At 40.9% G+C, this 288358-nt stretch overlaps 6 protein-coding genes, 1 long non-coding RNA gene and 1 pseudogene across 17 annotated transcripts; 4 read left to right on the top strand and 4 right to left on the bottom strand.

Moving 5' to 3' along the window:
- The first annotated feature begins 1102 nt into the window (after positions 1-1102).
- Positions 1103-2581, top strand: LOC146706542 (general transcription factor II-I repeat domain-containing protein 2B-like). Its single transcript, XM_085461048.1, has one exon. The coding sequence runs from the start codon at positions 1103-1105 to the stop codon at positions 2579-2581; it is 1479 nt and encodes a 492-aa protein (XP_085317174.1).
- Positions 2582-54034: 51453 nt separating this feature from the next.
- On the bottom strand, positions 54035-169908 carry kiaa1549la (KIAA1549-like a). 5 transcript variants are annotated; one of them, XM_085464731.1, is made up of 24 exons: positions 169399-169908; positions 125223-125942; positions 121753-122568; positions 121015-121130; positions 117199-117421; positions 113951-114084; positions 112886-113054; positions 103857-103916; positions 102723-102883; positions 100830-101001; positions 97517-97677; positions 95724-95759; positions 88689-88882; positions 79805-79950; positions 73231-73355; positions 72249-72469; positions 69867-69999; positions 65172-65413; positions 64739-64904; positions 62727-62824; positions 60383-60528; positions 60150-60304; positions 59977-60049; positions 54035-57613 (listed from the first exon to the last, which is right to left on the bottom strand). In XM_085464731.1, exons 1-23 carry the CDS (start codon positions 169637-169639, stop codon positions 60020-60022), a joined length of 4665 nt encoding a protein of 1554 aa, XP_085320857.1. In that variant the 5' UTR covers positions 169640-169908; the 3' UTR covers positions 54035-57613; positions 59977-60019. The 5 variants fall into 5 exon arrangements, with proteins under 5 accessions (XP_085320857.1, XP_085320856.1, XP_085320859.1 ...); XM_085464730.1 differs by having other exon boundaries at positions 59989-60049; XM_085464733.1 differs by having other exon boundaries at positions 59989-60049; positions 60150-60289.
- A 212-nt stretch (positions 169909-170120) lies between these two features.
- LOC146706540 (uncharacterized) lies at positions 170121-182191 on the top strand. 4 transcript variants are annotated; one of them, XR_014921577.1, is made up of 4 exons: positions 170121-170375; positions 170502-175721; positions 176232-176268; positions 181851-182191. It is a non-coding gene; the product is annotated as an uncharacterized LOC146706540 (long non-coding RNA). The 4 variants fall into 4 exon arrangements; XR_014921579.1 differs by having other exon boundaries at positions 170121-174961; positions 175504-175721; XR_014921578.1 differs by having other exon boundaries at positions 170121-174961; positions 175484-175721.
- A 17390-nt stretch (positions 182192-199581) lies between these two features.
- hipk3a (homeodomain interacting protein kinase 3a) lies at positions 199582-231045 on the bottom strand. The gene is made up of 18 exons (XM_085464729.1): positions 230649-231045; positions 226118-227154; positions 225723-225914; positions 225383-225564; positions 214650-214773; positions 212629-212748; positions 211978-212064; positions 209253-209437; positions 208940-209102; positions 208466-208589; positions 208231-208325; positions 207886-208034; positions 207429-207590; positions 206972-207340; positions 206645-206806; positions 206246-206520; positions 204938-205086; positions 199582-203847 (listed from the first exon to the last, which is right to left on the bottom strand). The coding sequence occupies exons 2-18, from the start codon at positions 227150-227152 to the stop codon at positions 203317-203319; spliced, it is 4104 nt and encodes a 1367-aa protein (XP_085320855.1). The 5' UTR covers positions 227153-227154; positions 230649-231045; the 3' UTR covers positions 199582-203316.
- Positions 231046-233294: 2249 nt separating this feature from the next.
- Positions 233295-243496, bottom strand: tcp11l1 (t-complex 11, testis-specific-like 1). 2 transcript variants are annotated; one of them, XM_085464728.1, is made up of 10 exons: positions 242823-243496; positions 241739-241888; positions 239711-239843; positions 239513-239633; positions 239198-239418; positions 238788-238924; positions 237357-237526; positions 237071-237252; positions 235387-235559; positions 233295-235284 (listed from the first exon to the last, which is right to left on the bottom strand). In XM_085464728.1, exons 2-10 carry the CDS (start codon positions 241878-241880, stop codon positions 235061-235063), a joined length of 1503 nt encoding a protein of 500 aa, XP_085320854.1. In that variant the 5' UTR covers positions 241881-241888; positions 242823-243496; the 3' UTR covers positions 233295-235060. The 2 variants fall into 2 exon arrangements, with proteins under 2 accessions (XP_085320854.1, XP_085320853.1); XM_085464727.1 differs by lacking the exon at positions 242823-243496 and adding an exon at positions 242253-242564.
- Positions 243497-246654: 3158 nt separating this feature from the next.
- LOC146706537 (DEP domain-containing protein 7-like) lies at positions 246655-255276 on the bottom strand. The gene is made up of 12 exons (XM_085464726.1): positions 255210-255276; positions 251086-251271; positions 250844-250985; positions 250655-250750; positions 250211-250392; positions 249549-249747; positions 249307-249458; positions 249018-249179; positions 248745-248887; positions 248533-248658; positions 247843-247918; positions 246655-247084 (listed from the first exon to the last, which is right to left on the bottom strand). Exons 1-12 carry the CDS (start codon positions 255274-255276, stop codon positions 246873-246875), a joined length of 1743 nt encoding a protein of 580 aa, XP_085320852.1. The 3' UTR covers positions 246655-246872.
- Positions 255277-255843: 567 nt separating this feature from the next.
- Positions 255844-287902, top strand: ccdc73 (coiled-coil domain containing 73). Of its 3 annotated transcripts, none has more exons than XM_085464724.1 (21): positions 255844-255966; positions 259429-259518; positions 259670-259810; positions 261926-261997; positions 262079-262150; positions 262248-262277; positions 262462-262536; positions 263997-264035; positions 265293-265428; positions 266419-266498; positions 266723-266845; positions 267108-267167; positions 267366-267470; positions 271311-271421; positions 271597-271737; positions 281466-281679; positions 281783-283419; positions 283647-283743; positions 283908-284047; positions 286623-286702; positions 287222-287902. In XM_085464724.1, the coding sequence occupies exons 2-21, from the start codon at positions 259474-259476 to the stop codon at positions 287403-287405; spliced, it is 3582 nt and encodes a 1193-aa protein (XP_085320850.1). In that variant the 5' UTR covers positions 255844-255966; positions 259429-259473; the 3' UTR covers positions 287406-287902. The 3 variants fall into 3 exon arrangements, with proteins under 3 accessions (XP_085320850.1, XP_085320849.1, XP_085320851.1); XM_085464723.1 differs by having other exon boundaries at positions 255845-255966; positions 262242-262277; XM_085464725.1 differs by lacking the exons at positions 255844-255966; positions 259429-259518 and having other exon boundaries at positions 259792-259852; positions 262242-262277.
- LOC146706536 (histone H1 pseudogene) lies at positions 275196-276465 on the top strand (annotated as a pseudogene).
- Positions 287903-288358: the final 456 nt, after the last annotated feature.

The raw sequence follows: 288358 nt of genomic DNA, 5'->3' as shown, positions 1-288358 counted from the left end.
CAATGCAATATAAGCATACCTGGTTAGAGAAATACACACAGGAACATCATTAGTCATGGACTGGTCTTCCCAGAACCTGGAACTCAGCTTGTAATGGTCAAAAAAAGAAGTAAAGAATTGAAAAGTGTTTGTTTATTTTTACCAATTCTCATATTTATTCACATTATGAGCAGTGATGGGAATAACGGCGTTACAAGTAACGGCGTTACTATCTAACTAATTACTATTCCTATCGTTACAACACCGTTACAGTTACTAACAAGAAAATGCGGTACGTTACTATTTTTCAACAAACAGACGGTTGAAGCTGTGTTCAGCTTACCGCATCTTATATCAGTTGCACAGAAGTAGGTGTAAGTAATCTGGGCGCTACAGCTTTAAGCAGCTGTGCGCGCTCCCGCGGGCGGTAATCACGATCACTGTCTAGCACAGGGGTCACCAACACGGTGCCCGCGGGCACCAGGTCGCCCGCAAGGACCACATGAGTCGCCCGCGGGCCTGTTCTAAAAATAGCTCACCATAACAACTTACCAGTAAGCTGCATCTATTTTTATTTTTTCTTGCTATTTTTTTTAATCACAATTGCATTGGCGTTAATTTGTTAGAGATAATATATAAAAAAATGTTTATTATTAAATATTAGATCATGATCTAATATTTAGTGCTAGTTGGTCTCCACGGAAACAGTTGCCGTGAAGACCAGCAAAGGCAAAGGTGAGGAGATGAGGAAAACATGGCGGAAAAAAGGAAGAAAACATATAATTTTCACAGTGAATGGGAGGAAGAGTTCTTTTTTACCACTGTGAAAGATTCATGCGTGTGTCTCATTTGCGGGGCAACTGTGGCAACGGCAAAGCGGCACAACGTGGAGAGACATTTCCGAACGTGTCACACAAGCTACCATGCTAACTACCCAAAGGGCAGAACACTGCGAGCGGAAAAGGCCCGCGAATTAAAGGCAGGTTTGAGCAAACAGCAGTCTTTTTTCACGAGACCGGTGAAAAACTCTCAAAAAGCAACCGAAGCCTCATTTAGAGCTACACATTTCATGATTAAGAAAAAGAAGGCATTTTTAGACGGGGAGTATTTCAAAGAAGCAATGATGATAATTGCAAAAACTGTGCTTAAAGACGAGAAATATGGAAACGATGTAATCTCCACTCTCTCTGATGTCCAGCTGGGGGCAACTACAATTGTTAGAAGAGTGTCGGCTATGTCCGGGAACTTGGCCGATCAGTTGGATCAGGATCTGGCAAAGTGCAGTTGGTTTAGCATCCAGTGTGACGAGTCCGTCGACAGCAGCAGTACAGCACAGCTGATGGTCTTTATCCGGATGGTATTTGATGGTTTCTCCACAAAAGAAGAACTTCTGACACTACTGCCGCTAAAGACAACAACGAAGGGAGTTGACATCTATAACGCGGTGAAGGAGTTTTTCGCGAAGAAAAAGGTACCGTTGGAAAAGCTGGTATCAGTGACTACCGACGGGGCTCCTGCTATGATCGGCCGACATACGGGATTCATCGCTCACTGTAAAGGTGACACAGAGTTCCCAAACTTCATGCATTACCACTGCATCATTCACCAGCAGGCGTTATGCGCAAAGGTGATCGGCTTCGAGCACGTCATGACTCCCGTCGTGAAGATCATAAACAGCATCCGCTCCAGAGCTAAACAGCACAGAACATTCAAGGTGCTATTGGAGGAGCTGTCAGCTGAATATGGTGACCTTCTACTACATACGGAAATCCGATGGCTCAGCAGGGGACAGATTTTGCTTCGTTTTTTGTCACTTTTGGGTGAAATCAAGGAGTTCATGCAATCCAAAGGGGAAGACACATCTCTGCTGGAGGACACTGAGTGGACACTTGACCTTGCGTTTTTAACAGACATTACTGGGAAACTGAACTATTTGAACTGTGAGCTGCAAGGCAAAGGTAAGACTGTTGCTGACATGATAAGTGCTTTAAATGGATTTAAAGCCCAGATGAACATTTTCTCTGTGCATTTACAGAGAAAAAAGGTGCTGCACTTTCCCTCTGTGCAGATGGTGCTGAAAGACAATGCTTCTGCATCTGAGACTTTTGACAAAGTTGCAGAAAAGTACACTCAAGTCATAAACCGACTTGGTCAAGAGTTTGAGAACAGGTTTTGTGACCTTGATCAGCTTGAGCCATGTGTCTCATTTGTTTCCAATCCTTTCATGAATGTGGACACAACATGCATTGCTGAGCAACTAAGTTCAATGTTCAGCTTGGATGCTGGACAGGTGGAAATCGAAATTGTAACATTGCAAAATGATGTCCACCTCAAAGCCTATCTGGGTGCACCAAACTTTTGGTGCCTTGTTGACACAGAAAAGTACAGTGGTGTGTGCACAGCAGCTATGAAGGTTGCCAGCCTGTTTGGTTCAACCTATCTTTGTGAATCAGCCTTTTCTGACATGAACTTCATCAAGAACAAACACAGAACACGCCTCTCCGATGCACATCTGCAAGACTCACTCAGAGTTGCAGTGTCAAGTTATACCCCAGATTACAACACACTGGTGAACAGCATGCAATGCCAGGTTTCCCACTAACAGACAAAGAAAGCCATATTAGATGTTCTCAGTGGCAACATTACAGTGTCATGTCAAAGTTGAATTTAATTATTGAAAAACAAATGTGTTTGTTAAGTGTAACATGTGACAATTTGCTTTAAAATGCTGCCAATTTGGTGAAAAGTTCTGTAAAATTTGAAAGTTGATTTTTTGTATGTTACATACATACAAAAATAATGTATGTAACAGTGCATGATTTGTTAAAATTTGTTAGTGGTAAGTGAAAATGTTGTAGAAGTGATCACTTCAAAATGTAAATACTTGCAGAGATATATAGAAATAAAGCGTTGCATATTGATATTTATGTTTCCTACCTTGTTTCCTAATTGCATTCTTTATAATTATGGTGAAAAATAATTAACATAATTAGTGTCCGTACATAGATGAATATCATTAATTATTAATGATAACACATAATTAAGTTAAACTGAGGAAATTTGTTATTTGAGAAGTGTGTGTCAAACTGGTAGCCCTTCACATTAATCGGTACCCAAGAAGTAGCTCTCACTTTCAAAAAGGTTGGTGACCCCTGGTCTAGCACAACACCTGCAGCTAAGGGGGCAAAACTATTGCATGAGTCAAAGCTGTTATGATGATGTTTCACCCCAATTTAACATCGCCGCTGTAGGAATTAGAATCAAACTTATAAGAAAGGAGACCCCTTGGACATCAATCAGCGTGATGAGAACTATTGAAAACAAAAGAAAGAATCTTTGGAAAAAAGCCAGCAGCCAGACACCAGGGCCCTGTTTCAGGAAGCCGGTTTAGAAAACTCAGAGTGAAAAATGATACGCAGGGTTGAGTAACCCCGAACTGTCCAACTCGGAATATTCGGTTTCAGAAAGGCTGATAACAATTAGTTCAATCAACGCGGAGTTGCGTCAACCCCAAGTGAAGCGCGCGGACGAGGATACATAAAGCCCTGATAAGCGGAGCACAGATTAAGCGAGTCACCATGGAGACGGAGGGAAAGAAGGCGCGGTCAATGTATTTCACAGCGCTTGAGGCCGAAATTCTGATGGCAGCATATGCCGATAACATGCAAATTCCGCGGAAAAAAGTAACACAGCCACAGCTGCAAAAGACAGGGAGCATGCATGGCAAAACATAGCCGACAGAGTCAATGCGTGAGTGTTAATATAAACATTGATCTAGGGATTTCCACCCATTTAACACGTTATTTTATCATATGTTATTTTATTTGTTATTTTATACATTTTATTTTGTGATGTGATGTGAGCGCAGGTGCAACCCAACAGGCCCCAAACGTTCCTGGCAGCAAGTAAAAATGAAATATAAAAATATAGTCCAAACAGGTAAGGTGTAATTGTATTATGAGCCATAGTGCTTGGTCTGTTTGTCCCATGTAAATCAATTTCAGTTAGAGGCTACATTAATTTTCTTTCTGTAAGCACTTATTGAAATTATCTGAGCACATTACAAGTACATATTTGCTTACTCTGTATGCTCAAATGTGACCCATTATAGCCAACAGAAAAAAAGCGGAGGCCCGAAAAACAGGTGGGGGTCCTCCACCACTCACAGAGGCTGAGCAGTTGGCCCTCAGCCAAAACAGTGGGCACCCTGTGGCTGAAGGCATCTCTGCGGGGACATCCTCTGAGTCAATAACCCCGCAAGACACAAGTGCCTACATAGGGGGTAAATTCAAAATAATACATGATGTGCATACATCCTTTCTTCACAGTCACCTTTGCAGTGCTACTCATTCATTTGATAAACTCTTTACCATAATGGATTATTTTGTAGTGAAGTTATTTTCCTACTGATTTTGCCTTCCCTCAGTCTTGGTTGTCTTTGAGAGCATAATGACAATGAAGTGTAAGCTGAGTGCTATATGTTTGTTAATTGCCATTTGGTCCCTTGTAAGTTATAAGTGACCTGTATAAACCTCATATTCTATCAGTTGATGGTGGTGGTGTACTGCATCTGGTGCAGCCTCCTGTTGAGCCAGACCAAGATGCAGTTGTGAGTAATACTCCACAGATTATGAGTTTACAGTAGAACAGCAATGTTGTTAATTTCTTTACTACAGGAAAATAATGAAGAAACATTGACAGCTGTTACAGAGGAGGAAGCAACAGAGACACTTTATGAGGTTTACATCTTTTAATACTTTGTGTACAGGAAACACAGGCGACCAATAAAGCCAGTTGAACAAAAAATCTGTTTATTCTTCTTTCAACATGTTGAGGTGATGGGTCAAAGGAAATGATTGTGACATATGGTGTCTCTGACTGCGCTTCCATCTTGTATGTCCGTGGGAGGGTCAGGATGTTCATGGTTTGGATCACTGCTGATGTTTGGTTCAGAAGGACAGTGTTCTCCTCTAATTGTGGCAATGTTGTGAAGAATCACACATGCCACAATAATGTCACATGCCCTTTCTGGGGTGACCCTGAGTCTTTGAAGGCACTGGAACCGGGCCTTAAGCATTCCGATAGTCATTTCGATTCTGGCTCTTGTCCTGCAATTAGCCAGATTATATCGCTGCTGTGGGCCCGGTTCAGGGTCAGGGTAAGGGGTAAGCAAATAGGGTAAACATGGATACCCCCTATCACCAAGCAAGTAGCCAGTGAACTCTCCTAAGACAGAAGGATACACTTCAGTTCAAATGTCCCTGAAGCAATTGGTCTTTATATATTTTAAAGTATTCTCAACTCACCATGTCCAAATTTTGTGCTCAGTGTACATTCACGGAATATTTGTGAGTCATGGACAGAGCCTGGCCACTTGGCTTCCACATTTGTGATAATGTTGGCAGCATCACATGTGATCTTCACAGTGCAGAGAACACAAATTAGCATCCATTACTATAATGAAATAATTTGTTAGTTTGAAATGCTACAGGGAACTATGTACCTGCACATTAATGCTGTGGAAAGACTTCCTGTTCACATAGTCTCCTTCATTTACTGAAGGAGCAATGATTGGAATGTGAGTGCCATCTGTACAGCCAATCACGCCTGGGAACCGTGAAAATAAATGTAAAATTTAAGTAGTAGTCCAAGTATCACCACATCATAAATTAAGTTTTGGTCATCCTGATACCTGCAATTTTGTGGCATCCCTCTTTGATGAATCTTGTGGGTCTGTGACCGGGGAACACCACAGACGAGTACAGGAGACGTTTCAGTGCAACTGTAACATTCCTGACTGCCCGACAGACGGTAGCCTTGGAAACGTGCTCAGCGTCACCAATATTATACAGAAAGCTCCCGTTTGCAAAAAACCGAAGTGCAATACAAATAATATGTACAGAACTGAGAGGATGTCCACGATGTGTCACATGCGTAATATATGGCCTGAGGATGTTATCCAAATAACTTATAGATTGTGCTGAAGAACGGTAACGTTCACACAGAAAATCATCAGGAAATGATAAAATGTCCAAACGCGCTCTGATCACTCTCTCCCGGCGGAGAGCTCTGCGGAGAATTTGGGCTTCACGATCTACTGGCTCTTCAAGGACGGGGCACGCCATGTCCGACACTTCCTACTGTCAGGTTTCCGACAAAGGGGCGGAGACAGTCAGGGTTAGTTGTAGTAAACCTGCTAGGGGGCAGGTTAGCTTCACGGAGTGTGTCGTCATAGTGACTCACTGAGGCTTCATCTGAACTCGCTTTGTGAAACCGAAAACCCAGAGTTTTCGTTAACTCAGGGTATACTTACTCAGTTTTTCCACTAAACCGGCTTCCTGAAACAGGGCCCAGGGGACGATAGAGACTATTTGGCTTCATTTTTGGGGAGCTGTCGCGTCGTCCATTTTTTCTACAGTCATTGGTCAGAACAATGAGGCGACTGCTGTCTCCAGGTAGAAAAAGGAGTGATACACCTGCTGCTGTCAGACCTGCAGGTATCAGGCTGTGATGTTCTCCTTTATAGTGGACAGAAATTATTGTTTTGGAGTGGCACAAATAATTTCTGTTGCATCTTATTGAATGCAGAACAGCTGATTGTTATGTAAATAGTTTGAAATGGTTATTGGTAAAAGGTTAATGGATGCAAATAACTTTGTTGTTTGCAAAACTTGTGCATAGGATTTTAAAATTGACAATTTATATTTGCATTCAAAGTTATGAAATATGATTCATTAAACATGTTTGTGGTTGTTACAGTAAAAATTATAACTTTTTCTACTCTGATTTTATGTTTTTTGTCTGATTGTAAATCAATTGTGTTAATACAGTATGTCAAAATGAAAACATAACTGTAAATTCAGACACGTGAGGTTGTGCTGAAAAGGATGATACCAAACAAGGCAAAGCAAATAGTTTTTAAAGGGAAAATGTGGAGGGAAAATCAAAAGTAGTTAAAAATGGTCAATTATACCCTGGACCCCAGAGGGTTAAACGTTTTTTTTAAAAGTAATGCAATAGTTACTTTTCAAGTAATTAATTACTTTTAGAATATTGTAACTCAGTTACTAACTCAGTTACTTTTTTGAAGAAGTAACTACTAACTATAATTAATTACTTTTTCAAAGTAACTTGCCCAAAACTGATTATGAGACCAGGGATGCCAGTTTTATATATAATTTAAATACTGGGTCTATTTTAAATAAATCAATTACTGAACCCATATTTGCTTATAACCCAACCTCCCACCAGCCCTTCATTTAGCTGTTTGAAAAGCTATTTAGCCTAGCCCAAGCAGATTTTTAACATGGATAGTGGTGATCTTAAAAAATACAATATATTGATCAATATTGAGCTGATGTGAAATCATTTATGACAGTAACTTATTATCACTGGCTCTCCTGTCTCCCTCCCCTCAGCCCCTAACTGTCACATCAGATGGTGCCCCTCCCTGAGCCTGGTTCTGCCAGAGGTCTTCCTGTTAAAAAGGAGTTTTTCCTTCCCACTGTTTCCAAGTGCTTGCTCATAGGGGGTCGTTTAATTTTTGGGGTTCTCTCTGTATTATTGTAGGGTCTTTACCTTACAATACAGAAAGAGCTGTTGTTTTGATTTGCACTATATAAATACAATTATATTGAACTGAACGATGCATGTTTTAGAAAAAAAATTTATTGTAAGAAGTTGTGGATTACTGATTTACACCCTGCCTGACTCTGCACAGATTTGTCATGTACTGATGGAAATACGAAAATGGCACCCAAGAGCAGACTCAATACCCAAGTTGAATGTTTTGCAAGGTTTCTTTTTTTTTTTGTTTTTTTTTAACAAAATGTGACTTTAAACAAGAACATGGCTAGAAACTGAAACTGGGGAACTAGAGCTGAGGAAGGTCGAGGGCGGAGAAATACTTAAACACAGGGAGCACAAGGAGAGCCAAGAGGTGAGTGTGTATGGCCTTGGGGTGTGCTTACCTGCAGACTGGGGGGAGGTGTCCATAAAAGTGTCCAGTGGGGTGAGCAAGGTGAAGGAGGATATCTAGTCCCAGAGGAGTGACGACAGGCAGGAGGGCAGCCGGGTGAACAATGTGACTATGGAAGTCCTTAGATCTGACTGTAGTAGCTGAAGCAGTTCAGACCAACACTGAAGCATGAACATGGCAGTAGGCAAATCTGGTAGGAACTGAGGACAGAGAGCAGCATTAGATACAGGACAGAAGGACCATGGAACTGACCAAGGAAGTCAAGTTACCACCAGAGGTCTGGACACCTCTTGCACACCCTGGAAAATCCCCACTCACTCCCAAGACAGGATTAGTCGGTGCCTTTGTGTTAGTTAGTGGACTAACTATGCAACATCAACACTCATGAAATGATTGAAGGGTTTTTATCAACAGATAAATGAAAATTACTAAAATAAATAACTAATATAAGCTGATAAGATCAGCTGGCCAATATATCAGCTGGGTTCTACTATTTACACAGAATTTATATTACTCACAATATCTAATCTGATTTAAAGTGTACCTTCCCAGTTCAAGCTATTCAGGATATTATCAGAATCCATGCTTGTCAAACATGCTGATAAGAATGGGAAGATCGTCTCCAAAGAAACTCAGCCATTCTGGATATACATTTCCATCTCCTGGAAGACTTTGGAAGCACATTTCATCAGCTGAACAGCCAACAATAGCACGCCTCCAATATTCTACTCATATCATGTGGGTGTTATGGGTTCACGCTAAAGCTTCACAGTGCATTTCATCTGGCTCTTTGTTGTGTTTTTGCAAGGAGTAATGGCCGAAAACCACATGCTCAAAATTTCTAAATATATTGAATATTTTTGAGATGCAGGAGACAGACTGTAGTACTTTTTATAGTTGCCACACAAGGGAAATGTTAAGTTACTCCATTGTTTGGAGCTTGGCAGGTTTGGGTGTCAGGTTGATGCCAACACACATTAAGGAATTTGAGTCACTGAACTGGACCTTTCTGACATATTTTGGTGCTGAATTATGCTCACCTGATAGAGTTAGTTACTGCAATTCTTCAAGTTAATTTTCATGTTTGCACTTCTGTATGTGGCAGTTGTCTAGATCTGTCCGGATACAATTTATGGATGATTATTGCAAAGCATGTCAGCTTTGGCACTCAACCCCTGCAAATATTGTCACTTTTTTTTTTTTTGTCAAAGAATAAAAATGCCCAAAATTCCGAACTCAAAGAAGTTATGGCCATCTTTTATAAACAGTTTATGGTACAACCTTGCCTATTTTTCAAACCACAGTATGTCTGAGAGCTGCACTGCGCTCTGAGTAACGAGGCTGCTGGTGGAAAAAATAGTTTTTCTTTCTTCTATGATGGATTTGAGTCCAGTGAGACATTAAACAAGCTGTTACTCTTTGAATCTGAGCAACTGACACCAAAACCTGACATCAGTATCTGTCGTTTTTCCTCCACTGCCTTTCTGCTATTTAATGTTGTTAGAATGTTTAAGAACATTCTACCTTTAAAAATTGTCAACAACAGATAACCCCCTGAGCAAGAAAACACAACGCTCACATCAACACAGAGAAGCCTTTATTTCATCTTTATTTCATCTTTTGACATGAAGAGCTAAAGGCATCCTCTATGAAGTTGTTTATTGAGTCACTCACACAGACTCACACAGACACACACACCTAAAAAAGGACTCAAGCATGTGGAAAAACCCAAGGCATTACTTGTGATTTATTCATTTAATAACCACAATCATTTTTCTCTATTTGGGTGCATTAGCCCGAAGAGAAAAATTGTTACAAATGCAAGTAAAGAAGAAATGGTGAACAGAGGGTAAAAAAAAGAGAAGGACATTGTAGAACTACATTTGTGGGTCTGACCTTCTACCAGCCGATGACATGACTGCCAGGATGGTAAAATCTGCAGTACACATAAATCATGGCAGGTGAGAAGATGTACTGGATTATGGAAATGAGGCATAAAAGGTTTGAGTGAACCGATGAGCATGATGTAGCTGAGTACATGTCACCTTTCCGTGTCCATTTCCTTTTTTCTGGAATTGAACGTGAGCAAAAGATGGATATTTTGTCTGGCTTCTGTTCATTTGTTTGTTCCTTTTTCCCTTCTAGCCACTTCTGTCCCAGCCTTATATTCAAGCTATCTTCAGTACTTCACTTATTCACAGCTGTTAGTAGAAAAAAAATGACTCCTCATTCTCTTGCCCAGAAGCAGCTCCATGCTCTGACTTGTATGCACTAGTGAAATACGTATCATTTCTGAAGTCTCCAGGTCATAACACTGTGAGACAGTAAGTGTAATGGTCCATGTGTCACTGATGCAGGGTTTTGAAGGAGATGTGTAAGGGTTTTCTAGTTTCGTATTTATTATGATAATTTCTGTTTTGCTTTCAAATTCTTTATTTATTAGTCTTCTGGTGTTATTTTTATATTCCTGGGGCTTATGATGATCCTGTTTTCTGTTACTTTAGTTTATTTATCCCCTTTTGTGTTCCCATTCTTCATCGTCTGTCTCTGTGTCAAGTATGTGTATCCATATATCAGTTATTTCCTGTTTTATTTTGATAGCCTCTTGTCACGTGTGCTTTGCATGTGGCCCTATTTCCCTGTCTCATAATTATATTCAGCTGTCCTCACACTTGTTGCCTGTTCCCTCATTAACCTTTGCATTTATATATTTTCTCAATGATCCCTTGTCCTTTCTTATGTTCTCCATCATGACCGTGTCCTTCCTTCTGTGTTTACAGGGGAATTGCAGATCATTTGTTCCTGACGAGTCTGGCAATAAAGCAGCTTTTGAGATTAATTTTCTTCATTTCTGATTCCTACATCTGGGTCCCAACTCCTGTTTGCTACACAGCCCATGTTGACTATAATTTTCATGCTTTCCTGAAACTGTTTAAGTCCAAAAACTAGCAAGGGGATGAGGAATGAATCAAGAACTATATTAAATGAATTCTTCAGAAGGTCACAGTTAACGGTTCATGTAATGAAAATTAGAAAATTAATCCAAAATTTGCGCTAGAGCTGCTAAATGTCCCTATGCATAGGAGTGGAAAGAGTCGCAACGTGTCACGGTACTGGGTCTGCAACTCAGTGTTTTGTGTATTTTAGTTTCATTCTTTGATTATTGCATGTTTTCAGTGTTTCCTGTTTTATTTTTGAAAGAGTCTTGTGTCTTTATTATTGTGTTTAGGTTCACTTCAACTGTACCATAGTTCAGGTTCTTTTGTGTCAGCTGCTTCCTTATGTGTTTCCACTTCCACTGATTACCCCAAGTGTGTATTTAGTCTGTGTTTCCGTTCACTCATTCTCAGGTCATCTGTTATTTCACTCTGTAATCGTCATAGTGTTCACAGTTTTTCAGTTTCATAGTTGTTCATTGCCTGTACTAAGTTTAGTTGTCGTTTTCTGTTTTTCTCCTTATCGTTCTTGTTGCCTTTATTCATCCCTAATAAACCTCGCTTTTGTTTTACAAACCAGCTCCATCTCCTGTAGTGTCTGCTCTTGCGTCCGTTTAAAATACGTGGGCGCTCCCCGCCACGACACACCGTCAACGGTTTGGTTTGTACTGGTTTGGTTTTTGGTTTGGTCCAGTGTACTTTTTTTAATATTTTGTATTTTATGCTATAAATTGATAATCCACCATTCACAGTTTTTAAAATATCAAGAACATGCCATTACTCTCAAGGACGTGTCATGTAGTCACACAAAACCTGAACGAATGAGGCACTTTGGTGTAAAGCGCATCAGGGTTAAGTTAAAGCTAGGTGAGACTTTTGCGCAGTAAACGTGGCGATATTGCTAATTTTAGAATATTTTAAAACTGTTTGCCTTAAATTCACTTTGACAGTGAATGATCAATTATTCACCCTCCAATCCTAACGAAAGAATATGTTTCCTTGATGCTAAACTACACTGTGACTGCTGTCTTTGAGATGTTTTGTGCAAGTTCAGCACAGAAAGACTGAACTGACTGATATTTACAGGATATATTTATCAAAAGGAAATGGCTCTCAATGTTGTGATCTCATAATTAGTGCAAACAAAAGACCTTTATTGCTATTTTCAGGCCATCAGTATAAGGTAAACAATAAGATCAAGCAGCACTATACTTTCCTTTCTTTAAAATAAACTTTTTTTCAGTTTTCTTTCTCTGAGAGAATAGTGTACTCATAAATATTATATATACAATAATAATAATGTGTTTTATTAGATCTTGCAGCAAATTGATGCATTCTCATAAATTATAAGATTCTCAAATTCAACAACGACAGAAACGCAGCCTATAATTTCCTCCTGAGTGACGGTGAAAAAAGGCTTTGGGGCTCTAGTCTCTGTTGCATGGAGCTCTCCACATGATTATCATTATTATTATTATTATTATTATTATTATTATTATTATTATTATTATTGTTGTTGTTGTTGTTGTTGTTGTTGTTGTTATTATTATTATTATTATTATTATTACTATTATTATTATTATAACAAAAATAAGTTCATGGCAGATGAGATAATACAGTTGTGGTTATTGTTACATAGAATGAAAAGGTAAATGTTGCAGAAGTATTCTGTCCAGTTTAAAAAGAATAGGCGGTATGGCAGAGACTTGTATCTTGTATCCAGGGCCCTGTTTCAGGAAGCCGGTTTAGTGGAAAAACTGAGTAAGTATACCCTGAGTTAACGAAAACTCTGGGTTTTCGGTTTCACAAAGCGAGTTCAGCTGCAGCCTGAGTGAGTCACTATGACGACACACGCCGTGAAGCTAACCTGCCCCCTAGCAGGTTTACCACAACTAACCCTGACTGTCTCCGCCCCTTTGTCGGAAACCTGACAGTAGGAAGTCTCAGACATGGCGTGTCCCTTCCTTGAAGAGCCGGTAGATATCGAAGCCCAAATTCTCCGCAGAGCTCTCCGCCGGGAGAGAGTGATTCGAGCGCGTCTGGACATCTTATCATTACCTGATGATTTCCTGTGCGAACGTTACCGTTCCTCAGCACAATCTATAATTTATTTGGATAACATCCTCAGGCCATATATTACGCATGTGACACATCGCGGACATGCTCTCAGTTCTGTACATATTATTTGTATTGCACTTCGGTTTTTTGCAAACGGGAGCTTTCTGTATAATATTGGTGACGCTGAGCACGTTTCCAAGGCTACCGTCTGTCGGGCAGTCAGGAATGTTACAGTTGCACTGAAACGTCTCCTGCACTCGTTTGTGGTGTTCCCCGGTCACAGACCCACACGATTTATCAAAGAGGGATGCCACAAAATTGCAGGTATCAGGATGAACAAAACTTAATTTATGATGTGGTGATACTTGAACTACTACTTAAATTTTACATTTATTTTCAGGGTTCCCAGGCGTGATTGGCTGTACAGATGGCACTCACATTCCAATTATTGCTCCTTCAGTAAATGAAGGAGACTATGTGAACAGGAAGTCTTTCCACAGCATTAATGTACAGGTACATAATTAGTGTGAATGCTTGAAAAGCATTCACAGTATTGTTGTTGTAATCTTTATTATTATTATTATATTTTATTCTGTATTCCGTACGTTTTTTGTAATCCTACTCCTTCAAAACTGTTCAACTTAGAAAAACCATTCCAACACCGTTAGATTCCTATTCTTTTGGACAACACTGCTTCCATTTTTCATATTTTTAACATTTATATTTTTAATTTTATTCAACTTTATTCAACAAAAATTTATAATGTATTTCAATGGGGAGACCCTTCAAATCCTCATTCAACTTACTCATTTTTAAACTCTTACTACTTCCACATACATTGACATAGAGCCACCATTCAAACTTTAAAACGAAGACAAGACATTCAACTATTCAACTTGCATTTATCTTTTCAATATCTATTATACTTTTTCTTCAGTTCCAGTTTAAGTTTCATGATGTTTTTTCACCCGTTTCAGAGTTTATAATGGGTGTGTATGGGACGGAATGTTGGGGCTAGAGTGAGGCAGCTCAACTGCTAGAGTGAGAGGAGCAAAAAAAATAATCTTAAAATCTTTTTTAAAACTGCTGCTGTGTCCGCAGCGTTTGCTCTACAGGTATGATTTTACCCTCAAAACGTAGCCATGGCTGTCCTCTTTCATCCAATGTGTTTACTATTGTACTAGGTGTTATGGTTCTTTCATAAATGTCACCAATGCACAGCCTCCTCCCTCCAACTCTTCCATAGACTCTAATGTTAAAATGGCTCAGAAGGTTCGTTTGAAAATCAGAAGAGCATGGTGTCTTTCCACTGTCACCACGTCCATATAATAAACTCCACAGACATGAAAACTGAGAATTTGGTAGACTAGACATTGCTGTCGCTCACAGTGAAAGAATTTTGTCAATACGACTTTTACTTTTCATTTGGGAACGATTTGTTTCGGCCTGACTTTTCTGTTCATTTTAAGCAGCAAAAGTGAGGCGCATGTCTGTGTCCGTGTGTATGGAGCCATTGGGTGCGGTCACTATAGCAACCAGGCTCACACCTGCCTGCTTAACAGCTCTCTCTGCCACTCTGCCAAGATTCATATTAAACACTTCTCTTTCAACTGCTGCTGTGTCCACAGTGTTAAAGCCATCATTTTACCCTCAAAACGTCGCCATCGTTGTTCTTTTTCCAACATCTTGTCTTTCAAAGCTCAGAGATGTAAACTTTTTAAACTGTGTGGGTCCAAGTGGAGGGATCACATTTTAGTCATTCAGTGATTCAAAGAATATGACCTTTTAATATTCTTTCAGATGTTTTCTGACTCTAAATGTTCTTTTCTCATTTCTTAGGTTTTTCTAATTTACAATTAAAACATTTTCAGCTTTTTTCCAACTTCTTCTTCTGTGTAACCTTCAGCTTTTAGCAGTTCAGCACTTTTGTTTTCAGGTTAAATTCGGGTTGTTTTTTTTTATCTCATTCAAAATTTTTAACTTAAATTCAGTAATTATTTCATTTCAATGCATACATTCAGATTCAAGCATTCACACTGCAGTTTCTTCAGAAAATGCACTTTCTAGTTCCCTGTAGCATTTCAAACTAACAAATTATTTCATCATAGTAATGGATGCTAATTTGTGTTCTCTGCACTGTGAAGATCATATATGATGCTGCCAACATTATCACAAATGTGGAAGCCAAGTGGCCAGGCTCTGTCCATGACTCACAAATATTCCGTGAATGTACACTGAGCACAAAATTTGGACATGGTGAGTTGAAAATACTTTAAAATATATAAAGACCAATTGCTTCAGGGACATTTGAACTGAAGTGTATCCTTCTGTCTTAGGAGAGTTCACTGGCTACTTGCTTGGTGATAGGGGGTATCCATGTTTACCCTATTTGCTTACCCCTTACCCTGACCCTGAACCGGGCCCACAGCAGCGATATAATCTGGCTAATTGCAGGACAAGAGCCAGAGTTGAAATGACTATCGGAATGCTTAAGGCCCGGTTCCAGTGCCTGCAAAGACTCAGGGTCACCCCAGAAAGGGCATGTGACATTATTGTGGCATGTGTGATTCTTCACAACATTGCCACAATTAGAGGAGAACACTGTCCTTCTGAACCAAACATCAGCAGTGATCCAAACCATGAACATCCTGACCCTCCCACGGACATACAAGATGGAAGAGCAGTCAGAGACACCATATGTCACAATCATTTCCTTTGACCCATCACCTCAACATGTTGAAAGAAGAATAAACAGATTTTTTGTTCAACTGGCTTTATTGGTCACCTGTGTTTCCTGTACACAAAGTATTAAAAGATGTAAACCTCATAAAGTGTCTCTGTTGCTTCCTCCTCTGTAACAGCTGTCAATGTTTCTTCATTATTTTCCTGTAGTAAAGAAATAAACAACATTGCTGTTCTACTGTAAACTCATATAATCTGTGGAGTATTACTCACAACTGCATGTTGGTCTGGCTCAACAGGAGGCTGCACCAGATGCAGTACACCATCACCATCAACTGATAGAATATGAGGTTTATACAGGTCACTTATGACTTACAAGGGACCAAATGGCAATTAACAAACATACCAAGCACCTTACACTTCATTGTCATTATGCTCTCAAAGACAACCAAGACTGAGGCAAGGCAAAATCAGTAGGAAAATAACTTCACTACAAAATAATCCATTATGGTAAAGAGTTTATCAAATGAATGAGTAGCACTGCGAAGGTGACTGTGAAGAAAGGATGTATGTGTTACACACTGAAGGACGACAGGGTTCATTCAGGTGCACATGAAGATTTATTGCGCTGAAACACAGCAAAACAATTCAGTGTTACTGGCGGCTTCCATTGTAATAACTGGCCTGCGTTACTTTTGTGGCATTACGTGTGATGGCCACGTATTAATCAGCCCTTAACACACAGAGAAAATGACCAGTACACAATAGACAACATAACATGTACTGGCTGGTCTATTTCCTATAACTTTAACTGAAACCCGCTAACAGTTTCCTTTCACCTTACTGATGGAACAACACGGTTACAGAGATTAATGCAGGAGGCTAACATGACTTAGCTAGCGCACAAATGTTACTAGGATTACCCACAGATAACGTGAAACAACTCCCTTATTCGCTCACATTAAACACCATATAAACAAGAATTACACTCCAAACATGTTAAATAAGCATCAACTTTACATAAATGTATGTAGTTCTCGTATATTGCTCTCACCTGAAACACAGCAAAACAATTCAGTGTTACTGGCGGCTTCCATTGTAATAACTGGCCTGCGTTACTTTTGTGAAGGATTATTTTGCCAGTTACCCGTTTGGCTGAGCCGCCACTGCCACCTACTGGCGAAACTAAATACCGCCCTCACATCACATCAGGTGGGAGCAAATGAGCTTTTCGCTCTGTGTTATGATGCAAACTATTGTCACAACAAATAGCAAAAAAATGATGATGGGGGGTGGGCACGAACACATAAGGAACACATCTGAGACTTGTTCTTAATGCTCAAAATACTCAGGGCGCCACACCCTCCCCTGCTTAATAAAAAAAGAAAGAAAGAAAGAAATTTTTTCCTAAACTCTTTGAACATGTTTGCTGTTGTCAGTACATTTCTTGTGTACTATTAGTATACCTATCCCTGGGTAACAATTATGGTTACACATGCTTCTGACATCTGTTCAATGAAACATTGCAATTCAACAATTTGCATTCAGCAAATTAAAAGTCATGGTAGAAGCTAATCATGAATCATGTTGTGCCAAGTAACCATTTTTCTCCCTCAAGGTTAGTAAACAAGTTCATCCTGTTACTCTGAATTTCTGACTGTAACCAGACTCAATATTCGGCCAACAATACACTAGTCTGTTACCACACTTAACTTTGTTTACATATCAAGGCATCTTTTACAGATGGTCATCATCATCATACGTTCAGCATGTGACAAGTTAGCACACACCATAAGAATGAATGTTAGATTCTGTCCATTGTCTGTTGGTGCTACATTTGCTCTATTCTGCTTGTCACAATGTTCATGTAAATGTCTTCATTTTGGATCAGTTTCTTATTACTGTCTCTCACACCTTGCTGGTATATCTTCAGGCCACCAAGGCCTCCACAGTCTCTGGGTGCAAATAGCTCCCATCTTAACACTGTCCATATCAGCTTGTCTGACTGTGGGTTGTCCTAATATATCATATGTCAGCATTTTGGGCTGACGTCGCTCTCTCTTGGGGTGTCTGAGGACAGGTGACAACCCTTGTTCACTGTTGGAGTCACTGTCTCCTTGCTCATCTTGTTGTTCATCCTGTGACTCCTGGTGGTTGTAATGTTGCTCTGCTGTCTGCAACTCAGGTTCGTGTATCTCTCTGTGGTCCTGTAAGAAAGGGTCGAAGTCAGCTGTTTGAGGCTCCCCCAGTTGTTGTTCACCCACCAGAGATTCCAGGGTTGGAGGGATAATGGTGGTGGTACTGTTTTGCTGTGGAAACCTCCACACAAGCTCACCCTCATCCTCACTCTCTACGTCTGTGTCTTGTTGTAGTAGCTGTTGTTGAGCTTCTACCGTTTTTTGTCTCAGGCTTTTTCTTCTTTCGTTTTGCTCCTGTCTGTGTGGATTTTCCACAGGTAGACTGTCACATGGAAGCAACAGGTTCCTGTGTACTGTGCGGCTTTTTCCTCCCCTCTCTGGCTTGATCTCGTAAACTGGGATGTCAGGGCTTTTTTGACTCACCACCACATACACTGTATCCTCCCAGTATGACCGAAGCTTGCCTGGGCCTCCTCTCTCCTTGAGGTTGCGGAGCAGGACTCTGTTCCCCGGATGAAGTTGAGCTCCGTAGATCTTACGGTTGTAATACTGTTTACCTCTTGAAGCTTCTTTCTGGGCTGCCATAGATGCAATCTCATAGGCCTCCTTCATTCGGGATTGCCATTTTGTCACATACTCCTCGTAGCTTAATTGCTGTTCCTGTGAAGGCAAGTTGAACAAGATGTCTATAGGGAGTCTTGGAGTACGGCCAAACAACAAATAGTACGGGGAAAACCCAGTAGCCTCATTCCGAGTGCAGTTGTAGGCGTGCACCACTTTTGTCAATGATTCCTTCCAGTCTGCTTTTTCAAGGTCAGTTAGTGTTCTCAACATGGACAACAAAGTTCTGTTGAAACGCTCCACTTGCCCATTTCCTTGTGGATGGTATGGGGTAGTGTGAGAGCCACGTAAACCACATACTTTTTGCAACTGGGAAAACATCTGATTCTCAAATTCCCTGCCCATGTCATGGTGGATTCGTGCTGGGAAACCAAAGTTCAGAGCAAAGTGATTGAAGACCTTATCCACCACTGTTTTTGCAGATTTGTTTTTTGTTGCATAAGCTTGTGCAAAACGTGTGAAGTGGTCCATCACTACCAGTATGTACTCATATCCCTGTTTACAAGTCTCAAGGTGCAAAAAGTCTATGGACACAAGCTCAAATGGGAATGTCGTTGTAATGGTGGTCAGTGGGGCCCTGGTAATCTTACTTGGCCGCTTTCTCTTGAGGCATTCGCAGGCATGCATTACAAAATGCTCCACATCGTTTTGCATTCGAGGCCAGTAGAACCTGTCCCTTATTAAACACAGAGTTCTTTCTGCCCCCAAATGTCCCATCTCTTTGTGCAGTTCCCTGAACACAGTGTCACGATGCTCTTTAGGGAGAAGAAGCTGGTCTCTGCCTCTCACTCTCCTATAGAGGACCCCATCATCATTTATGTGCACTCTGCTCCACTGCCTCAGCAAGATTCTGACATCAGGGGGTTCTGCTGTTAGGGCACGACCTTTTGGTAAGTAGTTGTTGATTTTGTGTTGTAAAAAGCGACTGATGATGGGATCTTTCTCCTGACTCACTCGGATTTCCTCGGGTGACAGAGACTTTCCAGCAGACAGTGTGACCGCGTCTTGCACTAAACTGACGGCACTCAGGCTGACAACAACAGTTTCATGCAGCAGATTCTCCCTCTGCAATACTGCACTTTCAACAGCAGCTCTAGCGACACCCTGTTTGACTTCTGATGTGCACTGTGCCATATACTGCTCAATGTTTAGTGGTAAGCGGGATAGGCCATCTGCATCAGCATTTTTCTTCCCTGGCCGGTATTTGATAGTAAAGTTGAAGTCAGCCAGTTCACTCACCCAGCGGTGGCCTGTGGCGTTCAGCTTTGCTGTCGTAAGGACATATGTCAAAGGGTTATTGTCTGTGTAGACAACAAAATGTGGGGCGTAGTATAGGTAGTCCCGAAAGCGTTCACAGACTGCCCATTTTAAAGCCAAGAATTCCAGCTTTCCCGAATGCATATGATAGTTTTTCTCAGGGGGTGTTAATGTCCTTGAGCCATATGCAATGACCTTCATCTTGCCTGCTTGCTTTTGATATAACACAGCTCCCAGGCCCTGTTGTGAGGCATCACAATGGAGTACAAAGGGCTCTGAGAAATCAGGGTAACCCAGAATAGGTGGCTGTGTTAGACAGTCAGTCAACTCATTTAGGGCATTTTGATGGCTCTCAGTCCATTTAATGGGTGTGTTAGGCGGTGGTCGACCTTTCGGTTTTGTCTTAACCACTTTCCCCTTTGCCCTGGGCACTGGTGGCGGTGCTTTATCTGGAGGCAGTGTCAGCAACTGGTACAGGGGTTTTGCCACTTTTGAAAAGTTTGGGATATAGGATCTATAGTAGGACAGGAATCCTAGGACCCGACTCAGTTCCCCCACTGTGGATGGTGGTTTGTCTCTCAGAGCTTGTACAGGGACTATTTCCGCTGGGTCCATGGTATATCCCTCTTCGGACACCATCCGACCAAGGAAACGTACCTTTTTCTTGAAGATGTCACATTTCTGTGGGCTGAGTTTGACACCATGTTTTTGGTATCTCTGAAGGACGGCTCTGATGTGTTCAAGATGAGTATCAAATGAAGTAGAGTGGACTAGGTTGTCGTCCAAATATGGCTGACAGATTACATCCCGCAGTCCCCTTAAACAGTCCTCCATGCTCCGCTGAAACTCTGCTGGGGCTGAGCTGAGGCCAAAGGGTATGCGGTTCCACTGGTACAAGCCCCAAGGTGTGATGAAGGCTGTCAGGGGGCGACTTTCAGGGTCCAGGAACCCCTGATGGTATGCTTTCCCCTGATCAAGAACAGAGAACCAGGAGCTGCCATGAAGGGAATCTAGCATATCCTGAATTCTGGGAATTGGGTGTCTGTCTGGTACTGACTTCCGGTTGAGTTCCCTGTAATCACAGCACAATCTCAATTCACCTGACTTCTTCCGAACGCAGACGATTGGAGATGAGTAGGGTGACCTAGACTCTGAAATCCACCCACGGTTCAGCAGGTCTTGAAGATAGTCTTTCACCTCTTGGTGCAGAGGCTTTGGCACAGATATGTAGGTTTTTCGAACAGGTGTTGTGTCATGCAATGTGATGTGCATGTTTAAACTGGGGATGCACCCAACATCTTTATCATCATAAGCAAAAGCATGACATTCCTCTCTTAACAGCTGTCTCACCGTTTGTTGTTCATTTTCACTGAGATGGTCCAACTTAACTGGAGGGTCCCACTGAGGTGGCTTATGGCTGGAGGAGGGTGTGTTCATAACCTCATTCACCTGTATAGGAGGCTGTGATGAAATCTGCTCCACTGAGTCTTGTGTCTTTTCAGGGGTGATGGGGTACACTGCTTTTATTTCTTCCAGATGTCCCAGAACAGTATGAGGGATTAAGTTGACATCCCGCTTGTTGGTATTAGCTATCGCGACTGGGATGTACACTGACCTGCCCTCCATTATGGTGACCAGTCCCTCTTGGATGACAAGACCCTCAGGCAACTGTGATGGTTCATTCGGGACAAATAACAGACTCTGTCCTGAAAACTGGGCTCCAATGTGTGCACGGACATATGTGGTGGTAATCTGTTCAGCAGCGAGACATAGTCCCCTCTTTCCTGCCAATACTGTGCCCACACTTTGGTTTTGGTCTGGTGACTGCAATAGTTTTAGTACTGATTTAGCAGTGTGTACTGATACTGAAAGGATTTGGCTGATTTTCCGAACGTTGCGTGAGCTTGGTTGTCGCTTGCCCCATTTACTCACAACTTCCTCTATTACATTAAATCCAATAATGGGCAGTTGTGCAACATTGGGGTCACTGGATACAAGCATTGGGACTAGAAGACAATTTTCAGGGTTACAGTCCAAATAGAATTCTGTCTCTACCCACCCATCATATGGGATTTCACTACCATTAGCTGCTAAAGCCACTAGAGGTTCTGTTCCCAACAGCTCAGCAAGTGGCCTGACAGTGCTGTGTGGTAGGTGTTGTTCTCGCCATTCATTGTTAATCAGACTTGCCTGAGCTCCAGTGTCCCACAGGGCCTCTACTGGTACCTTATCTAGGTGGCACTGAACTGTGCATCTTTTCCCAATGAGACTGATGAGCTTGGTTTGCCGTTGTGAGGGTATATAACCATTAGATGTGTCACTTGTCAATTTGTTGCTGTTTGGCTCTTTGGGGCCAGTTTCAGTGCGTGTGAAGTCATTTTGTGGTGCTTGTTGATGCGGGGTGTCTTGCCCATAGACAGGATTTACCTGGGACCTGGGTGATGAGTGGGCTACTGTGGGTCCCGGCTCAGTAGCCCCCTCCCGTTTCCCTGGGTGATCCTAGCCTGCCTGCACCCTCGGGAAAGGTGACCCTCCTGACCACAGCGATAGCAGTGTCTACACAGATCACCAAGCTGAGCCTCTCTGCACATTTGGCAACCTCTAGCACGTCTTGTTGTAGGAGAGAACCGACTGTCCATACTTGACCTTACTTTTGTTGCTTCCAAAGTCTCATTAAACATTTTCTTTACTTCAAGCACATCAGCTTTCAGGCCTTCAATCAGCTTAGCTGTCTCTGAATCCAGGCCCTTATTCTGTCCTTGCTTTTTCTTTGTGGCACCTCCTTCACCCCCCTTTGTCTGGGTTTCATCCTTTCTGTCTGGTTCACTGTTCAAAGGTGGCTGAGTGTGGTTGTGCTGTGACTCTGTGTGTACCTCATTTATCCTTGGTGTTTTTACTGTAGTATTTCTCCTCAGTTTATTTTGTCGCTCTAATTCAAGGCTGGCTGCTTCATTTATCTTCTCAATTAGAACCTCATCTGTTACTTGGTAGTTGCTAAGATAAGGCTTTAACTGAAACTTCACGGCTTCACTGAGGAGGCCAGTCTCTAATGAGCGCAGGAACTTGCGCTGAATTAAGTCTGGGCTGAACTGCTCCCCTTCATCGTCATCACCAGACTTCCAGAGCAATTTCTCTCTGAGTTCTATTGCCCTGAACAGAAAGCACTGAGCAGATTCTTTGGGGTCTTGAGATATGCTCATGAGTTGATGAAGCAGGTCAGCTGACGAGTCTACTTTGTAATGTCCCCGTAATATAGTTCTTAGTGTGGGAAGTGTGAGGTCACGCTTCACTTCCAGCAAGTCTCGAAGGTGAAGGCCAGGGCTTACTGCCTTAATCACAGCTTCAATGATTTCAGTCTCTGAGTAGCCTTTCTTAAGCCCGGAATCAATTTGGTTGGTCAAGCTAGTGAAAGATAACTTGTCTTTTTGTCCTGCTTCCCCGATCTGACCCCAGATCCGAAAGTCTTTTCTCAGAGTCACTTCTGGTGTAGTAAAGGGTGCAAGCTGACTTACTTGTTTTTCACTTATCCCAGCTGCACCTCTAAACTCGGTCCCCAACGCTTCAATTTTTTCTTCCAGAACACGTCGTGCTTCTGCTTGAGCTTGTTGGAGCTGACTGTACTCTTGTTTCAGTTTTTCTATCTCACTGAGCTCTGCTCGTTGTATCTTCACTTCAGCTACAGGATGTTCTTGTAATGACTGTATGAATGACTGGAGATCACGGATGAACTGCTGAAACACTTCAGATTCCTCTGTTTTTTCAATCTCGTCCAGAGTACTTTCTGCCAGCCGAATCAGAGCACGTCGGGACTGTCCTTTAAAACCCACCCCTGCTGGTTCGCTGCACTTAAGATGCTGGCATACCTTGGTGAGTTCGGGTTTCCCAAGTGTCCACAAGGCTGTGCTGATCTCATCCTGTAGTTGTTCCATCTTTACCAGATGTTGATTTAACGTGTTCTAGGTTCTTGTCTGGAGCAGGAAATCTGCTCCTGGCTGGTGGCTCGCCAAATTATGTTACACACTGAAGGACGACAGGGTTCATTCAGGTGCACATGAAGATTTATTGCGCTGAAACACAGCAAAACAATTCAGTGTTACTGGCGGCTTCCATTGTAATAACTGGCCTGCGTTACTTTTGTGGCATTACGTGTGATGGCCACGTATTAATCAGCCCTTAACACACAGAGAAAATGACCAGTACACAATAGACAACATAACATGTACTGGCTGGTCTATTTCCTATAACTTTAACTGAAACCCGCTAACAGTTTCCTTTCACCTTACTGATGGAACAACACGGTTACAGAGATTAATGCAGGAGGCTAACATGACTTAGCTAGCGCACAAATGTTACTAGGATTACCCACAGATAACGTGAAACAACTCCCTTATTCGCTCACATTAAACACCATATAAACAAGAATTACACTCCAAACATGTTAAATAAGCATCAACTTTACATAAATGTATGTAGTTCTCGTATATTGCTCTCACCTGAAACACAGCAAAACAATTCAGTGTTACTGGCGGCTTCCATTGTAATAACTGGCCTGCGTTACTTTTGTGAAGGATTATTTTGCCAGTTACCCGTTTGGCTGAGCCGCCACTGCCACCTACTGGCGAAACTAAATACCGCCCTCACATCACATCAGGTGGGAGCAAATGAGCTTTTCGCTCTGTGTTATGATGCAAACTATTGTCACAACAAATAGCAAAAAAATGATGATGGGGGGTGGGCACAAACACATAAGGAACACATCTGAGACTTGTTCTTAATGCTCAAAATACTCAGGGCGCCACATATGCACATCATGTATTATTTTGAATTTACCCCCTATGTAGGCACTTGTGTCTTGCGGGGTTATTGACTCAGAGGATGTCCCCGCAGAGATGCCTTCAGCCACAGGGCGCCCACTGTTTTGGCTGAGGGCCAACTGCTCAGCCTCTGTGAGTGGTGGTGGAGGAGGACCCCCACCTGTTTTTCGGGCCTCCGCTTTTTTTCTGTTGGCTATAACGGGTCACATTTGAGCATACAGAGTAAGCAAATATGTACTTGTAATGTGCTCAGATAATTTCAATAAGTGCTTACAGACAGGAAATTAATGTAACCTCTAACTGCAATTGATTTACATCGGACAAACAGACCAAGCACTATGGCTCATAATACAATTACACCTTACCTGTTTGGACTATATTTTTATATTTCATTTTTACTTGCTGCCAGGCACGTTTGGGGCCTGTTGGGTTGCACCTGCGCTCACATCACGTCACAAAATAAAATGTATAAAATAACAAATAAAATAACATATGATAAAATAACGTGTTAAATGGGTGGAAATCCCTAGATCAATGTTTATATTAACACTCACGCATTGACTCTGTCGGCTATGTTTTGCCATGCATGCTCACTTTCTTTTGCAGCTGTCGCTGTGTTACTTTTTTCCGCGGAATTTGCATGTTATCGGCATATGCTGCCATCAGCATTTCGGCCTCAAGCGCTGTAAAATACATTGACCGCGCCTTCTTTCCCTCCGTCTCCATGGTGACTCGCTTAATCTGTGCTCCGCTTATCAGGGCTTTATGTATCCTCGTCCGCGCGCTTCACTTGGGGTTAAAGCAACTCCGCCTTGATTGAACTAATTGTTATCAGCCTTTCTGAAACGGAATATTCCGAGTTGGACAGTTCGGGGTTACTCAACCGTGAGTGTCGTTTTTCACTCTGAGTTTTCCAAACCGGCTTCCTGAAACAGGGCCCAGGACACTAAATCTGTGCAGATAGTCCTGAACATCTTTGTATCTGCTGTCCAGGTTGTTAGTGATGACTTTCTTAGCATTTATGATGGTGGAACTGTACTCTTTATAGTTTCCATGTCATCTTTTGAAAATCATCACTGAAAATTAGGGGTATGTTTCTGTGCTCATGAGATTCATCAGTCTTCAGAGGATGGTTGGTTTTCTAAATGATATTCCCAAAAGGAACATAAATAGCAGCTGTAAATGAGACTAATGAGAACTGCAACAGTGAAGAAGTGAAGCATTGCAGACCATAAAACCAAATATCATGAAAGATAATAAAATGGTCCACTGAGCTTTGTAACTACAAGGAACACCTTTGAAATGACAACATATTAGGTAACCCACTGTCGATGTAAAATTTGTACAGCTGTCAGTCTAATCAACCAAACAAATCTAAGCACAGTTAATAATTTCAATTATTTTTTTTATTTATTATTTAAGTGTGAAATGTAACATCAGTGTTAATAGATTATTCACTTCATAGAATATTTTAAAAAGTGAGTCAATTCAATCCAATTCAGTTTTATTTGTACAGCGCCAAATCACAACATCAGTCGCCACAAGGCGCTTTATATTGTAAGGTAGACCCTACAATAATACATACAGAGAAAAACAATCATGTGACCCCCTATGAGCAAGTACTTTGGTAACAGTGGGAAGGAAAAACTCCCTTTTAACAGGAAGAAACCTCCAGCAGAACCAGACTTAGGGAGGGGAGGCCATCTGCCAAGACCGGTTGAGGAGAGAGAGGAAGACAGAATAAAGGACATGCTGTGGAAGAAAGCCAGAGATTAATAACAAGGATGATTCAATGCAGAGAGGTCTATTAACACATAGAGAGTAAGAAAGGTGACTGAAGAAGAAATACTCAATGCATCATGTGTCACGGGCCACCGGGGCAGACCGTGTGGAGTGAGTGGAGGACCCAAGAGCAAACAGAGGTGAGGACACAAAAACCGGACTTAACAGAAGGCGAGCCTTTATTTAGGGCCGAAAACTTAAGGAACAAGGCAGCAAAGCAACTGAGGGAAAACCTGAACATAGACTGGGAAAACTATGGCTAAACAAAGTACAAACTAGGACTAGTTAAGGCTGGGAAACTATGACAAGGGGTAGGGGAGATAACACAGACGACGTGACACAGACTGTAAGAAACACAGAGACTAAATACACATGAGGGATGATCAGGGGAAGTGGCCACACATGGGAACGCAGCTGACACACATGAACTTAACGACAGGACAGGAGGAGTGAGCTGAATACACAGACAGTGAATGCAGGCCTTCAAAGTAAAACAGGAAACATGAGACATGAACCGGGGAGACGTAGTACAGGGGGAGGTGACATAACTGACAGCATGAACTTGACAGTACAAGACACACAGACATAGCGGTTGGTCCTGGCTCAGCTTCGGCGCCTAACAAGCTCATCACTGGACCCACTTCAGTTTGCCTACCAGCCTGGCATTGGCGCAGATGATGCCGTCATTCACCTCCTACATCGTTCCCTCGCTCACCTGGAGACCGCTGGAAGCACTGTGAGAATCATGTTCTTTGATTTCTCCAGTGCCTTCAACACTATTCTTCCCTCGGTTCTGAAGGACAAGCTGGAGAACTCTGGAGTGGACCATCACCTCACTACCTGGATCCTGGACTACCTCACCGACCGACCACAGTATGTGAGGACTCAGGGCTGTGTGTCGGACAAGGTCGTCTGCAGTACGGGGGCCCCACAGGGAACGGTTCTGGAACTGGTGGTAGACTGCCGCAGGCACAAGCATTCTCCACTGCAACCACTGAACATCCAAGGTATGGACATTGAGGCTGTGGACAGCTACAGGTACCTTGGTGTTCATCTGAACAATAGACTGGACTGGACTCATAACTCAGACGCCCTCTACAGGAAAGGGCAGAGCAGGCTGTACCTGCTGCGGAGACTCAGGTCGTTTGGGGTGGAGGGCCCACTCCTGAAGACCTTCTATGACTCTGTTGTGGCTTCTGCTATCTTTTATGGTGTGGTCTGCTGGGGCGGCAGCATCTCTGCTGGGGACAGGAAGAGACTGAACAGGGTGATCCGAAGGGCCAGCTCTGTTCTAGGATACCCTCTGGACCCAGTGGAGGTGGTGAGTGACAGGAGAACGGCGGCTAAGCTGTCATCCCTGTTGGACAACGTCTCCCACCCCATGCAGCAGACTGTGACAGCACTGAGCAGCTCCTTCAGTGGGAGACTGCGGCACCCACGGTGTGGGACGGAGAGATTTCGCAGGTCTTTCCTCCCCACTGCTGTCAGACTCCATAATAAAGACTTTAACTGATCAAGCACACACATCCATACATATGCAATAATACTAAGTGCAATAATCCTTTCTGTCATCGTTGTATTTTTACTCAGTTGTATATAGTATTTGTATTTGTATTCTATTTTTATCTTATTGTATATTTATTTTATTTTATTCTACTGTATATAGTATATTATTTTATTCTATTCTGTACAGCTGTGTACTGTATTTATTCTTATTGTATTCTAATTTTTGCCTCATAACTTTTGCACTGTCCACTTCCTGCTGTGACAAAACAAATTTCCCACGTGTGGGACTAATAAAGGTTATCTTATCTTATCTTATCTTAAACACACGAAGGGCAAGGGAGACGTAATGCAAGGGTGACATAATTACAAAAAGGGCTGGACTACCTTAAAGAACCTAAGCAAACAATAAACATCAAAATAGGTTAAGCATAACACACTGGGTCACACGACCCAGGACCATGACATCATGGGACATGGTCATCGCTCTGTTTATAAATGATGTGCACCTATAAGCAGAAGTTTGGAGCATGAGTATTCCCTTCATGAATACGTATATCAACACATGAGTTCATATATAATAAACTGTAGCACATCATGCTCACTTTCAACATATATGTGAAGTTTACATTTTCTCCTTGTGCCTGCATCAGTTCCCTCCAGTTATTCCAGCTTCCTCCCATAGTCCAGAATGTGCATGCCATGTGCGTGTTGAGTTATTTTGTGATAAAGTGAGGTATATAAAGTACTTCCAGTGTTGAGAATAAAGTAAAACTATGATTAAATATAACATGTAGTATAAAGTACTTTGAGTACAGTGCAAATAGGAAAGTTCTATACAAATGTGAGTCTATTGTAAGCTGCAGAGCTCAGCCTAGGAGACATAGATGAATATAATTGGACAGATGCTGAGTAAATGTGAAATGCATGCTGTAATTGTAAACTGTTGCTACTGTGTAACCAAACTGCCCAGGGTCTAAGGAGCTTGCAAATAAAAGCGTCTGGACTTCTTTAAGTTGCTTTCAGCTCCTTAGACTATGATGACCTGGATGACTGAGAACCTTCACAGACAAACTGCCCATGGCACACTAGGAGGCCCTGGACTAAGGCTTGCATGGCTGCCTAGCAAACAAGGCAGAAGGAACAGGAGATAATCTGCAGAGGTAGGTAGACTAGAAGAAGATATACTGCAGACTAAAACCTTAATACCATGTATGTGGTGACATTACACCTGCTAATGAGGGAATTCAATAAATATTGATTGAATTAAAAAAAGAGCTGATTTCTTTCCATTCTACCCACTGGATATACAAATCATACATTTCAGTGTTAGCAGAAAATATGACAGCAAAAGGAGCCTATGTATATTAGTACTGGGATAATGTTGTTTTTGAAGAGACCACATGCTTAGCTGCAGAGAAAGAGTGTGCACATTACTCTTAGCACATGGTGTACCGCATCATATTTATAAAGAGATTCTTTTGAAAAGCAGAACACAAAACAATTCTTACACCCTTAAAAAATAAAAAAGCAGGTTTCTGCTGTGTTTTCTTTTTTTGTATCCTCTCATCTTCTGCTTTTCTGTTCTGTTTTTCTCCTTTGTAAGTCGTGGCTGTGTTGTGATAGAAATGGAGCCTGCCTCTCTAACCACTGCCACCCTTTCATTTTTCACTAGCTCTTTTATTCTATTAAGGGTCTACTATCCTGTGAACATTTTCATGCTTTTCTTAGAAATAATTACCTGTTCACAGCTTTTATTCAGTGCAGTCATCTTGTCACCTAATTTCTGTGTTTCTTTGCCCAACTTCCAGCTGACCTCCAGCAGCGGCAAGGTCCCTGCATACAAATGAAAGGTAGGGGCCTGTATTCCCACCCATTATAAACTTAAACAATAGTGAGGTAATGTTCTGTACCTGTTTTCTTAAAAAAAAAAAAAGAAATGTCACTCAAGCTTTTAATTACATTTAAATGAGTGCAAAAACTAGATATTTAGAAAGTAGAGCAAGAAGTTTGCAAATAAATTAATTAGAATAAGCAATTGCTACATTAATTATGGAATGAACTGCAGGGTCATTCTGTAAGAAATAAGCAGATCAATAAGTTAATGTTAATGTTGACCCATTAGACTGGTACTTGTTATGGTCTTAGTTGTTGTTGCTGCTGTTGTTGTTATTCTTCTCAAACGCCTCTTACAGTTTCTCTTTGTTTTTGAATTCTAATTCTTGGATTTTTATTTGAATTCTCAGTTACTGTTTCTGTAGATGTTCTCTTTCATGTGTCCCATGTTTGCCTGGGTAGTGCAAAGCCAGTCCTCAGGCAGTCATGGTCAGCTCGACTATCTGCAGTATCTCATGTGATTTCATGCCATTAGTGTTCCCATTCTGTTCCCTCAGTCTCGTCTCTGTTTTTGTCTTTTGTCTCTGTCAGGTCTACATGTTGTGACTTCCTGTTTTACTTTGGTGGTCTTTAAAGCTCTTGTGCTTTGTCTAGTTCTACTTCCTCTCTCACCATCTGTAGTTAGTTTCAGCTGTGTTCCCACCTGTTGCCTCCTCATCCTGTAAGGATCAGTTGTCTTAGCCTCCATCAGCTCTGTGTTTTCTCTCACTTATAGCTGTGTTCCTCCCTGAGGTATAGTTTTGGTTTCCTTCTTTCTGTTCTGCTGTCATTTTGTGCTTTTGTAAAAGCTCAGCAATAAGGCTGCTTTTTAGTTTGCTTACCCCTCATTTCCAAATCCCGCATTTTTGGTCTAACTGCCTGCTACGCAGTCATTTGACAGTTTGCTTTTTTCTTTTAAATTTTGTCATTGTTTTGGGACAGAGGGATTGTAAACCTAGAATATTTATAGAGACAAGTGTTCTATCTGCCAGGGTCACAGAACACAGTCAGAACATTGTGTACAAACAAGAACTCACATATCAACATGTGGTACAGCTGGCAGTTACATGGAAACAGATTAATATGATGCAGAGCCCTTTCTTCTGTAAGGTCAGCTTGATACAGGAAAGTAGCAGCGTCTCTAAAACTTTCATTACATTCCCTCCTTTTGATGGTTCATTGATCACACAAGTATTTTGCAATTATGACATAAACATCAGACCCAACAGTCCAGACAGGTTAAAAGTAGGTTATCGTCGTGTTTTACAGAAAGCTTGATGTTGTTTTTGCATGCTTTCGGCACTCTTGGGCTACGTCCACACGTACACGGATATTTTTGAAAACGGAGATTTTGCGTTTTCGTTTTAAAAAATAATCCCGTCCACACGTAAACGCAAAAATGAAGGAAAACGCTGCTAGGAACATGCCAAAGCAACAGGTGGCAATATATTCCTAACCATGTAGAAATGTTGGCCAATCAGAAGTCTAGATGCCTGGGAAATAGTAAACAAAGATGGGGCATAGAAGCAGAACCGAGTCCTATGTGTGGAGGGACAGTAACTGTGTGTATATGTGTAAGCATTTAAACGCTGCAGAGAGTACAATTAACAGTAACAGTATTTTGTCTAAGTCCCCCATTGTAGAAATTCATTTCACTGAAACAATAACGTGGCGCATAGTGTGACGTCAAAAAAGGCGCACACCTTTGATGCTGCGTTTTCTCCGTTTTCCTCGTCCACATGTAAATGCAAAAACTGAGTTTTCGAAAATCTCCACCCTGGCAGGCGTTTTTAAAAATCTCCGTTTTCAGTGACCAAAAATGGCATTCACGTGTGGACAAAAGGTGCAAACGCATAGAAAAATCTGCATTTTCAAAAATACCCGGGTACGTGTGGACGTAGCCTTGGTGTGTAGCAATGACTACAAGAGACAGAGTCCATCTTACACTGAAACATCATTTTCCCAAAGGGCCAAATTAGAAAATGGGACTGCTGTCAAGAGACAAACCAGTAAACTGGATTTAGTTCTGCTCAGTATGAATTTTATCCTTTCATGAAACTGCTACTGGTAAAAGTAGATGTTAGAGTGACTGTAGGTAATCTTTTTCTTCTTTTGGCTGCTAACTTTGGATTCACCACAACCACAACAATCTGCTTCCATTTCACCCCAATCCTCTCCATGTCCTCCTTCAGTATATCGATGAATCGTCTCTCTGGTCTTTTTCCTCCTGCCTGACAGCTCCGTTTTCAGCTCCATCCCTCCTCTGCACATGCCCAAACCATTTCAGCCTTGCCTCTCTTTGTCTCCAAACCATTCAAACTGAGCTGTCCTCCTATTATATTAATTTCTAATCGTGTTTACTTTCTCAATCATACCAGGTCTCACTACCAACTTGCAAATCTTTACTTACAAAATTGAATTATAGCACTAAAAAAGTGAAATGGGTGGAGTAAAAATGCTAACATTTTATCACTATTTAATCAGCTTTCCCGAAAACTGTTGTGAACAAAACACTTCAAACATACAAAATACAAAAGTCTTATTACTATCTATTACTATTTTGCTTGTAGTTTAATTACTTCATCTGCAGTTTTTCAGTTCTTACTTTCTTGTTGAGTCAGAGAAATCGAGTCTATTTTGGTCTTGAGCATGTGCGTTAAAGTAAGGTTCAGTGTTAAGGACAGCAGACAGCTGACTATCACTGAGACAGTATCTGTATCTGTATTTGTTAAACTGAAAATGTTTGTTCACATGTGAAGGTAGATCCAACGAGAAACTTCTGAGCATGTTTCCTTATGTGTACAAAGTTCTCCTCTTTCAGAGAATAAAGAAAATCTGGCAGTGATACTGACTCCGCCTGTAGTGAATCAGACTCCAGGTCAATGAGTTCAAGCAGAACATGACTGGATGCATTAACCACATTGCAAGTGGAGGGAGGTGAATCATGTGCATTTCACTCTTAGCTGTTTTGAAGTCTTCAGACTAATGATGCAGGGCTCCTGACATGGATCAGTACCAGCTGAGGCATTCAGCTGATTATTTGGCTTTTTTCACTGTTGGCCAGTGAGTACGAATGTTACTGAAATACTGAAATAAGCTTTCTCATCAAAACCTTCACTATGCTGTACATTTCAGATTTAAAGATGAACTATTACGCCATAGACTTTAAAGTTACCATCTGATGGATGAGAAAGTTTAAACATTTCTACAACTTTAGGAGATACTTTTTTTAGTTTAAACTTCATTGTTATTGTAACATACCTAGCAAATGGTGTTATGAAGAGTACCCTACACACAACATATTCATCAGTAACTATCAAACCTTGGGTTTCCATGACTACAGAAAGTTTTCACGTTACAGTAACAATCTTCCCAAACTTCTTTCTGGAGATATCACTGGCTGTGCTTGGTGATATGTGCCACATTAGGTATCTCTCTAGACTACACCCACATTGCACATTTTGACTGTTAGATTACAATGTTTCTGCTCTGTGTACAGTAGCTGATCTTTGGGACCAAGCTAACAGGAGATGTAAATTGGTTGAGAAACGTGACAGGTTTCAGGATGAAGTGGGTGTAAATTAGAATGTAGATTCCTGAGACAGTCACACAGTTTCTGTGGTAATCAAGGATAACCTATTTGCAGTATGTGAAAGTGGCAAGTGCTGAATCCTGGAAATGGACCCCAAAATTGATCCTTTTTACCTTACCTGTCAGGGGCCCCCAAAATGGAAAAGTGTATGTAAAATATAAACATGGTGCTGCACTCATCCTTAGTGAACTCTGGATCCGTCCTTCCCATTCCTCACCTCACTGTACATGACTGACTTCTGACCAGATTAAGAGGGAGTTGGATAAAACTACACCAGGGAAAAGGCTTCTTCAAGTTTCCGAGGATCTGTAATAACCAGCTGCATGTGATCATGAGGCACATTTATAACCCAAGTAAGAAACAGGAGAAGATACCGGTGTTACAGAATATCTGGTCTAGTTCCTGTACTGAAGAAGATGAAAAACATACTACAGAGACAACAAGTGAAAACATCTTTTGCCTCTCTTAGGCCTGGTCCTGACAGAGGCTGCAAAAATACAGACTTTCTGTGCTTAAGCAGAAGTACATATAGTAGTGTTAAAAATACTCCAGTATAAGTACTGATTCAACTTGTTCCTACATTAGCCCACACCCAATTTGTTCCTGGGTCTGTCAATAGGCAGGGTCACTCAGATCTTGCTGGGCCATTCCTATTCTTGATCCTTAAGTCCAGGTAAGCCAACAGGACTGCTATGGCTCTCCTTCAGGAACCTTAGCCAGTGCTTCCTAATTCCGCCTTTCAAACTGTATTTTCCATTTACAACATTACATCCTCTAATTACTCTTGACTTGACATTTCACATTATCTACCTCTCTCTCACTGTGTGGTGCTGTCCAGCATTTTATTCTGCCTCCTGAAACAACCAAGACCCAATGCGATAATGTCACTGATATTGATGTGCTGTCACCAGGAAAGCTGCAGAGATGAGAGGAACAGAGAGGAAGAGGAAAAGACATAGAAGGAGGTGGTGAAGGAGGCATAAAGTAAATTACCAACAGCCACCCAGACTGAGAACCACATAAAGGAAAAAAAAACAAACAAACCCCAGAGGGGACAGAAAAGGAAAGGGAGGGACAGAGATAGAGTTCATGTGGTTTAGAAGGGAGCTGTGGCACTTGGATGTAATTCACTTTACTCTCTCCAGAGGAATCCATTTACCCCCTTCCTGCAATTATGGGGTCTTGTTTCCTCTGTTAATCCATCTGAATGTTTGTTTGAGTTTGTTTCTGGTGACTATTAGGGCACACTCGTATAGATGTACACACACCACAAAGCCACCCTCCTCTGTAATAAATCCCTCATTACTGGCAGTAGTTGTTTTTCTTTCTCTTCTCTGCTGTGTTCTGGCAGTTGCAGCTGTTTTCTCTTGCTCTGCATTATTAGCTTTCTGATGTGGAAACGCACTGTGGAGCCTCCTTCAATCCACAACTCTGGGACACAGAGAGAAAGAAAGGAATAGAGACTCTAATTAGACTCTAATTCTACAATCCTCCTACTATTGCCACTCATTATTTAAATAAAGTAATCCCGACTGCTGATGTGTTTTCCTGTTGTGTGTCACAGGATAAGATGAAGATAGCATTGAGGCTAAAAAAAAAAAAAAGCTAGGAAAGCTGCAACCACCAAGTACCTGCAGAGGGTCAGGCAAGTCCTGAGGAGTCAGCTGAACGGTAAGAACAAGATCCAGGCTATCAACACTTACACCCTGCCCGTGATCAGGTACCCTGCTGGGATAATAAACTGGCCAAAGGAGGAGATAGAAGCCACTGACATCAAGACAAGGAAGCTCCTTACCATGCATGGAGGGGTTTACTCCAAGTCCAGCACCTTGAGACTGTACACTATGCAGAAGGAAGGAGGCCGGGGACCAATGTTGTCTGTCCAGGATGAGACAACGAACATTCACTAATACATCAGGAAGCTGGCCACGACCGATAGTGAATACCTGAGGCAGCAGAAACCTGAGCAAGAGGAGGACCCTTGTTATCTAACAAGAGGAGGCAGGGCATACATGGAACGCCATAACCAAGTGGTCGGCATAGTATAGAGAAACATCCGTGCCAAGTATGGCCTGGAAGTCCCAAGGATGGCCTGGAAGTCCCAAGGTCAAAATGGGAGATGCCCCCAAGGGTGGTTGAGAATTACCTAGCTAATATCCTGTGGGACTTCCAGATACAGACGGACAAACTTGTAATGGCTAACCAACCGGATATAGTAGGGGTGGACAAGCAGAGGAAGACAGCTGTAATGATAGACGTAGCGATACCGAATTGCCAGCAACATCAGGAAGAAGGAACACAAGAAGTTGGAGAAGTACCAAGGGCTCAGAGAATAGTTCGAGAAGATGTGGAGTGTGAAGGTAACAGTGGTCCCAGTGGTAATCAGAGCACTCCGATCAGTGACTCCCAAGCTAGGCGATCCAAGGAACAACATCCGAGATCTCTGTCCAGAAGAGCGCAGTCCTAGTGGACCAGAAGCTGCCACTGGCCTTCTACCCCTCCTCAGTGGAGAGCGTGCTCTCCTCCTGCCTTGGTGTTTGGTACGCAAGAGCTACAACGAGCTACAACTGAGAACAGAAAGGCTGCACAGAGGATAATTAAAACTGCAAATAATCGTCTGCCCTCTTCCACCCCTGGAGGCCATTGCCAGACCCTCCTGAATCAGAAATACCAGGGCCAGCATAGGTGACTCCTCACACCCCCACCCATCACCTGTTTGACTCAATGCCGTCTGGTTGGTGCCTCAGGTCAATCCGGTTCCACACCTGTAGACTCACAAACAGCTTCTTCCCCTGGGTCATTCCGACTGTTAATGAACACCCCACCCCTGCCCACCCACCTCACCATGTAACCCTCATCACTCAGCCAATCACACATGGACTTTAAACTCATACCAAGTCTTTTCTTTGCACTACTTCCAGGCACTTTGCAACTATTTTGCAGTCTAACGTGTGCTTTTCCCCTTTTTGTATATATTTTCCTGTTTGCTACTTACTCCTGCTGTCTACTATTTATACTTTATTCAGCACAGTTGATGTGGAGCACCTACAATTTTGTTGTAAATGTACAATGACAATGCCAAAGTGCTTGTTCATAGGGAGTCATATGATTGTTGGGGTTTTTTGTTTTCTTTGTTTTATTGTAGGGTCTTTACCTTTCAATATTAAGCCTCTTGAGGCAACTGTTGTTGTGATTTGGAACTATATAAATAAAACTGAATTGGTGTATTTGTCACTTAATTTTTAGCTTTAGCTATGAAAAATCGCACCGCTGTCTTTCACTACACATGCAAATTAGCAGCGATTCTTCTGCTGTTCACTCCAGGCTAACTGCTGCTGTTCGCCTTCGATCAGCTGTAAGTTTACTAAATTGACTTTGCTTGATGTTGCACAGATGCTTCCTGCATTTCCTTCTGATAAGATAAACCAGGTGTTTCTTGTGATGTGTACTCAGTGCATTTCTTTCTTTCCACAATGCCAACATGTGCAGCACACATGGATTGTATCAGTGGATGTGCGTGTATGTGTGTGTTAGCTCTATGGTGACCTTCTGAGCATTTCCTCAAGACAATGCCTTCTGGAATATATTATATAACCTGGAAAATGATTAAGTGGGTAATGAACATCAATGCTTGCTTTTAAAATATATTCAATTGTTTCATAATTAGCCTTTTAATTGACCATATGGCAAATGTTATACACGGTTACAGCCACTGATCTACAGCTAATTCAACACTCTCTTTTACGTGTGTGTGTCAGAGTGTGTGCGTGTGAAGTCATGTCCAGTCAAGCAGGTAATGATTTGACACCAATTAACACGATCACACCTCCATCTTGTTGTCAGAACACCAGCTGTGGAAACAGATACAAAAATAGAGGAGAGGAAAATGAAGTGTAATGCTGATAGACTGATAAATGGAGAAAGGTGAAAGAGTAGAGGAGTGCCAAATGAAAAGATAATATGTGTGCATGGTTAGAAGAGAGAGGTGGTGATGTGAGATGGAGTGGAGGGAACCCCTCAGGGAGATCATGGGAAAATTGGGCTGCTTTATATGGTGCTGTCACAGGAATGGAAAGACTGGCCGTAGCACATTGTCAGTCAGGGTGTGCTGTATGATGTCAGGGAAGTAAATCATCCTTCATTGCTTCTGTCCTGCTGTCCTTCATAGTTTCCACAGAATTCGGTGCTCTAAAGGGCTTAAAGTTCACAATTTTAGCTTAAGAGTGCCACCCCTCTCATGCCTTTTATAAAGTCACGGCTTGCATTATGCCACTGTCTGCAGCCGCTAATCTGATTCTGGAGAATTTTACACCAACTCAGAATAACTACAAAAACATGATAACCTATTTCCTGAGAAGTAGAACTTTAAGAGCTGCACGTCTCCAATGTTATGTAACAGGTGGACCGTATATTCCTCTTTTTAACAAAACATTGATGTGAAAAATGAAAAAATGTGATAGAATCTAATCTTCTGTAAACCCCTACATGTGTTATATAAGATTGTAAACAAGAGTTTTGAGAACATTTCTGAATGTTTTTGATGGTACTGAGATCTGTCATCTCTCCAAGTGTATCACACAGTGCCATCTTCTGGTAATCTCCTGTATCTTGTTATTTCTCCACTGTTGAGCCTACTACCACATACTCTGGCTAGGAATTTCAAGCACCACCCCTGACTTAGAGGGTTAATGGAGCAGGTGCCATGGGGAGCCTAAAAGTCACAGCTTGTATGCAGGTTTAATCATAATCGAAAATTAGCAATCAAAATGAAAAAGGGCCTCAAGGCCAAAATCCACCAGAGCTCTGGCTAAAGTAATATTGGTCCTGTTGTATTACCCAGTACAGCGTGTTTAATTATATCTATATATGAATAGAGTGGGGTTAGAGGGGTTCACAGTTCCTTTGTAAAGAAGTTACCTGAAGCTTTTTTTGTTTTTAATGTTTTTAATTTTAGGTTAGTTCTTAAAGGGCAGCTCCAGTTTTTAGTGCTAAATAAGTTTTTTTAAACACAGTAAAAAGTGCTTCACAGTTTGGGTGTTACTTTAGCTCAGTGGGTGAGCAGGTGACCACGTGCAACAGGAGAGCAACGCCTCAGGTTTGAGTCCATCTTCCCCCATCAACAGACACTCTTCGAACCACGTAAACAGATTAAAAACTATGACCAAAATAATGGGAGAAATATTAAGGGGAAGTTCACCTATAAAGATGACTATAGAGCAAATTACAGGTTGAGCTTACCTGATAGGCTAAGGATGACTGTTCCAAAGATTTGGGCACTACAGCCTCAAAAGTTTGATCATCTCTGGTTTTAAAGTAAGAGCATTGAAAAGTTAGATCATAACCAGATGATCTGAGAAGTCAGTTGTGGTGATAAGGTCTCAGTAGCTCTGATATGTAATTAGGGGCCTGTCCAGGTAGAGCTTTATATGTTGACAATAGGATTTAGAATTTCACTGTGAGCCAGTAAAGGGCTCTCTGATTTGTTCCTTTCTTTTACAGACGAGCTACAGAGACTGTGACTCTGAGTCTGCATGACTAAAGTTAGGTAGAAAATAACAAAGGAGAAATCACTTCCTTAAATTTAGTTTCAGCAATTGGAGACATATCTGCTGTAATGACATTTATTTCTCGATGCAATCCATTATTGTAAATTTAAAAGTTATCAGGACATGGTCAGATAAAATAAAGGTTTTCGGGAAAAACTATGTAATGTTCAGTTTCTGCTCGATAACTCAGGACAAAACCGAGAGTGTGGTTAAGATGCTGAGTCTGCTCATTTTCATTTTAAGAGAAGTCTAACAATGAATTAAAGCAGCATTCAGGATGCTATTTTCTTATAGTTGCGCCTATTTAATATTTTATCTAAACTAGGCACTAAAAACTCAGGAAGGAACTCTGAGTAAGGGCCAGGTGAGTGATAAAGAACAACAAATAAAACTGTGGGTGTACAAGGCAAAGATTAAGGCTTTTAAATAAATCATAAGGTCTTTGGTTAACTGATGAACTCGAGTCAATGATTACAGGCACTCCCCCTCCTCCTTCAGGGATTCTGACAGTGTAACTCAAGGGCACTGATTCACTTAAACCAGCATATTTATCCTGTTGCAACTCAGTTTCTCTGAGGTAAAAGAAATCAATATTTTGATCAATTACATAATTTACTAATGGGGACCTGAAAGAAAGAGACCTAATGTTTAATAAACCAACATATACTATTATGTAACCGTGTTTCCCTTTTGGTGCTGTTGAAACTGTTACATTATTCTTTTTTGTTAGTATTTACTACTATTTGTAGTTATTTGTAATTTAAAATAACTACTGGAATCTAGATAACCAAGCTGAAGAGAATGGGTGGATACAGGAATCTAGTGGTGTAACCCAAAGCAAAATAAAGCCGAATAAATGCCACGGCTGTAGTGGCAGACGTGGTGAGACAAGGACCCGAGTGCAGGCACTGATTTTACTGTGAGTGAGCTTTATTTACAAGTGATGACAAAATTAACAAAAGTACAGATGGCAGGGACCAAAACTTAAGAAAAACCTAAACTGGGAAAACAAACTAACAAACCTGAAACCATGAAATGCAGATGGAACACAGGGGATGACAGGCAGAATGATACGCAAACGGACCGACAAGGAGCAAAGGAGAACACACACTATATATACAGGAAGGGAAACAAGGAATGACAAACATGAGGGAGACACAGCTGAACCTAATTAAATATGATGAGACAGGGAGGAAGCAAAACAGAATACACTGAGATAGGACCCGGACCTTCAAAGTAAAACAGGAAACAGAAACACAGAGGCAAGAGTGACAAGGAAGACTCAGAGAACAGAGACCTGAAATGTGAGGCAGGAAGGCACATAACCAAACCTGAACACTAGAAATCAGGAAATACTAAAGAACCATGGAGCTAGAAATCAAAGAGCAATGAAATGAAATGAAAGTTCAATAACAGAACAAAACTCAAAACACTGCCTCAACGACCCAGAACTGTGACAATAAATACACATTTGTCAACCACAATCTCCATCCTACTAAAACTGAGGCACAATTTAATGGTACGTGACTAAATTGACTACACATTAAGTATTAGTTATTTTTAGGTAACTGTATTAATAAAACTTTGATTTTAGGACCTTTCTTCCCCCTTTGTTTACTACTTTGTCTACAATAATATCTTTTCGTCAGACCTCCGGTTGTGGGTAAAATGCACATCCCTAGGCTGTGATGCAGACGGGATACATAACATTACTTGTCATATAGTGCATAGAGTAAAATGTCATGTGAATATATCAAAAGGCATAAAGTGCTTTGAGTGTCCAGTAATAGCAAAAAATGTCAATCTACGCAATTATAAATATCCATCTGTCCGTTCTGTTGCGCTTATTCTTATGAGGGTCATGGGGAGGCTGGAGGCTATCCCAGCTACCATACGGCGAGAGGCGATGTATACCCTGGACAGGATGCCAATCAGATGCAGGCCATTCTTTTAAAATACAGCTTCCCCATGCACAAGGTCAGCTCCAAATAGGTTTTCTGGGGTGGTGTAGAAGAATGTGACCAAGCCTGCACAGAACTCCGACCTCACTTCAACCAACACCTTTGGGATGAATTGCAACACTGACTGCAAGCCAGATTTCTTGTTGACAGCCTTCCCAGGAAGATTGGAGGCTCTTACAGCAGCAGATTGATACCCATTGTTTTGGAATCACCAGAATGTCATTAAGAAGACTGTAGCTTGTGTCCTCTGTGGGAATTTTGCTTTGCAATTTTAGTTTTAATTAGCTGTTTAATTTAGTCTTTATCTCTTATTTTCTTTCACTTTCACTCACTGTTTGGTTAGATTAAGAACTGAAAAAAAGACCATAAATCAGCTTAAAACTTGCCTGTTCATAACTGAAAACAGGTGCCCACTATGTTCAATGTGATGCCATAGGGGTCTTCAACAAGCTGGCATAGGCACTGAAGCAAAAAGATGACTAGTGTTACATTCACTAACAAACTGAAGAAGCGATTCTGTACAGACTAGCAGTACAGAGCCACGATGTCAGTCATAAAAAGAGAGGAGCCTCTAGATCTACAGAAAAACTGTGGCGAGTTCACCAAGATTTTCCTGACAAGTACCTTGAAAGGGGAAGTTAAGTGATAACAACCAGTGAATAGAGCAGTTTCACCTCACTGTGTCTGTGCCACTCATAGATAACTGAAGAGAAAACCTCCTTCCAACCAGCCATGTTACACACACTGAGGGGTAGCAGGCTGGAACCTGCCTCTAAGGATAACAGCAGGTATGTTCCCTTTGTTACGACATCGGGTTTATTGATGAGGGATGTGGAACAGGCTGACTGAAGGCTCTGACAGAGAGACAACAGAGAAGTCTGCTGTTTGGGAGGTCATAACTCACAGAGGCTTCAATTTTCATTTGTGCAGGGGAAAAAAACCTGCAGGGGAGTTCACCTGGAGAGGGAGGGGAGGAAGGTGGATGTGGGGTTGCAAGGTTAACTGCACAGCAGGGAGGTAGACGTGTCAGTATGTGACAGGTTAGGAGTGAGAATGTATTGCAGGAAGACACTGAAGGTCAAACTGTTGACAGAGCAGCCTACGGAAGCTCAGAATGAGGAGGGGGGAGGAAGCTTGGAGAAGGTCAGACACGGAGGACTTCTGAGCTTATAGAACTAAGAGGTGGCGGAAATGGATTGAGACTTTAATTTCAGGAGCTACAGAGAAACCATACATCTATATTGTCTACTGTAATGCTTAACTGTGGGTTCTCCATCTGCAGGAAATAAGTCATTTAACAATTTACAGTTGAGCAATCATTTTTGTACCTTTCCGCTGTGATCTGTAAATTGTAATGAAAGCAGGTTCTTATTACAACTAATGCGAGTAGCACAAAATTGAAACATATTGTTGAAATTGCCTGCGGGTTGGGTTCATCATGTTCTGTAAATGGATCATATATTATACAAGAAGATTTATTTAACAAGAAATAAGATCTTCTGTTGCCTGGCAACTTATAGTACTTATAGTAGGGAGCATCTGACAACATTTGGAATACCTGAATTTGTCCAAAGAAATACAGCGAGCATCACATCTGCATCTTCCCCAGGGATTTTTGTAAATAATGTAGAGCAGGCAAGCTTGCGCGATATGTGGCCAGAGGCTTGATGATTTGAGTGGCCGGGTGCTCTACCAAAGCCAAATGGTTGTACATTATTAATTTGATCTTATTATCTTAAAATGTATCTTTTAAGATCAAAATTCTGTCAGACAATAACACAGTTTTGTACTCAGCAATATTTGTTTTCTGTCTCAAATCCCCAGCTGTCCGATGCTTATGTTGCATGGTCAATAATGTTATTTTTCAAAAAAGTCACAAGCTATTTTTCTTTCTAGGCACATAAAAAGTATCAATCTTCTATAAAAGTAATATCAATCTTCTTACCTAATTTAAATTGAACCATAATGGGGATTTTTTTCTTTCTATAGTTTTCAATAACTGGCCTAAATGCATGACACAAAGTCACATAAATGTAGACTGCAAAGTCTTGCATACGATAGGCATGAAGACAAGTAAAAACAAGCTCCAAGACTATGGACCAGTCTTAATGTCCACTCAAGTGATTGTGGTAGCTTTCAAAAGCTTATATAGAAATGTAAGTGCACCTTATTTTGGGGTGACCGTGGCGCTGGAGGTTGGAAAGCGCATCTGTAACCGGAAGGTCGCCGGTTTGATTCCCGGGATCTCTGTCCTGGTCCTTGTGTCCTTGGGCAAGACACTTTACCCTACTGGTGTTGGCCAGAGGGGCCGATGGCGCAATATGGCAGCCTCGCTTCTGTCAGTCTGCCCCAGGGCAGCTGTGACTACAACTGTAGCTGCCTCCACCAGTGTGTGAATGTAAAGTGCTATAAAAATCCAATCCATTATTATTTTGATGATCCAAAACTAGCTTTGCACTCTTTTTGTTTTCTTTCTAGTTTTGTATAGCAGGCTTGTTTTGTACCTGGGAGTTTTGTAAGACCCATCGACTCAATGGGTCAAGCATTAGACTCCTTGGTTCATTTGGAGCATTTGGAGCCTCAACCTGACCGTTGCCTTTTGGGTGGAGTTGTACAGTGGCTTGCATAAGTATTCAGCCCCCTTGAACTTTCCCACACTTTGTCACATTACAGCCACAAACATGAATCAATTTTATTGGAATTCCACGTGAAAGACCAACACAAAGTGGTGTACACGTGAGAAGTGGAACGAAAATCATACATGATTCCAAACATTTTTACAAATAAATAACTGCAAAGTGGGGTGTGCGTAATTATTCAGCCTCCTTTGGTCTGAGTGCAGTCAGTTGCCCATAGACATTGGCCCTTTCTCAATATGCGTACTTGTGCGTACTTGCGTTCTCGGGTACTCGTGATATGTCATCAGTCGGAGACCAAGTACTGTTCCAATCCGAAGTACGCATCAAGCCGAGAACGCAAAAAAATCCCGGATGTGTTCTTGCTCCGCCTGTTTTATCGAGCATGCATCGGTGGTGACTTGTGTGTACTTGGTACAGCTAAATATCCCAGAATTCATTTCGTCCAAAACTCAAACGCGGCAATGGCGGATGAGTGGGGCTAAAAACTTTTAAATATTACTCTTTCTGGGTCACAAAATGAACTTTTAAGTTATTTTCAAGCGAGAATGTAGCTGGGTAAACTTCAAATATCTGCTCGATTTATCAAGATATCATATATTTCCAAACGTGCTCCGACGTTTTCAGAGACGTCTGTGACCTGCCAGCGCCCTAGCAGACAGCAAGGACGAGGATCACTAGAGCCGGCGAGAACAGTGGACTCCCGGCACATCGTTTTCAACCCCACTGCGGTCTTTTCGCTACTCAGGTTAAACAAACCCCAAACCCCAGCAGCTGTCTATAGTACTAAAATAAAAATAAAGGCGTTCTAACATCTCACCTGCTTGTTTTTATTAGGACATACATGTACACTATTTTTATTAATAGAGATTTCGCTACTGAGGTTAAACATGATCTATAAGTCACTTAGATCACTTCTAAATGTTAATGTTTGGTTTATTTGAGTGTTTTATTTGTTCCTGAGTAAATCGGTTTGGCTGTGATTAAAGTTAAGCTTCATAACATATTACTCACAGTTAAATTAAGAGGGGACGGCAGTAAAAACTCCGGACCTGTGACATCATCAAGTACGCTGGTGTTCCAATTGTACAAATCGCGAGTCCGTGCTCGCGTTCTCGGCAAGTCCGTACTCCCGTGCAGTCTCGGCAAGTCCAGTCTCACCGAGAACGTGAGTGCGTACTTGTGTACTTAGAACTGAGAAAGGGCCATTGCCTGATGAGTGCTAATGACTAAATAGAGTGCACCTGTGTGTAATCTAATGTCAGTACAAATACAGCTGCTCTGTGACGGCCTCAGAGGTTGTCTAAGAGAATATTGGGAGCAACGACACCATGAAGTCCAAAGAACACACCAGACAGGTCAGGGATAAAGTTATTGAGAAATTTAAAGCAGGCTTATGCTTTCCCAAGCCTTGAACATCCCACAGAGCACTGTTCAAGTGATCATTCAGAAATGGAAGGAGTATGGCACAACTGTAAACCTACCAAGACAAGGCCGTCCACCTAAACTCACAGGCCGAACAAGGAGAGCGCTGATCAGAAATGCAGCCAAGAGGCCCAAGGTGACTCTGGACGAGCTGCAGAGATCTACAGCTCAGGTGGGGGAATCTGTCCATAGGACAACTATTAGTGGTGCACTGCACAAAGTTGGCCTTTATGGAAGAGTGGCAAGAAGAAAGCCATTGTTAACAGAAAACCATAAGAAGTCCCGTTTGCAGTTTGCCGCAAGCCATGTGGGGGACACAGCAAACATGTGGAAGAAGGTGCTCTGGTCAGATGAGACCAAAATGCAAAACGCTATGTGTGGCGCAAAACTAACACTGCACATCACTCTGAACACACCATCCCCACTGTCAAATATGGTGGTGGCAGCATCATGCTCTGGGGGTGCTTCTATTCAGCAGGGACAGGGAAGCTGGTCAGAGTTGATGGGAAGATGCATGGAGACAAATACAAGGCAATCTTGGAAGAAAACCTCTTGGAGTCTGCAAAAGACTCGAGACTGGGGCGGAGGTTCACCTTCCAGCAGGACAACGACCCTAAACATAAAGCCAGGGCAGCAATGGAATGGTTTAAAACATATCCATGTGTTAGAATGGCCCAGTCAAAGTCCAGATCTAAATCCAATCGAGAATCTGTGGCAAGATCTGAAACTGCTGTTCACAAACGCTGCCCATCTGATCTGACTGAGCTGGAGCTGTTTTGCAAAGAAGAATGGGCAAAGATTTCAGTCTCTAGATGTGCAAAGCTGGTAGAGACAGACCCTAAAAGACTGGCAGCTGTAATTGCAGCAAAAGGTGGTTCTACAAAGTATTGACTCCGGGGGCTGAATAATTACGCACACCCCACTTCGCAGTTATTTACTTGTAAAAAATGTTTTCGAATCATGTATGATTTTCCTTCCACTTCTCACGTGTGCACCACTTTGTGTTGGTCTTTCACGTGGAATTCCAATAAAATTGATTCATGTTTATGGCTGTAATTTGACAAAATGTGGAAAAGTTCACTTTTGCAAGCCACTGTATCTCATTGCTGTGTTTTCATGGGTTCTCTCTGGGTACTATGACATCCTCTCAAAGACATGCAGTTAGTGGGCTTAGGTTAACTGGCAATTCTAAAATTGTCTATGATTGTAAATGGTTCTGTATCTCTGTGTTACCCCTGCAAAAGACTAGCAACCTATCCAGGGTCTACCCAGCCTCTTGCTCTATGGAATCTGGGATAGGGTTCAGCCCCCGTCACCCTGAATTGGATAAGACGAAGAGAATGGATAAATAGAGGCATGCTTTGCATCAATTGATCTGAAAAAGTGAGAAAATGGGTACCAAAGAAAGCTGATAGGCTTTGTAGTTTGTTTGTTCATTTTAGAGCCAGAAGTCACTGTATTTAAAGGAGAAGATGGAGTGCTAAGTAATCAGCTAACACTAGCAGGCATGGTGAGCAATGGGCATCCATAGACTGCAAAACACACGGACACAGATAACTGGTCATTAGTGCTAAGAAACACACAAGAAAAGTACTGAAATCTCACACATCAGAAACAGAGCAGAGACTTATTGGATGGAGGTAAAACAAGGCCACATTATTTTAATATTTACAATTAAAAGACGCCAACAGCATAAATATGGTTGAGAGGTCCAAATCAGTGCTTCCAGTAAGTGGGCTAGCTGCCCGTAAGCATCCAGCTGTCAGTCATAGTTGTCAGAATAATGTATAACTTAAAGCCTTGGTAACACAGTTCAATTAATAGGAAAATTACAAAAAATAAATAAGTCACCCACTATGAATGGCTTTAATGGACGTTAGAGGAACTGTATTATCTTCATTTGTAACAGAGGTTGGTGGAAGTCACAAAGTTTTTACTACTTTACTGTAAATAGTTCAGTTCACAGCCACTGATAGAATGATATAGGTTTGCATATATCATTCATTCGCTTCATTATGAGTTGGTTGTAAAGAATCGATTCAAGAAGGAACAGCGCTGAATATTCAAAAAAATAAAAAATTAGCAGCTTGAGTTACCATGGAGATTCCTGTCACATTCATAGAGCCACTTTTGTGACTCTGATAACTGCAGCTTTAGGTTCAGCATACGTTGGTAACATATTAATCTTGCATCCCTGTGATATGATGAAAACACCTTTTAAATTTATGCCGTAAGACAAACGGTTAAGTGGTGATAAGTGTGTTCATATGTGTATTTGAACTTCTTCGTTCTTGGGATTGGGCCAAAAGAACAGCACAAAGTCAATGAGTGTAGACAGTGCAAGTTATCCAGTCTGATGAACCATTTTTCTATTAATTCTGGAAAGATGGTGCAAGTGAGATGACCAGGTGATAATTCTGGAAGTTGTGACACAAAAGAAGAAAATCAGAGGCAAATCGATGAATGAGGGTTTGCCGGATATCAAACAAGAAGAACTTGTCTTCTCACCGCTGCACTGAAATATCTAACTTTTATCACCTCGTTGAAACAAGAACAAAACACATCAACTTTTAATTCAGTTCATTCCTAAATATTTTATAATTAATTTCAGCAAAGTTTCTTGTAAGGAAGGACATCATTTGGGATTTATTATAAAGAGAAAATTGAAGCCGTCTTCAGTTGATGCATTACTAGTGAACTGCTGCTTTAATGAAGTCTTTTAATCAGTGCACAGCAGATCAGCTACACATTCCAACATTTATATAGAATACCAATAATGAATAAATAATGGATTCATGTTTTCTTGAGTTTAAATTGATTTCTTCGGGACACCATCATTTTAACCTACAATTAACATCCAATTATGTAGTTATTTTCAGCAAAGAACCCCAAACCCGCAGTGCAAAAAAACCTACACAGTTGAATATTTAATTTTGGTTTTTTATGATGTAATGACTCACTGAAATACCTCCAATAGTCCTTATGTATTACTTTTAAACCACCGTCCATTTTGGCCCCTTAGTCGTAGCTAAAGAAAGGGCTGCTCAGCAAGAACCAAAAGCTTAATGTATGAGCAATATTTCACTCGTGGCTGCACTTTCCTTCCCTCTCACCATCTTTTCCTCTCCTGTATATAGAACTATAATTACAGTGTCTTCTTTTTCTTATTAGCAGATAAGACTTTCATAATGGTTCCCTGGAGAGCCTGTCCAAACTTAATTAACACTGGCTAAACAGTCCCCTCTCTCCCTCCGTCTTCTTCTCTGTCCTCACCTCTGTCTCTCTCTATTTGTCTCCCTGCCTCTCATTAGACAATGACAGCAGCAGAGAGAAGGAGCCAACCAGTCAGTGATAAATACTAGAAAGCCCTGCACAGGAAAATGAAAGCTGGACTTGACACATGCTTGACTCAGACAACACTCAACAACCACTGGGGACTTCCTGGTGTAGCTGCGTAAATTAGCACACACTGGTCTGAACAAGTTGTGAGTATGTCTATGTGTATGTGAGAGAGGATCTAATTCCACTGAGCGGTATAAGCCCTGAAATCATGTTCTGATCTTCAGCTGAGTAGCCTGCTCTTTTAATTTCCGTTTGTTTGACTTAGAGAGATTAGCCATTAATTACCGACTAGAGAAATCTCCCCCCCACACACACACAACACACACACAACACATACGCAACACACACATACGTGCACATGTGTAGCGTAGCATAGAGCTGTTAAATAGAGCTCATTACACCGGCCCTACCAAAGGTAGAGAAAGCTGAGACAGCATTGTCTAACAGAGCTTACACACACAGAGCTGGCAGGGGTAACAATCAGCTAAACGCTGCTGTTCCAGGGGAAATCTGGCAGGTTTTAGCTGACTGTAACATTAACCTCCCATATGGGAATGCAGGGGATTAGCACCTGAAAGAGACAAGTTTACTGAAGCCAAGACAGGATGAATGATATTACAAATGCAAGACACCTGAGCTGGCACAAAGGCAGGCTGCTTGTATTTTCACAGAGTCCATCATTGGTTTCAAAAGGCCTTTATATCATGTCTAACTCTGTATTACTCTAAATGTGGCCCTTGATGTCTGGAGGATATGGCACAAAAATACTGGAATAAATGAGTGACGAGGTTTCTCATAGAAAAGTATACTTAGAGGCTCACATGCAGTTACATTACATTACATAACATACAGGGTCGACCGTGGCTCAGGGGGTTGGGAATCGCATCTGTAACCGGAAGGTCGCCGGTTTGATTCCCGGGATCTCTGTCCTGGTCCTTGTGTCCTTGGGCAAGACACTTTACCCTACTGGTGTTGGCCAGAGGGGCCGATGGCGCGATATGGCAGCCTCGCTTCTGTCAGTCTGCCCAGGGCAGCTGTGGCTACAACTGTAGCTGCCTCCACCAGTGTGTGAATGCGAGTGAATGAATAGTGGTATTGTAAAGCACTTTGGGTGCCTTGAAAAGCGCTATATAAATCCAATCCATTATTATTATTACATTTAAATGCCTTTATCAAAACATTGTATGCAAACAATGGATGTAACGTCTAGTTATGAAAAATGATATTTCCTCTGGTTGCAGAAAGAAGTCAGATTTGATAGGTAAGTACAGGTAAATGCATCCTTACTTTCCTAGTTCATGGTCTAATGACTAATTAAAACGCTAATTTGATGTCTTACTGAATACAACATCCTGATCACTATGCAAAGTATGGTTTCAATCAGTATCCAGAAGGTCGAGATGGGACTCATTCGAGTTCATCTTCGCATTTCAAACAGCTGGGGACCTTGAAGTTTTAAAGAACATGACTTGATGTCACAGTTGTTATGTCTGTCTTTTATATAAAGTCTGGGCTCTAAGGAAAAACAGGAAAACACCTTAGCCTGATGGCCAATAACTTAAAATGCATGCAGAATTTGATAAATCTGTTGGAAATGCAGTTATTATAATACATGTTGCATTTTTACAGCTTCTTGCTCTTCCCCAAAGTAGAAAAAAAAAACATTAACGTGGCGCTAATCACTATTTTTGTTAGAAATGAATTAAAATACAATGTGTAATGCAAAAGGCATTGCTTATGGTGGATTTTTAAAATATTTTTTTAGATTTCTTGGTTTTAATTTGCACCACAACTGCTCAAATCTAAAGATCCTTCATTAATCATATATTTTTCTCACACACTAGATTTCTATTTAAAGCTCTAATGAGCTGCATGTACACTAGCTGCAACAAGCAGCACACAGACGTTTGGCACTACTCTGTAAAACATTGGTGGAGTATTGAGGAGCTAATGAGCTACATATTTCTCTCAAACATTAAATGCACCTTAGAACACACATGCATCAACACTACAATGAGCGGGTGGAGGGAGGTTTGGAGTCTTCTCTCACCCCCATTCTCTGCGACCTGCTGGAGCGGGGGGGCTAGGAGGAGGAGTTGGCCGTCCGACTGCGGTCTGGAGGGTGGGGCCTCCCTGCTGCTGCGGAGTCGGGGCGGTCTGCCTCCCCCCACCGCAGGGAAAAGGGTAACACCACCTGGGTCTGGGTGCAGTTCCCCCCTCCAGGGGCAAGGGTACCTAGACCCGGTTTGTAGGGTACGCTTGGGGAGTGTGATCGTGTGTACAGCGTCTCTATATGTCTGTCTCCACGTTGGTTGAGTGTGGAGTAAGTGCATATGAGAGCATGAGGGTGGGATAGATGTTTGTATATGTGTGTGTCTGTATTTCTGTGTCTATATGTCAGGTTGGGTGTCAGGCGCCACCTCTCTGTGGACATCTTAGGCCCTCCAAGGTTTGGAGGCCTATCTCCCCCTACCACCACTTCCCCTGCCAGTGGCGGACCCCCTCAGACATCGGTGCGTTGGTGGTTCTTTGTGTCCGGGGATGGGCGTCCAGGTACACACCGGCTCACTCCTTGGCGGCCGCATATCGGGGCCTGGAGCCTGGAGCTCGCTCGGGCCACTTCGGAGGTGGGGTGCCCCCGGCCTCTCGGCCTGGGGCTCGGTCACTCAGGCACAGCTGGCTGCCGGCGGAGCTCACGGGCGCGTCACTGCAACTCCCCCTGGCTTCTGCTCCGCGGCTGCTGAGTGAGCCCTCATCTGGGACTCTCCTCAGCTCTTTCTGGGACAGTGGCGCGGCTGCCCCTCTGTTGGTCTTCCTTGGTCTCTTGTGTTCTGGGGGCCTCTGGATGTCTGGAGTTTTGATCTCCTCCATACCTGCTTCATGCCCTGGAGGACGGGGCTGTGGCCCCCCCACACCCTCTAGCAGATCATTACATGAAGGAACCTTTAAAAAAAAAAAAACAAGCGCGTCCATGCTCACCCACAAACTACACCCTTTTTGGCTCCTACCTCAAAGCACACTGTGTTCTGTTGATCTTATGTGCTGCACAATAATGTTTAATATTTAGTATTTACTGTCATATTCCCATATATCATTGTGATGTTGTTTATTCTATTACTCTTGTTCTCTTCTGCTTGTTTTCTTTTTTCTTTATCAGCAGGTGACCCAGGTGATTGATATATGCATTTTCTTTTTCTTTTTTTTCCTGCCCGTTCTGTTGGTTTTTGCCCTTCTCCCTTCTCCGTCCCTCTTCTCAGCTGTTTCTCTTTCCCTCTTTCTTTCTCCCCTTCTTTCCCCCAGTCAAGTCTGTCCCGTATTCAGTAAGTGAAAATAAAATGAACAATAAAAGGTGAATCAAATGGACCATTACGGCAAGGCTGGGATGGTCAATTTGGTAAAGTAAATCCGTTGGGCATCTTTCTTTGCCTTTAGACAACAATTCTGATGGCAAAAGAGCCAAACGGGACAGGCAAAAAACAAAAACAAAAAAAAACAAAAAACATTGGTGGAAACCAAAACCAAGCTAAAAGCGGGGGAGATGTTGGACTTAATTCATCAGATGAATAGAAAAAATGTATCTTATGTCAATTTGATCATAAGTTTCTGACGATCAAAGCGTAAATACATAAGTTTCCTCTTAAATAACTTTGTTAGATTATGCTGCTCAAGCTTCTTAGCTTAAACTTTATAATTCTTCTCAAACAGACATTTTCATGCATGTATATGCAAATAAAAAATTTTTTATGCATTTACGTGAAAAAGAATTCTAAGGATTTATTGTCAGGATATAGTGAAAAGCTATCTGGTCCTTGTCAGGTCTTAAAATTAGGCAAATATGACCTCATATGCTCTCCATCCATCCATTTTGTTCCACTTATCCGTGTGGGGTTGGGGGGTCAGCAGCCTAAGAAAAGAAGCCTTGACCTCTCTCTCCCCAGATCCCTCCTCCAGCTTAAATGGGGGAACACCAAGGTGTTCTCAGACCAGTCAAAAGATATAATCACTCCAGTGTGTCCAGGATTTGCCCCGGGCCTCCTCCCTGTGGGACGTGCCCAGGACACCTTGCCCAAGAGGTGCCCTGGAGGCATCCTCATCAGATACCTCACCTCAACTGCGTCCTTTTCACCATACCCAGGATATGGTTACTGGTGCCCCGCCTTGGAGCCACAAGTCCAATGAAGGGACATGTGTGAAGTGTTCTGGCCATGCCCCACCACCCGCAGGAGGCGTCGTAGGAGTCGGGTGCAGCATGAGCTGGGTGAAGGGTGAAGGAGCTGGCAGCCCAAGCCCAGGCTACCAAGGCTGGAGATGGGAACATGGAAACGTATGACATATTACAATATATCATTATTTAACAAAGACTAACCTAAAATGCAAAAGCAGCGTGTGAGGAACTATGTACATTTTTTGTGCAACTATAGTAATTGAGAGGAAAAACATACAGCAGGCTGCTGATATTAAAATGCACATAACTGATCATCAGCAAGTGTAGGCACCTCTGAAAAAAGGTTTTGCCCATCAATAAGGGTTATACACCTATTTACAAACAATTTAAAGTTATTCTCCATATTCATCAGTAATGAGTGGGAAAACATAACAGTTACCAATCTCACCATGGTCAGACAGTCCTCAGAGAAACTACAAAAAATCCAAGCTACATCTATGACTCTACAGGCCTCAGTTAGCATGTTAATTGTTAAAGTTCACAACAGTACAATTAGAAAAGGGTTGAACATGTATAAATGATTTGGAAGCATTGGCTGAAGAAAATCGCTTCTCTTTCAAAAGTAGATGACGGCTCAGTTTAGGTTTGCCAAGTTGCATCTGACCACATGAGTTCTGCACAGCTGACACCAAAGTGGAGATATTAGGCCAATGCTCAGTTAAAATAAAAAAGCTTAGAAATGTCAAAGGACATTGCAAAATGTAAAAAATGTAACCAGGAAAGATACAGATGAACAAAACTTGTATTTTTATAGCGAATGTTTGAAGCATAAGGTTGATTGTTGGAAGTCTGGGCCCTCTGTGCAAGCTTTTGTTCTTAGGTTGCATCCCGAGTGTAAGAGACTAGAAGATGAAAGGCAGGATTTGCAATCAAAGTATTCAAAGCTTTCTGAGGGATTAATGATATTTTAAATTGGATTAAATTAGTTAAAGTACAACTGCTGCATTTAGGAGCAACTTAAAGTCATTAATGTTTTCTTTTTACTGGCTACACAGAGATATTCTGTGTAGCCAGTAAAAAGATGGGAGAAAAAAAAAGCATCGATTACTTCTTCCAAGTGAGCTAGTAAAAGAAATGCCATTGATATCTGAGAATGTCCTGAAGTGATCAAAGATAGATACATTAACTTCTTGGGTAAAACTGGCCTGTCAGAAATATGTCGAGCCCAGAAAATATCTTGTTTAGACAGAAGAAAGAAGACTTTTCACTGAGTTATTCTTTTGATTCTTTTTTTGAACATCCCAAATCCAAATCAAAAGATTATTCCTTCAGGCTACAGTCAGGTAAGACAACAGGGGAGTTTGAACTGTGATCCAGGGCTGTGTGTTTTTTGCAGTTTACAAGCTGAAGTCTGCCGCAGAGACATCTCGTTCTAACTGAAAGCATGTGAAGGTCACTGACAGGCAGCTGTTTCGGTAACGCATCTTTCATCTCAAAAAGGATTCCCCGTGCATGTTTTATTCATTACCTAACTGCCTTACCTTAAAACACAAATAATTTCCTTATCTTTTGCAGGTATCTGCCAGCGGTAACAACACAAACACTATCTTACAGCTGACAACTTTTTCATAAGCTGGATAAAGATTAAACCTGTAACGTGTGTCTGCCTCCCTCTAGTGGTTTATACTGTTCATACACGGCAGCCCTGTTTCACTGCACACAAATACAAACAAAACACACAGGCTGAGAATTGTAATTTGTATTTATTGTTTAAATTCACCAAAAAGTTTTCTGCATAACTACATCCAACAGCATTCATGGTTGTCGTCACTGTGACCTCCTCAACACCTGAGTGACGATAGTATGACATCATCAGCGCCGCCAAGATGTCACAGCTTCATGACATGCCCTAAACGGCAGAAAAATACTACTGATAGTTAAGTCCGTCCCGGAGTCCGTCATCAATCAAAGCGTCTCGCCACTACCCGTGTAAAACACAAACATTGCACATCAACTTAGAGCATCGCATCAAGCCTCGCTTTTTACCCACCCACCCCTTTCTTTTGCATGGAGTCAAATGAAATGATAAAAGTGCGTCTGTACAGTGAGGATGAATTAAAATGTGATGGTTCCTGTTGTCATCCAGTAATGATACTGACAATTCAAAGCATTCCAAAACACACCGTGTGCTCCCACAATGCATCAGGACTTTCTTCTCACACCTTTGCTTTCCTATCGCTAAATATACACAACTAATATTCATCATGTGCAGGCCTGGATTTATGAAGCGGAGAGCTGTTAATAATCGTCTGTACTGGAAGAAAACCAGTCTGTACTGCTTGCTGCACACATGGGTTTCATTTAGCAGATTGAGGCAAGACAGTACAGGACAAAACTGACGATTTTGGGATTGTGGGGTTATTTTTCTCTCATAGTAAAATCTTCAGATTATTGCAAAGAAAATGTCCAAAAACTTTGTTGCTTATTTTACAGGACAGTTAACTGATCCCTGTCTGTTACCTAAACTTTTAACAAAACATTTTCATGTTTTCAAGTTTTTTAAAGAGGCGTTTGCACACAAACTACTCACAGCTATTTTTAGCTGTCGACAAGGTTTAATGTTTTTTCTCTTTTGTGAAAAAGAAATATCCAAATCCAAATTTCCTTCTGGAAGAACAAAATGAAAGTGAAAAAGTTTTTTTGTTTTTTTTAATTCTGACTTCTCAGTAATCAACTTGGAAAGTTAATCCATCCACGTATTTGCCTGTAATGTCTTGCTTGAAGTCATAAATGTAAAGGAAGAGTTGTCTACATGTCTGCAGACTACAAATGTCCCTTTCCCCTTTTTAGACATTTGTGTAAATTCCCTAAAATCTATCTCAGTCCATGACCATTTCAGTGGCTGAGATGTTGCTTTAAAGCCAGTCTATTTGTTTTTAGCCATGACTGTCAAAATGTAAGAATTCTAACTTTAAAAAAATATCAAAATCCTGCTATAAAGTGTTAATTTGTAAGACGTGTGTATTACCATGTAATATAAACTTCCTAAAGGTCCTGGGTTAGGAGTCTTCACTGTTAGTTACTGCTGAGCAAAAGTATTTCAAACTTCGTGTTAATTGTGCAGTTACACATTTGACATTTTTGCATTGATTCTGCTCTTTTCTTGTCACAAAAGTGCTTTCATCTTTAACTACCTACTATCCTGTCTTTACATTATTATATCTATACTATATCTCTCTGTCCTCTGTCTCCGACCCCCAACCATATCTCTCCCACTCACCCACCCGTGTCTAATATATTCTCATTTGGTATCATTTACTTTTTTGACATATCATTTATCTTTTATATCCACTCGATAAAGTTAATATATGGCTATAATCTCCTTTAATACCATCTAAATGATAAGGAGCTTTACGTACAGTGTGGTCACAGAATTCCAGTTTTCCTCAGTAAAAATGAGGCTAAATATATTCTAGACATTCCCCATAATAAAAAAAAAAAATGCATTATTTCTATTATTATGGCTATCAACTTTTCTACTTAATGAATACTGCAATTACAGCGGTAAATTATCTTGCTGCACATCACTATAAACTCTCTTCTTCTTTCTTAATGTAATGATTTATGCATTGTGTTATGACATAATATGATACTGAAATGTGCGCCACCTTCATAAAGTCAAGAAGTTACAACCTTCTTTCATCTGAAACCCAAACAGACTAAAACAAAGAAAAGAATGGCATCGTGATAATGTCAAGTTTCCCTCCCACACTACTTGCATAAATCTCTTCATTAAATCATCTGCTATATACAGTAATACATGTAATCGTTACATATACGGCTCGTCTGAGCCCGGCGAGTCTCTTGAACAGTACTAAACCATAGTCCGGCGACCAAATAATAATCCCTCGGCCTCAAAAGAACCAAAAGTCAAAGTTACAGTAGAATACAGTAGACACCTTTCAAGTAAAAGAACTGTTTTTTTTCTAAGAATACTGGTGTGTTCACATAACTGTAAGAGACCTGAGTCAAACCACAACTGAAACCCCTTCAAAAGCAGCTCATACTGAGTATGTTTTTATCCAAGGTGCCTTTTGTGCCTTTCAAGAAACGGCATGTGACCAAAATCATGCTGAGCAGGATTTCGGTGAGTGTCTCTGACTCAGGTCTGTCTAATGTTTAGCAGACAAAAACGTCATAATCAGATGACTGACAGAACATAGTGACATACAGTAATTCTTGTTTTCATTGCTGAGTCGGATGAAGGAAAAAGGTAAACGAAGTAATTCTTTTTAAAAAGTACAGAAATGCCGTCATAACCACAGACAACTAAGCCACCGATTTCTCTGCTTCAAAGAATGTTATATTTTTTTTGCCTCGGAGTAACATTTTTTGTACAATAATCCATTGATAATAATCAATGCACAAAAGTAAAAGACAAAAGCACACAAATATCCAAAAACTGAAATAGAGACAGCTCAAGACAAGAGATTTTTTTTTTGTTCCTTTTTCCTTAGTTATTTTTTTTCACTCAAGTTTAAAATACACATATTAACCAGCTGTTGAGTTTTTACATAGGAATTTGGATTGATCAAAAAAACAAAACAAAACACAGTTTTAAGTCAGTCCAGCTTTCCTGGCTTTACGGTGGACCTTAGGGGCAAGTCCACGATGGCCCAGTCCAGTCCAGTTCAGAAGAGGACTACTGGCAACGGCTGGGGCGCTACAGTACTGATAACGCAGCGCTGCCTGCCATCGTGTGCTGGGCAGATGGCAGTTACTCTACGATGATTGCTGGGCCACAGAACTTGTCACGCTGTACTGTAATCACCCTGTTCATCCACTCTGCATCTGTGTTGTTAGGCAGGGAGGCACAGCACAGCAGCTCAGCTCAGCAGTGTGAGGGGCCTCGGACTGTACAGTGGTGGTCACCACAGAAGAGGCAGTCTACATGGAGATAGTGACTATAGGCCCAGAGGGGCCAGCACAGGCCTGTGAGGCCGGGGGCTCAGAATACAGAAAGAGAAAATTATGGCTGAGCTTTTCATTGGCATAAGATCGAAGACGAGGTGAAGAGGGATTAGGGGGCAGAGGAGCTCTGGAGGATGTGAAATGCTTTGAGCTGCAGATGAAGTGGGCTGACAGAGGACAGACAGAGGGCAGGCAGAGGAGAGCTGTGGGAAAAGGTGAGGGCAGGGGGGGGGGTTCCACTGGTGATGAATGAATCATACAGGAGGAGCGCTGTGCCGGAGCCAAGGAGGGGTGATGAAGCTCCAAAGAGTTTTGAGTGTGAAGGAGGTCCTCTGCCCATCTGAAGAGACACCTGCACAAAACACAAAGACAGTGGCCACGCATGACAGACCTGCTACCACAGCACAAGTTACTGTATGTGATTATCTCTTTGTACATCAGGATGAAAGTCCAGAAACACCAGCAAAATCAGAGCAAAGCTTGATGTTAAAGCTATAAAAAAAGAGTTAGATTTTAACTTTTTTCTTTGTTTAGTAATTAACAGCAACATTAAAATCCCATCAGCCTTTTACTGCTGAAGAACAAAAACATAATAAAATAATAAAATGGAAAATCTCTAACTCTCAAACTTTAACAACTCCATTCGCTCATTCATCTGTTTCACTTTACAGTGCAACTGCTGCTTGATCTCATAATCACATCTACAGGCTTTTTCTACTCAAAAGAAAAGGCTGTAACTTTTAATTTTAAAGACTTGCTTTCTTTAAGGACAGCTTTACTCAAAATTGGATTATTATTTTATTATTTTAGTCATTTGGCACTATGTCTGTGTTCTGGGACATACTGAGCCTTCCACATGCATAAGTGGAAAGCCTGAAGGCAGGAGGAGCAGCAACAGGACCCCCTCGTGGAACAGGAGTTATAAATAGATTGAATAGCTATTACAGTAGCGGGAGGTGGGTGGCAGAGCAGGCTGGAGTGGCAGCAGCAACTTTATCCAGTTTGAAGCAACTAAAAAGTCTCATTCAACATGAGTCTTGCCAAGAAGTTGCACAGTTGCTCAGCTGAATAAGATCAGCTGCCAGTGTTACTGACTGAGCTGCACTAGGAGGAGTCACAGGAGTCACCAACCCTATGCTCAATTTGTGGATCATCAAATAGCTATTTATCATTTAACTTGAAAGTATTTGCTAGCTATTTCTCTCAAATGTGTGTATTTTGAACTTAATAGTGTCACAGATAAAGTCTAACTATTTCCATATCAGCTTCATATATTTTACCCTGCACAAATTAAAAAACAAACAAACCCTGAAACGGTATCGGTCCAGGTACAGCACTGCATTGCTTTCTGAACACTACAGCAAACATTTGATCCTGTCAGCTTTTCGCCTGCAGGCTGGCATGCAGTCTGAACTCTGAAGCAGATAATGGTTTTGCTATCAAAGTAGAATTACCTGCCCAAGGCTGTTTGGCCAGGAAAACAACAGTCAACAAAGCAAAGCTTTTTTTTTTTAAACAGTATTTTGAAGGATTCACATGTTTTTTCATGAGATTTCTACTTTTTGTATATCTGGTAAATGGCCTTGATTTATACAGTGCCTTTCCTGTATTACTCATCTATTCAAAGCTCTTTGTCATGACACACTGAGATTCAGTCTATGAATATCTGCTTTGTCTACACACATACTAACACACCAATGACTCTATCTGGGGAATCTGCCGTTTAGTATTTTCCCCAAGTAAATTTCACCGCATAGACCAAGGAAACCATGGATTATCCAATTAGTGGAAGACCTGCCAGGCAACATATGCCCCTATTTACACACAAATCAAATAGTTAATCCTGATCACCATCTCTGGAGGTCTGCAACCTCAGGATCATCCTGAATTCTGCTCTCTCAAACTCATCACATACCAAATCCATTAAATCTCTTCTACCACCTAAAGAACGATTCCAGACTCTGACTTCTACTCTCAGACCCAGCAAGTAAAACCCTCATTCATGCCTTCATCACCTCCCGCCTGGTCTACTGCAGTGGTCTCTGCTTTCGTCTGCCTAACAAGCTGCAGTATGTTCAGAACTCAGCTGCCCGAGTTCTCACCTAAACTAAGTACGGGCAACATATCACCCCCAACCCTTATACACCTCCACTGGCTCCCAGTCAAGTCCCATATGTCCTATAAAATCCTTCTCCTCCCCTACACCCCATCTGGGTTCCTCAGTTAAAGGCCTACTCTCCATTTCCCACATCAAACCGTAGTCCTTCAGGGACAGAGCCTTCAGCGCTGCAGTGCTGCTCCCTGGAACAAGCTCCCCTGAGAGATTTGCAAAGCTCTGTCTCTGGAAATCTTCAAAAGCCAGTTGAAATGTCAACTCTTCAGTCAAATTTTGGCCTTCGACTCATTTTATGTCCAAATTAGTATGAGGTCTACAGTGAGACACTAAGCAATTCCATAATGCCACAATTATACTCTTATATTTAATTTTTTTTACCTTTAAAACATCAACAAAATAGTAACTAAATACAAAATATTTTCACTACAGATGCCAAAAATCCAAAATAAAATGGAAATATACGTTGAACTATAGATGGAATACAACATTTAACTTGTACAATAAACTAAAATCAGCTAAATCAAAGATGAAAAGGTAAACAAAATTCACCAAAGAACCACGACAGTATAAGACTGCAGTGCAGAGAAAAAGTGACCCACCGAGCTACTGACCGTTTCAAATCAGTGTCACAGTCGGACGACTTCAGCAGATGGTCTCGAGGTGACGTGAGTTCTGCGGGAAGAAGTGGGGGAAGTGCTTCACACACACTGAAACTTCCTGCAAAGTGTTCACAGCACATTGTGTACTTAAAAAAAGGAAAACAGTGTCTCACAGGTGTGTCGTTCCATTGCCGCGGCAGGTCTTCTGGTTCAGGTGGATAAGACATCCATGATGGACTCCGGTATGAGGATGGCGGTGACATGACGAAGTAGTCTGAGTAACCTGGGCGGTTGGCCGATATAGCGTAGACTGCTGTTATTGGGTTTCCTGTGAGATGTAAATAGATTTAGATTGAACGGAAATAACATATCAATAGAAATTCAGCGTCCTGTCAGTGTGTCGTACCTGAGTAGGTGCTGATGGACTGGTCAACAGTGACAGCAGGGAAGGGGGTCCTGGAGAGTGGCAGGTAGGGGGCACCATTGTGCTGCTGGGCCTGCAGCTCTGAGGCTTCTGACACGCGAGGCTTCAGACTAACATCAGGGGTGGAACTGTCAGTGGAGAGGAGAGGCAGAAATCAACCCGATGTACAGCAAACAGACACCTGCAAATAACAACTATAGCTTTTTGTGCCCACAGGACACAATTCAATAAAGCAGTTAAGAGAATCTGAAAACATTTGAAACCCGAGTTTAAAAGTTGTTGGCAGAAGAGCAAAAATAATAGCAACTGGAATCTGTTCAAGAGTTCAAGAGTGAGCAATAAAAGCAGTTTAAATTCAGTTGGAGTTAACAAATCAGAGACATCACTGACGCGTCACCACCAACAATATAACATAATAAACTGAGCATTAAAACTGAATATTATAATATGACAAAACCTTAAATAACATAATTTGGTCAAATCTCCCTTCCTTACTTTCTAACTATTTACCATTATTTATCAGATGCTGCATTTAGACTTAGCTGTCTGACACTTTAAATAATAAAAAAACAGAGTTGGCTGTGAGGCTTCAAAATGCAGTCATAAACCAATGGGTGATATGATGGCAGTTATGTCTCTCTTTTATATAGAGTCCAAATTTCATCTGTATCAGTTTAAAGGTCAAATCTGCACCATTTGGGAAAAAAAAACAACCAAACAAATATTGATCTTTGTTAAACACGGTTTAACAAAGATACAGGAAACATGTTTGTAGAAATGGCTTGCAGCTTTAATTAAATATTATGGGAAAAGACATAGTTACACAACATAAAAAGATATAAAATCTTTAGTAATCTATAAAACAAGAATAAAGTCCATCAGACATCTTTTCATCTTAAGTCACATCAGACTGTGGTACTGATAGCAAGTTCAGAAAGTCCTGGTTTAACTTCGAATGTTCTTCCCTGTGTCTGCATGGGAATTCTGGGCTTCCAAAGACTTCCGTGGGTTAGCCCTGCAACAGAACTAGTGACCTGTTTGGGGTATAACATGCCTCTTGCCCTATGACAGCTTCTGGGGTGATGTTCATGCACAGTACAGAGGTTCCCAGACTTGTTTTCAACATCTGGCTGAAATTTCCAGGCATTCTGGGTCACTGCAGTGAAGGACACATGACCTCACGGATCATAAATCCCATCCTGTCACCTTGAGCCTTATTAGAGCTCTCCATGCAGTCATATTCTTTCTCCACCTCTGCACTGAAGCACCATCCTCTTCATCGTACAGACACGTGTTACAGTGCATGTTAACTACAGTAAAGAACCGGAGGACAGATGATGTCACTGGCACATCTCAGGACCATGATGCACTGTGCGCACTAATGCCTCACAGTGCATAGCAAAGAGGGATTAACATGCTGCACTCTTTCTCCCTGGGAGCACAGTGGAGCTGATGTGTGACGAGCTGACTGATTAACCGCCATAATATGACCGTTTCTGGTTGTAATAAGCAAGAATAATGGTCACATACCCGTGGCCATATCTGAAAATTTAATTAGCAGTAATTAGAGAAGTCCAACTAAAAGCTGTCTCTGTCAAGCAGAACATTTTAAAAATATATATATAAATACATCTATATTTATATATAGAATTAATATATTTTTATTAGTAGATTGATTGTAAATTATAGTTTGTCTTTTTTTATTTTATTGCATAATTTTTTTTCCTGCCACTCTGCAGCACCTTCTTTTCCCACAAGTGTTAATTATTTATTTTGCCCACTAGATGGCGAGAGTGCTCCTCACTGCTAACCAACAGACTCAATCACTCTCTGCAGTGCTAAAGTGCCCAGCAACACAGTGCACACAGCAGCAGCATTCAAATGAAGAAGAATATTCAGTTCAAATGATGCAGACTAGCATATGGGCCTAAGAGAGAGAAGTGAGTGGCACAAACCGAGGGTGCACGTGGAGGGCACTCTTGAAATGACGCTGATTAAAATTCTGATACATTTTGTGTATTCTCCAGTGTACTCTCCACTATCTGTCTGATCCAGTGATTAGCCCCAGTGCTGCCATGTGACTGGCTGAGAACCAATCTCAGAGTACTTTTAAATGCCATATGTGAGCATTTCCTTCAAGTTTGATGTCTAAATATATTTATGGGCCACATGTTCAACACTGCATGTTTTTATCTTTCACTGAAGGGACTGAGTGTTTCTTGCTTTTATGTTTTTTTCTCCTTATTTTAGGCTTTAAAAATGTTTTCCCTTCCATATATGAAGTGCAATGTGTTTGACTGTTTGATTATATAAATGTGCGTAGTACCGTCGCAGTGAGGTCGCAGTTGGCGGTCCTGGTCTTGAGGGGATCAGTGGAGGTGGAGAACCGATGCCCATATCAGGAAGCTGGGTGAACCGGAAACCCTGCAGGAGCCACAAATGCAATTTAGAGATCTGTTCAGCTCAGTATGAACACAAAACAACCTTAATCCAAAGGGAAAAAGAAGAAATAAATAGGGTAAGGAAACCAGGGGATATCTGATCAGAGCGGAACAGAAAGATCAAATACAGATTCAGATTCAAGCAGCAACTTTATTTGTTGGAAGGCGTTCAGTCCTCAGTTTCTTTAATCATTCTCAAGGTTCTCCTTGCAGAGCAGCTGGTGACGGCACGCAGTTTGACTGTCCAAATTCTCGGTGTCAGTTTCTTGGTGCCAACATTTTAACTTTTGCATGCAGCCAGTTTAGCTGTTTAGTCATCTGGCAGATAATGCAATGTGACTTACACGAGTATAGATAATTACCCCACATGAGCAACTATTTACTACACATGCATGACCTTATCAAGCTCTTTGGGGATTTACGTATCTATTTGCTGGCATAATAAAGCTAAATATTAAACATTCTCATCCATTATGCAGAGTTTCTTTTTTATACTTCAAGTAGTTTAATGCATGTCGGAGAAAAATTACTGGAAGAAATTACTGTGTGTAAGGTGTCATCATTATCTTTGTAATGTAATCACTATCCATGTCTCCACTTTTCTGTTTGAGCATCTTTTGTGTGTAAACATTTCTTTCATTCATTTGTAGCTTTCAATTATTTATTTTGGGTTTTCAGACAGTATGTTTCTATGTTTTGGTTCAGTCTCATAGCTGAAGGCAGTGGACTTCACATTACTAACACATATTAGGCCTAATATGCCTATAACCAGAGGTTATTCAGGAAATAGTCACTTTAAGCTATTTGGGTGAATTGACCACTTAAGCACTCAAGAGGAAAGGTGCTACAGTGTACCTAAAGCCTGAGGTCCAGACAGGCACCCTGTTTACTCGTTTTATTCTAAATTATTCATTAATGTTGAGCCTAAATCTTTTTATTAATTTATTTATAATTGCCTGACTGGTGAAAATTCTTAACAACTTAAACCTATCTGCAATATGTTAGGTTGCTAGGTTGCCTGTGGCTGCATTTTGGTGGGTAATGGTTAGAAAAAAGTGAAGAATCTACTATATAAAGCAATGGGATCCAAAAATCAATACTCCAAATACTGTGAGCCTTCAAATTCTAACAGAAAATACAAAAAATAAAACAAAAAATTCTGGCTTTCCAGGAATCAGACTTACTGAAGACTTTCTTACTTACTAAAATCTGAATATATTGATACCTGTCACAGAGGTAAGCAATCAACTCAAGCACTGTAGCTGCTAAACTATGACCATGTTTGTGATGAGTCACCTGCCTGAATTGGACAAAAGTACAGATATAGATTTTCCATAATATCCGATCCACCTATTTTACTGCTGTTTGCCTTGTGCATGAATGTGTTCAACTCTTCTTGCTTTGGAGATGCTCGTATGGATCCTGCTGCTGTTTGATGCTACTGGTACTTAATAAACTCAGGGGACAGACAGATAGTTTGAAGCAACAAAAACATCCCTAGGTCCTCTAATTAAAGTCAACACACATGAAAGGCCAGGTTAATTGCCACATGAAAGCTGAAATGTTCAGAGAGACTTGATCTTGTTTATGAGATCAAGTCACTGAGGATTGGTCATCCTTGGCGTGAGATTAGTTTGAGCTCTGTGAGAGTGTCAGAGTATTATCAAAAGGTAAAGTTCCTGAAATGCAAATTTCTTTAAAACTATTACACCCTGTTATTACCAGACCTTGATTCCAATTTTAGACAGGGCTATAAATGTGTTGGTTTTTATTGGAACTACTTTCTACTCAAAAATAGAACCTATTAAAAACAGATGGTGACAGTGAAGTTATTGGAAAGGCTGTTGGTAGCTTTAATTGTATTTTTCTAAGCCTTAATCTTCCTTTAAGTGCTTACTGGTTTGGGCAGGCTACACTGGTGCATGTCCTCATAGCCTATGCTTCTCTGCCTGCCTCCACAGGGGTGGTTCATGGTTCCGGGGGCACTGGTCACTCCGTCACTGTAGTGGCTGGTACTGGAAGGGTTGTAGGCGCTGTGAGCGTGGTGATGATGATGGCGATGGCTGAGAGAGGAAGAAAAAAAATGAAATAGAGTCAATTCACACACACCTACTGTCTCTTTATTTTTCTAGTCTTGCTCCAGCGCACACTGCATAGGCAAGCAGACATCAGATAAAACTGCTGTGATTTTGAGAAACAGCTTGGGAGTGGGATGTATGTGCTTTCAAAGTGCGTATCAGGGGACGTCTCTCTTTTCTTTCCCACACAGTACTGTAAATTATGCAGATGTTATAAAAGAAAAGAGTTTTCAGTGAAAAATAAAAACTTACTTGGTTGGAGGAGAAGGAGGGTCATGGTCCGGAGGTGCCAGGCTAAAAGCGTTGCCTAGCAACATATGCATCTGCGTACGGACCTCGTCAATGGACGGCTGGGAGCTGAGTGTGGAGGAGTCGGAGCCACGGTGAGCCTTCACCCCCAAGCTGCCGTTCCCAGTGCCAGTAGATCCACCTCCATAACCCAGAGAGCTCATCAGACGGTCCACGTTGGTCTCCTCAAAGGGTTCTGGTTCACCCTGTGGAGTGAACACACAAACATTTAGCAACCAGTACAAAAGCAGTTTATCAGCTTTTCCAATAAGTTTCGAGGACACAAACACCAAGGTCATGTGTCCACAGTTTAAAGCTCATAACATTCCTCCTTTCACTCCTGGCTTCCTTATAAACAAACCCAAAGTGATAAACATTCTGGTGCCGATGTTTTCATCAGTTATTGCAGAAGCAGTAAAACGAGCCACACTCACAAACATTTGTTTTTCGTGTTTTTCTCCTCTTATGTTGAGTGCTTTCATCAATCCTTGAGAAATGTAACTGTATAGTTATAACTGTATAGCACTAACTGTACAACTGGATGTTTTCAACTCAATCACATGGACATAGATATCGTTTCTTCTTGTTTTTGTTTTCTATCTTTTTATTTTTAGTCCTTTTTATTCCTGTCCCTATCCTATTTTCATAAAACATTTAAAACTAAAAAAAATATGACAGGAATTTCCATTATTCTGCTGTCTACAAAGCATAAAACAAGCATGAAATGAGTTTTCATGAGTCACGTGCAGTCAATGAACTGCTCCAGGTGGGTTATTCAGGGCAAACATTTTGATGCAGGAAAAGCACAGGTGGAATTTTTTACATTAAAGACCATTTTTACATGTGGACTCAACTCTTATTTAGGTTTCTGAAATCTTATTTTAAGAAACATCTGCTGTTAATAAAGGTCTAGATTCTGATGTGGTGTTAGAGCTGGTTTACCTCTTGCTCTCAATGCTGTTCTGGCACGTGCCAACAAGAACACAGGGTGCTTCTGTTGGTACGTGCCAATGCCCAGGAGGTAGATCCCTGGCTCCTTCAGTCTACATGTTGAAAATACTGCACCTGATTTATCCATCGCTGTGTGTGCATAAGTGGGTATAGAGGAATATCAATGGGTATTATGTTGCTTGTAGTAAAAAGTGCTATGAGTACTTAGAATAGAAAAACAGTCTGTCAGTAAAAGTCAGTGCATCTTGTGTGTAAATACTGTATGTGCAACTTCATCGCTTTGGAAATGCTGGTATGGATCCTGCTGATCTACCGCAGGTATTCAAACGGAGGAGTGAATGAAGTGAACTCAGTATGCATGAAATAGGTCCACATGTACCACAAAATGGCCAAAAAAATGCACAAGAAAGCACAAATTAGCTGTAATAGTGACAAAAACATTGTTTTGACTTTGTCCCCTTTGTGAAAAAAAGCTTGTTTAATATAGATATGTAACAAGTGGAATTATTTTTGGTATTTTGAGAACTTAAGACAGGCTTTAATTGAGAATTCAAGAAAAACCAATACCTGTTGCATTTCCTGCTCTAATTAGCTTCATACTGATAAGATTTCTTGCCCCTTCTTCGTGTTGCACCAGGGTCTAACTCTCCTTCCCCTGTGTACATTTGGTCTTTCTTTCCTCCTCTCTATCCAAGATTGTCTGTCTGCCACTAATCAAGTGTTCTGGTAATCTTTCCTTCTATTGGACCTCAATTTTCCTCTTAATTTTTTACCTTTTTTTACCCTTTAGTTTTGTTACCTCCACTGAAGTCAGCCTTCTTGATCTTTAGCCGCATCTTGGGAGTCTTCTCATTCACTCATATATATACAGGGACTGCACTAAATGTGTCATGCTGTAGTCAAAACCAGCGTAAGACTCGTTGCATTTAGAAGAGTGAGTTTCAGAAACGGCACCATCTTCAGTATCAGAATAATGCTAATAAGCAGGGATTGCATTTCGCTCTTAACAAGTACTGTAACATACATCTGGAAAATTTAGTTATATTTAAAAAGAATCAGTCCAGCACTGTTACCACATATCTCTGCTCTTTTCTGTTGTAACAAAAAGAAAAAAGAGAAAATCCTGATGCAGTTTCATCGTTTGTCTCTTCTCGACTCCTTGCAATGGAGTCGTGTACTAGTCAACAAAAAAAGTCTCACAGCTGTCATCTATTGATTTTTTTTTTCTTTCTAGAATTTTACTATTTTTCTTGTCCCTGGACACAGATTTCCTAGCGTTATTTTTATGTTCCTAAACACAAACCTGTCCAATCTCATATGGACGGATTTGCATCCATGTATATTGAATTAATATTTTGTGCTTTTAGAGCGAAAGATGCTCCACAATTACAGGAATGAATGGAGGAGTTGGTGGTGAAATGGATCCTCTCATTGCTTACACCAGAGACTACCAGGTATCCAAAGACCGTTTATTTGCTTGCTCATGTCCCCGTGCTGCAAGCACAAAATATAGTTCCTAACAAAGATAATCAGTTTCTTAGTCTTGATATAATGACAAAAAAAAAAAAGGAGAATATTTCTCTGGTAACACAAGCAAATAAGTTATACTTTTATTTTAGTAATTCATTTGTGCTGTAGCAAAATCTTACAGTTGTGTCATTGTGCATTTAAAGGTTGTCATGGGAGACGAGATGGTTATTATATTGGGAAGGTATTCACACTTCATTTCATGCAAGGATGATAATAATTATTATAATTTTGAAGAAGCATCTTGAGGCTAATTACCCACATTATTGTGGAGCTGTAAAGTCCATTGAGAAGAAGAAAGATGGCGGTGCTGCAGCTCTAAAATTCGATTTTAGCCCAAACTCTCCAAGGAACATCAGGAGCAGCAAGACTGTTGCTGGTTTTGTGGTGGAGGAAATACTACAAGTATCAACTCACTATGCAGTAATGTAAGTCAGTAACTGCTACGGACATATGCAAAGATAAATGGAAACAGTTGTTTTCTGGGAGCACAAAAATGTGGTTAAATGTAACAAATTAGTTTTTAATAGCAGTAAAAAAAAAAATTTGACATTTAACAGGGTAAAGATCAGTATCAAATCTATATTTAATATTCTTTGCCTTTTTCCCAAATAGAACTGTATATCTAAATATATTTATTACCTTATAAAAATTGGCTTTTTTTTTTTTAGATTTTCAGATTAGCTCTACTGCAGCTATTTGTGACTATGCTGTGTTAAAACGTCACATAGGAAAAAAGACTTTCATCAGATAAATGTAAGACGTGTGTAACAGAAACTAAAATAACCCACTGTATCAGTTTTTAATTAAATTTTGCATTAATTAATTAGACTAACAGATGAATGAATAACAAGACATTAAAACATAATCACATCACCACATCAGGATTCCATTAAAAGTTGGATAAAGAATATTATTAAATTATGACCTAACCATTGTACAAAACCACAGGAATAAATTCCACAAACCACATAAAAGCCACTCATAAATCCAAACATCGCTAATACCGCTTTAATATGTCTCAACCGTTCTAAAGCATGAAAACAAAAGTGATAAGGGATTCTGATCACATTGCTTTTCTGTCCTGTCTGCACACACACACGCTCATGCAGAAACACACCATGTTCTCCTTCCAAACCGTTTGGTGCAGGGGTGCCCAATCCCGGTCCTCGAGAGCTACCGTCCTGCAGCTTTTAGATGCATCCTTGTTCCCACACACCTGAATCAAATGAATGGCTTGTTATCAGGCCTTTGCCAAACATGATGGCATGCTGAAGAGGTAATCAAACCATTTGATTCAGCTGTGTTGGAGTAGGGATGCATCTAAAAGCTGCAGGATAGTAGCTCTCGAGGACCGGGATTGGGCAGCCCTGGTTTGGTGCATCCGAGGCTATTAACTGCTATCAAGTCTCCCATCTGAATCCATGAATAGGCTATAATCATATTCAGAGTCATTGACATTCAGGTAGGTAGCACGGTCGATGCTGTTACTATGGTGCGTCAGAGGAGCAGCATAAAGAGACTTCACTCACGATGCTCTACCTGTCCCCGTTTTATCTCCTCCTCTCTGACTTTTCACCCCTGTTGGCTACTGTAAAAATGAAGGAATTGTGCTCTAATCTTTTTGTCATTTTCTTCTTTTCTATCTAATTTATTTTTCTTCATCTCTGTGTAGGTTTATAAGGTTCATCAGAAGGTAATTTGTTAATCCACTGGGTCAGAGCTAAAAGCATCGGAGAGGAAAGGAAGGGAAGGATTAAAGTTAGAACGCTCTCAAGAGATTATTTTATTAGTGTGACGAAGTGGCAGCGCTTTACTTTCCTACAACTATCAAGTGACCCATTTCGTCATCGCTCTATGGCACTCAGTTGTTCTGAGATTGGACCTGAGCTGCTATATTACAGCTCGTTACAGAATCAGACTTAAAAGCTTTGCTTTTTCTTACTACTCAGTAAGTTTATCTGAGTCCAGAGATTCAAAAAGATCTATCGGAAATCCTCCATCCTCAAGTCACAGACCTTGGTTAAGTCTGAACTCTTGGTTATAATACACAGGTTATATAGACCTATACTCACATATTACAATTTGGGTCAAGCTATAGTTTCTGGCTTTATTCTGGATCTGCTCTACTGACCCCATTCCTGGTTTACTGTTTCAGAAGGTTGTTGTCCAGTCACTTACATCATAGCCATTGTTGCGGATGCCCCTCCTGGATCTTTCCCTGAGCACCAGCAGGTCCATCTCCGTCTCTACTGGACTGGGGCTGCTCAGAGACTGCCGGCTCCAATATGTAGGCTCTCGTGGGTGAGAGTACCTGGTGGAAAGAAATACAACACCAGCCTAGTGTCATTACTACAATTACTCCTGATGGCACTGAGGTCCTTTTCCAGTCCTTTGACATCTATGTTTAGGGTAGTGTTACGACTGTTGTCGTAATTTTAATATTGGTGCATCCAGGGTGGACGGATTGTACTGATTGGCTAATGATCGGGAGGCAGCGCATAAGAAGACACCGCCAGGGACTGCCAGGTCATTCATCCTCGGCCCAACCCAACCGGCAGACCGTGTGTTCACTGTTTAACTATGTTGGTTTAATGTAGGAGCATGTAGGGGTGGACCGCCTTTTTGTTTGATTCGTTTTCTCCTGTTTTTGTTAGGTAGGGAGGAAAGTAATTGTCGTTTGGTTTAGTTCTTTTGACTAGGTAAGTTTTATTTACTCCTGAGATAGGCTACCTTTTGTTTGTTGTTTTGGCCTTGGGTTCACCCCGAAGTTATAATTTGCTCCCTTCCTCTGTTTTTAAATTCACTCATTGTAAATAAATCACTGTCACAAAGTGTTAATTGTGTGACGTGCTGCTTGGGGTTGGACGGGGATGGATCACCCTTTATGTTGTGGTCTAGCCGCACCTAGATGGGCTATAACAGTAGTTTGATGCAGTGTGAAATGAGAGCTTGATCTTCCATCATGAGGACTTTGTCACACTGCCCTGTATTGCTCTACTCTTATCTGAGTAAGAGGTCCTTGATAATCAGCATTGGTAAATACTCTTAAAATGGCCTGGTGTACCTCAAGGTTCCGTTCTGGTTCCCATTGTTTTTTTTATTGTATTTGCTATCACAGGACATGAAGCTTCTCAATACTTGGGACCACGTCTTTGCACCTTGGCATCATGTTTAAAACTCAGCTAAACAACTTCTGTGTTATTTTTTATTCTTTGCTTAAATTTGACTCATCTGTGTGACCATAAACATGCCAGCTTTTTAAAATTAAGATTTCTATGAATAAATGTCAGAAGCATAAGTCTGCCTCTTGCTTAGATCCATTGAACAATAACTTTAATTAATGTCTCCTTCCTGACTGACTTGTACACAGTTAGTTGCAAATCCTAAACTCTGGAACTGCCTCCCTCTCCCAATAAGGTCGTCAACTTCTACTAACAGTATTCAAATACCAGTACTTACCGTACTATTAGTAAAGAGCCAGTTAGTTACTAGAAGCTAGTGGTTATAGCGATTAAGCTAAAAATGTTAGCTTGCCAGTATGGACGTTTTTTACCTGATACACATACTCTGAAAAAGGAAAAGGCCTAAAATGAAGATAAATAAATTCACAAAAGTAAATAAGATCAACTCTTTTCAGTCTTGGTAACCCTTTTGTGACATGATGGTCAACATAAGATTAATAGCTGCATGTACAGAGTCACCAGTTAAATCTAATAAAAACTGCTGTACAGGTATGTTGGCATTGAAAAAAAAGTTAAAATTTTAAAAGTTTTAAAAGCTTTTTTTTCCCCCTCCTCCATAAGTCAATAAGTTATACTTTTTCCAGCCTGTTTGCAGTTATGGAATTCACCCATATATTTTAATTAAACTATTTGAGTGTCATTTGTTTTTCTGGTAAGATTCACTGAAAGGAGTTAACGAAAAATATTATAGAAGTGTTTTTGTCATATTCAAAACAATTCTTTTGTATTCTTTTGATTTGCTTAAAATGACCTAAATTCTTCTAAATCTGAATGGTTTTTGGTAGAAGTTTGAAGTTGCTGAAGTGCTGAAGTTTAAGTTTCAGAAGGCAATAAAAGCTTTTCTTTGTCTGATGTCAAAGGATTTGTGAAATGTCCTCAGGCTGAATGTATTAAACTTAGTGACAAAAACAAGCAAAACCGACACTCTGTCAGTGTGACCTGTGAAATATTAATATGCTGACCTAATCTCACCCCTCTCTATTCACTCACTTGTTACGTGTTGCTTAGCAACTATGCTTTACAGCTACAGCATCACATTAAGTTTATATTTCCAGATGAAAAAAAAAATGGATTTAGCCTTTATTGTTCATCATTGTAGTAGTTCAACACTTGAACATTCATTATTTAAATGGCATGAAACAAAAATTTCATGTGTAAGAACTGTAATTTCATAATAAGGTCTAATCCTCGTAATACATATTTTGTGATTGGTCATTGAGATTTATTTCACTTTCTGCAGCAAATCAAGTCAGTGATAAGACAAACATTTAATTATATTCCAAAATATGCATATTTAATTATATTTATATTACAATACCTCTTGTGACACCCTGCAAAGGACGCCCTCTTTTCCTCGGCAGTCATTGGCTCTTTCACCGCGCTGTCGTGCCGGCTGTGCCTCGTGTCACGGTGGCTATAACCGTGGCTTCCAGTCTCGGAGAGCGAGAATTCTCCGTAGCCTTTCCTCCGGGCCTTCTGACGCAGTTTGTTCCTGTAGTGCTCAATGTCGGACTTCTGTTTAAGCCCACTATGGTTAGCCTGCAAATTCAAGTAATCAAATTATTATTATTTTATATATATATATATACATATATATATATACATATATACATATATATATACATATACACACACACACACACACACACACACACACACACACACACACACACACACACAATTGTTATTTTTACTGTTTTGGCCTCTTTTTAGTACTCACATCCAGATATTCAGACTATGAAACACACTCTAATCATGGGGTTTTCTAGTCTTATGTTAATAGACTGAGGGTGGATTTATCATGAGCCTGTGTGTTGCTGTTTGAGCTGCAGCAAGGTGCAGACAGGTTGAGGCAGAATAAGAATGAGATGTGATGGGCTGACTGAGAGATTAGAGAGAGACAGAGGAATAGTGTTTGTAGCAACAACAGCTATATTCAGTAACAGTACAATTTGTCCCAGAGGAGATGTTATGTTACTACTACTATGGTGGAGGAGGGGTAGTATAACAGAATGGAAAAGCATCTTTCTGAGTTAATGCACCTAAAGAGCTTGATAAACTACTTCTTCAATACCACCCATTAATATTTGTTCAATCAATTGAGTTGATTGATATCAATTTGGATGCAGTCCAACATCATCAATCGTTTAAACAATGGGAGACGAAACGTGGTTACCAAATGCTGCACTTGTCTGTGTGACTCATGGTGTCCTACTTTTTACTCTGCCCTATTCTGTCACCACTTCCGAGTCCAGGAAAGCTTTGAAGACATGCGTGTAAATGTTTGTTTGCCAACTCACGTCCCCATTGACAACCACAGAATCTTGGCTGTGAGAAGAGGAAGAGGGATACGAGTAGGTTGGCTGGGCTGTCATGGGCTTGATAGTGATGAGACGCAGAGAGCCTGTATGGTCTTCATAGGGATCTGGAAAGACAAGAAAGCACACAACTTGGTAATAAGCAAGAGTACCAGTTCTCAAGGTAGAATAAATCAAAAATCAGTATTAACTGATGGATACAGAGGTTTACTAATGGAGCTACTTTTCATTTCTCGCATACTGTAAGCTTTATATTAAGCTTGGGTGGACTATTTTTGAACCAATGAATGATATGCCTGTTTTTTGCCTTACATCCACTTGCAATCTTATAGTTTACTGTGACGTACAGACCAAGGAAGAAGTTTGTGTTTCAGGTTTGGTGAGGGAAATTTCTGTATTTATTACTCTGTCATGTAGCACTAATAAGCTGGTGTGTGTGTCTACATTGCACCCACAGAGTTTTTGAACTTACTAATGAAGCAAGCTATTGTTAGCTAACACATTAGCACTCTAGGATTTAATTTGTATGATTTTGCTTGTGCTATGTTGGGTTTTTTTGGAGCCATAAGATGAATTTGATCAGTAATGGGTTATCAGCTTTTCAATTTCCTACCTTCCGTTGTCTCATTGCTCACATGTACTTTCCTCCACTGTTTTCCACTCCAAAATAATTGCTTTTATCCTCTAATGTGAGATTTACTTGTTGTCATGGAAACTACAACTTTAATAAACACTAAATCCAATAAGAATTGAGTTTTGTCTCATGAAAAACATCCGCTGTATGTGACTGGTCCTCTGCTTCGCACAGTAACACAATCTCAGTATTTATGAGACTGTATGTTACAGCAGCGAGCAGCAGATGGATAGTGCTATGTTGCTTCACAGTGACTCACTGACTGACTGACATCATATGGCAGACTGCTTCTTTGTAGGGCTACGACAGTATGCCATTAACTCTGCTCCAAACCCACAATGTTACATTCGTCCAGGCACCAGCTTCGTCTGCTCTCATTTGCTGGAGAAACTGTTCAGCCTATCAGAGTGTGACAGCTCAGGTCAGGACAGGTGGCATCACAAGCAGCAGAGGGCTGTGAACCTGAATGGACACAGGTAACAATGTGTTGTAGCTAACGTGAACCCTGAACCATTTCACAGCAAGTGGCAAACACTGTACTGGTGTTTGAATTGAACATGGTTTCTGCCACAAAGGTTGTTACATCTGGTGAGTGCCACGGAGAGTGTGTGTGTGTGCATGTTTAGACATCTTTGTGAGGACCAAAAATTGGCATGCTATAGTTTTGGGAACCAACAGTCACTTATGTGGACAAAATGCCCGTCCCCAAGTTTGTAGGCATTTTTGAGGCTCAAAATGTGGTTTTAGTGTCAGGGTTACAATTAGGTTATGGTTAGGCTGAGGGTTAGGATTAGGCATTCATATTTGATGGTTAGGGTTAAGGTAAGTGGCTAGGGAAAGCATTATATCAATGAGATATCCTCACTAAGACATGAAAACGAGTGTGTGTGTATGTGTGGCTGTGGGTGGTTGGCTGGTTGGCTGGTTGGCTGCATATGTGCACTCCTGCACTCAGGGAAGACAGAGGCCAAAACGAGGGTGAAATTCAACAAAGGCTATTTTATATTATTTTATTTTACAATAACTTATCTTGCCTAAGTTTCACTATGAAGAAAAAGTAGCAACTGAATCATATTTATTTTCATACAGCACTGACTGGTTTGGTCTACATAAATGGGAACATTACAAACATTACAAATATAACGTTTGTAGGCTTTGCTTTTTAATTTTTTCCTTATTAGGAAAAATTTCTACTTTCCTGTTGTGTCTGTTCCTTCATTTAATTTAGCGGCAGCATGATGGCTGTGTTGTTGTTTTGCTTCCTCACAGCTACACATTTCAGATCAACAAAGAAGGGTCCTTCTTCTCTTCTTCTTTTGTGGTTAAATACATTTTAAAACATGTGGCTTCATTGACTGAATGTAGAAACTACATGTTGCATAATTTGAATAAACTACATTTTAGAGCCCCCGTTACTCAGTGTGTCTTCTGGTAAACAGTATGAGTCAGTCAACAATCTGCTGGTACTTTTGCTGTTTACTCCTTTATGTTTGCAGCAATATTGGTTACTATTATGGAGATGATTTAACAGATGAACAATAAAGTTAGTATATCCATAGACTACATATAAAACCACCATCATGTTATCCATTAGTTTTGGGATTTGAACCCTGAACATCTGAGGAACATTAAAACGTTCATTTAGCTATACTAAGGTCAGTGTTAGATGTAGTCTGTTTCTCTTGAACAGTTGCTCTAAAATCATTCTAAAATGTAAAAAACTACAACACTGTTTTTAGTCTCTTGTTGTGGAAGTTTAGCGTGCGAAATAAAAGAAGTCCCACTGTCTTTTGAGTGGTTTACTCTTGTAAGAAGGAATTTAGTCAGCACAAGGCACTGATGGCACTGCCCTGAAGGATTCACCGGAACAATGGAACCAGGCCGTACTTATATGGAAAGCTGTATCTTCATATATAAGAAACTAATCTTCCACATGTCTCACATCTGACAGATTCATTTTGGCTCACACTTCTTTACAACATTGCTTCAGTTTATTGAAGTTTGCATGTATTTGTTCATCACAGCTCTCTTGACTGAAACACTGGAACACCTCAATTGTTTTCTTTTTTGGCCATTCTGTTGCAGATTTGCTGCTGCACTTGGGGTCATTGTTTTGTTACGCGACGCAATCTGGACTAAGCTTTATCTTGAGTATACAGAGGAGTTCACAGTGGACTCAACTACAGCTCAACAGGCCCAAATCATCACCCCTCCACCACTGTGCTCAACAGTAGCTATGAGGCATTTGTGCTGGAATGCTGTTATGTTTCTCAAACTGTGGCACTGTGCATTATGGCCAAACATCTCCACTTTGTATCCCATCTGTACAAAGGACATTGCTCCAGAAGTCTTGTGGTTTGTTCAAAATCAACTTTGCAATTCTAAGCTGTGTTGTTCTGTTGAGAAAGAAGATGCTTTTCCTGATAATGCTTCGAAACGAGCCACACTTGTTCAGTCTTTTTCTAGTTTTTTTGCAAGGAACTTTAACTTTTAACATGCTAACTGAGGTCTGTGGAGTCTGAGATGTAGTTCTTGAGTGTTTGCATTTTCATTTCACTTTCGCTGACTCTCGCAAGTAAAATTACGGGTGTAGTACAAAATTCTCTTTAGCCAATGCTTTGACACCTGTAAAACTTCCTGAAGATGTGTGACCCACTGCAGCAAGCAGGTGTTTTTATCATTTCTGTAGCATACCGGCATTATTCTCTCCCTTTTTTTCTGAAAACTCTATTCCTGTCCATCTCCAGCTCTCTGCAATCTCTAGTGAGAAAATGAAACAATTACTCATCTTCTTGTCTCTTCTGGGTAAGCATTCATTCGCTCGCATAAACACTATTAATCACTTAAATTGCTGTGAACATTAGTTTGCTGATGCAAAAGAGATCTGAAAATCACAGTGTCCCAGAATGCCACTGAACAGCAGCAACGTGGCAGTGTTACCAGTGATCAGAGCAATGTTTAGGCAATCAATTCTGAAACTGCAGAGCTGGAAAAAAAACTGGGCTGATAATCTGTTGAACAGTTCAAAGATGCAGTGCATTCACTGCCACTACTGATTACAGGTGATGTAGATCAAAAGGCACAGTCTATTATCTCATGTCTGACAAAATGTTTGTTTTTAATCCTGTGATGTCTGCTAATTTAACGCTAGTGAGGAATCTGTGCAGACAGCGAATAATGTTATCATTTTATCACATTCTGCAAACTATGTAATTTATATAATATTTTATAAATATGTTTTAGGTTTACAGGTTGCCAAATATTGCAAGGGCTGACAAAAGCATTCATGCTTGCATCTTTGGACCTCTAAATTAGCTTAGCAGGTTCAACCCACAGACTGTATATAAAAGATGGACTGACCACCAAGATGGCAACCATTAGTTATGAAATCTGTATGTGGCGGGGCGTGGTCTGCAATGCCGCTGCAGGAGCGATGGACGCACCTGCAAGGCATCTGCAATCATGCCTCGTTGGCTTGAAAATCTGCACTGGGTCCTGAGGGTCGTGTTGTTGTTGTTGTTGACGCAGTCGGGCTTTGAGCTGGAAAGTTGCAGCCGACTGAATGTGTTTGCAGCAGCTTAGTAAAAAGATGCGGAAAAGCATGTTCATGGAAACATCATCAAGTCTGCCGTGCAATGTTTACACTGCATTTGGAAACTTCAACATTTGCCTTGCTTGTCCCATGTTGAAGTTTTTGGACCATAAGTGAAACTAGTTGGATGGACGGGTGAAGTCCTAAACCATACAAGGCTATTTAGCTTCATCAAGATGCATCCATTAGCAATATGCTACAGCACATATATATTTATTAATTAATAGTAAGTAGCAGACTACTAAAATAGATAATTCCATTAAAATGCTAAAAAGGGACTAAAGGGGCAAACACAGTTGAGAAGTCCATTGCAGTGGAGTGGTCCAAATTACCAGAAGTGAGCCTATCTATGGAAAACTACAACATTTTTTATTGTCACAACCTGCTAACATGCTTTTTTAAGCTTTATTAGGAGAACTGTCATTTACTTCAGCAGCGGAGATTGTCATATGGCTGTAAACAAGAACCTTCTTCTTTAAAATGACACAGTACCTGCCAGCTACTTTGTTGAATTAATGATGGAGAACATTTCAAAAGGCTCAAAGATGATGCAGTAGAAAACAGACATTGTCTTTTTTCATTTCACATGTTCTGTTTAAACTTGGCACCACCATTACTCATAACAGGAGTTCACTTGAAGTTGCGCCATCATGCTAGAACCAGCTATTGTAGCCTCAGGCAATGACGAGAAGACCACAGAAGGTGGTAAGCTCATTTTTTTATGAAGCCTCAGTTTTTGTCATTTCTAGATTTGACTTGAGTCCTAACTGACACTGACTCAAGAGTCTGGATAGATTTAGCCAAAGAGTGATTATAAAGAAAAATGTTAGTAGCTTCCTGGTCCGAAAAGGGGAAGGGGAAGTGAAATAGCTATTGGAGGACATCGTAGTGGCTGGATTCATTTTTCATAGATGTACCCAAATGTAAATGTGTGTATATGACAGATTTAGCACAGCTCCCACAGATTAACATGGGCTTTGTGTATAGTTTTGCTCACATATACCATGCTTACTCCCAACACAAGCACACCTATGCTAATTTTGTTTTGTGTTGTTTTGCTTTTATATCAACTTTAAAGTTGCTTAATTTTTTTCTTGAATTCAATTCAGTTCAATTCAATTTTTCTTATGAAGCACCAAACCACAACAACAGTTGCCTCAAGCTGCTTAAAGTGAACTTAATAATGTGAAGTACGTGTTTGTCATCATCATGGACCAGTCTCCTCTTTTTATGACCTTTTTTAACAAATGCTTTTAAATTAATAATGCATTCTTCATAATTAGTCATCAACCGTCTGTCTAATTGATGTAGTAGTGTGAAAAATATCAGAATCGGCATAAAAAGGTAGAAAACAACATGGAAATAAAGATGTCCTTATAACCAAGAAGTGTCGATAAAACATCAATAAACTAAGCTACAGCATGTCATCGCAGATTTTAGACTACATCAGGTCCCTTCTTTAACAAAAAAAAAAAGAAATGTGACTCTTGATTACAAGTAACCTTCTCATTTTAATAGTAATTCAATTATAACTTGGCATTTAAGTAGTCATACCCTTTGTGTGTGTGTGTGTTTTTAATATTGCACTCTGTGTGAGTGCAATATCTAAAAGCTCATTTAAAATGATGGAGAGGACAGGCATCAAGGTTAACAAGTAACTTTCCTACAGCATAGAACATATGCAGTGGGTTGTATGGATTTGAATAACACCTAAGGTGACACTACGCTGTCAGAACTGTTTCCTCCCACTTCCTTGTCTTTCTCTGTGGTTCTGCTCCAAAGTAAGTTGATGCAACGCTTAAGGAATATGTACTCGCTTTTATCTCCATGCAGCATTTGGAATGAGGTAAGCCGATTGAAAACAGCCTAAATAGCAACACGTGAATGCTTCATGTGTCTTCTAACTGATCTAATATCCCAGTTTGCATATGAGCGGACGTGTGACAATATTTGATGAGTACATGTGTCGTCCCTGATAGTTACATGATGCTGTAGCAGGCTGACTCATTGTAAGCATGAGTGTGTTTGCGCTTCATTAGCTCACAATAATTATCCTTGGGTAAAAACATCATAGCATGAGTGTGTGTGTGGAGGGGCGGGGGGTGGTCAGTTTTTTGGTGATCTGCACTTGTTTATTAGCAATGAAAGACTTTCTGATGGGCACAAACATAAGGAGAGGCAGATTTTTTTCCATCTATCCATCCATCTGTCTTTGTATGTGTCCTTCTCCTAATACCTTCCCTTCTTCCTCCTTCACTGGAATCATCTCATTCTTTGTCTACCTTCTTAACCCCCTCCCTCCTCATCTCTCTTTCCTTCCTCCTCCTCACCGTTGGCGCCCCTCTTGTGTAGCTCCTCTTTGCCGTTCTTGCTGCTGCTGCCAGTCGCAGTCCTCCGGGCCGAGGAGCTCTTGCTGGTGTTCAGCTTCCCGGAGCCGTTACTCGACACCGAGCCATCCTCATCACTTGGCAACCTCCTGTAGTAGCCATGGCAACAGAAAGGAGGCGAAGGGAGAGAGGAAAAGGGAGGGGCGGAGAGGGTTGTGAGTGTGTACACAAACAGGGCATCATCTCACAGTTATTACTGCCAACACACTATTTAAAAAAATGTTAATGGCTCATTACAAAAAAGAAAAAAACCCAAAAGTGCTTTACAAGCCAAAAACATGTGGTGTGGTGTTTGTATGTGAGTGTGCGCATTTTATGACAATCGTGTAGGTAAACCAGCAGATTTGGAAGTTTATATGCAATTTAATTTGTCCTGGAAATGCCAAAAAAAAGAGAAAAAAGGTAAAAGCTTGGCTGTAAGGACTGTATAGTCTACGGGAACTGAAGGTGAACAAACTTTGTAAAATCTAAGCTACTTTTCAAGTGGCATTGTTTAACTATAAGTGACATCATTAGTCACAAAGACAGAGATGTCTAAAACATTAAAATCTGCAGCAGCAACTTGATCTGAAAGGTGAAGATTAGCATTGTCACACATCGTGCTACCTGCCAATTGTCAACACCACTGACTCAACTTTTGTCTCATCTTGAGCTAATCACTTGTCATCACCAAATTATATAATTGTCAGTCATAAAAGTTTGAGTCCCCAACTTTTTCTTTGTGCTTCATATTGTCCCTCCTGACAGGGTCAAAGGGGACTGGAGCTACAGGATACTCCCTGGGCAGAACACCAGACTGTCACAGACAACCATTCACATCTACAGATAACTAAGAACTAATGAACCTAACATGCAAGTCTTTGGAATGTGACACCAGGAGAAGACATGAATTCCACACAGAAAGGCTCCGGCCTGCTGGCGGATTCGAACCCACTGTGCTGCCCGGATAAGCCATTAAGTGAAAGGATGACTGATGGCATATGACATCACATCAGCAAATAAGATAACATTATAGATATACAAGCCTGATCATTTAGAGTCAAATTAATGTCATAGCATTTTTTTTAAATGATAAATGATTTATTTCTTATCTTATCTTGTGCACCTAAACTAATAACACTCCTGACTCCTGGCATTTTCATGCCAGCTTCCACACCTGATAATCAGCAGTTACAGTAGCTTGACCTATGTGATGTTAGCAGCTAACTAGACAAATTACATCACCTTTTACTGTTGTACTGTGTCATACGGTGTTTGTGCTTTTAGAGATGGTGATTAGACTTGTGCTGAATGCACCTTGTAAAAAAAAAAAAAAACGTGAAATGAAGAAATGCAGGGCAAATGTGAAGGACAAGCAGAACAATGGCATGCTGATTTTTTGGGATAGCCTGGCTTCCAGCCAGGGACCTTGATGGAAAACAGCCCAGCATGCATATATTTCCCACTCAAAGAGTCATTTCCCTTTACTTCAGAGGAAATTATATTGATGACATTTATTTCCTGTTATAGCAGCAACCTCCAGGCTTTATCATAACCTTAAACCAAATAGTGATCTACATTATAGTGACTTGCTTTTGTCCCCAAAAGGTAACATCAAGTCAGTGTATTAAACACTTTTATGTCCTTTATGTCCAGTGTGTGTGTGTGAAAAAAACTCGTGCATAAACATGTACGAATTCAAAAATAGCACTTAGTCAGTTCAATCTATATACCGAGCACACACATACGCACACACACGTGCAGGGTACACAAACACACATGCGCACAGCCTTGAGGCATGTAAGACACAGCAGCTACACAACGTGACAGGCCGGTCTACAGGTGGTGTGAGATGCACAAATCAGCCGGAGCCGACATTACAGAACCACAGGCGAGGCTAACACTGTGAACACACACACACACACACACACACACACACACACACACACACACACACACACAATGCAGCCAGTGCTGTGTCCGGTGACTGGCCAAGTCAAAGTAAAAGTCATGTGGAATCAGGCAAAGAGCCGCTGGGATGGAAGGAGAAATACAGTGTGTGTTCCACATAAATCTGTGAAGGCCAGAGGGAGGAGCAGCTGAATCAATAATCACACTACTGGAGACTAGCGTTCATCTCCGTGCCGCTCTTTGTGCCTCACAAACTGCAGCTCTCTGGAGGCTGAAGTGAGCAGAATAAATGCTGCCCCTGTGAACCCATCCTACAGTGTTGCCCCATGGTTAGCATGCAGACTGCGTCTTCCTCCTTCCTCACACCAGAGCATGTTCAGCGGGTAAAATAATCACCGCCGTTGTTTCTCACATTGTTTCAATTTTTTATGGTTTAAACAAAGAACCATTTTGAAATGAAGCAGAAAATGATCACATCACTCTACTCGTGTCAAGACAATGACGCAATCACACACAAAAAGCTGACTGCAATTTAGTCACTGTTGAAGACAAACGGTTATATTACAAAGCTGCAGGAGTAAAATATATATTCTTAAAACACAAACATGTGGCACCTGTTCCACTGCTCATTAGCACAAATAACTATAATATACAGCAAACAATAATATTAAAGGAACTGTTGAATTCAAATACAAGACAAATACTATTATTTACTCTCAGACATCATACAGAGCCAAGAAAAAAAAAAACCTCTGACATGGCCTGTTTAGTATTTAACAAAAATTCTTAATTATTTTAAAAGATAGACTACCATCTATGGATGCCTATCTGTCAATCTGCTGTTTTGTGATGGGTGGGAACAACATCATCTACCCAAATCTACCCACTTGTGATACCACAACCAGTTAGGGCCGAGGGCAGCGTCAATGAATTTGAAATGCACGCACAAAATAAAAAGCCCAAACTGGAACGCAGTGCAAAGTGATTTCAATAACATGTATACTGCTTAGCAATGCAAAGTCATTTGAAAATGACAATCATGCAACTTTTCATCTAATGCAAGTCGGAAACTTTTCCTTTATGATAAAGCACAGCACCTGGTTCTGCCTGCACACAGACCACAAAGCACAACAATAAATGCATTCTTGGTTGTTGTTTGGGTTTGAAATCCATTGCACCCCACATTGCATCGGTTCGACAGTGAGATATGTATGTACCCAGGTGGTAGAATAATGTGAATAGTGTTACCTTCTTTGAGAATGTGTGTGCCGGTTGGTAAAGCTGATTATCAAACTATGCCAGCGCTTCCAGTCCTTTACACTGTCATCACCGTCACACAGAACGGCTGCCTCTCGCTTGGCTACAGCCAGGGTTATAAATATACATGTGTTTATCATCCTCGAGAGGCAAAGCACAACTAATCCCACCTCCATTCATTTTCATCTAGCGGTGTTTAAATGTGAGGCTCTGTCTTGTGTGCATTTCTGCATTTGCTTTAATGTGAGAGGAGGCATGATGCATCTCATTTATGACTCCCGAACTTCCTCAAGGGAAAGCTGTCGCAATTGACTGTGGGCGCGGGTGTGGGTGTCGCTCGTAGTAGAGAAATGTTTGGGGATGGAAACGTTTACAAAAAGAACAGTTTTCATATTTTGTTCTAAATCTTTTCAGTGTTTATGCATAGAACAGATTATGTCATAAGTCTAGTGAAATCTACCGGGAATAAGACCTTTTGGTACATTTTGGGAAATGTGTTTAAATGGCAGGATTCCGGCAGATGTTTGCAAATCACATTCATCGCTCATGCGTGAAAAGCAGGGACAATAACAAGGAAGATTAGAAACAAAAAAAGAGAAAATATATGGGGAAGAGACTTCATTTATTACCAAATAAAGACAAGCTGCATAAAACATGAAGATTAGCAGCAGATAGATGCAACTTTCATTTTCTAACATTATTCATTCTGATTTGAAATCACAGAAATACAATCAAACACTCAAATGTCTAATCCTCAGTAGTAGCCCAGTGGCTGTGGGGACAAATGACCATCTGTTTAGCCGTATGTTTGGGTCATTACATGGATTTCATTAGTTTTTCACTGAGAGCAGATTGTGTCTGATCAGTTTGTCTCTTCCCATGAGCTCACATTTCCAAAATCACCATAAATCTAATACACAGTATTTCGCTCAACTTTTAAAAAAAATGTAGAAATAACATTTTACTAGAGCCAAGCTTCAGAGCTTTAATCCAAAATAGTGCCCAACTTTTCAAAACGGGCTCGTTCCGGCTTGCTTGTGATGGTTTTGGTGACGTCTTTGAGTTTTGGTTCTTGTTTTCATTGTTATTCTAGTGGTGTTGACTTTTTGTCTGCCCAGCGCTTCCCGTGTTCCTTCTGTCTCGTCTGTCTGCTTTCTGTGTGGCATGTTTACTGTGAGTCTTGTCGCCTTCATGTTAAACATGGTTTTTGTTTGTTTCCTGTTTGACTTTGATAGGTTTCTTCTGGCTGCTTTGTTTTATCTTGTGTCCTGATGTGATTTTTCTATCCGATTATTGCTGTAGCTTGCATATTCTCCAGTTTTTAATTATATTCTTTGTGTTTGTATGGTCACGTTTGTCCTCTGCTGTCATATGTTAGTCAAACAGGCATGCACTCAAAACATTTTTTAGGGTGTGGAGACCAGTCAGTGAGCTAATGGCAAATTTCTGATCTCTAATTAATAGTGTGTATTTCCAGACTGGTTGGGGAGGTATAGATATGTTGATGCAGCAAAAGCATGCTTGCAAATGCTAGCAGGTTGCTGTTGTTCCCCATAGTTTATATGGAAAACGGTGAATGTCAGAAAAAATACTCAACAAGTAGTTGTGAAAAGTGCGATCAAAACTGGCAATTTCTACCGCTTACCTTCAAAGACAAAGTTTCACCTTTTGAAATGTATTGTTTGAAGTGGTAAGATAGAACTTTTACTGTGAAGGCGCATGCTATCCGTTTCCATTTTGTGTGAACTTTTTTCATGTTTTATCTACAGCTTGAAGAGTAAAAAGGCTAAAAAGTCTGCAGCTTTCATGCAAACTACAGGCGACTGTAGCAATTTGCAAGGGATCTCACGGGGAGCTTTTTGGTGCAGAACCCAACTTGCAAATCATTTCGCTGGGCAGTGAGCTGACCTGTGAGAAGGTGTGAGGAGGTCACTAACTGGTCTCTAGGCCTGTGTGACTGAGGCCTTATGCTTTTGCAATGTTTCTTCCATGTTCTTTTACAGACGTGGATCATAGTGACAGGCTTCAGCTGCAGTTTCTGAGACAAACTTTTTAATCAACAGTGAACTTCCTCCTGATTTCACTGGGTACAGATGCATTTTTTTTTTTTACTTTATTGCTCCCCAACTTTTGAAATCAGTCTATGATTCATGCCACATGCCGAAACATGATCCAAATCTTTCAAACCTGACACTACGCTTTAAGCAATACACCCCCCAGTGTGTAGAAGACTGGAGGAAATGCGCTTAAGCTTGCACGGATTCTATTTTTTTAATATTAGTAGTATTTTTGGAGACATTTAGTTGCAGATAATTATCTGTGAACGACCTAATGAACCCACATTAGTGCAGCAGGAAGCCATCGGACTCATGTCATCAGCGTATTTAAAAATATGAGAAGAGACGTGACATTCATTAGTGTAGAGTTTGCATAAAATCCAGTACTGGCCATTTTTGCTAATGAGAGGACACGGTCTCTCTGCTCACTAAAACGACAATGAAATTATTCATCCAAAAAATGTTATTTAAATGTTACTTAAACAGATGACTTTGGGTTTGTACTCTCTCCAGTGTAGACACCAATCCCAACACAAAAAGAGCCTCAGTAACTATAAAAAAATTAAAATTGTTCGCCTCTGCTGCGAAGCCATCTCTGATATCTATAAAGAAATGTATATGATATTCGTATGTTTCAGTGAGACTAGCTGTGCGTAAGACACCTCCACCCCCACCACCTGTACGGTTGGCGATCCGATCCCAGGCTGGAAACAGTCCCAAAGTATCCTTGGGAATACACTGAACCCCAGATTGCTCCTAGTGTGTGCATCATGTGAATGTTAGATAGAAAAACTGTAGAAAAAAAGTGCGTTTATGAATGTCTGTGTCGATAGATAGTTTTGTTTTTTTTTACTAATGAAATATCTGAAGGAATTATGAATTCATACCACCACTCAGTACTTGTAGGAAACTTAATTATCTTTGCGCCTCAAAAAAACACAGTGGTGAAATCTCAGGCAGCAGATTCCCCTTTGATGCCATGAGCTTGACAGCAAACTGATAACCAGACAAATCAAAGACAAATGAAAACTTTCTAGTTTTCAGACTCAGTAACATGTAGAAACTCCTAAAAATCATCATAAAACACTGATTTGTGTAACAAGTTATAACTATGCACAACATTTTAAATTTGAAGATAATCAAAAATCTCTTTGAAACACATTTGAGCTTTGAAAAAAAATACTAAGATGAAGCCTGTTTGTTTTTTTGACTCAGCAGGGATGATTTTAAATACGAGAAGCTGAGAATATTTTATATTGAAAGCCATATGGAATCCTAGAGTGCCTTATTGGGTTATATTGCATTATATGTTCACATTTCCCCATAAACTGACATAGAAAAGGTACAAAATGGTGCGTAACATTTGACAAGAATGCAGGAAATGAAACGTCTGATGCTTGAAATAATCAGGCCCTCCACCTTTCCTAAACACATGTTATGTATATTCTTACATATAAAGTATAATGAGAGAGATATTGATTTTGTGGATTATCTGTATTTTTTATTTTAAACTCGTTTATTAATTTCTGACTTTGAGACACACCGGTGTGTCTACTGGCCAATTAGTTTTTTCACAGGTCCAGCAGCCCCATAATGAGTCATTTAAACAGGTAATGCTCGTCGTTGCCAGTGATACCCCGTCCCACGCTGTTTACAGTAGATCTTGCTCATCAGTAGATGAAAGGCACAGTCGTTTAAATGTATTTCCTGTTAATTTACACAAATCTTTTGTGTCACATCATGTGTCAGATAGGTGTTAAGCTGTTAACAGTTGAAAATTACTGGAGCAATTATTTATTCACACTTAAATGGGATCATCTTAGTGAACTTCTCAAACCACATACTCCTGCTAGAACACTCAGATCTGCCACTCAACTACTTCTGACCCAACCCAGATCTCGACTGAAGTCCCGGGGTGACCGTGCGTTTGCTCTGGCTGCCCCGGTACTGTGGAATACCCTTCCTCTCGACCTCCGCGCATCTGACTCCATTGCACTGTTCAAATCACGATTAAAAACCCACTTATTCAATCTTGCCTTTCCCTCTAGTTAATATTTCTTTTATGATTTTATATCATGCACTTTTATGCTCATTTAAATTCTTGTTTGCTCTGTACCTGTTGCTTTCCTATGTATTAGTGACAGTTATCTGTTTGCATATTTAGTACTTGCTTTGGTCCTATTTCTATTATCCTCCTCCTATACTCTATTTTACTTGTTAAGCACCTTGGCATACCCTTGGTTTTTAAGTGTGCTTTATAAATAAAGTTTATTATTATTATTATTATCTGTATTTGTATAGCAACACACCTAACACCACTATTAGACTCAGCGCTCTCAACTTCAGCCTAGTACATCACTCCATCCGTTGTTTTGGCTGCAAACAGAAGCAGCTTCCCTTCTTTTGTCTACAAACAGCCTTTCGTTAACATTGGACTTATCTTAAAATCATGTCAATCTGTCAGACTGTGCACTGCTTACTCTGGGCTTCTCTCTGGCTTAACTGTGATGCACAAACAAGCACTGATGTCTGGACTTGCTGAAAAGCTCTGGTTTTGTCACCGCCTTGTTCACTGACTGAAACAGATGCTCGAGAACTTTGTTCTTCCCCTTCACAAGACTTCCAGCTGGGAACAGCATGTCGGATCAGCTCGCTATCTCAGCACTGTACCTGTGTTCAATCACAGCGTATAGTGATGTATGAACAAGGGAGAGCTTTCCTTTACATCCACATCTATAATGAATTATGCACAATGATGGCAGCAGTGTGACATAAGACACCTCCTCTACTGGGTTTTGGTCCGTGAAAGGGTCAGACTACACTTTTGTGTTAACGACATGCTTTGCTTAAACACCCAAAAGCAAACCGTCAAGCTCAAATTTCTCTGAGCCAACTGCTGCTATTGTTGGACATAAAACAATGTTTTAAAACAGACAATACAGCTGAGGGTGTGTTACCCTCTCTGCATCACAGCTGATCGAGCCTAATTCATACCTAGTAGATGCATATCAGCTGAATGGGTAACACAATATTATGTGACAAAAATTGTATTCTTAAAACTTCTTTATGTAAATTTGAGTCAACAGGACTTTTGAAGTTTCATGTGTGTTTATGTTTTCCAGATTCTTCTGTGGGGACGAGTCGCCCTGGCAACCAGCCAGCAGACATTTAAACCCAAACCATGATCAATACCTAACCCTAATCAAATCAATTTTATTGTCTAAACCTCACCAAATATGTTTTTTAAATTAATAATATATCAAAAATAACACAAATGAAGTCTGTGAGGTCTATTTGGGTGAACATTTTTCATTTAATACTTGAGATTTTGCCATTAGAACTTGAGTTCAGTCCACATAAAAAAAATAATGATATATAATTAATGTTTTATCCAAATTGTAGCATATGTCTGTGCATGTCTCTGTTTCGGTTTGGTAGGTAACACCTGACTAAATGATCACACCAAAATAAAGATTTTTGTGCTACTTGTCTTCATGATTTTAAAAAAAACAAACTAAAAAAACTGATGCAATGATAAAGCACAATAATGCTAACATCCAAATCATTTATATAAGGTCAGTTTTCCCAGTACATTAAAGCAGATGAGTCAGTAACTTTCTTACCCTCCTTTGTGTATGTCAGCAGACGGAGGCCTCTTATTGGCAGTCCCATCCTGGTGCACCTTCTTATCCAGTGACAGCGACAATGGAGCGTCTCGCACAGGCAGCCCCAAAACCAGCGTCTCCTTGGTAACAGAGACTGCCTCATCACCAGTTCGACCCATGTGCTTCTTGGCATAGTCGAAGCCCTGGACAGGCTGTTGGGGGGGAAAGGACAACACATAATGTTTGAATTTGCACAGTCAAAGCTAATCCAGCTTTTAGCACAATCCAGTCAGGAGTTTTTGGATTGATGGACCAAAAGCAACTTGAGACATGAAAACAAACATCGACTGTAGAGCACATGCAAAGACATCAAAAAAGACAATGCAACCGTTTCTGATATGCTGTACATGGCAGACGCTGATGAGAGGGAAATATTGGAAGTCAGTTTACTTTAAAACTCACAAAAAATTAACAATATATAACAATATATCAGCCACAGAATGTGCAGATCTAGCATGAATGAAAAGAGCAGTTGACACCAAAAGAATAACTGAAGAATCAAAAGTGCGAGGCAGGATTTCTTGCAGAATTGAACATCAGAGTTTTCCCATTTACATTATTGGTAAGCTAGTTTTCAGTTTAATTATATATGTTATACTGATGCATTTCAACAAGCAAACAAATAGAGCCAATAGCCAGCTGAAGCATGCATACAACTAATGTTCATGACAGTTTCAGCTGTGTGGTGGCAGATGTCTTTTCTGCCTGTTGCCATAGCAAAAACATAAATACATCTGCACTTTTTATTGTCTTTGCCTACTGTTTTGTGACATCAGTTGCCCATTGCTGCATTGTTCAGTGCACAACACCTTTTATCCTGATATAAGCACTCTGGATTGAGCGGTAATTGAAGCCATAATGTTGGGTAACACACTTACAGCAGAAGCAAAAGCTTAAAGTTTAATTTGGTGAGAAGTCACCACACTTTAGAAAAGCTCGCTGGATTTGACAGGCAATACCATACGTGCAGTTTTTATGGCATGCCACAGAAATTAAAGTTAAGGCTCCTTCTTTTACTGATAAGAGCTACTTAAGTGACACATATAGAATTTTACTTTGTAAACGTTTGCCAACTATTTGCAAATTCTAACACTTGGATAGACTTGCTGCGCATGTTCTATGTAGGGCTCTGGCTATGACAGCAAAAAATTTTAATTTTTCCTTGTTGTCGTTTGCCTTCAGTTTCTGAGCCTTGCACAGGATCCAAAAACTCCCTGTGCATGGGGTTCTAATTTTAAATTTTGAATTCCCACTCAATACTGCTGCTCCGAGAATGTAACCTTAAGCTTTGATCCATGAGTTTGGGGTTTTTTTTGGGTTGTTTTTTTTTTTTATAGACTGCTCATCATGTAATAAGCCCAATAGCAGTACCAGCTGGAGTTGATCTCTGTGGCACATACACACCTATCACATGCCTGGTGTAGCCATTTCCTGTGATTAAAGCAGAAGCATAATGCTGCAGCTTCAACTCTATTATTGATACAGTCTATTCACTGGGTTTGTGTGTTTCTATACTTTTTTTTATCCGTTTAAAACCTTCTGTTTCACAAGCTGGGCTACTGCAGCTTAAATGTTAAAGTGTGTTTATTATGTTTTTCCTTTTCAGATTTAACCTCTGTGTGAATAGATATGTCAGTAAACACCATGAACGCCAGCGATGGGACTGCCTTTGTTTGACTGGACTGATAGATGAAAGACTTCAACTCACTTTTCAATTCATAAAACATTTTGAGTCCGTTGTCACCCTGAGCTTTTCACGCTAGCTGCAGCACTGAACAACCTGATGTGGGTGAACAGCGCTCAGAGTTCTACCAGCTGACACGACATGGTCTCCTGAATACTAAAGAAACATTTCCAGATAGGTGTTGCTTCTATTTCAGATAAAAGTAATTGAATGGACATCCCTCCCTGAACCTTTTTTTTTATCAGTCTCCAAACACCAGAGCTGGCATAATGAAAAGTTGAAAAATAAATAAATAAAAAAAGATTAACAGCACCTTTGAAGTCAGGGGTTTTGGCATAAAGAGACAGAACATAAAAAGAGGCGGCAGCAAAAGCAGTCTGAAAAGCCTCCGAGGCCTGGACACAATCTTTGTATTCAAATTAAAAAGCGTTTAGCGCGCAGGAGTGAAAAAAATTAAAATTTCAATTTAGGTTACACAACCACGTAAATGAAACCCAGATTGAAAAAAATAATAAAAATTGCCACCTCTTTTCTATTTCGAGCAGCTCTAAAATGGGACGTCTAATGCATTTGATGATGCATGCTAAATTCTGAGTGCGTGTGAGGTTAGGCAATGCGTGCATCCAGCTGACGGCGTTGTTAATAATTCATCAGTCATACACACCGCTGTACCATCAGCAAGCTCCAACACACGTGGCTGCAGACGTGGATGAGTGCCGGGGAAAGTGATAGGAGCTCAGATAGAGACGGAAAGAGAGCGCTACACCGTAGGCCCTCTCACCATGCCATAAATATATATGGATTGAGTCCATCTTTACACGCATATTCTACCAACTAAATTGATGTATGTTGACAGTTGCTGACTCTTTCATGTGAAAGACCTATGGAGAGTGCAAACACTCATTTGCCTATAACCTATGAGGAGAAAAGAAAGGGCAACGTGCAAGGTAGGAGCACAAGATGTGCTGTTGCAAATATGTCCTTCCACCAGTATGCATGTGGATTATCACAGCACAGGCATAAGGTTTCATGCCACGGGTGCTGAAATGGCACTGAACTGCAGGTGATGGGTAAAGTCATGCATGGAGACAGTATGAATTCTCAGAAATGACAAAGCCGAGGGGATGTAACCTTGAAAAGCAGGCTGACATTTCACCGCTCACATTTGATTCATGATCGTTCTTTCTCTCTGTTCTTTTCACTTCCACACATCTGTCTATTCAAATTGTCTCTGCCCTTTCTTCCTTTCAGGACTTTCTCTTTTCCCATTCTCCCTGCCTTGTCATCTCGCTCCCTCATTTCCTACGTCCACTGACAGTGTGTTGACTTAACAAATGGCCGTCTTTCATCTTACGCGAGGGGCCCAGTTTAATGAAGACTTGAAGCCCGTGCTATGGGGTGATCCTCTGATCTCTCTGTCGGAGATGGATGGTGTTTTTCTCCACATCCATTTAGAACAGCACCAGAAGAAAGAAGGCGAGGAGAGAGAGGAGGACAGCAGCAAGAAGTCCGGGATTTCTTCCACTTGAGGATGTCATATGAAGTCACTCTGAGCACGACTCTGTGGCACCACCAGATTATCCTCCCTTTTTTCCCTTCAGTATCACACAGATGCTTCTCCTCTTGTCTAATTTTAACTCAGAGCAATACCCAACAGCAGCTTGATGAGGTGCAGCAGATGGATAAGATATGCTCTTTTCCCCCTGTGGCCATATTGATTTAAATTCAGCTCCAGCAGGGCTGATGGCGGAAGCACAGCCAAGAGATGCGCTTAAAAAAAATTAAAAAAAAGAGACTAGATGCATAATAAAAAAAATAAAGTAAGGCTTGATTGCACATCAACAAGGTGCTGCAGCGGTTAGATAAACTCCTTCAGGGGGCCAGTCGAGGCATGATGCAGCAAAATGCAAACTACCTTCAGTCCTTTAAATGGCAGCCACTGCATTGTGCACTCACTGAACACCTTACAAATGAAAAATGGATTTCTTCTACTTTCGCTGATTCCACCTCTATTGTACTCCACATGGAAGCAGCAGAATCCCTCTTTAATGCTTAAACACACATGCAGACCTAATATAAGTCACACTATTGATCAGCAGCTTTAGCTTGTCCTGCACAGTGTGGGAATAGTTCACGCACACATGCGCACGCGGGCACAGTTGCACACAGGAGGTCAACTTGATGGAGTCTGCTTGGTATTCAGATGACTTAACAGAACACACACGCAAGCCAGCTTAAGACACGGACTCCGTTTACGCCTGAAATTTGTATGGGATTTATATCTGCATGTCCCGTGGAGGAAAATTCAAGATGTATACACAAGCACTAAAATTAGAATGTGTTGTAGAAAAAAATGAAATGACAACATGGGATCTTTGCCGGGTGTAAATGCGATCTGCAAGGTGTGACCACAAATCCAGCCAGTAACTTCTAATCAGCTCTTCTGCTTCTTTCTTCTTGAAAATTAGACATTTTCAAGCTAAATTAATCAAATTAAGCAGTCGTCTTCTAGCATTTCAGTCTTTTTACTTTATAACTGCCTTTTGTGTTTTTCTTTTTCCCCACTGTAGCTCAGCAAGACAACACTTCCTATGAGGAAACACACTGAGGGAATTTGGTGCTACAATAACTCACTCTGCAGGACTGGCTAGGCTGTTAATCTCAGTAATGCGTACCGTGCTTTATGCTCCTTTTGGACTCTAATGGGGACTATAATTTTCAAAATGAACATCTTATTGTATTCAGTAAGACTTGAAACTAGCAACTGAGATCATGAAGTCATTACAAAAGTGCTCACTGAGGTAAACAAGGAGACGTTCATACAAGTGGGGGTATTTCGTTGCAACCACAATCCTCACCCTCTCCAGGCCATTAGACAGAATGCAGGGTTAGGGCACAGGTATAACATCTGGGATGTTAGCTTTGGGTGGTGAGAAACAAATCAAAATGTATATACCAGAGAAACTAAACAGCTGACTCCTCAAAGTGCAATAAAATTATGAACAAGGCACCCGACTAATAAAATAACTGTTGAGTTAAAATATTCCACCTTGATTACATCTCATTAAAGTAAGTTATTGAAATCACAACTGTTTTTTGGAACAGTCTATATAAGCGTGTATTTTTGCTGTAAAGCTGGGCAGATTGTGGACCCTCGAGTTGCCATTTAAAGACCTTCAGTTTTTGGCAACCCGGAGGTTGCTGCTTGATTGCACAGAACAAGAACTGCACGCCATTCCCACTCTCTTTTTTATCATTTCTTCTAACATCTGGCCTTTCTTATGTAAGCAACAAAAAAAAAAGATTTTAAAAAAACACCAGCCAGTACTGAATGTAGACTGGTCAGTATACATGCCGCCATGAGAATAATTTAAAAAGACCAAAACTAACTGAAAGTCTCTAACTTTAGTTTTCAGCTCCCAAACTTAACTCCTGTTAAATATTTATCTGATTTATTGAATGCACATCTTGCTCAGGTTTGGGAGAGAGTAAATACAGTGGTTGTAGCTTCACGGCGCCACTTATAAAACCTCATATAGAGGAGAACCTTTCCTGGAGTGTGAACACCTCCGAGCTGCTGAAAAAGGCCCAACAGAGACTGTACTTCCTGAGAATTCTCAGGAGGAATAACATCACACAGAGACTGCTGGTGTCCTTCTACAGAGCCACCATTGAGAGTGTTCTAACTTACTGCATATGCATCTGGTACACTAGCTGCACAGGGGCTCAGAGGAAAGCACTCCAAGGGATCATTAACACCGCCCAAAAGATCACTGGCTGCCCTCTCCCCACACTGGAAGTTCTACACAACGCCCACTGTTTTAAAAAGGCCCAAAACATCATAAAAGACACCTCACATCCTGGCCACTCCCTGTTCGAACTGTTGCCCTCAGGCAGACGGTACAGGGCAATCAGAGCAAGGACTAATAGACTCAAACACAGCTGTTATCCAACTGCAATAACACATCTGAATACTACAAAAAAATGTCCATCACGCCACTCTTGTGTTAATCTATGCACGGTCTGAAGCATGTGTGTGGGAATGTATGTGAATGTTTTACTGTTATATCTTATTAGTATTTTAAGTATTCTATCTATTTTATTTATTGAATTTTATTGTTTTATTTATATTTTGATATTGCTAGGGATGATGCAATGATCGGGGACCATTCTTAATTTCGTTGTTCTCATGACAATGACAATAAAGTTTCTGATTCTGATTCTGATTCTCATATTTTGGGCCTCTTTAATATTTCATGCGCTCTCTTGTGAAACAGCCCATTAAATGTTTACAAACAGTTACGAAAGCAAACAAACCTTGAAGCTGGAAAATTTGAATGTTAATATATAATACTAAAAGAAGTGGAAAACACTCAAACCCAACACGTACATGTATTTTCCGAGGAGTCTACACATACTAGCTCCGTGTCCAACCAAAGACATCCCGCCTACCCCTGCATGCATCGTTCCCTCGGCTCGCTTTGCATCTTGAGGGATGAGGATGAGAAAGGCTGGACCAAAATAACCCTGATATGTTCCACCGCAGTAACACTAACCACACTGATGGCCTCTGCACAGTTCTTTGTCATTTAAGGCATTTTTAAGCATCTTTATCTGTTGGCTCTGTTGCTGCTCTGCTTTGAGTTCATGATCATATCATTTAGTGGAAAAACCACATATAAAAAAGGGAATGGGTTGGAGGTCTGTGTGCAGGGATCCTGCTGTGCCACTGCAGAATGTGAGCAGGATAAAACAACCGGTCTGAAAGGGAATGGCAATAGCAAATAAGCCAAGGCTGATGACACAAGCTTGTGTCACTCTTTATGGATGCTACAAAAATAAAAATAGATCAATTTGGTTCGCAGATGTTGAGCTTCATTTTTGCAATTCAAATTTATGGGCCCCGGTTAAAAATGGATTCTTCTTCAGGCCAATAGTATTAAGCTCATTTGGCTGTTTTTATGAGCCAGCATTTTATCAGCCTATCAACTCAAACCTAAACATTTTAAATCTCACTGAGCATGCTTTAGATATTTCTTTACCTGCTCTCAATGCTCCCCCTTCCAATTTCCTATTGATATCTCGTAGCCAATGAGAATGGTGGAAAAAGTGATGTCCACAGAACAGCAGCCGCATGCAAGAATTTACCCGGCAACAAGGACACACAGAACACAGAGTGATAAGCAGCCAACAAAGCAGTTCAAGCAACTGTTCAAACCCTATTAATTAATGAGAATAACAGCAACTCATTCATTCATCCACTGACTCTATCAGTCAGCTATACACCTTTCAGGCGTCTTAGTGAATACCTGGTGGTGGTAACTGCCCTCCCTTCGATATGAAGTCTAAACAGGGAAGAGAGGGAAATGGTCAGGAAAGGGTTATTATAGAATAGAATAGAATAGAATAGAATAGAATAGAATAGAAAACAGGTGGATAGGGGAGGAAGGAATGCATCAAATGTTCCGGTTTTGGCCATCACTCTAATCTGGGTTAATAAGGCTGTATTCACCGAGTTCAGAATGAAACAAGAGTAGCAAAACAATCAAAGTAGGATACTTCTGACATGCCTACCATGTCGAGCTATAAAAAAAAATGTGTATTTCAATTTAAGAAAATATGTTGAACACTTTTTTAAGTGAAAGATCACTAAACACCTCATGCTATGGTGAGTTTTACCCACGGCAAGAACATTCAATGTGTGAAAAAAGGAATTTTAGCTCATCTCCCTTTAACATGGCAGTCTGCTTTATTATGGACTGTCCATGGAAAGTAGCTGGGTGGGGCTTTGCACTTACACCCAGATGTGTGTGCCTGAGATGCCCATTGTAGGGATATCAGCTCCCTTTGATATCATAAAGAGCAAAGAGTAGGAAAAATTATAAACCAAGGTTATTCAAACCTATTTGGTTGGAAAAGCAACAATAAAAGGCAAACTTTTACACTTTCCCTCCACCTAACACAGTCTACAAACCCCTGGAAACTGTACTTATGTGCCACTTTATAACAACATTATAGGCAAATGAAGCTTTAGTTTTATCCAATAAAGTGTTTTTTCTCATTTCTTACTATTTGGTGGGTACAGAAGTTTTAGAATTGAATTTATGGCCAACGCTATATGATGAAATATCTGTAATCAGTCAGCGTTATCCTTTAATGTGCACATCCGTAGCCTACTGTGGTGCAAACGGGCTGCAATCAATTCAAATAATGGAAATTATCTGCAGGCTTTTCCAGTAACTCAGTGAGTCACTTCGCTTTGTTTTGGGCTGTGAAATGTGAACATGGTTCACGTGGATTTACAACCAGCCACATCCCATAAGTCAAGTCAATGCATGTGCTGGAGTGGAGACCTAATGATGATATCGAATTTGAACTTAAAGGCGATCAAATTCTGAACACCCCTGCAAGAATTTTCTGAAGAAATAAGGCTGGCGGGCTCGCTGCTTGTTTAGCACTTAACTGACTGCAGTGACACCAGCAGCTGTTGTTCTGGCGTCATGTGCTGCATGGTGTCAACCTGACCCGATCAAACCCAGCTGGTAGCAATCCATAACAAACATGCCCATTGCAAATGATTGACTTTTACTTAACCTCACACTGGCTCATGTTGGCTGAATGCTATTATTGTGAAAGGGCCAACATTACCCTAAGGTCCACTTCTAGCACAACAGGGCCTGCCCATTTCCTTTTGGTCATTTGGTCTTTGCAGCATGCATGATTAGCAGTAACCATGGGCTATTGGGCAGTGAGAAAACAAATGAGTAATTCCGGGACAGATGGGATTCATTTTTCTGACCTGAAGGAACGGCTTAACACACTCGTTACTCTGCGCAGTTTGTCACTCATAACAGGGTTATGTAATATTTTAGAAGATCCAATTTCTAGTATTGGGATTTGTTAAAGTGAAGCAATGACATTTAGATATTTTAGGTTAATTATTTTTTTCCTCTTCTGCTATAAATACTGCAACAGTTGAGCTGCAGTATTTATAGCAGGAGGGAAGAAAGGAGCAGAAAAAGCAGCAAAGGGAGAGAAAAAGTGGACAGACACAAACACAAAGGGCAATAAATAAAGGCAGGAGAAAGGGATAAAATCTTACCTTGGATCGAGTTTTAAAGGTCCTGAAGGCGCCCGTTTTAAAAAGGACCCTGTTTCTCTTACACAGAATGAAGGCCACCATCCCGATCACCACCATCAATAAGAAGAGAGGCGTCAGAACGGCCATGATCCACAGGTTGCTGGGCGGTGTCTTTACCACAGCTGCACACGAACACAAATGGGTTCAGTCATTAAAAACAATACACTGTATAACAAGTTAATTAAATATCTTTACAAGAGCTTATTAGGTAAACTGATTCAGGCGGTTTTCCCAGATGCCTCATTAACAATCTCTTTTCCACCTCCATGTTTTTCCTTCTTGGACTTCACTAGCAAGGCTATGCATGATTCACAGCTCAAAATATGCTGGACATTGATGCTAAGCCACTGCCTGAAACAAGGCAACATCTGATTGGCTCTTCAGCACAAGTAAAACAATTTAAACAGCAGGTGGGTGTGGCTTCTGCATAAGACCCAGAGGTTTTAAGAGAGAGAGACGTGGCACTGAATTAAAATCACACAGTCAATGCTGTCTGCCAGAGATGAGCATATTAAAGACATCACTACTCTATGACGTCATAAAAATCTAGGAGTATAAAAAGCTGTGGGAAAATAAAGCGTGTAGAGAGTCTGAAGCCTGAGCTTTTAGATGACAGGGATTGCTTGTTTTGAATGTATATCCAATATCAAAATCAGGCAACAACTTGAAGTTCACCAGAGTTTTGAACTAATAACATATTTCTCTGAGTTTCTCTTCAACACAGCAGTTTACCAAATGGATGCATCTCCATTACAAGAATTAATGTAGATGGTTTCCACTGAGGCCATGAAAGCAAAGCAAATGAATTTTACAGGAACACTGTGTTCAGCTCCCTGCCCAAACACTGTGTGGAGGAGCTGTGAAGGGCACACATGGTTGTTGGTGTCTTTCCAGTTTCTGTATAACTCAGAGGGAGAAAAGGTAAGGGGGAACATTTTGTCCTCTCCAGCACAAACAATACGAACAATAGTTACTCAAAGAAAACTGACCTGAAAAGCATATCTAACTACAGCGTCTTCTTAATTTAGAAAATCCTGTTATGCGTTATTTTATTTCTATTTCATTCAAAGCTCTTTTAGATGCACTGAGTATAACTGAAAGTTAATTTAAACCCAAATGTCACAGTAAGCCAACACTGCTGTGCCCAAGTTTAGCAGATCTCTCCTAAAGAGGAATGTTTTAGCAGTGTGGGGTCTCTACAACTGCTACTAAATGAGAAATGTGCTCTGTGAGTTGATTCTGCATCTATAATATCTCACACTGACAAGATTTGTGTTAATATTCAAAGAAAAAAAGGTCCACGTACTTCATTGCTCCTATTTTTATGCTAATTAATTCTAAATTCTAGACTAAAATCTGCAAGTGTTAGAACAAATGGGAACAGATCTTTTTTACACCAGACATTTTGACTTGTCACAGCAGGAAAAGCACTTAATGAAACATTAATAACTTAATGGAGTCATCTTTCACTCTCTGCCATAAAGTGATCCCGTAAGCCGTGACAGTGAACCAGCATGCATGACAGTAGAGCCGCTCCAAAGTGAAATGCAGCCGTCATTAATCCGTCTACTGTGCAAAAACATCAATAGTTGATCAATATGTACTTGGATTACACATTTCAACTTTGACAAATTATGCATTCATTTAGGACCTTTACATCAAGGATTTAAAACAACAGATCAAAATTTACTATAGCAGCTGCAATTCCTAAGCAGGTAACTACAGAGAGCTAAAATCACTGCTTGTAAAACTAGATTTTCAGCCTGATGAACACCCCGAAAAAATTTAACAGCTGCTTTTTTAACAGGCTGTGAAGCTTGTGTTTGTCCCAAAAACTGCATTTCCACCTCAATAAGCTGTGACAAAACCAAAAAATGCCACAAACAACCAGCAAACCTGTTTTTATAACTCCTTACATTATCTTTCTTGTCAAAACTTACTAAATACAATTATTACATTGTGTATTTAATTCTTTTAAAAAATACCTTTTATTATAGTCAAAGGAGCTTTCAAAGAAAAGCGTCTGGACTTCTTTAAGTTGCTTGAAGACGTTTCACCTCTCATCCGAGAAGCTTCTTCAGTTCTAAGGTCAAATGGTGGAGAGTCCCAGATTTAAACCTAGTGGGAGTTTCCCCCCCACAGAGGGACAAAAGGACCCCCTGATGATCCTCTAATCGCCTGAGCCAAGGTGTGAAACTGGGTGTGGGTCCCAATCAGCCAGGGTTTCGGGTGAGCTCGTTGTGAAACCTGGCCCCACCTTATCATGCGAATTCCTGAGGTCAGATGGCCCAGGATGTGAGTGGGCATTAAGGCGTCTGGGGAGGAAACTCATTTGACCTTAGAACTGAAGAAGCTTCTCGGATGAGAGGTGAAACGTCTTCAAGCAACTTAAAGAAGTCCAGACGCTTTTCTTTGCAAGCTCCTTTGACTACGATGACCTGGATGACTGAGAACCTTCACAGACACCTTTTATTATATAAATATTCTTGTAAACACTGGTTATATATTTAGGTTCTGAACCTGTTTGTTGGAAGCTCATAATTATGCTATAAATATACAGTTGGTATTAAGGAAAAAAAATAGCCCGCTTGTTATTTCCCAAATTGCACCCCACTATGGTTTAAGTTGATAACAATACTATACTACTAATTTAGCATATATTTTGCGAGCATACTTAGTAGTTAGCAACTGTAAGAGGAGAGGTAACAAGAAAAGCAATTGTATCAACTCTAGTTCACAAATTTACAAATAAAGTCCTTCTACATTTTGTTTTGTTTTTTATCACAAAGATACACACAATTTAAAGCTAATGTTAGTGTTATACTGCAGGCATGAAAAACTAAGCCAAAGTCCTAAAAACTGCAGTTTCTGAAGTGGCCACTTGAGCCTGGCTTCAAAAATGAGTCTCCACAAAAATGCCCATATTTACAGCAATGCATGTTTACAGGCTGATCCAAACAACAGCTTTGATCTTTATAGCCAATATGTCATAACTAGTCTATGCTGGGTGAATTTATAACTTACCAGTTTTGGTAGTTTTTGACAAGCTAAGCCTGCTCAGCCCAGCTTGCACCCTAGCTAGCTTTCTGGCTACAACAATCAACATGGTCATAGCCAAAAAACTGACACTTACATTTTGTTACATTAAAATAGCTTTTATGCATAGTGACACTGGGATAAATAAAGCCCTCTTTTGTGTGACTTGCCTGGTCCCTGATATTCATGATATATGACAATGTAACTGAATACTGGAGGAGTATAATGAGAAGCTTACGTTCAGCCTGGACTTGTACAAAGTATCCCAGGGTCAGAGCCATGGTCTGGGAGTCCAGACTGCTCAGTGTCTTAGCAGCTGTGGTTCCAGAGATGGGTGCTCCATTCAGCTGGGCATAGTAGGTCATCTCTGCTGGGTTCTTGGGACCGGGAAGTCTACGCATGCTCACCATCTGCAAGAGAATGGGGATGTCATAAAACCTTGAGTAATATGAGAAAAAAATGTTTTACCACAGTTCATACTCATAAAACATATTATATGGCAAGATTTAACACAAAATCCAAACTCTCTTTCTCTCTACCGAGCAAAGGATTAAAAATTCTTGCTGGTGGCCCAATCAAAACTCTGAATCAGCTCAGTTGCTTTAATCAAGTCGAGCATTTGGTGGAAGATAACTACACTTGGGGAAGACACTCGAGGATAACTGAGTCACTTGAAATCTCAATTTCCTTTCATCATACATCAAACACCATTTTTAATTTGACAAACATTACACGGTTTAATAAAGTCCGGTAATTTGATTTTGTCATAAGAAGAAGGGATGTGTGTTATTAAATGGCTGGATGATTTCTCCACTGGCTACACCCCGCACCACCCTTTCTGTCTCTCTCTGCCAGCCTCTCCCTCCTCCACTTTGCAAGCATAAAACCGGTCATCCATGGCAACCATAAAACCTTACGGGTGTGTACGGCATAAGGCCCAGGAAGAGTCAAACATTGTCTTAATTTGCACAATATGGAGCAGTGGAGCCAGGAGGTGACAAATCCCCAAAGTCATGAACACACACACACACACACACACACACACACACACACACAGGGTTTTACTAGAAAAACACAATGAAAATTAACTTACTGGCACTTGAGACCTATTTATGACAAATTTAAGACTTTATTTAAATATTTGGGTACTGCTTTTAAAGGTTTGACATTGTAGTGTGTCTCAGTTTTCATAAAGTTTGCCCTTTCCATGTCAGTTTTCTGGCAGCGTACTTCATGCTCCCCTGCAGTTTATGCGCTCAGAATATCAGCATTCTTGAACGCAACAACAGTTTTGAAACCCGTCCCCGCTGACTACTGTCAGTAGCGCTGTCCAGGGTGCTAAATCTGGAGCTGTCCAGGGACATGCAGACTTTCACAAATAGTAAGTTTGCAATTTCCCAAAGCCCTGCCAGAAGGGGGTTCAGGGAATGATACTGACACTATGTTCATTGATAGTTCTTCCAGGGCAAATGTGAATGTTATTTATTACATTGAAATTTTGCATGGCTTAGAGGGAGGGGAAACAGAAACTTAAAACTCAGGATGAACAGAGGAACCAAGATTTTTGATTATTATGAACTGTGAGTTGTGCAAAGCTACCAAAGTGTAATATAAGAACAAAATTATGTTGCTTGAAATTATCATAGTAGGTCCTCTATATCACCACTTTGAGCATCGTTACAGCAAAGACATGTGTAATGTGAATTACAGTAAATTACAGATTGTATAAGCAGAGTGAAGGCATATCAAAGACAACCATGACTATAATTATTGTTATATTTTTCCAGTAAATATACATATTAATTTGTTTTTGAAGCACAGAAAGGAGTTTAGAAACCAGATTCTACTGTGAGCTTCTGAGACTCTGTCCCACATTTTCTGGAAAAAGGTAGATGTCTACAGACCGAATGTGAAATCCCAATACCTAGAGCTATCTTAATAAAAGATTAAAGCTAAACCTGAATCTCTAAAAAAATAAACCTGAGTAGGTGAACACTGTGTACCAGTTTCTAAATACAAAAGGTGATGAAACTTATAGAGGTGCAAAGTGTTTTTCATCCCGTATGGAGGAAGCAGAAGATGCCATCATCACAGCCACACACTGAGATCCACAAATCCCATTTCCACCTACCTGTACGGTGTAGCCCCCCACAGTGGTGGCCCGCCGGGATCTCGCCGTCCGAGGGCCCTGCCTGCCAGCCACCAGGAAGAGCTCAGCTAGCCGTTGCTCCATAAGACTGGCAAAGCTTTGGTAGTTGACCTCCAGGGAGGAGCTGTCTACATCCTGGATCACTGTGAGTTGAGACAAGAGAGGACAGAGGAGGGATTTTGAAGGGGGGGGTTCAGGCAGTCAAAGAGAAGAGAAACCGGAGACAAGTGAAGAGATGGAGGACAGGAAGGAAAATACAAACAGGACAAGAGCAAAGGGAGGAAAAGAGAAAATAGGTGTGAGGAGGTGATAAAGAGAGAGAATGAGAGTGTAAAGACAAATTAGCTGAAGACAGTATTAATACTTGAGAAAAAAGAAGGAAAATAGATAAGAGAAACAAGCAGACAGGAGATGAGTGGGCTATCAGAGAGGACTGGGTGATTGTCCCTTCAATTTAATAGCTGATCATCTTGAAACTTCTATCAGGGCTACAGCGGCACACAGAGCAAACAGTCTGTCTGTATCACACACACACAAACATATAAACAAACACACACGCACAAACAGATGAAGGTGCTTGCATCAATCTTGATCTTGAGTGCGCGTCTCTTATTAGAGGCCATAAGTGAGATGAATCTGTGGACAGACACACAGACACACACACACACTTCAGAATCATTCACACACTGCCATGATGTGATGTGAAGTGATCTCTCCCTCTGCCCCGGTCAGGAAGCTGTGAATTATACATCAATAGGTTTTCCCGGGAACAGAGCAGCTAAAGACACTCTGACGCGGAGAGCTTAAGCGGGCGAGGGGGGGGGTGCAAAGGGAGGTGGGAATGGGGGGGGGGGGGGGGGGGGGGGGGGGGCTCAAGAGGAGAGGAAAGGAAAATGTAAAGATCCAATACCATTGTGCTGAATTGCACAACAGCACGCGGCAGGCATTTAACTAACTGCTGTTTTGTCCAATCGATGCAGCTCTTGATTACCACTGATCACCAAGCAGCACCTCAGTCCATGTGTGTGTGTGTGTGTGTGTGTGTGTGTGTGTGTGTGTGTGTGTGTGTGTGTGTGTGTGTGTGTGTGCGTGCGTGCGTGCATGCGTGCAATTTACCCGTTATGACCCAGTAGTTCTTGGTTGCTGCAGACGTGTTGAGATTATGATACTCAAGAGCTGGAGACAGAGAGACAGAAATAGGGGGTTAGATTAGATTAGATTCAATTTATTGTCTTTGATAAAGTATCTAACACAAACAATGAAATGCAGTTTGCCATCTAATCTGAAGTAAAAACAATAACAAAATTCATAGAAATATGGGAAAGTCTCATTTGAGTCTTTTTACCATCTAAAATTTACTTTGGGATATTTTTTAGTATTTTCTAAAGATACACACATGCAGACCAGAACTTCTGATTTTGGATGGAGCTCCTTTCTATAAATAATAACACTGACAGTTCCCTAAGATCGTATTTTTATTTATTTATTTATTTCTGGTTTACACTTTTATGGCGTGAGTTGCAGTTTTTTGTTTTTAAACTGTTGAGGATGTTGAACCCATGTGGAACAGAAATAGAAAAAAATCCTTTGTTAAAGGTAACGTTTGAAAACGTTCACCCCTGGATGTCAGTAGATTGTATACTGCAGTCAATTGAATTGTTTTTTCTTAGCCCTCCCAATTCAAATGCATAACCCTAGCAATGATAGCCACTGTAGTAAAAACATATTTTAGTCTTCCAAGAGAGATTCAATTTGCAGTATTTTTACTTTTTCACCCCTGAGTCACCTCAAAAACCCTGGACACCATTCATCGGTAGAGAGTGTAGGCTGTCAGCCTGCTGTTTACCTCAGCAGTAAACGTCTATTTACTCTGGAGGAGGCTGTAAAACCTTTTGAAAAGAGTCTAATATGAATTAATGAGTTAGTGAAGCTCACTGCTGTCTGATGAAAGCGATACTAAAATGAGTTTTTGAGGATATCCCGAACTGGTTTTTGCCATTATTAGTTAGCCAGCCTTACTGAATCTTAGATCTAATATTGCGGGCTCAGCGAATACGATGTGAGAATGTAATCAACCTATTTATCAGAGAGAAACTCTGATTTTTAGAACACCAGAGCCTAACATCAGCTGCTACAGTGTTAGCATATAACCAGCTGTTATTGTTGTTGTTGTTTTGCAAGCTCTTGTCACCTGGCAGGAGACCGGAGGGTCACATGGCTAATCTGCTGACGCTAAATGATTGTGACAATACTGATAATAAATTTATGGACATTTTTGTGTGTTAGAGCCCTTCAGAAGAGGTTTGAAATGAGCAAGGATAGAGAACAGTGGAGGAGAAAGACAATGAGAAAGAGATGATATAAATATATATGTATAAATGTCATATAGACATATATAGTTTGAATGAGATATATTATGATCTTTTAAAAGTTACTTATAAGGCGTACTGCATATGTGGCCCGCTTCTTGTGAGGTCTGTCTTGGCTACTTTATTAAACATAGCGGGGAAGCAGGTAGTTTCCACGATCCGGTGCCCAATCCTATGTATTTTAATAGATTATTAAATCTACTGGTGTTGGCCAGAGGGGCCGATGGTGCGATACTCGCTTCTGTTAGTCTGCCCCAGGGCAGCTGTGGCTACAACTGTAGCTGCCTCCACCAGTGTGTGAATGTGAGAGTGAATGAATAGTTGAATTGTAAAGCGCTTTGAGGGCCCCGAAAAGCGCTATATAAATGCAATCCATTATTATTATTATTATTATTACTTCCAAGTTTATTTTCCCGGGTAACAATTAAATCATAATTAATAAATAATTGAGCTACACATCTCCTCTGCTGATGTACTATAATTATTACACAGCAGTGTAGGTCAGGTTTCATTATCTGCTTTGATTTCCTTTACCTCTCACGTCTACACTAGCCTTCAGTCTTCCTTCCCGCTCGCGTGCTTCTGTTAGCAACTCACTCTCTGCTTGTTTACCTGTCAGTGTATTCATTTCCTAAAACGCCAGCTCCTTTCTGTCCACCCGGCCGTCTCCTTCTGCTTTTATACACACACATCATCACTCCCTCAGCCTGTCGACCTCTTTCTGTGTCCTCTTCATCCGTCAAGCTCTCCCTCCTTATTTCCCATCTGCCTGTTTTACCATCTGTCTCCACCTAACTCCTCTGAGCTGGCTGCTTGCCGAGCATTGAGTGTTTAGCCTGAGTCAGTGGCATTACATGATGCAGTAGCTGTTATCAGCCCGCGTCCTGTCTGCCTGACGTCTCTGTATCTGAACGAGTTCATATTCACTGCGCTGTCCTCTCGAGTTAAACAAGTTCGCGTAAACACATAAGACAATCCGCACCGAAGTGTGAACGTTTAGACTCATTCACTTTGAGAACCTGCTCAATGTGCAGATGACTCCAGCGCTCTGATTTCATCAACACAACAGCTGGAAAAAAAGAGGAAGAAACTTGAAGAAGAATCAGATGAAAAAATAAAAGCAAAAAGCTACTTCTACTATCTAGAAAAATGCCATTTCTCAACAAGTGTAATATTATTGCCTGTGGACTATTTTCACCTGTAGATTGACATATTATCGAGTGAGCATTTTCCATAGGCTATATATAAAAGACAGATGCAGCCATCCTCACATTAACACTGTCACTTTAAAATGTGACAAAGAGCTTTATGACCGTAATCATTTTGCTTCTCTGAAGCCAGATGCTACGAGTGAGTGGTGAAAGTAACTGAGGAATTGAGGGCGCTGTGTTGTTATCAGCAACCACAGTAAGGGTTTAGACACAGAGGATAGTGAGCAGATTGGCGTCTATTGGATTGTTTTAATTGAACTAGTTTCTGCATTCATGGTAATACATGGACATGTGTATACTTTTTTAGCCTCAGTTTCATCTGTTTACCTTATGAACGCAGACATAGAATTCTTAATATGAAACCTAAAATCTTTTGTTTCTCTGTTTTATTTCTATCAATCGCTCAAGCCACACCTGCTCCCATTGAATCCAGGGGATGAAGTGCTTTATATTCTGAACAGCAAGTTTGTTTGAGGGAAAACAAGGATTCGCAAAGAATTGCATCATTTGTTTGACTGACAGCTAAAGCAGCACGATATAATAACCACGTGAGATCAAAGCTCCCTCAGATGTACGCTGCCAAAATTCAGTCACGCTAACCTATAGTTAGCACAGGAAGGTGTTGGGTTTTTTTTTTTTTTCCCCAAATTAATCTCAGTTTAGACAACATTATAATGAGAATAATTTAGACATCTCACTGACCTGAAGGTAAGGATACACACCAAAGCAAATGCAGACACTCTATAAGGAGACAGGCTCAAACACGCACAGTCATTCCCTGTGGCAGCTAATTAAATTCACATTACACATGCCTTCACTGCTTTACAGGCACGCAGCATACTTTAGCCTGTACTTTGAAGAATAATTAAATACACCTGGTGAAAGATTAAAAAATATAATTATACTATAAGGTTGCCCTTTAATCCTCAAAAATGCAAACACTTAAATGACTATATGCTCCTCTGTATGCAAACAGACTGTTCATATGAATCTCAGTATAACTATAGTTAATTTTTCTGACCAATACAGTGACCTGCATATGATCATTTCCGCCCATTTGTTCATTTAATTATGTTTTTAGATTATTATATACAAAACCATTCGCTCACTGTTTCCCTAGAAAAACATGCTGCTTTTAAGAGAACAGACACTGTTTCCGTGGTGATGCCAAGTGGGTTTGCATGTGACTAGGTGAAGTGTGATGTTTGAGCCCTTTGGGTGTTGAGAGCATGCACAAATAGATACTAATCTAATCTCACCGGGCTAAAATTAGCTCATTCGGGGGACATGGTCAACAGACTGCCGATGGCACGATCGAGATGATCGGAGCTGTACAGCTGTTTGCCCTTTCAAAATCTCACAGATGGCAGTAGAGACAAGACCGGAATACAAACAGAGCTCCTGTGGCTCATCTTTGGGGTCTATGGTCATTTACATATGTTTGTAGAGTCTGCGTCAGCTACTGCAATAATTAATGTTTACCGTAAAGATCTTCAGGAGTTGCACTGTTTTTTGGGTTGTTTTTTTTAACTGAATGAAACACTTGAAGTGACAGAGGTGACTGCAGGTTATTCATTTGAGTAGAGAACACAAATTACTCTATAGTACCCTAAAGTGGCCTTTGTCAAGGTAATGCTTGATATAGTCAGGTAACTTAATCATTTCTTTAACTTGTTAGCACCTTCCTGTAGTCTACCTACCTTCAGGTATTTGTAGCTAAATATATAAATACATAAATACAAATAAAATACATTTAAATACATTTAAATTCAATTAAATTCAATTATTAATAATAATGACAAGCTGAAATAATTATTTCCTATATGACTTTATCAGTCCATCACATTTCTTTTGGCCCACTCCTTCCAATGTTGCTTCACTTCATTAAAGTCCTGCAGGCATTAGTTTATGCACGCCTCTCTTAGGGCCAGCCTTTCATTCAGGCTGAAGTCTGGGCTTTGGCTGGGCCACTGCAGCACCTTGATTCTTTTCTTTTTCACACACACTCTGTTGTATATCTGCTGCTGTTCCTGAGATTTTTGTTCTGCTGAATGACCCATTTTTTCCTTAGCTTTAGCTGTCAGCCAGATGGCTTCACATTGAACACTTTGGTATACAGAGGAGTTCATCATCAGCTCAATAACTGCAAGATTCCCAGATTGTGTGGCTGCAAAACAAGCCCAAATCATCAAACGAAGATTGACAACAGCCCTAAATGTTTCCCACTTGTGAATAATCTTTCTCACTCAACTTCAAATTGTTTTGAAATTACTTTATAAGCCTTCCCAGATTATTGCTGATGTTTTTCCTCCTTGGCATTAAAACAGACCTGAATGCTCCAGATGAGCAAGCTGCCAAAACCTGCACTTTTATAGAGGTGGGCACATTTGCTCATGATCAGTTAATCAAGCGCATTTCATTAGCAGAACCTGTCTGCTACTTACCCTCTTAATTCCTATGTAAGCAGCGTGGATGCACTTTCACAGAGTCCTATGCAAACATTGTTTTGGGTGTTTGTTTTATTCTTCTCTCTAACTAAACAGTTTGACCTCTTTCTGTTAACATATATGTGATAAAAGACCATCACTCTTCTTGAATTAGAAAAAATATAAATATTGCAAGGAAAGCCTTAGGTGAGAGCTCTTTGAAGCATGTGGGGGGAAAAAATGAGTAGCACCTTGCATTTTGTAGGAGTACCTAAAATAATCTTACTGTTTATGCAGAATGCTGCTAATGTCACATTATAGCAACCATAAAAACCATAACAAATAATGAGAGTTTTTAGTTAATTTAACTGCAAAATAATAAGTAAAAAAAGCATCAAATATAGCATGACATAGGAATAGTTATGGAATAAATAAATAACATTAAAACTCTACTGCATTAAAGTAGTTAGTTACATTTCTACTGCTCCTATCCATGCTTTCATTCACTCGTCTCATTTTTGCTGCAGGACACGCGTCACAACACCAGATGCTAAAGGAAAAATGAAACCCCAGCAGGTTTGATTAAACAGCAGAATCGGATGTTCTGATAATGAGAATGGAATAACTGCATCAGCCATGATATTTTAGAAAATGCCTCTTATCAGTGTTACCCAATCCTTAATTCCCCCGTAGAGAAGCAGGTCAGACATTTGTTATGTCACGAAACATGCAACGCCCTGCAGTGAACTCACTGGTTCTCAGTAGTCAGTGTTCACGAAGGTACCCTACATATACAACAACAACAACAACAATCTTTATTTATAGAGCACATTTAAAAGCCTTGGGCATACCAAAGTGCTTTACATAAAACAATAAAAGGTTCAAACATTGATAAAGGATAAATAAAAATAACGAGTTATGTTCATAGATAAAAGCTACCAATAAGAATGACTACAGCACATGGGTAATAGCAAGATAAAAGCTGTACCACCATAATAAAAGACACCAATAGAAAGATAGGAGGGAATTAATACAAGAGGTCAATAGGTCACAGCAACCAAACAAACAAACAAACAAACCAGCAATTAAAAGGTGGAGAAGGCAAGTTTAAAAAGATATGTTTTAAGCTGTGATTTAAAAGAATGAATAGAATCAGATGCCCGGATGCCAATCGGGAGATTGTTCCACAGCACAGGTGCAACAAGAGCAAACGATCGATCACCTCTAGTCTTAAGTCGAGATCTGGGCTGAGCCAGCAGTAACTGTGACGATGACCTTAAAGCCCTAGCAGGAGCATAAGGGTTTAAAAGGTCCTTAAGGTAGCTGGGTGCAGTGTTGTTAGTAATTTTAAAAGTAAACAACAAAATTTTAAATTGAATACGATATTTGACAGGCAACCAGTGCAGATCGGCAAGGACAGGAGTAATGTGGGCAAACTTGCTGGTTTTGGTTAGAATGCGAGCTGCAGCATTCTGAACTGTCTGTAATCTCTGTAAAAGGGAAGAGTGGAGACCACAATAAAGTGAATTACAATAGTCTAGCCTCGACGTTACAAAGGCGTGGATGAGCTTTTCGAGATCTTTATGCGGGATATAGCGCCTAGCCTTAGAGATAAGACGAAGCTGGTAAAAACTAGATCTGACAACAGCAGACACTTGTTTGTCAAGTGAAAAGGAGCTGTCAAATAAGACACCCAGATTCCTGACAGTATCAGAGAGAGAACAACTAAGAAAACCAAAGGCATCCCGGAGTTTGGCACGAAGGGCATTACTACCAAAAATCATAATCTCGGTTTTCTTCTCATTAAGAAGAAAGTCAGTTTCAGGCCAGCAGCACAAAGCAGCACAGATTAAGTAAAAGAACAATGGTTATGTAAAGACTAAAGGAATTAGCGTGAAGAAACTCACAACTGCTTTATGGGAAGAAAACAAACAAGAGCAGCATCATCTTCTGACGCCTCTTTCTGCTCTGCATGTGTTCGATCGTCTTGAGTCAATACTGATATCCGACACAGGCAGTCCTCCACTCTGCCTCCAACCTTTGTCTAAGTCATGTTCTGCACCCATGTTCCCTTCCTGCTGCTTAAAACCTGACAAAAAATACACATGGATGTGGGAACCATCTCTGTTCTTGTTGTGTTTTCATTCCAGCCTTGCCAGAATGAGTGTAACACTCTAGCAAGTCATAAAAAATAAATAAATAAAAACATTCCCTGATATTTTCTTGGTTTCGGATCTTTGAGGCAGATATACAACATGTTCAAACCTACCTCAAATTTACCTCGGGGTGATATATTGATTAAAGTGGAACAGAGCAAGGTAAATAAAAAATGTAACGTATTTATTTATTTGAAGTTCTTCTCAGTAGGTGATGAAGATACCAGCAAAACAAAAACTACAAAGTCACCTTTTCAGCTATAAACTATCCCTGACAACGCAGAGGAGGCTCCTTCTGATTTGTCAGAATGAGCTAAAAAAAACAAAAAAACAACAACAACAACAACATCAACAAAAACCACACCCATTAGGGCAATATAACGTCAAGTCAGTATAATGTCAAAAGCAATCTTGCCAAATCGGGCCAAACTCTGAAATGTCACTCCTAAGTCTCCGACAATGGCAGCTGTGGATGAGGTTGATTTTGATAGTGTTATAATAAGCTCTGGTACAGTGCATTGACATATACAGCTAAAGTGTTGCTGCGACATTTAACTAAACATTGCAAAGTGTGAATGTAATATTTCTTAATATTTTCTAAATTGTCAGAGCAACATGCCTCACCCGATGATGAATTTCTCATTTTAATTTCCCCTTGCAGCCCTTTATAAAAGATTAGAAATGCATCATAATCATCCAGCCGCGACTCTAAGATGGCTTGAAGGTAGATCTAGTGAATGAGTACTGAGCACCCTAACTGAACTCTAATTTACTGGTTATACATCATTTATTCTGAATTAGACTGTTGAAGTCTTTGTGTGCTGCACAAAGTAACAATCTCAGTGATTAATAATGAAATACTAAAAACTGCAATTCCTCCAATGGCCACTTGAGGCTCCAAAAGTGAGTCAATTTGCTTGTTAAATGCAAAACTAACACCATTAACATCATGTTTCTAGCCTGATATGCTACAATAGAGAGTTTAACCCTTCATAACAACTTTGAGTGGCGTAACTGATTTCATTGGTCGATGGCGCCAATCAGCATCGCCTTCACTAACTGGAGTGATTCTAAAAGACCTCTCGACATTGTGCTGTTGGTGGCTTCCAACACATTCTCACTCCCAAAGCGTAACATTTTACACTAGGTGACAAATCGTCTGTATATTACGCTTCCGGGCACCCAACACGTCCATATATCACGAGATCGGAAAAATGAGGAAACAAGAGAACTGTTTGGAATGAATCTACACATGTACATTTGTTTTACTTAAATCGCTTTGAAAAACACTATCTAACGTCATTAAAGTGCTGGGTAAGGTTAGGGATAAGGTAAGGGTTAGGGCTGGAATACATGGCTGGAACGTGTATTACCGTGGGAGCATCATTCTACTGGATTTCATCCATAACCCGGCACGTAGCATAAAGAACGCTGAAGGTCACCTTTCACATTCCTCAGGAAGGCCTCTGGACTTGACAGGTCGTCACTACATTACGCCTTTTGGAGCATTTTTAAAGGATTATCTGAATACATGTATGGCTTTTTTGTAGTGCAGATCAGCCACAAAGTTTAACTTCACCTGTGGTGATCATTACAGTGGCTACAACCATCTTTTATATACAGTCTATGGGTACCATAAACTGTTAATGCGGTTGCTCAAAAATGGGATTCCTACCTGCAGCAAACCACACTGGAAGTGATGTAAAGCATGCTTTAATGCTCACAAAATCTGTTTCTGCTAATCAACATGGCAGATGCACTAATTAAATTTCATTACTATTTGTTCTGGGTGCCATAAACCTAAAACTTTCAATAAACATAAATGGGGGAAAATAAAACCAAAAGCATCTGTATGGCTATCTTACAATGAATAATCGATTACTGTGTGTCAATGTACAGTATGTATGTACAGCACTTTAGCTGTAAGTGCAAAAAATAACTAAATGGATAAAAGTGTATTGAGTGTATTATGGATGCACTTACGCTCAGCGATGACCAGCGGTGGGTAGAACAGAAAGTACCCCACCAGCTCAGCAGTGAGCTGGTTGAGAAGACTGCTGGAAATTGTCCCGTTAAGTATTGAATCCTGATTTTTCACCACATACACCAGAGTGACTGAGGGGGAGTCAGGCTCCTGGGAGACACTCTGGATCTGAGGATAAACACACAAGCACAAAATACATTTTATTATTTTTATTTGAATCCGCCTGTCAAATATGGTACACTATGTGCCCCATAGTCATTCTAATATTTGTCATATTAGAATGACTTCAATACTTTATAGCGGGCACACAAACAGCCAGCTACGGCTGCATGTATAATTCAAATATTTCTGCTGAAATATCTAAGCGTATCATGCCAAATGTCAAAAATCCACATAAAGAATGCATACCAGAGCTTCAGACACAGTATTACACTTTGAGTGAGCACAATATAATAAGACCTAGGTGGTGCTGTGAACCTTATGTGAATGAGTCACCGTAAACGAGTGGATGGCAATACAAGGTACGAGGGATTCCCATCACATTCCTCCATGAGTGTTAATATTTCAGAGGATAAATTATGAATGGAGCCTATATATCTGTCTCTTCATGCTGAGACCTACTTCTGATTGTGATGGTGTGTGCATGTGCAGTATATCCTGCATTCATGAGGGTACATTGACAGATGGAGAGAAAGAGACAGGAAATAAGAAAGAGGAAAGAAGAGCTTCAAAAAATAAAAATAAAACAGCATTGCACACAAATGAGCTTTGATTGTGTCTCCAGTTGTTTAACAAAACAGCTATTTTCTTCTTTATTTTTTTAAATTGCTGCAAAACTGTCTGACCTTTTATACCAGGCAATTACCACAGAAAACACAAGAAACACACGCCTGAAATAAGGTATTCTGACTAGTTATAGAGTGGATACAATCAAGAAAGCTTGTTTTCTGGTAAGTGACGAGAATTTGACTTTATTATTCATGTAAACCTTCTCAGCATGCAGCATGCAAATACTGCTTATTTGTCCGTCTGTTTTTTCTAATAAAAAACGCCCCACGCAGCACCTCAACAGTGAGTGTGTTGTAGGTCTCCAGCACTTTGTCCTGAGCTTCATCAAAGGCGTTCTCCAGCCTCTGCTCCAACATCTGAACAAAACTGCAGGAGTAGATGTTGTCTGTCGGGCCAACAAACCTCAATACTGGAAAACAAACCATAAAAAACAACAACATTATTTATAGACTGCAGTTTTAAAAACCTACAAAGTTTGACAATGTTCCCTTTTTTTTTTTTCATGAACCGGTGGTAAGATGCTTTAAAATTTTTCACTTTATGGGCAGTTAGCTCAGCAGGATGAGACAGAGAAATGGCCCGGGAGCCTGGGAGCCTCTTCCAGTGCAGATAGCTTTTTTACTCCTCTATCAATCAAGTGTATTTCATTTTGCTCTCGTCATTAAAAGGATAAAATAAACCAATTATTGAACAAAAACTCTTTAGTTTGAAAGTCAGACACATTCATATTTATTATAACTGATTTATGGGTGGCAACCTTGTGTCCAGTGCCTCTAATGCCATTCTCTGGTGATTTCTTTAGCAGAAACCTACGTATTCAGGTACCAGCTCCAAAATCTGGCTCTTCAGATAACAGACTTTCATTTAGAGTTTAATCTGTTGTCATGGCAATGTTGTAGCTACAAATTGAATTACTGCACCACAAGAATCATGGAAAGAGAAATTATTTAAAAACTCTTCAGCAATCCACTTCATCACGCTGCATCTAGAATCTGTATCTGGGGCTGTGGTTTAGGCATTAGTGCCCTATATAAATGTCGGTGTGATCAATAAACCTAAGCAGTGAGACACAGAAAGAGGATTATCATCACTATCTAGAATTAGAACAACTGAAAATAGTATTTCTATGTTAGCGTCACACAGTCCTGCACCGAGGAGGCACAGGGTAAGCAATATTGAGTCTATCAGATTACAGCAGATGTTATTAATGTTGTCGCCCTCTGTTCTCGCCTTGCACTCTTGTCTTTCTTTGCTGTTTTTTAAAAAAAAGCTCTGTAGCGACTGGGATAGGAGAGGTGGAAAAATATTCTGACCTAAATTCAAATGCCGTGATGCTTATGAGTGCGGGCTACATCTCTCAAAAAAAGAAAAAAAAAAGACACTAGATCATTCACTGGTGTCTTAGCCTGCAACACTGTGCAGGCGCAAACACTGCTGACCCAGTTGGTAATCTTATGTAAATGGATCTGTGGCTGCTAAATTGGCATATACTATACATTTATGGATTAAAGCTGTACAACACAGAAATGGGTTTTAATTTCTGCTTCAAGTGCCTACTTCACATCCAGGAGTAGATACAACAAACACAGCAAACATCACTACAAGTGCTAAAGTGTGGGAATTGGCAGAGAGCTGTAGTTGTTTTTACAGAAAACGTGAAAGCCAAAAAATAGATGTTCTCAGTCGCTTAAAGCCACTATGTAGGGTTCATGAACATACACTAAATACACTGAATAGTCGTAATGGTTTTCATAAACACACTCATCTTTGCATACAAAAGAAATCATATCTTAAATGAATAATTCTTACAAAGCGGGCCAGTTTGCCCATTTACAGTCATGAAATACAGAACAAGTAGCTTTAATTGAAACTGTGTGTCTGATGAGACTGCTGAGAAAATGTTTTACATCTAATTAGTTGCTAATGCAAAAGTGTACATTAGATAAACAGCAGTCAAAGTTGTAATTAACACTAAAAACATTTTTAAAGCAAAACCATAGTGGGAGCTTGTTTCCAAAGATTTTTGCACATTTTTGCAAATAATTTTATTAATTAGAAAGGAACAAAAAGATGTCGCATACATACCAAAAAATGTATGCACAGATAAAAATGCACAGAGATTTGTATAAAATGTACAGAGATATGTATCACTGTACACAAAGCTTAGGAAAAAACTGCAATAACATGATTGGTATTTTTTAGTTTCTACGGCAGGGGGATGGATTAAACCACTATTTTACATGGAAAAATGCCTTCTCTGCCCATTAACAACTACCATCTTCAGCCCGTGAAACAATATTACCTCAGCGAAATGAAGAGAATTTCAGAGGTGATCATTATTCTTATCCTCCCCATTATTAATATGTTTCTTTTTCATGAATGCAAGTTTAAGAAAAGGATTAATTATAGACAGTAAATTGTCTTTCCTTCTTTTCTTGGGAGAAATAAATCTCTCTCTTATTAGCTTCTCTTCATTAGTTCCATAAAACCGGAGCTGAATTTAAAATGCTTCTTGATGATCGGGCCCCATCATTTCTTAAAGACCTCATAATATCACGTCATCCCAATAGAGCACTTTGCTCTCTTACTTGTGATTCTTGGGGTTTCCAGTGGAACCAGCTCCCAGTTTGGATTCGGGAGACAGACACTCCTTCTGCTTATAAAATGAGGCTACAAAGCTTATAGTTAGGCTGGATTCAGTGACCCTGTACAGTTCCTTAATTATCCTCGGGTTGCTGGGATACTTTCCACGATGCAGTGAGAGTTCTTCTTCACCACTTTTGCCATATGCTTGCTAATAAGAAATCATCTGACTGTGGAGGGTCTTAACTTTACAACATAAACTGTAACTTCTGTCGGTGCTGTGCTTTTTTGGAAATCGAATTTCCCAGAGGAACCCACCCGAGGGATTAATAAAGTTCTATCTAATCTAATCTAATCTAAAGTGGCTAAAGGTGCCTGCTGTTATGCAGTGCTGCTATATAAATACAACTGAACCAAAATTAATAATAGAATTAGTGATACCAATTCAAAACCTACAAAATTCTACAGATTTAAAAAGTACAATACTTATTTAAGGAAATCTAATCTGTGCATGTATATTTTAACTAACAATTCAATAATTGCATTCATTGTCCTACTTTTGCTCCCATGAGGTTTCGATGTGTGTCTGGGTGGGCATGCTGAAATGTGTTTTTTTAAGAGGCTTACCAGGCTGTCTGAATGAATGGAGCAATTTGCCTTTGCTCTGCAGTCGTGGAAGTTTGTATGGGATTTAGGGTATCAGAGAAGAGTAAAGGAGAGCAGACATGTAATCAAAAGTTTCTAATTTTGACTCAGCTCTACTCTTCCTCTGTGTCCTCCTCCCTGCGTTCTCTCTCCCTCCCTTTCTCTATACATCTTTAACTTCTGCTATCCTCTCATACTCCACCTCCATCGCCAGATCCTAATCAAGCTGGTGCTGTGAGAGCCGCTTGAGTAAAACTGCTCCATCATATCTCATTTTTTTGTTTGCTTTCATCACCTGTTTTCAGCTGCAGGTGAATATTTGGAGCAGGCACCCAGGTTGCCACGGGAACCAGAACAGCCTTAACCAATGGCGTGTGCTGCCTGATGTCCGACAGCAGCTTGTCAAAACCGTAAACATTCAGGGCTCTGACAACCATGGCGGAAATGTAGACAGTTTTCCCGTTGGTCACGTAGTATCCCAGCGTCACGTTGTGGGGGCTGCAGTCATCGTGTTCCACCTGTGACAGAGATGCAGAGGAGAACAATACAGGTTGGAGTTTGTTTTTTAAAACTACATTTATATCTGTATTTCAAGGCAGACTGTCTTTAAAGCATTGTTTACCTAGTGGATTTGTGTGCTCATTTTAAAGCATACACACTGCAAAGAACTGCAGAAACCATATCAGAGCAGAAATCAACTCTACCAGGTGACACGAGCTTAGAAAACTACACTGTACACCAAGCATCTTTGTCTGATACATGTTGTTCTCAAGCGATGGGCTTCAAATATAAATGTATCAGACTATGAATACTTATAATCCTGGCATTTTTTTTTAAGTCAAATCTGACTCAAGGGAATTTTATAGCTTGAGCCCTCACCAGTCATGAATCTGATGAACCGTGTCCCGGAAAAACACACACAGACAACAATCGGCGGTGAGTCAAGGCTTGTATTTCTGGAACTATACACCGCCCACTTTCCTCTACCTTCAACCACACTGAGCTGCTGTAGCTTGTGTTACTATGGCGTCTTCCTCTTTCTTCATCCTTCTTTTTCCTCTCCTCTCTTCCCTGGCTTCCCCGGCTAGTCCATTTCTCAAAAATAACACATCCTTCTTAGTGAAACTGTATCTCATTAACCTTCTCTCCTACTCTTATCCCCTCTACTTTCCATGCAAACAGAAACGAAAGAAAGTTCACACAGTTTTTCAAACTATAGCTACCTGCCATCTTTGTTTAAGCCCTTTTCTGTTTTAAGTTCTCGTCAAAGCTTTAGCCCCAGTTTCTTCTTTAGTTTTTAATTATACTCAGCGACACATTCCTTTATTCCAGCACCCTACCTTTGGGTTTTGCATATCATTAGAAAACAAAAAAGAGCTTTTGAAGCTCTCATTTTAAGGGCTAAAATGAAGAAGAGTGGGAAAGTCAAAGTATTTCTTGCAGATATTATGTGCGGTTGCAGGAACAGACTGGTTGTCCTCATGTCCTCCGGTGTTACGGCTGGTTTCCTGGCTACAAGGAAAACAAGTGAAAGTCAACTCGATCCTGTGACGCAATCTTCTAACCATAAGCACTCTGTAACTGTCAGCTTGTTAGCTTGTATTCTTTGTTTTGCCCACCTATTTACTAAAGAAGCACACAAACTATTAATGACTCATTTATGGAGATTCCAGTACAGTAGCTGAAAAAGCAATTATGTTAAAAGACATGGTTCAATGACACAACATATTAAATGTAACCTGCAAGTTAATTTCATGCTGTTTGACAATCCCTGCCCACGCTGAAGCAATGTTTCGCCTGCGTATCACTGCTTTTAAAGATCTGTTTCCTTCCTCTTGTTGTTGCTATTGTCAAAGGACTGATCCTGACTGCCAAATAATAGCTTACGTTATCTGATGGATAGGATGAAAACTCAGGAGATTGAGGTTGTGTGTATGTGTTGCAGGAGGGTTAGATGAAAGTGGACTGCAGCTTTGAGATACTGAGTCACTCCAGCGTGAGCTCACAAACAACTGGATAAAAATAGAAAGAAAAAAAAAAAGATGAAGACAGACAGACAGCAAGATGAAGGGAGGCAGGTGGACAGACAGAGCCGGGCAGGCCCAACAGGCGTACAAACAGACAAGTGAGACAGACAGGTTGGCAGAAAATCAATCGACTTAAACCCAGGGAACAATCAGATTGGAGGGAGACGGAGAAAGGGAGCAATATGAGAAATGTAAACACTGAGAAATATGCAAAGGAAACAAAAGTCAGAACAGAGACATGATACAGAAAAAAAACAGCAGAATGGGAAAATTATGTGAATGAAAAAAACGTAATAGCTCATTCTTAATTTGTTTTACATTGTAGCGCATGTGAGAGAGAGAGACAGTACAAGGGTGCGTAATAACCTCTGAGTAAACTGCCTCGATATTCAGCAGGTCATAACAATTCAGACTCAACCACAGTCTGCATTAGTCACCTCTCTAGCACCCTTCATGTGAATCCTTATGAAGTGAATGAGGAGGAGCATGTGATGAAAAGTATTGTAAACTGATGACACACTCACATATAGAATATCTGAGCACACATGAAGAGCAAAAATCATGGCAAAACAGAAACACAACAAAAAGATTTGACTGCAGCATTGCGGCGTGGTCCTTTTAAATATAATTTATAGATCTACAAAATTTCTTCTGCAGTATTAAATGCACTAGAAGATTAATAATGTGTATGCAAAAAACTTGTATTAGCCTTAATAGCCATTTTATTTGCTTCTGACATATGTCTTCTAGCCACTTATCCATTGCTGCTGTGGTCTGATCTTTCTGATCTAATTAGCAATAATTAATTATTGTGAATTGCTCGAAATACAAATTATTAGTTGAGCATACTAGTGTTAGCTGCTAGCTTAGCACCCTCTGATCACTACTGGCTCCAAAAAAAGATGTTTGATGCTTCAAAATGTCCAGAAAACAACGCTAGATATGTCCATCTTTTATGTACAGTCTTTGGTAGTTATGGGCTGGTCAGCTGTGTTAGTATGAGGGGGCGGAGCTCTGAGCACAGGTTCGTCATAGAGAGACATGATGTCATTGGAGCTTCCGTAGTTGGCCACACCACGACGATTCCCACAGTGAAACCCTTTACTTTGCTATCAGAGAACCAGGGATTACAGGAAGTAACCCAACATCATTGTTTTTATGATTTTTATTATGTTTTTGATCTTTACCAGTAATAATTTAACAAATGCCTTGCCATTATTGACCTTTTCTTTTGGACCTTTATTACACAAACAGATGTCTGTGGTTACAGTAATGGCAAAAAGAAAAAAAAAGCGCAGCCTCTTCGGTCACCTTGAATGAAGCTGAACTAAACTTCAAGGGAGTTTGAGCTTTTAGGAGGGGGCTGAAAGCACACAGTTGGTTCTTTTCAGAGTCCCTTTAGGAAACACCACGGCAGATCGTCCCCCTCCATCTCACCTTATCCTTCACTACATCCATTAATTTTGTCTGTGCTCTTTCTCTTCTCGTGTCTGGCAGGACACCCTTTCAACATCCTTTGCCCAGAATATCCACTTTCTCTCCTCTGCACACCTCCAAACGATCTCATCTCCAGTTTGAACTCCTGTCTTTTCGTTCATGCCACAGTCTCCGAAGCATACATCATAGCATGTATCACCAGCATCTTGTCAAGCTTCTCCTTCACTCTTCTGCTATCTTTATCACTGCTGACACTCATCTTCATCGACTCCGCCCTGCCTCCACTCTCTTCTTCACTTCATATATTCATTGTAACATCCATCTTCTTCTCATTCACACACATGTATTCTGTCTTGCTTCTAATGACTTTCACTCCTCTTCCTCTGCCTACTTTCACTGCAGATCATAATGTCATCTGCAAACATTATAGAGCTCTCTGTCCTCCTCTATCAACCTGTCCATTACCACTGCAGACAAGAGGGGGCTTGGAACAGATCCCTGATGTAATCCCACCCCACCTTGAACCAATTTCTCACTCCTTCCACATACCTCCCCACCGTGTTGCTACCCTCAGACATGTCATACATGAAAAACCAGTGAGCGGAGCTTATAGAAAAAGAAGAAGACGATGATGAAGAAACACTGACCTGTGCATAAACAGTGGAGTCATTCAGGGCTCTCTGCAAGGCATGACTCAGACCTTTGGAGAGGTGATGTTTCAGTATGAGGTCTAAGCGGTTCCTGCGCAGCTCAATAGATAACACTGTGAAGATGAAAAAATGTAATTAGTTCTCAATCACCGTGCACTATGTCTTCATATGTGCACATTTACATAATTTTTATGCTTTAATAAATCTATCAGCACTGCTTCTGCTGTAAACTTAAAGTATACTTACTTATATATCATGAACAAGCTCAAGTACTATTAAAAGCTTTAAAAAAAAACCACAGCATCGCTGCTATGTGCAATCAAATGCTCACTAATGTGTGATGTGTGGCTTTTTATATTTGTTAATGGGGAAAGGCTGTACTTACTTTTATCCAAGTTTTAATTAATTTGTGCACCTCTACTGACATGTTGGCCACATAATAGGCACTTTCTGCCTGACTCTCAAATGCGGCATTTTGTGTGCATTCATTATTACTTCATTATTTTTTCTGGAAGATAAGATGGTAAAGTCTGCCTGTACTTAACACTGAGTGTACTTTATGTAATTTAAAGGACATGCAATACCTAGATTATTTTTATGAGAGCTCTCTGATGTCCTAGCCATTCATCTTACTAGCTTTACTTATTCTTCCTCATCTTTCACACAGTTTCTATAAATGTTAAGAAATCCATCATTATCTCATTATCGCTTACCGGTGATGTTTTGGTTTCTTACCTGTTCTAACCCAAAACTTTTCAGTAATGTTGCACGGCAGAGGACTTTCCTCTGCACTGGTACTAGATGGAGGAGGAGATGGAGTAGTCTGGATGAACACAGTGGTAGCAGGCGCCTTTGTTGTTGTTGTGGTAGAAGTAGTAGTAGTGGGAGCTGTAGTAGTCGTGGTAGCCATGGTGGTAGTAGTAGTGGGCTCAGGGGTGGTAGTGGTAGTAGTTGTGGTGGTGGTGCTGGTGCTGGTGGTAGTAGTCGGGGGAAGAGTAGTAGTAGAAGCAGTAGTCGGGGCAGGTGTGGTTGTTGTAGTGGTTGCAGGTTGAGTTGTTGTGGTAAGTCTGATGCTTGTTGTTTGCTGCGTAGTGGTTGCAGCACTGGTATTTGGCGATAACGTTGCATTGTTCCCAGTGGTTGCTGCCTGATTCATCATATCATCGGTGGTCACAGTAAGAGTGGTCGTTAAGGGTGTTGTTGTAGTTACTGTTGTCAGCTGAAGACTGTCATTGGTCACAGTGTCCTGGCTTGTGATGTGTGTAGCCGTGCTGGATTCTGGTGGTGTTTGTGCTCTTGCAGTTGTGGGGAATGGTAAAGTTGAGCTGGTAGTGGGAGACAGAGGCATCTTTATGGTGGTGGTGGTTGTTGTGGTGGTCGGACGCCGTGAGGCGTTTCTGGTGCGCACAGGTGCAGTGGTGTTCCACTGGTGGGTGGAGAAAGGGCTGGTGACATTGGCAGGAAGTGTGACATCATGGTCACCCACTGTGGACAGGAGTGATTCGGGAACTGTAGGGAGATCCCAGGCCGGCAGGCTGCTCACTGAGTCCTCTGTAGGGCAGAAAACATGAAAATCAGTCATAATAAAGGATTTCCAGAGACTCTGAATATAAAAACTACTCAGCCTTTTTTCGGATTTAAATGGAGCACAGCATTAGTTCAGCTAGTTCATCTCAAACAGGGTACACAATTCAAGCTGCAACAATTGCTACAGATCTGCAAGCCACTTTGTGACCCACCACTTCAGCACTTCCTTTCACAGTATTTCTAACTTAAATGAATGCTGTGTCTGACGTCAGTGATGCCTGCTTTGTTCTGTTTGGGGGTCTTGCTTTTTCCCACCCCCACTACAGTTTTCCCATGTGTGCACAGCAAAGGATGGAGAGGTCCATAAACAATGCCAGTGTGCTGCATACAGAAGTATCGCTCATCTGTTGATTATAGTGGTCCTGAATGAACCATACATCTTATATTAGGTCAAACATGAACTGCAGAAAGATAAGACACTTGAAAGTATTGGTGCTATTTTTGGTATTTTATATCATCTGCTGACCTACATACAGCGTATGCAATATATAACATAAGAGACTACAGGCTGATAGCAAACACTAATGCAGCTACACTTGTCTTTGACCTGAATCTGTAATATTTGACTCTTAAAAAGTGTAAACACAGTTTTAACCTACTCATACCACACCTATATGCATATATGCAAAGACCCCTGAGCAACCAAGTTTAGAGCAATGTCTCTTAAATCCTCATTAAAGCACTGCCATAGGGGTATTTAAATCTAAATAAAGTGATGCAAAGGAACCAGTTGCCTGATAACAGCAAACCAGCAAGACTCAGTTTTCACTTTTGTCATGAATGAAAAAGATGAGGTTTTTGTCCAATTGAAAGCACTTAGATGGACTGCATGATAGTTTCAATTTTGAATGGGAAATAGAAATCCAATTATAAAATGTGAACCAGAGAGGCATTTAAATGAAAGGGGTTTGTTTAATCCATCTACATACTGATGCGAGACGCATATTGATGAGTGTAGAGGAAGCTAAAGTAAACAAGAGCCAGGCGATCAATGAACCTTTTCAGACCAAGCTGCGGATTCATTCTTATCAACACCTGACGACTTCAAATATTGTGCTTGTTATGTGACACAAAACTCTGAGCAACAGGATATTAGCTTTCTGCTCACTCGTTGATCAGAAGCTAAAATATATGTGACGGATTTACCTTGCTGATGTCAGCGCTATAGATAATGATGGCATGACAGGAAGCAGGGGAGATACGAAGGTGATGAAATGGGACAGGACATGAAGGATGCTGACAAAATAGTGAGGGCGATGATGGGATGATGAAGATGATGCGCCTAAGTGGCTGTGATGATAGCAATGCTGAAAATTACAATTTGATGAAAGTAGTTAAGAATGACAATTCATAAAAGATGACATCAAAGCCGATTTCGCTGTGTGAAAGTGTGCTGTAGGTTTAAAAAAAACAAAAGCTGAGCAAAATTAGCTGACTGTTTGCTATTCACTTATTATTGCCACAATAGGCCTTTGTGCAATGACGTAAGCAGAGTTAATGCATGCCATTATTCAATTAGGGGGAGCAATTAAATTCCACAGTCCCTGCAATCAGGTGATCACATTAAAGCAGTCTCTTTATGATTACTTTTCACGGGATGCCAAATACAATACTACATTGTTGTGCATGATCGTTCAGTGGCACATAATCCTCAGAGGAGTCTTGCTATTCAGAAAGGTGAGAAACTGCTGAGACAATTTGCAAGTCACACACACAGCTCCACACACGTTTAGCTCCAGTAGCTAAATGTTGGTGGGTGGGTAACAGTGTGATCCTATTTTATGCTAGTTTAAAGTTTGGCCGGAGTCAGAGGGTCAAACAGCTTTGTTATGCTAGTATAAATAGCATGCTTCCTGCCTCTCTAAGCAGACTGTATAGACTGCATGGGTTGTTTCATTTCATTCTTTTAACTACACTGAAGTGATACCAGAATCCTGAGGGTCAGGCTATAGTATGAAACATCCACCCAAACTAGCATTTTTCATTATGTAGCATGAACCACAGCAGATGAATTATACTTTGTATACAGGACACCGTTGCATTGCATGTAACCCATGAACCAGTGTTTGGAGCAAAAACAGGCCCAGATTTCTTGTTAACAGCAGTGGATCTTAGATGAAAGCTAAGCTAGCAGGCTAATTAGCTATAACTAATTAGCCGCTTAATGCTAATTCAAAAATCTTAGAACCGATTAGTTTAATGAAAAAAAAAACTAAATGTATTTTAGCTTATATCATGATGTGTATGCAAATCAATGCTTACTGAAAAAAAAATTTTTTTTATATTTAAACTAAAGTTATTTTTTAACTGTATGTATTATATTTGTAGGAGAAATGACGAAAGCGAAGATGAAGACAGTACACTTCATCTCAGTTATGTTTCCTCAAAATTGCATTGCTCCCTGTTGTACTCGAAGTCTAACCACTACTTACCAAGATAATTAGTGAAAAATACTCATGCTGATGAACACACAATTTCATCAACTCCTTACACTGTTTCTCTTGTTTTTCCTTTTTAGGAAAAAACTATTTTTTAGTCAGCAGTGTCTAGTTATGGTTGCTAACACGTAATCATTGTAAAAATGTGAAACATATTCAAATGGCAGAAATATTACATACCAATGGTGGGGCTACTGTTGCTGTTGGAGTAGTTAGTGTTGACAACAAGCACAGATATATTCTGTGATCCTGCTGTGTGACTGTCTTGTAGTGTACTAGCTGGAGAGGAGGAGGATGTGGAGGAAGAAGGCAAAGAGGATGCTTTTGTCGTAGAGGAGGAGGTGGCTTTGGCCGATGATGAAGAGGAGCTTTTGGTCCAAGCAGCTTTAGACAGCAGCCCTAAAGGTTTTCCAACCACTGGAGCCTGCAGCTCTGCTGTCTCTGCCAGCATGGTTAGGACAGATGAGAAAGCTGCCTGCTCTCTTCTTTCCTCTCCATCTGTCTGTAGCCTCCGCTGCCCCAGCCAGGGAGCTGTGTCCCCAGGCATGCTCGGCAGGTCTTCCCCTTCTGTGTCTACGGGCCTCCATTCTGCTCCGACTTCAGCCCAAGCACCAGTTCCTGTCATAATCCCAGTCTCGGTAAAGACTTTGCCACCTGCTTCAGCACGCACTCCTGCTTCTGTTTCTGTCCAAACTGCTGTTCTGGCTTCAGCAAACACTTTTGCCTCAGGCCAAGCTTCAGACCCAGCATCAGGACCAGTGTGAGGCCCATCCATTGTATCCTTGTTGTTAGCCCCAGCTTTGTCTCCAATCCCAGGGGTGGCCGAGAGGTTGGAAGTCACTGCGGGGTCCAGAAGCAAGTCAGCCTGCCTCATTGACTCATGATGACCTCCCTCAGCTGCTGGAAACAGAGTGATGGAGAAGGAAATGGGGAAAGAAAAAGAAAGAATAGAGTTTAATTAGGAGTTCTGGACAACGGCACAATAGTGAGCAGTCTTTGACTCATCAGTCCCACAAGCTAGACAATTACTTTTATGGTAACACGTTCCCGTCCATGCACAAACACACATTTGTGAGCACACACAGCTGGAATCCTCAGATCATTAGTCCTCATAATGCCATCACAACTTTCCAGATGCCAGGAGATTTTAACTGTTTTGCTCATCACTGGGGAAAAAATAAAAGTTCCTCCCTCACTCTCTGCAAAACACACACACACACACACACACACACACACACACACACACACACACACACACACACACACACACACACACACACACACACACACACCTTCTCTTTTTTACCCCTCTGTCTCTCACACATTTATCCAAAGGGATTAAAACTGCAACTGTGGAAAATAGTAATAATGTCTAAAGTAGGTCACTTATGTTTTTAGAGGATAAAGCATAGGGAATTAATTTAGATGTTCCAGAGTGCATTAGGACACACACACGCACACACACACGCAAATCCTAATCAGCTGTGATTTCACAGATACTAATCTGATCTGTTAGGTTAGCTGTGCTACGCGTGGCGTTATTATTCCTAGAACATACACAAGCGCTCAGCTCACAAGTCAAATGATGAGAATGATCTGTTTTCCAGGCAAAGTTTGGTGTGGCTTATTTTTAAGTAATCACAGTTTTGTGGCGTCATTTTTCATTTGGTAAACATCAGATGATACGTGGAAATGGAGCAACAAAGATAACATTCAGTCAAAGCATTTAGCTCCGGCCTTTATCTCCATTCTGTAAACTGTCTTCATCTTCTCAACAAAGCCTGAAGGTTTGGCAGAGAAAGGTGATCATCCTGCCTAATACATTCAGGCTCAAAGGCACCTTGCCTTAGTGGAAATGAACAAGGAAGAAATACAAGACTGACCGTCTGATTGGCTTGCTGGACGTCTCAGTGGGTGGTACGGTTTACTGCATTTGCTCATTTGTTGTGAAGTCAAAAGGTTTGGTTTTGGCCTCAATCCAGGTAGATGCTGCATGTTTTTGGAGGGTTTTTTTCTTTTTTTTTTTTTTTTGGTTTCCAGCCAAAAGATTATAAGAGAAGTAAATCTGGATAGATTTTTTTTCAGCACACACTCATTTTAGCCTGTGTGTTAAGTGTGCATGTGTGACGCACACTTCCCATGCTCCCCATGTCTCTAAGGAGGATTGGTTAATTAAAAGACAGTGATTCTGAGCAAGAGAAGCTTTATAGAACTAGCTCTGAGCTTAGCTGCTGTATATCCTCTGGACACCTGCTAGAAAGCCTTTCAACCACTGCACTATTAACTACCACCAATCTGTTCCTCATTAAAGGATGTCATACTATAAATATCATTTAAAGTGGAAGTTAAGCTACTGCAATTTATATTGCAGCTGCTTTATGTTATAGCAAGCTAAGCTCCAATAGCAATCTTTGCTTTTAATTAAGTTTAGTTTCTAATGTCCTTTCTTGTTTCAGTTTATTTATTTATTTATTTTTAATATTTCATTTTAGCTTAGTCTTTTGTGGTAGCTTTATTGTTTTCAGTAAATGGGAGAATTTGAAAAATCCGTACAGGTATTACAATAAAAAAGGAAATTATTAAAAGCAGTGGTGTCTCAGTCTTGTAGACCTCCAAAGTCTGAATGAACATGTCCATCAAAAACTCATCAGGCAAGTTTTGATACAATTTCGATACAAACTAACAATTCAATTCAGTTTTATTTATTCAGCACCAAATCACGACAACAGTCGTCTCAAGGGGCTTTATATTATACAGTAGATCCTACAATAATAGATACAGAGAAAAATCCAACAATCATATGACCCCCTATGAGCAAGCACTTTGGCGATAGTGGGAAGGAAAAACTCCCTTTTAACAGGAAGAAACCTCCAGCAGAACCAGGCTCAGGGAGGGGCGTGGCCATCTGCTGCGACCGGTTGGGCTGAGAGAAGGAAGACAGGATAAAAGACACGCTGATACTTAAACAACGGATATTTCTGCTCTGATTTTTATTCTATTTTAATCTGTTTTATAGGTTTAAAAAATCGTTTGAGTTCCTTTAAATTTGTATTTTAACTAAAATGTTTTTTTTGTTTGTTTTTTTTACATCTAGCTTTAGCTATTAGTTTCATTTTAGTTAACTATAATAACCTTGAGAGGAATGTGATTAGTAAATCTACCCTAAAAGTTGACATTTGGCACATAGTTCTTGATAATGTTTAAAAGTAAAAGTGGTACAGAGCATATTAATTTACTGTAATTTGTACAAACACAAGTACACAATACTTATTGAGGAGTGTTTTCTTTCCATAGTCAACTTTTTGTTTCTTTAAGTATCTAACAGGAATCTGTTTATTTGAATGGATGAATGAATGGTCATGGAATGAATGAATGATGGACGGTGTCGAGGATGGAAGGCCTTTACCATATGCATAACTGTTAGCAGTGATTTGAGTGTTTTCTCCGCCAACAGTTGGCCACCTGCTCAGGCTGAGAGCAACATATGCGACTCTACCATCAGACCTCTGACAAAACACTAGGAGAGAAGAACCTCTACTGAGAACAAATATGGACAGGATGGATGGATAGATGGTAGGTGGATGGCGGAACAGAAAATATGGATTAAAGATGGATAAATGTAGATCTGTCCAGACATGATATGCTTTCTCTATTTGGAAAAGACACACTGAGCATGTCCATGTGAGAACATTCGGCTTTTAGCAGATTATGAGAATCATCACATGAAAACGATGCACAAAGCAGGCCGTTTAGGTCGTACTATGTATTGACGATAGCGAGTTTCCAGCTGGCATTGTTTCTGCTGATGTCCCACTGCATCTCTGCAGATGCCAACACAAACCTGTAAAACCTTGCCAGGTCACTGCAAGCTTTCTGACCACTTCGGCTTGCTATTTTCAGGTGCCTGTGATAATATCCGGGTATAATCTCTTTGGTCAGGGCTTTGCCTTCCTCACTCCTGTATTCCATGCTCAAAGCTTCCGGCCAACAAAAGTTGATCCATGCTGCCGCTCTGACTGAGCAGGACAGGTGGTTAGGAAGTGTGAGAACAGAACTGAGCCAATTGGTCGTCAACATGGAGAGAAAAACTGAGGAGGGGGAGTGTGGCAGCTCAGTCTGCCAACCAGCCAACTGGTGGCTGGTTTTCATTCAGGTAATTATCACACATGCTGGATTAAAAAAAATCTAAATGTCTTGATCTCCACCTCAGAGCTGCAGGCAAGATTTGTCTATGTGACTAAACTACATAGTACATCTGCAGTACCACCCTGCAGTACAGAAGAGTGTCACATTATGTGCACTAATGAAGACACTGCAGTTTCAACTCATTAGGCCAAATAAAATAGCATTGTTAGTAACAGGCAGAGCGTTTTTCACATACACAATGCAATCAGTGGATGCGCTCACAATGCCGGGACCTTCAGCAAAAGATGTCATCATGTCACGTTCAGCCTGGTGTTCTATAAAGACATTAAATTCATTTATCAACAACGATTGCACAAAAGCTGCTCAGGATGGTTACAAGTCTTATCTCAAAGTGAGGCACACTGAGCACTGCTGTGAGGGACAATTTTCCATTTCACTTTCACAAATTAAAATATTTACTTGAAACTTTGTTGTAATTATCAAAGTTTCCAAGGAATGAATCACTGGTGATCTAGTGTATATTTTAGTTGGTCTACCTGAGCTAATACTAATGTATTTAATGTAATTAAAAACTAGCTTGCAAATTGCATCTTTATCTCTTAAATTAGCAGTGGTGAAAGGCTAAATGTTAACATGTTACCATTTTTATTGCAAAATTTTAAGAATTGGTTGTCATGACCTTTACCCTTGCAGTTATAGCTTCTTCTTTTTTTGTTTAGTCTATTTTATTTTAATCTGGTATTCCCAGCATGTACAGTTGTGCATTTACATATCTAGCTAACACAGAGCAAAAACAGCATTTAAATGACCTGAATTTTTACTTTAAGTGTTTAGTGAACTCTATCATATAAATGCATTTAATGAAAATCATCCGTCTTTACCTTACTTACTGTTGTTCCAGACTGGGTAGTTACTGTAGGGTACATTATTTTAGCTCGTTCGCTGGAAATCAAGCTTGGACTGAATAATATGGTCTATTTATTTTGTTAACAGCTTATCCACTTATCCCAGCTGTCAAAGGGTAAGAGGCAGGGTACACACTGGACAGTTTGCCAGAGAATTACAGGTATATGCTGAATACGCAAAACAAATTTGCAACTGCCCTCAGAGCATGTGTATGTACAACTGATTCAGCTGAATTTAATCCAGATCATTGGCAGGGGTATTTTTACATTCATTTGTTGTCTAAAGCTTCAAAGCTCACCAGTTGGTGGTGATTTTTCAGTTAAGGTAATTTCTAAAATGTAAGACAAATAGAGGTCACACTCACAACCAACATGCTAAGGGGCCAAATTCACTAATATGTGTGCAAAAGTGTTTGTCATTTGCAAACAAAACGAGTGTGCATGTTGTTCTTAAAGTTTTGTTTAGGATAATGAAACAGATTTATTCTGGACTGCCTTCTGCGGTCCTTCATTCTGCTGGAGGTTTCTTCCTGCTAAAAGGAAATTCTTCCTTCTCACCGTCACAATGTGCTTGTTCATAGGGGGTTATTTGATTGTTGAACACTCTAGGATCTTTACCTTACAGTAAAAAGTGCCTTGAGGCAACTTTTTTTTCCTCGTTTGGCACTATATGAATTACTATTTGTACAATGCATGTGTGTTTACATTTTGATCATTTGCACATACACAAACCGTTGGGAGTTGCACATTTCTGTGCAGAGTAAGAACAACTTCATGGGACAAAATTGAATTTTTTTGTGGACTGGTGTTTAAAGCATTTGCATGGTTTAAGCACCTATCTACATATTTGTCTCTACACAGTGCTGTGAATGAGGTCCAAGGTCTCTGTGTAAAGCGAGACTGTGAGGATCATGGAAATTTTTTTTCTCAATGCTATTGTTTTTCCTTTTAAAAAATAAAGTGTTTGACTTGCTACCAGGACTCCCACTCTAACCACAAAGCACTCATGTACTCGATGTGGTACGAGACTCAGTGGGCGTAATGGTAGTCTCAAGCCAATAAATTCTATCCAACACAGTGAGGCCGTCCAACAGGATGGACATGTAACCATTTCCTGGGACTATTCAGGACATCCATCTGTCTGTGTGGAGGCAAGAACAGAAAGCAGTTTGGATAGATTGTTGGAAAAAAAAATAGATATTTAGAAAAAATTAAATCAGTCAGTGATAATAAAAAGAGGCGTACTAATCAAATCGTACTCAAAAGGTGGCTTTTATGTTAATATTTGAGTTGCTGTCTTTAGTTTAATTCTTTAGTGATGTCTGCCAGCATATTAGTATGACCAGGACTGTTGCTTTGACAGGATCTGACAGCACTGAAGCAACCCAGACACTCCATCTGTTTGTGTGAGAAACAGCCCAAAATTTCCACAAGGATGCAAAAAATGCTCATGTGATATAATGCAATTATTTAGGTTCTTGAGCGTTTAAAACAATCTGTCTCTCATAATGTGTATGTGCAAAACAAAAGTAATGCAGCAGCAGTTCTGAGAAGTTTATTATTCTCTGAAGGGGAGAAAGCAGCATTTGGAAAGTGTGCCGTGTTCTCAGTAATACTGCTAAGAGCTGCCAAAGTGTAAGAAAACTGCCTGACAACAACAACTACCCATTGTGTGAGCTGAGTGCAGCACAATATCACACCGACTAAAGAGTGTGATAACAGGGAAGTAGGCCTACTTTTCTCAGGATTTATAGTTAAATTAATGTAAATATGTACTGTTTGTGTTTTTTTCCTCATTTACACCTTTAAGCCAAACCAAATTGTGGAAACCTCCAGAATACAGCTGATCATTAAACATTTGATTTGATGTGGCGATCCTATGCAAGGAACCATTTAAGGCATCCAAGTTCGCAGACAATTTTCTGCACATCTGCAACCTACTTTGCAACCCAGCATCACGTCAGCTCCAGTTAGCATCGGATCTGTTGCCACTGCCTCAATGCTCTTTCCAACTCTGGTTGTCTATTTCTGGCTGAACTGAAACAGCAGTTACATGCACACACAGTACAGTGATGGATTTAATGCACACAATAAAAAATTGTGGCTAATGGTGAAGCTTTTTGGTTTCTGAAAGTTGCATCACTAAACAGTTAGAAGAGGACACGCATATCCACACGCATATCCACACACACACACACACACACACACACACACACACACACACACACACACACACACACACACACACACACACACACACACACAATGCAGCTTATCAGTGAGTATTAATGCAACGGCTGCTATTTCAGCTGTTGTCAATATCTGAATGGGTTACATTTATTCAGTTCTATTTTCATGGGGGAATGGACTTGCTACACATATATAGTTGCACTGTAGTAGTGGCATCCATGTCCATGTGATCAATTCTAAAAATCAGGAGATTTGTGCACACAAGACAAATAAGAGGAAACTGTGCCTGTAGCTTAGACATTTTTCCCTTTTATATTTGTTTCATAAATATTCTAAATTCATACATTATTAGTGCTGCCTACTATCCTTGCCCAAACAGTAGTATGGGCTATAACATAAATATCTCTATGTTTTTATGAAAAGCTGTAAGCAGTAAATATGCTGAAACCCTCTACATATAATACAATTCTTGTTTTCCTCAACTTATCACTTGCTTTCTGCTTGCAACTTGTGTAACGCCATGAGCTAGCTGCTTTGGACTCGCCAAGGCTGCAAGCCTGCCATTGGAGAATATGAGATTAAGTTTAAATTGATGTTTGATCACTGCTGAAATATCCTACACTAATAAACTTCACACAGAAAGTGAAAAATAGCACTATCGAAACTATCGAAAAACACAAGCACCGGCTCATTTAATCCCGCAGCACTCCAGACATATTTTACAGTCCTTGTGCCAGCATTCATTAATCTTTTCCCAGTAAGATTGCACTTCATTTCCAAATGAGGGCCAAGAGCTGTCAATCAGCAACACGAGGAATAAAATCTCAGAGAGATGCTCAAAGCCTGAACAATAATTCCACTTGTTTTTCTATTGCTTTTTATTTTTTGTAGCATTACTCATGATTACGATTATTTTATGTCCTCGGCATCCTCTCCACCAGTAAACTCTAAATGAAAATGCAAACCTTATATAACGTATATTACATATGGATTGGAACTACATGCTCTAATTCCTACACCCCCCTGTGTTCAGCTCCATGCAGTCTCACTTACAGCTAGTTTAAATTAGGAGATCCAGCCTATTTCAGTTTCATTCAGATGTTTGTTTGGTCTCACTTCATTTTTTCTTTCTTGCTCTTTGCTGTTATACGAATAAAAATAACATGACTTCTGAAGTGGCATGCAAAAAGACTACGTGCAAACATAATTGTGTTTATAAATGCAATATATCTGTAAATATGGGGCCCAAGTTTGGTTAGTTAGCCAGCAGCAGAGCAGAATCAGGGTATGAAAGCTTTATAGCCCACTTCCACTCAAGGCTATCTGCTCTGGAACATCACTTAATGTTGTGGACCCTCCATGTGAACATCAAACGGACTGAAAATGAGTAGGGACAGGGTTTAGGGGCCAGACTGGAACTGGCCAATATTCCACTTCAAAAGCCAAGAAAGTGTGATCACTTGGATTGTAGCTACAGACACTGACAGTCGGAGAGGTGCTTGGTTATTGGGGCATATTAATATGTGAAAAAGTAGAAAAACAACAACATAAAGTTTGGAGCCAAAGTGGAAATCAGTACATGCAAATAGACGGGGCTCCAGTATTTGTTGTTGGGGGTTTGTTCCAAATAATCATATTATTATTATTATTATTATTATTATTATTATTATTATTATTATTATTATTATAATAAACTTTATAAAGCACACTTAAAAACCAAGGGTATGCCAAGGTGCTTAACAAGTAAAATAGAGTATAGGAGGAGGATAATAGAAATAGGACCAAAGCAAGTACTAAATATGCAAGCAGATAACTGTCACTAATACATAGGAAAGCAACAGGTACAGAGCAAACAAGAATTTAAATGAGCATAAAAGTGCATGATATAAAATCATAAAAGAAATATTAACTAGAGGGAAAGGCAAGATTGAATAAGTGGGTTTTTAATCGTGATTTGAACAGTGCAATGGAATCAGATGCGCGGAGGTCGAGAGGAAGGGTGTTCCACAGTACCGGGGCAGCCAGAGCAAACGCACGGTCACCCCGAGACTTCAGTCGAGATCTGGGTTGGGTCAGAAGTAGTTGAGTGGCAGATCTGAGTGTTCTAGCAGGAGTATGTGGTTTGAGAAGTTCACTAAGATAACTTGGCGCTAATTTATTAATAGTTTTGAAAGTAAGAAGTAATATTTTAAATTGAATACGGTACTTTATGGGCAGCCAATGCAGGCTAGCTAGGACAGGGGTAATATGGCAAAATTTCCTGGTACCAGTTAAAAGGCGGGCTGCTGCATTTTGGACTGTTTGCAGTCTAAGAAGAAGAGAAGAGGGAAGACCATAGTACAAGGAGTTACAATAATCATTATCATTATTAGGCCTACTTCCATAATTGTTTATATATATACTTATATTTGCTGTGTGTGTGTGTGTGTGTGTGTGTGTGTGTGTGTGTGTGTGTGTGTGTGTGTGTGTGTGTGTGTGTGTGGTCTTATGATGAAAGAGCACAGAAAGTCACAAAATGTCAAGCTGAAATGTCATTTCCTCACAGCTGTTAAAGTCAAACATTTTGGGTGTTTGGGTCAGTTCAGACCGGTCAATACAAAAGAATTACCCTGTCAAGTTTCTCTGTGTCAGATGGTTTGAACTGAGAGGTAAAATGAAAGAAAAACGAAGGAATAACTTTTGTCACCTCTGCTTTCAGAACGATTTTTGAATCGTCCGTGTTCAGTTTCTGTATGAGAACACATTCAGCCTAACATGGCTTTGATAACCTGATATCCTCTAAATCAAAGACAAAGAGAAAACAACATGGAAGAAAAAAATTTTATGTTAATCTGCAGAGATTCCATCTTATACATTCACGCATTAAAAGAAACTTACTAGACTTCCTTTTGCTACAAGACGTCAACCTTGCACTTCAAAACAGCGCAACAAAGTGATACCAAAGTCAGTCATTAGATGAAAAGAAGCAAAGCAGGAGCCCAAACCTATTTGAGGTAACAGTAAATCAACAGCCTCGTTCAGCTTGACAACAAGCTTGGGCTTCCTCTGCTGCTGGGTCTCCACAGCAACCACAGGGATGCTGTCACCGGGGTAACCATTAGAACGGATAAAGAAAGACACAGAGCGTTCTGGTTATTTGTGACGTCTGAGACGTCTGTTGTGTATCACCTTGAACGGCGGCTGTAACAATAAGAATGAGCGATAAGGAAGTATGATGTTATCACAACAAACACAATAACATATTTAACGCAACAACTTCACAAGTGAACAGAGCACAAAATGAACTCTTGTTTCGTAAACACAGAAAATTACACTGATAAGGAATTCATGCACCGCAAATATCTGCTGATAAATGAAGGCAAAAGCGAGCATGTTTGTGATGTTCGGCATTCTTTTTTTTTGCTTGACAGACAGCCTCTAGCTTCTAGTCTGAGTTACACTATGTGATCAGTCACCCACAATGTTTTACAGAAATGAAATCGAGTCCCACCTGCGTGTCACAGTGGTGCCCTGCAGTTTCACGGCTTAGCGTAAGAGGCAACATTAGACATTATTTTTGTTGGCAGGATGAAAATGCATATGAGGGCTTATCGTACTGTGCCAACAGTTTACAGATAAAAAGAACCTTGAATTATCTATAATACAATTATGATCACTGGGGAATTACATGCACTAGTTGGCTGCATGAACAGACCCCTCAACAGAGAAAATAATATGGCTGCTTTGTTTGAAGTTATTTACTATTTATTAGTTCTGATTGAAAATCAGACTAATCGGATGACATGTGGATTAAATTTAGACCTCCAGCGGTTTGGCTGGTGTTTGATGTGAGAGGCCTGTGGGCTTGTCTCCCTGCTGTGTGGCCTATATTAAAATACCTAACCCACCATATAGGAAGCCATTACAAACTTGATATTATTAGACATTACTGATGTGAAATATGCAGTAGCATTGGTATATCTCTGCCAAGTGATATTTAAGGCCAGAGCTGGATGGATGATTTTGTACTTCTGGACATCAAATATGATTTGAAAGAGATCTGCAATGTGACTAAAAGAAAAAAAGAGGGTGTTTAAAGGAGATTAATGTGTAAATTGTGGTAGGATGCTGACAAATTTAGTGTGTGTGTGTGTGTGTGTGTGTGTGTGTGTGTGTGTGTGTGTGTGTGTGTGTGTGTGTGTGTGTGTGTGTGTGTGTGTGTGTGTGTGTGTGTGTGTGTTTTAAAGAATGGTTTACAAAGATATATATTTTTTGGTGTTTTGATGTTGTCATTTATCGGTTTCTTTATTGTTTTTTTGAGGGTCGGGTACTTTACAGAAAAGAATATAGGTGCTCTTGCCGCCTCAGCCTGTATGTACTACACTAAGAAATAGAAAAACTGAATTATGCTATATTTTCACACAGTGTTTTTACAAAAAAAAATGTAGATAAAATAAAAAAAATATTAAAAAGGATAAGCCTGGAAAAATGCTATATAAAGGAAGAAAGGCTGGAGATAGCCTCAGCCCCATAAAACACAGGAAGACTCGACTGGTTTTACAACTGTGTATTTTGCTAAGTTAATGTGCTGCTTTAATAATTTTGAGGTGTGTCAGACAATATCAGTCATATTTGTTCAGCAGAAACCTCGAAATAAAGAAAAATGTTTGTAGCAGGGGGAAAAAAACAAATAGGAATCTATATTTTTTGTCCTCTTAAAAACACATACTGTCTTACTTTCTGCACACTGAAGGCAAGGCAAGTTTATTTGTATAGCACAATTCAACAAGGTGATTCACTGAGGACCAAATTTGAAGCTATTTTGCAGAACTGATTAGTTTTGCACACTTTGATTTTTTGCTCATAACCTGGTCTGGCGCCTGCTGGGTCTGCAGCTTAAATTACCTCTGCAATGTTTTCTAGTAAGAACTGAACCACCATCATTACTAATATGAAGTTGCAAATCCTGTTGCATGGACACGCTTCTGGTTTCAGAGCACAGCTGAATGGGGAGAATGTGGAGGTCACTGCATCTTTCTATCCCTGCATTGGCCTCTATTTCCATATTCTCTTGGCATAGTTGGTAATCCGTGCCCGCTTCTGACTGATCCAATCATATCTAAAGGATTTCATGTGGAAATATGCTGCATTACTGAAGATAAAGGCGCTTTAAGTTCCATTTCACTGTGGGGTTTAGCACATATTTGATTGGACAAATTGTTCTTCTGCGGTGAAGAGGATCAACAATACAACAACACACAACAGACGGACTACACCACATCAACTCGTATCAAATTGGATTTCTGGGTTCAAAGGTTCAAAGTGCTTTGGAGATACAGTTAAAATGTTACACAAACTCAAATGTGCTAAAATCATAGCAACACATAATCCATAGCACAGTCACCCATAACCATTGATTGCATTTATCACATTATGCAATATCACAGTTTTGATGTAGTCTTAGCCTTGGAAAATTAGCGCAGGTTTAAAGATATTTGGGGGGCTCTCTATATGCTGGTGCATACATGCACGCAGGATCTCTTTCATGTAGACATTCCCGTGTGCTCGAACAAGGTGTCCTGTGGAATTTGTACCATATGCAAATCAACAACATTTGACACCCTAAAGTGAGAATCAATCACCTCGTCACATCCTCAAAAACTACTAAAAGTCCTCTCTCCAGCATGTCCTGGGTCTGTCCCGGGACCTCCTCCCGGTGGGACATGCCCGGAACAACTCTTCCTGGAGGCGCCCAGGAGGAATCCTTGTCAGATGCCCGAACCACCTGAACTGGCTCCTTTGGATGTGGAGGAGCAGCGGCTCCACTCTGAGCCCCTCCAAGATGGCTGAACTTCTCACCCTGTCTCACCACAACGGACCGGTACAGTGTCTCCATCACTGCAGCCGTCTGTCAATCTCCCGTTCCCTCCTGTCACTCGCGAAGAAGATCCCAAGATACTCCATTTGGGGCAGGAACTTGTCCCTGACCCGGAGTGGGCACTTCACTCTTTTCCGACTACCAAAAGTCATTAAAGATAACGTTGCAAGAAAGGGTGACTAGATGTCCTGATTTTGCTACACAGTAAGTGTTTTTATCAAACACGTTACAAAAAGGATGTAAGCATCAGGATGACAAGAGCCAAAAAAGGTCAAAAGTGAAAGAGGTGTCAGAAGGAATGCAGGAAGAAAGTCAAAGTGCAGTTTTGCAGTTTTACTTAAGGTAACGACATGCTGTTGTTGGTCAGTGTAAATACAAGTGTAAAACAGCTCATGGCGAGTCATTACTGCACGGTATTCAAGAAATGTCAGAAACTTGGCAGAAAAGTATTCTTAACGTTGCTTTGTAGATCGTTAGAAGATGCCAGGTGACTAACAGGAAGCAAAATAATCCAGGGCACTCAGTTGGGAAATCTAATTGCTTGATTCATATTGTAGCTGCCTGGCAGACTGCCTCTGTGTTGCTTTGCTTCTCATCAGGAATTTGGCATTGTCTTGCAATATTTAGGCTGTCTGGCTGCTACCTACACCTACTGCTTCCCTCCATGGGAATTGTTATTAGCCTGTTAGAATGAATGGATTGTTCACAGAAGGAGCCTCAATCTCAAAGAAACTGGTACTTTTATTTTTAACTTGCGTTTAATAATAAATTCACACTCATACCTGAAGAAAGACATCCACACATTTATTTTCCCGAGGCTCGGCTATCGCAGCTACCTCCTCTCTGGCATAAATGAAAAATGTCTTTCTCAGCTCAAATAGTTCAGATTTCACAGCTCAGATTCTCACTTTTGCACAGCATGTGTCGATCCCCAGACTACAAGCAGAAGTTTTGACCCTTTATTAGCCCGCCTCAGATGCTCGGGTGAGTCCCTTCTGGCTATGCCAAAGTCCAAACTAAAAGCTAACGATGCTTTTTGTAAGGCTTGACTTTGGAACAACTTGCCTGGAGAGATACAACTCTAAGGATCAGTAAGTTTCTTTAAATCACTTCTTAGAAGACATTTTTATAGTCTTGCTATACACAGACATGTATTTAAGTGTTTTTATCTGTATCCACAGTAAAGATATTATTATAATTATACCAATTATTCTTAGTATTACCAGCAAAAATGCACAAGGGGGTTTTACCAGGCCTTCAGTACTTGTTTGCTTTTACTCATGTATGAAAACACAGACATTAATCACATTATTCCTTTCCTTTAACTACAGCATTGTGTACAGTGAGATGGCAAAATTAATTAAAAATAAACACACATTTATTGTTCTTTTTTACAATATTCTAAAAATTACAGGCTCATTACTTTTTGATGAACATTGACACGTAATGTCAACAATGTACACGTAATACAGATGTAATGTCACCCTTGGCTTTCAGATCAGCTACTACACGTAGTAATTTGTCCGAATTTTAGTTTTATAAAAAGAATTTCTAAAGCTTATGTAGCAAATTTCATCGAGATTCCATCCATTCTCTGACGCTTATACTTTTCAGGGTTGCGAGGGGGCTGGAACCTAACCCTAAGTCTTAGGGTGAGAGGCAGGGTACACCCTGGACAGGTTGCCAGTCTTAGGCAGGCAACCAGTCGCACTCACATTCTTATGGACAATTTAGAGTTTCCAATTAACCTATCCCCACTAACTGCATGTCTTCGGACTGTGGGAGGAAGCCAGAGTACCTGGAGTGAGTCCATACAAACAGGGGGAGAACATGCAAACTCCACACAGAAAGACCACAGCCTGATGCTGGAACTGAACTCAGGACCTTCTTGCTGTGAGACAATAGTGCTAACCACCATTATTACGTGTCTGTGAGTTGCACCTATACAGCCTGCTCACTGATCCTGCTCACCTTAGCTGATAATGTAGCACTCCACAATCTCATCTATGCTGGTGTGAAAAAAAACAACAACAACAAAGCAGTGACCAAAATATTAAAGACAAGATCTGAAAAACAAGTGTCCACAACCATCGCAGCTATACCCATGCAATCTGTGATCTAAAGCAGTGGTTCCCAAACATTTTTTGCTAGGCCCCCTTTGTTTTACAAGAAAAATGGGGCCAGAATTGACCCGATAAAGACCCAGCAATCTGGAGAGGATTGGATTGTGAAGCAAGGCACACATTTTAGACTTTTAACTGTTTTTTTGTAAGTTCCACAGTTCCTTCACAGCCATTCATACGACACAAGTTAAAGAGATGTACATAAGCCATTAAATGACAGAACATTCCTGTTTTTTTTCACTTACATCGACTATTCAAATGTATGATTTTTACAGTGGGTTAAAAAAAATTAAAATGAATATCAAATAAATAAAACAAATGAATAAATCATGAATAAACAACAAATTAACAACAATTTTTCACTTAAAACTATGGGCCAGTCAGCACAACAAGCTAAACAAACTTTTACTGTAAATTTCCATATTTATTTCTTACAGTTTAAGCCCAAAGCACTTATTTTTTTACATTAAAAATATATTTTCTATATTAAAATATCTGACCTAAAGCCAAACTAGTTGTTTCACCAAACTGAGCAAGTGTATGTGTGAAAAATTCAGCTTGTCATTTCTTAAAGTTCATTTTGAAGTCTCACTGTAAAACTCATTCTCTGGAAATTGATTTTGCTGTCTGCTCGGGTGACATCACTTCACTGCAACACTTAAGTGCACGCACAGCAATGTTAGAGTCTGATGGCCCGCAGTTTTTCATTCTCAGCGACACATTGAATTTTAAGGAACTAATTGCATCACTGTGAGAAAGAACAAACTTTATTCAATTATGTCAGCCTAGAGGGATGTAAGATATATCGCCATCAGTAAAACATTAGAGCACATTTTTTTACCCTTCAGCTTGTATTATGTTGTGTATTAACACATCTGCTCGATCATGAGAAATGATGCGCACCACTAAACTAAACTAAGAACCAAAGTAGCTGTAAGCAACCTAAATGTCTGTAAACACAAGCGCTCAGTCTCACACATCTTTAGAGTCAGGGAGAGGTTGGGTGAGGAAGGCAATAAGTATGCACTCATGCAATAATTAAGAAACAACCGCACTTGGAAGGCAGCATGGCGCCTCATCTGTGCTGCTCTGTCGCAGAGTCCCTTGTGACTGGCTTATGCAGTCATGTGATTAGCTCTGGGGCTCTCAGTAGGTCAGTCAGTCTGGCATAAACAGAACTTGGGAGACATCCTGGGCTGCTGCATTGTGCATGTGCACACACAGGCTTTAACTCAAGTGTACACACACACACACACACACACACACACACACACACACACACACCAGGAGACATGTTATTCTGAGACACACAGGAAGAGTCAAGCACTCACAAGCACTAACATTTTCAGTGGCAAAAGTAGAGGCACTATTCATACACCAATATAGCCAGACACATACATAAAACATCACTCTTTCTTCCTTCCTGTTCACAACACAAACCAACTGTGCTCATAGACAACCATGGCACCGACAAGCTTAAAGCAGGCTTCAATCAAAAGAAAAATGTGGCAGGGGATCAATCACATTACCAACTACAGAAGCAATAACCAGGCAACATCTAGGACTGATGCCTCACTGGCTGAGGATCTAAACCGTTTCTTCGCCCGCTTTGAGACGACCAAGCCCTCAGCTGCCACACCACTTCCACCCGCCCCCAGCACTGGCACACTAACACTTAGGGAGCACCAAGTGAGGTGTGTTCTAAGGTCAGTGAATCCCAGGAAGGCGGCAGGTCCTGATGGAATACATGGAAAGGTGCTGACGAACTGACCAGAGTCTTCACTAAAATCTTCAACCTTTCCTTGTCATCAAACACCGTCCCGCCCTGCCTCAAAACCTCCACCATCATCCCCATCGCCAAGAAGACAGCTGTGGCCAGCCCAAATGACTACAGGCCTGTTGCACTTACGCCTGTAGTGATGAAGTGCTTTGAGAGACTGGTCTGTCAGCACATCAGGGCCGGTCTGCCTCCCACTCTGGACCCCCACCAATTTGCCTACAGGACAAATCGTTCCACCGAGGACGCTATCACCATAGCGCTCCACACTGCGCTGAGTCACCTGGAGCACCGAGGAAGCTATGTGAGAATGCTCTTTCTGGACTTCAGCTCAGCATTCAATCATATCATCCCGGAGATCCTGGTCCAGAAACTGTCTCACCTGGGACTCTCCACCCCCATCTGCCTCTGGATCAAGGACTTCCTGACAAATAGACCACAGTCTGTCAGACTCGGCCCCCACCGGTCCAGCACCATCACACTCAGCACCGGGTCTCCACAAGGATGTGTTTTGAGTCCCCTCCTGTTTACGCTCTACACATCCGACTGCTCCCCTACCCATCTCTCAAACACCATCATAAAGTTCGCGGATGACACCACAGTGGTTGGACTCATCTCAAGGGGGGATGAGTCGGACTACAGAGATGAGGTCAACAGACTGACTGAGTGGTGTTCAGTTAACAACCTCCAACTGAACACCACGAAAACTAAAGAATTTATCTTAGACTTCAGGAAGGGCAGAGCAGACCCGGCCCCACTTTACATTCACGGGAGCTGTGTGGAGAGGGTACACTCCATGAGGTTTCTGGGCGTGCAGATATCTGATGACCTCTCCTGGACTGCAAATACTACAGCGGTGGTTAAAAAGGCCCAGCAGCGTCTCCACTTTCTGAGAGTGCTCAGGAGGAACAACCTGGAGGAGAGGCTGCTGGTGACATTTTACAGAGCCACCATAGAGAGCATCCTAACGTACGGCATAACAACATGGTATGCAGGGTGCTCAGCTGCAGACAGGAAAGTACTGCAGAGGGTCATCAACACAGCCCAGAAGATCACTGGCTGCTCTCTGCCCAGCCTGGAGGTCACTGCAAACTCTCGGTACCTCAGCAGAGCTGGCAATATCATCAAGGACCACTCTCACCCCAGCAACCAACTGTTTGAACTATTACCGTCAGGCCGACGGTACAGGTCACATAAAACCAGGACAAACAGATTCAGGGATAGCTTCTTTCCCAGAGCTATCACCGTAGTAAATAAGCACAAAAACAATTGAACCTATTCCATACCGTCACTGTCATTATATTATGCTGCTATTCATACTGTCATTATATTAATGCTGCTATCCTGTATATATTGTACATACTATTGTTTGAGTACTTACGATTGTTTTTTTTGTACTTTTTATATTTTACATTTATATTTATTATTGAAACTTGCACCAAGGGAGTGGCACTCCAATTTCGTTGTACTCTGTACAATGACAATAAAGGCTATTCTATTCTATTCTAATCAGTGTGATAACTCGAAAATACTTTTTTTCGGTATTTGGATTACATTAAAATCTTTCAGACTACAGGAATAAAAATGCACGTGACAAAGATCACGAAGCACATCAACATGCTAATGAGAACTACCATGAAAACATGAAAGTCAGGAAGGTTGGCTTGAGCGTATTTCAAAGTAACATCAGTCTCCAGCAGAGAGAGGAGATGAGGTTGTATGCAGAAACAGGTTCTGCATACATTCCTAAACAGTTGGCAGCACCAACAGCTAAAGCTAACGCTGTAGCTGTGTGTGACAAGGACCCATCTGGCCCCAGTTTTTGCTTTGTTTTTTTCAGCTGCTATGCTGTAACCATCATGTCTGATGACCACCTGAAATACTTCCCCAAGATAGACTGACAGCATGTCACAGATGAGACAGAAAAGCAAAATATTTGAGAGTTTTTTTGTTTGTTTTTCTCATTCTGGGTTTAAGTTCTGGTTTATTATAGCATGCTCCACTGCAGATGTTGCATTTATCTTATCATTAACCTCCTAAGACCCGAACTCTTTCATGGCATGCATTTTTATCTTCTCTTTGCTATTTGGGCTGATTGGGACCTGATGAATGTAAAACCAAAGACTTATCTTTTCACCTGATTTTGCTCTACAAGGGCCTGATATCCACACACACGAGGACATTCATTTTAAATTTCGATAGAAAATTGGCAGTATAATCTCCTCATAAGTGGATATCAATTCAGTATGGTCTAGACAACCCAAATTATGATGTCCACATGTATTTGGATGCCAGGTCCTAGGAGGTTAAGGGGAAATGAACTGTCTGTCTCTGTCTTCATGTTTCTGTAATTTGTGGTCTTTTTATTTTTATTTTGAATGTTAGTTTTCCTCTTACCCACTGCCTGATTAGAGCCACTTATTTTTAATTAGCTGTCTGTGCATTTACAGACCTCCCTTTTCGGTTTTGTCAGTAATAAAACCCCAAGTTTTCACTATTTGCTACATTAGTTTGAGCATAAAGGCTGTTACAAACCAAACACACTGCGATTTTGCAGCAAATTCAACCATCAACAGATGCTCTGTGAAAAAAAGTTGACTGCAAGCAATGACGATGTTTCTAAACAAGACAATTAAGAAACTTCTCGGTCCATCCAGTTCCCACGAAAAGGCAACAGCAGTGAAAGTTTCCATGTTTGATCCAGGAGCTGAAACTGCGTTATGGCCGCTTTCGTCCATATTTCAGGATGTCAGTGGCAGAGTTTGGACCTGTTACAGCTGCCGTCATGGGCTGGGGTTCTGAAATGTAAATTTGAGTGTGCAGGTGCGCCTCCAGGAGAGGTGGATCCCGAAGATGGTGTGCTCGGATTGGATGATGACCTGGAGGCGGAGTATATGACAGCACGGTTGACGACGGCAATCCATCCATCCTCGTTTTTACCCCAACCAGCTGGGGCTGCAACATGCCCTGTGTTGTTTTGTGAATCCAGGAGGAAGTAGGGGTGGATCGCCTTTTCAATTGGTCACAGTTTTCTCATGTTGTGTTAGTCAGGGAGGTAAGTGATTGTTGTTTGGTTATGTTTCTTTTGGAGCAGTCGCTCCTCTGAGTTAGTTTCCTTTTGTTTGTTATTTTGGTGTGGGTCCGCCCTGAAGCCTGAGCATCTCCTGTGAATTCCATTTTGTTCCGTTCCTGTACATAAACCACTTCCTATTTTTAACTTATGGTGTGATGTGCTGCTTGGGGTCGAACGGGGGGTGGATCATCCCTCTTGTTGCGGGTGTCGGGTCACCCCTAGATGGTCCGTAACAGACTACATCTGAGAATGCAGAGAAATCCTTTCAGAGAGCCGAAAGAGTATCTGTGTGCCTAAAGTAAGACAGGATTATTTCACTATTTCCATCTCACTGTGCACACGGTACCGGTGTGCGTTTTGAGCAACAAGCCTAGTCTTTGCTAAATGCAGTGATCTGATTGGTTAGATTTGGTTATTCTGAATTCAAAAAAATCGAGATTGGGTTGAAAGAATAAATTATATAAAATAAATTATAAAAGAAAAAAAAAAAAAGACTTGTTTGCCAAACTGGCCTCTTGGTACTCCCACAGCTGCTGGTTCTCAGCAGGACATTAAACATGCACGATTCAGTCAAGTCGGGCTGCAAAATTCACTAAATACCTGCAGAAAACTGAGCATTTACTCTGTCTGATACAGCAGCTGAAAAGTTTTTCCTGCACTTAAAGTTATCTGAGCTCACTGACTTGTTCTGGAGCATTTCATTTGCATGTGACAGTGCTTGAGATTGTGATTTTTTTAACAAAGCGAGACCCTCTGGGACTGTGTGCCAACCCCAACCAAGAGGGCTAAAGCTTATTTTCACCAGGTGACAAAAGTAGAGATCAATAGGCTTTTAGCATTGTACATTTCTACAGGTATTTGTTCCTACAGCAGAATCATTGTCACCACAGTGAAGCGCTCAATCACTTTCAAAAGCTGACTTTGCTGTCGGCTTTGTCGTACTGCTTAAATAGGCTACTGAAGAAAGGAGAAAGGAACTTTCAGGATTTGTACAAATTATTGTAATTTATTTGTGCTCTATATAATTAGCTTAGCTGTATATAAAACAAAACGTGACGTAAAAGATGAGGTAAGATCAACTGAAGAAATAGCAGCTGATTCAAGACGGACACTGAATTACAACTTTCTTCCTTCACTGACTCCTTTATGCTGAAGCTGACCTAAATAGTGTATGGAATATGACACAGTCCCAATCTCCACACCTGCAGACTTTGAAGCACCTTCCCACTAAGTCCCACTGTCAAATCCTCAAGTGCATGTGGACTCCATCGCACACATTTTGAGCCCCTTATGCACAGTTAACATAAGTCTGCCAACATTCTGCAGACATTGATGGAATTACCCAGTGTGCAGTGTTGTGACATTTAATGTGGAAATGTTTTTTAACACATAAAGAGGTTCATACAGACATTTAAGCCACCGACATCATTAAATTATACCGCAAACTACCCAGCGCTACCCTTCACATGTGGTCACATCCAGTTTTAAAGAAAACCAAAACAGTGACGATCATAATGTCAGACTTAAAGCTTCAAATCAGCCGACGCTAATGTCTCAGAGCAAAGTTAGTGGCGAGCTTGATGACATATTGTGTTTAGCAGTTGTTGGAAATCAAAACTGAGCTTAAAACAGACCGAATGTTGCACTCAAATTCTTCATGCATTACAATAAGTTCCTATTCTGTGTAAAGATTGAGTAGCATTCAATATTCTCAGGTTGGGTATATGTGGATAGCTTGTGTAGTATGAAGTCATTTCTACTGCCAAATATATTACTACGACCTTTATGTTTAGTCAGTGGAGAGTGGGCATAAAGCTAAATCCATCCTATTCTGGACACTTAAAGGTCTAGGCTTATTTATTGTAGTTGTTTTTGGTCAATATTTCATTATAAAGCTGAATTTTTCCATTTTCACATCTACAGACAAAAACCCCCACAAACTTTTACTTGTTGCTATTCATTGGTTTCTGGAGACAGGCATTACCACCATCTCAGGCATGCAGAGAGGCCCACAAATCACTGTCTACCAGTGTGATCGTCTTTGTTTATGGTAATCCTGGACACAGTGGGGGGCCTTCACACTTGCATTGAGCATATTTGGATTTTGAAGAACCAAAAGCAAACATTGCATCCTATTCAAATGTGATTCTGACCATGAAGCAAGGAGATTATAGCACTGTGATTCTGGACACAAGCCCCGAGAAGGCCAGGGCAAATTTTAAAAAGCGGAACACGTTTGACTTTACTATTATAAGCACCATATCAGAGTACACCTGATATTTTCAGCACAATTAAAGAATGGATTCAAGATCATTTTCTTATCTACCCATATTCAGTTTCAGGTGTGGATTTTAAGAGAATTTCTATGGAACAAGCCAATCCCACGCATACAAATACGCTATAACCCCCTTAAAAGATGAGACCTTGGTTATCTCACTGCATGTCAATCAGGGAATCATGGGGACGCTGTCATTCAGGTTTACCACTAACAAGAAGGTTGCTGGTGGAACCCAGGCTCCTTCAGTCTGCGTTTCCTTAGCAAGATAAAAAGACCCCAAATATGTCCCTACTGCAATGTTAATTTGTTATAGAATAATTCATAGAAGACGTAAATGTCTGTTTACTACCAAATAAAAGTCACATTTAAAAAAATTTTATATAATTTTTTATCAAGACTATATAAAATAAAAACAAGAAATGAATTAACATAAAAATAAAACAGAATTTAATAATATAACTAAGAAAATAGTGCATTTTTGATTCATTGGTATGAATGCTTTTATTACAACCATGAAAAATCAGTGGTTTCATTTAATTTTTTTCCCCATTTTGCAACCGATTGCAAGTAGTAGAAGACCTGGGTTGTGATTTTAAAGCAACCATTTCATAGACAAAGTTTGCAAGTTCACTGCCCTTGGTTGCAATAATTTTGATGTTGCCATGGTTCCCAGCTACTAGACTTAAAGTCAGAGGAAAAAATGCATCAGGGAAAGATAAATCAGATAAATTCTTTAGTTGTTAAGGTGTGGAAAAAGGAAGAGGTGGTGTTTGAAATCACTCATGCATGCAGCATAAGAGCAAATAGGTTCTTGTTTGTTTTGCAGGATTTTACAACCAAAAGATGGAAAACATGCCATCGGCCAATGGAGATAAGAATACTGCTGCTCACCGAAGATCAGCTCCTGCTTGTGTCAGGTTACCCATACTCGTTACTCACACTGGGAATAAACGCAGAATCCGCGCCACCACATGCACAAACGCACAGAAACAAGGCTGGCTGATCCGCCAAAGCTTCCCACTGTTATTATTCCAATATTTTTTCATCATAAGAGACAGGTTCATTTTAAATTTCATGTTCTCACAGTTAAAAAGCTCTCGTGTTTTACAATACCGTACTGCGGCATCAAGGAAATGTTGCTCATATTGCCTTAGAAAATGGGAGCAGCAGAGGTCAATTGATTCTTTGTTATCCAGTGTGCTCTAAACCACTCCATAAATTCATATTTCTATTTGACATGTGGGAATGCTGCACTGCACTGTATGTATTAGAGACACAGAAAGAAAAAAAAAGCTAAAAGGGATTCGGAAATTATTTTTTCGATATTTTCAGAAAAAACACTTTGGCACCAGAAATGATCAAACATGGTAAAATCCATCTTTACAATACAGTGTCCCACCGAGTCCAGTTGTGTAAGAATAAACCAGAAACATTGTCCTACACCGATTCTTTGCTTCGGTGCTGCACTTTAAACAATTAAGGATTATGGTTTTAGTAAGCTGAGCACCTCCCTGTCTTTGACAAGATGCATCCAATGAAATTCCCCCACAGAAACAAACACACACACACACACACACACACACACACACACACACACTCTTTGAACTCCAAAGCCATTAGCTTATGTGAAGTGACACACAAGGGGACAAAAAGTATTACATCATCTGCCTAAGTCCATTTACCCTTTCACAAACACACACAGAGCTACGCAAACAGTGACAGAAACAACAACACACCCAAAGCTGAACCACAGACAAGCGCACAGAAACCCTGATGTCACCGCACGACACACAAACAAGCTGTGACACACACCGCTGCAGACAAACTTGGAAAATAGGTCCACTGAGTCCCGACAGGGGTGCAGATAGAAGAGTCCGAACATACCCAAATTACACACACACACACACACACACACACACACACACACACACACACACACACACACACACACACGCCAGTTCAGATCCCATCTCTCGCTTCATTTCCCGCAGCCAACCTGCTGCTGCTGAGGCCTCGCTGGCGTGACAGCAAGTCTGTGATGACGGATCACCGTGGAAACGTGCATATGAGTGCGCGTTTGTGTAGTGGGAGTGTGTATAAGATGGATAGATGTCTTCACCTTGTCGCAGAAACACTAAAGATACAAATTTTTCTTGCTTTTTGAAGAGATTAAATCAACCTCAACTCAAAAGGAAGGAGTTTTAATAAATCAAAAGTCTGTGCAAAAATTTATGGTCCCTTTTAAAACAAACAGGGAGCCAATAAAATGCCAGGACAGATATGAGGCGCACATTTGGATCTAGCCAACGATCTCGCAGTAGAACTGTAAAGCATGTGAAGCCAATCTACTGCTGGGTAACAATAAATCTGTCAGGCAACAAGGCATTGCAGACAAATTTATCTCAGCAGGCCATGATTTAGATTTTTTTAATGGATTAAAGAAAATGCAACTTAACAACCAAAGTGTAAACAGCCATAATTAAAGCAGAAGGCTAGAGCTGCGTGAAAAGGTCTTAGAAATGTAACTTGGTTTAGAACACGGGGGAGAATTTTTAATGAGCACATTTTTTGACACCAGAATAAAATAACTGGTTTAAAAGCAGAGCACCAAAATAAGCATTAACTAAGAAGAAAAGAGAAGTCCAGTGCATCATGGGTCAGCCCCATGACGTCTGTGGATCCTCTGAAGGTGTATTTTTAGGCAGCAGGACAAATACCGTGGGGTCAGAGAAGCAACTGTAGACCATTTCAAAACATAATCTCACTTGATATCACAACTTTAGGCATAGATCTTGCTAACTAAGCTAGTCAATAGTGCAAGCAAACTAGTGTACCTTGTTGTGTATATATGTTCATATTGAGTTTTAAAAAAAAAAAAATGAAAGCGCTAAAATGCCAAACTATCATTGTGACTATGTCCATCTAATGTATATGGTTTTAACAAAAGATGATCTACAGTTTGCACAGATTCACCAAAATTAGATGCAGACAAGTGTTTTTAATTTTTTGCAGCAACATTCAGATTGTAGGCACTCAGACGAGCTCCACAGTCATCCGATCTCAATCCAATAGAGCAACTTTGGTATGTGGTGGAATAGAAAATTTGCATCATGGACGAGCAGTCGAAAAATCTACAACAACTGCGTGATGCCATCATGTCAATATGGACCAAAATCTCTGGCGAATGCTTCCACCGCCTCGATGAATCAATGCCATGAAAAATTAAGGCGGTTCTGAAGGTAAAAGAGGGCGAGTGTAATGTTGAGTTTAAAAAAAGTCACAATTTTATCAAATGTTTGTGGAGATCAAAATTGAGTTAAAACAAAACTAAATGTTAGACTTAAAGGAAGAAACAGCCTCGATTGAATGCTCCATAACCGCTGGATTAAGCTGCTTTTTGACAACAAGCATAATTTATCAGTTTATTATATGTGAAGCTTCTAACTAATGAAGCTTTTACCAGCCAGCACTTGAGAGGTTTTATGGAACCATTCCTGCCCAGCTGACAGAGCAAAGCAGTGCCTACTTTACTTAGATTTAAATCTGGTGCTAGGAATGGTCACTGGTGGGAAATCATCTCCACCCACACAAAGTGCCAGCTCTAGTGCTTCTACTGAACCGCAGTGGGAAGTGATCTAGATGAGACAAAAGCAGACTCCACTGGTATTTATTATTGAACAAAAAATATAAATAGATTCTGCTTTATGCAGCCACAGGCAGAACATCCAAACGTTACACAGAAACACCCCAGGCAGGTTTGAACCTGCAACCTTCATGTCGTCAAGCAACAGTGCTCAACTGTCACTGTTATTTATGGCCTCTCACTTTTCGTGAAGTTATCATTGGCTGTATTTATGAATTTTGCACAAAGTACATCAGCTGTGCTTTTTAAAAATCTTCAAGTCGAACTGAAAAATTGCAGCTGCACATCTCCAAGCTACGACTGACAGTATCTGATGAATCCAGGAGAACAGCAGGGCATGAGTCCCAGTAGTACACTCGGGTCATAGGCCACCCCAAAATACCTCTTAGAGGCTTTTAGTGCTCTGCACCCACACACACTCACTGCAATTATTTTTATTTTTAGATTTCAATTTTAAACCCTGGTGAAGGTAAAATGGAGAGCCACAGACTGATAGATTAGGTAGCGTCTGTTTTTTGGAGCAGAGAACTGTCACTAGGGAAATATACAATCTACTTTTATTGAATCAGAACGACAATATAAAAGCCACACAGCAATAAAAGAGTCTGAGAGTTTGATTTTGCCTGATAAATACAGAGACTCAAACAATGGAACTTGAAATTTGACTGAAAACTTGTTTTGTGACGGTGTGGTGTTAATTGGAAATTCATGTACATAACTGGGGATGTTGTTCTGGGATATATTTGGAAAAACTGAGGTATTTAAAATGGAATATCGAAATCATGTCACTTTTACATATATCACAATAATAATAACATTATGTTATATTGATATTACTGAGATTTTGTATCAGTTTACAGAAGATGTTTCCTAATTAATAAGACAATAAATCGCTACAAAAGCTGGAAGTGAATTGTAAGAGATCATAACAACATGGCTCCACTTAGATTACATACTCAAATATCCACACTGCAGTGTGTGCTTCTGTGTGAACGACACAAAAACAGTGCATCACATAAAACTTACAAACAACATATTACTGTAAGCTCATCTCACTTTTACACAACTTTGCTTTCATTTTTGTTCCAGTTTCTGGCTAAAAATCTCATCAGGTTGTGTTTTCACACAGCTGTCAAGCCTTCGACAACTAAACACAAAAAGTCAAATTGTTAAAGACAACCATTTCCTCTGAGGAATGTCAGAAAAAGGACAGGCCTCTTTGTAGTGTGACACGCACACACTCAATGAGGGAGCTCTAATTCGCTTATAAATTCCTATTAGCTGAAGTATACTCAAAACAGAACACATGACGCACTTCTGTCGCCACACAAGTGCACACTCGTACATACTCACGCGCGCACTTACACAAACACGTAATCATAGTGGATTGTTGTGGTACTTTGATGCTTTTTGAACATTGTGTGCCTGTGTGTGAGTCTGTACACAGTGTGGGTGTTTGTGTGTAAAGCTGTATTGATTTTTTACTGTTTAAAAAAAAAAAAAGAAAAAAAAAAGAAAGAAAGAAAGAAATGAAAACAAGCCAAAGCTGCTGCAAGATGTACCATGTGACTTTGAGCAAGCCAATGAGTGAGCTGAGTGCTTTCGATTGGCCTGGAGCACCTGATGTGCGTTTGCCCTTATTGTGTCCCCTGTGGTGGCACACTATTATCCGTGTGAGTGCATAAAACACATATGGTGTGAGCAAAGAGTGCCATTTCATTACCGGGTGTGGAAATAAGACATTAATCTGATTAAGTGTCCTCATCATTATCTTTAACCTAACTCCTATCAGTCAGTGCTTCCACCCAGCGATGACGAGACGATGACGGCGTTGATGAAATTAAAATCTTGTGCCGTTTAAGGAACTGCAGAAAGAGAATAATTGTGCGCCAATTAGTCATCATTTGTTATGTAACGGTCTGAACCATATTACACAGACACCCAGAGCAGAGTTCAACATCATCGCTAACAGTTTGCCAGTTAAAAAGACCGAACAGACTTCTGAAGTCCCTAAAAAGTGATTAGAGCACTAGTCTGAGTGACGGCACTTTACTTTAATCCTAAAGTGCAAAACACACAAACCAAAGATACGGTGCTGCACTGGTTTCTCCTTCAATCACAAGTATCTCAGTGCTCACAGCGAGGTGCTGGTTTCATAATGCCTGCTGCTAACTAACCTCTGATCTTCATAAAGCCATCCGAACCAGCGGGAGCACTGGTTTTTAAATATTCCTTGCTCACGAACCCGGAATCTAAACTAGGTTGTTGAGACCTTACAGCTCGCTAACACCTAAACTAGGTCTTGAACAGCATGTCTGATTATGCACAGTTATGAATATTTTATGTAGATTTTTTTTCTTGAGGCTGGTAAACAGAGTGTGTGTGCTGGGGTCAGAGCCATGCGGTTTGACTTTGATTTACCCAGGGGGAACAATTACCTTTGCCATCGAAAGCAATTGTTCCATTTACACAGCAATCTAAGTTCGGTTCACCAGGCACACATAATGAAGAAAAGGAGCTGCCGTGTGGAAATTGATTCCCCTAATTGCAGCCAATTGTTGAAATTAAGTTGCTTTTGATGCATGTGGAGGAATGTCTTGTATTTTTTTTTTTAAATCCTTTATCTAATGTCCAAACAGTTTTGATCCCTGTGTTGAAGGCACTTAAATTTAGCTATTTACATAAGAGATAACAGACCAGAGGCTCAGGTCAACTTCAGGATACGGTTTATGTGCACCTTCGCATTCTCATCACATACGACCAAAGAGAATATTTCAAACATTGCTATGGAAACAGAAAAAAAAATGTAATCCTATAAATATGAGATTATGTAACAAGAAACTTAAGGTACATTCGGGCTAAGCCCACCACGCTGAATATCATATACGCTGCTTTTTAATGTTGTTTTTAAAAAAAAAAAGTGTTCATTCAAAGAAGATTCCAAATATCATTGATATGCCAAAAGAAATGGATTTAAAGGGAACCTATATTTTGTGTTATGATAGGGGAAATGGCTTTTTTATCAAGTTTAGATCATTTCATACTATATTTGCAAGATAATGTCTGTTGCTGGTGTATTGCAGGAGTCTGCAGTGGATGTATTTGATCTTTAATCTCCAGATAAAAACGCAGTACAAAGTGGAGGGAAATTTTCATTCTTGGCTGCTCCTCACTGAGCCTGTTTCTGCCAGAGGTTTATTCCTGTTAAAAGGGAGTTTTTCGTTCCCACTGTCACCAAGTGCTTCCTCAAATGGGCTCATTTGGTTGTTGGGATTTTCCCTGTATTATTGTAGGGTCTTTACATTACAGTATTAACTGTCTTTAGGCAACTATGCGTTTACATTTTCATAATTTGTACATGCACATGGTCTGAGGGCAGTTACAAATTTACATGAACAGTTTTGGGGAGGTTGCCTTGAGGTAGGGCTGTGCGATATGACCAAAATCTCTTTTCCCAATATAAGACATTTATCGTCCTGACAACGATATATATCACAAAAATTTTACATTTTCTGTGAATCTCAGGCAACTCGACTTGCGTGAAATGTTTTCAGCTGGGTGTCATGTACCTGGAGTCGAGTGTTGCATAAGTTGAAACGGCTGCAATTTTCTCTGTAAGTATTTATTACACGGAAAAGCCTGTTCCAAGCTTTATTCTTTTAGCTCCTGACAGCTCTTTTTTGGCTTGTCGTCCGTAACGTGCATACTACGTGATTCATTTTATTTTGAAAAAATTCTCAACAGGATCTTCAGCTTTATTGTGAAAGGTTTATGTGGAACGACGGAGCCACACGATGGTTTTAACATCTTGTTGCTAATGACAACGCATACAAACCGTCGCTTGTCCGTCAGTAGTGTGGTTATATTAACCTCCTAAGACCCGAACTCCTCCACGGCATACATTTTTAACTTCTCTTTGATATTTGGGCATATTGGGGCCCGACGAATGTAAAAACAAAGAATTACCTGATTTTTTTTTTTTTTTTTAACTTACAGTGGGGCAAAAAAGTATTTAATCAGCCACCGATTGTGCAAGTTCCCCCACCTAAAATGATGACAGAGGTCAGTAATTTGCACCAGAGGTACACTTCAACTGTGAGAGACAGAATGTGAAAAAAAAAATCCATGAATCCACATGGTAGGATTTGTAAAGAATTTATTCGTAAATCAGGGTGGAAAATAAGTATTTGGTCAATAACAAAAATACAACTCAATACTTTGTAACATAACCTTTGTTGGCAATAACAGAGGTCAAACGTTTACTATAGGTCTTTACCAGGTTTGCACACACAGTAGCTGGTATTTTGGCCCATTCCTCCATGCAGATCTTCTCGAGAGCAGTGATGTTTTGGGGCTGTCGCCGAGCAACACGGACTTTCAACTCCCGCCACAGATTTTCTATGGGGTTGAGGTCTGGAGACTGGCTAGGCCACTCCAGGACTTTCAAATGCTTCTTTGTTGCCCGGGCGGTGTGTTTTGGATCGTTGTCATGTTGGAAGACCCAGCCTCGTTTCATCTTCAAAGTTCTCACTGATGGAAGGAGGTTTTGGCTCAAAATCTCACGATACATGGCCCCATTCATTCTGTCCTTAACACGGATCAGTCGTCCTGTCCCCTCGGCAGAAAAACAGCCCCATAGCATGATGTTTCCACCCCCATGCTTCACAGTAGGTATGGTGTTCTTGGGATGCAACTCAGTATTCTTCTTCCTCCAAACACGACGAGTTGAGTTTATACCAAAAAGTTCTACTTTGGTTTCATCTGACCACATGACATTCTCCCAATCCTCTGCTGTATCATCCATGTGCTCTCTGGCAAACTTCAGACGGGCCTGGACATGCACTGGCTTCAGCAGCGGAACACGTCTGGCACTGCGGGATTTGATTCCCTGCCGTTATAGTGTGTTACTGATGGTGACCTTTGTTACTTTGGTCCCAGCTCTCTGCAGGTCATTCACCAGGTCCCCCCGTGTGGTTCTGGGATCTTTGCTCACCGTTCTCATGATCATTTTGACCCCACGGGATGAGATCTTGCGTGGAGCCCCAGATCGAGGGAGATTATCAGTGGTCTTGTATGTCTTCCATTTTCTGATGATTGCTCCCACAGTTGATTTTTTCACACCAAGCTGCTTGCCTATTGTAGATTCACTCTTCCCAGTCTGGTGCAGGTCTACAATACTTTTCCTGGTGTCCTTCGAAAGCTCTTTGGTCTTGGCCATGGCGGAGTTTGGAGTCTGACTGTTTGAGGCTGTGGACAGGTGTCTTTTATACAGATGATGAGTTCAAACAGGTGCCATTCATACAGGTAACGAGTGGGGGACAGAAAAGCTTCTTACAGAAGACGTTACAGGTCTGTGAGAGCCAGAGATTTTCCATGTTTGAGGTGACCAAATACTTATTTTCCACCCTAATTTACGAATAAATTCTTTACAAATCCTACCATGTGAATTCATGGATTTTATTTTTTTTCACATTCTGTCTCTCACAGTTGAAGTGTACCTCTGGTGCAAATTACTGACCTCTGTCATCATTTTAAGTGGGGGAACTTGCACAATCGGTGGCTGACTAAATACTTTTTTGCCCCACTGTATATTTGTTTTTAAGAAAAATAAGAGCCACATATGAGGATATTCGTTTAAAATTTTGATAGGACAGTATAATGTAAGTGGATATCAGGCCCTTGTAGAGCAAAATTCACTGTTTTGGTCTAAATAACCCAAAATGTGATCATAGGAGGTTAAATATAAGAGAAAGAGAGAACTTTAATTCTACAGTGACCATCAAAACGATGAAAAAAAATATTGCTGTAAACAGTTTATTTTGCGACACAATGAAACAATCCATAGCGCAAAATGAAACGATAGACGTTTTCATATCATCATCATCCGATCTATCTATCTCTCTCTCTCATTATATCGAACAGCCCTGCCTTGAGGCGACTGTTGTTGGGATTTGATGCTATGTAAATAAAACTGGATTGAACTGATAACTTACCTGATCAAAAAATGAAATAAAATCATTCATGTGACTGTGTCACATCGACCTAAATTCACAAAAGCATCAGTTTGTAAACTTTGTAAACCCCCTTCCTGATTCTTGTCCAGATTGTAAAAGGGGGTTCTTTCTCTCCACTGTTGCCAAATGCTTGTTTACAGGGCATCAAATGGGGTTCTTTGTTCTCTACCGTACAATATAAAGGGCACTGAAATGACTGTTGTTATATAAAGAAAACTGAACTGCATTAAACTGTGATGGATGTTTGCAATATAAAAGTTTGGGTAAGCATTGTGCCCTCAATTTATCTTCTAAACAGGTCTGGCGAACTGCGAGGTTTGCTTTACATCTGTCAGCTGACCACCCTTTTCTTTTGGCTGGAAACTCCAGATCTCAACGATTAACACCGTGAATATCTTTGCCAGATGGACTTTGGCCACAAATACAAAAGTAGGTTATTGTTCTGTACGGCCACTTTTCCAGGATTGCTCAGACAACAGCTGAAGTGAATGAAGCTTACTAAAGAGCAGAACAGCATCCTTAGACGTGAACAAAATGTGGCTGTTACATACACATCATTGGCTTCAAGGCCAAATGACACATCAGAAACACAAATGGAAAGGCCCTTGCATGCACACACAAACACACACACAGAAGTGAGTGAGTGATAGGAGGGAGGTGAGCAGCTGGAGTGATACATGGTGAGTTGAAAGAGGGAAGGCCAAGCAGCTATAAATCCAACCCTCTCCCAGTCAAACCTTAAGAAGCACAGCCTGATTAAATTTTCATTCTTTCACCTGCTTTGTTTCCTCTCTCCCCATTTTTTTCCTTTTTCAGTTGCTACAGCAGAAATAAATCCCTGCCTGTCTGCCGGTTTGGAGCCTGAAACAACCTCCTGCAGTACAAGCAGTTCATCAACAACTTGCTAAAAAATAAATAAATACTGTAGTAGTTCATCTGAACAAATTGATTTCTCACGGATATCACAAGCTGGATTGCATTTTCTGCACAGTTGATTTTAAACAGAAAAGCAAACGAACATGAAGACGATGGAGTGGGTAACGGCGGAAAAACACAGAGGCCTTTGAAGGCACACTCCACAATCGGTCTGGTTGCATAATATCCTTACAGGAACAGCAGGGAGCGTGGACAAAAGCAAAGTAGTTTGTACATTTCATTTTATTTTAGTGACAGAAAATAAATCTTCTTGTTAACAAGCCCCGAGGCTGACTCTAAAAGTAGATGCCAGATAGATTGTTTCTTCCCTTTCTACCTTTTGCACACGAGTTAAATCTTTTGCTTTTCATTCTTATTTTCATTAGATGATCATTACAGTCCTAATGATGACAGTGCTGCTAATGACAAGCTAAATCAAGTGAGGCCATCAGCCGGCATCATTCCCTCTCCGTCTGCCCAGATTTGATGTTTTCTCTACCATCACTTGATATTTAAAAAAAAAAAAACACCTGTTTCCATACTTGTCTGCTGCCAAGTCCGGGGGGAAATTTCCAATCTCAGAATTTACCTTTCATCTCTTCAGCAGGGTGTGCTCTCCATCGAGAGGCAGTTTTATCTATTTGTTGCATGTACAAGGCTTCGAGACCTCATGAAACTTGGCGGTTGATGTGGTCACGCCACATGCTTTTTATTTTGATCAGTTCAATCATGCTGCCATACAAAACCCCTAAAAAAGTAAACCTCCACCAGCACTCAATATTTCTCTCTGGCTACCTTTACTGAATTAATTTCCTGACCTTGGAAATCAGAAATGGGATCTGGGGACAAAAAATCCATTCGTTTCATTTGAGGTATGAAATAATGACTGACATTTCATATTTGGATCATTTACTAAATTTACTCAGTTGTGAACCGTGTCCATCAGACTGCTTGCAAATGTTTGTTATACTCGCCTCATGCTCTGCCCTTTAATGTTCAAGGACATTTCAACAACTGAGTGTGCAGGACGCTACAAGTTCATCTAATAGTTTATAAGCAGTGTTAACTCTCAGCCCAGTTTCCACAGAGAAGCAAGTGTTTTAAAAAAAATGTGATAGGTGTTGGACCCAAAAATCTAACAAGCACCACATGACAACAAAAAGGTGAGGTATGATTAGCATACAAGCATGTTACCTCCAATAAGGGAGGTAATATTTTTAGTAGTGTTTGCATGCAAGTCATCATTCTGTCTGCAAACATGAAAAGTTTTGACTTAATTCTGTACAACACTGTAGGGGTGATTTATTGGTTGAAACCTGACACAAAGCCTTCCAACTTAGAAACTGTGATTCTCACAAATGTGGTGTGTATTTTCAGCATGTAGAAAGGTATCTAAAGGTCAGTGATAATGCTGTATAGAGCCATTTAAAACCGTTTCTTACCGTCTTTGTTTGTATTGACAACAGACAGGCACATAGGGGATGATATATTTTACAACTGCCTTTGTTTCAAATTGACCCTAAAATATGTCTTTAAAGAGGCTATTGTCAAAAGAAAGAGCTGCTAGTTCAAGATATACTGTAAGCTCAAGTTAATCATGTCTCCTTATCAACAAATCAGTACTTATAATCCATTACATACTCCTTGATAGTGTTTGTGTAATCCACCTGATTTTTAAGTTTCATTTTTCACCACAAACGTCTCAAAGCACCTCCAAAAAGAATTAAGAAAACAAAATTAAAAATAAAAAACACAATCCTATTTCCTTAAAAGTAAATACTGCCTTCTGAGCTACCTTGCTGCAGATTTGTGCTCTCTGACTGCTACATCTACATGTGACCAAGGCCTTACAGGTACGGACTACTGGCTCATTTTTGAGTTGGCTTCGTTTTTTTAGCCCTCAGGTGGTTTCTTGGTCTCTTAAAGTTACAGACACACACATGTTGGATCTATGTGTAATTTGGGGAAACTAACCAGCTAACAGTTGTCGTCTCATACTACAGACGCTGCAGAGATGCTTTACGCAGCACGAAGTAATCGATATGCAGAACCTGTCCCACATCACATGACCACAGTGAGGAAGCATGATAAGCACGCTGCATGATCACACAGATGTCTCTATTGTAAAGAGGTAAAATCTAGAGAAGATGAAATAACTTAAATCAGTGCAAAAGGGCTCGTTTTTAGCAACAAGGCATTTCTTCTTCTGATCCAGCTTTTCAGTTTTTTTCTATATATTCTATTGTTAAAAGTAAGTTGATGATCTTTTATTACTAGTTTTGATTACTGTTTGAAATTTGATTTATGTAAATTATGAAGCTGTTTGAGCTTCCTTTTCACAGGAACAAACAAAAGCCGGCAGAACGAGGCTCAGGCAAGCGTGAGGTAACCAGTTGGGGCTGCAAATAATCCCGGAGACAGATGCTCAGGCTTCAGGCAATTTTTTCTACTCTTAGCTTTGCATGGTGTTAGTGACTGCTGGTATCCCTAATATAAAGGGCTGCACGAAGGTCCAGTATAAACTAAGTTCATTAGTGCAGATGTGAACACAGTCACATTTGTGTTCGGACCAAAACAATTGCACCGAGACCCTTGCGGGACGTGGTCTCAGTCTGGTTCCTAACAAACTCTAATGGGGTTTTGGTAATGGTGTATGTTGCAAGTTTGAACTAAGCATCTCCCCGTTAGCACATATACTTTGCAGTCTGGGATGCAGGAGAGTACCACAGATGTGAAAAGGTCAGTAAATTCTCCAGAGTCTCTAACAGTCCAGAACACAGCACCTTCTTCCTGTGTTTACTTTTCTGGCCACTAAGCGGTCTGATCATTTTCACATGGTTTGTAATGACACATTTTGGTTCCCTCTGAGATTGCTTGGATATTTCCCCCTGAGTGGGGGGGGGGGAAATAATAATAATAATAATAATAGGAAAAAGCTTCTGCAAAACAAACCAACGGAGAAACATGCAACCTCCCACAAGATTAGAAAAATACAAAGTGTGGCTAATTGGGATTATAAAATCTATTTATCCAAAAAGAGCTTCTGCCTACCCGTAAGATTTCAGAGAGTCCTTCCATGCATAATGTGTTTAATATACAAGCTGAGGCAATATTTATGGTCGGCCTATGAAGCCCCTCTCTCTCATGTCAAGTCACTCTTCCTCCCTCGAACATACACACACTCGCGCTCTTTCCTGAAATAGATTATTAACTTCAGAGTGCTGCAGAAAGGAGCTGTCTGGTACACTGATGCTCTGCACTGAATGTGACTTTGTGCCACTGTGTGTGTGTGTGTGTGTGTGTGTGTGTGTGTGTGTGTGTGTGTGCGTGCGCGCGTCAAGGAAGGACAGATCAGATAAGGACTCTCTGTGAGAGATGTTTGGCCTGGTTAGCTTGCTCACAGTCACAAAAACACTCGCCAGAGCACAGCTAAAATAGAGCTGTGTCAGTCATATCATTAGAGTTCATCAGCACTTCCTTGAAGCTGCGCTGCGTTTCTGCCTGGCAACAGTAAGAGGTATGACAGCGCAGCCAGAGGAGACGTTTAACATGACAGCACGCATCACTACAAACTCTATCTGCACTAAAAAGAAGCCTCAGTGGTACAAAATAATCGTGAATGACAAAAAAACTCTAAAAGGACTCACAAGAAAATATTTGGCAAATCCATAATAAGCATTTTACTTTGAAAAATAATGCTATCAGTTTTTAAAACTCTGCTGGCTTTTTAATCTCATGATTTAGTGACCATGGTGCTGGTTTAAATCTGTGTTGTGTTTTTTTTCTCCTTGTCGGTGTGAAAAGCTCCAGCAGTGCATAATCAGAGAAGCACAGAATGGAGTGCAGCCAAGCAGAGCGATGCAAAATGAGCCACTGCTGCTTTAATGCTGAGAACATGTGCTCGGATGATGCAGTGACCCCACTCCCTCACCCCACCTCCACTCCCACACCGCTCCAGCCTCTGGGACCAAATGCAGGATCTTTGGCCTTGGATCCATTGCAGGCAGAATCCTCTTCTTAGATGTGCTGCCACACCTCTGATCACCTGTGCCCTTTAGATACGGGGGGGGCAGAGCAAAGAAAAGCTACCGTCTCATTATGATGCAAAGACAGCCAGCTAGGGTCTGAGCATGAGCAGCAGCAGTGTTAATTTAAGCTACAACTCAAAACTTTAATCCTTGAGGCCAGAGCAGTCTTGATGGCCCTGTCCTCCATGCTGTGAGTCGGGTTTCTGCTCCAACTGTTGTCACTCGTTTTGATGAAATATCTGCTAATACCTCCCAAAGGGCTGAAGTAACTATTAAAATCGAAGCCTCTGCTAATAAGGTCATCTCGGGCATACAGCTCTGACAGTGAGCCAAGAAGTCCCACCAGCCTTTACAATAAAGTTGGCTCAAAGGGAGGATGTCCTTTACATTTACATACTTTTCATATTTCATGCCTTCACAAGTGTGTTCAAGGTCAGCTATGACCTGGGCTAAGAAAACCTTCATATGTTATTGAAGGTTAAGTTGGCAAGAACAATCTGGGACTGTTGGGATTTCATTTACAACTATGCAGACCCAATGCAAGCATCTTTAAATGACCTTTTCATACTTGTCATTGTGTCTCATCCACTGCAGTGGTTTTCTATCCCTGTTTGGAAGCAGGGAACATTTTTGGTACTTAATGATGGAAATTCATTTTACTCATGAGCTAATTTCAGAGCTTTTACACAAAAAAGAAGGAAGCTCCTTTTGCAGAATTACCTGTCAACTACAACAGCGGTCCCCAACCTCCGGGCCACAGACCGGTCATTTTGTACCGGGCCGCAAGAGTTGAGGCTCAGGTGTGGAACTCATGGTTTCCAGGGTTTTTACCAGTTTTTAGCGTTTTTTTAATCATTAACTCTGTTTCCCTGGGTCTTTTCCCTTGTGTTATGAATAAATCTTTTTTGGGGGGGTACCGGTACTGGTTTTGTTTTGTTGTATTTATCCGCAACACCTTAAAGGCCGGTCTGTGAAAATATTGTCGGACATAAACCGGTCTGTGGTGCAAAAAAGGTTGGGGATCGCTGAACTAAAAGGCAAAAATTCTACTCAGATTTGGTTTTAAGGGCTTTGCTGAGTTTCTTTATATTTTGTTGATGGTTATCTTTCACGTCAAAAGTCCATCTTTTAAAACCAAGCGGCAACCGTCCAGGAAGAATGAAGCCAACAGGAAGCGTAAAAAGCTTGAGTCCCATGTAAAACTGCGACTTCATGCTGTCTACATCCATCTTTTTTTATACAGTTTAGGAATAATCTGAGTGTAAGGCTATCTAAAACATTCCCTCTGACCTCCTTACATCCCTATCTATAGATTATGGCTTTTGTTATAACTACAGGATTCAAAACCCTTGGAGCAAAGCTGCTGAAGCACCGGTTTTCATTTCCCCAATGTTTGATTACATCCCCTTTTTTAATACTTCTTATGAGACATACTTTGACACCAAATAAATTGAGCAGATGTGAACTGTGGCTTTGCAAACCTCTTTGGATTGAATCTCGGAAATGTTATTTACTTGAGAGCTGAAGAGGACACATTGGAGCGTGCAGCGCTGCCGTTCATTTGATTTGTCAGGGTTTCTAAACGGATGAACCGAGCGATCGTGTGTGAGCAGGAATCCTTATGAAGCCAAGTAACTGGCATCAAATACAGCAGGTTGTAGCGCAACAAGCCTTCTCATCTGTCAGCCGTCATCAGAGTTTTCAGAGGTATCGCATCCGACATTCCCCGTGGATTAAACACGAGCTCGGAGCTTAAGTGCTCTGTGAAGCGGGCGGAATTCACCGCAATTATGAGTAAAATGTACTAAAAATTGACATATGCAGAAGAAGAATACACGGTAAAGTCGTTCTCCTTTCACATTTGATAAAGCTACAGATAAATATTTATAGATTTTATCTTATTTATTATTCAGTGCCACCACAGATTTAGTATGTGTCATTGTTACACAGTGGGTAACGGGGCTGCAAAGCTCTGTCAAAGTTCACTGACGTAAGTGAAGCAGCAGTATTAATAAAAGCAGTCTCTCCATCTGAACGCTATTCTTTGCTTTGAGCTGAAATTGCACTGAGCCTAGAGTCACATTTAAATCAGCCTCACTAAGGGACCGACTGATTACCTCCTCCTCCTCGTTCTGTCTCGTCTTTCCTTTGCAGCACCACAAACTTTTAATCTGATTGTGAGGGCTCTGATGCTCAGCCAGCTCCTCTTCCTCCTCCTCCTCCTCTCTCTCTGAAGCCACAGGAGGCGGGGAGGAGCCCAGTTTCCCTCTATGTAATCAACACAATCGATTGCTTTAATTGATGACAGCAGATACATGATCGGTAGCATCAAAATTTATCAATGACTCTGTGGCCAGACATTCAATTCCTCACAGTCCTGGTTATTAGATTCCCGGACTTTATCTGATTCAGCTATTTATAGACCAAAAAATATAAGCATGCCATCTAATGCCCAAGTCACCAAGACACGGCGTTTTACTAAAGATCCGAAATGACCAAGCAGCTTTTGGTTTTCTGAATATTTGTATCTGAGCGAGCAAATCGAAATTAAAACTCCTGACATGTAAAGTTAATAACACTGATCTTTTTATTGTTGCTATGTAATATTCTGATGGGAAACCTCTGATCCTGATCACATCTGGTACTTTGACACATACTATGAATTATAACTCTGCTACAGACCAATCAACCCATATTATAACAACAGCACTCCCCAATGGCAGCTGTCTCTCTCAGCAGGACAATCCCCAACACAATGAGTGTCTGACCTTCTTAGGCCCCACCCTGCAACTCACTAAGACCTAAGGATCTGGTGCCAGGCACCACAGGACATCACAGAGCTACAGCTGTTTCTGCAGAATGTGGTAGATCTGCAGAACATCAAGCAGGTGTGTGATTTTAATGTTCATAAGAAGATGTTACACTTTACAAGAGCTGGCTTGGATCCATTTAAAGTTGAAAGGAACAGCCATGAAAATTCACCAAGCCCTCCCGTGAAAAAGGTTAGAACATGTATCATGATGCCACAACGAACAAATGAAGCCCAATCTCTTAAGCTGCCTTCAGTCCATGAAACTGTGTTGTGTTTAAAAGACACGGCTAACTGACATCAGCTGTCACGTTGCTGTTTGTGAAGCATCCTGAAGTGAAAGAGATTCAGTCGCATATGATGTTAAACACTAAGAAAACAACAGCAGCAGGATGCAGTGACTCAGACGACCAGAAAACCGGATGTTTAGCAGCTGGAAGCAGAAGGTTTGAGTTGATTTTGAAACAGTGCAGCACGGGGAGCGTTTCATCTCCGCTGGTGTGTCATCAGACGCCGATCATTAGGCAACAGACTCTAACCTGGCACTTACTCAGATGTTATTTTCAATCCCTGACTGACACAAACAGACACACAGTGAGAAAAAGTACTAGCTGCAGATCTGTTCCCATGGTAACGTGGACCAATAGATCTCAGCTATTGACTGAGGATGAAGATCTCTGTAGACCTATTAAAGAAAACGCCTACATTCACATACTGTATGAGCCTGCAGACACACACACACATACACACACCAGCTGGGCATCAGCCTTCAAAGCATCTTTTTTCTGTTCTAAATGCAGAAAACAAAAATACAATGGGAACATTTTCTCTCTGGGAAAAAAAAAATGAAAACAGCCAAAGGCTTGAGTAACCAGGTACGAGAGAGAAAGTCAAATCTCCCTGAGCCATTCTATGGAACAGCTCACTCTTAAGTGGCACAGCAGCATGACATAAAAGAGGATATATCATCCAGAGCAAGTGGGCGATTTGCTCTGATTTAACTGGGGAGGCTGGGCAGATAAACTCTCTTTTGCTAAATACTTTGGCAATCGTCTCCATTTTCTCAAATCTTTACCCAACAACAGGTTTATGCATCTAATGAAGATGTTCCTATCACAGGGGTGCAGTCTCTCTTTATTACCCTCTAATCACACCCTGAGTAGTGGCGGCATTTGTTATTAAGATGAGCCCGAATTTCATTATTTTCCAGTTTGATCGGGAAGTGAGGTTGGTAAAGTGGCACTGAGACAGAGAAAGAGAGAGAGAGGGACAATCTTCCTTTAACTACATGGCACTGAGTGTGCAAGTCAGTCAGACAATCGCTTAAATTATTATGCAAATATAAACCAGCAGCAAGCCAACAGAGCTGCTACTAAACTATTCCATTAATTCACACCTGTCCTTTAATTACTCGTTTTAGGGAAAAATGAGGAAGAGGAGTGTACCGGGGAATGTGCTGCGTCTGATCTCCCATAACATCACCATATATGTATGAACACGTATGAAGTTATCTTTTCTGATGCACTACTTAGACCAGAACAGGTCACTCCTTTAGAGCAACATTGTCAGCTGCAGGTGTGGCAACATCGTGGAAGTGAGACAAAACCATTCACTGTATATAAAAGATGGCAGTAAATCCTATAGTCCTATAATTTAAGTTTGATTGTTTGATTTGTGTGGTTTGTTTGAGGCCTTTGTCGAACACAGGCTGTCAATATAGTCTAACTTGTTGAAACTCTGTGAAGTAGAAGCTGAAGGCAATTTTCACTGCCGTGATTCCCATGTTGGTGAGGCTGAAACACCTTCTGCACAAAATACACTGGGGCTTGAATACATTTGCAGTACTTTGTTTTGTTTTTTTTAAATCAAATTTACACTTCACACTATTTCTTCATGCTCACAGATGGAGCAACCTGGTCACCATTTTCTCTCCAAAAGAAACTCTAGAGATTTTTAGGGCTTTGCTGGTTTTATTAATACAAATTGTTGATTTTTTGATCAGAGATTTAAATGCAATTAAATCTAGCAATCGTTGCTGCATTTTGAAATTTCATTGTTAACAATTTGGCTGCTGCCGTCAGGGGTTTTTGGAGCTAGAAATGACTGTATATCTGGAAAACAGGGTAGAGTGCTAAGTTATCGGCTAATGTTTGTGAGTTTTTTTAGCAAGCTATGTCCAACAACTATACACAGACAAAAACACATGGGTAACAGATTATTATAATATAATTTCACTCACCAATATTGAAGAACAAAAATATGTGAAAAACCCCAAACTAACTGCAGGTGCTTCTCCTGACACACCTGTCAAAGTACCCCTAACTTTATGTGTTTTATATCTAAATGTACAAATTTTATTTGTAAAAGAATTTCTGTCTTGTGTTTTTGTAGCGCGCTGTAAAACACGCGTTTTAATGATAGCATTTAATATTTTCCCACAGGAGTTTTTTCCCCACTCACTTTTGGAGCCACCCTCAAGTGGCCATTAGAGGAACTGCAGTTTGGTGCTTCAGCACTACCTTTGCTTTTTAGACCTGGAGGTTGTCATTTGTACAAAATACAGAAACAGAGGTGCACTCTGTCGTTACCCACGCATTGCACCAGTGACATCTGATTCATTAGGTCCTGAGCCATGTAAATGAAAATTAGGGTTTGTATACACATGTTGGCACTAATTGTGTAGCACTTCCTACGTAGCCACTAAAGCAGAGAAATATCAACTACATGCCTGTTGCCCGCTGTTGCACAACATTTCAGGGAAACCTGCCATTCAAACACAGAAACCGCACCAAAACGTTACATTGAATGTTCACATTATTACACCACTGCACTGTATTTTGGGGCTTTTACATTGACATCGTGTCCAGTAGGCTTACTTTATATTGTAATTTTCATGGGACGTTATTTGCTTTCGATAAAGGCAAATATGAACAGATGAATAATACAGTTCAAATAAATTTGCAGCTGCATTTAATTATAACAAGAAGCATATTCTCTTTGTATTTGTCTGATGTAATATGGTTGGCACCTCAGAAGAATGAGTTTATCTAAGCTGAAGCTCATTTATTCCTTATCTTCTTTTTTTTTTTAACTGTCTTTTCCCAGATACTGCTACAGTGTACATGCCATCTTGGGAGAGGGCCGACATATTTATTATAATTATTCGTGTGTCACTTTAATTGAAAGTTTGAAAAGATATTTTAATACTGTTCTCACTGGGGCTGGCCACACTGACTCATTATTCCTGGAAAGCGACAGGACATTTGACATTTTTGCAAATGTCACCCTCGGAGCTGTGAGCACCACCAATAAACTGCGGTTCAGACGGGCTGTGTGTTGGCACATTTGTGTTTTATTTTAACAGTATTTATTGTGTACAGGCATTCACATCTCAGCTGTAGCTAATACACGTGTTGTGGATTATTTCAGCTGAACAGACTTGACTTAAAGATTTAAAAGCTCAAAAAAAAGTCCGATTAAATTAGAAAATGTGTTTTGCAAATTGGATGAAATGGCCGTTTATTTCTCATCTCCACTGGATCTGACTGAAGCAAATAAATTCTAATTGTGTTGTTTGTGACTTTTTAAGCACAGCTTTGCAGATTTCTCCCTTTATCAGACGAGGTTTACTGTTGCTATGCGTCCAAAGTCCGTTTCGGTGTATTTAATTCTCTTCTTTGATAAGATTTTATCAAACCTGTAATCAGTGTAAACATGACTAACAGATGAGCAGTGATGCCTGCGCGGTCGTTCCAGCCAAAGCCCAGGAACATGTCAGTGTATGAAGGCATTCTGACACAAAATGACCCAACTTAAGGCCTGAATTATTTCCTTAAGAAAAAGAAACAGCATCTTCTTAAGGGACTGAAACAGTAATTTCCAGTATATGCATATCCCAAAGGATTACACGGAGGCTTTGCTGTCAGTAATAAAGAAACAGCTTCCTGCATTAATTATTGCTTCTCTGAATGAGGACTGGTGCTTTTATTTTTTGCTTTTTATCCTCGGATGTCTGTGAGCACATAGAGATCCTAAATTATTAATTTGTGCCGACTACGAAACGTCCCCTATGGATCTTAATCGAGGCTGAAGACCTCGGGGCCCAATTTTCCATGAATGAATAAAAAGTTTCCTCCTTAACGCAAAGAAGCGGCCGCGGTGAGCGCAGCGCTGCGGTCCACAGTGCGCTCCGGCTGCCTGTTTGGGGCCGTGACATCGGTTAGGGCCTCTGTGACACTACACCGACGGTTCAAACGCAAAATAAAGAGATTTAAAATCAGTCAGACAAATAAATCAATACGGTAAATGTAAACAACAACAACAACAGGAACCCCTTCAGAAATCGCCACAACACCTCCGGGTGCATTAACATAGCTGCTGCTGCTTTTGCAGCTCGTCTCCTGTCTAACAGAGTTTCATTAGGTCTTCCTCTCCACTGGCTCTTCATCGCTGTTTTCATGGAGCCAGCTCGAGAGTGGATTCAAAACATTAGCGCGACTCAGGCGGCTGATCGCGAGGTTTATGCTTTATTTACGTGATTAAAATAAGAATACAGGGCTCCTCTCGGTGACAGGAAAAAGAGAGCATCGGGGTCCTACCGTCAGCGGCCAGGGAGCTCTGCATCATCAGCATCAGCACCGCGCCGATGGTCACAAACCACCGGGCCACCATTCCATTCAGCACGCGCGTCCTCTTCCCGATCCTCGGCGAGTAGACGGCCACCATCCCCGCATCCAGGATCCATAGCGACGAGGAGGAAGAGCAGGGGTCTTCTTTCTTATTTACCCCTCCGACCCCGGGGCCACCGCTGCTGGAGAGGCGCGCATGTTTGGGAGCCATTGGTCAACCAATTAATCCTGAATGGGAAACATCTAACGGCGCTGCTGGGATGAAAGGCATCCGATCAACCTGCCCCCGGTTCGGACAAGCAGGGCTCCACTCTCCATGAGCCTGCTGGAGGCTGTGAAGGTCGACGAGGAAACAAAGAAGCGTTAGTTTTCTCCTTTTGCGCGTCTGGCTGTGTCAGTTTCTGTGTGCGTGCGTGAAGTCTGATGTCCCTACTGCGTCCGCAAGGCGCTCTCCATATCTGCTGGCAGCTGTGTCAATGCACAGATACAGACCCGGAAATCAACCGAAGTTCTCTTCAAAATAAAACCGCGTGCACTTTGTATACACGAGCTATTCTTCAGGCTACTACCTTTTCAGATTTTTCTTTTTTCTTTTTTTTTTTAAAGTCAATTTCTGAAATTTTAAATTGAGAAGAAGAAGTCTTTTTTTATGCAACCAATTTTTGGTTACCAGCATATTACCACTATATATAGTGATTTTTCTTGATATAGTGATTTACTTGAGCGTTTCAGATGCTTTATACAGAACCCCTCATTCACACATATTTACATTTATACAAACACCTTTTTTCTACGTCTAACTGATTGCTATCGCTATTGAATTGGGAGCAACTGGGGTTTTAATATCTTGCCCAAAGATACTTTGGCATACAGACTGGAGCCGCCAGGAATCAAATCACCAACCTTCCAGTTGGTAAATAACCTGCTCCAAGACATCCCAACTGCAGGTATGTCCTATTGCCCAGATTTAAGAAGGTTTCGATTAAAAGCAATGCGTTTATAGTAGATATTCTTTTGCTGCTCAGTTAAGATTCAGCAGAATACTTGGTCACATTTTGCATTTCCCTCTGCAGGTCAGAATATACTTGATGCTGCAGCCTGCTGAGCCAGCCTACTTCATACAGGATAGAGGGTATACTGGAGGTTTTCAGTGCACTAGAGTGTAGCGCAGTTCGCAATGGACCAAGTGTTCTGTCCCTGTAGCAAATAAGACACCAGGCTGTTTCCCCCCTTAACTTTTGTGCATATTTTGATTTGGGTGTTCTGTCTATTAAATTTTAAAAATTTCCCTTTTATGTATACGGTCTATTTTAAAAATTGCATATTTTGCCTAAAGCTCAGAGTAATGGTCAACAATCTGTGGTACAAACATACCTCAAATGCATTAGATCCAAATAATTGAAAAGAAGTCTGCATTCCTGGGAGATTCCACACATTAAACCTACCTTTATTAGTCGGTTGCACCCTGAGGTTAAAATGGGTCGCAGGCCAGACCTTCAGAGACCTTTTAGGAGAGCAATGACACTCAAAGAATCCTGAATTGAAATGTTTTGGGAAAGAATTTCCAGAGTAAAGAAAAATGTCCTTTTACAAACTTATTTATGGGGGAAATCAAGAAACTTTTAAAGAGGTTTATCAGATTTTATGCGTATCTATATATAATTCCCTCGAAGCACAGACAGACGCAAATGGGTTTCCGGTGTTCCAGATTAACTGGATTTGGTCGAACAGACGTGTGGCAGATTTGCGTTTCACGAGCTGCTATCGACAAACCAGCAAAAAAAAAAAAAACGCCAAATGTGTCATCTAAAATAAACAACAAAACACGATAAATCAATAAAGACCTCGTTGGTCGCATGCTCCAAAAAGGGAATTGGCCGCCGTTCTTCTGAGCTTTCCTTTAACCGTGTGTATCTGAAGTCCATCCCATGTAACATGACTTTCAATAAAGACCATTCTTGCTGCGTGTTTACAGGTGTTTTCTCCTTTTTTTTTCTCCCCAAAAAGGAAAACCAGCGCCACTTTTAACAAACTTGACCTTCAAAATAAAAGCACAAAAAACTTTAACATAAAATAAAATAACATAAAATAATGTACTGCTTAAACAATTTATAATGATGACATGGACCTTGACAAGATAAAGAAATAATCTAAATGATATAAACAATGTCATCATGCCAACAGCTACACTATACATGTGTTTTTGTCATATGCCAGATAATTTATACACTTCTTGAAAATAACGTATTTGTTTATTTTCATTATATTTCCAAATAATGACACATAATGAAATAAATAAGCTATAGCCAGTTTAAGTCAATAGTATGACAGTGACAAATTAAATATAATATGTATGTAACAAAAAGAGAGTTCCGGAGGTGAAACGTGGTTCTAGGATGATAAAGCTACAATTTCCTTAAGGCTTGCCTGGTCCAGCTACTCATTTAACACTTTTTGTTCTTGTAAAACCAATTTATACAAGTTTAGATTTTCCGAGATGCTCACTTCCGGTCGTGTTCTGCTAACTGCGGCCACCTTGACGCATCTTCCTGCAGGTAGAAACAGCCTGTGTGTTTGGTGTAATTACGCTGGAAATGACAGGAACACACTGGATCTAACAGACTAATTATCCCCCCGTCTAAAAACTGAGATGAGACATGAAACTTTTGTATTAGTAGTAGATTAACTCCCGCATTATTCCGAAAGAGGACCGAAACCCCGGGCGGGCAGTGTTTGTGGCTGAGTTCAGCTGGAAGCAGGCGACCCCTGGTGGCAGCCGGAGGAAGGGCCTCAAAGTGAACTCCATCGTTACAGTTCCCTCTGTGCCCAATTCGCTGTAATAGAAATACAAATTTCAGTATTTTCAAAAGGAATATATGTAAAAAGATCAAGAAAATTAGGCACAACAATTCTAATTTTCAGATATCAGTTTTTCACAACATAAAGCTTTTTTCACCAATACCTACAGTAAATAATATAAATATATAAACAGTGCAAACAACTTCCAGTGACAAGATGCTGTAAACTTTATATTCATTATTTCTATTATAGAAATAATAGTGAAGTTTTACTTTAGTGAAAGAGCTCCCGCCAGTCATACTCCAGGACCATGCATTTGTATATATCATCATCTAACCCGCACAGATTGAGGCCTGCAGAGAAGCTACCTGGTAGGCCTGTTTGCACACAGCTCAAATCACACAAATAAATAAATTAAAAGTGCAACTGCTGGCTTTTTTCTGACAGAGAAAAATCTGATGTTTTGTTCATTCTGTTTGCACACTTTTGCACCTTTATTAGAAAAGCAATGGAGTAACTGTGGCACTTAAACTACAAGGAGTAGGGGAAGGAGATATCCAGAAGATGCAAACACTGATATAAAATGCTAAGTTTTATGGTTTAAGAGACATCATCAGTTTAGAAGTGAGTGATAACTCAGTGCAAAACTAGCTGCATTTACAGAAACCTACAGAAATACAGCAGCCATTATGGGTGATGTGCAGAGCTGTAGAAACTACAGAAGGCTGATGCTGATGAAGTTATGGGAACTTAAGGTAACACGACAGGTGATGATCAGTGACCAGTAGTATGTCTTCGTTTCATGATAAAGGCACTACACACATGATGTTTGCTTTAAGAGTATTAATGCAGAAGTACAGAGAAGGTCAGTAGGAGTTGCGCTCTGTCTTTGTGGATCTAGAGAAATCATGTGATAGGGTCCCAAGAGTCGATCTGTGGTGCTGTATGAAGAAGTCAAGTGTGACAAGGAAGAACAGTATGTGAGGATGGTGCAGTACATGTTTGAGGGCAGTGAAACACCAATGAGGTGTAGAAGTGACAGATGTGACAGCCCCTTCTTGTGATGGTGATAGGCAATGTAGCTGATGAGGTCATACAGGAGTCGCTGATGTTTGCAGACGACATTGTGATCTGTAGTAAGAGTAGGGAGTAGGTGGAAGAGAGACTGGAGAGGTGGTGGCATGCTCTGGAGGGAAGAGGAAGCAACCCAAAATAGATGTGTTTGAATGAGTGTGACAGGCTGAAAGATGAAGAAGCAGAAGCAGTGAATGTAGATGAGTTTAAACATTCAATCAAACATTCATTCAAACATATTAACTAACAGGTCGAGCAGTTAGTTAATAAAAGTTAATCAAGAGGCGATGCGGAGATTATGTTGAATATGGACTTTCCAGGCAAGAGGAAAAGTGGAAGACTGCTAAGAAGATTCATGGACGTAGTGTGACAAAGAGGACACTAAGGATAGGGTGAGATGAGGCAGATGATCCGCTCTGGTGAGAAGCCGAAGAAGAAGATCTAATTGGGTTCAGTGATAAAATATTTTCACTAATGACGGCTTTTGTGGTCCAGGTGACAAGTTGAGTTGTTGTAGCGAAAGTGCACCATTGTTAGTAATGACAACCTTTCCACAAATAATTCTTTACAGCAGTTAATCATATTTTTAATCACATTTTTTCATTGGTAATAAAAATCCAAAGGGAAAGGGATATTCGTGTGTTTGTTTGTTCTATCTAAATTTTTGCCTAATAAAGTCAGGAGGTTTGGTTTGGCACAGGGCGCAGGCTCCGTGGTGGGCTGAGATCTGATGCTCTAACAAATACCTGCAGAGTTGCATCACATAAAAAAGTTCTGTTTCAGGCCAGCGAGTGTTCTTCTGCTTGATAGATGGAATCCTTGTTGTGTTGTCTGCACAGTATCCAAATGTCAGCATGCACTTTGCTTTTCCGGATCAAAGAAAGAGGCAGAGCAACCAACGAATTAAAGATTTAACTTGTATGTTCATCTGTAGGGTGTAGCTGTAGGAACCCCAGAGTGCACCAAGACGCTCCAGTCCTCCAGGTGAGATTAACCTGCTGGCAGCTGATGCTTTAGCTTGTCTGTCTCTGCAAATCCATGTTCAGAGTGTGAAAACTATTACTGCAATGTTATAATTCCACTGTAAACATGTTGGCTGTTCTCTGTGCCTGCACATATTACTCTGGTACAGCTGAGTATATTTACAGTTCATGGTACTTGATTGCCCTGATAGTCATAAATATTTTTTCTCTGAAATGGTCAGAACATTCTTGCCATTTAGCAAGTGCACACAGTACGTGATACTAAACTGCGTAGGTGCTACGTCTGACAGTAATCTCTGTGTCCATTTCATCACTCTTCGGTACCAGAGTATGTTTCTAGGTCTTATTAACAAAGGTAAGATGATTTGCCACTTATTTATAGCTGTTAAAGTATGCTTGTACTTCACATTTACAAGGGTAGCATGGTTTGGCATGCAATTTTAACATTTTGTTTTCTACCATTGCTTTATTATAGTAGAAGATCGTGTCACTATAAGATATGTTGGTTAATCTTTTGTAGGTGGAAAGAGTAGTGGAATATCTGGTGAACCTGAGCCTGCTGCTCAACCACAGAGACCCATACCTCCAGGTGGACCAACCACCAACATATTTGGGCCTGCAGTCACTGCACCTGTCCTGCACAAAGTCCAAGCTGAAGCCCCCCAAATAAGCCAAAGGTAGGCTGTAACATTACCTTCCTTTCACTCTTTGACTTGTATTTTATGAGTTGCAGAACATTTTTATTCAAAGCCTGTGCAACAAAAGGACTCTTCAGTGAGGAATACATAGCTTTGCGACAGGCAGCACTTCAATAATAATCTCTAATAAACAGACACTAACTAAGCCCCACCCCCACCTGTCTGCCTCCAGTGAGGCTGGTGGTATAGTAACCTCAGAGGTGATCTCTCATTTGCATAGATAGTGACTGCAAACCTGGCTGATGTAAATGGACTGGTTCTTATATACTGTAGAGCTTTTCTACTCTGAGCGCTCAAAGCGCTTTATACAACTAATTCATTCACCCAATCACACAAGCACGTTTTTTTCTAAGTTGTTAAGTGCTCACTGTCTAACATTCATACACATTCACACTGATGTGGATGCTATATACAATATGAGTATAATACAACAATGCCAGAAAGAGTATTGCACTTAGTGTTATTGCTATTGCACATGTGTGGATGTGTGTGTTTGATCAGTTGAAGTCTTTGTTGTGGAGTCTGACAGCAGTGGGGAGGAAAGACCTGCGAAAGACCTGGAAAGACCCACATCGTGGGTGCTGCAGCCTGCCACTGAAGGAGCTGCTCAGTGGGAGATGTTGTCCAACAGGGATGACAGCTTAGCCACCATTCTCCTGTCACTCACCACCTCCACTGGGTCCAGAGGGCATCCTAGAACAGAGCTATTGTAGATGTCTGTGATTACTAATCAGCAAAGGTGTGTTTAAGTCAGCACGAAAGCCTGAAGTCACCTCTAGCTTTAGCTCATTGTTTAATGAATCAACAAAGGTCCTGATGTTGGTAACCTGTCAGTTGTAGGTACTGAGGGTCGTTCAGATTATTTGCAAAAGTAAACAAAACATGTGGCAAATATAATCATCGTGACCTTTAAAACGAAAGAAATGTACACAATAATGTAGAATAATTTCACTTTCTTGTCCTGTTCTCATGTCCATCTGATATGCATTTTTATGCCCATTTACTCATCTGTCATTTCAATAAACACACCATCTAGAGATGTTTTAAAGGACAAGCTGACATTAAAAAGAAAGGATGAGTTTGTGCTTGCAGGTCACTGTCTTTGTGTTGATTTCTTTCTTTCTTTTTTTTGCAGACTGATTTACCTTTATAACATTATTAATTTCCATTTTAAGTGTATGCAGTAAAACAAGAACACCTGTGCATTTTATTTTCTTCCTTAACTTTACCTTCTTTGTTTTAAATACAGGACAATCTAAGTGTGGGACCTGACCCTGAATCACCAGGTGGGTACTGTACATGTTCTTTGTCTATAACTTTTTTCATTGTACTATTAAACTACGTGTGTTAAGCCTTGCTGTTCAGACAGATCAGATTCAATCATATTGTACTGTTTTCTGAACTTTAGTTTTGCAACCTAAACTTTTAATCAGTCTTTGTTAATGAGTGAGAAAAATACATTTTGAGTCTATTTGCATATAACTGCATATAGCTCCATGCAAACAATGAAATCATGTGATATCTATCACCCCCGGTCATGCTGATTTGCATTGGTTACCCATAAAATATCGTATTGAATTTAAAATATTGTTGCTCACCTTTAAAATTAGAAATAAATTAGCCCTTAGCTATCTTGTTGATCTCCTTAGTCCATATGTCCCTGGGCAGCCCTCAGGTCTTCAGCCCGATTACTCTTGGCTCAGCCTAGATCTGGACTTAAATCTAGGGATGACCGTGCTTTTGTCCTGGCTGCACCTAACCTGTGGAACAACTTTCCCATCGCTATCCATGCGTCAGACTCCATTTTATCTTTTAAATCCTGTTTAAAGACTCACTTGTAAGCTGTATATATAGAACACCAGGTTCAAATACTGAAATTTTTAAGGAGTGGGTAGATAAAACATTCACCAGGACAAACCAAAAAGTCATGTTCATTTGTGGGGATTTTAACATAGATTTATTAAATCCAAGCAAACAGAAAATGACAGAGGAGTTTATTAATACATGTATAGCTTGGGACTTTGTCCAATGATCACTAAACCCAGCAGGATCACAGCACAATCGGCAACCTTAATAGACAATATATTTACAAATGAAATAGAAAATAGATCCATAAGTGGTCTTTTAATAAATGATATCAGTGATCACCTACCTGTTTTTATAGTGTATAATAAAAACTATAGGAAGGTTACACAGGAAAATATAGTAAAATACAAACGAATGAGAACAGAAGAGTCAATAAATGCATTTAAAAATGATTTGCTCAAGCAAGAATGGGAGACGCTGTATAGGGAAAAAAATATTGATAAAGCTTATGAGATTTTTTTAGGAAAATTTAAAATGTTATATAATAGCCGTTGCCCAGTAAGGAAATACAGTAAAAAACAAAAATATGCAGAATGCCCATGGATTACAAAAGGATTGCAAAATGCATGTAAGAAGAAAAATACCTTATACAGAGAATTTATAATGAACCGAAGTATAGAAGCTGAAAATAAATATAAGAAATATAAAAACAAATTAACGAGTATTTTGAGGTTATGTAAAAAGGAATACTATGAGAAATTATTGATTATGAATAAAAATAATACTAAAGGGATCTGGAAAACATTAAATACCATTATTAAAAAGGGCTCTGGACAGTCAGACTATCCTTCGTATTTCACAAATAATGATAGAAATATTACTAATCTGAGCGATGTGGTAAATGACTTCAACAAATTCTTTGTAAGTGTTGGGCCAAATTTGGCTGAAACAATTCCTGATATGACAGATTCGGTAGAGAAAGAAACCAGATTCATTGATCGCAATCCTCATTCAATGTTCTTAACGGCAGTAGAAGAAAAGGAAATCATTGATATTGTTGGGAAATTACAAACAAAAAACTCTACAGACTCTGATGATATAGATATGGAAATAGTCAAAAAAGTGATAGAGGGCATTTCTAAACCCTTAACACATATCTGCAATTTGTCCATACAAACTGGTACATTCCCGACACAAATGAAAATAGCTAAAGTAACACCATTGTTCAAAAATGGTGATAAACACCAATTTACAAATTATAGGCCTGGCTCTCTACTTTCTCAATTTTCAAAAATACTGGAAAAAATTTTTATTAATAGACTCGACAAATTTATAGGCAAACATAAAATAATAACGGATAGTCAGTATGGTTTCAGATCAAATAGATCAACATCATTGGCATTAATAGAATTGATCGAAAATATCACTAACAATATAGATAAAAGACAATGTATAGCTAGTATATTCATCGACCTAAAAAAATCTTTTGATACAATTAATCATGAAATATTACTTGATAAACTGGAGTATTATGGCATTAGAGGAGTGGTGTTAGAGTGGGTAAAGAGTTATTTGAGAGACAGGAAGCAATTTGTGAAAATTGGGGAACATCAATCAGAGTGTGTGGACATTGTTTGTGGAGTTCCACAGGGGTCAGTATTGGGACCAAAGCTGTTTATCCTCTATATCAACGATATATGTAGAACATCAGATATATTACAGTTTATTCTATTTGCAGATGATACAAATATTTTTTGTGCTGGAGAGAACTTACAGCAGCCTTTGGAAATTGTCACACAAGAAATGATTAAACTGAAAACATGGTTTGATAGAAATAAGTTATCATTAAATTAGGAAAAAACGACATTTATGTTATTCGGAAATTATAAAAAAGATGCCGAAGCAAAGTTATTAGTAAATAATGTCGAATTAGAGCAAGTTTCGGATACAAAATTTCTGGGTGTGATAATAGATAACAAAATCTGCTGGAAACCTCATATAAAGTATTTACAAGCTAAACTGTCAAGAAGTGTCTCCATACTGAGTAAAGTTAAATATTTTTTGCCTTCCAAATCACTCCGGGTACTTTACTGTTCACTTATATTGCCATATTTGGAATACTGTGCGGAAATTTGGGGAAACACATATAAAACGTCACTTCAACCAATATGTAAAATTAAAAAAAAAGCAATCAGGATGATTAGTAAAGCTGGATATAGAGACCATACTAACACCGTGTTTTTGAAATTAAAAATATTGAAGTTTATGGATCTTATAAAATACAAAACGGCAAAAATTATGTATAAAGCTAGATATAATATGTTACCAGGAAATATACAGAGGATGTTCTATGACAGAGAAGGAGACTATGAACTAAGGGGTAAGTTAAATCTGAAGATCCTTAAAGCACGGTCAAATGTTAAAACTTTTTGTGTAACTATTTATGGAGTAAAACTGTGGAATAGCTTTACTGCAGAATTACAGCAATGCTCAGGAATTGGCAAGTTCATAAAGACACTTCGAAAATTACTTTTGGAAGGATATGATATTGAAAAAAACAATCACCCATTGTATGTATAAATATGTCAACTCGTATTGTTACGTTTCGGTGTGTCAGTGTTTTGTTTTTGCATGACTTATGTATTTCCTGCTTTACTTTGAAAGTCTGTGTTATCTTAGTGTGTTCAGTTTACATTTTCCCTGTCTCGTCAGTTCTAATTTGCCCCAGCTGTGTTTCCCTCCTGTGGTCCATTCCCTGATTGCTCCTTCTATGTATTTAAGCCTTGTGTTTCAGTATGTCATGGTCGCGATCTCCCCCGTGTTGTAAATAGTTTGGTGTTTTGTTGTAAATAAATAGTCTGTTGTAAATAGTTGTGAATGGGTTTGTTAATACTTTCGTCATGGGATATTTTCGTTTTGGGATTTTGGTGGAGAGCCTTCGTGGTTTTATTTTCCTTATCTTTGTTTTTCTACGTTGCACCCCGGTTGCCTAGGCCGGGGTGTAACAGTATTGAAATTATAAATATCAAATCAAATCACTTTTATTGTCACATCACATGTGCAGGTACATTGGTACAGCACATGTGAGTGAAATTCTTGTGTGCGAGCTTCACAAGCAACAGAGTTGTGCAAAATACAATAATGTAAACAAGCAAAATACAAGAATGGCTACATCTAAAACTAATAAATATATGTACAATATATAATAGTATATGCATTTCTGCATGTGTATACTAAATATTTTTCTGCGTGTGTGTGTGTGTGTGTGTGTGTGTACACATATTTTACAAATTAAATAGAGTAAACAATAAGTAGAATATTTAAAATAAATAAAATAAAATATACAGAGTGAGACATGTGCAAAACAGTGGCATCACTGTACAGTATGGAGTGCATAATGTTAAAGTTCCAGTAGTGAAGCTGAGGTGTCTATGACGTGTTCAGCAGTCTGATGGCCTGATGGAAGAAGCTGTCTCTCAGTCTGCTGGTACGGGACCGGATGCTGCAGAACCTCCTTCCTGATGGAAGTAGTCTGAACAGTTTATGGCTGGGGTGACTGGAGTCCTTGATGATCCTCCCCGCTTTCCTCAGGCACCGCTTCCTGTAGATGTCTTGGAGGGAGGGAAGCTCACCTCCAATTATCCGTTCAGAGCACCGCACTACTCGCTGGAGAGCTTTGCGGTTGTAGGCGGTGCTGTTGCCATACCAGGTGGTGATGCATCCAGTGAGGATGCTCTCAATGGCACAGTGATAGAAGGTCCTGAGGATGCGGGGGCTCATGCCGAATCTTTTCAGTCTCCTGAGAAAGAAGAGGCGCTGCTGCGCCTTCACTGTTTTGTTTGTGTGTACTGACCACGTAAGATCCTCAGCCAGGTGTACACCAAGGAACCGGAAGCTGCTCACTCTCTCCACAGCAGCGCCGCTGATGGTGATGGGGGTGTGTGCTTCTCTGCACCTCCGGAAGTCCACTATCAACTCCTTTGTCTTTGCGACGTTGAGGGTGAGATGGTTGTCTTGACACCAGTGGGTCAGGGCGCTGACCTCCTCCCTGTAAGCTGTCTCATCACTGTTGGTGATAAGACCCACCACTGTAGTGTCGTCCGCAAACTTCACAATGATGTTGGAGTTGTTAGTGGCTGTGCAGTCGTAGGTGTAGAGTGAGTACAGGAGAGGGCTCAGTACACACCCCTGTGGAGCACCAGTGTTCAGTGTGACGGGGGATGAGGTGATGCTGCCCAGTCTGACCACCTGGCGTCTGTCAGACAGGAAGCTAAGGATCCAGCTGCAGAGGGAGCTACTCAGTCCTAGATCCTGCAGTTTCCTGTCCAGCTTCGAGGGAACGATGGTATTGAATGCTGAGCTGTAATCTACAAACAGCATTCTCACATACGTGTCTCTCTTCTCCAGGTGTGACAGGGCAGTGTGTAGTGTCAGGGCTATGGCATCATCAGTGGACCTGTTGTGGCGGTATGCGAACTGTAGAGGGTCCAGTGAGTCAGGTAGTGCAGAGCAGATGAAGTCCCTGACCAGCTTCTCGAAGCATTTGCTTACGATGGGGGTCAGGGCTACAGGTCGCCAGTCGTTCAATCGTGCCAGCCTTGTTGATATAAGTTTCTTGTGTATTGTGTGGAATATGTGATGAGGAGAATTAGGTAAATATGTGGGATTAATAAGATGTTGAGCAGGGGTAGGAGTTAATAAGTATGTGTATACTTCTTCCTACTCCTTTTCAGACCAAACAATTGTTATTTCATGTTAGACGAATGTGTTTTATTTTATTATATTTCTTTTTTGCTTGTCTGTACAAATACGTGTGTGTGTGTATATCTACACATATATTCGTATCCGTAAACGAAAGTACATGTAGACGAGTATATATTGTTTTTTTTTGTTTTTTGGTTGTTTGTTTTATTATGTCTGAAATAAATAAAGATACAATACAATACAATACTTATTTAACCTAGCTTTCCATCTGGTTAGTGTCCCTATTTTATATTGGGCTCAATTTTTTATCTGTGTACTTTATCTTTTAGCTATATCTGTTCTTATGTTCCCTTTTCAGCTCACAGCCAGAGAGAGAGAGAGAGCTTAATTTTAGATGTCAAAAAGTATGACGTCACAACATTCTGATTGGTCACTTGCAATGTTGATCCTGGAACAACATTTAATATGGTGATCTGGGAACAACACCAACACGACGGTATCAGATCGCCGGCAGCCAGCTGTGCCAGAGTGACCGAGCCCCAGGCCGAGGGCACCCCACCCCCGAAGTGGCCGAGCGAGCCCCAGGCTCCAGGCCCCAACAAGCCTATTTAATCATGTCTTAATTTTCCTGTTTCTATTGTAAAGCACTTTGGTGTACCGCTGGTTCTTTAAATCTGTTATATAAATAAAGTTGTATTGTATAGTCTCAATAAATTGTCCTCCATCTCTGCATTTTTTTTTACATTTATTAGTTTCACTTAGAATCAGAATGCGAATACTTTATTGATCCCTTTGGGGAAATTATTTTGGTTACAGTGCTCCAGTACAAACAGTAACAAAGACAGAACAATACACTAAGTAAGAAATAGCACAATATATATATACACACACACATACATATACATATATACACATATACATTGACATGTCTCACTGACAGTGATGTTGATTTCACTGTAGACCTGATGATCCTGATGTTTCAGAAGATGTCTGAAGCAAGTGTCCGATCACCCCGCTTTAAGTCGCTTTCTCATCTGCATATTCAATGCACTTCTAAAGAAAGTGGAAAAACAATCAACAACCCCAAAGTTGGTTAATAGAGTGAGTTTTTCTGTACCATGAGATAACAGGAAGTTTCAGGGACTCATTATCAGTTTGCTTATCTGATAACACAAGCTCAAACAAAACACCCATTGTTCTACAAAGTTCTTACATTGCATGCATTGTCTTTATATCACAAAGTTAGTAGGTCAAGTTGCAAATGTCAAGATGTAGTTTGATGATAAACTCTTCTTTTTGTGGTTCGTTCATTCATCCTGTTTCCTTGATTAAACATTTCCTGTCATTTCATAATTCTCACCGATAGTCCCAAATCATCACTTTCTAAAAACCTTCGCTTTATCCAGGCTGCAGTGAAGGTCTGTGTGAGAATAAACAGGCGGCAGGTAGTTATTCAAAACATCAGTACTGAGTTACCGAACATTTTTATGTTACTGATCAGATTTTCATACAGCAACATGTCTGATGAGTGTACATTCGCATGTTTCTGGACATCTGGAGTGCCACATTTCCGAGCTACATTGGAGTCACTGTTACACCAGAGTCCCACTAGAATGCCTTTGTTGCTGAAACTCCATGCATCTCAGAAACGTTATTACGTCACTGTACAAAAAACTGCTTAGTAATAAAAAAACATATTTTTAAAATACATTTCGTGTGCAGATGCTTGTATGCGTTGCCTGATGATTCTCGCACAGACCATCACTGTAACCTGCACACTGCAAGGCTCTGAAAGTGATGATTAAGGACTATTGGTGACAGTTATGAAACAACATTAGAGGTTTAATAGTGGAAACATTATGACTATGTATGATTGTTGGGTCTGTGTTTCCACATGCCCCGCTAGTTTAGAGACTTATTCCTCAGGAAGAGCGGAAAACAAGACAGAACATCTTCAACCGGCTTTTTAACTCGCTGACGAGGGAAGTTTGGGTCAGAACCAGCTCTTGGAGCTCACGCTCCTCACCTGACTCCAAACCCAAATCCTTCGAAGAGCAGCTGTCCTCGTAGCCTTTTTATATTTTTACCCTACTGGCTACTGGTGTTGGCCAGAGGCGAGGCCAGAGGCGTTGACAGTGTTGACAGAAGCGAGGGGCAGCCTCAGGGCAGCTGTGGCTACAACCGTAGCTTGCCTCCACCAGTGTGTGAATGTGAGAGTGAATGAATAGTGGCATTGTAAAGCGCTTTGGGTGCCTTGAAAAGCGCTATATAAATCCAATCCATTATTATTATTAATGTTAACATTCAACAATTAGACTTAAGGCAGAAGCCAGTCTAAATTATTCACCCCACTGTTAGTAGCTACACAAGCCAACTGTCAAGCACAGTGGTGGAGATATGATGATGAAAATGTCACATTTTCAGCAGGGATTTGAATTTTTTTCATTCGAAGCCAGACTTTACTGAACAGCCGTTTGGCAATGGCATCGGCTTTTTCAGAAGAGCAGGGTGAGTCGGCATTTTCGACGACATGCTTCACCAAGTCCTCGATACAGATTTCCACAGAAGATCTGTATTTTTGAACCTCTTCAGCTGCACTAAGGGCTGGATTCTCCATCGACTCGATCAAGTACTTTTTAATTATCTGGATCGTCAAGTTTTGCAATACCGGGTCACTGTCATTTAGTAACATTATCAAATGTTTGTCTTCACAGAATGTTTTGTCGCGGAGCTCTCGGTAAATGGCCTCATCAAGACCTATTAAATTTTTATATTAAAGATATGAAGAGTTGCTGTTGCTTCTCATTAGACGGCGGCACCTTTGCCTCTCTTGAGGCGCGTATAATCACAGCGTTTATGAGCTCTTTAACGAGCCGCTGTTGTTCCAACAGTGGAGGTTCCACAGTCACATCACCAGAAGGGGCAGTGGGCTCAGCCTCACACACCTCACACTCCAGAGAGGAGTCACTCTTTTTTTGAGTCCTCGTTGGGCTCAGCCACTGGTCCACTTTTTGGCCCCTCTGCTACTTCTGAAACTGATTCCAGACCAGCTGACTGTGGATCCTCCTGATTCAGTTGCTGGGTGCACGAATGGGGCCAGCACGCACAGTGCTTCCATTTTTCCCCGACTCCCTGTAAAATTGTCTCCCCTTGGTAGACACCACCCTCACAGTGCCTAATCATTGGCATGACTTCAGTTATGGTGATGTGAAACAACTCTGATGTAAACCTGCCAAGTGCCTGCTTGGCGTTTTCATCTGAGCGCACCCTGTTTTCAGTGCACGCCACTGGTCTTCTGTTATTTTCATAAAGAAGTCCCTAATTTTGGATTTTATAGTTTTCCTAGTTTCACTCAAACGATTCATGTCAAAGGAATCATTGTTTTGGAGTCCTTGGTGGGCTCAGTCACTGGTCCACATCATGTAAAGCCAGAAAGCTTGAGTTCACTGAAGACAGACACCACAAGCCCTGCCATTTTCAAGTCCAGTTCACTAACTAACAGAGGAGGGTTAAATCGCATATTTGTTACATTTGACATCTCAATAAACTGATCCATAAGGCCAGTAATGTTGTGGGGATGGAGCTGGACTCCCTTAAGGTGGTGTCGGAGAGGCGGATGTTGTCCAAGATAAAGACAGTGTTGGATAATCCCTCCCACCCACTCCATGACATGCTGGTCAGTCACAGGAGCACGTTCAGCGAGAGACTGAGATTACCAAAAAGCGCCACTGAACGACACAGGAAATCATTCCTGCCTGTGGCCATCTCCCTCTACAACTCCTCCATCTAACACACTGTATACTGCAAGAGCTACACCCTTTTTGCAATGTATATGTGTATATATGTATATGTACTGTATGTTAGGGGTGCAACGATACTCGTATCGATATTGAACCGTTCGATACAGTGCTTTCGGTTCGGTACGCATATGTATCGAACAATACAAAATTTGTAATTTATTTTATCAACTTTCCTTCTGACGATGCTGTCTGTGTTGAGCGCTCAGTGAATCTGCGTTCGACTACTCCGCCTAGGCTGCACTGTCGAGCGCAGATCCACGTTCAACACAGACAGCATTGTCAGAAGGAAGAGCGCAGGGCAAGCTAGTGAGACAGAAGCTCTCCTTGCAACATGGCAAATTGAACCTCCCCCACCCTCATTCAGATCTGGCGTTTGGAATTATTTTGGTTTTCATGTGACGTATAACCCTGAAGGTAAGCGAGTCATGGACTAAAGTAAAACAGTATGTTGGATGTGCCACGCAATGCTCAATTACATGGGTGGGAACTAGTGTGTTAGCGCAGTTAGCTCGTTAACGTGTTGGCCGTCTAGCCCCAGCACAGGGCGATCAGGGGTAGCTCGTTAACGGAGATTTGCCGTGTTGTGGCGTTAACGTCATTTCAACGAGATTAACGCTGACAGCACTAGTGGGAACACAACGAATATGACTGCACATTTACGCCGACATCATCCTAGTACAAAGACAAGTGGAAGCAGACAAAAACAACAAGCATGCATGCTACAAACTTTACCCGAGTCATTTAGACAGCCGTTAGCACATGATTCTCCTTATGGGCACCTGATATGTTTAATATTGCTCAGACAAGGTGGAGACGGAGGTGTCGTTTGGTCTTGCTTCCCGTGAGCTAGCCAGGGAGCACAGCCATTTATTGACATCTGCAGAAGAACACTGCCGCTAGCTAACTGCTCAGTGCGGCAACCGCACAGCAACAACAACACACAGAGCGCCCTCTGACCCCGGAAGGACACACCGTCGCAGCGAGAAGGCGTCACCCGTCACTATGGCAACATAAACAAAACATAACCGTATAAACAGAACCCCGAACAGCCCTGACCCGCTACATAGCCCCCACCCATGGGTTAGTCGTCCCCGACGACCCCATTACCCCACACAAAGTCCTGCAAATGTCCAGGTGCCTTCTTTTGGCGCACCGGCCGGTCATGACCGGCGGGGGAAAAGTCACTCGGGTCGGAACATGGGGTGCCACCATCATCCCACTTCTGACACCAATGTGGCGAGCTCAGACAAGGAGGAGACAGAGGTGTTGTTTGGTCTTGCTTCCCGTGAGCTAGCCAGGGAGCACAGCCGTTTATTGACATCTGCAGAAGAACACTGCCGCTAGCTAACTGCTCAGCACGGCAACCGCACAGCAACAACAACAACAACACACAGGGCGCCCTCTGACCCTGGAAGGACACACCGTCGCAGCGAGAGGGCGTCACCCGTCACTATGGCAACATAAACAAAACATAACTGTACAAACAGAACCCCGAACAGCCCTGACCCACTACAATATGCTGCTGAGAATATAGCCCAGAAGAAGCTATAGTATAGCTTTTATTTTGGAAAGAGCCATTTCTCTGTAATAAACTCTCTTTTCCAAAGATGAGTGATTCCTCAATCAGATACAGGGCTTGCAAAATCGCTAGCCCGACGTCCCGGGGCTAGCGATTTTTCCAGTCGAGCTACCAAAATCTATCTCTGCCCTGCCCGTCGGGCTATTGTAGGAAGGAAAAATATATGTCAATGCTTTTGCATTCTTTCGGAAATGTAGCTGGGTAATTATGTCATTGGCATCGGTGAGCCACTGCCACTATGTGACATGTTGAAATCGCGTTTGAATTTGCGCTTGTTTTTTGCTTTCACTTTGCAATCGCGCGAACTGTGTATAGAGAGCGACAGTACTGATTGGTGAGTGATGATAATTTGCGCACCAATTCCTCTGACATCGTCTTATCAATCGTTAGCTTACTATGCAAACATGACAAGTGAAATCTCCCGCAGCTTAAACATGTGAGAGGTTGATCGCGCAGAGAATCGCTGACCGTTATGTGTGTGTGTGTGTAAAAGCAGCAGGATATATATTTTAGTTCTGCTGAGCCAAATAAGACAGGTCAGGGTGAAGAAGTGACAGCCAAAGAAAAGCTTACCACAAAACGGAAATGTTATGACAAATCAGACTATAAGGCAAAAAGAAAGTGCAGCTTTATGGTTTCATGGACAAAAGAATTTCTGTGGCAGCAATATGACGAGCTATATAACCGGGGCTGCACATAAGTGGTCCGCAGGTGCGCATTCGCTGTCAAAAAAAAAACAAAAAACGCGCACAAGATATGAAGTTGCAACGCGTGTTTGCATACATAAGATTTTCTGGAGGAGGACAGACATTTGTTTAAAACTCTTAAAGAAGCTCCTTTAAGCAATTACTTTGGTGTTCCTCCACCTCCAAACAAATGTCAGAAGGAGTCCGAACCACAAAAGAAGCACGTATTCTCGGAAAAGTGGTTGCAGGAGGTGAGCTGGCTTCAAACAAATGATGAACGCACAGAGATGTGATGCGGAATGTGCCGTGAAAATCCCACTCTAGCGGACAAAAACAGTGCTTTTTATATGGACGCAAACGCGCGTTGCTATGGGGCGCCGTTTGTAAAGTGCAACATAACGGCAACATTTTTCCACATTTAGCTCAAAACCTTACAAAAAAATATTTTTTTCGAGTAATTTTTTACAACATTTAGTAAAATATTTGTAACTTTTCATCAAATGTTAAATATTAAATCTAAATGTTAAATATTAAATCTAAATATTATATTTAAATCTAAATGTTAAATCTAAATGTTAAATGTTAAATCTAAATGCTAAATGTTAAATGTTAAACCTAAATGTTTAGGCTAATATGCAAATGTATTGTACGGATCAACGGAAATACCAAAATAAAAGCTTCCCGAAAACCTCCGGTGCAAAATTGTGTCTGTTCTCTTCCTCGCTTCTCCCCACCATGTGCTGCTTCACTTCTTGCCTACGAGCATGTCCAGCGATTTTGCTGGACATGTGCTGCAGCGATTGTGAAGTGGAGACTGCAGCTGCTAAGAGTGCACTACTGCTAAACCTTTGGATGGCCGACAAAACGGATCTTCCGATGTTTTCAGCTAAATCGCCGGACGTGCTTTCTCATGGTCGGGTTATGGCTGAATTCCAGTGGAATGACGGTCCCGCCATAATAGACGTTCCAGCCATGTGTTCCAGCCCTAAACCTAACCTTATCTAACTATAACCTTATTCCTAACCTTTACTAGCAGTTAAATGACGTAAAATAGTGTTTTCCAAAGCGATTTTTAGAAAACGAACGAACATGTGTAGATTGAGTCCAAACGGTTCTCATGTGCTCTCCTTTTTCCGTTGCCCGAAAGCATAAAATGTTGACAATTTGTCACCTAGCGAAAATTATTAGGCTTTGGGAGTGAGAACGTGTCTGACCACTACCGGCACACTTTTGCACCGGAGGTTTTCGGAAAGCTTTTATTTTGGTATTTCCGCTGATCCCTGCAATAAATTTGCATGTTAGCCTAAACATTTAGATTTAACATTTAGCATTTAGATTTAAATATAATATTTAGATTTAAGATTTAGATGTAACATTTAAAATTCTGTTTTAAATATGAAAAGTTACAAATATTTTACTGAATGTTGTAAAAAATGACTTGTTTTTCAGCTAAATGTGGAAAAATGTTGCCGTTAATTTCAGCATGTTTCACTTTACAAACGGCGCCCCATACATTTTGACAGCGAATGCGCACATGCGGACCACTTATGTGCACCCGTGTAAATAACATAATGTTCTGCCGGGTGTGTTGTTGGTTTTCTCTCGATTTCTGTGTCGACAAGCGCCTTTGTTACTGGGACCAGTCATTTTAAGAAAGGCCCCCATTAGAACCCATGAGAAATGCAAGAAATGCATTATTGCTCAGTCTGCAATATCTTTCCCAGAACAAACACCAATTGCAAATAACATACTAAAAATGAACCTGAAAAATCTGTTTAGAACAGCTACTATGTTGCAAAGAGTGAACTACCACTGGCAAAATTTAGCAGTCTTTGCAAACTTCAAAAAGCAAATGGCCTCGATCTTGGTTCCACTTGTCTCTTACCCGTGACTTCAGTGGAAATTTCAAATTCAGGATCTGACACAGACTGATTCATGTCCTACACAGTTCTTACAAGTTCATAGAAATTTCTGTTCAATTAGAACCAAGTATTTGAGTTGATGATTGTAATTTTTATACAATGTTGTAATTTGTTTTTCAACAATTTTTTGATTAATGTTTTGTTTCCTTTACAATATTATACTTTAATGTATAATATTGTAAAGGAAACAAAACAGGAAACAAAACATCAATCAAAAAATTGCTCTCTTTTTTATTTGGGCTACTTACATTTATTTTGGGCTACCAAAAACTGAAGAGTCCCTGCCCGAAGGGCTACCAGGGATTTTGAAATTTTAAGAGCCCTGAGATATATTTATTTTTTTAATTACTTTTGTTTCAGCAACATTAAATTAAAAAACTGTACTTTTGAGTTAAAATATATATTTATAATTTTAATAAATGACAAATTAAAAAGGCATGAACTTTTTTTTGTATCGAAAAAATATCGAACTGTGACACCAAAGTATCGAACCGAACCGTGAATTTTGTGTATCGTTGCACCCCTAATAGACATATATAAATAAAACCACTTTTTTTTTACATTAGTAATTCCTTTTGTGCATAATTATATATTATTTTTAATAACAAATTAATTAAAGCAACAAAACAACTTGAAGAGCTGGTTTGGAGCCGAAAGAGCTGGCTCTTTTTAGTGAGCCGAACCGAAAGAGCCGGTTCTCTAAAAAGAACCGTAAATCCCATCACTACGACCCATCCTTCAAATTCGGGGAAATGAAGAACGCATTTGTCGGCCGCATTTGAAGGAGTCGACGAATTGGGACAGCCTTCGTCGCCTAGCTGTGACGTAATCGGCCTTCAAATGCGGCCTCCGAAGGATGCAGCCGACGTTTTGGGACACAGCTACTGTATATATTGTTTTTTACCTTTATGCTTTGTGTGAACAACTAAGGTGTGTTGAAATCCATGTGTTGAATGAAATCCATGAAGTGCTACAGAGAAAGTTACATTTTATTTATGTAATTAACACATTTTGAAAGACACCCAGCTGAACTAAAATGATCCATGTAGCAAACAAAAACTGCTGTGAGCCGCCACCCTTATATCGCCTTTGGGCTTTTTTCCCCCAGCATTGGAAATGTATTAGCCTCAAACTCTTGTTAATAATGACCTCATGAACGTATCTGTGGTATAATGACATGAATGTCAGAATTACATCTGGGTCTTTTCATTTCTCTATGAGAGACTTGTAGACCATGTTACTGAGGAATGTCACATTTTCGGCAGGGATTTGAATTTTTTTCATTCGAAGCCAGACTTTACTGAACAGCCGTTTGGAGATGGCATCGGCTTTTTCAGAAGAGCAGGGTGAGTCGGCATTTTCGACAACATGCTTCACCAAGTCCTTGATACAGATTTCCAGAGAACACTTGTATTTCTGAACCTCTTCAGCCGCACTAAGGGCTGGATTCTCCATCGACTCGATCAAGTACTTTTTAATTATCCGGATCGTCCAGTTTTTTAATACCGGGTCCCTGTCATTCAGCAACATTATCAAATGTTTGTCTTCACGTAAAAAAAAAAAAAAACATAACTATGATAAACTATGATGAACCCATGACTGACTATGATAACTAAAGGTAAAACTATGACTGTGACTAGATGACATGAGGGAAATTGGCAGACATCCTGACAATGAACAGTAAGAGACAAAACACTTAAATACACACATGAGGTGATCAGGGAAAGTGGAGACACGTAAGGAAACAGCTGACTAGGATGAACATAATGATGCACAGGAAATGTAAATTAAAACACAACCACATGAAAACTGGACTTTCAAAATAAACAGGAAAACATGACAAGACAGGCATGACAGCATTAACCAGGAAGACCAGGGGCCCGTTCTTCGTACGTCGCTTACTACATCCAAGATCAAATGACACATCCAAGGCCAAATCATCGCGCTAACCGTGAGCTCGCTGATCCGGTTCTCCGAACACACCCGCTGTTGACGATCAGTACAGCTGGATGAAGTAATGTGAGATCACTGGGTGTCGTAAAAGGGGCTACGCATCGATAGTAGAAACATTGATCGGAAACCCTCTGATTGGTCGGCGAAAATGTCGAAGGAGCGCGCTCGGTATTTTTCGGCAGCAGAGCAAGAACTCTTGAGTGAGGGATTTCAGGAGTTTCAGAGTTTAATCAGAGCGCAAGGGAACACTGCAAAGGCTGCAAAAGCAAGGAGCGAGGGCTGGCAGAAAGTTGCTGACAAATTAAACTCGTAAGTAATTTAATAATAAAAATAATAATGGAGTGGATTTATATAGCGCTTTTCAAGGCACCCAAAGCGCTTTACAATGCCACTATTCATTCACTCTCACATTCACACACTGGTGGAGGCAGCTACGGTTGTAGCCACAGCTGCCCTGGGGCAGACTGACAGAAGCCAGGCTGCCATATCGCGCCATCGGCCCCACTGGCCAACACCAGTAGGCGGTAGGGTAGATTTATCATATCACACTATATTATCCAATATTATATTACATTATATTATAATATCGTTAGCTTCATAGCATAAGTGCCTAAGTCATTGACTTAGTCAAATGACTTAGGCAATTATGCTATGAAGCTAACGATATGTTATATTATATCCCCTTTCACATTAGAGCCACAACAGGACCCACTAGAACATGGGAATAAGTAAAAGTGAAATATAAGAATATCCTACAGAATGGTAATATTTATCACTTATATTGCTTTTAGTCTCTTGGAAAGAGACCCTGGAATAATCTGTTTGTTTGTTTATAACAGCAACCAAGAAAAGGGCAGAGCAAAAAAAGACAGGTGGTGGTCCTGCACCCCCTCGTCAACAAGTTGGTTAAGTAAATAATACCCTCACGGGAAAATCGATATCTCTCTATGAGCACACTGTCGCGCTGAGCTAAAGGATCCTGTCTGTCCCGCAATATACGCTGAATTCTGAGGACTCTCCTTATCAATCTTGCACCTTCCGCAATGGGTGGCTCGCGTAAACGGACAGGACATGGCTGCGACAGGCTTCCCAAATCCACCTTCACTTTTATAGCCGTGGTCTCTCATCTTGATTACACGAAGTAATTTACAATTACTACTCTGAAATATGAATTACATCTGTAATAATCACATACATGTAATAGGATGTTAATAGTACATTTCCCTTTTTTAGGAAATGACCTGTATGTATCTGTGTGACATCAATAAAAGGATCAAGTGCTGCATTATCTTTAGTTACATTGATATTATTTATTTATCGCTGTTGCTTTCGTATAAATGAAGCGGACATACCTGCGTGGCCGCGATCTAATCCTGTTTACATAAAGTAAACCTGCTCCCGAGCAGGTTTACGCTTACGGCTCTGTTGCTATGACAGCAAGTCCCGGATGAGCTTCGGGGAACCGAACGATCCAAGATCACGCGAAATCGTCAATAATCAAATCCAGCTAACTTACTTAGCGAGGTACGAAGAACGGGCCCCTGTTGTCAGGCCTGCAGGTACCAGGCTGTTGTTCTCCTTTATCTCATAGTGGACAGAAATTTTTTTTTGGAGTGGCACGAATAATTTGTGTGGCATCAAATTTGATGCAGAACAGCTGATTGTTCTGTAAATAGTTTAAATGTTTATTTAAAAACGCCTTGGCTGCATTAAAAGAAAGCTGCAAAAAAATTTGTTGTTTGCTAAACTGAGTTACTTTTTTAAAGAAGTAACTATATATGTCTGTGAAGGTTCTCAGTCATCCAGGTCATCGTAGTCAAAGGAGCTTGCAAAGAAAAGCGTCTGGACTTCTTTAAGTTGCTTGAAGACGTTTCACCTCTCATCCGAGAAGCTTCTTCAGTTCTAAGGTCAAATGGTGGAGAGTCCCAGATATAAACCTAGTGGGAGTAACCCCCCACAGAGGGACAAAAGGACCCCTGATGATCCTCTAATCACCTGAGCCAAGGTGTGAAACTGGGTGTGGGTCCCAATCAGCCAGAGTTTCGGGTGTGTTCATTGTGAAACCTGGCCCCACCTTATCATGCGAATTCCTGAGGTCAGATGGCCCAGGATGTGAGTGGGCGTTAAGGCGTCTGGGAAGGGATCTCAAAACTGGATTATAGATGGCAGAGAGTTGGTGTCGTAAACCCCCGCCTCTGTTCAAAGATGGTCGCTCACAGTGGACATAGATGGCTTCTTTCACTCCTCTTTCAAACCATCTGCCCTCTCTGTCCAAAATGTGAACATTGGCATCCTCGAAAGAGTGTCCTTTATCCTTAAGATGCAGATGGACTGCTGCGTCTTGTCCTGTGGAGGTGGCTCTTCTGTGTTGTGCCATGCGCTTGTGAAGTGGCTGTTTGGTCTCTCCAATGTAGAGGAATGCTCAGACCTCTACATCCAGACGCTTTTCTTTGCAAGCTCCTTTGACAAGTAACTATATAATTAATTGCCCAGCATTGGTCATTATATACTGTATTTTGCAGACAGAGAGTTACAGAACTCTCTCCCAGACCACAGACTCATAATACAAGACAGAGCTTTTTTTAAAAAGAAAGAAAGTTGTGTTTTCAAAATTGGAGTTCAAGTTATTTTTACTTCCAATAGTGTTAGCATACTACACAGGTCAATGACTAGATTTTTTTTTAACATTTTCATTCGAAGTGGGGTAAAGCAGTTAATTAAAACTAGTCTAACATAACTGTAAATGCTGTAATTTGATTATTTTAATAAACCATGTAACTTGGATGGATTCGATGCTGGCGTGACCACATTGCACACGTCTGCTGTTGCTCACAGTGGTCCAAGGGATTGCTCAGGGAGTTTGTGTGTTCGCTCAGACACGAGGGAACGTCGCCTCATTATTCTGAAACACACAACAAAACTATTGACTACACTACAAACTAACTACACAAGATGTGCGCTAAACATCGCAAATCTCTCACATCTCAAAACACCGCTGTCACGCCTAAAACTTCCCCCCTTCATAAACAACTAAATTCCATATTGCCATTTCATTTTTTTGTTTGGTCCACATGGTACATTTTTCCACCAATAGGAAAGGGTGGGGGGGGGTTTGGTGTTGTTTTTGCTCACAGGCTTTCAAGCGTTTTCCTTATAAAACGCCGTTTTTACCGTTTCTTCCCGCAGTAAATATAAACAACGATAGTATTCAGGAAGAAAACCAAACATTGCGTATATTTTTTTTATCATAACTCTGGTTTTACGTGGCCTATCAACACAAAATTTAAAACTGATATAAAGTCCACACTTTTTCCGTCTGTCCTGCTCACATCTCCAGTGGTTGTACACGTTGTCATTAACGTGGCTTCACTCCACATCAGCCACGCCGCTTTGCTAGCTAAAACACCGGTGTCGGCACATAAGGACGCTGCCTGTCATAGCCTGTAAACCACGTTGATTAGCTGAATATATACTAATGTGAATCGCATTATTGGCCGGACTATGGGATAAGGAGGCATCGTGCTAATCCCATAAGGGAGCAGCCAGTCACTTACCGACTAACACTGCAAAACAGAATTGTTAACATATTCATTTTAATTTCAATTCAGGTTAGATTTTTTTTGTGCGCAACGCAGATTTTCTGTGCGCAGAGATCGTGCCAGCAGTGCGCAATTGCGCACGCGCGCAGCTTAGAGGGAACACTCCGTCAGTCTTGTTGCTCTTGAACAATAAAATGTTTAAAAATGTCGCGAGTTTACCTGGTGATATTGTCATGCAGGAGGCGATCACGAAAACGGCAAACAATTAACACCACGCCGATGGTGCTCACGGGGCAGCAAGAGTAAACGATCGGGAGAGTCTTGTCTTCGTTATCGTTCCCCTCTTACGTTTTATTACTCCAATTTCAGCGTTTTCGCTGCACAACTAAAGCGTGCAGTTTACTTTGTGTGCATTCAAATGGAGTCGAGTCATCTAGCTCCACCTGTGGCCATGTGCCATAGCCTACAGCCAGATTAACTTGTGACGCACATCTGCACTTGGCTCTAGCGCCACGTTTGAATTCATGCACAATACATTTGGAACTTTCTGTTTTGTCTGTTTTTGTGTCTTGCAAATAAACCTTTAAAATAAATGAAATGGTACTATCTATTTAGTTTTGGCCTACATCAGTAAGAAATGCCAAATTATATACACAAAGTTATAGAAATCACCACCCATTCATGATGATTCCAATAACATCAAATAATAACATGTAACATCACATCCTGTAAGCATAGTCTGATTGTGTCTGATGTATATGGGTAATACATCAACATGGCTGGAGAGAGTTGGTAGTCATATACAGTCTGTATACGTGTGGTTAATCCAATAAACATTTATAAGGACATGGCAGTTACTGTCAATTTACAGCAGTTACACAGTGATTAGTAATAAACAGAGCCAGTGAGACGGAGTGCATTTAAGAAAGTGAGTGACTCAGGTGTGTCGGTTGGTTTGTCATCTGCCACTGGTTCAACTTGATGGAAATCCTTTGGTGCAACCGTAAGAGAGAGATGTGTATAAACAAATACACCCAAACTTCAATAAACTGAAGAAACACTGTAAAGAAGAGTGGGCCGAAATTCCTCCACAGTGATGTGAAACAGTAATGAAATCATACAAAAAACCACTGCTTCAACTTACTGCTGCTAAAGGTGCTGAAAGTTTCTCTGTGCTGCTGTTTTTCAGGAGTCACTTGGGGAACATTTTTCAGGACCAAAGATCTTGACTTTCAGCCATGTTATCTATGATAGAGATGCAAAATCTATAGATTTTGCTGGCTAAACCTGAACAATCAAATCAAATGTTCAAAATGTAAATTTGGTGACAGGTTAACAGAAAGCTTGAAACATTTATTCTGACAGGGAATCCGTGTCTGAGATTTGAATGTTTAACCTTAAAGGGCTGTTTTCATATGGAGGCAACTGGACTGTGAAGCATTGAGTTTCATTTTTGGTTAGTGCATCATCATAATTATTCTGGCACCAAGCAGCGATGTGACTTGTGGACTACTGCAGGCAAAAAATAAAACTTCCGGGCCTTCTTTCAAAGTAAAAGTAGTTGTGGGAACCTGCCAAATGTTGTGTTTCCATCAGCATTTTAAAAAGCTAAAATAAATAAATGAATAAAGAGTGGGTGGTGGGCTGAATGAATGATAAAACCACTCTGTGAAGACAAAACAAAGCTATAATAAATGACCACGTGCACAGACATGCACACAAAAACTGCGTGACTCCTTATTGGCTGTAACTCACCGCGCGTGATCACCTGTAATGTTCTTTAAAGCAAGAGGTTCAGGTGCTATTCTTTTTATTTTAATCTTGAAAGCACCAGTTTCTGGATCAGCACCCTAAGTAGAATGATCAGACTTTCAATAACGAAAGAAAGTATCTGTCTGATATAATCTATAGCAGACAATGGTTCCCATGCGTATATGGTGCAATTCCTGGGCCTGCAGTCACTGCACCTGCCCAAAGTCCAAGCCGAAGCCCCCCGAAAAGGCCAAAGGTAGGCTGTAACATTACCTTCCTTTAACTCTTTGACTTGTATTGAGTTACAGAACATTTTTATTCCATGCCTGTGAAAAAAAAAAAAGGACTCTTCAGTGAGGAATACATAGCTTTGCAACAGGCAGCAGGTTTACTAAAAAACAATGATATGGTCTTTTTTTACCTTAAGGCATGAGTCACCATTTTTGTAAATCATGCAATGCCAATGAAAGCTGATGGGCTGCATCATCAGCAGTTTTGGCTTGTGTAAAAATTACAGTATCATGAGCATACATATGAAGTGCCAGATCTTTATTGGATGACCACTTAATTTCAGAATTTAAGAAACAATGCATGTGACTTTGGCCTGATATAAGCTTGGCATCCTTTCATCTCTCAAGCCTTTTTGTTAATTATGCCTTACTAAAAATTAGAGATGGCACCATACCACTTTTTTATGTCCGATACCGATATCATAAATTTGGATATCTGCCGATACCGATATGAATCCGATATAGTGTTTTTTAATCAACAAAACTGTTTTTTAAAATATCTTGCTGCATTTTGCAAGTCTGCAAGTTCATACTCAAGTTTAAAACAACAACTACACTAAAGCTATTCTGTTATACCTGTATACAAAAAAAATATTTCATAGTTCAGCAATACTGATCAATCTAATAAACTTAAACCTACACCATCCTCACTATTCTGGTATTTTAAAGAGTACTTAGCGTAAATATTAAGAAGCCTAACTAATAGGGTTCCAACTCCCAGCAACAACAAAAATAAAAAAATAAAAAATAGGGAACCACCCCTCACGCTCCACCTCATGATGCTTAATCGACGTAATCAACCTTAATTTGATGAAGTGTGAAAAAAATGCACAGAAATCAATTATTTTTCAAGAAATATTAAATAGATTCAACATCTTTCTTCAACAAAATTGCAGACTGCACAGATGGTACCTTCCCAAAGGAAAAAGTACTATAGCTTACTAGGGTGTATATATTAGACTTAGTAGTCACTATATACAGTAATTGACTTCTATTCATTTTACATCAAATTAAAACTTTGGGTGTCAAATAATTATTTATTAAAAGCTCGACATTTTAAATGAGAATAAGAAAGAAAAGTATGTCTTTGTGCCCCCTTTTCCCTGTTCATGCCCTATCGGCCCCCCTGGCTAAACTTTGCTAGATCCGCCCCTGCACAGTTACCAGCGTCAGCTACGTAGAAAAAGATCCTCGAGTAGAAAGTAATATTAAATAAATTCTAACAACAGCTTATCAAGCTTAAACGTGCTGCTGTTGTTCAGCCGCTGGTTTCCTCTTTCTGGTGCAAAGTGGGCCAAAAACAAACCAGAGACACGGACTCGCGACAGAAAAGCCGATCAGCTGATCATTAAGCAGTTTCACGATTGAAGTAGCAGCCGGAGAGCGAGAGGCAGTCGCTCGTTAAGCTTAATGCAGGAATGCTTTACATTCAGAGATGGACTTACACACTTGCTTTACTTCTCTCGGGGATAACTTTGTCGGAGATGAAATGCCAGGTTGCTAGCGAAGCTCCACATGCTATCCAGACCACCGACAGGTCCCGCATGCCACAGCCGCTCTATCACGTGATGCATACTGCTCCGACGTGCTAACGTTCTGAGGTGAGTTACGGCGTGTTGCAAGTTTTGTGAGGTGCTTTCGTGATATTTAATGGATCGATTACATTTTTTATTTTTCTCCGATATCCGATCCAGTAATTTAGGTCAGTATCGGACCGATACCGATACGTAATATCGGATCGGTCCATCTCTACTAAAAATGCGTACAACAGAGAAACAGCAGGGTTAAATGTAGTGTTAGGCACTTTGTTTCAGAAGGAGGTGGGCGGATCAAGACAAATATTGATAGCATCAATACCAACATTGGCATTGTATCAGATTGATACAAGTGTGGGAGGATCAGTACTTTGATTACTTTCACTAGAGAGAGGCACATTTACAGTCCAACTATCCATCTTCTTCCACTTATCCAGAGCTGGGTCGCGGGGGAGAGGTCTAAGCAGAGAAGCCCAGGCCTCCCTATCCCCAGGCACCTCCTCCAGCTTGTCTGCGGGAACACCAAGACGTTCACAGGCCAGCCGAGAGATATAATCTCTCCAGCGTGTCCTGGGTCTGCCCCATTTGCATCCCTGTCTCCAAAATACCCATTTTTAAGATACATGAAAATCTGTGATTTAATCAAATGTGTTCAGAATTTGCAAACTAATGATGATCTGATAAATCACAACACACTGCTCTCCCCTACATAATCGGTGTAAAGTATCAGAATCAGCACTGGAAATACTGGCCCTGTGTTGAATTGGTATTGGATCAATGCTGCAGTATTGCTCTGCACTGATTTCAGACACTGGATGAGCCAAGAGGGAGCACAAAGGCCAGTATAGGAGAAATGAGGAATATTGTCAGTCAGGCCAAGCCTTTGTAGTACAGTTCAGGGATAAAAATATGGAACTAGAAATGAACACAATGGGTCCACTTTAATATGATCCCAACAAACACATTTCGTGTTTTAATCCCTTTAAATAAACTTTCACGAATCATCAGTGTACAATCAGAGGCAGACACAGACTGAAGCAAAAGATCTTTTTTTAATTCCAAGTGAATCTTGACATGGTACACCACCATTTCATAATTTGACACTCACCAATAAGAGTCACCAAGAAGGAACCCGCTTTTTGTGACAAAGTATATACGGCTTGGTCACACTGAAACTCACTGAGAACTAGAGGAGGGGCGAGGGGCAGGAAAACGACTGCAAACTGGTAAGACACACATAATTACAACCAAACAATTATCATTTCCCCAGTCCTCAAATTGATGTATATTGCACAGTGCAGTTGCTACATGTCACACAAGTGTAGCATTTAAGATAAAAAATAAAACCAAAATGAAAAATCAAAGCCACACAAATCTACACATTTAGAACAGTAACAGATTCAATTTAGCAAGCATGTCTACATAATTGTGTCCAAGTACAACAAATGTTTACCCGATAATTTCATAGGTGCCATACAAAAATTCATGTGTTCACACTGCTTATTTTTCAGTCCATATGAGACATTGAGAGGATGTTTGGTAGCTTTGATATAGCGCCAATAACGGCAGGCCTGGGGGTCCAAATTTTAGTGTTAAGAGTGGAGCCATTTTTGGATTATTGCTTTTTTGGTTTTGTTTTTTTATAAGAGGGACTCGTTAGTTACAATGCCTATAGGAGGAACTCTGTCACAGAAATTTCAGCTTTCCCCTTGTGTTTTATTGGTGTCCGAGCAGTCCTCAGGCCTGCTCGAGGATGCTGAGCACCGAGTGCTTTTGGATCCTGGGCTGTGCAACCCCTCTAGTGCCTTTGAGATTGTTAACCTCAAATGGAGAGGGGGGGGTTGTGGCGTGCGATGTTGCTGAATTTGGTACATCTCATCACCTGTGCGTGGCTGACAAAGAATACACACAGGGGCTGCACGCCGCAGGATTTAAAAACTGATTTTCCTTGGAGTGGAGTACATGTTACGGTGCAGTTGCACTCCAAGCCAAACTGCGCACCATCGCGCATCACTTAAAATTCATCAACGCGGTAGAATAGTAGACAAAAAAACCAAACAGGATACACCCATTAATTAAGCAACATAGCAAAAACCCATATGATGTAATACAATAAGCAGATCAGGGTGGGATAACTTTGGAGCTAAACCTTTGAATATTAATTGATAGATAAAGCCTTTTGAAGGAGCCCCTGACTGAAACACATGATGTCTGCCTATGGTAATAGCTGCATATCAACATCCCAATCACAAAAAAAAGCAAGAAAAAAAAAAAAAAAGAAGCTGTGCAGCCAACAGAAACGCAACAACATTTGAAAACCACAAACAGATGTCGAGTTCCACAAATACATTCACTGTTTGAGAGTAAAGCTTTGCATTTGTGTATGTTCAGGCCCTATGTTCTGGAGTACTGCACAAGTACGGTGAGCACGATGAAACATTCCCTGACTTGAACCTTCTTAGGATTCTGTGAAAAGAGAGATTGTTTTTAGACGTCATGTCGGTCTAACAAACAAACTTTGGATTTTTTTCTTCTTCTTTTTTTGTGAAAACAGGATCTGATCCCGTTAGAAAGAAAACTAATCTTAACGCGTGACTGCTTTGATATTGATGCGAGACATCATCTCTCAGCCACTTGTATGAAGAAAGGCACTAGTTGTACAGTACGAAGAATTGCGAATACAGTCCGATAACGCAAATAAGAAGAAAACGATAATACGTCAACAGCACACAGAATCAAAGAGTGAATCCAGCCTACGTTTGAAATACTGATGCTAAATACATACGCACAAAACACACACACACACACACACACACACACACCAAAAAGCACTGAATTAAAAAAAAAAAAAAAAAAAAAAAAGGGGGGGGGGGGGGGGGGAGAAAAGGAAAACTCATAACTTCCATTACAGCAGTTTACAATCACTTCAAAACAACAAAGCCAATATACAGAGGCACTATCATATAGAGTAGCATTCAATATACTCTAGGATCAAAATAAACCCCACTTCTATTGTATCTAGCTGTCAGAACTACAATATAGGAACGAGAATGCAGGCTAGAATGAGATTAATCCTCGAAATTCACAGCTACGAAGTGGCAGATAATCAGTACATAGCAGCTTATTATCTAATACATTCCAAAAAACAATTTGCCAAACACAGCTCAGAAAATAATAATAATAATAATAAAACCTCAACCAAAACACTCAAAATAGAGATCTCACAATATATTCCAATGTTGACAACCGCAACAAGTATGCTGGAAGTGAAAAAGAGAGAAATATCGTCGACCATGCTTCAGTAATTATTAAAAACAGACAGTCTTTGGTGCTGATTGGAGTAAAATACCAGCTGATATGACGGGTAAAGACACAGCTCTACTACACGGTGGGGGGAAAAGAAAGTCGAAAAACACTAGAAACACACAAATCAAGGCTATGCATCCACCCTGAAGGAATGTATCAAAACTGACAACAGGCTTCAATACATGGACCAAAAAAAAAAAAAGAAAAAAAGGTTTGCCTCACATGAATAATTTCAAACGATTATAACTCTAATACTCGATAGCCCAGCACTGATACTGTAAGTTGATAGGTTATTTCAAACACTGAAAAGCAGTTTAAAGTAAAAACATAAAAATTCATGTTTTTTTAAAGTCTATGCCACTCCCAAAATCTAGAACGTAAAATGCATTAATGCAAGTCTAGCCTAAATGCCAAATAATAAAAACACAGCAACCCAGAGTCTATCTAGATTGTATTGCAGTTACAGTAAACAGTGACAATACTGTTGTGAATTAAGTATTATAGTGAATAGAAAACGATTATCAAAATATCAAATCACTCTTTATGTACATAAAAAGCTCATTCAGTCAAAGCCCTATGTGTGCAGCCTCTAGCTAAAAGAAATCCATACTCTGACTTAGAAAGCACACCCAAGTCCAACGTTTGCCAATATTATAACATGAAAACAAGGATTAACCTCATATGTATCCAATAAGCCCATCTTATTTAAACTCTGTAGGTTAAGTGCTGCAAGACTATTTAAATGTACAATCTACTGTATAAGCTCCTGAAGTAACGTCAGAGACACTCGTTTTAAGGCACTAAGAGAGGGCAGCAGTACAGTCTGCCCGAAACAAAGAGGGGGTGGGGGGCTATCAGCGGTCGTCGATACACACTGGGATGGCTTAACAAACACAATCTGACCGGCTTGTACATGCTACAAGGCAATAAGGATAAAGGGGGAGAGAGGCTGGGCCGCCTGACAGCAACAACTACTGATTTCCAGCCGTGAATTAGATCATACTCTCTGAAAAACAACCACTGATGGGAGGTAACATGCAAAGGACACATTCTTAATTAAAATTTCCTTATTGTCATATGAATTCATTCACTCCCGTTGCGCTCTCTTTAAAGCTTTGCGGTTCTAATCTATTATTACTTCTGTTAGTCGATTTCACGGAGAGTCTTTCAGAGCTCAAGATGCTCCGACAATCAAAACATAATCAATGAATCGGGATTACAGGCTGGGAATTTCTTTGTCCTCCGAACTTTAACGTCATCTTCGGCATTGTTACTTTTTTTCTTACTCTGTCCGCTATGATACGTTGTTTTCCATCTTCCCATCTTCTTCTTGCTCATCTTCATCATTACATGCGTCCATTTTGTGCTCTGCTGCTAGCTCTCCCGGCCCAGGTTGATGCCCCTGTCCACTTCCCGTGGCCCTTCCTGACCAGAAGGTACTGCTGTGGCCCCGCCCTGCTCCTCAGATATAAGAGAACTGGGGGTGGTGGCTGAGCTTGGTGGGGCTCAGAGGGAAGCCTGTGTAGGCGGCTGGGGAGGCCATGTAAGGGTGAGGAGGGGGCGGTGGAGGAGGGAAGGGAGGCTTGAACTGGTGGGGGTGGGCGGCGTATCCAGGCTGGTGGTGCGGGTGGATGGTTGGGGAAGGGAGGAGCCTGTGAGGGTGGGGAGCGGGGTGTCCAGGGTGGTGAGGGTGGGCGCTGATGCTCAGGGTCACCTGGTGAACTATAGCGCCTCCTTGGGGGTGGGAAAGACCATAGCCATGCTGGAGGAGAGGGGGAGGAGGTGGGCGAGAAGGCAGGATGGGGTGGGGATGGTGGGCGGTGGTGAGTGGGCCGCTGGGAGGGTAGGACAGCAGAGTGTGGGGGGCGGCTGAGGTGTGTGTGGGGCTGAAGGTGTGCGTGTGGACAGTAGGGGGAATGTAGGCGTGCGGCCGCAGAGGCCCATAGTTGCCGTTCCATTCTTTGCTGCTCTGGTTTGAAGCGTACGGCTGCACCTGAGGGAGAGGACAGACAAAGAAGACTCATTTAACACCAGGCGCAACTCACACAGGAGCAGTCTGAGACCTCTGATATATGCGCATGCTCTTCTCTCTCAGAGTAAGACCAGAACACTGACATTACTCGTGTCTGTTGCTGTGAACATGAGCTCATAGATACACAGCCTAACGCTGCTGAGTTTTCCACTCCACTAAAAAAAAAAAAAAACAACAACAAACTCTTGTTTTACTTTCAACTGGCAGCAACAAAAAACAATATTAGAGATTACTGATTTAGCTTTTTGATTCACAGGTGAACTCTGGGTGATATCTGGACATGTTGGAAACCATTACTGGCCTGAACGCACCAGCAGCCAGTCAACTGGCTCAACAAGTTTTTTTTGCTGGTCCTAAGCCACTGGTTAAGTCATTTCATGAACAGAGATTAGAAGAGCTCAGAAAAGGGAAACAAAAACTTTCAGCACCTCTGTAAGTAATCCATCGCAGACAAAGTGTATAAACTGCACATTGTCTTTCCATGTAATCTATGCTGTGAACCATTTCTTGGCTGAAAGCAGAAACTTTCAAGTTTTTGCCAGTACGCGACCACACACACACACACACATGCGCAAGCTTCAGAGATGCAGATTATGTTACCGCCACTCAGAAACAGCAGTTTCCTGGTAAACAGTGGCAGCATAAAAGACAGATTCTTGAGTATAAACATACAGCTGACTGCACAAGCTGACAATATCAGAATCAGTATATGCCATTAATCCTTGGGGTGGGTTGTTTAACTTTGTAACATGCACTCAATTCCAATCGGGAAGAAAAATGAAATTTACAATTGACTTAGTAGTCGATTAAAATCTGCCTCACTATTACTTTGAAAGTTCACTGGCTTCTTACAAGTTAGTCCTGATCCCTGGTTTTCCCTTCCAGCTGTTCACTGTTGTTACAGACAGCCTCATAGACAAACACACAGTACCACATACAGAGTGTGGGAAACACAGAGTCCTCCTGGAATGATCTCCTCTAAGTAGAAGCAAACCTTAGTTCAAACCTGTTAACGGCCTATATATTAACAAGAGAAAGGACACAAACTGACCTGTCCAAAGCCCAGAGGGTGCTGCTGCCCAGTCACCTTTTGCTGTCGGGACAGCAGGGGGGCAGATGGGAGGAGGGGGATGGAGGAGGGAGTGCTCTGTTGTCCTACGAAGCTGCATCGCCCTTTGGACCGGGACCAGGACTCTAAGACTGGAAGAGACAGAAGACACATTATTCAAACAAAAGCATATACAAAACCAAAAATAGACTCCAGGTTTAGTCTGTGTGACTAAAAAGTAACAGCAACAACCACAATGACTTCAAACAAGAATGCACACCAGAGTGACAGTAGGTTTACTCTGTTTAAAGAACATGAAACTTTTGGCATCTCAAAATGTGACCATTACTAATTTAAGTTAACATGACATATTTTAACCTGTCATGACTCAAAATGTTAAAAAAAAAAAAAAAAAAAAAAAAGCCTTACTCCTGAATATATGTAAACAGCTGGGAATCTTCACATACAACACAGAACCATTAAACAGATAAGAAAATCCATAAAATCAGGCAAAGGGGAAAATGGACACTCAGAAAATGGCATCTGAGCAAAGTTGATCCTCAGACTCTGATCTGTATCAGTTTTAAACTCACTGCACAATTAACACATTTATAATACCAAATTATATTCTGGGTATAGAAACTGATCTCATGTCAGTGTCTTAGGATAACTTTTGCTGCACAGCAAGAACCAACGGCAAAAACTCAAGCTCTGGTCCAGTACCAAACCAAATGCATCCTCCTTTCCCCCTCCGTACGTAGGATCCAACAGAGTATCCTGTCCTGTCTTTATGTAAACCTTTAGAAACTACTGTAATACAATGTGGATCACTGATGGAAGACTATGCAGATTTAAAGAAGAAAAACTTTTGAGGAACGTTTCAACTCAAACGGAGGGAAAGCCATAACAGAGGCAATGTTAGCATTGCCTACAATGGATGCATCTTTTGAGGTCTTAGACTAGAAGAAAGTCTTCTGCTGTTGTCTCTTGATCACCTGTTAAAGCCTCTATGACCCACTAGGGGGCGGTAAGCCCCTACTGCTTCCAAATGACCTGTAAAGCAAACACCACCAAAGCACAGGTGACAGACCACACAACTGGGCCAAAAACATGACCACCCCCACCACTATTTCAGGTGGGTTGTTTAAAAACTCCACTTTTATACACTTTTTAAAGAAAAACAAAAACAGCGCAAAGCTCTCTGTACGTGTAACAAAAAGCAAACAAAAAGATACAATAAAACAAAAACAACCTCAGATTATAATTATACACATAGACAAACTTTGCATTGAAGAATCAGATTTCACTGACCGTTTCTCTGGACACGCTCCTCTATCCCCTGAGTGTTGTTATTCTGCACTCTCATTGGTGGAACTACCATTGTCCTGATGCCACGTGGGCTCCTGCCCTGCACAGTAGGCGAAGGTAGTGGCGCTACTACGGCAGCCAAAGACGGGTGGTTGTTGTGGTTACTGTTGTCAAGGTAACGATAGGAACTGTTGCCACGAGGGGAAGTCGACGTGTCGGATGAGGGGGAGCCTTCCACTGTGTCACAGCCGCTCTCGTGACCATCATCCTCAGACATGCTGAACGGGAGGGGAGGGACAAACAAACATAAAGAAGATTCAAGCAACCGCTACTTAAAAGTGTTTTCAGTGTTTTTCTGTTGAGCAACTTTTTTTTTAGTTACTGAAGGATGTAAACTGCTACCTGTTGGCTCTCTTGCATGGTGAGACTGAAGGGCTGGACTGAAGAGAGTTGGAGGCAAACGAACTGGTGCTGAGGCTGCTGTCGGGGCTGCTCAGTGAGCACACTCTCTCCATAGACAAACTGGTGTTTCCGCAAGCCTCACACACACACTTCTCTTTGCACCTGAGGAGACGTTTTTAGATTTTTTTTTAGTCTGAAACAGCCGAATTTAGAGGTAGTCTCTTGTATAATGCAGGGACTTTCACAGAATGTTGTACGTGAAGCTGACATGTTTTCCCTCATAAGCAGGGTGAGCTTGAATGAGTTAATTTTCCTGATTATACTCACTCATTCAGACGGCACCTCAGTGGTTGTTCCTCCCCACCCTCATCCTCTGCATCTGTCAGATCACTGTGGATGCTGATAACGCTGGGCGTGGGGCTCCCGTCAGTGCCGGCCATCAGAACCGCTACATCTCGCTGCCTGAGCAAGTCCGACTCTCTATTAGCGTTCGTCGCCACCTCTTTGAAGCAGCTCACTTCCTCCTCTGCATCATCATCGTCCTCATCTGTGTTTTGAACTTCTGGTTGCCTGGTTTCCACTAAAGGCACCTCCCTTTGAGGCTGCTCCCTTCCTGCCACTGCCTGTTCAACAGCATCAGCCATTTTGGGGGTCCGACATCCAGTGATGTGGACGTTGCTGGAGTGAGACAGGTTCCTTTAAACAGAATTATTTCATAAATGTTTAATATATCAGTGACAGAGAATCTAAAATCCAAAGACGTGCACAAGGAGCAGAAGCCAACCTGTTGTGACTGCGCCTATTCCTTTTATTGGTTGGCTGTGGCCACACAACGTGAGCTATGCCAATGTTGATCGGCTGATGGGCCGAGAGCGCTGGCATCTGATTAGTCAGAAGAGGTTGTTTGATCACTGCGTTATAGTGGCTGTTGTGTGGACGCACTTTCCTGTTACAGATTTTAAGAGTAAAAGGTGAAAGAGAAACATGAAGCTCCATATTTCGGGTAAAAGCATAAAGAGAATAGAAAACATGCTGTGACATGATAAGAAAAACAGTTACAACTCATGACAAGAACTCCAGTAATGATATTTCAACCCTGCTTTGCACATAATTTGGTAATTCCCAAAATGAATCTTATCATTTTTGCACACATGCCAATAAAGAATTTGACAGAAAAATGTTGACCAGTGCAAGTCTTGCAAGCAGGGACTTTCCCCAGACTTTAAGTCTTTGTGACTCACCCCCAGTCGCTGATTCGCTGAGGTCCAGCTGTGGTGTCCTTGGTTAGGGAGGATGGTGGTGGTGGGTGAGAGGGAGGAGGCCCTACTGGAGTCATCTGCTGCCAGGCTGCTGGGACAAGGAGCTGCTGCCCCCGGTTAGACCAGGCCTGCTACAGGGACAAAGGAGTCAAATCATAGATGTTATGTAATCTTCTTTTGATCTCCATTGGCGTCAGAAGTGGTTTTTGAGGAACTTCTACTCAGTGACGCATCAGCAGTAGGGCGACGGGAGCTGAGAGTTACTCAGAGTGTGTCTGCCACTGCTTCTTTAACAGTTCAACTTATTGTTGCATGTACAGAGCTTACCTGAGCTATTACACCAGGCCTCACAGGTAAGGGTTGTATAGGAGGTGCCTGAGTTGCCATGGGGACAGAATAACCTGCTGGCTGATTAAGGTTGCCTTAAAAAACAGAAAATTTTAATTAAATTAAACTGTTACACAATAACTAAATTTTATGCCATTTGGGTAAAGTTACTTCTTAGAAAATATAAAATGAATGTTGTGTAACTGCCAAAAGAAGCTATGAACAGTCGATATACCTTGCATGGTTGGAGGACAAAGAAGGAGGGCAGGTGGGAATGAGTCACTGCATCCAAACTGACCATTTCCGGTTGTCAGAGCTATCCCCGGATGCAACACTGATGGAGCCGACTGGGTGATAGCCTGCTTCAGGTACGTGTACACAGAGGCAACGGCAGAGCAGAGAGCAGTGAGTGATAGACAGAAATCAGGTGAGAAGGTAGAGGAGAAGAGAGGAAATGAAAAGGAGCGGTGACAAAGAGACACAACAAAGGTTAGCCATGAAAAGAAGATAACGACAGCGGTGCCAGTGAAGTCAATGTGACAGAAATATTTAATCCAGTTTACTACAGTGATGCATTACAGCAACTTCAGGTCAACATTAAAGAATATGCCAACAGAAACAATATGTTAATTAATTGTACATGTTTAGAGGCATTTATGCACTTGCTGTGCTGAATGACAGACTAAACCTATTCCTAGCACATTCTCACCTGAGTGTGGATTGGTATGTTGCTGTAGCCCAGGAGGCCAGAGGAGGCAGTGGGAGCTAGAGGTGGCCTTGAGAAATGAATGGTGTTCTGGTTGAGAGCGTCAAAAACTGCATTGCTGGACCGAGTGTGGCACATGTCCATGATGCGGAAAGATGACTGCACACTGGTAAGGGTGACAAGGGAAGCTGTACGTTTGTGGTTCACGAGTACATACTGTATTTTTACCATGCCAGTGTGCTCTAAGTTAGACAGGAGAAAGGAAGCACACAGGAATGTGAAAATCAACACATCTTGTGAGCTGTCGTAGTCTTACTGGTTGCTGTGAGGGTAGTCCAGAAGATGAGTCATAGTGAGGAAGGGGTGACTGAGGACACTGGTGGGAACAGTCCTGTCTTCGGCATCGACCAAAAGCATGCTCTTAAGCAGAGACACAAACTCCCGCCTGTCTGCCTTCTCTGCTTGCATGTCAGCGTTATCAGGACTCAGCACCAAGTTCACCTAATTGACAGAGCAAGTCACAGCCACAAACTTAGGTTTAAATATATATTTTGTGAAGGTAAGACTTGTATTGTATTGTAAGGTGTTTTATTTGTGTCTGGTGTAGGGATGGGTATCGTTTAGGTTTTATCCGATACCGGTGCCAAATCGGTACTTTTGAAACGGTGCCGGTGCTCAAACGGTGCTCAAACCGGTGCTTAAAGAATGGAGAACACAAAATTGGTCCAAAAACCTCTCATGTTCAGCTGTTTTTTGTAAAAATATAACAATGTTAGCCTTTTCTGCAGCTATGGGGCATATATGGTATCACTCTTGGCTGGAAGCAGTGCTTAAACAATGGAAAAAACACAAACTTTGTCCTAAACCTCTCATGTTTAACTGTTTTCCACTTTTTCTTTGGTCATTTTAGCCTTTTTAGCCAGGGTGAAGGGAGTATCTGCCATCAAACAAGAAGACAGCCGCATGTAGCTACGACGGTGTTTGCTAGTTCACCTTACATGCATTAATGTAATAACGTGGTTAGCCTACTCAACGTAAATTAGCTACTCACGCAGAGAAGAACGGCTGCTGCCACCATCATCCTCATCATTTCTGCTACACTGGCAGGGCTAGGGGCCAGGACTCTCCTCTTCGTGTTTTTGGGGGATGTTGCATAACAGAGCTGGGCGATAGAACGATATGTATCGTGATATAACTTTTACTCGATAGAGAAATTAAGCTATCGCGATAGACCTCGCCGCTCTTGTCCTCTTAAAAAAAAGGTCAGCCAATCCAAATTAAGTAGCGCAGAGCCGAACCAATCACAGCCGCAGCGTCACGTCGCGTGACTTGTTACGTACAGCACAAGTGCCAAGCCGCACGTGTGTTTGTTTGGGAAGCAGCCAGCGGGTAATGGAGCCAGCTCGTAATGGAGGAAATGAGTGTGCCGACTAGAAAAATCAACCGAGCGTGACCGAAGAGAAAACAGATGATGGTTCCAATGCCGGAGAGATTGTCGAACGGAAGAGCCATAGAAGTTCCGTAGTGTGAAGGTATTTCGGCTATTTCAAGTCTGACAAAAAACAGAGTAGCGTGCACTGTAAATTGTGCCGAAAGCAAGTCTGGAAATACAATAAACTGGTGCATGCGTCACACTGTGCGCCACGTTATTGTTTCGGTGAAATGAATTTCTACAATACTGTTAATTCTACTCTCTGCAGTGTTTAAATGCTTACATATACACACAGTTACTGTCCGTCCACACATACGACTCGGTTCTGCTTCTATGCCCCAGCTTTGTTTACTTTTTCCCACCGAGGCTTCTAGACTTCTGATTGGCCAATATTTCTGCACGGTTAGGAATCTAGCGCCACCTGCTGCTTTGGCATGTTCATAGCAGCGTTTTCCTTCATTTCTGCCTTTATGTGTGTACGGGATTATTTTTTAAAACGAAAACGGAAAATCTCCGTTTTCAAAAATACCCGTGTACGTGTGGACGTAGCCTCGGTCTCTGACTGGAAGCGCTAATTCGTCATTCGGCTTTTGTCAGACTAAAGTAACTGTTAAAACTGTTGGAAAAGCTCAGCTATACAACAAGGAGAGATTGAGAATTTCCTTTTAGTTCTCAGTTTATTTGATATTGACAAAAGTTAGTCAGTTTTGTCTGTTCTTCTGTAAAACAAACTAAGATTTATTTTTAGAATTAATATTTTGTTTCTAAGTGGAATTGACAATTTAGTCTGTTTCGTTTGTTCTATTTTGAAACTTAAACGCTTTAGCAGCTGCCTTTTGTGTAGTTTGCAATATTTGCCTTTATTTATCTGAAAAAGTCTCATGTTCCTTAAGTACATCTACCCTGTTGAACTTATTATGGGAAATAAATATTTAAATAAAAACAAGCTGCTGATTATTTCACATTTTACTTGTGAGCAACGGCACATTTAAATCTTACAAATATAGTTATTTGGCTTATATCGTGATAGATATCGTTATCGCCTGAAATGAAAAAAACATATCGTGATATGAAAAAATCTCATATCGCCCAGCTCTACATAACAGGCAACCCACCCGCAGTAGATGTGCTCGGTGTGAGGTCTCGCAGCAAGCTATCAAATACGGCGCATTTCTGGGCTTTTAAAAAAAACGCTATGCGTCGCCAGGTGTTTCATCGGATTCGAGGTGTTACCTCCTTTGACAGTATCACAGTATCAGCTTAAAGCACTTGTTGCTGCTGAGTTTGCATATTTTGCTATGAAGTACAGCCAGACTTTTGACCGCTTCGCCTTGGGCATTTTTAATCTGTAGCTCTGCTCTAACAGAACGTACGTACCTGGCCCCGCCTACTATCCTCGGAAACGTAAAATGATTGGCTAGAATCTAAAGTGTATCACAGCTCAGGAAAAAAAAGCACCGAAATAAAGCACCGAAATGTGCGCTGCTTTTCGGTCTGGTTACTACCGTTTATGTCAGAACCGGTGCCATCATGGCACCGGACACCGGTACCCATCCCTAGTCTGGTGTGGTTTGATTTGATGCAAGTGATTTGGTTTATAAAGACTCACGTGGGCTATGTCATCCAGACAGCTGAAGATGTACTTTCTGGCCTCTTTGGATTTAAGTCCTGTCTCTTTCTCATGCTCCTCTGTTGTCTGGAGGATGAACAGGAACATGAAGATAAATATTTCAGACACATAAATGTAATATGTTAAGACTTTTGTATAAGCAGGGGTTTGCATCTCTGTGTTTTGGAAATTATTACTGGATTTGTTTCAGAGATGAGGGATGAAAGGTTAGAGTATTACATAGCAGGGAGAGCAAACTATACACGTCAGCATGCAAATCTGGACGCGCAACTTGTTCCAACTGAGTTTTGCTGGAAAGTACACGTACAGATAAACACTCGGCTTACATTCATTTAAACTGTATTTAAAGTCAGCTCAGCAGGTAGTCTAAACACAGTTTCACATTTCCTTCGGCTTTCCTCCGGGTTTGCCGGCTTTGTTCTGTTTGGAAAAGATCATGCAGCTGTTTCCTATTGGGAATGTACTGCCACTTCTTATTTTTCCATGACTGCAAGGATCTTTCACTTGACTTTTTTCTAAAATTTTAATAAACAATTACTGACTTTTAATGATGTGTAGTTGGCAGGAAGAGGCAGACATTGTGTTTGTGTCATATATGTGTCTATTTTTGTAGGATCTGAATGCACATACTTTTAGTCTCCACGATGCATAGGGAGAATCTGATTCTTTGGAGAAGAAACGAGAGGTCTTGGTCCCCTTGTTGAGCAGCTGCTCGGGAGGCAGGCCTTGAGTCTGAGAGATGTACCGGATCTGAGCGGTGAAAGAAAGCAGACAGGACGCAGTGAGGAAGAGGCAGAGGAAGGAAGAGGAAGAAAATAACAGGAAAGTCACAATCAGTCACAACAACTTACATAATCACTGCATAAAACCACACCAACATGAGCATCACGAATGTAATGAATTTTACCCAGTTTCTATATTAGTTTAAATCAGCTGATGCAGTCTGCTTGTGTAAATATGTATATGACTATTCTTTAAAAAGAACATAAGGTAGACTGAAACACTTTCTCCAACATGTATCCCATAGTGCATGTTGGAGAAACCATTTTATTAATAACAATCTTCACCCACAAAATGTAATCAAAGGCTCAAATGTTAAGTGACAGATTCATATGTTCTCAGTCCATGTGTAAGAAAGGATGGCCACCTTTTACCCTTTCCCCCTCTAACTAACAAGTCCAAACTTTTTGTAGTTGACTGCAAGAAATCACAAAGTTTAACACAGCTGAATCATGTAATTTCACAATGTTTTTATTGGGATGTGTAGGCCTCTGATGTTTATTTAATGAGCATGAAAATCCATTTCTATTTATCAGCCCATGCTTAATTTTACTAATTTGTGAGACATTTTAAAATGCCACTGAAGGTGGGATTACCTTCGCAGTGTGATAACACAAAAGTAAACCATCGTGCCCAGATGTAGGATGTCTTTTACCAAGATTGGTTGAGCTGACCCCCCAGGCTTGATTAAACATCTTAAATACTACGATACTCCAGAAATTCCATGAAAAACACAAATCCTACAGTAACAATTTTACAGTGTGTATGTGTGTACATGTCATGTCTACGGCCTAGAACAAATACACCGACTTGCCAGAGAGCACTGGACTGAGAACCTGCTGATGGTGCACTGAACGCCAACCACACTGTCTATGTGTGCACAAGTGTGTGTTATGTGTGCACGTGTGAGTGTGCGCACTTGTCTACCATCAGGCTTATGTTTATAAATACATTTTGCTGTGTAGAGTGGAACTGCAGTGAGCCTTGGCATAGGACAGCATGCTTTTCGGGACTCGATGTGCACGCGTGAGTGTGTGTCCTGGCATGGCCTTGTGATACAGAGCTGTCAAAGCTCAGCGGATGACTATCAGCTACTCTCTGACTGATGACAGTTCAAAGCATTAGCTTCTTATAGAGGAACAAGGACCTCCAAAAACACTGAGAAACACACAATAAAGCAGGGACGATTTTAAAGAATCGGTTGCTTGGTTTGGCAACCAAGCAATCGATTCTTTAAAAAAAACAAAACAAAAAAACAACTACGTTTGATTATTTGATGTTTGAAATTCATGTCAAAACACACAACGGTGTCCCACTTTTTTCCCTTCAAATTTCTAAACCCATGACGGCCTTCATTCTGGACCTCGATGAGTTGACTATGGTCAAATGCAGGATAATCCTGCACTAGTCTGTGAATGTGTTATGGGCCTGTTCCCATGCTCCCTCTCCCTTGCCGGGGGACTCCGTTTAGGGTCCCTGTTGTATAGTTTAGATCGCCCAACCCTGTGGGAAGATAATCACACACTGCCAGGAACAATTTCCTGATTCACTTAGTCCAGATTAGTATTAGGTGGACTTCATCAAGGATTTGTTGGACCACAGTCATAAAGCAGGAGAGAGATTGGGAAGCAACAACAAATGAAGGTTTAACTGTGTAATAAAAATACTATCGTTAGGCTCCTGGGAAAACACAGCCAAGAATGAATTATACACACTAAATTTATTTTCTGCAAAAATGAGGTTTAATTTTATTTTCTCCACCTTATTCCGCCTTCATTTATGAAAGGTCTCCCTCTTCAGGCTTTCTGTCCTTGAGAGTGTGCATGTGTGTGCGCGCGTTTGTGTGCGTGTGTGCGGGAGGGGAAAGTCACCTGGTCGTACTCCAGCGCTCCAGGGTAGAGAGGCCAACCCAAGAAGAGCTCAGCTATCACACATCCCAGCGACCACATGTCTATGGCCTCACAAAATGGCAGGCCCAAAATAATCTCTGGAGCCCTGCAGAGAGAAAAGAGAAAGAAAAGGTTACGCCTGGGAGTTGTTCACCAAGTATAATCACAAACAGGTCATACTGACACAACCCAGAGAACAACAAAATAAGTATGGATTGACAAGAGTGGAAAGGCTGGGACCGCTGCAGCTTTTGTTGGATGGAGCTCAAAAGAGGTTGAACAGGAATGTTTATGAGAACAAAAAGGTAAAACAGCTCAGCAGACACCAAGCATACACCCAGGGCATTAAAGACAGCCCAGGGACTAGTGGATGAGAAACTTGCACTTCTGGACTTGTCTGTTTAGTTGCATAATTAACCGTTACATTTAGAACACAATGAACTTTTCTGAAACTAAGACCGTTGTGGCAATGTGGGAAGACAGAACCATGAAAACCATTCAAGAAAAACAGATTATTGTAAGAACTTGGCGCATAATTGTTATTTGTTTGGAACAATTTTCTGGTATTTCAGCAAAAAGATCTCTTATGGCTGGTACCCATTTTTAGCATCATTGATGACCAGAGATGGGCAGTAACTAAAACTAAAACCGTGATTTTTTGCGAGAATGTCTCATGACAGTGACGTTAGCAAGTGCGACGTTTGTGACAACAGCTGTGTGCAGATCAACAATGGATCATATATCAAGTGCGGGAGGGAGTATGAGCGTGCAGCGTTTAAAGAGTGGAAGTACTGAGCTTACTTTGAGTTTGATTCCATAAAAAGTGACAAAAACATTAGCGTCCATTAGCATTGTGCGTGGGAAGAAAACTTCTTTTTACAGCGAACCCCCCCACTTCCAAGCAAGCACCGATTTTCCCTGGCATGTTTAACTAAGACATGGTTAAAAACTTTGTTTCAACAATGAATCTTTCTGTATTATACATAAGGAACATTATGAATACCACCATGCTGCCTAGCATATGACTGTCAAAAAGGAACCAATTACCATGTTGTCAGCAGGATATTCTAAGAACTTAAACCAAATACTACATCCATATGACATGCATTCATTCCGGCAACAAAAGAACTAAATCTCTTTCAAAGAATGGACTTTGCCACTTGCGCAATTTACTGGGTCTCGTAATCTTGCAGTAGTTTCTTGAGCTGGTGGATGAAAACAATGCTCTATCAGGCCTGGACACAGCAGCTGAGAAACACTGCTGCAAACAGCAACCACTGCTGTGACGACCACAGGGAAAATGACTGTTGCCAAGCAACAACTGGACGCAGGACGATAATGTAACCGCATTACTGGGTGATAAATGGGGCCATCAGTCATCGCACTGTGTGTACATGTCTGTGAGAGTGTCTGCTTGTGTGTAGACACACAAACGCATATGTCAAGTTCATTTTTACAGAGCCCAGGCTTTCTGCCCTCCTTGGCTTGCAGGAAATTACACTTTGCCATTTCCCATTGCTCATTCAGGAGGAAGAAGTTCAGTTACGCAACACCAAAAAGAGCCTTGGGGTAGATGGCCTCAAACATTTACAGAACAGTCCTGTAGCAGGGAATAAGACGGTGATTGTGGGTTTCCTTGTTCTAAACATGCTTGAAGTGGTTGATTTTATCTGACAAACCAAAAACCAACCATTTTTCAAACAAACAGAAAGGCTAATAAAATACTTTTAAAATCTTTACTAAAATAATGAATTAAAAAATGATTCATACTTATTAAAACAACAAATAAAAATAGATACATAATGTCCCTTGTTGAGAAACTGCAGTCATAAAATAAGACAATGCTGCTGGAGATTACAACCAGTGTATTATTCTGATGTAGGAAGAGGAAACAGTGGTTCTTGTTTTAACTGTCATCACACCCATGTGCTTCTGCTGTTTCCTTAAAGTCAAGAACAGATCACACGGCAGCAACTCAATGCATTTGGACACGTACACACAGTCAAGTTTAAACTGAGCACCAGAAAGGGGAAGAAAGCAGAGTTTAGTGACACTGAACGTAGCAGTGTCCCACAGCTGGTCTACTGGGATTTCCCCCAACACAGCCATCTCTAAGCTTTACAGAGAATGGTCTGAGAAGGACCCAGAAAAATGCTTTGTTATTAATCAACAGAGAAAAACTTCCAGACGGTTTCATGCTGATAGGAGGACAACAGTAACTTAAATAATCACTTGTGAAAATGTTGAATCAGATGGGCTACAATTTGTATGAACTCACCAAAAACATTGCTTTGTCTCCTGAAATCGTAATTTTTGCTGCAACATCTGCACAAGCAACATGAGAGTGTGGTGCCATCCTGCTTTGTATCAACAGGTCAGTCCAGTGGTGGTGTAATGCTGTGAAGGTTATTTTCTTAGCACACTTTGGGCCCTTTAGTACCAACTGAGCATGTGCAAATGTGTAAATGTCTACTTGGGTATTGTTGGAAACTATGTCAACAACATAACCATCTTCTGATGGCTACTTCCAGCAGGATAATATGCCACGTCACACAGTTCAAATTGGTTTCTTGAACATAACAATGAGTTCACTGTACTCTAATGCCATCCACAGTCACCAGATCTCAATCCAATAGAGCACCTTTGGGATGTGGCGGAACAGGAGGTTCTCATTATAAATGTGCAACAGACAAATCGTCACCAACAACAGCTTGTTCAAACCATGCCACAAAAAACAAAACAAAAACAAAAAAAACAAAATCAAGGCAGTCCTGAAGGTAAAAGGGCATCTGTAAAGGTACCAGTAAGTAACTGAAAAGTCTTCGGTGACTGTGTCTATTCTTAGCTGCTATTAAATCTAGAGTCAGTAGTAATGATTTACAGTAATTATAAACTACCCAAGTGTTGATGCTCAAATGGTATGGTAAATGGGAAAGACTCCACTACACCTGAAAGTGATTCCTCGAGGCTGACATTTTGAAACGGAAGAGTCAATCTCTCTAGTTTAGACAGTACAGCCCATGTTGGTAAGCTTCAACTGCACTTAAATTTTAGTCAGTATTAAGACCACTCATTTTGTCACTTTATCTAAGGAAGATACAAGATGCTATTCTCCACCAACTACACAAGCAAAAACTCAGTTCAGCTGTGCATTACAGGCCTATAGCAAAAATAAACAGTCCACATGCATATGGTCAAGGGAGAGATGGAGACACAAAAATAAACCTGAAGAGAGGAGTGTGTATGTGCACATGCATGTGTTGTTGTTGCCCCCCAGAGCAATAGCGGCAGCCTTCCAGATCTATAAAAGCTCATCACACAACACACAGCTGACACTCCCGCACACACACGCACACACCCACACCCACAGGTGTTTGGCAGGCAAACCAGGTTCCAGAACTAACTAGTCTCACTAGAAAGCAGCAGCTACGACACGAATAAACAGTGCATACAGTATGGCAACACACTGCTGCGGTGTTCAGAGAACAGAAATAACTATGGACACACACACACACACACACACTCACTCTCTCTGGACACGTGTTTAATTGATGTTGATGTGATGGGACTTGGTACAGGACACGTGAACCCTGTGCTTGAACAAACTGCAAGCAGAGCTGATTCATCATGATTACATATCAAACAACGGCAGCATTTCATGTTGCAGGAAACACGTCAACCAGAGCAGCAACATTTGAAGCATGTCTTTGCTTTCTGTTGCATTTTCAAAATGTTTGTAACAATTCCTTAAGACTAACTGATCTTTGCTTCTAATTTGTAAAAAAATAAAATAAAAAACCCAAACAAACAAACTTGTAAGTAATATGAAGGCGACTCAATGAGTTCTCAGGCCACACCTTTACAAACATGGATGCATGCCTGTCATTCATTTGTGACAACAACTAACACATGCTAACAGATTTTTGCTACTTCCTCCTTCCATCAAGCATCTACGAGGCCATATTTGTGATACATGCACACGCACACTTAAGGCCATACTACTCACACAGTTGCTTTATCCTACCTAGTGACAATATGTACACAATTTCTGCACAAATGTGTGGATTGGTGGGGAGGAAATTACCCGACGCTGGTCAGATCTTGGACTAAAAAAAGTTGGCTCAAACAAAACTGGCAATGAGGTGATCTGTGGCCAATCCAGTACACTGTGTACTACACCAAATGTCAGCAGCACAGAGGTTGCTAGAGGGAAAGCTAATGCAGTGTAAAATAAGCAAATGAGCAAAGTGACAGCAGCTTTGAGGCATTTCACTTTAGCTACACCAAGTTTTTATTTGTATTTTGTAGGAGTTTTTTAAACTGTAAAACTGCAGCCAAATAAGTTGACATGACTGACTGGTACTCGACATAAGCAGATATCATCAGCCATGGTAAAGGTGTGGTGACTTTATGGCAGACTACATTACAGGATTAGTAAGGAGGAACAACTAACAAATAAAATGACAATTATATTATTTAGTCATCCAGATCAGCCTCAGATATATTGAATATCGTCTCAATGGCAGCTACCTGACATTTATTCACCTGTTCACATGATTACATTTCACTGCTTTGTAGAATGTAACCACTATCATTGTTTTACTTCATTAGCATTTAAACACCACAATAATTTTCACTTAGATTTTGTTTATTATCTACACAAACTGCATTTGTATGCGGCTGATTATTATAACATTCACACTAACACAGTAGCCAGTGTTTATAATAATATCAATAGCCATAACAACAAAACTGATCTTATTAGCTTATTAGAAATATAGTGTAACAGTTTAATTGTGTTTAAGTGTAGCTCTGGACACACCAGTTTCAGATTTTTGTACAAACAGCTGCTTCACCACACAGTAGCATAAATAATCCATCTGGAGTCCCCAGAAAAATCAATAAGCTTGCCACACAGACACACAGCTACGCAGATTAGGTGTGTGTACTATCATATCATATAATACAATACAGGTGTACAATTTTACGTGATAAAAAACTGACATATCATGAAATCAGTGTTATAGAGATGCCGTGTGTTTACATTCCCTAGTATCCACAGAATGTGATAAGCCCAGGCATGTCAAAACGATGATTTAATACTGAAAAAGGCAGCTACTTAGACAACCTCTAACAAAGCACAGTACGTTGCAAAATATGCAAGAAAGCCGTTACTGCTAAAGGAAGACACAACAAATTAGTTTCAACGAAGACTAGAGATGCTGGCACCTGGTGATGCGAAACCCAAAAGTAAAGAAATCACTTAAAGCATTGCTGGAGTTGGCAGTCCATATAACAGGAAGTGGAAACGGTGGACGGAAATGACTGGTTATGTGGTGGCAAAGGCAGGGCTTTAAGCAGCTAGTTAAAAATCCCAACTCAAGATTCCCAGGTACAAAATGTTTTTTAGGTTCAGTTTTATTATGTGACAATATTGAGCAGGCTGCATAAGAGCTACAAAGTTAAGTTAGTTACTTAACAGTAACTAAGTCAGTTAAGTACGTTTGTTTTTATTTCTATAGCATCAGAAGTAGGGCTGCACGATTAATCGTTAGAAAATCGCGATCTCGATTCATACGTATGTGCGATCTCATTTCCAAATGACAACGATTTAAAAAAAAAAAACCACAAAAAAAAAAAACAACCAAAAAAAATAAATAAATAAAAAAAATTTAAAAAAAAGACGACGACGATTGTACCGCATTTTGATCCGGGATGTAATCTGCATGAAAACAAGCGCTCACTCTTCCTGCTCAACAAATGACAAGGGCGGAGCCTTATACCACGTGATACAGAAGCTGTGCGATGCTAAAATTAGCAGGGAAAAAACAACGGAGAGCACGTCAGGGATGACGAGAAAGTGACAGGAGAAAATCCGTCCCGGTCAACCACCCAAACATCAATAACGGGAACCTTATACAGCGCTTCCCTATACACGTCGAACTCCCGCAGGCACAAAGAAATTACGGAGGCTATCACTTATCACCTGACCAAAGATATGGCTCCCATCAACACTGTGCAAAACGAGGGATTTAGGAAAATGATCAACACCCTAGACAAACGCTACACAGTGCCGTCCCGCAACTATTTTTTTTGTTGTTGCACTACCTGCTCTATACACGCAGTGTCGAGCAACGGTGGAGACGGAATTTCAAGCAGTACAACATTTTGCGGCAACAACAAAACGTGAGATATTTGTTGTTTTTATGTTTATTTATTGTTTTTATGTTCAGTCTCAACTGTTACGAAGTTGATGTGCAGTTAATAAGTGCAATAAATATTTATACTGGAAAAGAAAATCGTGAGAGAATCGTGATCTCAACTCTAAGCAAAAAAATCGTGATTCTCATTTTATGCAAAATCGTGCAGCCCTAATCAGAAGTATCATCACAAAATTCCTTCAAATATCTTAATACAACTTTGAGTCTATGCTACACAATCCTAACGCAGATGTGTGTACACATAAGCACATACACACAAAAACAAGCGCACACAGGTGAAAAAGGGGTCAGTATATAAAAAGAGAAGTGCAGGTAAATTAGGAACCAGCAAACAAGAGACAGGGAATGTATTTAATGTTTTATCATATACATACACTTAATGTGAGTATCATATATTATTCACTCAAAGTACAAGAAACGTATCATGGAATCAGGTATGGACTTCACTGGCAGGTTTCCCTGCAGACTAAATGTCAGTTAGGAAACATGATACCAAACATGGTTACAACTGATTTCCACAGTTTTACTTCCACAGAGAACGGCAAATAAAAAAAACCCAACAACAACAACAAAAAAGTCATCTTCTAGCCCTACTTTGTAAAACTGTGCCAACGTGGGTTAGGCAGCAACTTAACTCAACATATGGGTACTGCATTTTGAAAAGAAGCTCAAGATCTGCCTAGGACTCTGTCAAATTAGACCTCGACAAAGACACATCTGAATATCTACATGTACAAGATGTACGACACTAGGCGCCAAAGTAAAACATCACTTCAGTGGCAAAGACATCACACCTAGCTTAAGGAAGGCTACACACCCTGCCCCGATCTGCAACTGTGTTAAGATGATAGCAGTCTTTACTTCTACCTGAGCTGCTTAGCTGAATTATTCACATAGCCCAATGCTCCATTTTCACTGTGGGAGGTGGTTTTACGTCAACAACCCCCACAGCACAGAACAGTCACCTCAGCAGGCCCTGCTGTGTCATGCTACTATGGCAACATCACATAAGCACATGATGAGCACAAAGGTTTCAGCTACAACTTTCTAGTTACAGAGCAAGGCTTAGGGGAAATCAATAAAGTTCAAGTTCATACCATCACCCTCTCAACTCAAGCACGGTGCTCACTACCAGATAAACCCAAACTATGTTGACATATTGCGCCTTTGACGCCGACAGTGAAAGATGAAATAAAATGTACACACTCACAAATTATGTAAAATGGATGTGATAATCTTTATAAGAATATAATTTCCGATCCTATAAAGTCTATCCAACTTGAATGCATATTCCTTTACAGGCTTTTGAACATGCAAACAGGAGGATCAAAAAACCCAACCTTTAATTACTGGACATGCTACCACTTGAACCACAGATTACCCAGTGAGTCATAAGTTTTTGTTTAATTACCAACGCAATTAGCAGCAGCATCCAAAAGGAAGTTCACCGTAAATTTACACAAACATTGCTAATAACGGCCCAATATAATATCTCAAATCACACAAAAGGCCCTAACTTTACATTTAAGAAAATGTACTTATACAAGCAGTTATGGCTATGCTATTTGTCTGCCCTCACTTTGACATTAGGTGATATGTGAATGCCTTGAAACTAAGTTCTTTTCAGTGAGTGTCTAATGTGATTTATGGTCAGTGCTCTCAAGACTAGAACTAGACAAAACACCAATCTGTTCATTTTTTTGTGGATAAATATAGACTCTTTGTCATGCCAGTAAACACCAGGAACAAAACATTCATACTGGGCCTCATTAAAATGACCTCAGTTTTACTGCCATTTTCAGGGTTTCTTTGTGTTTTAAAAATCTGAATTCTCATCAAAGCCACACTGTTGGCAATGCCATTATCCATGGTGCTGGAAAATCCAGGGAAAACCCAAAAACATTAAGCAAAAAAGCAGAAAAAAGAAAAATCCATCCAACCACTGTGGTGAGGCTGTATCTATTAAGAGCTTCGCTATGGTAACAATACAGCACAGGCATTATGTAACATGAGCATGGGAGATGATACACTATATCCTTCAAACCACTCTCCACATAACCTCACTTACAAACAACGTAACACTCGCACAGAGTGAGCTGACTCATTGAACTGGGTCTTGTATAACAGCAATAAGAAGCAACAGCTACTTTCATCTGCTCCACACGTATAGGAAACAAAATGCACTGCAAAATATTATTATGACATCTCAGTTTGAATACAGACAATTCCCCCAACCAAGCTTACATACATGCTTACCAGTGCACACTGCACGTGCAGTACCAGCTATCATCATGGCTAAGCCAACTCCTCCTCACACAAACCCACAATGGAAAGCAGGTGGGATATACAGCAAGAGAAGAAAGCCATGAAGTACTGGTTTATTTAAAAATAAGACTGTGTCTGGAGTCAGCATATTCTTTCAGCCATACACCACCAGCTAAGATAAAGGTCAAGTTAAAAGGTACAAAATCTCAACATACAAACGTTGAATACTCAGCAAAGCCCCTCTGTGACATTCATGTGGCATTATTGTCAGGCATGTTAGGGCACATTTTATATCCAGGCTCAACAGCTGTTCTATAGACAGGGGCACCACATAGGAACACACCCAGACACACACAGGAATGTCTGAATGTTTTTTCCTGGATCTAAATGTGGGTTTTCACATACCACATTCTTCACTGGCCTGAGTGACCTCTCTGAAATCCACCAGCAGCCCATTTTAACTGCACTATGATCTCACTTTTGCTGCTTCGAGATGAAACACACACACACACACACACACACACACACACACACACACACACACGTTCTCCACAGTTAAACAGGTCAAATGAGGAGCAAATCCTTTATGTTATGTAACAGCTGTAGCTCCACACTAAACCTCAGCTCTGGTAGAGGAGGGGGCTGGGGAGTGGCTAGATTTATCTAAAATAGAGAAGTTGCACAAAGCTATTGGTGGAATGTTTGTGCTCTAAGGCTCAGTTTTACATTTACACAAGTTTCTTCACCTCAGGAAACCCAGACTTATGTATCCCCATTTCAACACCACTACCAGAAACACTTTTGAAATAACTGATAATGTGCTACGTTCCTTACAGGGCAATAAAATCAGAACTGCAGAGAGTGTACTGTTGGGTGTGTGTGCTCCATTAGCTGCTGGCATACCCCTTATCCCAGCAGCCTCTGAAGAATTGCACAATGAAGAGTTTGCAACAGTTCACCCGACCCAAATGACCTGCTTGCTGAAACTTGCTAGTCGGAGCTGTGATGAATAAAATTGCCAGCGTTCTGTCCCGTGATTAGCAAAAAGCAAATACTTTTGCTTTGGAAACAAGCTTGGATATCATTATACGTATCACAAACAAGCCTACGAGTCCACAATGAGACGGCTATATACCAAAGAGAGACAAGGTTGTTTTTTTTAGTCGACCTTGTGGTCTACTTTGTTTTTAAGTACAGAAAGTCCTAAATTTATTGTGTCATAATGCGAGCATGTAAGCTTACAGCTTAACAATGTAATTAAGTTCTACATTTCAGTTCAACAATGCGTCCTGAGGTTGGGAAAGCTGTTTCATAAGCACGTTCTTGCTTTCACAGAGGCCAGAAAGACAAGCCAAATATTTCATGACGCTGTTCCTCATATAAACATTTCAGTTCCTCTGCACATTATGCAAGATCAGCCAAGTTAAGGGCGTGATGCACTGAGAACTACTCAGATGTACATCCAGGCATGTACATAAAAAATGCATACAAATACAGAAGGGGGAAAAAACAGCTCCCAAGACATGTCAATGAACTCCCAATGAGAGTGTGCAGGTTGTTACAGACCACGTCATTTTACATAACAGAGAAGGCCTAAACACACAATGCTCAGGCAAGACCTCACTAAGCCCTGTGAGAAACGGGGAGAAACACACAAACAACCATTACCCATGGGAATAAGTCAAATCACTGTGCTAGCATGTTATGAAGACAAATACCATGACATTTCACCTCGTGACATATCTGATCTTCCTAAAAATATTCTACCATGTGAAGCTTATTCTGAACACTTTGTACTACTGGAAACCAGCTGGGTTCAGTCTGATGCATGCACTGATTGGTTTTTTTAAACATATTTAGGGGCCTTTTTGACAAATGTGAGTCCTATTCAAAATTTTTAAAAGCCCATAATTACAGTAAAACTAAAACTTTAATTGTCACATTACAGGAAATAAAAATGTTTACCATAAACATTTATCTCAAAATTAAACATCATGCTTCTCTTATGATATGGTAGCTGATAACGCTGCATTAAAACTACAGGGAGTAGTGAAGGCTGCATTCTGATCTACAATAACAAAGCAAGTTTACACAGCAAATTATTTTAGAACAGCTTCAAAATGTCTTTCAAAGTATGAACAGGAATGCCTATCATATCACGCCACACCCACTGGTGAATGACTCCCATGAGTCTTGAAGAATGATTCAGAATTGAGTGAAAGCACTCACCTGTAGTATCTGGACTGCAGATAAGTGGAGCAGACAGCCTTGGAGACATGGCTGGCTGAGCCAAAATCAATGACTTTGACTCTGTAGGGCTGTCTGGAGGGGTCAACCAGCATGATGTTCTCTGGCTTCAGGTCAGCGTGAATCAAACCCAAAGACTTGAGCTTCTTTAGGGCTGTTGCCACCTGCAGGAATTAACACAAATACAAAATATGATTCAAAATGGTGCTCTGCATTTTTTTTAGCCCATTAAAAACTAGGTGTGTCAGCTCTAAAAGCATCATCATACAATATGTCCTGTATCTTATGTGTTTCTATGGCAGAAAAGAAAAGTTTGTTTTACCTGCTGCAGAATAGGCCTGATGATTTTGAGTGGCAGTGGGCTGAACTTGTTCTGTTTAAGAAAGTCATACAGATTTTGCTCCAACATCTCAAACACCAGGCAGGTGTGGCTGCGGTGCTGGAAGCACTCCAAAGCACGCACCACATTGTGCTCCTCTGCATTCTCACTGCTCAACCGTGCCAATATCTCAACCTGGAACAAAAGGAAATAACATAGGCTCAGACTATCAGCTGTTAAAAGATTATGGGAGAGAGAGGAAAAAAAGGCAAATTGAACCGTTTCTGTTGTTCGGTTTTGGTGTGATGCTGCAACAAAACTGTGGGCATGCACAGAGTAACACAGCAGCAGATTTCAGCTAACACACTAACAACAGACAGTAATTCACAGTTCCTCACCTCAATCTGTCCCTGACGTGCATAAGACGGATGGTTCTTCAGTATTTTAACAGCCACCACTTCACTCGTTCCCCTCTTCCAACACTTTACCACCTGGCCAAAGGTGCCACGACCCAGAAACTCCAAAACCTCGTAGCTGTTCTTCTGGGAACACAGAACCTCATGCTGAACTAACTGGTAGTCACCATCTCCTGACCCAGCTCTAGTCACTGTAGCTCCAGCCACTGCCTCGTTACTGCCATTTGGCCTGATTTCAGATCCATCCACCCTGATTCCAATGTCTGTCACACCTTCCACCCTGTTGTGTTGAGCAGGCATCCCTCCACCTCCTAATCTGACAGTGTCTGCAAAGTTCCCAGTGTTGGTTTGCAACATGGCCACCGGAGGAGGAAGTGAAGGCAGAGCAGATACCTCCTCCACTATCTGCATGGTTCCGACACAGTTGTTTCCCTGCAGTTGTTCTCCACTTTCACCTGTCTTCTTTTCACATTTCTGGATGGCAGCTGTGTCTAAAAGTTTGGTGTATCCTCCTGGCCTCGGTACTCTTCTGTTTCTACCACCGTCCTCTTGCGTTCTGATACAGGCCCTACTCAGCAGCCCACAGTCCAGGCCTCCTCCTGCTGGAGTACCACCACTGTCCCTATAAGGCCTCACTTCCTGTGGGCCTCTGCCTCTGCTCTGGCAAAGAGACTGCTGATCCTGGGTCCGAGTTGGACCTTCTCCTAGGTTCTCTTCACTCTGTATTCCTGCAGTCTGCAATGCCCACAGCCCCCCTTCTCCGAGCTGTATTCCTGCGTGCAGTCTCCCTGAATCAGCCCCGACTGAGGATGGGACAACGTTGTTGGGATATGCAATACCGTAGTTGACTCCGATCACATAGGTTTTGGGTGGTGGTCGGTGCTGAAAGGCTCTGCTGGTGTTATTACTGCGGTGGGCTTCACCTATATGTCTGCTGGTACCACTACTGCTGGTTCCTAAGGCACTTGTTTGAGCTGAGTGCATCTGTGATGGGTAGACCAAGACTTGTGAGGCCATACCTAAAGAACAGAAACACAAGCCACATTAATCATTTAAAGCATGGCAAAACAAACTCACACCAAAATGCTACATTCAAAAAAAAGTAAAGAGTAGAACCAAAGTTTTTTCTTCTCCTTCACCATTCTCTCGAGCCAAGATTTTAAACAAAAAGAAAAAAAAAATACCAAAGGACACCAGAGCAAATACACATTAACTCATCATTTCACCATTACAGGAAAGGGGAACTGGCCTCCTGTAATGAGAGATGGGGGAAGCCCGCTGCATCTCTGGCCTGTCTCTGCATGCTATACTCAAGGGTCAGTTTCACACAAGCAGAACCACACTGCAAGCAGTACTGGAGGGGAAAATAATCCACCATAAAGGCACGATGAGTTATCAACCAGTGACATTTTACAAATATGGCAATGATACTGAAGTAACAGTGCTTATTTAGATTAGCATCAAAACCAAAATCAGAAGTAACACCATCTGTAAGAGAGGACGCTGAACTGTAGTAGCTACTGCTTTACTTTATGGCCTTTGCAATGCTGTAGTCCAAATGATCTAACAACGATTCTTTGATTAAGGCACACCTCACTCCCAAATCCTAGAAGCATATTAGATCAAAACACGCATTAAAGAAACTTACACAATCTTCATGTCAAGCACTCACTTTTCTATTCAGTGCTTTCTACTTTAGGTAGTTGTCTATTACTGATGTTCATGTATTAATGGAAACATTTGTTCAGCATACAATGTGATCTATGCTGTAAAAATGTAAGAGTTCACATTTCTAAAGTCAGAACACTGTGGTAGCACACCAGGCGTATACTAGCTAAAGTGTGATAACATGGTTAGAAACCAATGTGACACAATGTGGGGGTCATGATAACTGTGTATTGATAGTATTAAAGTATTAAATATTCATGTCATGCCTATAGCACAAATAGGCTTTCTCAAACTGTTTTTATGCTTTTGTAGAGTTACAGTTAGACTCATCACCTCCATCCACTCGGATTTCAATTTTAATTTCCCAAAACAAACGACAACAAACACATTCAGTTATAGAGCCAACTAAAAGAATACAGACTTTTTTTCTTAAAGATTTTGTACAGATATCTTTTTTGGTGTGTTTCTTTTTTACCAAAATAATTGTGGAGTGAAAATTTAATACTGTGATAGCCCTGGAGCACAATCTACAATGTTTATTAATGTTAGATGCTTTGTTGAATTGGATTACATGTTTTAAATCACAAATGACACTGACGTTATAGACCAAGGTTTAGGCCAGTTTTCTCAGCTGACAGTTCAAATCAAATTCAAATTAGATGTAGGCCTATTCAAACAACATGGATGTGTATTCAATGTTCACAAAAAGACAGAAAGGCAGTATAATTTTATGGAAATCTAAAGCATAAATTTTACTGATGGTTTTTATTGGGTAACTGAATTTATAAGAGATGGGGTATGGGCAGGAGGCTTTTTTGGGGGGAAAAAAAAAAAACTTTCAGCAAAGTGTAATTCAAGTTGTCTTGATAGGATTAGGACTGTTCCATGACCACTGGGCTCTGACCAGCCAGTATCAGGTTTCTTTTAGACTAGATCAGGTGAGCAAGGACTAACTGGTGGAGAAGTGGAATAAGAAGAGGGTCTCACCACACTGAGTGGGGTTGAAATCAACCAGGTAAGACTACTGTGGCTTGATCCGTTTTTATATCTGAAAACAAACAGCAATCTTTTAATTAATCCTTTATTTTCTCTTCCAAACTGAAAAAGTACCTAATGCCCCCAAAGCTGAACAAGGACTTTTGTTAACCCTTAAACTCTTTTAAGTGAGCAATGTCCATCTGTCCCACAAAACAGTTAAATCATTGACTAGAGTGGACACATTAGGCCGAATTATTAATTATTCAGACCTTAATGAAGCACTGCTGGCATTACTCACATCTCCCTGGAAGTTAGGAATATACAAACAAAGGAAAGTGATTATGCAGCCAAAGAACAAACATGCTTGATTTAGTTTTACACCAAATAGGATATGATTAGAGAACAGTGTTAGCCATTGTGTAACATACATATTTTAACATCCCATTGTCTAATGCTACACACTACTATAAAATATTTGCCTTCATTTATTCTTTTCCTGCAACTTTCCTTTCATTGCAGCAAGTCTGTACACCGCGATAACAGGCATAGGCAAAGGCTGCAGCCATACTTCCTGAATGCCCGTGTTTGGCTGGGTTACATTGGGACTCAAGTGATTCCAGTTTGACGCTCATGAAGCCGGCTGCGTTAAGCACAAAATTTCATTCCAAGTGCCAATGCAGGTTGAGACAAGCAGAGGGGTGTGCCTCAAAGTCAACATTAAAATAAAACACACCTCTTATTACCAGCAGGGCTGATGTGTTTCACTAGACAAACTGCTGATGGACAGTAACACTTGCAACCACACTTTTCTCTCTCAATATAGATCTGTATTCAGACTCTGGTTAACAACAATATTACTCAGAGCAGAAATGAGCTGGCAAATAGCTGTGGAGTGTGGCTGTAATTAAAATTCTTGCTGACATCATTGTAGTCTAAAACCAAACCCATATTTTTCCACTGCCTCCCTCACCGCTACCTTTCTTCATTCAACAACTACAGCAGCAAATTTAGCAAACACTAAAAATAATCTGATGGTGCTACAGGAAAAAAAAAAAAAAAAAAAAAGGCGACACCACCATATGGCTGATGCCAACATCTCCACCTTCCTACGCTTGCCAATATGTCATTCCAGTCTCTGGGGGCCACCGACACAGCCAGTGCTGCTCTGCCTTCTCACTGCCAGGCTTAGGTAGCCTGATATCCCCACAGGATGACGAGACCCAAGCCTGAAATAGAGAGCCACGACACACACAAGTGTTTGCGTGTTTGTATGTGCTCACGGGTCCAGCTAGCGTCCACCCCACAGTTTGTTACTGATCAATCTAGAGAGGCATGTTAGCACACGGGGAGGGTGATGTGTGCCTGGCTGTGTGTGTGTGTGTGTGTGTGTACGTGTTTGGGGGATGGGCAACACCAGCCGAGACACCTGTTGGAACTTATAAACTGACAGGCAGCAAAGTAATTTACTCAAACTCACTCAAAAATACAAGTGCGAACTTTTACAGGTGTTATATCTTTACTAAGGGACAAAAATGTGTCAAATAAAGTCGTTTTTTCAGTACATAACTTTTTCAAGTTAGCATAAGTTAACAAAATGCATAGCTAAAGTTACTTAAAAATGAACACACATGAAAGGGCACACTAAAACCACACACCTGAATAGCTACCGTGTGCCCTAGCTCTAATTAAGCACGTTTTTATCGCCAACAGTTTCCAGCTACAGGGGACAAATCGAAGTTAGCAGCTGTTAGCAAACAAGCTAGCCATGAGCGAAGTACTGTCAACGTTAAAGGGACATATGAAACAAACACCAGCGCAGCACACAAAGTCCATTTGACGCCCAGCCTTGCCAGATAAGGTGACATACCTTCAACAAAACCAGTAAATCGTATCGCCCAGGGTGTGAAAGAGCTGGCTAGCAACGAGGACCCGCACCACAGTCGATTCCTGCAACGGTGCTGCTCCTGCTGCTGCTGCCATCTTGTTCAACGACGAGGACACACCGAGCGACTTTTCGCACATTTGAAGCACTAAATAACGCAAATAACTATCTATTACGAGAGCCCGACGTGACCCATGCTTTCCACAGCCGTCTCGGGTTGCGCCGAACGTCACTCTTGTGCCTGCTTAGGACAAGGAATCCGTGTTTCTAAACTTTTGCATGTTAATACGCCTCGTCCCCCACGGAGATAGCTGCTGGCGGGCGGCTAGCTGTTGCTGCTGGTTCGGTAGCTTGTTGCTTCTCCGCATGTGTGGAATGTTGGGGAGGGCAGAGGGAGGGGACAGTAAAATAATAACAGTGCTGTCTCCATGAAACACTGACTGAGCTGCAACGTTTGATTTCTGTTTAGATGTGCCAGAATTAAAACTTGTTTTTAACAATCTGTTAATTTCATCATCTTTTGAACTTTATTACAGTACTATGAATTTGTATCCACTCCAAAAAAAGATGCTTTGTTTTTACACGCATGGCTTCATCAGCCCCCATGTTCACCACAAGTCAGTTGATAATGTTTATACTTCTTTTAGCTCATTCTAGCTCACTGTGCTGGCATGATCCCCATGTTTAAATAAAACACTCTCTAGCTGAGCTGTGACAAAGAAAATGGCACAAAGGACAGTCGGTGGCATGTAATAATACACCAACACAGGAGTACTGGTTGCTTCTGGTTCTCTGGTCCTAAATTAAAGTTGCCTTTTGTGTTAGCGGTGATCAGCTGAAGCTTCTGTGTGCTGCTATTTTTGAGTCTTTTTAGGGAATCAAACAGAATCACTCATCGGTAATAACTGGATTGCACACCAAAGTGATAAACACAACACTCAAAGATGTTTAATTGTTGTTTAATTCTTAAATAAAATGTAAATTCAAATGTTTTGTTTTCTTCTCCATCACATCCACAGTTAGTATGCATACAGCTGGGGGAATCAGATCACATGTATATTGATGCAGAATAATTGAAAGCAATAATTGCAAGTGTCATTTTGCACATTACTTCATAATACTTTGCTGAATGTAGCCATCATATTAGGTACACCTGTTCAACTGCAAATATATAAGCCAAATAGCATTGCATTGTAGCAACCTGCTTTTCAAGCTGAGCATCTGAATGGCAAAGAAAGGTGATTTATTAAGTGACATGGATGTGGGTGCCAGAGGGGCTGGTCTCAGTATTTCAAAAACTGCTTATCTACTGAGATTTTCCCACACAGCCATCTCTAGGGTTTTTGGAGAACGGTCCAAAAAAGGGAAAATATCCACTAAGCAGGAGTTCTGTGAGCAAAAATACCTTGTTGATGTCAGAGGTCAGAGGAGAATGGCCAGAGTGCTTCAAGCTGATAGGATGGCAACAGGAACTCAAATAACCAAGCCATGCAGAACAGCGTCTCTGAATGCACAACAGTCCAGCCTTGAGACAGATGTGCCACAACAGCAGAAGTCCACACTGGGTGCCACATCTATCAGATAGGAGCAAGAAACAGAGGCTACAATTTGCACAAGCTCAACAAAATTGTAGTTTCATTTTATGCTGTGACGTTCAGATGGTAGGGTCTGGATTTGGCGTAAACAGTATGAAAACAAATGTTTTTGACTAACTTTTAGAATATTTGAATTTAATTCAAATATTACATGAACTCTTTGGGAATGTCAGCCTTTTTCTTTCGTTATTCCTTCCTCTTGAAAGGTTTAAAAGCAACTGTAAAATCTAAAATCATAGTGTATAATTTTAGATATGAAGATTGTTTTTAATACATGGCTGAAAATCCTTTGCAGTCAATGACTGCTTGAAAGTGCACCACCTCCCTTGATATGTTATGCCAGGCCTGCACTTCTGTTAAAACCCTTAAATTAAAGCTGAAAATTTAAAAAAATTATAATTGTCCAATAACGTTCAGAGCTTACTCTATGTAGATTTAGTAGTAATTAAGATTACGGACAAAATGGCAGCCAGGCAGTCATAATATAAGTGAAACAAGTTAGCTATTGGATTAGCCAAAACACACCCCAGTGCAGTTCAGGACAAGACAATGCATGTTAGCGTTACAACAGTGCGAACTTAGTCAGCTCTAAAGCATTCAAAGTGCATGCTCCCATCATGCTGTTGCACTTATTTCTTGGTTTCTTTGTAGGCATGTTCAAAAACATTAAAATAGTGGTCATAATTGCCAACAAAACTTAATTCAAACACACGCTGTTTTGAAGAATAAGTACAAGTCTCCCTCTGGTTATAAATTGCTCTTATGCAAGTATTTGATCGCACGCTTTTTATTGCACAAACGCAACGCCTTGTACTGGTTTTTAAATTTGAGATCTGGCGCCACCTACCGCTATATAAGTGTATTGCATGCAAGCAGCCTAGCGATACACAGAAGAATGCACCAAATCTTATTGGAGTTAATAATGAGAGCTCTATTATAAAATCTTTAAACGTTTTATTTCCCTCACAGTGTTTTTGATGAACGCAATCAAGCTCTTTGATGTGAAGATGGATTCAAAAATAAACACAGACTGCTGTGTGGGACGTAACGCTTTATTGTCATGTTCAACGAACATTCAAAGTGTAGTCAGTGTGATCAGTCAGAGTGTTATTCATTTGGGGAATGGCTGACGTCATTCTGCCTGAAGGAGTGAAACAGTGTTACAACCAGCTGTGTGGTAAGTTGTAAAATATGCACGAGAAAAGCCAAACCCCAACGAGAAGTGCTTGTTAAAATGAAATGTTCCAGCTTCTTAAAAACAATCAAAAAATCAATACGTAAACATCAGTTAAATTAAAATAGTTCGAGTTGGTCAACAACACAAGTCCCTTGGTAAAAATTACAGTACAACATATAATGCAGGTTATTTTCATTTTATCTAATATGCTGGAAACTATCTCACTTACTGCGGGTACAAAAAGTCTGCACACCATTATTTCCAACAGATAAACGGATCCTTTTCTTTTTCTGTGAGCAGGTATAGAAGAGATTCAGATCATCTTTTTGTTTGTTGGTTTTTTAAGTCCAACCTTCATCATTAAAGGAAACTAATTTACTTTATAGTGAAGAATTTGTTTAGCTGGGTTATTGTACATATTTCTGAAGCTACTGCAAGGAGTCCCCTGTCTGTTTAAAAAAAATCCACTAGTACTTACAGATGCATGAACTAAATGCTGCAAAAAGATTAAGGTGTATAGTTTTTGTACCCTCTGTATTCTCTTTCAGTTCCAGTGTAAAAGACAGCATGCAGGCATTTGCTGTCTTGCTCATTCTTTCGCTTGTGTGAGCTACACAACTTCTTAGAGTGCCAGTTAAACGGTGCCACGAGCAGTAAGTTAAAAAAACGTAACGTACTGATGCTTTCTAAATACTTTAAGGCTTTTACCCATCACATATCTCACTGAAGGGATCAGCTTTGTCAACTCATCAAGGAGCTCTCTGCCAGTGTTTTAGAAGAGCTCCACCTCACCTGTCAGGAGCTAACAGGAAGGAGCATTCAGGCAGATTCACTAAAACACTTTCCCCCACCCCCACAAATTCGTTTTAAAAATACTCAGTGACTTGTTTATCCTGAGTAAACAGATTCCTTTTCAAATATACTTAAATGACCCTTTCTAAGTAGAGATTGTGGCTCTTTTTTGATAAATGTAATAAAGCAAACACATCTGTGAAATACCATAACATCTCCTGGCAGCTCCTGACAGGCGGGGGCAGCACTGGAGCTTGTTGGATGTTGGGGGGAATTTCCTAAATTAGGAAAAAGGATTGTGTAAGAACAGGAGACCTGGGGGTTCAATTGTAAAGTCGGCAGTTTAATTTGCTGGTAATGACAGCAGCTAACTTCTTTCAGATCCTATATCTTCCTACTTTGGGACACTTTTATGATACATACGCTGACACTTTATCTTCCTGAATTCTTTCTTTAATTGAATATTGCGCAAACTAAGTCATAAGGACTCTACCACGTATGGTAAAGATGCAGAATACCCCAAAATATTAGTTCTGGGTATTAAACTGTTCCGAATGATACCCTGCCATGCTATAATACTGAATACAGGCTCATCCAAGACAGCTGCTAATAGGTCACAAATATGAGGTTTGACATTTTTCCAAGCTAACAACTTTGTGGATTAATGTAACTGAGATGTGAGTCTATTTTCTAATCGACTTGGTTTAAGGTGCATACTTCTCTGGGCACCTCCCGTGACTGTTTTCTTTCAATCTTAACCGTTACTAGTGAGAGGAAACCGCAAAAAAATCACAGACTGCTCTCCACATTTCTCTTCTCCCTCCCTGCAGAGTTTATGTGTCTGTGCCGGGACTCTCTCCTGGTGCCAGTATTTTCTGCAGGGTCTTTTGATAGAATGGGGAGAAGACCAGCTTGTTGTAGTTGACAAGGCGACTGAAGTGAACAGCAAGCTCTTTTAGCTCCTTGCTGACTGGAGCCAGACCTCCTGGCAGAGGAGGAGGGGTCTTATGTTGGCTGGACTCCAGGGAAGCCAGAAGGTAGTTGTGAACCCGAGATTCTGAGAGGAGAGAAGAGAGTTTAACTGTCGCTGACAAACACCTTCACTGAACTGTGCACCGCTGGTGTTGCCTCTAAGGAAGTAAGAAGTAAGTGCTCTTACCCATCAGCATGCGGACTGTGTTGTCTGGTTGGATGGCGGCGGAGATTTGCCCCTTCAGAGCGCTCTTTCGGTCAGCTGAGAATGGAGAGTAGCCATGCTGGCTTAGACACTGACTCAGCTCAACACACAGTTTCTCCCCAATGGTTGCCAAGACCTCCTGTGCACTAAATGAACTTAGGACAGATCACAAAAAAAAGCTTTAGTTTTATAACAATACAAGTTGTTAAGTTAATAAGCTTCACAACAAAAGCCAAGCTTTATGCATCTTCTATCCATAGTTTTCAGTCATGTAACTAACTCGCTACCCTAGTGTGCAAAACCTTACTCCATTATGATGGCTAACAGTGGACAGTCGGTAGTATTGTGGGACAAAAGTGCTTTTTTACCCATCTGTCTTGAGCTAAAACTTCTTGGATTTTTTTTTTCATTGGAGAAAAGCTACAACCTTTAATATATAATAAACTTATTTTACTGATACAATTAACTTTACAAAAAAAAGCTGTATGTAATCAGTACTTCATAGCCATCTATCAAACACTGTCTCAAAAAAATTGTAACTGCTTTGGCCTCTTGTTCTCATGTTCACAAATTAAGCCAATTTAGAATAAATGGCGTGGCTGTAGCTCAGGTGGCAGAGCAGGTCAGCCACTAATCAGGTCGGTGGTTCGATCCCAGGCTGCCTCCTGGCTGCATGCCAAATATCCTTGGGCAAGATACTAACCCAGGGGTGGGCTCAGTCCACGAGGGCCGGTGTCCCTGCAGGTTTTAGATCTCACCTTGGGTCCACACACCTGAATCACATGATTAGTTCATTACCAGGCCTCTGGAGAACTTCAGGACATGTTGAGGAGCTAATTTAGCCATTTAAATCAGCTGTGTTGGTTCAAGGACACATCTAAAACCTGCAGGGACACCGGCCCTCGTGAGATTGCCCACCCCTGTACTAACCCCATGTTTGCCTACTGGTGGTGGTCAGAGGGCCGGTGTCCGGCAGCCTCGCCTCTGTCAGTGTGCCCCAGGGCAGCTGTGGCTACAATGTAGCTTGCCATCACCAGTGTGTGAATGGGTGTGTGGCTGAAAGTAGTATAAAGCGCTTTGGGGTCCTTAGGGACTAAGTAAAGCGCTATTCAAATACAGGCCATTTACCATTTAAATAGTTAGTACAAAGCACATCTTTTAAAACTGTTGGAAAACACACAAACTCCACAGAAAGGTTCCAGTTGACCAGAAAAAAATAAACAAAAACCCCCTTAACATAGTGACAGCAAAGTCCAAAAAAGTTGTCCAGAAATTAGTGGTCCATCTTTCATATACAATTCGTGGAAACAACACTACTCTTGTCTAAATGAGGCTAAACTAGTCACATCACCACATCTGTGAAACTGATGGAATCTACAGTGTCTCTCTTTATTTTTGCTGAATTCAGATCAGGCACATTGCAGAATATGTCAGCATGGGACCTTTCCAGAGAAAGTTACCTTGAAATTCAAACTAATCCTAAGTCGTTCAATTTACGCATTAATGCAAGTCAAATTAAATCCACTCTGGCTCAGTCATATTTGTCCACCTTTGTTTATTCACATAGAGAATAATTAGTGCTTGAGGAAGTGAACTGAAAGAAATGAAGGCAAATTTGGCCACTGTAGCTTTAAATATAAAAAAATATATATATCTTTGTGCTTACGGTGTATGCATGTCTGCAAGCAAGACGTTAACAGTGTTTTTGAGGGTCTCCATCAGTCCTGGCAGGCCTGAGATGGCCTCCCCAGTTGTAGTGTAGACAATGAGCAGCACAGAGGAGAGAAGAACCAGCTGTTCAGCCTCCTGCTGCATCTCCTGGAATCGAACCTGATCCATCAACACCGTCTGTAGATAAAAGCAGAGGAGAATTTAAGGATGAAGAGTACAACACAAGAAGTGAAATCTAAACAAGCACTGAGATACAATGAACCAGGATTTATTGGGTTTACCTCCGGGAAGGGGTCTGAGTCGTGGTCCCACCTGAGCAGGCGAAGATAGGCATGATTATGAACACTGAGGGGGTGGAGTGAAGAATCAGATGCAGCACCACCTGTTGCTGCTGAGTCTTGCAGGCTTTTTACTGTATCCTCAAGCCATTTCTCAGTGAAGTCTAAGGCATCTGAAGGAGAAACGATCATTGTTATTATTCAGTATAATAATAGCAGTACTAGTCAGCGGTATTACATCATTATAGAATATAATACAGGAGTCTATAACCAAGATTTTTTCAGTTTTCTGTATTGTTAAATGTAAAAGGTTCAGACTACACTAGACAGAAGGGCAAACATACAAATATTTTGAGTAGAGCAGAGATGCACAGTGGTATAAGATGAATTATTAAGTCTATGTGTAAACACTGCATCAAATCAAAGCTGTTGCGTGCTGCTGAAATTCACCTGATTTTCAAAAAGTATAACAAAGAAGTGGCATTCACACAGGAGTGACTACACCCCTGTACATCACATGCTTTTTAAAAGCATTCAATCATTGTGTAACTTATAACTGCAGTATTCGTGGGTTGACAGATTGAGTATTTCCCTTTTGTAAAAAATAAAAACTAAATACGTTAATAAAGCAAACAGTCAAATTTGAAGATGTTTGGTTACAGAAAAATGCAATTTTGTATCCTTTCTGATCTTTGGATATCTCACAAACAGCAATGAGCAATTAGAAAACAATGGACGCCACAAACTGCATATATAAAACACGCATATAGCTGTCACAATGTTGGCTTGTGAAGTCAGATTGCAAAGCCTCAAGCGTTTGTTCAGGTTTTGGCATCCAGATGTCAAGACCCCCGCTGCCTGATTCTGATGAGGAGCATAATTAATAAAATAAAGATTATGTTGTATTTGATATAACTGGAACCTGGATGTTGAGCTGATACAGTCCTGAGTCACAGAGCAAGAAAACTGAGGGCCATACTCCAACAGAAATCCACATAACTAGTCTTTTTGAGTCACCCTTTGCTGGCCAATAAAAAGAATACAACCTCAGTGGAAAGTCTGACTTTGCTTCACTTTTCACATCTGGAAGCTACATCCATGTTTTATACAGTCTGTAGTACATCTTATTAGAGCTGCAGCTCCTACAGTCATGTTCTGAATGACAAATGAGCAACTGTTTCAGTCTTGCTACAGAGGTAATCAGTGGGTATCACAGTACTCAAGATGGTGCAAAGGACATTGCACAATGTTAACGTCTACAAATCTACCAGCTAATGAGAGATATGTTTTGGGGTTGTGTATTTCATATTGCAGGTGATTAGTCTGAATACAGTAGAATTAGACACTGCGGGTTGTGTGCTATTTAAATAATCATATGTAATGTTTAAAGCTAATAATGCTCATAACAGTAAATATGAAAGTTGTATCCCTTACTTGGTTGTTTCTCCAAAAACTCCTGGAACTTGTTCCTCTCATATTCAACAGACTGTTGCATCAGATGTGGTCTGATGCTGCTCAGGGCAAAGTTAGCCATGTCCACCTTCATCAGGTCCAGCACTGAAAATATGGCCCTAAAACATGACAGATGGAAAAAATGGGCAAACTCTAAGCACTGATGATGAAATATACACATTTCATGACAAGCCAAACTTTTAATTCAGTCTTGGTAAGTCTGGATCTGTACTAAGAAGTTGTTAATAGCGCTTTGAGCTATAATCAAAGAACAGTCGCTCTTATACAAGCTGAGAGCTGCATGGTCTGATGGGAATGAAATTACACAATCTAAAAATAAACCACAGCCTGGAACATGCAGAGCTAATGATGACCTGTCTTCCATGGCTTACTTGAGCAGAGGCACAACTTCAGTGATCTGCTTCAGCTTCTGGATGTCCTCGTCTCTGCTGGGGGCGCAAAGTGAGCCCATCATCCACACAATGAACTGGGACAGACGACCGATGTCAAGAGCTCCATTTTCAGCTTGCTGCTGGATCAGGGGCAAATCCAAAACCTCCTCAATCTGAGAGCGCAGACGACCGTGGCCTGGTAGCAAGAAAGACAGCAGTGTCTAAAAGAGGGGAGACGAGAGGTTAAAAGAGGTTGGTTAAATCTAGAGAAGGATGATTGAAGAATACGAATGAATGCAGGCTTCAGCATCTCACCTCTTTGATCTCAGCCAGAAGTTTGATGGCGTGTTCATATGACGGTGGATCCTCCTTCAGCTGGGCTTCCAAACAATCCCAGAATGCTTTGTGCATGATCTCCTTCACTCTGCGCTCCAAACTGTTCCAGAACAACACGCATGCTTTTATATCTGCAGCAAGAAAGAACTCACACTGAGGAAAAGATCCAGTCCTCACCTTCCTTCAGGAAGCTCCGCGGGTTTGATTTGAAAAGCCTGGTTCACCATTATTTCATGAGCCAAAGCCATGTTGGTGACTCCTTTAGCTGTCTCCATCAGTTCCTCCACAGAGACAAACCTGGGTGGGCTGGCTAGAAAGAGAAAATGTATATATTTGTACACAATTACACGTCATTCTTTCAAAAGATAAAGTTTCCTTCATCTGGAGAACACACTAGATATAAACTCATTTACTGAGCGCATTATCTCTCACTTCCAAATGGATTTAGTGTGAATGTTTTACAAGCAGGCAACACTAAGTGCAATAAGCGTTGATCTCCTCAATTCATCAGTCAGAGTCTAAACAAAGCTCTCTGTTCAGCAGCACACCTGCCTTTAAGCAAAGCCTCTGTTGTTGTGGCTCACGGCCATGAGCAAAAACAAAAAGTCACAATGTTCCACTCTCGTGAAGTCATCATCTGCACAAATCTAAATCTGGGAATAAACACATGAGAACATTTTCTACATCAGAACTGACAAAGTTAATCTTTTTCCGTCTTATACAAGTCCAAGCTGTTTTTAAGTGGACAACACTGTGTCACATATTTAGTAGTACTCATGTGGATATATGGCTTTGGAGGAGTATTTTGTTTTGAGGTTTTTTTTACATTTTCGAGGGCTAGCATCCTCCACAGCTGGAGCTAGAATTGATGTTTGGACTTTCCAGACCCCTTTGCAAGGTTTTTAATGTACACCGTGTCACAGTTTACTGTGTTCAGCACACAAACCAAATGATATTACCTGCCAAGCATCTTAGAAAACATGGCATTTTAATACAGAACGCACAACAACAAGGCAAAGTAGTCACTGGCAGTGACTGCAAGAGCCAAGTTGGTCAAAACAAGCAAGCAACACAGACAAGAAGATTTTATCTGCCAACGCTTGAAGGCATGTGCCTGTGAACTGAAGCATTCATGGTCTGACTCCTGTGGTCAAAAACAGGGCAAAGATCACATGTTTGAACAGAAGAACTGAGCTGTTCTCACAGCATGCAAGAAGAAGGGGTCCGAGCCCAACTCCAGCCAGACTGCTAAACCATCTGTGCTGCCTCTTTCAGGACATATTCTCACATGTATGTAGAAGGTCTCACAGCCAACATGTTTATGGATGACCTACCCTCAGAAACACAGGCCTGCAGGGGAAGCAAAGGCCTGAAATGACAGTGAGCAGCAGGAACCAGTAAATCTTTTTTGAAAACGTACTTTTAGGTAGAGGTGGGCGGATCGATCCAAATATCAATAGTATCGACACCAACGCTGGTATCGGTATCAGAGCAATACTAGAGTGACAGGGTCGATAAATGTATGTATATATACTTTTTTAATGAAAGAATACACCTCAAGCATGCACTATGAACAATGTCTGAACCTCTGTGTGTTGATTGTCACATCTATTTATAGCCTATATAGCACATTCAACCAACAGAAGCTGACCCAAAGTGCTTTACGGGTGGGCACATTTATATTCCGGGTTTCAAAGTACATGAAAAGCTGAATAGTGTTTTTTGTTGTAATTACTAATTATTGCAGTACGTAATCACAATCACAGTAAATCACAGTGATTTAGTGGTCAACAAATGTGTTCAAAATGAGTAAATTAATGATGATACATCTCATAAATCACGACACACTGCTCGTCCCTAAATAAGGTGCCTTTACAGGTTTAAAAGTATCGGCATTGGTATCAGCATTTACTTGGTATCAGATGGATACCAAGATATGCAGTATGACACAGCACTACTTTCAAGGATGTGCTATTGTTCAGTTTTCATTTCAGTCACATGACAGGCTGTGACACATTTAATCCAGATCACATTCATGTGTTTAGCCAGTTTATTCAGTTGAATTAAAACAAAGTTTCACAGAAACTAACCAGGAAGTCTAACAAATCTGATGCTTTTACAAAGTCTCTGTTATACGATCATGATCTCATTAGTTAATGAGCAAGCCTGCAGACAGTACTGAACAGTTAAAATAAGCCTGATCACCTTGTGGAGTGTTGCCTCTGTGAGGACTCGGAGTGTTCGCCCGGACCCTCTTCCTAACCGTCTCCCCAGAAGCCCCCTGCCTCTGCTCCTCCTTCGACTCCTTGTCTCCTCCATCCTCCATGTGGTCTGCCTCCTTTGGCATTCTGGAGTCTGCAGGAAAACAGGTGACATGGAGATTTGAATGTGCAGGGATTTGAAATCTGAGAGTCTGCTTTTAAGAGCCCAATCACTATGATACAGCCAGGTCTTTGTAGAAGGGTGTATAGCAGGGCTACACCAGGAAGCAGTGGCTGTCACGTGAAAGGACCTCACTTAAGAGCACAAAGAAAAAGAGATGTGCAGATTTGTTTCTGTGGTGCTCAAATGATGACATCATCTGGACTGGTAAAGGATGAGAGAGGGGAGGGGGGGATCCGTGTGGCAGTGCGATGCTAAGACTGAGGAGGTGAAGTAAACAGAACAAAGCCTCATGGGTACTGTGGCTGTCCTCGCAGGCTTCGGTAACGGTACTAACCTTGTCCTCGGCAGCCCCGGGGGGAAGAGACGCGTCTGATGTGGAGCTCAACTTATCTAACGTTAGCTTTATAGTCAGCGTGAACGCCGCTTTCTGTTTAACAATAACAACACAACAACAAAGCTTTATGACACCGCTACTCCTTCATAACCCAGACACACGTTTATTCACAACTTCACCGCCGCCAGGCACCGCGCTCAGGAGAAGAAAGGCTTTGGTTTATCCTCGGAAACTCCAGCTTTTTTATTTACGTCGCAGCCCTCCTCTGACGGGTTGCCGCTAATCAAGAGACGCTTCCTGGATTGGGTGGGGCTAGCGTGACGTAACAGCCGAGCCCCCCCTCCCAAACGCACACACACACGGACACAGCGGCAGAAACGTTACATTTATTAGGGCCCGAGCACTGAGAGTGATGGGTGACATCTGCAACTCAAATTTCTCTAGGAAAGCTTTAAGGAGTTGGTCTTTGGTTACAGTGAAAAGTGTGAGTTTTTGTTAAGGGTGTGACCCCAGCAGTATTGATGAAGAAAAAAATTAGTATAAGTCAAAGAAATCCAGTCTGATCAGTACCAGAATTTTCAGGCGTGATGACAGACCTGCCCTGAACAGATTGATATGCCCATAGTTGGGTTGCGGTCACGTGGTTCTGATGACGTGCGGAGGCAGCGCGATTTTTGAGTGGAGGGCGGAAGTAAACATGGAGGACACTGTGGAGAGTCAGGAGAGCAGCTATTGTGCAACTTTAGACCCCGTTTCTCGGGAGAGATATAAACAGATAGTTAAAAAATATATCGGACGTGATCCGTATTCTTTGAAAATGTCCGAATACACCACAGAAGTAAAGGATTTGCCTACTATCGAGGCTGTGGATATCACCAACTACTTGGTCCTCCAGACTTCTTACTACACTAGGCAGCAAATGAAAGCTTTCAAGAGTCTGGAGGCGTACAATTTTTTTGTCAGCGGGTGGGTCCACAACCTTGGAACAAAACGTCTCCGTGATGGATACAGTTTGGTGTTTGCAAGGGTGAGTGTTTGTTCTTATATTGCTTTATCTTAAACACGCTAACAGTTAGCGGTAGCGGCTTTAACGTCAACAAACATGCCACATCCTTAGGACTTCGTTAGAGTGACAGTTGTTTGTTTCAAGGTAAACCATTCTCAGCGGTCTAACGAGACACCTCTGAAGACTTGGGTAATTGCAAAGGAGGATGGAGAAGTGATTGCAGCTCATTGCAATTGTATGGCAGAACTGATTCCGATCTGGGTTTTCGTTCGTAGCCGAGATTGACCGTCGGAGCCCAGTCCTCCGACTCTTCGTCATCCAAAGCACTTGGGCAGCCTATAGTCCCAATCAAGTCAATATTAGACTGCTAACTTAAAAGCACTAAGTAAACGAGAATTTAACGACAACCTAATGCTAATAAGTTCGTTTGCAAACATAACATTACCTCTGACGAAGTGGTCGCTGCAGACACGGGCATTGAATGAAGCTTAAGGCAGAACAGCATCGATGTGCAGAGGCGATTTTGGATATGCAACAGACGGCTGAGAGCCCGGATTTGAGCCTAGTGACAGTGGAGAACAGGCTACTAACCCTGCCATACAATTGCAATGAGCTGCAATCACTTCTCCATCCTCCTTTGCAATTACCCAAGTCTTCAGAGGTGTCTCGTTAGACCGCTGAGAATGGTTTACCTTGAAACAAACAACTGTCACTCTAACGAAGTCCTAAGGATGTGGCATGTTTGTTGACGTTAAAGCCGCTACCGCTAACTGTTAGCGTGTTTAAGATAAAGCAATATAAGAACAAACACTCACCCTTGCAAACACCAAACTGTATCCATCACGGAGACGTTTTGTTCCAAGGTTGTGGACCCACCCGCTGACAAAAACATTGTACGCCTCCAGACTCTTGAAAGCTTTCATTTGCTGCCTAGTGTAGTAAGAAGTCTGGAGGACCAAGTAGTTGGTGATATCCACAGCCTCGATAGTAGGCAAATCCTTTACTTCTGTGGTGTATTCGGACATTTTCAAAGAATACGGATCACGTCCGATATATTTTTTAACTATCTGTTTATATCTCTCCCGAGAAACGGGGTCTAAAGTTGCACAATAGCTGCTCTCCTGACTCTCCACAGTGTCCTCCATGTTTACTTCCGCCCTCCACTCAAAAATCGCGCTGCCTCCGCACGTCATCAGAACCACGTGACCGCAACCCAACTATTGTCAGGAATATGCAGAGCGCCACCTAGTGGGAACAGGAAATGTCATGTCTTTCACTTTGATATACTGATTATCACAGGTTCATCAGGTCCACCTCAAAAGCGGTGAATATTAACTTCAGTCCCTCATGATGCTTCAGTGAGAAAATTAGGAGTTGGCCCACTCCTCTAATGTCATGAAGGCTTTCTTGTTATGTGATCATTTTCATGGAATATTGCAAAATGGCTCAACAGCGCCCCCTACAACATTTAAAAACATCAGCCTCTGCTCTGTGTTTCATCTATGATTTTGAAACCTGGTAAGCTTATGTAAGCTATCAAGATGTACAAAAATGTCTCTTGGAGCAATATCCCAAATCCAACAGGAAGTCAGCCATTTCAAAATTAAAGTGTCATTTTGGCGACACCTTCCCTTCTTTTCAGACCTCGTACATTAGATTGACTCGATCTCCAGTGCAGGGGATCTAAAGACCTTAATGATGTTAAATTGCGAAGCTTTTTACGTTCAGGGAAACGGGGTGGTCATGGCGGCACGTGGAGTTTCAATCACTCGCCAAAAAGCATTAATCTGCTGTCACTCAGAAACCAAGTTCAATCTCTCCCAAACTTCGTATGTATGAGTCGAGAGTCAAGCTCGGAAATATTTGATATGCCATTTGTCAGTAATAGTTAGAGCGCCACCTAGTGGGACGACTATAATCATCATTGAATGAGATGAAATTTTAGCTGGTGGTTCTACGCATGAATTCCATCCATGTGACATAAGATCGGACATGCTGGGTGTAGGTGTTGGGCGTGTCTCGATGCCCTGGGGTGCGAGGACCCTCAAAACGCTGCTCGCAGCTTTAATTTGATTGTAATTGTCTAGCTGCTCAGATGTGAAGAAGAAGAAGAGTTTCCTTCTCAGACATTTCCAAATAGATTTGATTTCAAAAGAACAAAAGTACATTTTACATGAATTTCTTCTTTGATAGACAATAACTGGCCTTCCTATACATTCCTATATATGGATGGTAGAAATACACAAGAATGTTACAAAATATCAGCTAAAGGAAGTGATAAGGTACAAATATTTTGTTACTGTACTTAAGAGGAATTTACAGGTATCTGTACTTTACTTAAGTATTTTTTTCAACCATCTTTTTTACTTTTACTCCCTACATTTTTAAACAAATAGCTGAACTTTTTACTTAAAATTTCAGAACAGGCTCGCTACTTTAGGTTCAAAGGTCAAACTGGTTTGAGCCTAAATGGGGGTGGGGGGGTTGTCTCACACAAAGGGATGAAAGCGCAAAAACATAAATTATGCATAATTTATAACGCTATATAAGACCTATGTTTTACTTTCTTACTTTGAATACATTTCAGAGCTTGTACTTTTTCACTTGAGTAAAGAAGTTGAATCAGTAACTTTCACTGGAGTATTTTTTAACACAAGTATCGGTATTTCTATCCAAGTAAAGAATGTATGTACTTTTGCCACATTTTCAAAAGATACACTTCTCACCTCATTGTTTGAAACACCTGTTCAGCTGATATATTTAACTAGCCAGCACCATGGCAGCAACTTAATGCTTTTAAGTATGCAGACACAGGGAGGAGATGCTGCTAAAGTTCAAACTGAGCATCAGAGGAAGAATGGTGATTTAAGTGACTTTGAATGTGACATGGTTGTAAGAGCCAAAAGGACTGGTCTGGGTATTTGATAAACTGTTGATCTATTTAAATGTTTCCCCACATTACCATCCAGTCTATCTAATATTATATCCAATTTGCTGTACAATGAGGTTGAATGCCTTTTGGAAAACAAAAACATACATGCTGATTGATATCAGACGTGTTACGTGTAACAGATTTACAGAAAGTGAACATTGTTTTTGAGCAGGTTATTTTAATGCAAACTCACTCCATTGTTATGAAAGTTTGGAACCACCCCCTCAGGTTTTCAGAACTGAGGAGTGTGAATGAGTGGTTTCGTTTTATTTTATTTATTTATTTTTTAAACTCTATTAATGTTAAAGATTAAAAAAAAAACAAAAAAAAAAAAAACAAAAAAAACCCCCTCTTATATAATGCTTAGAGTAGAAGTTCCCAACGTGGCCACCTCAGGCTCTCTTCCAGAAAACAGTTCATTGGCAGAATATACTTGCAAAGAGCTGAATGTTTCACATTTTACAGAGATGCATTTGAGATTTTGTAAACAATTGACATTTTATTCAATAGTAAATACACATACATGCTTTAGTATTCTTCAATATTTATACATTTGATATACAGACACAAACTTACTGTCAGTCAAAAATGCATCTGTGGAGATGGTTCACTTTTGTATAACAAGCAAGTAAAAAGGCAAAAAACACTTTAAAGAAAACAGCAGAGACAAATCTGCACAGATCTACAGCACACTGAAGGCAGAGTCACCAAAGTACTGGTTAAATATTTCTGGGTGGGAAAGGTGAAACTGTCTAAGAAGACGCTTTTTCTCCTTGGCTGAGATCTTGGTATCCAGGTGGATGTTGTTTAAGAGGACCCACAGCGCTTGGTTGGTGGTGGTTTTTGTAGAGCTTTGTAAAGTGTTCCTGTCAACCTGCTGACAGAATGTAGAACCTGAAGAAGAGAGAAAAAAAACAAAAAAAAAAACGTTAAAGGAAATGAACATTGCATAATTGCCAATTTAATGTAACTACAGACCTCCAGTCTCAGCTGGGAATAAAGTGATCTGGAGATTCTGCCACCACTAGGGGGCAGTGAAACATCAATAACCTACACATGATGTAGACCAATTTATGAATCACAACGGACGAGGAGAACAACAATAAAGAGGAAAATTTAATTAAAATTGATTTGAATAGAAATGTCTGGATATTATTTAGTTTTTTCTGCAGATTATAGTCTCCACCAGGGAGCATCTGCTCTTTAGCTGCATGACCTCTTAGCTGTTCTGGCCAGTTAGTCTATGGCAGATCCAACAGTGCTCATTTTTCTTAGAAGAGAGCCTCACTCTGTGGAGATGAGGGAAATCTGCTGTTGCAGATATTCAGGATGCCACGCCAAGAAAATTACTGCATGTTGAAGAAACTGTTTCACTCCATCAGTAATTAAAGATTTTTGGAAAGACTGTCATAGTAATACACAGTCATAGTGAGAGAATTTTAAGAATTTAGAGCATTGAAAGATCGTGCGACCTGTTTGAGTTAAAGAAAGACTTCATGTTAAAAGATAAAAGTATTTTACTGAATTACAGATACCATTCCTTTTGTGTTTTGCAGTGAGACGGAATTGTGCGATCTGTTCTGGAGTTTCTCCATCTTAAAAGGAAACTGATGTTGTGTGTCATTTACCAAAAGTAATCAAAAGCCATTTACCCGTCACATCCGGCTGTTTCTCCTGTACGAGGCAAGCCAGCTTGTCACTCACTACTTTGTGCAGAGCCCCAGGTATCTGGAGCAGAGAAAAAAAATAAAATAAAAAAAATTTACAGAACAAAGCTGCGCATAATCCATGAACACCCCCCCCCAAAACAAACAAACAAAAAAAAACCCAAACCACAGTTGGAAGAACAAGAACTGTGTAGCTTTACATTTGTATTTAACCCATTCATATTTTCCCCACATTGTCTTCCTTTGTAATATCTACTGCTTCACAGCACCCCAAGCGAACCTTCGAGACACATTCCCATTTACATCAGTGTCTGCTGTGTGGCCACTTGTGTACAGCTTTTTTATAATTGCCATCTCTTCTACTACAAGTCAAAAGGGCCCCATGCAAACACATTTTAAGTTGTTGGACAAGCCGCAGATTTACTTAGCAGAGGTTACCAAAGAGAATATTCTAGATAAAGTAACTGATTACATTAAGGATGGCCAACTACAGTAGGTCATCCTTAGCGGTGGTTTGAGTGACCGGATCACAATGGGTTTAGTTCGTATGTACAAACATTTCTTGCACAAATCTTTGATCATTTTTTCTCCCCGCTTTCTTGCTGCACTGGGGCAAGAAATCAGGCAAAAAAATTCATCATCACTTTCTCACACAGACCAAAAGCATTCTATTACCTTGAAGATTTCTTTAACATTGCTTAGCATAAAGACCAATATAAGATCTTCTTTCTCTTTGGAGAGAGCCTTGCTGTGTAGGATCGCCCTGGAGAAAGACCTCTTCACTGCCAGCCTGTTCTCAATCTACAGATGACAGAGCACATTCTTTGATGTCAGACCCCCCCCAAAAAAAAAATAAATAAATAAATAAAAACACCACTTGCTCTCACCTCCTTGTCCACTTTAATCCCATGTGGGTCAGCTGCCAGAGACACGAAGATAAGCAGCCTACGGAGCTCATCTCTGCAGCTGTGCGGCAGCAGCTTCAGACACAGTTGCAGAGCCTCGAGAGCCTTATCCAATTTAACATTTACTGAAAAGGTGAGAGAATGAAAGAGAATGTGCTGCAAGTGGTGAGGTTATTAAAAATCTTTGGAGGAGAAGAGAGCATGGTTGGAGACGCGGTAAAAATCTCACCGTCACGTCTGAACCAGTGTTCTTACCGAGCAGCTCTGTGATGGCTGTGTAGACGTCAGTCATGTGCTGCGGCAGAAGTGGAAGCCTGTTTGTGATGCTGTAGTGTTTGACCAGAGTCCCATATAGAAGCAGCTTACACTGGGCCAAGCCACTTGGGGAGAGATGTGTGTGCTCTGCACTGTTGTCACCTGAGTATTTTGAAGCTATTGTTAAACATGCCATCATTTGCAACATAAGCTATACATGTCTCTCACCATAGCTCACCAGTGGCGTTTACATGCTTTACCCGATTCTGATACTCATCATACCACTTGCCTCTTTCTTGGACGCTGAGACCAGCTGGTTCTGGGTCACAGCTCTCATTATCTTGAGGGAAACAATGAGGCAGCTCCCTGCTGAGCTCCACTACCGGCTGGTCAGGCAGGAAGTCCAAACAGTCCAAAGCTGCACAGAGCCACTCATCTTCCCTGAAAAATGAGGAGGAAACAGTGCAAGTGAGATCAACAAAACATCAAATTTATAAAAAAAAATAAAGATTTTTAAAAATCCAAACTTACTGAGAGTCTCGGAAGGCCTTGAGGATCTGTCGGTCCAGGTGGTTGCTGCTGTAGATCAGATCTGGGTTATTGTGTGCCAGGTTGGCTGGAGATGGAGAGGATGGGCTCTGCCTGCACTGAAGCACGCCTTCCAGCACAGGGAGCTCCACCAGGTTTAACAGCCTGAGCAGGGTCTGCTCCTGCCACACCTCATCCACCACTGCAGGAAAGAGCCAGAGGAACCAAGTTCTAATTGAGTTGCAGCCTGTGCAGGTGTATTGCTGCCTTTTGTCCCGCTGAATGCAGTCTATGATAGGATCCATGCTGTTAAACTACATGTGTAATGTTATTTGGCGTCAAACATTGCCTGATAGATGCATATATTGCTCAAAAGCTGAATAGATCATTCAGCATTAATGTCAAATTAACAGATGTGCAAGTCACTCAAACCATGTGAATGAATGTACTCCGATTATCCTCAGAGATGCCAGATTGTGGCTGATCCAGTACCATCTGCTACATGTCTCTTTGAATGCAATTTGCTTGATGATCACAGCTATGTAGTACAGATTTCCTGCTTGTCCTTTGTATACCACAGCATTATGTATTGCAGAAACATTTGCTTTAGTTTAGTTGTTCAGGATTGCTTTAGTGATGCATACGAAAGAAAGATTTGTGCTCACATGATTGTGGTAAACCCGTGGCTGTCTGTACCCTGCACGGACTCAGACTCAGACTGTTCATCGGCAGCTCCAGTGATTGGCTGCTAGTGGCGGGAGCATCTAGCTGGCTGGAAGTATGAGTGAAGAGGACCGGGGTGGACATCTCAACAAGCGATGCAGGGGGACAGGTCTGCTCTTCCTGCCTGAAATGCAAGAGACACGGATTTCAGGCACAGTAAATTCAGACCTTGATGGATCTACGCTACAAAAGAATTCAGCCAGTCCCAAAGGTAAAAGCAAGGTGTACCTAATAATATGGACAGTGAGAGTATACAGTAATATTTATTATTCAATTCATAAAATATTCATACATGAGATACATTTTGACTTGATGCTACCTTTGGTTAGATGTTTTATATGCAGTGTGCCTGTAATACAGATAAATAAATATTTTAGAGGTGATACCTGTCTGAAGGAGCGCAGGTGAAGAACTTTTGGATCCCATTCACAAGCACACCTTTTTCCAACTCATCTACTGAAGGAGTAGATGTGTCTACAAACCTGCATGTTTATATGAAATGTTTAGGGAATGCCATCACAGGTAGAAATTTATTTATTTATTTTTTTAAAAACAGTTCGTTTCATGTATCCAACCTGTAAAGAGCGCTCTTGCTGTCATGAAACGCATCCTGTTTCTTGTCTTTTCCCAGCACTTTGGTTCCCACCGCCTCAAACACGCCGCACTCCAACAGCGCCTGGCACACACACACCACTTTGTCCCGAGACACGACGGCACCTTAAATTTAATCAAATAGAAGGGCCGAATATCATAAATAAAATGATCTCTAGAAGGTGAAGCTATGGGAATAAAACAGCATCTACAAACCAACACACACCCTCAAAGCCCTTCGCTTTAACAATGTATTCTGCCAGTACATCCACACCCTCTGAGCCAAGGAAACAGTCACTGTGGGATTTCAAGAGGACTCGTCTGCGCTTCACGGTCACAGTAGACTTCAGGTGGGAGATAAGGCTGCTCCACATGGTGCAAGACTGGACTGGCTTGGAGGCCACACAAGGAGCTTTAAAAAAAAAAAAAAAAAAAAAGGCACATTCAGAACAAACTCTTAACATATTTTACAGGCAATTTGTGCAGGGCACGATTAGATATATGCAAAAGGACAGAAGAGACCTCTTAAACACCTTTATAGGAATATATATCTCTAAGAGAATGAGGGAAAGGAGCAATTCCACCTTGTAGTGCAGTTTGCTCTCAGCACTGGTACGGAGTCAGAGGGAATACCGAGAGTGTAGCCTGATGTGTTTCACCGAATCATGGCTGCACCAGGACATTCCCGATGAGAATGCTTCCGTGGAAGGCTTCCACACTGTTCGGGCGGACAGGGACAGCATCGCTAGCGGTAAGCGGAAAGGAGGTGGGCTTGCTGTTTTAGTTAACAACCGGTGGTGTAACCCTGCCAACATAACAATCAAAGAAAGGATTTGTTGCCCGGACACTGAACTGTGTGCTGTTGGACTCAGGCCGTATTATTTACCCAGGGAATTCTCTCACGTCATCTTGGTGGCTGTTTATGTACCTCTCTGCTAACCCCACAGCTGCATGTGACACTATCCACTCTGCCATAGCTCGGCTACAGACTCAGCACCCGAGTGCCTTTATTGTGATCTTGGGTGACTTCAACCATGTAATCACTGGACAATACACTACCAACATTCAAACAATATGTGGACTGTCCCACCAGGGGAGAGAAAACTTTAGACTTACTGTATGCTAACGTCAAGGATGCATACAGCTCCTCCTCCCTCCCCCCACTTGGTAGGTCAGATCATAACCTGATTCACCTCACCCCCCGCTATGTGCCAATTGTGAGGAGGGAACCTGTGACCACCAGGACTGTCAGGAGGTGGTCAGAGGAGGCCTTAGCAGAACTACAGGGCTGTTTCGAGGTGACCGACTGGGAAACACTCTGTGAGCCTCACGCCGAGGACATCAATGGGCTTACTGAGTGTATCACAGACTACATAACTTTCTGCACCGACTCCATTGTTCCAGCTCAGACTGTTCATTGTTACCCAAATAACAAGCCGTGGGTGACTAAGGACATCAAAGCCCTCCTCAACAACAAGAAGAGGGCTTTCAGAGGGGGCAACAAAGAGGAGGTGAGGAAGATCCAGGTGTTACTAAAGGACAAGATCAGAGAGGCTAAGGACAATTACAGGAGGAAGCTGGAGTGGAAACTCCAGCAGAACAGCATGAGAGAGGTGTGGAGGGGCATGAAGACCATCACTGGATTCAGGCCAACCAACAGCAGGGGAGCTGAGGGAGGTGAGAATAGAGCCAATGAGTTGAATCTGTTTTTCAATAGATTCGACACCACAGTGTCTGCTCCCACCCCCACAACCTCACCTGTAGTCAGCCTGGAATCCAGAGCCACACCACTGTGCCAGCCTCTCTCTTCACATGTTGCCTCCTGTGAGATTCCTGACACCCCTCCCCCACCCATCACCTTCACTCAATACCAGGTTGAGATGCAAATGAGGAGACTTCACTCAGGCAAGTCTGCTGGACCAGACGGAGTGAGTCCCCTCGTCCTCAAGACCTGTGCCCCCCAGCTGTGTGGAGTCTTTCATAAACTGTTTATGCTGAGTCTGAGTCTGCAGAGGGTCCCGGTGATGTGGAAGACATCATGCCTCGTCCCTGTACCAAAGACGCCTCGTCCCAGTGGCCCCCAGGATTACAGGCCCGTGGCACTGACCTCCCACATCATGAAGACCCTGGAAAGGCTCATCCTGGACCAGCTGCGACCCATAGTAAGACCACACCTGGATCCCCTTCAGTTCGCTTATCAGCCTCGTCTCGGAACTGAGGACGCCATCATCTACCTGCTCAATCGTGTCTACATCCATCTGGACCAGCCGGCGAGCACTGTGAGGGTCATGTTTTTTGACTTTTCCAGTGCTTTCAACACCATCAGGCCGACCCTCCTGGGTGATAAGTTAGCAGCGATGCAGGTGGATGCTTCTCTGGTGTCCTGGATTGTTGATTACCTGACAGGAAGACCACAATATGTACGTCTCCCACAGTGTGTGTCTGACAAGGTGATCAGCAACACAGGGGCACCACAGGGGACTGTCCTCTCCCCCTTCCTCTTCACCCTCTACACCACAGACTTCAGCCACTGCACAGAGACATGCCATCTTCAGAAGTTTTCTGATGACTCTGCGGTGGTTGGATGCATCAGCAGGGATGATGAGACAGAGTACCGGGCTGTGGTCGACTCCTTTGTCACGTGGTGTGAGCAGAATCATCTGCAGCTCAACGTGGCAAAGACCAAGGAACTGATCGTGGACTTCAGGAAGACCAGGAAACACTTGACCTCTGTTTCAATTCAGGGGGTCAGTGTTGACATTGTGGAGGACTATAAATACCTTGGAGTACACATTGACAATAAACTGGACTGGGCTAAAAACACCACAGCACTTTACAGGAAGGGCCAGAGTCGTCTCTATTTTTTGAGGCGACTGAGGTCCTTCAACATCTGCCAGAAAATGCTGAGGATTTTCTATGAGTCTGTTGTGGCCAGTGCGATCCTCTATGCTGTTGCATGCTGGGGGAGCAGGCTGAGGGTTGCAGATGCCAACAGACTTAATAAACTAATCCGTAAGGCCAGCAATGTTGTGGGGATGGAGCTGGACTCCCTCAAGGTGGTGTCGGAGAGGCGGATGCTGTCCAAGATAAAGACAATGTTGGATAACACCTCCCACCCACTCCATGACATGCTGGTCAGTCACAGGAGCACGTTCAGTGAGAGACTGAGATTACCGAAAAGCACCACTGAACGACACAGGAAATCATTCCTGCCTGTGGCCATCTCCCTGTACAACGCATCCACTTAACACACTGGTTACTGCTACAACTACACATGTTTCTTTTCCAACTATTTATTTATGAGTGACTTATGTATGTATGTATATATATATGTATATATTGTACTATTCTTAGTTAGTGTATTGTCTGTCTTGTCTTAATGTTGGTTTAAAATGGAGCACTGTAACAAAAAATAATTTCCCCCAGGGATCAATAAAGTATTCTGATTCTGATTACTGATGAGTCAAGACAGTTGTTAGGCTGCTGATGTAAATTGATTCATTAGTGTATATTTGACAAAGAATCTGAATTGACATGTCTCACTTTTTATATGGCACGAATCAATGTGTTTTTTTATCAGGTGGCAATATGTCCTAGTGCAGACAGAGGGGAAGAGCCAGGGCCAAAGGTGAGGCACATCAAGCACAGAATAATAATTTTAATCTGAGGATAAAACACAGGTATTGAGGCTGAAAGAAGCTTCAGTGCTCTCAGAAGACTAAAAAGATGGCTAAGGTTAACAATGACTCAAATGAGATTAAACAATGCTGCTGCATGTCCACCAGGAGAGACTGAACAGTATAGATGTAAAACAAACATGCCAGCAGTTTATCTCAGTTAACGAGAGGAGCAGGCACGTGTTTGGCTCCTTCACATAGTGGACATTGAGTTGTGTGGGACACCAGTAGTCCATGTCTGTTGCTGTAACAGTAGTTCATGTTTAGAATAGAAAATCTCAGCTCACTGATTTGATCGGGGCAATAGTGCCTAATCTGTTGCATAATTTTGCTGAGAGATCTTTTACTTTGTGGTAATCTTAGAGGAGTAGTTTTATGGCCTAAAATACTTAGTCATTTGTTTAATAGTAATTTAACATTATAAAATTCACATATAAAACTATGAATCATCCGTCCCCACCAATGCCAAAACCAAATCTACGCCCTTGGAAAGGAGAGAAATCAAGGGTTGAGGAGGAAGGTTAGACTAAGCACAATAACGGAAACCTTAAAATGACCACTGCCAAATTCTTTGCCACAGCTGTTTGTAAGTGTAGCTTTGCAACGCTTGCTTAACATGAGAAAAAAACAATCAGATCTCAGTTCAGGCCTCCGCCAGGTGCAAACAACTCACCTTGATTACGCACACACAATTTCTCCACAAGGTTCAGCGCTGCGGCTCTTTCTTTTATTGAAGCCATGCTTCTGACGGATTACAAACGTTGAGAATGGGCGGGTATAAAAGCAGGAGGAAGCAATCAATGAAAGCGCCTCCAATCAAACAAGCGCCCTCTCTGGCGTTTGTGTGCAGCTCTGTAATAAAACCGCTAGAGGGCGCTAGTAGCTCAGTCACACAGAGACCTCTGGCTATGGAGGTCTTCAACTATGTGAACTTTGTGTTTTACTGACTTGCTTTCATAGATTCAACTAATGAATAATGGGAACAGATCTTCTGATCCTCTGCGGAGTCATTAGCCATAGCTTTATCAACACTTTATTAAAAAATAATTTATATAAAAGCACTAAATGATGGAGTGATCATTTATTTTAAATATCAAATTAATTTAAATATTTAAACAAATGTTATGCATTTTTTTCTTCTCCGTTTGAGTGCCTGCAGGTGGTGTAAGTAAATCTTGACCATCTGCCTGTGTCACATTACTATTGTGCAAAAATAGGACATCTCTATTAGAACTCTATTCTATTAATTTATGCATACATGCGTTTTATTTGTGCATTATATATTTTTATAGAAAACTACTGTCATATTAAAATTTGTATTTATATATTTTAAAGTTTTTGGACATTTCACATTTTTGAGAATCTTCTCAGCATCTGTCCAGTGCGCTTCCTGTAGTTCGCCATCTTGCTTGCTGTGCTAATTGCTAAAGGTAAGCTACAACAACAAGCAAACATTTTATTTGAAGTACTTACTTATGGCAGTGCCTAATTTATTTCTCTGTTAAATTAGTGTACAAATATGTATTTCAGCATTAATATGGAAATGTATGTTTAAACAGCAGAGTCATGTTAGCTACAACTAGGTGGCTTTAGCTTTAGCAATCATTTTTGCTAGGCTAAACAGTTTGTGCTTATTCTGTTAGCATGGGAGTTTGATAACACTGGAAATACCTTTAGAACAACAGTACAGTCACAGTAAAAACTAATGCTCTGCATTTATTGTGTTGTTTATCAACATATCTGGGCCTTAGTGTTTTGTTAATACCCAGATTATTAGTTATCATCAGGATAATGATAACTGATTTTGGTACAGTTGAACCTAGAGCAACATTAGTTATCATAATCCAGGAACACCACCAATATGGGCACATCAGATACACCTGATATTGACGAGTCTTACACTGTCAGCTTTCTTCTCTGGCTTCAAACAGACTAAACTTTATTATTATAGTAGCTCTCTTCTAGTCTTACTGATTAAAGTGCCAAAAGTGCTTATCACATTCATACAGTACCTTTACTTACACATAACCAGATTTGTGTATCCTGATTGCCAGTATTAGGGTAACTGGATCCAGAAAACAGAAAGTTATCCTGGGTTCTCTGAACTTTCGTAGTGCAGGGCCAAGGTCTTAAAATTAGATCAATACAAACTCAGATGAACTACAGAACAATAACACATTTTTGAGTGCCATTATTGATTTAACAAAATTAAGCCAAAATGCGCAAGTGGTGTCTAAAAATTTAAGTACACCCTTACTGCCAATCATATGTACTTTATTAATTGATCATCAACAACTGATGATCAATTAACATCTGGAGTATTCAGGTGTTGACCCAAGGAAGAAAGACATTAGCAATGATCTTAGAGAAGCAATTATATCTTCCCACCAGTGTAGGAAGGGTTATCGAGCCATTTTTAAATATTTTAATAATCCTTTTTTCTACAGTGATAAAGTGTAAAACATTCAGGACAGTTGAAATCTTCTTAGGAGTGGATGTCCTAGCAAATTCACCCCAAGATCAGATCAATGTTCAGAGAAACTGCATAAAACGTTAGAGCTTCATATCAGACCCTACAGGCCGACCTTGGCATGCTAAGTGTTAAAGTTCATGACAGTGCAATTAGAAAAAGACTGAACAACTATGGCTTTGTCTGTTGGACAATGTGCTTTTGTCTTGTCCTTTGGACAAACAAGAGCAAAGTGGAGGTTTTTATCCATAATATGCAGCCTCATTATGGCAGTTCAGGAGATAGAGCCGGTCATGTACAAGTTGAGAGATTGGTGGCCTTTTGCCCAAGGATGCCAAATATCCTTGGGCAAGATACTAACCCCAAGTTGCTTTCTGATGCATCCATTGGAATATGAATGAGTGTGAATGTTAGATAGAAAGCAATTGCCTAGAAAAGGCATTTCATTTCATTTAGTCAACCATGAAATCCTCTGTATACCTAAAATATTCTAGAGTCACAGGTGAGGTCATCTGTCGGTCCAAATTGGGTCATGTAGCAGAACAATGATCCCAAGCACAGCAGCAACTCTACAACAGAATGAGTGAAAAAGAAAAGAATCAAGGTGCGTCAGTGGGTTTAAGTGTAGAACTCAGTCTGATTGAAATGGTGTGCTGGGACCTTAAGAACTGTATAAACCAATCCCACAAAATCCAGTTAACTAACATTTCAAAGAAAGAGTACACCAAAATTCCTCCACAATGATGCGAGAGACTGATAAAGTCATACAGGAGGCCTTTACTTTTAAGCCACTGCTGCTAAAGGAGGTTTGACAAGTGCTTGAATCACGGGGGGTACGTCGTTTTTCACACACATAAATAAGCCCACAGTATATTACAGCTTATGTTGATTTAATAATAAGGTATGATTATTGATACATTCTTTTTAAATTCTATTTTATTGGAAGGAGGACAGCATACCGCGCCATCGGCCCCTCTGGCCAACACCAGTAGGGTAAAGTGTCTTGCCCAAGGACACAACGACCAGGACAGAGAGCCCGGGGATCGAACCGGCGACCTTCCGGTTACAGATACGCTTCCCAACCCCCTGAGCCACGGTCGCCCCGTGATAATGTTTAAATATATTTTTCTTATTAGTTTTCCAACTTAGAAAGAAAGACAAGCCGCTTCAGACTAAAAACACAACATCCCTTTTAAAGTCAGAAAGTTTGGTGTGCGTGACATTTTACTGGTCACACGAGGTGAAGCACAGGTCACTTACTTTATCATATCATTAACAATGTGACAGTAAGCCAGCATGAAAAGAAAATAAGTAGAGTTTATCAGTTTAACCCCTGCATTTCTTTTACTTGACGAGGTAAAATAAAGAAGCCAAATTGTTGTGTTGCAGTAGTTGGCAGTATCCACACTTGGATTGCATGTATTACAGATTCAGAGCTTCTTTAACTTTCTTTTATGGTTGTATTACAAAACAGTTACCAGCATAACTCACACAAAGATAATGCAAACTTCATGTTACTTGACAGAAATGTTCCATTTTAATGGCTACGGCACTTCTTTTAATTTGTCCCTTCATGGCTTGGAGGTGGTAGTTAATACCTGCTCAACTAAATCCCAGGAAAAGCAAATAAAGACACTGCAGTTTCCTCCCCTCCTGCCACATTCACACATACACATTCAGGCTGTGCACATAGTGCGCCAGGAGAGCGACACACTAACGCACGCTTGCACAAATCCCCTCCCTGCTCAGCCGGGGGTCACAATGTCAGTTTATGATAGTAGCCAATTCTAGCAGGGATCATTTAATTCTCCAACATGATTGATACTAGCGCAGGTTAAATGGGAGAAAAAAGGTCTGTTCTATTAAGAGATCATTGGCTAGTGGAGACCTCCCACTTAAATAGTTATATTTTCAGTAGGTGTGTGCTTGCAGTGTGTGTCTGTGTGTGTCACTCAGTTTCTTGGTTATGTTGAAGGGACAGTTGCAGAGGACTATCCACAGGTCAAATTAAATAACCCAGGTAATTTAAAAAGCATTGACAGTGCAATTTGTCCATTCAGTGTTATTGCTCTGACCCCTATTAGTGTCGATGGGCTGGTTCATTTGAACCTGGATGGCTTATCGAGGTGTTATCTTCTCATCGCAATGGAAGCGGTGTAAAACAAAGAAAGAAAAAAGCCCTAACAGTCATTTCAAAGCCATTAGGTCAGACTGCAGTGATTGAGAAGTATTACAAGGCCTTAATGTTCTTCTCTATTATTTCTACTAAAATCATTTAGGGGTAAAAATTGCAGATGAGGAAGTAATTATAAGCCTATAAGCTCATAAGTGGAAAGGCAGAGATGTTACTGCTTATTAAACCGTCTATTCTATTAACCTTTCCAACAAAATGCGCCCCACTCCCACCCCACCGGATTATCAGGCAGAAGAGGCCCAGTGGGACCTTTGGCTGCCCTGAAACGACTCGATGGATGTTAGCACAGAGTCTGAGACACTTCCCACCCACACCACTGTAAGTTATTAATTTTGACAGTGCAAGGCAAAGTAAATAACATCCATCAGCTGGTTTGTTTACTTGACAAAAGATGAGATTAAAATACATTTTACATGAATGATATTGTTTCAATCTTAGCTTTGTTTGAGATTTCGATCTTCTTTTTCAGTTTGGAGAAGATGTGTTGGAACATGAGCTGAATCTTTCCAGCTCACACTGTCAGACGGAGAGTGGGGGGAACATCTTACTACAGCTGCTGGAATTCAAAACCAATCTGCTCGAAGCTGTACAGGAGCTGCATATTCGGAGGGTAAAGTTGAAGTTGTAACCATGTCACTGTGAAGGCATTAAGGTACCATCTCCTTGAAGTATACTTTATTTTAATTTCATAATCAAAATCACGTCCTGTGTCATGGCTCCGGTGGCATTTTTCTGTTTCTCCATGGTGGTAAAAGATGTAAGTACTTAAAAAAAAACTGTAACAAGTATAATAGACCAGTGATCCAATGTAGCCCTTTCGTGGGCAGTGGTAGTACTGCGTTGAGTGTCATGCCTTGATCCCTTTCTCCATCTTCTATTAGCAGTAATTAACAGCAGCTTAGCGACAGAGTTCACTGATTCCTAACTTTAAAAAATCTACCAGCTCCAAGCAAGGTTCATCCATACTTTAAATACTGATCACATAAATTAGCAGAACATTTCATATCAATTTACCAAATTAGTGCAGTGAAGCTATTTTATTTAAATAATATCTGAGCTGGTTGGTACTAGAATGATACACGATACTGACTTATGCATAATTTCAAACAATACTAAAAGCAAAGATTTATAAGCAGATGCGTGAGCACATGCTCTGTGTCAACACTGGTCATTATTAGCAGCGGCTTTCTGGGAATTACGCTGTGCTCGTTTAGGTTCGGAATTGGCTGACATGAGAGCTGTTTGAACTTTGAGGTGCCTTGTTATGTGTATTGTCTCTAGTATTGCTCACTTCCTCTATTCCTCTGTATTATATCACCATTTCCTGAGTAGAACTGAGACACTAATGACTCTGTTTGGCTGAAGAGCAGTGTAATTTCACAAATATATTGGTTATGTTGGTATTAGAGCATTCATAGAGAAAGCTAAGTGCCCCTTTGGCTACGTGGATTTAACCCTGCTGGATATGATGCACATTATGTCAAGAAAGAGGGGAGGGGGTCATATAAGCCTATTAGCCCTTAACCAATGAGCACAAAGTCAATTTGTTTGTAAAGAACTAACAAAAAGAATAAAGCTTTCTCCCCTCCAGCAAGTACTTTAAATCCGAGTGTGCTTAAAGGTTAGAGGAGCAAAAATGGGATGTTGGTCGTTGAGCTTTTATTGTTATAGTCATGTTAACTCAGACACAGACATTAGATGATATATCAGTCTGTTCCTCCTCAGGCACTGCCGTTATCAAAGTAGCACTTTGTAGTTGTGTCGTTCACGGGGGTGGGAAGGTTGAGAGGCAAGAGGATGTCATGATGGAGCCGGACATTCCTGAGCAGGTCAAATTCCAGCACTTTCTTTTTTTTAAAGCGGTGTAACCAGCGGCTTTAGTTGGTGAAGATGAGTCATAAATGGGGAAGAACTGCGAGTAAGATGAAATGTCACATTACATGAAATGCATGTGATATGAGATTTAGTGTGATCTGGAAACAGTGTCAAACTTTTTCCAACTCAAATTTTTATTCCCACAAACTTCCAAATGCCATTTTTTGTTTTTTAACGCCCAGTAAAAGGTGACCATTCAGAACAGCAGTAAAAATGGTAAAAAGATGAAAAGCTATAGATGAGATTGTGCAACATGGCTTTTCGGCCTTCTCTTGATACACAGTTACCTGTTTTAATTTACATGGATTACTGATCTTAGAAAGGCTTTGCTGTGCATTTAACACATGCACTCACACATACACACAGCAATTATTCCCTGGTGGAAAAATAACAGCTTTATCTCCTGTGTACTCCTTTTTTCTTTTTTTTGTGCCACGCTGGTAGCATACTTTAATAGGAACTTATAAAATAAGCTCGCTGAGTTAACCGGCTCCCACGTGCACATAAAAAAGTCCCCTGGATATAGTGAGCACTTGACTTTTACCTGCCTTCTCCAAGAGAAGAGGGAGGATAGGGATGGTTTTCCACAAATATCACCTCCCTTCTAATGTTCCCCCGTCACTGACTGCTTCCACAAAAGATACGCAGGACTGAACCAAAGAAACTTAAAGCACTTTGCAGTTTTGGCTCAACTCCACTGGCCCACAGAGTGAAAAAGATGAAGATTTTCAGACTGAATCACACCTTCTTAGTCACAGCTTTCCCGTTTAAATGTTCTTATCAGGTGTTTCCTGGTTGCTTGTCTAATTGTGAACTTACTGATGCCTGAGAGTCAGTTTTTTTGGTTTAGGATGCAGAAACCCGCTTTGAGGATCAGATCAGTAAGCTGGTGTTGGAGAAGCAGGAGATGGAATGGGAGAAGGTACAGCTTTATTTAACAAGTAATATCAAAGAATAGATGAGATCATCAGTAACTTTCTTCCGTCTTCCCTTTCATTTGCAGGAATCCCTACAGCATCGAATTGAATCTGTGACAAAGCAGCACACTGAGTCACTCACAAATCTTAAGAAACAGGTGTGGTTTTTATTCCTCCATTTTCATTTCTAAACAAGACTTTTAACAATGTATTAAAACCTTTCCAAATAATTTATTATCTTTTCTCAAGTTTCAGGCCAAATTAAGAAACACAGAGGAGGAAAAGGTACAGAACTCTTATTCCCCCAAACATCCCCACGATAGAGCATTTTATTCAATAAATGTCTTTAGAGGAGAAGTAAATTTACTCATCTCAGTTGCACAGTTTTGGCCCTCGGAGTGAATTCTTTTGTGCTGTGCTTTGGGCTTTTATTGCTTTTTTGACACTCAAAATGAATTTAACATTTCAGGGGAAATATCAGGTCATTGCTGAGTTAAAAGACAAGGAGATTAACAACTTAAAGGAAGAGCTGAAGTCACTGCAGGTACTGAGTTGTTCAACATTCTTCTTTCTTCTCTATCTCTGTTTTATTGTAACATGCACACCATCAGCACCTTTTATCCCTTCTTTATTAAAAATAAGCAAGATAACACAGTTTAATCGTTAAACTGTTCAGAGAGACAAGTAAATAAAGAAAAGGCATGCTCGATCAGAGTCAAGGGTTCTGGTGCATGAGCCTGGCCCGCTCCGGCTCCCCTCTGCTCATCTTCAGACTTGACACCACAGAGGTGATAAACGATCGTACTCACGGTCCAACGCACTTTAACAACCCAGCCGTGTTACAGAGAAAATAGAGACCGTTTTTGATATTCTATCTGGGAGACTCTGACTGCTGTGTTTGGATAAAATGAAGCCCGTTTGTGTTCAATCTTGTGACACGGTCTGGTGGATTCTTTAATTTAACACATTATCACACAAGTGACAGGTGGCACTGAAGTGATTTAATTGCCATGTACCTTGACTTATCTGCACACCACTGGTGTTGTATAGTTCAAGTAATGTGAAATATAAAAAGATTCATACACCAGCTATTTTAATTCTAGTAGAAATTTTTTTTTCATATTCATAGTAATGTTTAAATTCATGCAAATGATAAATGGGGTATTATTGCCCCCAAACTTTACCTTTAGGACTATTTTTTTCTGTATTTTGGGGCAAAATATTTTGTTGTTGTTTACATTTTATATGTTAAGAATAAAAAAGGAAACTGTATTTTCTCCTGGCCTAAGACGTAATTTGGACAAAGTCAGTGTTTTTTTGTTTGATTCGTTGTTTGTAGGTGGAAGTAAGTATACAGTTTAAAGAAGCAAAAAAAAAAAACACAACAATTTGGCAAAATGAGAAAACATCTGGTGGCCCTATCCAGGGTGGGACGGCCTCTTTGAGTCCTGTCAGTGAGGCGTTCATTGTGTAACAATCTATGCCAAAAGTCTATAAACGTGGAGGGACTTAATCACAGAGCCCGTAAAGACAGTGTATTTGAAAGTGAGATGTCTGCATGACATGATGGCAAAACAAAACATTTGGACATGCAGATGCAGAGAGAGAGTTACAGTACTGAAACAAAAGCGTATGTTGAGATGGGGCTTTGTGTCACATTACATGATCTTTAGTTGGTAGAATTTTTGCATTTTTAAAAGATTGTAGATTCAAATTATTTCTTTTTAAATATGTTTTATGTTGCTTTTGTTTACCTGAACATGTTAAGGAAGTCTTTGCAACACAGGCTTCAAAGCTGAAATGTGAAGGGTTTTTTTTTAAACTTTGGAAAAAGCAAGACTTGCTTTAAATTTCACTCAGTTGCTGCTGTTATTAAAAATGTGCCATCTTGATTCCAGATGTGTTGAAAACTGTCATGTACGATTGCAACATCACTTATTTCTATTTTCTAGAAGCCGCTCTCAAAAACAGGCTCGCTAATTTTCTTTTACTTCTGTCACACAGTTGCTGAAGTACAACTTGGAGAAGAAATCAAGTGAGCTGGTAAGGAAGGATTTTTCCATTTATACAAACTGTTGACAGAAGGTTGGTGGGAGGGGAGTAAAATTAAAAGAGGAGGATAAGGGAATGGTGCTAAGGAGGGATGGGTTTAGAGGGGAGAGCTCATCAGGAGTAACGGATAGGGAGTGTGTGACACTTTGAACTGCCAGCACAGCAGAGAAAATATCTCTATTAAAATATTTTATAACTGGGCCTCGCTCAGTTTAACCTTCTTCGCATGCCGGTGGCTCAGCAGAGTGAGAGGGAGTTGTAGAGATCTGGCGAAAAGGAGAGTCGGACAGATTGACTGAAGGGAGTGAGAATGAAAGAGAAGGGAGTGAGTGAGAAAACGGGAGAAGGAAAGAATCTGCTCAGCTTGATACACACAATCAAACTGTAATGGCAGTTTGAAGAGCGATAAAGCGCTCTGAAGCATGAGCCCACTTGATTCTTACATTTCACTGAAAGAGGCAGGCACTAACTCTGTCAAAGCGTGACCCTCACTTTACTTGACAGCTGTTTCCACTGTCGTATGTCTTTATTTTGCAAAATAAGCTAGCTCCTTTTGCTGAGCCACAGCCATCAATCTGCTACAAGCTGGTAATAAAGGGGCAGCGTGGTGGTGAATAGAGGGTCCGTTCTGGATTTGAACCTCCTGGTGACCTGTAGTCGTTCTGTGATGAGTTTGTTTGTTCTCCCTGTTTCATCCAGAAGCTCTAGTTTCCTCTCACAGTCCAAAGACCTGCATGCTACGTTAACTGGTGTTTCTTATTTGGCTGTAGGATGTGAAAGTGTGTCACCTGTGTCTGTATTGCCCTGTGATGAACTGGCGACTTGATAAGTCTTTCTCTTAAGCCCCCAAGGTGGATAAGGGGTTAAAAAATGGGCAAAGGAAGAACTGGAGTCAGGGTGAAATTGCTAATCTGACCCCTACAAAAGTAAAACATCTGCATATGGGCATATCTCATCGACCAATTAACTTTTAAGGGGGAGGGGAGAGAAGCTGGGGACAGGCAGGTGGTGGTGGCTTTAAAGTCTAAGGAGTTTTGCTGTCACCATTTATCATTTGAAACCAGATATAACAAGTGAGGGGCGGATCAAACTGACAAACCGAGGGCCCTCATAGGTTAGAGACATGTCAGTCACATGTAGAATCATCCTCAGTGATATACAAACAGTCCCAGGATCTGTGTCCATTAACGGGCCGGGTCCTCCTCAACATATTTCTTCTTGTCTGTTTTAACTGTGGCCCCTCCACAGGAACAGAAACTGGCCTTACAGAGCCGGACAAAGGACGGCCACCTGAGCCAACTGGGAGAGGTGGAGAAAAGATTCAGTGCCTTGTCCAGGCAGTGTGCCATGGTCAAGCAGGCCCATGACAACCTGGAGCAGAATGGTAATAGATACAGAAAGACAGATATATAAATTAATGTTCTGTATGATGATCACTCTAGGCTTACTAATGATCCCATGCAAACAATTATATACACAAATCAGATCACGCATTTCACATATGTGCCGCTTCAGTTTGTCATTACTGAGTGTTATTAGGTTGTTTTCAGCAGAAGAGGTTCTGGTTTGTTCCCAGTATAGCCTGAATTCTCTCGGTTATAAATATAATAAGGTGCTGGAAACAGTTCACAGGGATCCTGGTACATCGTGACGTGATACAGTAGTATGTCTCTGCTCATGCAGAATTTTCAACAGCACATTCATTCCTGAGAAAATCTTCCTTCACATCATTCATTTCACTTTATCCTCGTCTTTGTTTTGGGGTCAAGATCTGGGTAATGCGCAAAGGTCACTGTCATGTTTCTTTAAATGCTCCTCTAGGAACACTTTGATAAGAGTAAACTATGAAGACATCTCCCAGGTCAGCAGTGAGGTTTAGTTTAGCACTGGGTTGCTATCTAGAGGCTTTATGTGAGCCAAGAAAATATTCCCACACCACCAACACCAGGCAGCCTGTCCTGCTGACACCAGGCAGGATTGATCCATCACATTATTTTCCTGCTCTTTAACTTTTTAACCTTGCTGTCTACTCATCTAACATACTTTCCTCTTTTTCCTGTCAGCTAAAGGTAGAGTTTTTGTCAATGAAGCCCAGATGTAGTCATGTTTAATGAGACGTGTGTTCTTAAACTGACCTTTTGCACAACACCAGCCTCAATTTTTAAGTCCAAGAGGCATTTTCTGGCCAAATATTGGGATTATTTTAGTGTCTGTTACAATTAGTGGTAAACCAACTGCAATGGGAAATCCATTTCATCTTGTGTCCTGTTGTTTAGTTTTTTCATTGAATTTGTGATTTAGATGGGAATCCTTCCTGTTTGCCCTCATGTATAAGCTGTGTATGTTTCATGCTGCACTATGTGTCAATTTCCAGTTGATGAAGCCATGAGAATAAACAAGAAACTGACTTCTGCTAATGAAAAACAAGCAGCAACCATTGTGTCACTAAAGAAGGTATGGGGCCAAGTGGTCTAGCATTTAGATTGTTTGAGGCATTTTTGTGATTTTCCTTCTAAACTTTGTACCATTTGGCGTTATCAGTTAAATATCAGCCACTAAAATATATTGTTGTTTCAAACTAGAAGATATTGAGGGTATTATTTGAGTTGTCCAGTGGCCTGAGTAGTTTGTGAGGCATCAGCTTGACTAATCCTGTTATTCTTATGGTGTCCTGTCAGGAGTTGGATGAAGTCAGTAATGAGCTCAGCAAGGCCAAGATGACTTCAGTTAGACCGGCCAAACCCTACAGTCCCACAGGCAGAGAGCAGCATATACAGCAGCTGCACCAGAAGCTAAAGCTGGTAAATGATGGTCATTAACAGAAATCGTGTTTTATTCTAGCAATTCACAGCCAAATGATCCCAGGTTCAAATCCCATTCTGTGTGAAGTTTGCATGTTAGCCCTGCAAAAGTGTTTGCCGCTGCATAGTACATGGGATAAGGTCCAGCCCCACTGCAACCCTTATTTAAATAAGTAGAAGAGGATAGATGGATCGATTGATTAATGCTGAAAAATCTAATCCAGTTCTGACACAGACAATATTTATTTTTTTGTATGGTTAGGAAACTGAAATGAACAAGAAGCTAAGGGAGGAAAATGCAACTGAACTAGCAGAAAAGCAGGTAAGGACCTGGAACATGACTAAACCTAGACAGCTTTAATGTTGAGTCTCTTCCTTCAGTGAAATTTTGTGAACGTGATTGTTTTGGAAACTCCTTTGAAGTATTTCCACTTTTTATGATGTCAAGGTTCAAATAAACCAAAATCAAGCCCGGTCAGTTTGTGCGCCATTATTGTGTTTGTGTCTGTGTGTGGTTTAGGAGGTGATACGGTCTCTGCAGCACACCCAGCAGCTGTTGCTGAGTCAGACGCAGACAGTGAGGAGAGTAGAGTTGGAGCTACAGACACAAAGACAGACGTGCGAGGTCAGAGTATTTCATCCTGTACTATTTTGTGGATGTAACTCTTCACATGTATACATGTTAGCCAAGACTTCCCTCTTGCCATGCCTTGGTAGCCTTTTTCTGAATTGGCTTCACTTTTCAGACAAGGAGATTACATCTGTGGGGGTTCACATGTAGTGCATTTTAAAAATAACTCAGTCCCCTTACAATTGCTGTCATTCAAAAAGTGGATCAGTCTAAAAAAAAACTTGGTTCTTTTTGCATTCGCGTTATAATAATGAGCTCATTTGAAAAGTCACTTTACAGAATACAGGCAAGTGAAAAGTACTTCTCACTTACCTGTATTCTGCACTAAATTCCCACCAAAGTTCCTTATCTTCATGTGATGGTAAGATGGAGAAAAAGTTTCTAGGTGTTCTGGACAGTTCCAGTTTGATGTGTTCTTCAGTTCCTCCTGCACACCAAACTCTCATTCAGCTTTATTATTATTTTCAAGGGCAACTGTTTTTTGTCTGTTTGCTTTGAGCATCTCATTGCAGTTGCGTGTGATCTGTCTGTTGTGTCTCTGCAGACCTAAATTACAATCCCCGATGATGAAACGCATGTGAAGTTTACTTTAACAGATCAAAAGAGAGAAAACAGCTAATATGCGTATCTGAGTGCCCGGCTTGAAATTACCTCCACCAAGGAGTTTCTGGTTTGAAGGCATTTGTGTGCATGTCATTCTGTCTGTAAATACAATAGCTTGAAAACTTTAGAATGAATTCTGGTGAAACTCTGTAGGGGTGTAGAGTGGAGTTTACACCCCATTCTGTCATGCTAATCTCCAAAAGTTGATTCTGTTCATCTGGACGTAGCGTTTTGTAGGAGAAACGTTTCGTTACTCATCCAAGTGACTTCTTCAGTCTCAGCTGACTGCAAGTTTCCAATCTTATAAACAGTACATTTGCATAATGACTGAAACCAGCCCACTGAAGGAACAATGGGCTGGGAGGTCAGTTCCTTAATCTTAATTATGCAAATTCTCATGACCATTGATCAACAACCACTGACCAAAACCCACTGATCAAAGACCACTGATCAATGGCCATGAGTACCATTCACAGAGAGTTGGGGAATGGCTGCAATCACAACATGTAAGATGGTGACAGATGTACCCTTAGGCCCCCTCCTCGATTCAGAGATGGTCTTTCCCTTTTCACATAAATGGCCTCCTTGACTCTGCGCTCAAACCACCGTTCCTCCCTGTCCAGGATGTGTACATCCTCATCCTTGAAAGAGTGTCCACTGGCCTGTAGGTGTAAACAGACTGCAGAGTCCTGGCCAGACGAGGTGGCTCTTCTGTGTTGTGCCATCCGCTTCTCCAGAGGTTGTTTGGTTTCCCCGATGTATAAATCCCGGGAATCCTCCTGGCACTTAACAGCGTACACTATGTTACTCTGTTTGTGTCGGGGGAGCCGATCCTTGGGGTGGACCAATTTTTGGCGCAGCGTGTTTTGGCGTTTAAAAGCCACAGAGACCCGGCGTTTAGAAAAAATGCGTCTCAACTGCTCCGATACTCCTGACACATATGGGATCACTACAGGTTTTCGCTTGGGCTGTTCTTCTGCCTCCCTGGCCGCTGTGTCAGTGGGGATGGTGTTCACTCTGTGTTGTAGCGTCCTGATGACACCCAGTTTGTGCTCCAGTGGATGATGAGAGTCAAACCTTAAATACTGGTGTAGGTTTACGGTACACGTCAGCTTTTAGATGGCCCCCATTACTGATGGAAATCTCACAGCCTAAGAAGGCTAACCTGCCACTTTTCATATCCTCCCTGGTGAATTTGATGTGTCGGTCCACCGAGTTAACGTGATCCGCGAAATGTGGTACGTCCTGAGATTTGATTTTCACCCAGGTGTCATCCACATATCTGAACCAATGGCTTGGTGGTGTTCCAGGGTAGGATAGCAAAGCCCTTTTTTCCACTTCTTCCATGTATAAATTGGCCACGATGGGTGAAACTGGGGAGCCCATGGCACACCCATGTTTCTGCCTGTAGAACTGACCCTTGTATGTGAAGTAGGTGGAATGAAGACACAGTTCAAACACACTTGGTCGATGCTGAGAGTGGTCCTGTTGCTGAGGTTGGGGTCATCCTAATCTCTTACGGACTACCTCCAACGCTTTCGTGACTGGGATGCAAGTGAAGAGAGATGTAACGTCGTACGAGACCATGGTTTCATCTGCCTCCATAATGACATCTCTCACCTTCTCAACAAAATCCAGGGTGTTCTGGATGTGGTGTTCAGAGCTGCCCACCAGCGGGTTGAGGATCGAAGCCAGAAACTTGGAGATGTTATAGGTGACAGAGTTGATCATACAGACAATCGGTCTTAAAGGTGCACCCTGTTTATGTATTTTCGGTAAACCATACAGACTTGGTGTAGATTCCCCTGGGTACAGCCTGTGGTATGAGGTCCGGTCGATAGCCTTGTCTTGTTCTCACTGCTTCAGACAGTCTATCACCCTCTTCCTGTAGCCACTTCCTGGGTCTCGTTTCAGGGGCTTATAAGTATTTTCATCACTGAGTAGTGACAAAATCTTCTCATGATAGTCTTTCTGGTTTAGCAATACTGTGCACCGACCCTTGTCTGCTGCAAGGATGATAATGTTGTTGTCATCACTAAGTGATGTGAGTGTCTTCCTCTCCTCCATGGTGATGTTGGATGCTGGGGGCTTTGCATTGCTGAGACAGGCCGAAACTTTCGTCATGCTAAGTAAATAGTGCCCAGAGAGAGAGCTACATTTTGGAGTGCTTCTTGTTTATTAATGTGTTAGATTGGATAATTATGTCCAAATACACATTTCAACCTTAATCACACATTCAGAAAAGTGTTGCAAAGAAGAAAAGAATAGAAATGTAAAGTGTAAATCAGAAAAAATAGCACATCTTAATCTCCTGATTTATTTTTAACTGGTGTATTCATGTTAACTATCATATATTGTATGTAGTACAAATATTGGTAAGCATCACTGGTAAGCAAAATTGATTTAATAATAACAAAGTTTTTTTTGCCTACAGGAGAGAAAAAATTAGCTCCAGGTGTGTCTTTGTTTATCAATAATAAGGAAGAAATAGAAGAATTTATCTTGTTGATTCTTACAAATTACAGTCATACATTTAAGCCACATTTAACAAAAAATTTGGGGCGAATGAAATTTATCCTTACAGACTCTGGACTTTAAAGTTAGTGCGATTTCAGTCCTTTTATGTTAGAATACTTTAATTGGTTTTTGTGTGCAAAAACAAAAATAAATGCCAAACGTATAGTAATGACATGTCTGTTATCCCACTTCACCTTTGTAGAAACCTCCTTTTCATGCACGTTGGAGTTTTGGCTGATAGAAAATGTGATTTATGTCTCCAGATAAAACCCTGCACCACCCATTGGTCCCACACAGATCAGAAATTTTTCAGGGTCTATTTAAATGATTATAGAGTAAATTTATGCAAAGACCAAAATGAATGACAACCATTGTTCCTTCCCATAAACTTGATGAATGGGATGTTGTATATCACAGCATGTACATGTGTGAATATAGTCGGCTCCACAACTGAATGATAGTGTGTTTATTCTGCATTTATAGCTTTAAAGTTTATTGTTCTCTTTTCTTCTCTCTATACCACCCCCTCTCATTTTAATTCACCTATTCATTAATTTATTAAAATCATTATCAAAATGACACAAGCCAACTGATTTGTATTAGCAAGAAGTCCTCTCTCTGCCTGCCCTGTTTAGAACCCCCTGTTCACATTAAATAAACACATAAAAATTTAGTATTGCACTAAAACCACATGGGCGATTAATTTTACTGCAGGCCCTTAAACAGGAACATGAGGTGATGGGAGAGCAAAGCAAGGCAATGGAAGACAAGGTGGCCCAACTGATGGAGAGCTATGCTGCTTCCAAGACCAGCTGGGACAAAGAGGTAGAAGAAAAACTGTGCTGTGGGAGAAGGCATTGTGATGATAGTAGCACATATTTACAGTGTCCGTCAGGCTGGACTCTTCTATAGCAGACTTAATGTGTATATGGGAAGATGCCAGAAAATCATACAAGCTCATTTAAAATCACATCTTTCATTTGTCTGTGTGGGTAAACAGAAGACGAAGTTTCTGGATCACCTCAAGACACAGCAAGAAGCCCTTCAAGCACTGAAAGAGGCTTATGATGATCTTCATCAGAAACACGCTGAGCTGTCCTTACAGGCCAAATCACATGAACAGCACATACATGAAATGGAGGTATGTATCCAAAAACACATGTAGGGGATTACACGTGTCATGTGAGGCAGGAGTGAAAGATGGGTACGGGGGGCTACAAATGACAAATAATGACACTGTGATTTGTAGCGGAAGTAGTGAACAGATGAAAGAGAGCCTGGAGAGGTGGAGGTATGCTCTGGAGAGAAGAGAAATAAAAGTTCGTAAAAACAAGCAGATGTAACAGGGATGCTCCAAGGAGAAGAAGCAGTGATGGTGGATGAATTTAAATGCCTGGGGTTAACCATTCAAAGCAATGGGCAGTGCACAAGTAATGTGAAGAAGAGAGTGTAGGCAGGGTACAGTTGTTGGAGATGAGTGTCTTGGGTGATTTGTGAAAGCAAGAGTGAAAGGGAAGGTTTGCAAGATGGCGGTGAGACCTGCTGCTATAGAGACAGTGGTGCTGAAAAAGGACAAGAGGCCGAGCTCCAGATTAAAGCACAAAGGGGATCAGGTCTGTGGAGCAAATTGTCCCTAACATCAGGACATCTCCAGTATTAGATGCTTTCAAACCCCGTATGTATTTTTTGGCTTTTAAATCAGAATGAGTTTGAAGTACTTTCATTTGTGCTGTTTTTACACAGCTTTATATTTCATTTAACTCTGTCATTTTTCTCCTGTGTTTTATTTGATTTGATCATTTTAGATATATAGCACTTTGTTCAACAGCTGTTGTTTTTAAATGTCCTGTAGAGACGAACTTTACTTGATTTGAGTACATCAGAGAGACAGCTCAGGTTCAGTGTTTCGGAGGCAGAGTTATAGCGGCAAGGCTGACGGTTGGACACGTACAGGGGAGAGATAGTGGATACACTGGGCAAAGGATGCTAAATATGGGGCTGGCAGGCAGGAGGAAAAGAGGAAAAGAAGATTCATGGATGTTGGTGTGACAGTAGAGGATGCTAGGGATAGGGTGAGATGAAGAAGAAGAGAGTTTCTCTTAACAGAACACAATAAACACTTTTCTACAACTCTGTTTTTACATGGAAAAACTCATCACGCAGACTTTGTACTACTCAATTGATAAGTTTAAAGTATTTACAGGGGACCTTCACTTTTTTCTACCAATATATGTGTTAGATTTGTATTGTTGATTGTCATTTATGCTTAGAAATATTTACTTATATATGCTTAGAGTTTTGTAATTAGTTGTAGATTGGTAGAGGTTTTGATCCTTGATAGTCTGCAAACTTTGTGTGTATTAGACAGCACTTTGGGAGCATGAGAGGTCATACCGTGTCTTATTATTTTATGGTAGGATTAACGTAGTTGCGTCTGTTCTAGTCTAAGTGCTCTTTGTTTAGATGAACTGCAGGACTTCCTCACCGTGTTATCTAGGATGAACCATCTAGGGTGAGGGGGAGGCTACCCTCTTCCTGACCAAGGATGTTTGACCCTTTGATCAGCAACACACACACACACACACACACACACACACACACACACACACACACACACACACACACACACACAGGCAAGGTACTCTTTGTTTGTATGTAGACGTCGTATGTTAATGAACCTATGCATATTCATGTAACCTCAATAAAAGGACAGTGTTACGGGAGGACGGACGAGAGCTACTGGGGTCAAGCGAAGGAACGGCGTTTGTCTGGTTCTCTCCCGTGCACGAGTACCATGAAGAACTTTGCCTATTTGTGTCTTGCTTAGCAGTGTAATTATATTGTCTTCAACGTTCCAGCGGATGGGTTCAAGCTACAAACCTAACATTAATTGGTCCTTCGATGCCGGAGCCCTGGAATCGCATTCACCGAGGGGAGGAGAGGCACGCTGAAAGACTGACGTCAGCCAGGAAGTTCCTGTGGATTCGCGGTCTGTCTTTTCTCCTCGATGAATGACGGTCGGCGGGATTCGGGCTGATATTACACTCTAAGCAACGCCAAGTAAGTTTAAAGAGGCCGACTCTATAACCGTGTCGTTGTGCAGTCTCCGCCATTTTGTGAGGCGTTGAGAAGTTCGCTGCTTTGTGGAGCGATAACTGGGTTAGTGTCCCGAAAAAGAAGTTTTGGTTAAATCGCCCAAGGGTCCCAAGCGTCCGGTGAGTGTCCGGTTTTGAAATCGCCCTGGGTGTGTGTCCCGAGCGTCCCTTCATTGGGTTTTGTCGCGCGAGTGGGTGAGCGTCCCACAACTGGGTCAGGGTCCCGAGCGGTCCGGTGTGAGTCCGGAGTAGGCCTATTTTGTGTTGTTGTCATTGTCGTCGTCGTTGTTGTTGTTGTTGTTGTTGTTGTTGTCGTTGTTGTTGTTGTGTGTGAGTGTGTGCGGAGCAGAACATGTGGTCTGTGACACCGACTGTTGTTGTTATCATGGGTTTCTAAGCAACCAAGAGTGAGTTGGAGGGAGACAGACGTTTGTGCTGGACTTTGCTCCTGGCAGCTGACACAAAATGTTTATTCTTTAGCTTGCCCTGATCGACAACAGCCTGTGTGCCAGACCATAGACGTAATTGAGGTGGATAGTTGTTAAAAGTAATCTACATTAAGCTTGTGGTTGCTTAAATTCAGTACAATGACATGTGAGGTGAAGTGATATAGGTAAATATTTAAACTAATGAAGTGCATAGAGGCACTTGACCTGTGTGAAAGACTGTCGTCTTATTATGAGCCATTGTTGAGATATAGAGCACATCTGTGAAAACAACTAATATGCTGAACCCTGTATGAAACATCTAAAAGTACATGATGGAGAAGCTGAGTTGAATATGAAAGTGTAAGACTTTGCCACTGTGGGCAGAGCAACTACTGTGTGATGTTGCGTTGCAGTTTTTTTTTTTTTTCTTCTGAGCTGATGAGCAGGCTACACATTATCAGATCGAGAGCTGTCTGAGAACTACTCTAAGAGAGGGAAACAGCACTATGTTAACTGTGATAACTGGAGTGTGCAGCGTTTCCATGAGCAGTTTTCCTGAATCTTGACTCTTGTGTGTGGAGTGTTCATAGCATCAGCATCATGTTTTTGTTTATTTGTTTTGTTGGGTTGGAAATAATTAAATAAACGTGTGATCATGCCTATGGATCACCATGGCACATATCTCCAGCCATATGATTTATTTATGCAGATGACAAAGTGAGTGTGAATGTGTCTGACATCACAGTGTTTTTGTGCACTGTGCAAGAGTAATTGCCTTTGATTGTGAGTGACAGCGGTGATTTTGCAGGTCACCAGCTATTGTAAATAAAAAAAAAAAAAAAAAAGAGTGAATAAGAGGGAGAATTTATATTGTAGAAAAAAAATAATCATAGGAAAAAGGTTTTGTGTTGATCAACCAAAAAAACAACTATAATTTCATTTTCTGCTTTTAAGAAAGGATTGTTCACAAAAACAGAGAGAGAGAGAGAGAGAGAGAGATATGTGTTGATTAAGCAGTGATGATAATAATGAAAATGTCTTAGTTGTCACTTCCAGGTGAAAAGCAGACCTGAATCAATTTTCCACATGCAGCAGTCGGAAGAAAGTTATATTTCAACATCATTGGAAACATGCAGGCCAAGTTTCTGGCTGACTTATTTACAGCGCCATGTGTCTCTCAACCTCACAAGCAAGCAAGCTCTCACCCCTCCCTGAAGACAAGGAATGCAGCTCCAAAGCAATAACATGATAAAGAGACAGCATCAAGTCCTGAGCACAAAAAGTCCCAGCAAAGCAGCAGCAATGTGGATAAACAGCAGCAGAAGAAGAAAGCAAACCCATCTTCCTGTCTGATTGGTTGAATTTCACGGAGGGGCGAGCAAGATGGCAGCGTGAAGAGGAGTTTTTGTTTGAGTTCTCAGCACGAGACACTTATTTGACGTCTTTCTGGCCTTCGGGACTTTTTTGGAGATCAGCGCGCTAAACTTGCTGGATCTGAGGCCAGGGTCTGCGGCGGCAGCATGTTGAAATGCTCAAAAAGGACTGAGTGACTCGGGCAAGCCACATGCGGCTAGCGACATGAAAGAAATGGACCCTTCATGATGCGTTCAACGTGCCAGCGCTGTGGTGGGAAAGGCTCCATCATAAACACGCCCTGCGCCGAGGTTCAGGCCAAGAAGAAGAAGACGATGACTTCCAAGCCCAAGAAGGTCAGCCTCAGCGTGGGCGAGCTGATTGTGAAAGCCGTGGCCGCTCTCAAGAAGGCTCTGGCTGCCGGAGGCTACGATGTGGACAAGAACAAGGCCCGTGTCAAGACCGCCATCAAGAGTCTGGTGGCGAAGGGCACTCTGGTGCAGACCAAGGGCACCGGGGCCTCCGGATCCTTCAAGATGAACAGGGTTACTGAGACCAAAGCTAAGACGCCCGCCGCGGCCAAAGCCAAGAAACCGGCAGCAGCTGCTAAGAAGTCGCCCAGGAAGGCAGCAGCAGCAGCACTTCAGCCACTAGCACGAAGTCAACCGCATCAGAGGACAATAGTGAGAGTGGCTGTGACTTCACTGTGCATGTGAAGAAAACGTTTGAGGAGAACTGAACAGTTGGAGTTTGACATTTGCCACCTGTGGAGTAAAATGGCAAGAAGAGACAGTGGGACACAGGACAAAGCTGAAGGAGAACTGCCGGCTATTGGACTGTTGAAGTGGGAGAGGACAACAGAGTGAGAAGACTAGGTGAGAACACATAGGAATTATTTAATGTGGGAAATCAAAATTTGGGTTAGCAAACCTGGGGAAAAGAAAACTGACTGCTTAAGTTGGAAAATTGAGACGGAGTATGAAACATTGCGAAAATAGAAACATATACAAAATCACACACACACAAGCAGAACATGCATTAACCCTACTAACAATTCCAAACACAAAATGACTCATGAAGACTCATAGCACATTAGTTAAGAAATGATTAAATAATAGCAGAGAAGTGTGTAGGAAAGGCAGCTTTAAGAACATGCTCTGCTGGAGATGCAGCTCCACAGACATGCATTAGACCTGCCTAATAACACAAACACATGTAATGAAAATTAGCTTGTTATCTTTCATCAGTGTTACAATAGTGTCAATTTAGCAGACACTTGTTATCAAATGCTGAATTTATCCTAAAGAAAAAAAATTGACTCTCCAAGTTGCAGGACAACAGTTTAACTTTTGTGAGAAAAAAGATCCTGGTTTGACCAACCAGTGATCAGACAATAAATTTAGTTGTTAAAATGGTAAATTGGGAGAAGCTTCCTGCTTGATTGAGGCAGCACATGTAATTTACTGTATGAGGGAAATTGTCTTTTGTGATACTATTTTGAACATGCTTTTCTGTCGTCCTGTCAACTTAGTGGGTTAATAGCTGATATGCAAATTAGTTGATTGGTTTTAGATTAATGAAAGGTGATTGAATTCTAGTACGAGTGAATGAGATGTGTTGGAGTTGTTGTGTGTTGAGTGGAGACTCTAAAACACTGAGTTTCCTGCTTTGATGTGCGAGTGAATCCTGTATTTAGATACACAACTCTGAATACGTCAGAACAGACTGTTTTGTGAAGTGCATGACAGCATGTCACATGTTTTATGATGAAGGGAAAAAGGAAAACTGAATAAAATAGATCTGTGGCCTAAATGAGTGAAGAACACAGACCTGGTGATTAAACTCATAAGTTAAAGAAGACATTAGGCTTATGTTGTGTGTTGTGCAGCTGATGGTTGATTTGGAGTGAATCTAGCTGATGATTTTTCTTTTGTTGTGAAGTTGAGCCTGCCGATTAGTATGATGGTATGATGAACCATGCTAATGGTATGATTTACCTGAGATGAGGAGTTTGTGTCATGACTTAACAAGGCCTTTTTATTTTGATACTTTCACAGTGCACTGAAAGTTTTGTTTGATAATCTCTGTTCTTTAAGCAGATCTGCACGTCGGGAATTAAAAGCGCTACACGTCGTCGAGAAAATTGTGCCAAGTGAGTTCTCCACATTTAAATGGACTCTGGAGAAAGCCACTTATTTGGGACAATTATTAAATGACAGTCCCAGTCCAAAAGGATTCAGCGATGTAATCCAAACTAAAGTTCTTCTTTTTCTTTTTGAAATGACGTCATTTTGCTGAGAGTGGAAACTAAATGCGACGATAGGTTCCACTATCAGCAAAGAAAGAAAGAATGAATGCATGAATGAGTGAGTGAAAGGAAAACAAACTGACTGACTGGTAAAAGCTGACAAAAGCTGACAAGACTTTACTGATGTAACACGACTGTGTGAAGTTGACCCCCGCCTGGCAGGGGGGCAGATGAGTCTGTGTGTGCTTCCCTTTACAGAAGCAGGAAGATGACAGCAACACTCGAGGTTGCGTGATGATTTAACATTTTAAATGCCATTTTCTGTGTCTGTGAATTTACTATGTGTGTGTCATTCACTAGCTTGTGTGCTCACAGAGATAACTGTGACAAAGTATGCATACGCCTGCGCAAGCGCTAACATTTGCATTTTCGTTTTTACAGCATTACGGTTCTTCATGTGTTTGATCATGTGATTTATAGGAATACTGGCTAATGTTTCTCTACTACAAGATTTCTGGGTTTATGTGTGAAGAAAACTGTAGTTACAGGCATATGTTGATGGAGAAATTAATATAGTTTGAGACATACTGTGATGAGACCAGTGTTACTGTTTCCACAGCGAGTGTTAACTTTATGGTGTTTTATGGCACCTCTAGAATCCGTTGACCTGTGTCTGACCTCCGTCTGACCACAGTCAATGTGTATTGCTAATGTTTGTTTCTTTGAGAATGCTGTAGTAGATTCAGCTGAAGCGGACAAGTGACATGGGTAAAACAAATAAGAGATTACGGTATTTATGGAATAGTTTATTATGGGCTCATTTGCTGGCCACTTTTGAACCCATAATAATAATATATGAGTGGAGTGACTTTGCTTAAGAGAAGTCACTGATTACATTAATGTTAACAGAGTACATGGGATAATCCATGTCTGAGGTGAATTAGGGTAATAGTTGTAGTTACTGATTTGAGAAAACCTGCACATGACACTTGTCTTGCTGATGTTGAATGCTTATTACTCTTATGATACAATTGTTTACAGGTATGAAGTTTGATTTCACTTCCAGATTTTGCTTTCCAGGCCGTGATGGTGTGTATGCAGGCTCCTGGGAGAGCCAGGTGTTAAGCAAACTTAATATGCAACACACGCTAACGTCTTTTATTGCAGGGTTACGGAGCTACTCCAGAGGAGATGCCCTGATGTTGCCTGGGACATGATCTAGCTAATCTTTTTCTTTAAGACAGGGATCCAGGTTTGGTGAGTTGACGCATGGGAATGTCCATGCGTCAAGAGGTGGAGTGCAAGGATTAACATTAAACAATGTTTACTATTATTGTTGCAGTGATTTGTGTGATTAGCCGTTTTATTTACAAATATTAAACCTATGCAAGTGGTGCATCCATGTTCAGATGAGGCTTTGATGGCCTATAAGTGAAGTTCACTGAACTAAAGAATGTGGTTTGATGATTGTTGACATGCTCTCCAAATAGAAGTTTTTCTTCTTAGCAAGGAAATACAGGTGCAGCAGTAATCTCCTGAGAAATCTTCAGAGGCCCAGTGAGAAGCGTGAACCATTCCAGGCATAGCTGACAGCCAGGCAGTGGTTGAGGTCAAAGGTCAAGCTGGTTGGGGCCCATCATGAGATCAGACCTTGGAGCCACAGCAAGGACCATGAAACTGCCTGCAAAATAGAGGAGAGGATCGTCCACAAGATGGGAGCTGAGGCCAGGAGAGAGGCTTCAGGAGGATCAGAGATCATCTTCAGCACAGCAGACATCACACAGAGAGCTGTGCTACTGAGCTTCCAGGAGATTTTAAATAAAATGAAAGATTCAATATTGACGCTGAGGAAGACAACTAAGGTGTACGACGTGCTCTGCCTTAAACCTTCAGCAGCGTTGGAACATGAAAACTCGTGGGATGAGGGGAGCGTGCCAAGCTCCATCGACAGCGCAGAAGGAGTTCGGGGATGACATCATGATTCTATGAAAGCACAGGAACCAGAAGCTATGGTGGTGATAACAGCAGTTTCCTATGAACATCACCTAATGCTGTGCCACTATACTGTGCATACGATAACACTCTGAAGGCTGCTGGGATCATAATAGCAGTAAGACAACCCTGCACCCTTTCCACAGAGGTGTTTTCTGCAGAGTATGGACAATGAAGGACAATGAAGGAGTCATAAATATCCCCCTCACAGGACGAAGGCCTGAAGTGAGGTAATGGGAGGCCATAAAACTAGAGTGCTGAGAGGTCTGCAGCTTTGGAAATAGCTGAGAACCATGTTGACAAACAACAAAACCAACTGGTATGTTTGAATGTTTATTCTACATACATTTGGACTCTGGTCCTATGGACAACGAAACAACTAGAAGAGACATTCATGACGCCCTGCAGAACTCAAACCACTCTGCAGAGAGACATGTGATTTGCACACCCGGAGGAAGCATCACCAAGCTGAGATGTTTTTGAAAATGTTACTTTTTTAGTTTCACTATTAAATTAACAATTTCTTTGGTTGCTCGTAAGATGCAGTTTGCCATAAGATGAGCTCAATGAATGGGGTAACTGCTAATACATTTATTAAACTGTGTACCTTTCAGTAATTTAGGGTGATTTGACATATGCTGAGTATAAAAAGGTTTGCATTGAAACTGTCAGACATGAGGTATTCATACCTGGGAACTTTTCAAGCATAAAGGTCAAAAAGGGGGGAAATGTTAGATTTGTATTGTTGATTGTCATTTATGCTTAGAAATATTTACTTATATATGCTTAGAGTTTTGTAATTAGTTGTAGATTGGTAGAGGTTTTGATCCTTGATAGTCTGCAAACTTTGTGTGTATTAGACAGCACTTTGGGAGCATGAGAGGTCATACCGTGTCTTATTATTTTATGGTAGGATTAACGTAGTTGCGTCTGTTCTAGTCTAAGTGCTCTTTGTTTAGATGAACTGCAGGACTTCCTCACCGTGTTATCTAGGATGAACCATCTAGGGTGAGGGGGAGGCTACCCTCTTCCTGACCAAGGATGTTTGACCCTTTGATCAGCAACACACACACACACACACACACACACACACACACACACACACACACACACACACACACACACACACAGGCAAGGTACTCTTTGTTTGTATGTAGACGTCGTATGTTAATGAACCTATGCATATTCATGTAACCTCAATAAAAGGACAGTGTTACGGGAGGACGGACGAGAGCTACTGGGGTCAAGCGAAGGAACGGCGTTTGTCTGGTTCTCTCCCGTGCACGAGTACCATGAAGAACTTTGCCTATTTGTGTCTTGCTTAGCAGTGTAATTATATTGTCTTCAACGTTCCAGCGGATGGGTTCAAGCTACAAACCTAACAATATGTACTGTTGCAGTGTTGGATGATTATATTAAAAATGAAAAATAACTAAAATGAAAAATTAACAGGTTGTGTTTTCAGCAGTTTTGACAGAAAGTGAAATACATGTGCTGACTTGCAGAACGTTAAGAACTGCAAAGCGGTCCTCTCATTTATTAGACAAACCTTTCAAAACAGACCAGAGTCAGCACTTGAACATTCAGGGATAAAGAAACCAGGAACAGAGCTCACTATAATATTTTTCATAATATTCTGATTTACAGCTATGGGAATAATGTTAATAACAGCAGGTGTAGCTGATGTATAGTAGGTGAGTTTATAAGAGAAACTGTCATGTGAATGCATGCATGTTTATTTTTCTTTGCACAGGTAAGAGACAGCAGCCAGACACTCAGTGTTTCTACCCATCCCACCTCTGTGGAGGAAGTTAGAGGCGAGGAATCTGTAAGTGAACGCATCTCCAGATCTAAGCTTCCCGGCTTTGGCAGTCTGCAGCACTCGGTCTCCTCTCAGGCCAAAATTCCAGACCGTTTAGAGGACACAGCAACTGGAACTAAGATACTTGCCACTGCAGAAACTGAAGGTCAGCACACTAAATATAAACATACAGACGATAAATATGTTCTAAGACACTATGAGACAGTCATTTTCTTATTTTTTCTCATGCGCGTTTTATTCTCTTTTAGGTCAAAAAGTCCCAAAACAACAGTCACAAACAATAAAAGAGCCTTTAAGCCACCTAAAAATGCCCAGTTGTCCACTTACCATGAATTTCAGCTCGTGTACTTTTTCTGGGACAGGAGCCACAGAGGCCATAACATTGAACAAAGGGGTTAACAACTCGAAAAGTGAACACAACCCTGATGTGCTTTCAGATCTAACTAATACTGCTCTCTCTGTGTCTGATGATGATACCCACTTTATCAGAGGTTGCTCTGCGAGTAGTATAACTGCATCGAACTCCGATTACAGCTCTCTCGGTGAATCTGCAGATTTACCAACAAACATGAAAAATAAAGGAGACGACACAGGAATGAATGAGAAAGAACATGAGGAGAAGGACAGCGGGAAACAAGGAAATAGCCATAGAGAAGAAGAGGAGAAAAATACAGGACAGCTGAGGAATAGGGAAGACGATCAAGGAGAAGATGTGAAGGAGGGAGGATGTGCTGGAGAAAAGAGAGGAACAGCCATGGCACAAACAACAGATAGAAGAAACAGGCGAGAGGACAGTGAGGGGTCAGCAAAGGATGCTGGAACAGAAACAAAAGATAGAGCGGATGGAGCGAAGGAGAGAGAAAAGACAGCAGTGCAGACACCACAAACACAGATACGAGCCCAGACGATCACTGATATGACTGCTGAAAAGAGCCACACACTGCAGGTCATTGACTTCATGGGCGCTGAGCCGCCTGTGGATGTCTGTAAACCCTCAGACTTCACACAAAGTCTCTGTCAGAAAGTCAGTGAAAAGGATGCTGAATGCAAACATTTGAAGATCCATGGTGAGACTGGAAGAGATGGAGAACATCAAAGTGTTAGCTCTGAACAACAGGAAGTTTCAAATTTGTGTCAAAACGAGGTCCAAAGCTCAGACGGAGACACAGGATCACTAAGTCAGCCTCCCACCAAAAAAGCAGGGGAGCTTTCTGCTGGACTTTCTGAACACCTGAAGCAGTCAAGTACCTCACAGACAGACGATGCCGCATCAGCTGGTCACTCATATGGTTTTCACAGCGCTGAAAACTTGGGATCATGTCAGACACATACAGAAACACGTACTCCTTCTGATGTTATTTCAGATATGACGCAAACAGATGAAATCTTTGATGTACCTGTGAGTGAAAAACTGGCAGAACCTGAGCAGCTGCTGGAAAGCTTAGAGCAGAAAGATGGGCAGCGGAAGTCTGTGGTAACTGTTGAAGGAAAGGGTGATCCAAGTGTAGAGAACAGAAGAAAAGATGAATCAAGTGTAGATACGAATGTCTATCAAACACCTATGGAAGAATCCCACTTAAAAGATGGCAATGTTAATATTACGATGGGTGCCATAACCCTTGATTCTGAGGTGAAAAGTGAGCATATAAAGGACACAGAAGATACAAAGAAGACTAAAAGTGAAACAGATCCGAAGCTGCCACTCGTTACAAGTCTGGGTCACAAGCAGCCTGAGTTAGGAGAGAAGCTGCTGAGTGATTGTGGCGAATCGTCTCTGCCCAGCAAAAAGACTTACAGGCCATTATTTGAGTGGGCCGCTGCCGAGAGAAGAAAGTCAAACTCCAGAACAAAGTCAGATGTCACCATAGCGCACCAGCCAATCCAGGTATTAGAATCAAAAGGTTGTAGCGTTTTCAAGCTGTGTGATGAAAATATGTACAACAGTTTCAAAAGTCATGTGATGCTCATACAGGACTAACTAGCTACACTAACCTAGAGAAGTGCAGTTAATCTTAGTTTGTAATCGCAACAATTTTTTGACATTCGGATGTAGAAATGCTTTAAAGCTGTGGTTAGTTTTATATCAGTTAAAATCTTGGTGTTTTTTTCCAGGGATCTTCTCTGTCTGAGCAGAATACAACTGCTGGATTCCCAGGACATCCTGCCAGCACAATAATACCCAAGCCCCTCAAAAGCAAACACGACAATGGTGGTGGTTTATCATTTCACTAAGGAGCACAGAAACTGCTCTGATGCATGACTAGGAACATCTTACACAGTGAATTCATTGTCCGTCTGCGTTTCTTACCATTACTAATCATCATTCATTCTTGCTTTCTTGCTGTTCTTGCCATCTCACCTCATTCCTCTTAGTCCCCTTGGTGATTATGAGGGCGTCAGACCTGTTGAATGCCTCCAGTGTCTGTGGGACCGCACCTTCCCTGAGGAGAAAGCAGCAGGGACTCTGGGAAGCAGTGCAGGAGACCTGCAGAGAGAGAACAGCAGCAGATACGGTCAGTTGTTAAGAAGTAGGGAATTGCTGGTACGACACTTTAGAAGGTGGCTCATTTATAACTGTGAGAGTTAATAATCATATATGTATGTCACAGAAGTTATTTTAAAATAGCTTGTAAAACACTAGTCAAGTGATAAAGCACAGCTCATGATTTACATACCTTTACATTTGAGAGCTTTATTGATGAGTCCTCACTGTGCGAGCTGCACTTTGGAAAATTTAATTTCAGCTGCTGAAGCCCGTGTCCAAGTACATTTCATCACAGTGAAGCTTTAATCGTGTTCTCTAGTACAAGTTGATGTTGAGCAGCAGGAAATGGCCACAGTGTCGTGTTCACATAGAAATGCGTGCCCCCCCCCTCAGAGGACATCAGAATGACCGTTATAAAAGGGTTTTCTCTGTCGAGGTCATTGCTGTTCCACAGATTCAGAGCTTCATCATTTTATAGAATGTGTCTGAGCGGAGCCCATGGGAAATTTGAGCTGGAGCTTGAATGAATATGCCCGTTACAACAGCCTGACATGTCCTCAGAGGAACTAGATATTAAAATGCTCTTTCAACATTTTTGTGGTCCTGGACATTTAGAATGTAGGAGAACTTGTTTAACAGAGTACGCAGAATATCTGACAAAGATTTCAGAGGTTTCAAACTTTCCTGCTCTTTGATTAATGTTCGGTCAGGTGTTGACCGAATGGATGTGGCTTGATGTATGTTGAGCTCATAGACAGCCAGACAGACAGAGAACAAATGACCTGTGGAAGAAAAAGTACCTAATGATGCCTGGGTACCTCGCCTCTCTCACTCACTCAGTCTCTGGTCTCCACTCTCGCTCTGTCTTCCTCTCTCACTTCATCATTTGTCCCTCACTCACCTTCTCCACCCTCTTGCTGTTTCACTTTTTTTTAATTCTGTTTCACTTTTTCTCTCTCACACGCTCCCAAACTCTTTTGTCACCATCACCGCACTGTCACTCTGTGTTTTATACAATCCAGGTGCTCGCAGTTGAGGGAGATGGGCTGCAGCATGACTCGAGTATGAGGGGAAAAAACAAACTCATCTGATAGTTTAACAAATTGTAAAGAAGACCAAAGCGAAGAGTTCTGGCTGCTCTCTCTGGGCTGGATACAGATACAAATATCAGTTGTTGCTGCTTATTGTCTGCCCTGAATTTGTTTATCTGTCTTTTCTTTTCTTATGAAGGAATTAAGCATTGAACTGACATTTTTGTACCAAAAAAAGACCAAATGGTGGTGATAGATTTCTGCCTTATAGGTGCACCAGGTTGATCACAGTCTGTGGGCTTCTGCTTGTCCGCTTGATTTTCAGAATTGGCCATAGATTGCAGATCAGGGGAGTTACTGGGTTGTGAATCCACATTGTTCATTTGATATTCCACTTTATCACTTTATCAGGACTAGATTGCGATCACTCAGGATTTGGCCTAGAAGCATGCCACAGAGAACTGAAGGAGAAGGTTGAACACTATGAATACTCACTCTTTTCATACATTTGATTTATCTGCCAGTAATAGTCCAAATCCTATAGAAGAATCTTTGTGTTTCTTATTTACTGTATTATCTCAAACTATTATATTATAGAATAATAAATATGAAACACAAACTTTGTGTGACCACAATCATCAGCAGGGATGATGAGACAGAGTACCGGGCTGTGGTCGACTCCTTTATCACGTTGTTTGAGCAGAATCATCTGCAGCTCAACGTGGCAAAGACCAAGGAACTGATCGTGGACTTCAGGAAGACCAGGAAACACTTGACCTCTGTTTCAATTCAGGGGGTCAGTGTTGACATTGTGGAGGACTATAAATACCTTGGAGTACACATTGACAATAAACTGGACTGGGCTAAAAACACCACAGCACTTTACAGGAAGGGCCAGAGTCGTCTCTATTTTTTGAGGCGACCGAGGTCCTTCAACATCTGCCAGAAAATGCTGAGGATTTTCTATGAGTCTGTTGTGGCCAGTGCGATCCTCTATGCTGTTGCATGCTGGGGGAGCAGGCTGAGGGTCGCAGATGCCAACAGACTCAATAAACTAATCCGTAAGGCCAGCAATGTTGTGGGGATGGAGCTGGACTCCCTCAAGGTGGTGTCGGAGAGGCGGATGCTGTCCAAGATAAAGACAATGTTGGATAACACCTCCCACCCACTCCATGACATGCTGGTCAGTCACAGGAGCTCGTTCAGTGAGAGACTGAGATTACCGAAAAGCACCACTGAACGACACAGGAAATCATTCCTGCCTGTGGCCATCTCCCTGTACAACGCATCCACTTAACACACTGTTTGCTGCTACAACTACACATGTTTCTTTTCCAACTATTTATTTATGAGTGACTTATGTATGTGTATATATGTATATATTGTACTATTCTTAGTTAGCGTATTGTCTGTCTTGTCTTAATGTTGGTTTATGTTGGTTTATAATGGAGCACTGTAACAAAAAATAATTTCCCCCAGGGATCAATAAAGTATTCTGATTCTGATTCTGATCACAGCTTTCTCACAGTGGATATTTGGTGATATCTACTGTTTGTCGTCGTTTTTATGCAGGATGGCAGAGCTCCTCCGCCAAGCTGTTCTTTTCCAGCCTCCAGCACAGGCAGCAAACTGTCATGGCAAACCACTGCAGAGTGAGTATGTTTGTTCTTTAGAAAGAAGACACCAGCATTTGAACCAGAATAAATGTCAAAGTAAATAAGTAATAATGGGCAAATTTCATAGCTCCTATCTTTGTATCTACACACCTGAATGAAAATGTTCTTCACTAACGTTTTGGCCCATTCAGTAGTTAACAAAAGTATTGACAAAAAACAAGAGGGTTTTTTTTTTTTTTCTTGGTTAAAAATGATATTTTAGAAGTTTTAGAAGTATTCTTATCATCTTATTCTATTCCAGCGTTTTTCTAATTTTTGCTATGTGACTTTGCACTGTCCACTTTCTGCTGTAACAAATCAAATTTCCCATGTGCGGGGCTAATAAAGGTTATTTTATCTTATTATCTTATCTTAAACATTTTCATTTAAGTGCATTACTTCAGTCTAATGGTAAGGAGAATTTGTATCGCTTAATTTGAAATGTGTATTATTACATGATTAATAATATGATTACTGACTACAAACAAGTTCATGCTAGTGTTTTCTTTGAATCAGGTGTAGCAGAGCTCCTACCTTAGCTGCAGGACCTAGTTCAGAGTCCAACTGGGAACTCTCCTGCTCCCAGGAGAGGGACGATCAACAGAAATCATTCAGGGCGCAGATCTCAAAAATCGAACAGTTCCTCAAGACAGAGAGACTCCGTCTGCCCAAAAGACAACGAACTGAACCAAATCTGTAGAAACTGCTGGTCGTCTTTATTCGCTGTCCTAGGTGAGACATTGTGTGGCACACGTTTGACAGTTATTGTTAGCGCAGGTCTAAATGTTCTGAAACATAATTGCTTTTTAATATATACATGTGTTACTGATTCCTTTGAACTGTATAGTTTCTTCTAACATTGCTGTTTGAAGTTTAAAGTTTTTTGGGTCAAATCATTAATTCTTCACTTTATTGTTATTTTAACATTTCTGTGCTTTAAATGGAAAACTGCAGAGTTTGTGTGTTTGTTTCACACGTGTGTATTTTTATGTTTTTAAGTGAAGAGATGAAAATAAGATAAGATAGCCTTTCTAAGTGACAAATATACAATACTACTACTGCTACGTTGGTAAGATTTTATTTTATCACACAGTTGCATGTGATTTAAGTAATTTTAAAAAGGCTCTGATGTCACCAGTGTAAAAATCCAACATTTCCAATCTCTTGTAATTTCATTAAATTACAGGGTTATCAGTTGTTTTCAAAATATTGTATACAAAGACTTTAGATACACTACAAGTTTCTGCAGCCTCACTGACACAACACTGACTCATCAAACCACACAAACAGGACATCGGTATGTGTTGAATGTCTTTTACTGGAAACATTATTCACAGTAAATCATGCATTCACAGCAAACAGCTGGATAAGTAAGGACCAAGAGCGCTGTTGCCCATTAAAAAGGCTGGGAACATGCTAATTAACATTAATTAGCATCATAGCCAATCAGTGTGGCATGTCTCAGAGGAGCTCTAATTGTGGAGGCACCTTTGGTCTACACCATGTTGTTTCTGCTGCTGCTGTTGTTGGAGGCAATTACAACTCGGGACACTCTGGTTTGACTGTGTTTACACCTATTAAATTAACAGAAATAACAGTTCAAATAACAATTAGCACTAAATACCCCAACCCTAATTAACCAAAAATCAATTA

The sequence above is a fragment of the Copadichromis virginalis genome, linkage group LG7, assembly GCF_057382275.1.
Source record: "Copadichromis virginalis isolate Kocher_CV1m ecotype Utaka linkage group LG7, C_Virginalis_male_GT1.1, whole genome shotgun sequence".
Taxonomy (NCBI): Eukaryota; Metazoa; Chordata; class Actinopteri; order Cichliformes; family Cichlidae; genus Copadichromis; species Copadichromis virginalis.
Note: the sequence above shows the minus strand (reverse complement) of the source record. Positions and strands in the feature narration are given on the sequence as shown.

What these genes read in the sequence shown, in the direction of transcription:
- LOC146706542 (XM_085461048.1), top strand. Translation starts at nt 1,103, where the DNA reads ATGATAATTGCAAAAACTGTGCTTAAAGACGAGAAATATGGAAACGAT.
- kiaa1549la (XM_085464731.1), bottom strand. Translation starts at nt 169,639, where the DNA reads ATGGCTCCCAAACATGCGCGCCTCTCCAGCAGCGGTGGCCCCGGGGTC. An exon ending in CCTTTAAAACTCGATCCAAG is followed by an intron (nt 95,760 to 97,516) that starts GTAAGATTTTAT and finishes TTCCCTGTTTAG; the next exon opens with ACTTCATATCGAAGGGAGGG. An exon ending in GGCAATGGAACGACACACCT is followed by an intron (nt 60,050 to 60,149) that starts GTGAGACACTGT and finishes TTCTTCCCGCAG; the next exon opens with AACTCACGTCACCTCGAGAC.
- hipk3a (XM_085464729.1), bottom strand. Translation starts at nt 227,152, where the DNA reads ATGGCCTCACAAGTCTTGGTCTACCCATCACAGATGCACTCAGCTCAA. An exon ending in CACGTCAGGGACAGATTGAG is followed by an intron (nt 225,915 to 226,117) that starts GTGAGGAACTGT and finishes CTTTTGTTCCAG; the next exon opens with GTTGAGATATTGGCACGGTT. An exon ending in ACCCTCTGGGCTTTGGACAG is followed by an intron (nt 203,848 to 204,937) that starts GTCAGTTTGTGT and finishes CCTCTCCCTCAG; the next exon opens with GTGCAGCCGTACGCTTCAAA.
- tcp11l1 (XM_085464728.1), bottom strand. Translation starts at nt 241,880, where the DNA reads ATGCCAAAGGAGGCAGACCACATGGAGGATGGAGGAGACAAGGAGTCG. An exon ending in CAGAGGCAACACTCCACAAG is followed by an intron (nt 239,844 to 241,738) that starts GTGATCAGGCTT and finishes TTCTCTTTCTAG; the next exon opens with CCAGCCCACCCAGGTTTGTC. An exon ending in CTTGCAGACATGCATACACC is followed by an intron (nt 235,560 to 237,070) that starts GTAAGCACAAAG and finishes ATCTGTCCTAAG; the next exon opens with TTCATTTAGTGCACAGGAGG.
- LOC146706537 (XM_085464726.1), bottom strand. Translation starts at nt 255,276, where the DNA reads ATGGCTTCAATAAAAGAAAGAGCCGCAGCGCTGAACCTTGTGGAGAAA. An exon ending in AAGGCCTTCCGAGACTCTCA is followed by an intron (nt 249,459 to 249,548) that starts GTAAGTTTGGAT and finishes CTCATTTTTCAG; the next exon opens with GGAAGATGAGTGGCTCTGTG. An exon ending in AGCCATCACAGAGCTGCTCG is followed by an intron (nt 248,888 to 249,017) that starts GTAAGAACACTG and finishes TCACCTTTTCAG; the next exon opens with TAAATGTTAAATTGGATAAG.
- ccdc73 (XM_085464723.1), top strand. Translation starts at nt 259,474, where the DNA reads ATGGATGTTAGCACAGAGTCTGAGACACTTCCCACCCACACCACT. An exon ending in TCACAAATCTTAAGAAACAG is followed by an intron (nt 262,151 to 262,241) that starts GTGTGGTTTTTA and finishes TCTTTTCTCAAG; the next exon opens with TTTCAGGCCAAATTAAGAAA. An exon ending in TCATGGCAAACCACTGCAGA is followed by an intron (nt 286,703 to 287,221) that starts GTGAGTATGTTT and finishes TCTTTGAATCAG; the next exon opens with GTGTAGCAGAGCTCCTACCT.